This window comes from Chlamydotis macqueenii, chromosome 8, assembly GCF_036417535.1.
Source record: "Chlamydotis macqueenii isolate bChlMac1 chromosome 8, bChlMac1.mat, whole genome shotgun sequence".
Classification (NCBI taxonomy): Eukaryota; Metazoa; Chordata; class Aves; order Otidiformes; family Otididae; genus Chlamydotis; species Chlamydotis macqueenii.
The window spans coordinates 25169326-25418499 of record NC_141563.1 but is presented as its reverse complement, the minus strand read 5'-3'; the positions used below and the strand labels follow the sequence as shown (position 1 = coordinate 25418499).

General features: G+C 37.3%; 6 protein-coding genes across 38 annotated transcripts; 4 read left to right on the top strand and 2 right to left on the bottom strand.

Annotated features, from left to right (window-relative positions):
- Positions 1-10841: 10841 nt before the first annotated feature.
- On the bottom strand, positions 10842-54722 carry USP33 (ubiquitin specific peptidase 33). Of its 3 annotated transcripts, none has more exons than XM_086753822.1 (24): positions 54538-54722; positions 49242-49379; positions 48127-48180; positions 45961-46023; positions 43275-43427; positions 41079-41178; positions 38467-38536; positions 36986-37099; positions 36159-36237; positions 33277-33697; positions 32756-32890; positions 29871-29983; positions 28541-28713; positions 28335-28429; positions 27715-27748; positions 26823-26868; positions 25890-26070; positions 24485-24611; positions 22311-22480; positions 20750-20831; positions 17295-17403; positions 15297-15399; positions 14441-14509; positions 10842-12014 (listed from the first exon to the last, which is right to left on the bottom strand). In XM_086753822.1, the coding sequence occupies exons 2-24, from the start codon at positions 49320-49322 to the stop codon at positions 11857-11859; spliced, it is 2730 nt and encodes a 909-aa protein (XP_086609948.1). In that variant the 5' UTR covers positions 49323-49379; positions 54538-54722; the 3' UTR covers positions 10842-11856. The 3 variants fall into 3 exon arrangements, 2 of the variants coding, with proteins under 2 accessions (XP_086609948.1, XP_086609949.1); XM_086753823.1 differs by having other exon boundaries at positions 28335-28405; XR_015259242.1 differs by having other exon boundaries at positions 11939-12014; positions 14441-14544.
- Positions 54689-96134, top strand: MIGA1 (mitoguardin 1). Of its 4 annotated transcripts, none has more exons than XR_015259244.1 (17): positions 54812-55077; positions 56014-56184; positions 59003-59180; positions 59732-59868; positions 60140-60266; positions 60764-60900; positions 61661-61784; positions 79391-79491; positions 88903-89021; positions 89216-89288; positions 89627-89713; positions 89837-89935; positions 90253-90387; positions 91822-91875; positions 92356-92472; positions 92832-93220; positions 93938-96134. XR_015259244.1 is itself a non-coding variant. In XM_086753825.1 (16 exons), the coding sequence occupies exons 2-16, from the start codon at positions 56086-56088 to the stop codon at positions 93048-93050; spliced, it is 1806 nt and encodes a 601-aa protein (XP_086609951.1). In that variant the 5' UTR covers positions 54689-54801; positions 56014-56085; the 3' UTR covers positions 93051-96134. The 4 variants fall into 4 exon arrangements, 2 of the variants coding, with proteins under 2 accessions (XP_086609951.1, XP_086609950.1); XR_015259243.1 differs by having other exon boundaries at positions 92832-94090; positions 94547-96134; XM_086753825.1 differs by lacking the exon at positions 54812-55077 and adding an exon at positions 54689-54801 and having other exon boundaries at positions 92832-96134.
- Positions 96135-97312: 1178 nt separating this feature from the next.
- Positions 97313-119150, top strand: NEXN (nexilin F-actin binding protein). 13 transcript variants are annotated; one of them, XM_086753660.1, is made up of 15 exons: positions 97366-97447; positions 97893-97987; positions 103298-103375; positions 104548-104739; positions 104881-104962; positions 105049-105197; positions 106577-106618; positions 107748-107942; positions 108021-108194; positions 110637-110822; positions 114631-114831; positions 116174-116395; positions 117542-117727; positions 118186-118546; positions 118652-119150. In XM_086753660.1, the coding sequence occupies exons 3-15, from the start codon at positions 103349-103351 to the stop codon at positions 118663-118665; spliced, it is 2031 nt and encodes a 676-aa protein (XP_086609786.1). In that variant the 5' UTR covers positions 97366-97447; positions 97893-97987; positions 103298-103348; the 3' UTR covers positions 118666-119150. The 13 variants fall into 13 exon arrangements, with proteins under 13 accessions (XP_086609776.1, XP_086609772.1, XP_086609781.1 ...); XM_086753648.1 differs by having other exon boundaries at positions 97427-97447; positions 103294-103375; XM_086753650.1 differs by lacking the exon at positions 97893-97987 and having other exon boundaries at positions 97313-97447; positions 103294-103375; positions 114634-114831.
- On the bottom strand, positions 108228-146196 carry FUBP1 (far upstream element binding protein 1). 14 transcript variants are annotated; one of them, XR_015259222.1, is made up of 23 exons: positions 145979-146195; positions 144729-144819; positions 143675-143737; positions 142803-142841; positions 142411-142450; positions 141532-141581; positions 141368-141439; positions 141032-141089; positions 139179-139341; positions 138999-139097; positions 138816-138917; positions 138048-138150; positions 137863-137963; positions 137092-137233; positions 135730-135890; positions 134680-134834; positions 134517-134596; positions 131513-131641; positions 130770-130844; positions 125087-125232; positions 123459-123556; positions 122539-122586; positions 119996-121632 (listed from the first exon to the last, which is right to left on the bottom strand). XR_015259222.1 is itself a non-coding variant. In XM_086753640.1 (22 exons), exons 1-22 carry the CDS (start codon positions 146090-146092, stop codon positions 109979-109981), a joined length of 2001 nt encoding a protein of 666 aa, XP_086609766.1. In that variant the 5' UTR covers positions 146093-146196; the 3' UTR covers positions 108228-109978. The 14 variants fall into 14 exon arrangements, 11 of the variants coding, with proteins under 11 accessions (XP_086609766.1, XP_086609760.1, XP_086609771.1 ...); XM_086753640.1 differs by lacking the exons at positions 119996-121632; positions 123459-123556 and adding an exon at positions 108228-109996 and having other exon boundaries at positions 138864-138917; positions 145979-146196; XM_086753634.1 differs by lacking the exons at positions 119996-121632; positions 123459-123556 and adding an exon at positions 108229-109996.
- A 209-nt stretch (positions 146197-146405) lies between these two features.
- On the top strand, positions 146406-173768 carry DNAJB4 (DnaJ heat shock protein family (Hsp40) member B4). Of its 2 annotated transcripts, none has more exons than XM_086753196.1 (4): positions 146406-146488; positions 166192-166477; positions 169273-169847; positions 171548-173768. In XM_086753196.1, the coding sequence occupies exons 2-4, from the start codon at positions 166267-166269 to the stop codon at positions 171779-171781; spliced, it is 1020 nt and encodes a 339-aa protein (XP_086609322.1). In that variant the 5' UTR covers positions 146406-146488; positions 166192-166266; the 3' UTR covers positions 171782-173768. The 2 variants fall into 2 exon arrangements, with proteins under 2 accessions (XP_086609322.1, XP_086609320.1); XM_086753194.1 differs by having other exon boundaries at positions 146446-146595.
- Positions 173769-180409: 6641 nt separating this feature from the next.
- Positions 180410-218859, top strand: GIPC2 (GIPC PDZ domain containing family member 2). Of its 2 annotated transcripts, XM_086753999.1 has the most exons (7): positions 180410-180783; positions 188799-188984; positions 192192-192372; positions 196288-196397; positions 197137-197218; positions 216040-216173; positions 218390-218859. In XM_086753999.1, exons 1-7 carry the CDS (start codon positions 180553-180555, stop codon positions 218411-218413), a joined length of 948 nt encoding a protein of 315 aa, XP_086610125.1. In that variant the 5' UTR covers positions 180410-180552; the 3' UTR covers positions 218414-218859. The 2 variants fall into 2 exon arrangements, with proteins under 2 accessions (XP_086610125.1, XP_086610126.1); XM_086754000.1 differs by lacking the exons at positions 216040-216173; positions 218390-218859 and adding an exon at positions 204039-205767.
- The last annotated feature ends 30315 nt before the right edge of the window (positions 218860-249174 follow it).

Here is a 249174-nt window from a genome sequence, read left to right as displayed (position 1 = left end):
CCCCGCGCCTGCCTCCACAGCCGGTTTTGTGCCCCAAAGTCGGGCTGTTCTGTTCGCGCCTCCTGAACAGTCTCCAGCGCTCTCTTCTGACTTTCTCACTTCAAGCAGCGCCTCAAGAATAGGCACCGTGGGGTACTCCAGCCCTCTGTACTGTGGCTAAAAATTAACCAGTCCGGCTTTCAAATCTCACAGGTTTGGTAGGCGCCTGGTTCTCTGCTAACACGTACATGGATCACCAAGAGCGACTACTGAGCACACGCAGTCTGCTCGAGTAAGAGATTATTTATTCCTACAGAGGGAGAGGAACTACTGTGTATCTCTTACTATCCTTGTAACCCTTTTTTTTTTTTTTTTTCCTCCCTGATACACCACTGTTATAATGCATTCGGGAAAGCTTTGTGTAGCCAAGAAACACAAAAGACTCACGTTTTCTGTTAAATGCTTATGAAATTCAAGAACCTTTCCATTAAGAACAATTAACAAATTTCCAAATTGCTAGAAAAGCCTAAGATAAAACAGTTTTTTGTAACAGAAGACCAAGTACTGAAGAATATTTTCAGTTGCTTTTAACAGCAGTTACTGACTGATACTTTTGCAAAGAAAGCAGAATTAATAAAATCCTGATGGCCCAAATTGCAGGGCTAGTCATACAGACATTCAGTCTGCAATGCCACAGTCTGCAGAAAAACCTCAGTAGCTTTTCCATTTTCCAAAGCAGTTCTCACTTTTCCCCGCATACTGCTGACTTGGAACTCTGCTCCTGTGATCAGACTCAAAACAACTGAAATCCCACAAGAGAGGGAAGGAAATTTTTTTTCTTGAATCTATGCCACTGTTCTCATGCACTCTTCTGTCTGTGTGCTTAAATCTGAAAGAGGAACGGAGCTTTCTGCATTATTGCAGGAGCACCTGTAAGCACTAAGAAGTGAATTGCAATCCATTTAGAAGTACATTCATTTAGCTAAACAGCTGCAGTGGCTGAAGATACTACTGCATTTCAGACACGTGTTAGTGCTTTCACAGTGGAACTGAGGGTTCTTCTCAGCTGCTTCAGTGCAAAATCAATGGGATTTTTTTGGGTGTTGTTGGGGGGGTGGTTGGTTGGGTTTTGATTTTTTTTTTTTTTCAAATTCCCATGGCTTTTTAAGGGTGAAGTTGAGCAACAGAGCTGACAGAATCTGACAGCCTGTGTGACACACGAAGCAGCACTCTCCCCACCCCCCCCCCCTTCCCTGCCCCACAGCCTTTCCTGCTGCCCAGTCTGGTGCTCATCTACACACATGGTAGTCAGCTGGACTTCCTAAAGCACCAAGAAACTGTTCCTGTTTCTGGTGTGTCAGCTTTCAGCTAGAAAAAAAGCATGGAGACTGACAAAAGAGACAGCATGTGAGATGGAGGTGAGAAAGTGGTGCCAGCAGAAGGGAGGAACAAGACAATCCTCTTTTGGCAGCAGTAACTTTTTGGCAACAGGATTAAACTGGTTGAACTATACTGTCTAACCACACCCTACACCAGGATTTGCCTTGAATTCACCGAGGAGGACTTACAGATTATGTTCTGCCGTCCTGCCTAAGAAGCAATAATGCCTAGTGATGGGATGATAACAAAGAGCAACTGTTGTCACTGGTGTGATGTTTCAGGTAATGGTTCCTGCTACTGAAAGGGAGACTCCCTAGGTTCTTGCCCCACCTCTACATGGCCCCTGCTTTTCCCTGGATTGAATCCAGCCACAGTGTATTGACAGGGTAGTTTGTCTCAGCTAACCTTCCAGAGGAAAATTAACAACATGCAAAGAAAAAAGCAGTCCATGTTCAGTAAGGACAGAGATCAAGCAGATTTACTAAGACTTCCACCCAAGAGAATTTACTTTTAAACCTGGAGAAACTGCCTTTGTTTGAGGCTGGCTGTCTGGGCCTCTACATCCACTGTTGTCCTCACAGCTCAAAAATCTCTTTCATCCATTCATGCTACCCTGCAGCCCCTTCTGCACAGTATCGTACAGCAGCTTCTAAGTAATTCCTAAGTATATAGAAATATGCTCCTGCCTAGGTGCACCACAGTGCTTTCTCCAGTACATTTTCACTTCCAGTCAGTCTCCCTTGGCTCCTCATATACCCTACCCAAACAACATCACACTCCTAAACCTTGTGGCTGCACACTTAAGAAGCTGATCCTAAGGACATCTAGGTTAGTTCTGTGACAACTACTCTGGTATCTTTACACCATGCCCGAAGAACAGCATCAGCAAGATATTACTGCTTGCTACCCAACACTGCAGTTAAAACAGGGCTTATGTTCTTGGATACAGCTTTAGATCTACACTGGCTCTTAAAAAGGGCATGTAGGACACGGAAGATTATAGCTGAATTCATCTCCAGAGTTCAGCATGGGCTTATTTGTTCTGACTCAAGGACAGCTGTATAGGACTGGCTGGTTGTGTGGAATTACTCAAGTGGCTGCACAGTAAGCCCTAGAGAGGAGCAGAGAGACTTTTCCTAAAGCCAGCTTAGGTTCAGTAGGATCAACTTGCACAGTACGGCCCAAACCTCATAAACAGTCCTGGACTGGATGTGAGTTGGCTCAGTGCAACACTTAGAAGTCTCTGAACTAATTACTTTACCATCTCAATAATTTTTTTTTATAGGTACTTTATAGATGGCCTTCTAGATTTTGTATTTACATGTTTCTGAAAGAAAAAAAGAAAAAGCATTTGCATTCTTGAGAAGAAAATTCCAACAACAGTTAGAGAAAATAACTTAAAGTTATAAAAGGGAAGTTTTTGCTGAGCTAAAAGGAAAAAAAAATAACAGTATTAAGACCATTTTCTGCTTAAATATACATCCTTACACAGAATCAGTTCATGTTTTCTTTGTTTTAGGTCCTCTGTTGTGCTTCTCAGTTCTACCTGCTGTATTCCCTGGAGAGCCCTAAATTTTATTTTTTTTTTTTTCTAATTCATGCTACCATATGTAAAGAACAAATATGGGAAAGGCTAGATTTCCCTTAATATCAGCAACAACATCAAAGCATTTTCAGTATTTTTACCTGAAGCAAAATGCTTTAGATAAACAAAATCATTTTGTGTCTAAACAGACAAAAAAACAGAAAAAAAGAAATTCTGCCTGAAGACATATCCTACTGCCTCATTTAGCTGTGGCTTCAGTAGCCAGTTTACATAAGAGGTAGTACAGGCTTTTTGCCACAACTTTTAATAAAAAGTTACAATATTATCAATTCAGTAATAAAGTAACAAAACGCATGTTTTTAGTATTTCCACTATTTCAAGTACTAGTTGGACAAAGACTTCACAGCATTTATGGAAGTCAGCATATAAAAAATGATAACAAAAAATTACTAAAATCGTAATTGAAAAATGCAGTTGTTGTATATTGCATAGGATTATAAGTGATCATCTGGTCTAATAACTACTCAAAATAAATAACTCCAGTCATAAATTTAGAATGTCTGTTTTTATGACTCTCTTTTTTTGTGGCAACAAGGTGGGGCAAAATCAAAGTTTTAGCTCTTTATTAAACAGAAAGATCTCCAGTCATTGATAAAGGATCTGTACATTAGACAACTTAGGAGTCTTACAGCCCACACAGACTATCGCAGAGTTGGTTTTTGTTACTGAAAGGTGTCATATTCCATGCTGAAAAAGCAAGTTGCCAATTTCAGAAGTTAAACACATTTAGGAAGTTATTAGTTTATTTCCATTTTATGCCTGTATATTTAAAGTAGGGGCAATCTAACTCAAATTGGTCTAAAAAGTTGCAGTTAAGTAGATCTGATATTTATTTTTAATAATTAAATTCATTATACTATATTCAATACACTATATAACCACTCCTCTCTCATTAGGTATTTCCATTTAAATGGCTTTTTCTAATTTCAGTAGAGGCTTCAAAGTCAGGTAGGTATGAAATGATAGCTAGACTGTAGTACATCATTTAAAAAAATACTCCAGATTGGAACTTATTAAATATAAAAGCCGTATAGCAAGAAGGAAGCTCCTTGTTTTTCAGAATGTATGCTGATACTTAGTTTTCAGTGCTCAAGAGTGAGGTTTTACATTTGAAAATTAAAATGTTCGTGTCCATAATGTTTCATGAAACTGTATTTTTTTTTACATTTGTTTTATTTCAATTACTTTGAGCAGGTTATTATTCTAGTATATAAACTTCTGGAGGAGGCTTGCAGAGCAGAAGCTCAGAAAGTGCCTCCATTACCCGAATCTTTTTCAGTATCTACAGAAAGAGCCCAGGAAGATTAGCCTCTGCACTTCAGTGTGCAAAGTTAAGGTCATACATGAAGTTCAGCTTGCCACTGATCTAGTTTGACAAATTACCTCCATTACCTTTCTTGGTTGGAAAGCAAATTAATTATACTACAACCAACCAAAAAGGTAAAACTTGTTTACTCCCTTATTAAAAAACATTCAGAAGATGGGCCACCAAAGAAGAGTTCATAGCTAAATAAATGTCTTATTTCTTGCTTCTACAGTTAAACTGTAAAGTCATTCTAAGTACAAAAACCTCAGTACTAGAGTAGAAATTTAACAGAAAATATTGTCTAACTGAATTAATAGCTGCTAATCAATTAGCATTTTGGCATGTATGAGTGCATCTCTTTTGTTAGAGCTGAAAATCTCAAAGTAATCTTACTTCTAGTCCTAAAGATAAGGTCTGCACATTGGTGGAAACAAACATGCATTCACAGCGTGAGCAAGTGCTGCATCTCTGTTCACTTGGGCTTGGCATTTTAACAGACACCCAGGGAAGGTGGGGGGGAAGGCAATGCATCACCATGGTAACCAGGACATCTTGTTTTAGCATGTACATTAAAAAACACACAGAACAAAATTAGTCCCCTACAAAAATACCGTTTTCTGGGCAAAACTATTCACAAACAATGAGAAGGACTTTGCATTGTTCTGTGACGTAAAAGACAAATATTGCTATTTTTCACTTCCGACAGATGACAATTTATTTTGAGCAAAGTTTTTTCTTACTTGTAAGAATCAAATGCCTCCTTCTCCTCCGCCCTCTTTATTCTTCTCAAAGTACTTTAAGATTTACTTTCTCATGTGGCAAGTTATTCCAAAAATGTATCTTACTAAAATTCTTAATCTACAATAAGTTCTTTGTGAGTTCCAAGTGAGAAAGGAGGAACATATCTGTAAATGAAATCTTCTCAACTTCATTTATGTTATGAAAACATTTTGTGGATGGTGACTGCTCTATTTTTGCACCTCCTATGCTGCTGAACAGATGACTACTAAGAAAAATAAAGGCATATCAAAACTGCATGAATAACCAGTGTATTCCTATTACTCCAACTTTACGTTTTTACTGACAGTTCATTTCATAATAGTTTACAATCAGTAAGTCGTGTCAACTGTACTTCCTCACGTCCACTCATTTCAACAACCAGAACTTATACTTTACCCTTTTAGCTAATCAACTCAATCTTAAGCAAGTCAGAAAATTCTTGCTTATTCAACTTCTAAACATGTTATTTGAGCAGTCAAGTTCCTATTGCATTTTCTTAAGCCTACACATATACCCGTCTATGACCCTTATAAGGAAACTTGTCATCAAGTGACTTGGCATGCAGTATCACTAACAATCCATGAAACCTATCAGACACATCAGCAATGTTTCTCACAAATGGACTTTTTTTCCAGCTGCATGTCTCAGCTGACCCACATTTAGAATAGAGAAGTTTTGTGATAAATAATACCAGCTTTCTATGAAAAACACGACTCTGCTATTGTAAGCAAATATCTGTAATATTAAATGTATTATAAACAGATTACATTTTAATCTGTGTTCACACTGTTTTTTTTTTATGAAGAAACAGCCTTGTTGAATGGCTGAAAGCTAGGCTGGAGCTATTCTTAATTTAAGACAAGTCACATGTTTTAAACAGCTATACATATTATAGAATATATTCAAGAAAACAAGTTACACTTTTCACTGCTAGTGAGAATAGCCCTTTAAAATTTTGTTACTGAACAAGGCTATTTTCTAATCTGCTAAAACCTTGAAGGCTAATATAAGCCAAGCTTGTTTGCAACCAGATCATTTCTGTGAAATAATGCTGAAAGTGATTTGTCTTTCCTTGTGACACTTCAGAAATCTAGAACTCTTATTTTGCTTCCTGCTACTAATTGTCAGCTCTGGATGGCTTAAGTATAGAGGGAAGCCAGAAAAGCCATCTGTTTGGAAGAATGAAAAAGCCTAGTTGTTTTACTCATTTCCTGGGCAAAATGAAGAGCTGAAAGGTTTTCAGTGAGAAAACCGCTTAGACTGCACTAAGCCAGATGTATACAGGGAATTCAAAAGGAATAAATGGAACAGAATTTTCTTAGTTCAGTATGAAATAGTTGTATGACAAATATGAAGAAGCCACTTGCCCCTTTAAGCAGATAATCTGTAAATCTTCCTATAAATTCTCCAAATCTCACGTTTGCTTTCCAAATGAACTTATATGATGAATAATAGGATAATCTATTAATGACATGAAATTACTCCAGATTTCATAAGAAAAACTTAGGCCTCGATGGGCATATTTAACTTCTGCTCCACAAATGAAAACTGCTTCCTCCACATAACATACTTCACAGCCAAACATATTGACCGGTCACGAGTGGCGTCCCTCGGGGGTCCGTGCTGGGCCCAGCCCTGTTCAACATCTTTGTCAGCGACATGGACAGGGGGATAGAGTGCACCCTCAGCAAGTTCACCGATGACACCAAGTTGTGTGGTGCTGTCGACACGCTGGAAGGGAGAGATGCCATCCAGAGGGACCTTGACAGGCTGGAGAGGTGGGCCCGTGCAAACCTCATGAAGTTCAACCAGACCAAGTGCAAGGTCCTGCACCTGGGTCATGGCAATCCCAGGCACAAATACAGGCTGGCCGGAGAATGGATTGAGAGCAGCCCTGAGGAGAAGGACTTGGGAGTGCTGGTGGATGAGAAGCTTAACATGAGCAGGCAATGCGCCCTTGTGGCCCAGAAGGCCAACCGCATCCTGGGCTGCATCAAGAGGAGCATGGCCAGCAGGTCAAGGGAGGTGATTCTCCCCCTCTACTCTGCCCTGGTGAGACCCCACCTGGAGTACTGTGTCCAGTTCTGGAGCCCCGAACATAAGAAGGACATGGACCAGTTGGAGAAGGTCCAGAGGAGGGCCATGAAGATGATAAAAGGGCTGGAGCACCTTTCCTATGAGGACAGGAAAGAGAGAATTGGGGCTGTTCAGCCTGGAGAAGAGGAGGCTCCGGGGAGACCTGATAGCGGTCTTCCAGTACCTCAAGGGGGCCTACAAGAAAGATGGGGATAGGCTGTTTAGTAGGGCCTGTTGCGATAGGACGAGAGGTAATGGTTTTAAAATAGAGGGAGGTAGATTTAGATTAGAAATTAGGAAAAATTTTTTTACGATGCGAGTTATAGAACACTGGAACAGGTTGCCCAGAAAGGTGGTGGAGGCTCCATCCCTGGAAACGTTCAAGGCCAGGCTGGATGAGGCTCTGAGCAACCTGATCTAGTCAGGGATGTCCCTGCTCCTTGCAGGGGGGTTGGACTAGATGACCTTTGAAGGTCCCTTCCAACCCTAACCATTCTATGATTCTATGATTCTACTTCTAACACCCGATGCCGATATCCCACTATCAGTGGGACATACTGCTACCTCAACGGATACTTATATGAAACTACCTGCTCTGGGACTCTCTACTGAAATACAGGACCTTACAAATTTTAAAAAGGCTCTAAATAGAAATTCTTTCACATGTCACTGAGTGTTGCACTCTGCTGGAAGGACAGATGTCTAAGAGTCCATTATCATCTAGCCTCCAGACTAGGGACTAACACACCACTACTTGTTGGCTGCAGTCGTCTAACATCTCTACTTGGACAGCTTGCTCAGAAGTTAATTCCTATTAGCACAGCTCTGTCAATAGAACAGTATGCATTCCCACATGACTATGTGACTCCCAGGCAAAGCTAAACAGACTAGAACTTCCACATCAAATATGACATCAGGGAAAAGAAACAGATTAACTAAATAAAAAATGCTAAATAAATGAGCTTCCATTGACCCAGTTGCATATAGTAGGTTTGTAAGTCATGGTACAATATCTAGACAGAGCAGTAAAATTCAAATGCACGGGACAATTTACTGTCAGGGACATGTGGCAACAACGGGTGTGGCTGTTCTCCCTTATATTCAGATTTGGCAGGTTTGTAGTGTCTCACCACAGAGAGCTTACCCTACAGCAGTTTTTGCCAAATAGATACTAGAGGATGCCTTAAGAAAATGTTTTTGCTGTGTTCAGGCAGATCAACAGCTGACAATGACAAAAGTAATCAGATAAAATATGCAGAGTTATCAAAATGGTTCTGAGTTTGTCTGATATGAATTAATAAGAATAGCTTTTGCCCTTTTTCATCTTATCTTGATACAGCTTTTGAATAGTGTATGAAGTCTCTAACTTACCTAGCAAACTTTCAGGTCATTACTGATGGGAAGGCTGACACCCGTTACAGCAGTCAATTGCGTGTCATTTATCTATTTGAACATAAAGAATTTATCGGACATACCTACTCAAGATCACTATTCCAACATAGAAAAAAAAAATTACTGTAGTGCCTCCAGCCACAGTTCAATTAAGAGACTGGAGAAATAGATTATGTGCTTTTATGTATATCTCTATATGTATCTATCCCTAGACACAGGACTAATTTAGATTATACTTGCAGAAACAGCTTTCTGGACTACCCAAAAGTTAAACAATGAATTTGCATCACAGAATTGTCTTCAGAACTTCCTTCTTTTCCTAATGTTCCAATCACAGGAAAAGAAGAGATTTGCCTTTAAGTCAGTGAAAGCATAACACGGGATATTTTTACAGCTAACAAGCAGGTCATTTTTATTAGCTTTACTAAGCAGACGGACTACTTAGCTCTCACCTCTGAAGTGTATTATAAGAGTGCCTTCTTTTGATTCTAAGTAATTCAATAGCTCTTCTGCTAAATTTCTTCACTCCAGGTATAACGTTTAGCTACATCGCACAGTATCTGGAGCACTCTCCTTGATGGTGGCAGTTCAGATGAACAATTAGCTATACTACTTGCAAAAAAACTTCAAAAATTTAGAGAAATCAAGCTTTGAACTGATAAGTGCCCCACACCCCTATGTAGTTTTCTCCAGAAGAGAGAATTAAAGTTACCAGACTGATCAGTAGGCTTTTAACAGCTCAAATTTATATTCCCAGCCTAAAACAAGGACCCCACTGGATTTTTCCCTTCTTGAAATGACAACTTGTCTGGCATCCAAACACATCACTGAGTTTCCTCAACTGGAAACAAATGAACAAAGAATTCAAATAGTCTGGTGAGAGGCTTATAGAAAAAAAAAAAAAAAAAAAAAAGAAAAATTCCACAGCCCCTTCCTGAGATGCATTCTTTCTTTGCTGCGAATTAAGACAGCTCTTCATAGTAAAGGCATCTCCTTTACCTACTCTCTGAATTGTTGCCTTCCCTCCGGCATACGCAAGCCATCCATCTGGAGTTCTCCCACACTGTCTTACTTTAAAAGGCTACTTCCATTTCTGTGGCATAAAATCCCTTATAGAGCTCTAAAAGGGCTAAAAGCAAGACACGCATCCCTTTGGAACTGTCTTGAACACAAACACATCTATTTCATCTCTGCAAACCTGGGATTTCTTTCTTTTTTTTAAAGCACGACAAACACTTGTAGTGTGAAGACGCCTTTTACCATGGTGACAGAGACATTTCACAAACTCTGCTAAAGTGTCTCATTACTGATCTACACGTATCACAGTTTAAAATTATGTTTGACTGTGGATTCCCAGACACCCAGTGGAAAAGACTGACAAAACTGCTAGAACTCTAGATTTCTAATAGGCTACCTAAACCCAGCACAAGTCACCATTGCTAAAGCTGAGGCAAACATTCCTGCTCACCTAGGAAAAACTGTTCACTATTATCCAATGATTATTTCCACACTGGAAGTCCTACATCTTCAGCATTCTTTTAAGCGACAGAACTTAGTTTTCAACACTGAGTCTTGTTGCTCTTCTCTGAAATAACCTCTCTAACCTGTATCTATCATCATACAGCATCCAAATTTGGGAACAGTACAGATGAGATCTCACAACAAGCAGAGCACCAAGTAGAGCAGAATAATTACCTCCTGTGCCTCACATATGATGCTTTCGTTATTATTACCCAGAACAGGTTTTGTTTTATTATTACTGGATTTTAACTTTTAGTCTAATCTGCTATAGTACCCAGAATACTTAGCACAGAACTGCTTCATTCCCCTGACAAGCTGATGTCCCTAACATTCAATCCATTTTTCTCTTTCAAGTTTTACGAGGGCAGTCTGTTCCACCATCCAGATTATTAAGGAAAACATTGAACAAATTGGTAAACTTGACACCATACGGTGATTTAACCAAGAAAGTATTTCCCAAGTTTCCAATTAAGACCATCTTGTAGGAAAAATTCTTCCTGAAGTACGCAGACCTATTAATTGTTTAGCTTTGGTATGTTAGAGAACCTTAAAAATAGCTTAAATGAGATAAAGCCTTAGGGGGAAAAAAATTAAAAATAAGAAAAGAAAAGAAAAAAAAAAGGCGGGGGGGCAAAGAAAAGAGAGTTACATTGGAGCTAGAACTGTCAATATCATTGCCTAAACATGAAGTGGTCAAGAAATACAGTTACATGGGGGTGAGAGCAGTACCACAGCATTACTTCAGAAGTTTTTGTACTGATGTAATAAATGAAAAGTGTTTAAGAAAGCTCCCCCCCCCACTTCCACGGTTTAATTTTTTTTTTGTTTATTGATCCAGCCTTGAATAATGCTGCTTATTTGGTAACAGTATCAGGGAAAAAAAACAAGAACAAGTGCCATGCCGCATTCCAATATGAATTCAGTAAAGTTCTGCATTCTATACATTTTATCCAGCTTCTGACATTACAGGTCACCATGCTGATAAAAGTTTGGAACAATACAATAAAATCCTTGAAATGGAACTGTTTATGAATGTAATTCAAGAGACCAGACAATTTAATTTCTCAAATTTATATCACTCATGTCCATAATATTTTACATTTCACACTTCATGCCAGAGAAGAATAAACCTTTTTGTCACACCTACTATTAAAGACACTAGCCAGGTTTATAGTTACAGAAGACTACAGTAAGATGCAAAATTTACTAGGTAATAAGTTATGACATTTGCTGAGCAAACCCATATTCAATCTACACTAATGTTTGATCCATTCAAATACAGTAAGTATTTGGATGTTATATACTATCCATTTCATATACTTACAGTGCAAAATAAGTGTGAATTTTTTCCTGAGCATTTAGGAAATTAAAATCCTTTTTCTTTATCATTGATTGCAATCAATTTAAGATATACTCCACATACACTTAGGCTTGTCAAGACTATACAATTAAGATGGGTAAAAGTTTGTAGATATCAGAAGCCCAATCAGGAACCAGAAGAACATCTCTAAAATTTGTCCCAGATTTTCAAGTCTAAGGATATAACAGGATTTTGACTTAAACCAAGAAGTTAAGAAATTACATTTTTTTTCCACTGACCAAACACTCCAAAATGTACAAGCCACATGCCTTCCAAAACAGAAATAGCCTCTATTTAAACACATTGTAATACATACTTGAACTTACTATTTTGTAGTTAATGTAATGCCCAGTGAGCTGTGCCTCCAACAGACATAAGAGTAAAACTTTTAGGAATGTATGTTGGGCATTTTGTAAGGAAGCTGGATTCCTTACAAGTTCATCTTTTTCTCAATAGCTAGAGACCATGAGTTTCTAATTCAATCTTCTCCTCTGTTTGCAAGACACCAGGTTCTACTGGAGGAACAGGTGGTCTGAGAATAATCTCTGGACCTCCACCATAGATTGACTGAAGAAAATTCCATGTTTCTTCAGATATTTGTCCATAATCTGCACCTGAAAACATTTTTAAAAATTAATTACTACTTAGAATAATTCTTTCATTATTTCTTTGAAGTCTATAACAGATACAAAAAGAAAAAAGAATATAGATTCAAAATTAAAACCGTAGGCTGAATTTATGCTCTATCTTGTGCCAACTGCCAAACTCAGTGACATATTTTGTGTTAATTTTATACGTCTTGATTCTTACAACTACTTGCTCTAAATTATCCAGTACTTAATATACCTCAAGCATAAAACACATGAAGGTTCTATGATAAACATCTCATCTGATATTTGTCAATCAAGATGACAACTGGTATCTTGGTACACAGGAAACAACGAGTCATATTAATAAAAGGATATACAGTCCCATCAATTACACAGTAAAGTTCAAGGAGTCAAGATTCTTGTTTCATAAAAAAAAAAATTGGTAATAAAGAATAAAAGTGTGAGAACCACAGTGAAGGTCTCAGAACCCCAGAGAGAAACCACTATTCGGACATTAACAGCCCCATTAATGCTTCTTGTATGTAGCGCTCACTGATGAGTCAGCCTGATCTCTCTTAATTCACTGATTAGTCTTTGCTTATGATTCCATTCCTCTGGCTGGAGGTCCCTCTCCTGTCTCAAGTCAGCATCCAACAATCATTTCTGATTTTCTATAACTTTTTATAGTGGCAAAGGGCAAGGGAGCATCAGCACATCACCCCTCTACGTTTTAACACAAGGATCCAGTCTGATACAGTTGAAGTGATTTCTTCACACTAACCTAGGCAGACAGGACAAATTTCTGTTCTACCAGAATAAACCCCCTCTTCTTTAAGCAACTCATTAAAAACATGCCCCTCAACAAATTTTCCGCAATATCCATATTAGATACTATTAATTTGTCTTGTTAAGCCTAATTTCAGCACCCTCCTACCAAAAAAAAAAAAAAAAAAAAAAAGGGTGGGGGGGAGAGCAGTGCTATAACAAGGGGTCTTCTCCCCCTACCTCCTATACTTCTCTGTCCTCACCATCTGCTCCAGTTGGCCTACTACTGTACTTTATGTATAAAAAGTTTCCAAAGAGATAGGGTACGAACAGCTATACATTTCTTTAACTACATTAACTCAACCTTGCAAAGCTTCATCTGGAAGTCATGATGCAGATGCTATGCCAGTACTAATGATGTTATGCCTCAGTTTTACTCATTTAGATTCAGGTTCTCAAAAAAACCAACTCCATCTCTGTAGGCACAGTGCTTACTTCTTCACTCCCTTATCCAGATTCCAGCTCTTCTAATGGTCAGGTTTAACTGAACAGGCACAGAGAACTAATGCAATGGGGTCAGGACCACTGGATCACAGAAATATGTAATACTGTACACTATTTGTGGCACTCCCACCACTTCTTTCAAGACTTATAAGACAAATTTTCCACAGCCTATTCATCTGCATTTCTACTCAAGTTCTAATTTGAATCAATGTAGATGAAGGTAAGTCAGCAACTGGCTAATTTGCTATCAGTTATTGATTCTAAAATGATTTTTTTTTTCCTAGATGTCAGTCAGATGCTTTATACCTTGTATTTGAATTCTACATTAGCGCTTAAATCATTAAAATGTACTGCAAAAGTCATGAGTACAGGAACTCTATTCTTTTTTAAGTACAGTCTTGATATTTTATAATTGGTGAGGTTTATGCAGAGCCTAGTGGCCTCCAGTGAACTGCCACTGGTAGGTCCACTGTATGCTGCGCATTAAGTTAAATTGGAAAAAAAAATCCAGTTAAATAAAGGTTAATTTTAATGCTGCAATTTTTTTTTTTCAGCTGAGCAACAATGAATTTAAATATTCATAGGAAGTCTAAACTCCTGATAAAGCAGACCATATTAGATTTTTTTTTTTTTCTCTGTACCTGCAAATTTCAAATAAATGGTATTAAGCATCTGACTGTGAAGGATAACAAAGAAATCTGTATCTTTAAAAGCTAGAGAAGTTTTTGCAATGTACAGTGGCAAATAACTTGCAGAACAATGACCAACAACATGTACTTACTGTGGTTTATTTCCCTGTGTCACAAGTAGCTCTCAATTAAAATTAGGTTTCAAGCTTCAAAAAACTACATAGAGATAATATGATACAGTCTAAAAGCCAAGCATCTCCCAATTTACATTAAGAAAACCCAAATCAAATGGTACAAAACTAAAGCACACTTTCACAATTTTAAGCTACTCTGCACATCCTTCTACACTCTCATCTGTATTTGGATTAGTTTATTACAGATACTAATTCTTTACTTTAAGAATAAGCTGCTCCCCAAAAAAGGGCACAACACAGATTTACTAGGAATTACCATTTTATGATAACAGTTTAAAAACCAATTCATAATAAGTTTTCCAAACTTCAGCAAATACATGAGAAGGAGCCCAAAGCTGCAGCAATACTGGACACCTACCTTGCTTTAGCACAGTATTTCCACATTTTGTTACTGCAATCTTAGCATTATCAATAGGACCAGGAGGATCTAGTGTGACAGAAAGATGATTAAAATTGGGAGAGCTGAAAACAAATGGCAGGTTTGAGGTTTTATTTTCAAATGGAAGGAGAAATAGCTTGTTTGTTTAGTGCTTGCTCTTGCACTGCTTAACAGTATGTTCTAAGCTGTTAAAAGCCAATCAGAATTTCAATTAAGAGCAAGTTTTTCAAAGCATTCATGATTACAGTAAGTGTTTAAGTAACGTAAACCACAAATGAATCCTAATTCTTACCCCAGCAAAGTTTTCCTAGAGCAGACTCAGACAAGACTGTAGAACATTCTATCTGTGTTTCCATTTCAAAAGTTTAGAGGCACTTAGAGTAGGCTAAAGTGATATTATTATAGTTGTTACTCAGTTGTCTATGAGTTTAGGTTGGAACAGTGAGGTCACCTTTCCTTCAGAAGCTGCAGCGTTATCTATCAGTTTACACAGTAAAATCCATCCTCACTTGTACTTAGATCAAATTTTCCTGCTGCTCCTAACAGCAAAACCCCTGCAAACAAGCAACATTATTTCCACAACTACCCTATTATCAATTCTTGCGAATTATTTGACTACATTCTGTAATTTGTTTCCTGAATGTATTTGTAACCTATAAAACCTGTATCTTAGATGTTCTTTTTAAGAGTTTCTGTTGCCTTGCCTTCTCCATCTGCTCTTCCTGCAGCCTTCTACCAAAGCAGACACAATTTACTTAAACAGTACCACTACATGACAACAACAACAAAAAAAAAATAAAAGGTTACCGATCTTTTGAAATGGAGCACAACTTACCACTGTCTTTACCCTTTACAAATCCTTCCCATTCTCTGAACCATTGCATACTTATGCAGTAAAACGTTGATGGAGACTCTTCTTCTTGGAATGCTCTATTAAGCTGAAAGGAAAAAGAATCTGTGTTTTTCTGCCTTTTTTTTTTTTTTCTTTAAACCACTGAATTCTTTTAACCACTGTAATTATTAGAAACATAATATGACACTGCTACAGAATGCTTTAAAGAACCGGACCATCAGAACAGTGCACAGCTTGTGATTCCCAAGGTGAAATTTTGATGCAGTGCTAGCCTTCATATTAAAATATGATTTATTCTTTACTCGAAAATTTATATATTTTTTTTTCCCCGAAAACAGCAACAAGTTCTTGTTAAGCACAGACGCTTACCCATCAAACACTACAGGATAATTACTATGGAGGCTGAACTTCCAAGTAGCCAAAGAAAGCAGAAAACTTATTTTTGTAAAATAGAATAAAACAGTGTTTTGAAATATTTGCTCCATAATTTTACAGAAGGTTCTTTGTGTGATGAACTAAATCTTCATTTATGTGAGCATTTCACCTAATACTTTGGACAGATGCCAAGCAAGGGACAGTGAACTGAAGCACTGCGACTTTTCATTATTGTTCTTTGTTTCAGTTTAAAAAACAAAATATTTTTTGTTCCTACTTTTTTTTTTTTTTTAATCACATCCTGGTTTTCTGAGTTTCTGTTGCAAGGTAATGTAAGTGACTGTATAAATTACAAAACTCTGCTAAGTAAAGAGTCTCAGTTGCATTTAACTAAATTTGTTTCTAGCACTATAAAAAACCTCCAATTTTTTAATAATTAAGATTTTAGGAAGTTTAACATTTTATTCTTCTTAAGAGACTACAGATCTTTTCACAATGTTACTAAGAAACACACAAAAGGTCACATAAACTTTAAAACTATTATCTTTTAGCTCTGTGATAGTATAGCCATACTTTCCCCTCAAAGCCATGAACCTAAAGCATCCACACAACTTCTTATGGTTTCAGATAGAGTAAGTTTTGCAATCATTCCCTAAAGCAATCTTTACAGAGGATAACAGAATTTTCTGTGAACCAGTAACAATACTTGCACAATGGTGCACACATAATCAGTGTTTATACTGGAAAAAGACTGAACACAAAAGCAAATGAGGTTGACTCAATGTTGTTAATAATAATTACTATCCAGTGGTGACCTAGGCTAAAGAAAAATAAATTACTAAAAAGTTCAAATCACAGTTAAAATATGTAAAAGCTGGCATAATCTCTAAAGCGCCATTAAAGCACACGCAGAACTGAAGGAACAGCTGCAATGCTATTTCTCTTCCTCTCCTGAATTAAGATAGCAGAAATGGGACTCCAATATGTGCATTTATTTTCACTGAAAACTTCAAAATACATTTTTGATTTAAGAATTACAAAATTATTGCTAGTAGTTATTTTATCAGACTCATGTAAATAATCTCTAACTCATGGAAAATATAGTAGCTGCTCAATAATAATTTTACAGGTCCATTATAATAATACCAAGGTATTTACTTCACACTGCATTATTTCTGTTTGTTTATGCCTCTAATGGTATTTTTAAAATTACAACTAGAGGTACAGATTATTATTAACTTTTTGGTGGTACTGTATTATTGCACTTAAACCTTATCAGATTGCACAGAACAGATCATTGGCAGTGTATCTGCCAAGAACAACTGCTCATGTGGCCGCGCTCTGCTTCCATACTATAGAAAAAACAATTTAAGAAACATATTCAATATTTTCTCTGAGTACATTTCCATATAAACAGTTATCTGGGATATCACAAGACCATTACTGTTGCCAACAGGATATAATGGATTCTATATAAATATACAGATATTTAATAAAGTCTATTTGTTACAAGAATCACCTATGCACTTCTGGTAACCCCTTGGGTCAAGTCATGAGTATCAGGTCATGTCAAAAAGCAGAATGAATAAGTGTTCACTTTTTTACCCGAATAAACATTTCCAATTCATTTTTCCTTCTTTTTTCAATTCTTTCAGACTCTATTTGGCAGGTGTGACAAACATACAGATGGTTAACAGCTGGTCCTCCTCCATACCTGCAGTAAAAGTAAAAAACCATTAACCTTGTAGAAAATAGCATGTAAAAAGATCACGCACCTGTAGACATCACAAGTGTCAGCTTCTTATAATATGTAACAGAAGTCACACTGATCCACAAATGCCATGATTTATTTTAGAATCATAGAATCATTAGGGTTGGAAGGGACCTTTAAAGGCCATCTAGTCCAACCCCCTGCAAGAAGCAGGGACACCCTCAACTACAGCAAGTTGCTCAGAGCCCCGTGCAACCTGGCCTGGAATGTTTCCAGGGATGGGGCTTCCACCACCTCTCCGGGCAACCTGTGCCAGTGTTCCACCACCCTCATTGTAAAAATTTTTTTCCTAATATCTAATCTAAATTCATCTCCCTCTATTTTGAAACCATTACCCAATGTCCTATTACAACAGGCTCTACTGAAGAGTTTTTCCCCATCTTTCATGTAGGCCTCCTTTAGGTACTGGAAGGCTGCTATAAGGTCTCCCCGGAGCCTTCTCTTCTCCAGGCTGAACAGCCCCAACTCTCTCAGCCTGTCCTCATAGGAAAGGTGCTCCAGCCCTCTGATCATCTTTGTGGCCCTCCTCTGGACCCTCTCCAACTGGTCCATGTCCTTCTTATGTTGGGGGCTCCAGAGCTGGACACAGCACTGCAGGTGGGGGGTCTCACCAGAGCGGAGTAGAGGGGCAAAATCCCCTCCCTCTATCTACTGGCCACACTCCTTTTGATGCAGCTCAGGATGCGGTTGGCTTTCTGGGCTGCAAGCGTGCATTGCCAGCTCACGTTTAGCTTCTCATCCACCAGTACCCCTAAGTCCTTCTCCTCAAGGCTGCTCACAATCCATTCTCTGCCCAGCCCGTATTTGTGCTTGGGATTGCCCCGACCCACGTGCAGAACCTTCCTTGCACTTGGCCTTGTTGAACTTCATGAAGTTTGCACGGGCCCACCTCTCCAGCCTGTCAAGGCTCGTAATGAAAGGAATCAAATTACTATTTTCCTACTAATATTTTGTACTCCATCCTAAGCCATAAACACCTTCCAAGCTCTGACTGCCTAAAGCCAGTACAAACCATCTCAAACTCTGCTGCATGGCATACTTCAAAAGGTGTTACTATGGGAAGAACGTGTCAATGAGCAAATAATCTGTTATACATAGACCATGTGTGATTTTACCAAAGGCCTCTAAGAAACAGCTTATGGAACTGTTTCAGCAAGTTTATCTTAAATATGTACTTCCATTCCATTGCAAGCTCTTCATCAGTTTACTACCTCACTGACACCAGGCTCTAAATTTGTTTATTGTTTTGTTCTTAAAAAGTTATTCTCCACGACCTTCCCTTCCATATTTTCCTTATATAAAACTGCATACATGGAAGTCCTCAGAGGGACTGAGAAGCACAGGAGATACGTATACATACGTGTGTGTCTATATATAAATATCATTATGACCATGGGCAGCATTCGCTAGCCTGGAAACTACAAGCCTAATAAAGAAAATATTCTTGAATGACTAGCAGCCTTAAGAGATGCATTTACTATAACAGAAAGGTCGGTTAAAATATGCATTGAGATAAGGATATTCCAGGTCCGACTTCACAGCTGGATAATTATTTTTGTCGGAGCTGTGTTCTCTTCCAATTTTGTTTTTCTTCTAAAATCTCAGATTTCATTCCAAAATCTTACATTAAATGAGATAAAAGAGAATGCTCTCAGGTACAACAACACGAATGAAAGTTCAACATATGAAAGTTCTTAAGCAAGAATGAAAAGTAATTATGTTTATTTAGTGAATAAAATGAAACAAAAATCTGCCTTGGAAGATATTGCTTTTTTTCCCCCTTTTAGACTTGTAAGTTTGTCAGTCCATAAAAATAATTTGGGATGCTAATTTTGTTCCCCAAATACAGAAGTGCTGTATTTTAACTGAAACTTAAATCATTATTTCAGTGCAACAGCACTTGTACGTACAAGCTTTCTGGTATATACTCAATGATCCCAAGTTAACAAAGACATATGTTCCATAAAATGGTCACCTATCACTTAAGTTGTACCTCTGAAGGTGACGCTTTTTCTTTAGACTGCACTGATCAGCTCAAGTTTTTAACTGAAACAGGTCAAGTAAGGATTATACTACATTATCTCGAAGCAACTCTGACCTCAAAGTATTTGGAATTGAGTAGGACTAGTGCCACGAGAGCAGCAAAATAAACGTGTTTGGGACATGGACTGACAAATTGGCATCCTAGATGAATATTTGCTTTTCCTTAATACTATCTCAGTAAAAACCAGCCTCCACCATAGTTGGCTTCCTCACCTTAAATTCTCACCCACTGCAGCCATGGTGCTCTCCCATAATTCCCAGATAACAACAAGACAAAAAGCAAAATATGGTTGCTTCAGAGCTACTCTGTGTTCAAGGGTACATGTGCCAGTCAGGAAGCCAGACAGAACAGGGACTTCTACCTTTCTATCAAATGATTGAAGTGTGACATATTGTTAAAAAAGTTTACAGAGAGAGTAAATTAATGAGAAGTTTAAAAACATTTTCCTTCAAATTTAACAAATATTTCTGCATACAGAAAATGGATAATGCCTTTCTCAGCTGGAAGAGAAAAAAAAACAATACATCTAGGAAAGCAGAAACAAAACTATTGCCAGCTTATTTCCATTTGTCACTTGTGTCCACTGAAACCTTAAAACAAAACAAAAAACACCACACCCAACCCTTTAGCTATAATGCTTAGACGGCAGGAAATTAACAGCTAAAAATATTTAACGCAAGTGCAATACAGAGTCCTTAAGGTCATCAGCAAAGCTCTTCTGCAGCTTTTTGTTACTTTAAAACGAGAACACATCTTGTAAGAATCTCTCCTTTATAAGCAAGCACTTAAACTTGACCTACATTAAAAAGCGTGGAGTAGTTACACGGAATGCTTAGATATAAGTTATTTTGAAGTACTGGCAGCTGAGGCTATGGATTCAAAGCCAACAGAAAAGAAAAGCTGTCTCCAGCCAGCAAGAGAACAGGAAGCTGATACAGAGAGCTCTTTCAAAATACCTCTTGCAAAGCATACTTTTGCTGACCTACTTTGTGTCGTTTTGTACATACCATACATGTTTATTGGTTTAATACTCAAGTATTATCCCAGTAACACACTACTTTATGTAGGCTTTTAGCATTAGTTTGCACAAGTAAATTATACAAGTTGTCCATTTGCAATCTCTTCATTCCTTTCTGCCTAGAGTATATATTTTTCCAAGCCACTAATTTTCAAGTCTGATGTTGCTGCTTGGCGCATATTTGCTCTGTATCACTGGATTTTTTCCATTTACAGTACAGAACTTACCTGCTATACAGATTATCCCATATATTTTGAGGTAGCATTACAACTAGGTCCTCTATGAAGTTTGCTTTGTGTGGAGGAACACCTGCAGAAGCAAAAACAACAAAGAGATTTGTGGGAAAAAAAATAAAAATACAACCTTTCAATGAATTCTGATAAACCATATGAAACAAGTTACACCACAGTATAATCTATTACTGCATTTAAAGAGACTATTCTAACTTTAATTTTTTTTATGAGGCTGAAAAGTTTATAAAAAGCAGAAGCAAACTACATGAAATATTAAAATTTAAGTGGTAGGATCCTTTTCAGGTATGATCCCAAAATGCTTCTTAAGGTATACAATTAAAATGTTAAAGAGTGATTAAATATTTTGTTTATGCACGTAAACACATTAGCAAACTGTCTATTTAAAATTCACTTATTTGCTGCAGACCTTTGTGAATTACTTCAAACAACACGAATGCTTGAAAGTAGTGAAATTCTGAGGGAGGCAGAAACAGAACAGCTTGCAGAATCAGAAGCACTGAGTTGAAGCACACTGTATGCAGTAACACGCTATGCAGGAATTCTTTTGTATAGGGAAGATCTAGCAGTTTGGGCACTCATACAACACGAGTCATCTGCTGTAACCCTGCAAAAGGAAAGCCACAGCCACAAGGGCTCAGATGTACACGCTCTGCAAATTGCTACAGGGGGTACAATATTCCTACATTAAAAGTCTGGTTCAGCAACAGGGGCAGGACCTCTAATTGCTAATCTAATATAGCTGTATTTTTTCATTAGAAAATAGGTATAAGAACAGCATATAGTAATTTCTTGGAATGTCAGCACTCAAATATGGGTATTTCCCCAAATATGTTTTGCTTAATTCTCTCAATTTTTATTAACATGTAAGAATTTTATACTCCTATACAACACATACAGAATTACTACTCTATTTTCACACTGCTATGTGCTGAATACTCTGCATTAGACCAATTTCTTGTTCTGCAGCTTTCAAACCTTCTTGTCACTTCTAGCATGTAGCTGAGAAAAAGATTTAGATTGGTCGACTGAAGTATTGAGGATGACGATAAAGTGAGAGGATTTTTTAAAATAGTAATGTACCTGATGGGGGATAAATATGTGATGGGGGTAAAGCCCATGATGAGGTTCAGAACAACCTGATCTAATTGAAGATGTCCCTGCTCCTGCAGGGAGGTTGGACTACATGACCTTTAAAGGTCCCTTCCAACCCTAACAATTCTATGATTCTATGTTTAGGAAGCAAGCAGATAAGCCAAACTGTTCCTCTTTAAGAATCATGAAAGCTTATAAACTAAATCAAATGTGCAAAGAAAAGAAAAAAGTTACAACTTCACACAGTATAATTTCCAACAAGTCAGCTACTAAAATGAGAGAAATAATTTACTTAGAAGTTATAGTTCTAATTTACCTAAGAAGTTACAGAAGTTATAATACAAACTTACTATACTCGAATTCCTTTAATTAAAACAAATGTACATCCCTGTATAGCTACAAGTCAACAGACAAATTCTTTTAAAATTATAATCAGTCTCACCTCCATGTATACAGAGAAAGTCATTATTTGAAATTGGTCCTGGCTCTGCAAAAGTCTTGAATTTATTTAACCACTGTCTGGAAACATAAAACTGCAGAAGACTTGGTTCCATCATATTCAGTAGACCTGATATCCTCCGCCTCTCTCTCTGTGCTTCTTCATTGCTCTTTCTATTACCGAAACAGACATAATTAAACACATACATATCCTTGCGTACAGTGCTGATAATTTACTTTATGAAAATAAAACTGTACTTTCAAGTAAACTATACTTCAAAGTTCTACTAGCATGAAGTAGTTGACTTAGCATGGGAAAAAACTCGCACCTTTTACACACAGCCAGAGCCACCATCCAAAGGTGAGGCAGGAACCTAGACTGTCACGTTATGGAACTATGTGTCCCAGGAGTCAGTACAGTCAGTACAGAGTGAGAAGGGCAGGAAGGACTGCTTGCTTTGTTAAATGTATGCTTGTCTTGAGTTCTGACAAGCCATGGCACAGGCGTTATCATGCTTACAGGAAAACTTCTGCCTGCTTAGTTCAACAACTCAAAGACCCCTGACAGTTCCCGTTCAACCTACCAGCCCAAGGAAGCAAATAGCTGGACTGCAACAGAGACAGCAGAGGTCATTACTACCACAAGAGAAGGAGACAGGGCTCTGCCCATCTGCCCATTTCCTCCATGTACGTTTCAAGCTAAAGCTTTGCAAGCTGTACTCCTTGGGCAGATGTTCCTTACTTACCTTCAGAAGTAATGTTTAACACTAAGTAAATCGGCTAATTCCCCTACTTTTCCTGTATCCCCCTACTTTTCTCATTGAGGCTGTTGTTGCTGTCCAACTGGAAGTATCTCTGCTCTCCTGTTTTTAGATTGAGGAGAATCTCTCTTCTCCAAAAGCAGGTTTGAACAATTCACCATGCCCTCCAAAAGCCTGACCTGAAACTTCACTCAGCATCACACAAAAGCTGGGCCACCTCAGGTAACTTATGGAGTCAAAGTTAACTCAAATAGCTCACAGAGTCTTCAGGTAAACCTAATAGCTGTAACAACAAGGCTATTTATAGTAAAGCAAAACAAGAGTAGAAGAGGAGGAAGGAACAAATGCTGTGCACCCAATTAAAATATACAACCTGTTTAAATTCAGATCAAAGTTACTTAACAAAAACCTTAAAAGTCTGCAAACGAAATTGGAGTAGGTAAGTTCACTTCCCAACTCTAATTTAAAAATGCATACATATCTCCACTAAGCTTTCTAAAATGTGCTGAAAGAACATTTCTTTTGTGCATGTGGTAATGTTTTGTGGGTATATTATTTTCTAAAATGAAATTTTATAAATGCTGTTCTTTTATTATTTATTTCAGTATGTTTGCCCACAATCAAGTAGTGCATTCTTTCTTAGCAATATATCATGACTTCCACGTTCCTTTTAAAAGACCTACTGAGTCAGACTCACAGGCTGAGCTCAGAGAGTGGCAGGAACAAGCGCTCATAATGAAAGTTAAAACAGTCTCAGAACATACCTCGTTTCTTGTGCGACTCTGACACAATCTATTTCACGGTCAACTTTTAGTGGAAATTTGATCTTAGTACCAGAAATTTAGAATTGAAAATTGAGTTAAGTTGCTTTTATTATTCAAGTACAAAAATTCCTTAGACTGAAAATGCTAATAACATGACTTCTTGCCTTTCATTTCAACCTTCAGGAAAAGATCAGCCTATAAATTCCCTGAAATTAAATTACAACATCGTAAAACCTCTGTTGTTCCACATCCCATCTGCTAAGTACTTTCCAGAATTCCCTTTAGAGCTCTTAACAGTTGGAGTCTGTGTGCAAAACTTCCATGTGCAGAATTCCTTTCCTCTAATTGAAAACAAGGTAATTGGTGGCCAGTTCTAACAGTTGCTTAAAGTTCTCATTCTAGTCATCTTACTATACTTTACTTATGCAGATTTAATTTTCATTAAGTTCTATATATGACTGAGCAGTGACAGAGCAAGTGTTAAGGACATAACTGAAGGATTAAGTCTCCCTCCAACATAGACTTTTCTGGTTGGTCAAATTCTTCCATTATAATTCTTGTGGGGCAGCTAATTTCTGAAAGCTGTCCAACTACTTAAAAAGTTATTTACATATCTGACTAATAGGAGTATGACTGTACTTTTAATTTCTTACCTGTAGAAGAGAACATAGGCTTCTGCATTTTGCACTGTGGATTCTGATACTTCTGTGACACTCTGGTCATCAAATTCATACCACAAATTACTTAAATTGTTGCGACAATAAGCTATATAATGTCCACCTACAGTGTTAGAAGCAAGAGTTATTAAAAAGTGTCCCAAGCTGCTCATTTTACCTCCTTTTCATGTATTGCATACCAAGTCCAAAAAATCCAAGTCTTAATTGGGAGAAACATTAAATCATTAGCAAACAGGACTTTATTATTAACTTCTCTCAACCTCAATATAAGCTTTTTTTTTTTTCTTAATTTCTATCAGCTAGTTTAAAGTTGGACACCACTTTCACCATATTCTTGAACTCTTCAGGCAGCTTGCTGTCTGATGCACTCCTGAACCATGATACTCAAATCAGAGTAAGACTGAACGATTTACCCTAATCAGTTTCCACAATGAACTCTTTTCAAATCTTTGTAAGCTTTATAATAGAAATTAGCATAGATGTGTAAGAGCTACATGATATCAAGACCATACCCAACTGCGTTTTGAAGACTATTCATAATGTATTTTAAATTATTACTATTTTAAAATACATATTCAACTACTATTAATTAAATAATCAAATAACTACTAAACTGATTACAAGAAGCATTATTCAGCAAGCACTAAATGGAAGATGAAAAAGCATCCAGAAAAAATGGAAACAACTTCATCTAAACAAAGGATACCCCAAGTTTGGGGAGTAGCAGGGGGTGGGTAACTTCTGTAAAAACCTATGAAGTTTCTGGCTTCAAACTTTTCTTTCTCCTATTTTCCAGCTCTTATAAATATTGAAAGTACTTGGCCAGGAACTAGCTTGACATATAGCAATAAGACATTTGTTTATTTATTACTACCCATAAATAGCAGTTACTGCCTGTTTTGGGGTTAATTGGCAGCAACCGTCCACAAGAATATCTTTTAAAAAAATTACTGGCATTTTTATGGTGCTTTCTGAACTCTTTCCAAACAAGTAAGACATACAAAGCATCAAAACTCTAGAGAAATAACAGCTGTGTAGAACAGTCAATCAACTGGTCATCTACTGGCATTTAACATTATTTGTGCATTTATACTGCTCACTTTCAACAACGCATATAGGTTTTTTTACTTAATATTCATGGATCTGTTAATTTTTTCCACCTACAATTTTATTTAGGTACGCCATACAATTTCCACAATGTGTCAACTCTTTAAGACCAAGTCATCTTATGGTTCAAGGTAAAAATCACAGGATTTCTCTTCCACATTATAACTACCAATGCTCATCTATTTACCCTTCAGTATATGGATATCATCCTTAAACAGAAGTGCTGATGTGAATATCAACTGCAAAGATAAAACAATATCAACCTCATACTTACTGCTGGCAGTTCCATGATGGCAGATGACAGATAGGAGATCATAAGTCACTATTTGAGCTGGACTGTCCTTCGCAAGAAAAGGCTGAAGATCAAGGCCTTCCAACGGAAAGGACACGTGGGTCCCAATTTTTGTGGAAAACATAAGTTCATGTCTAAATCTTTTGAGATGAATGCACAATATCTGTAAGAAGGATCGACAGATTCCCTCAAGAACTGTATTTGATATTTACTGACAACCCTGCAGTAGGGTGATCCCAAAAGGATCATTTTTCCTCTATGGCCTGAAGGAACTATCACAAGCTCTGTGATTCCATAGTTTTTTGGTTTGGGTTGGTTGGTTGTTTTTTGTTTGTTTTTTTTTTTTTTAAATCAGTTTTGGCTCAAGGAGTTAGAAACGAATTTGTAATTATTGAAGACTTATCTTACCGACAGTGTTAAAAAAAAAAACAGTTTGAACAGTTACTAACATTGATGCAGTAATGAACAACACACCTTTTCTCTTCCTCAGTGCACCTATTGCACAATCTTGTCACAAGGGACATTAATTCTTCCTGATTATTGCAGCCATCAACTCATGTTTTGAAGTGTAATATTTGATTACTTATAAAACATAAAGTTACAAGTATTAGAAAAGACTTCCAGTCTAGCTGTGGTATTTAATTTTATGATCTACAGTATAAATAGGTTCTGCAGGCTGTCAGTAACAGCATAGAAAAAACCACGTTCTTCTAATTTTACTTTTCATGTACAAGGTTCACTTTCTTGCATGGTGAATAATCAAATGTTGCTCACATTCTTAAAAAAAATGCCAATATGAAGATATACTTTCATCATGTAACACTATAAACACAATTTACTCCATGCAACTCATTAGTCTTACCACATTCCTAATCATGCAGAAAAAGTGCTTTAAAGTGCATGTAGTAACAGTACCTCAGGAAATTTTTGCACTTTGCAGAATTTCACTCCATTTCTTAACCTAAGCAAACGAAACAAAAACAAAAATAAAACCAAAACAAAACAACCAATACTTAGTTCTGAAAAGGTTCTAGTTTCTTGTGTTAGATCAGCAAAACTCTAAGCTGAACATTACATTAGTAAATCCAAAAATATTTCTGGAATGAAGACTAGACACAGAGTAGCCCAAATGGATACAAACAATGGTGCTTCGGAAAAAAAGACAATCTGTTCTGCTGAAAAATTCCAAATAGTAAGTACAGATAATCAAGTTCCATCTAGCTGACAGTTTCTCTTAGCATAAAGGATAAAAAGCTTTAAGCTTCATGGAAGCTGATTATTCAGCAAAAGAGAAAAAAGAAACCAACTAAGTTTGTTTAAGATACAACCTACAGCAGCAGATCATGAGTTATACAGCAAGAAATAATACACGTTTTCCATAAAGGGCTGTGAGCAATTTTCAGACCACTTCCATTTCTCAGTTCTTTAGTATTTAAAGACATAATATATTTATTTATTTATAACACACTGAAGTGACCTACTGCATATCAATGAAAACCTGCTAGTAATAAAGAGGGCTAGAAGCTTTTATTTTATCAATCAAAAACAATTTAGAAAAGCCTAAAATTGTAAGGAACATGAAAAAGAATTAAGCACATTTGATTTCAATATGGTACAGTGAGTCAGTGCTTCCTGGCTCCTGCACCTTTGTAATACTAAATTTCTGATAGCCAGAACATAAGGTGGTATCAAACGATTAATAGTACTGCGACACATCCAACAGAAATAAATGCCTCTGGACTAACAGAAGCATTAAATCACTCAAATTAAGACAAGTTAAAACAAACAAAGGCAAAAGCTAGCTTACTTTTTACACCTTCCACAGCTGTACATGTTATCACCTGCAAATATCAGGAAGAAAAACAGTCATTATTCTCTAAATCCAAATACTTAGCTTTCAAGTGCATACATTTGATATAGAAAAGTTTCAAGGAAATTTATCATTATGTTGCATTCATTATTTAACAGTCATTAGAGTGTTGACATAGCAATGAAGTAGAAAGGTTTTTAGGTTTTATGCTTTCAACTATGAAACAGTATAGCATAATCTGAAGAGACAATGCTATATAATTTAAAAGGAAAAGAATTTATTAAGTCCAAATTACAGTTATGAGAATCAGTACTAATATAGTGGCTTTTTAATTTTTTATGAACCTTCAGTTGATATAATTTCATTAAAACAAATTCAGATTTACTTGACATTTCTAAAGCAGCTTTCATGGGCATTTCTTGCCGCAAATATTCAGTTGAGTGAGAAGCTTACCTTTTTGAAATGAATGATCCCATGAGAGCAAGAAATGACTGTATTACAGTCTAACACGTGGCCTTTGCTTAATTGCATGAGGTTAAGAAAATATTAATCATCTTATTGTGACAGAAGGAAAGAAAAAAACCAAGAGAAACATGTTCATGTAATGAACCTCTTACCCTTGAGTTCATCTCTGGTGAAAAAGGCAGCAAGACAATCTTGTAAGGTTACAACTGGACCCCAAAACCAGCTAGGAACACATGAGACAACAAACCTGAAACATCATTGACAGAAAAGAAAGAAAACCAACAAATGTTCTGCCAGAAGAGCAGAAACTGGAATTTCAAAATAGAAAAACAAACAAAACAAGGTAAATATTATTTACCTTTTGAAATATTCCATTAAAAAAGCTATCCATCCCTGGGGAGCATACGCTTCTCCACATGACCCTGCCTTGACTAGAGATGTCTGATGACTTGCAGAATGGAGTTTAGCCAGATCTTCCTTACCTGGAATAGGCAAGGACAGATCCTGAAAGGTCTCCAGTGTTACAGACAGCTAAAGAAGAAAACAAATGAAACAAAATAGAGTTAAGCTTGAAGAGAAAAAGCAATTAAATTTAATTCTGTAAAGTTCACCAGTAACTACTATGTCACTGTATAGTTGAAAATTCCACTAGATAGCAAATTAATGAGATTTAAGAATTCATTTTCTAAAAAAGAAGAAGAAATATCATTTTAGAGTGAAATTGCACATTGTTATCACTGAAACTTTTAAAAAAAATATTATTAATTATTTGTCTTCCTGCTAGTCATACAAAGCACTGTGATTTTTACCTCAGGCTCCTATTATACAAGCTAGTTTCAGAAAACTTCAGCCCATTGTTTTGACAGTATTTTACTCTGACATTATCTTAACCCGATGTAACTCGACCCGCTGCAAAAGACACCTAGCTATGCATTTTCTTTCTCCCATGCTGAACTTTGTGATCATGTAGTTACAGAGTAAAACATCAAGCCAACTTTAAAAATGCTTGTTTGTTTTTTTTGAACTTGCCCACCAGATTACCCTAAGGTCTTGGTATTCTCAGATCTGAAGCAAGGAAAGCAGTAAGGACATGCAACTGCACCAGGGTTAGGTTTAAACTTTATGTTGAGAAACTCATCCTCAATGCAAAGATTTGGATATCCAATATTTTATACAATAAAATTTGCTTTGAAACTAAAGTGGTCCACTAGAAATGTTTAGATAATGGACTCTCTTTAAATTATCATATGTGCTGTTCTAAATAATTCTATGAGCAAATAGTACAGAAAAAACGTCAACTGTTCCTATATTGCACCATATCTTGCAGCAGAGCACAATTTGAGAAAGCCGTTAATGATTCATATAAACCTGTAAAAGTAAGTGTCTACCCGGATTTTTTGAAAGATATGAATTTTCTTAGCCTCAGCCTACCTGATAAGACTGTTACAGACTTTTCAGCTCTGAGTAAATATCCAGCTCAATGAAAGCAAGCTAGTCTAAACATACAGTGCTGGTAGTAGCTGCTATTACTATTTGAGTGAACAAGTAAGAAACAACCTAACCTTTTGAGGAAATGTGTCACAAAAGAATAAAGTTATCAGAGAATCACTGTACTTGTAAAACTGTAAGTATTTGTATTGGGAAAAAAAACCTCAAACATATTAAAAGCTAGAACTTCCCCTTCTTACCCGATCACAAGTCAAGCACTGTACTGAGCTTATTATAGTCCCATCAAATATATCAGAGATAACGCTCCTGTACTTCTTGCGCTTCTTCCTTTTTGGTGACGATATAGTTGAAACTATAAAATGACAAAAACAAAATGCTGAAAGTAATTCAAGATACAGTGTATTCCGACTTCCTCCAACTTTGCATAGCATAACTAGAGATCATGCATATTTAGGATTAAATTATGAGCCACATCCTTTTTCTATTTACTAAATATTTCTTCAAAATTACAGAATCAGATTACTGCTAGTACCAAGCAATTTATATAGGTTCCTCAAGCGGTTTATGGGGGACAAACACTAGAAAATTTTGCCTCTGTTTAAGTAAAACTCAAATTGCTGGTCTTGAAATCTACATCCTACTGCTATGAAATTAATCTTGGCAGGAATCCCCCAAGATATAAACTTAAAAAGGCACATTATATCTGACATTTGATCACATCTTTTTTAATCATGTTTGGCTGAAGAGCTCATATACAAGCTTATTGTATCACAACACTGATGACAGTGGGTTAAGCAGACTAAAATTTAATACTGGAGTTCAGCTTAACAGCAGCTTATTAAAAAAATAAAACTCCAAGCCAATAACATGTGCTGCTGACCCAAATCCACTACTAATTAGGTAAGCACACCAGACCAGTCTCTTGGGCTTTATAAATTACTGGAATGGTAGGCTAAAATGAAGACCACAAAACCTCTTCTGGAGTCAGGACATTACTTAAGAGACCACTCAAAAGTCTTGTAGGAGTCAAAGGCAAACTCTGACAAAATGCTGACAGCCAGTAACAAGATAGGCAGTCAAACATGGAAATAATTACGGTGAAAAGGAAATTTAATTACTCCAATAAGTCTTTCACAGAGAACACAACCTCCCAAGGCTCCTTTGTACATGAGTTTGCCCATAAGTGAGTATTCTTGTCTCTTTACTGTCTCGCAGTACTATATGTTGTCTCTATATCATCCCACACCTAGAAAGATGTCTAAAATAAAAGTCTGAATTAAAAAATATCTCCAGCAGAAAGAACAGCCATTAACAGTAATCTGAAAATCCCTCTTTTTCACAATGCATCAGATATATTTTATTTATCATGGACAGACTGCCTCATACAGTCTTGTGCCCAGAATTCTCTAAGGTTCCTTTCAATCACTTATATTTTGCCACTAAGCTGCTCCAAAATGGTTCTAAAATCTTATTTTATCAGTAATGTGGAGGATGTGCTGTATTTATCCAAACTAACAAACACCAGGAAGAAATGGAAGACACTGGCAAGAAGGGGCATCTTAGAATTGTGGCACCCAACAGACCCCATGTGCTTTCAGCAAGGGGGAAATGGGAGAGAAGGGAATTAGGTGTTGTAATTAGGTATTAGACCCAAGACACAAGTCCTGGCACACTAGGGAATTCTCCTAGCATTATGGGGAATTAAAAAAAATAAAAATCACCCTGTAAGCTTGCAAATAGCTGGCACACTACTCCCTTAGTCAGTTCTGCTGCATATGTAACTGTTCCCTCAACACTCAAAGGTGACCAAGAGTTAAATTATTAGGAAGTGACAAAAATCAATAGCCTAGAATGGAAGAGACCTTTGGATATCATCTCTCTGATCAAAGCAGCTCTAATTGAATTTCAAATACCCTGAACTTCTTGGAGAAGGATATCTCTGAACTCCTGCCTCTGTTCAACCTCTATTCAACCGCTCAATGGAAAGATTTTTTCCTTCCAGCTAACAGAAATTTTCCTTTCTGCAACTTGCATCCATTTCTGTTTGCTGCATGGCTTCAAGAACAGTCTGGCTCTGTCTTCTCTACAACCACCCATAACACAGATTGCAGGAACAGCTCTGCTTTAGCCTTTCTTTCTCCAGGCTGAACAAACCCAGCGTTCTCAGCCTCTCCTTGTACAGCCATCTAGTACCTCTTCTGACAGGCTCACTTCAGTTTGTCTAAAACCTTCCTGTAATGGTGAAGTCAAAACTGGATACAGTAGTACACATGCAGTGTCAAAACTGCTGAACAAATGAACCAAGGTCAATTATTTAAGTCCATTAAATCACTGTCATTCAACATCAATGCTAAAGCATTAAAAGGATAACATGAACATTTTCAGAACTTATCCTGGACAGCCTGTTGAATGAAAGAGGATCACAGTATTAAAGCTGTTGGAGTTTTTGGTTTGGTTTAATACTAGCCTTAAAAGAATGTTCCAAAAGATCAGCTTTTATTAAAATACTGTTAGACAAATAAGGGGGAATCACATATTGCTCCTTGTGCCCTAAAGCTGCGCTGTCTTGTAACTAAAGGCAATAGAAGTCTAAGCATCCTAGATGTTGATAAACACCTCATACTGTGGAAAGTGACAAAAGAAATACTCTACACTGCAAAGGCAGTAACCAGAAACCATTTACAAGTCTATCTACAGTACAGGTACACACGGCTCCTTAAACCTTATTAAACCAAAACGCTGACTTGTTGAACTTCTGCTGAAGAACCAATGTGTGTGTTCTCTGAAAAGCATTGCCCTTCTGTGAGTACTAACTTCTTCCACATTTTCCCTCTCTCCAAACCAGTGTAATTGAAAAAGTTGTCTAAAAATATTATTCCATCCTTTCAAAGCAGAGGCAAATACTATTCATGCTTCAAAAGAATCAGAATTTTACGGAAGTAAAGGGAGTTTTACTATATGTCCAGCTTATATAATGTTCCCTCTCCCCACTGGAAATACAGGGTTAAAGAACCCTACGAACCACACTGTATTGCTAATGCAAGACACAAAAAAACCCCAATAAAATGAAAACTGTAATACAGAGCAATTCAGTACCAGGAGGGAGAAAATAAAGAGCCTATACCTTTTTTGTGGACTGGTGCCAGTGCAGATGAGAATGATTTTGGAGGACTGTTAGATAAGCGTGTGTTCATCACTTCATTTGACGATGGCGTTTGGGCTGCAGATATGTCATTCATGTGGACATCATTGATGTACTCTGCAATTAATATTTGCACTATTTCACAAATTCTACCAAAAAAAAATGTACTGCAGAATGAACAGAGAATGGTTATGTAATTTATTTAACCACACTGTCAGAATACTGGACATTTAGGAATGAAGCACCATTTCAATTCACATACCTTTAAGTTAAGAAAAAAATCGGGTTATCTGAAACCTCAACCAGTACAAATCTTTAGCTTTTGAAGGGAATTCAAATTGAATTCAGAACACAAACTGAAAAAATAAATTAAGAAGGTGCGTTGTTTACACCTACCCTACATGACATATACCCCTCTACTGTATTCTACAATTCATTTCCACTCACACAGATATTCTGGTTAAGAATTTGACTATTTTAACTGCACATTAGTAATGCATTACCTGAGAATCTGCTGTGTATCTGTACTTTGACAGTTCCTTGATTATTCAAAAATTCAGTGATCTCTGAAACAGCATTTGTGTCTTTTTCCAAGTCTTCCATAGAATTTGCTTGTTTAAGCTTGTTGTTTTGTATTTTTTCTTTCTGCCAGTCTTTGGATGTGATTGAGTTGTTATCATCATCCTGAATTAACATGGTTGTTTCTGCAGGATCCTCTAAGACAGGTTTGAAAATAGTGTCATTTTCTGGTTTATCACAGGTACCACAGGATTCACATGGCTGAAAGCCTACATCTGACTGGCTCTTGTCTTCTTCCATACTCTCTTCAACACTCATAGGCTGGGCATCTTCCAGTTCCACAACGGGTTCTTTAAGTTCTTCATGAAGCAAATCCATTAGACAACGCAAAAATTCTTGTGCATCCTAGGATTTCAAACAAGTTTTACAATATTATTGCATTTTATTTGGAAGATATTAAAGTTATATCATGAAATTATATAGATCGTTAAAACAAAACTACAACCGCCTGTTGAAGAAGAATAAAGTTAATTCCTCTGTCCCAGGTCTAATGTTCAAAAGAAAATTCATTTCCAGACAATATATTTGTTTCTTGCATCCATTTTTTGCATGTCACAAATAATCTTATCATACAAGTTTCCTCCAAAACACTTCAATTCCCGAAAAGTTTACTTCAACAACTTTAACAAAAACACTGCCACAGCTTACAAGAATGATGAATGTTACTCAAGCAACTATCAACACTGTGGTCAGACTCCAGCTTTGCCGGTAATGGAATGTTTTAGGGACAGTTTTTTTTAAACCTTATGCAGCATCTTCAGCAAAGCAATCAGAGCCTTGCTTTAACTGGGCATGGAAGTACTCTACTAAAAAGTATTATGATGTACTTAGCCTGACTTTCCAATTGCATCATACTGTCAACAAGATCTTAATTCTTTTTCTCAAGCCTGGACAAGATTCCTCAACTATCAGTGTTTCCACAAAGAGCTATCAAGTATTACTACAAGTCTAATTTGTGTTTGGAAATATCTTAAAAGCCACCAAATTTCAACAATCCATGCAGCAGCTTAGTTCCTGGCAATAGAGAATATCTAATAAAACAACCATGGGAGAAAACAATAGCCTCTTCTTGCCAGCTACTACTGCTTCTATTTTCTTATATCTTCCTTTTGGTATTTTGATTGTTCATAATAACAATTTTTGCTGCTCAATGTTCCCATCTGTCACGGCAATTGCTTATTAAGCTCACAACCGCTGACTGGAAAACATTATTTTTCTTAAAAGCTACAATTATCAGATTTGAGCTTTGGGTTCTGGTAATGAAAAAAAAAAAATCTAACATGCCTATTTGATAGTAATACTTTTACATAAGAAAAAAAAAAAAAGACAGCTCAAACCTTGAGATACAGATTGACTGATAAACACTCTTCATTGAGCAAAAGAATTCCTTTTCTCCCTGAAGATCGCACGTGGCTGCCCAATTGGCTGCCCAACTTGTGAAGCTGGGCAACATAAGAGTGTTGGTCATGACACACTTGCTTTGTTTCAATTGTTGCCATGAAACCTACTAAACAGACAACTGAAGTGTGATCCAGGCAGGATCTAAAAAAAGTTTCTCATTAAAGTGTTGCTCTGCATGGAAAGCCATCCCCATCACTGTTTAAAGCTGTGAGAACCAAGTTTCCATTCAGTTTCTTTCTGGTTATCAACACTGATTTTCTACTTTTCCAGAAATTCAGTGACTCTTAAGAAATTCATGAATTAATTAAAAGACACTGGTATTACTATTTAAACATTTACTTTACATGCAGCATTCGAACATTAAAATATGTTCTAATCCTCCACTCCACAAACATGAAACATGCTAACTGAAAGAAGCAAAATTCCTTTGAATGACAGCAGATTCCTGGAAGATATTAGTAAGCTTTTCTAACTACAGGGTTTAAATTTTTCCTCTAGCCTAAAAGATTTAAATAAAGTACTGCAAACTGCATGAATGCAGCAAGATACTGTATGAAAGATCAACTGAAGACTGCCTTTACTATAACATAAAATCATAGAATGGTTTGGGTTGGAAGGGACCTTTAAAGCCCATCCAGTCCAACCCCTCTGCAAGGAGCAGGGACATCTCCAACCAGACCAGGTTGCTCAGAGCCTCATCCAGCCTGGCCTTGAACATTTCCAAGGACGGGGCATCCACCACCTCTCTGGGCAACCTGTGCCAGTGTTCCACCACCCTCAGTGTAAATTTTTTTTTATATATAATAATCTATGTCCCTTTAACAATGTCTCTAACTAATATAATATAATATAATATAATATAATATAATATAATATAATATAATATAATATAATATAATACAATATAATAATCCATGTGTCTTTAACAAGTTACCAATTTAACAGTTCCCACAATATTGCTTATGAAACACATAGTAGCAGGGCTTTTTTTAAGATACTAAATGAAAATTGGATACTGTGTATTTAATTTTTTTTAAAATGTAACTAGTAGATTAATATTTTTAATACCTTTATTTTGTTTTCTGGGACTGCTCAAATATTAGCAGCATTATTTCACACACCAAAAAAAGTTTTAGATATATATTATTTCAGTTTTCCTGAAAAAAGGGAAAAGGAGTTATCCTCAGAAGTTCAAGGCCTTTCAAGAATTTTATATAAACACAAGACCTGACTTAACTGTTGATGCTTCAGTTTCTGACGATCTATGTTTGAAGCATATAAACTAAAGTTTATGTTGCATTTGCAGTAAAGTAATACAGGCAGCATAGAATCTTAAGCATTAAACTTAAAAATAAGATACAACTTTATGGCTTAGGCAGATTTAAGAGACATCGAAATGTTTTACCTGTTGAGAGTAGCCTCGAAACGTTGGATTAACAGTTTTAATTCCTTGAAACAAACCAGTAGGAACAACAGAACCGGGTCTAAAGAAAAAAAAAGTTTCAAATATGTAAATATATATTAAAAAGCAAGCATTTAAGTGGAATTTTCTGTCTTTACTGGGATCATAATTTTACCTGCAACTGAGCTATAACACATCTAACACCAACAAGGTTAACCTTAACCAAACATAAGATTGGTATTGAATAATTAACAATACAATTTTGAAAAAAATCTGTCATCCAACAGAAATGGAGACTATATCAGGAGTTTTATGCCACGTTTCTTGTCAGAGAATTGCCTGAAAAATCAGACATCCTCTTGGTACTATGCACAATTACTGTTTATCTTTGTACTTGTAATTTGAAGTATTTTCTTGGACAGAGATAACAGAAATTCCATATAAGGAAATAAGAGAAATTGATAAAACATTGATACAGAATGAAGGACATAGAGAGGATAAAGTAGTTAAACAGTTTTAAATATTTCTGGCAGAGATAAACCTATTTTTAAAAGCTTAATGCTACTTTGCTCAGTGTTTATCATCTATTTCTTGTCAGATCTTCCTTACTACAATTTATATCAATTATTTGTCTTATCTTTGGTAGATATGGAAAAGAACAGGTTATAAGGAGTGTTTAAATCCTGCAAGCTAGTCTTTCCTTTGCTAATCAGTAACAGTAATTCTGTAATACACACAAAACAAAAATTAGAAACCTAGAACAGATCAATGCATCTTTCATGACTCTGAGCTTTATTTACAATCACTTCAGCACCAAAATGATGCAATACCTGCTTTTGTGCCAGAGTTCCGTCATCAGCTTGAGGTAACTTTTACAAATTGCTGGTTTCTTATCTGTTCGGGCTAAACCTCCACAGTCAAGAAAAAAGTGTGTCAAAGGTGGGCTGATTAAAAAGAAGAAAATAGTATTTGTTTCAGGTTGTTAAAATACAAGAGGAAATATGCATTTCATACAAGATTATTAAAAAAAAAAAAAGAGAGAGAGAAAAAGAGCAATACTATTATGTAATCAAACAATTCAATTTCCTACACCCTTAAATGCTGCAACCAAACATTTCCTAGTAGGACAACTGAAGCAGGACAGCAACAGAGCTCCTCAAATGTATTCTGACATTAGTTAAAGCACCAAAATTGCCTAACGGGATTCAAATTCAAGGTAATTCCTACTAGCTATCACAGAAGTACATACGTACCACTACAGCAACAATCACCATAAGCCTGTTCCATAAATAACATCTTATACAAGTCTTCTCTCTAGAATCTGATAGTGTCACATGATGTTTGTAGGAAAATAATTTATACTTAAATGATTATTTACCTGTTTACTTCATGCAATTTTGTCAGCTCACGTACTCTCTCACATCTCTCCCTTCAACTTGCCTTTTGAAGTCACAATCCCTTATACAGATTGGACCTCTTTTTATCCAAGAAAGGAGATATCCCAGCACACTTGTAAAATTTTCTCAACTGAATCATTTTCTCATTATTAGATGCCACTTCTTCACCTTCTAGAGATATTTGCTTCTGTTCCCCTCTCCCTCAACAAAGGATCTCTGTGATGTTTACTTAGCCCTGTATCCTGTTTTGCACTGCAGTCAAAACCAGATGTATACAGTAAGCATATATAATATACACTCAAGTACTGTCCCCGTCTAACCATTTTGAGCGCAAGAAACTTCAGAGTTGGATAGTGTTTTCATCTCTTCAGCTTTTGTTTATCTCTCCTTTGTGAACTTATCTGGTGTCCCCATGAGATTAGAAGGTTTTTTTTATTCTAGTCATTCCTTGGATGATTTAGCATAGAATGTCCCAGCTGCACTGTTTCCAAGGACTGAATTTAGACTTTTTGATCTTAACGTGTCTTTTTTTTTTTTTTAATTACGGTTTATTCTTATGCATCTCCTTTGATTCTTGGATTTCTTCTGTAGCAGAAAAAAATAAACAAACCCAAAAACAAATAACCCACAAATCTAATAGCTTTTATCATATTCTCTTCTAATTTCTAGAACTGCATGTATTTTTACTTAGGACAGTGAGGAATGAGAATGAAACATGGAAAAAGCTGAACTGCCTATATACCATAATACTTTTTTTTTTTTTAATCAGTGACACAATTGTTTGTAGTATATAAGACTGAGATTTAACAAATACACATCATCTTCCATGGTAGTGGAAGAAAATCCTTTAGTCCATCTTGAGAAAATGCTTGTATAAGCAAATACAAAATTACACTTACAACCATTTTCCTTACCAGTTGGAAAGAGCTTGTAAAGCTGCATTCATGTAACAAGTGTTTCCAATATTTTTTAATCCTGTTAGACCTGAAAAACAGAATGAATATTCAGCAAGTCTGTTAATCCAATACAAGACATATTAAGAAAAATACTTCCCAGAAAATATGTATGAATTAAAATACCCGTGTAACACTTCTGATGTCAATTATAATGCAGCGTTGTAACCAACATACACATAGGACTCCTAAGGGAATACTAATCACTTCAACTTAGATTAAGTGTTGTGATTTTGGATGACTAAAGCACTTCAGACAAGTACACTGTATTTCAACTTATTAACTTTTGATGTTTTATGACAGCTGCAGATTGTAAATTAAAATACTTTTTATCACTATTTAAGTTTTACTTGAACTTAATAATTTACCTGTTCTGTTAAACTGTTGTTATGCAGCATTCATAATCATTAATCATATTACCAAAAGCTTCTCAAGGACTATTTTGTTCTTCTATCTCAAGTTCATGCTAGTAGTCAGATTACGCTAAACATTCAAAACCTACTCAATAAGTGATTATCCCAGAATCAAGATTATAATTACCTATGATCAGTCCTTCCTATGCCAATTATATATCCCTACTTTTATACACAGACTGCTCAGTTTAGACTTCTCCACAGAATTTATTTTCAAACCCAGATTGTTCACTTTCTTTACTGAAAAGTAAACAAAGTTTTCCCACACACATAAAAGTTACAAATAACATATATTCTGTCAGTAATTATGGAGTCATGAAAAATTCTCTCTAAATATTTGAGGAGAGGCTATTTAAACAAGTCACAATTATCGTATGATCTCAATTAAAAAAAAAAAAGCTATTCATAGCTACTAAAGTGTTAAATTAATGAAGTAATTAATTTCAAAACAAAATTGATTTTGTGTGAGAAAACAGTAACATTTATAAGCAAAGAATCCATAAGACTGGAAAACTTAAAGTAAGTTAATCAACATCATCGGCTCTATGCCATCCTTGAAGTATAGGAACTACTCCAATCATTTTTAGTCTTTGCCAGGGAAAAAAAAAAAAATTACTAAGAACATCCTTTCACACCTACAAAACCAACTTGGTTATTTCAGTTTAGTTTTCCAATACACAGAACTTCATTTTAAAGTTTTAAAAGGTTCTTCTATCTGTCCGAATGGAAATATATTCTTGCTTCCCACATCTGAACCTGCATTCTGCCCTTCCAATTTCTGCTAGAAAAATGATGGTCATTCTTAGTGAAACTGGAAAGTAAGAACAGTCATAGGAGTTTAATTTTTTTTAATATTTTTTTTTAACAGCAGAGTAGATATCAGGAAGACACTCTCATTGCAGTTTTCCAGACTGCAGTGTTGCAAGTACAGTTTTTGAACAGACTTCTTTTCTTGCAAAGATATATTCTAGTGTTTGCTTCATCAAAAGCATTTCAAAAGAAATTTTAAGAACATAGTTAAAATGGAGCTAATTAAGTTTTTTTCCTTTGAAAAATGTATTAACATGGTCATACCAATATTACTGGGAACTCCAATGCAATTCTACTTATTTATTACTTCTATACGAGTTACATTGCAAAAAATATTAATAGGACAAGAAAAAACACAAATGTGCACACTGGTAGGAGAAACTAACTGGGAATAAAACACACGGTTAAATGATTTAAGGACAGATGGCAAATTAGTGGGGTGGTGACATATCCAGACCAACCATGCCAGACAACAGAAGGGGCAAAGTAGGTGTTTTGGCCAATGCCAGCAGACTTAGGAGAAGCAAAGCTGGTAGCAGATGAGTAAGGGAGAAATGAGATCCGTAAATTAAAATAACTGTTTTATCATTACTGATGGAAAACAAACTGCCATGACATATGCACTGGCACCTCAAAAACAACAGTTTAACAAGCTGCTGGTCAGATTTTTCTAAGAAATTGGTAGTTAGAAATACTTTCTTTACTAACGAATACACATAGTCTTTCTGAAATTATCAATACCAATTTGAGACTTGTAAGAAATAATAATTATTGTGTTATCTTATGAAATAAGAAATTAAGGCTTCACTGTTTGGGGTTTCATCCACTCTCATTTTCATCTTTACAACAGTTTAATATTAGGGTGGGGTAACCTATTATACCAGAAAGTTCAGTAGTGCATGAAAACCATTACTGAAAAGGAGAAAACAAAAAAACAAAACCCCACACTGGGATAGTACAGGCTCAGAAAAGGGTTACCCAGAATGCAGGAAAGCATTCAAATTAAGAACCTTTCAGGATAGGAGAAAATATTGGAACGGATTTTCTAAAAAACTACTTTTACCAGGGTGGCTAGAACATCAGCTACAGCTCCAACAAGCTTTCTTATTTTTGTTGCTGTTTGCACAGGAGCAGTACATTTACCACTGCAGCACATTTATCACTGCAGCCTCTGCTCTGAAAGTAAGTAAAGATTGCTGCAATAAACATGAAACTGAAAATAAAGATCTAGCTGGAGCAGAATAGAAAGCACTTCCACTTAGAAGAGAACTAGTATATAGCTGGAGAACAGACTTGGAGACATACACACACAATAAAGGGCAACACAGCATTGGATTTTGCTTTTCTTACCTCTAGTCTTTAACTCATCTTCTTCCACATCTATATCTAAGTCATCAAATATAGCTGCTAGCGGAATCTTCAGTGTGGGATTACTAGGTATTTTAAAGTCCTTACAAGGAGAAAAAGAAAAAAAAAAAAGGTGAATTTACTTGTATTTATCAATTTCCCTCTTAATTGAGCTTATGTATAATTTCAGCAACAAATCTAGGAACTGAAAATCATGTGAATGTATTTTGAAATCTCACTGCACATAAAGTGAGAATTAGAGGATTCCACAGCTACCCTGATACTAAGAAAAAAACCAGCATTTTTGTTTCAGACTAGCAGCAACAACATTGCATGATTTTATAATAACATCTGAAGAATCAAAACAAAGAAAGTTATAGTATTTCTTTCCTTTGGATAACAAAGCATTGAAAAGCTAACACAGTAGTCACCACATAAAAGTTAGTGTCTATGTTTTGGATACGCCACCAGATGTCTCACTATATTTAACAACCGTTGGCAGCAAAATGCACAAAAACCAGGAATATTAAGCAGGCAGACATTCATTGCATGACAAGCTCCTTTTTGTGAGCATATAAATAAAAGTTCTAAACAAAATGTTTGACAGACATTGTAAGTTCTACTGATCTTCGTGTATATTATACACATTTCCTTGTAAAATTAAAACAGGTTTAGTACAGTAGAACTGAAGTTCAGAAGTCTGAACCCAGCTTTATATTAAGTCACTAGAATTTCTAGACAATAGAAGTTTAAAAAAAAATTATTCCAATGGTACTATCCCAATTGAGCTGCCAGCATTTTATGAGAAAATGATCAGATTACATTCATATTAAATACTAAACTTTGAAATTAAAATATGAAATATTTCCTCTCTACGTACATTGAAAAACTGCCTATCTTTCTGTTCAATCTGTGCATCAGTACCTCTTCCATAGCTCTATGCCTCAATCAAAACAATTTTAGAAATACTATTCTTGTGTCAGTTTTAACTGAGTTACCTGACATTTTTATGTAACTACATTAAATATGCAATAAATACATGTATTATGCCAATTATACTTAAGAAATTGCAGCATAACTTTCTCCAAGACAACACTTATCTAGAAAACATATTATCAGAGTGAACAGCACCGATGCCAGTGAAGACCAATGTAACCAGAAGATAACAAAAGAACAAACAAAAGCTAAACAAACCTTGTTGAAACTGCAGAAGAACCTAAATTTCTAAATTCTCTGTAGAACATCTGCTTTGCACATTTTTTCCTCTAACTTGTCTCCAGTACTAGCTAATGTTTTATTCACTATCTTACTCTTCAGCTACTATGTTAATTGTTAATAAATACGCAGTTAGGAATAGCTAAGCACTTTTTAAAAAAAGTCTTGTCTTTGATGCCATAATAATACAAAATTCTACAATCTTAAGTCTGTGTTTTACTTGGCTAGTATCAACTTCCCAGATAGTCCCCATATTTTCCTCCTTGGCATATTTATACTCCCTGGCAATCCTAACTGCCATCGAACACTAGTAGCATTCTGATTTCTAGTTTGCTACATATTTTTCCACGTCAATCTAACACAATATATTTGTCATTCTACATCAAAATTACGCACATGTATAGAACATACACAAGTTACTACTGCCTTCTTAGTAAACTCTTGCATAGTAGTTAAATTTTCAACTATTCAGGAGTGTCTTTGTGTATACCACACCACTTGGAGAATCTTCCTACACACATACACAAAAGTCAAGACCTTTTCAGTCATTTATCAAAACAAATTTGTATCTCTGGCAAGTATTCATAAACACATAATAAGGCGTTGTACTACTCCCTGTAACTTAGCCAGCAATTACTATAACGAGTTTTCATTTTGAAGAGCTGACAGAACAGGGAATCACAGGTGAATTATCCCAATCTTGTATCCTAAATTTAACCCCCTTAAATTTACCTTACAGTTTATTGTACATTATAAACAATTAGACAATAAGATGAAAAAAAAACATTCTTAGGAAGCATGCAGCACACACAGACAGAACATAGAAGCTGGGCACTGTCTATTTAATTAAATTTTATAAAAATAGAGAGAAATTAACAGAAAGTTCAGCCACAAGTAAGGAGGAAAAGTCAGTCTCATTTGAGAGAAGACACAGTGTTTATTGGAAAGCTACAGCTGCCTTTGTTTCATTGGGTTAAAAAATACCTGCACGCTATTTTCTTCTGCTTGGTGAGACAGTCTTGCATTTGGTAGTGGAGAATGAGATCCTAATTTTCTATCCAGGAATACTTCCTTACTACAAGCATAACACCAAACACGGAATGTAGTAAGGTTGACAGTTAGACAGTGTTTTGTCTCCTAAAACAGAACAAAAGCCAAAGCTGTGATTCAGAAATTTGGAATAATTAAATACTGCTACGTGCAAGCTAGAAGTATTAAAATTCTAGATCTTTCAACAATGAAACAAATACATATGTTAGAAAATTAAAAAATAGCAATTCAATTACTGAAATTTTAGCACAAACTATCCAACACTCATTTTTAGTACAAGTCACTCAAATTAGAAACAACGTACAACCAGAACCTAAATCATCATCGTGTCTGACATGCTTCTGTGTAGTTAGAAATAGAAAAAGAAAGCCTGTTGTCAGAAGTGTTAATTCACAACAAACCAATTTTCCAAGTACATCTGCTATTGGTCATAATGGCAGCTGCCTCCTCTACAGAAAGGGCAGTGTTTATTTCTACTGGTTTGCAGTAGGAAATTCAAGCTACTTAACAATCAATCAGAAGAGTAAGATTTTTAGTTCAGTTTCAGTAAGAGGTGCTCCTATGAAAGCAAACATTCTAGACTCAATTAGTCTCTTGTTGACAGCTTGATACCATGAAGCAATACAAAACTTTGACAGAAGGAAAATATTTATACTGTTCTAATCTTCATCTTCCTTTTTTAACCTCTTTGCTTACTGTAAGATTGCATACACAGTTGCTATCATCCTCCAGATATTTCCACCAATCCTTCCTGTATTTCTTCCTTCTATGTTGACACAAGCCAGGTTTAGAGACAATGAGGGATTTGCTAGAAATTAGAAAAATACTACAACTGTTGCAGGATGCCCAAGTTCCTCCTCCCCTCATTTAATAAGGCCTTGTACAAGAACAATGTTTTTATTATAAAATGTGGACTACAATTTAATTAAGTAGCCCTCCCCTACTAAAAAAAACACCAGAAACATCAGATTACATAACTATCTCAGACAATTCTAATCATTAGAATATGCTCGATTCTGCAGTTTCAGATGCATAAATAGTGACAAGTCTCTAGAGCAATAACTTATTAATTTTCTTGAAGTGGACACAATGAACATGATTATTTTAAGTACAGGAAGCCTTGCTGGTGGGAACTGGAGTAAGCAGAAACAACTGATTCATGTCAACCTTGTTTCTCTCATTTTAGTGAATTTACTGAGATTTTTACTGGGGGGGGAGGGGGAGGGGCGGAACGGGGGACGGACACGACACCACAAAAAAACAAAACCAGAAGAGGGCTTACTATCCAGAAATTAAAATTAAGTAACAAGAATATCAAGATAAGGATGTCACTAACCACAAACAAACTATTCATTCCCTTTCTCTTACCTGGCAAGTAGATAACATTGCTAAAACTGCATGTAAATCAAGAATAAACCACAGTAGAAAGCCAAGAGTTATAAAAATGTAGGCAGGAAATTCAGAGACCATCTGTTCCCCAATTGCACTAAAAGCAGTTCATTTATATATCTATTGTAAAGGCTTTAGAACTGTGATTCAGCTTAAATAGCTGGCAAAAAAAAGAAAAGTATTTATACAGATTCATATTAATGCACTATTGATTTGTACAAATATGCATTCCTCTCAAGGCTCTGCTTCAAAAAAAAAAAAATCAGGAGTGGTGGTAAAATGCAGTCATAAAGCATACTTCTTGTAAAACCCGGGTAGATGCTATTTGTTCATTTTAATATTCACCAGGGTTTCAGTTTGTTTTTTGTTTTGTTTTGGTTTGGTTTTTTTTAGTATTTTTAAGGACCAAAAATCTCTCAGTGTGGAACCTTAGATGTATTTTCTGACAGATGAACTGTAAATTGGTGGCAAGAATTTAATTTAATCAGAAAGCCAGCAATTCTGAAATGACATGTCAATAAGACTGCCATCCCTCTGCCTCCAGTGTACTTGTTAACAGAGAATGATATATCTCATTTGCTTCATTTTGGCAGGTGTTCCACTTGCATGTGAACAGACTGTGAGTTTAAGACCCAAACAGATGCACTCAAGCTGTCCAATCTTGCCATCATTTGGCATACTGGGGAGCACAGTGCATGCACTCCACTGCTCCTACCAAGCTGGATCCAAAATCAGGACATAGCAGGAAAGGATACGCTCAGCTCAGTCTACAGGTTCTTCATCTGTAGCCACTGGAACAGGGAGCATAATGCAGAAGCAAAGCACCTGTTTCTGGTAATTGACACTTCCTGTCTTATACCTGTTCAGCTCTCATCTTCATTAATCCAGTTTCCCTCCCCTTATCCATCAGGCAGCCACAATCCAAAAAATTCAGACTGAAGAAGACTGTCCACGCATCTTGAAAATCATCAGTAATAGTTGTTCTTTTTTTATTTTTCACTATGTTTTTTTAAGAAGCATTACAGTATCAGAATTACATAAATAACTATTCAGCTGTACAGAGGCTGTAAACACAATATACTCCTAAATTAGTAGGACCTGCTTCTATAGATGAAAAAAAATCATAGCTAATCAAACTCCCAGGTTATTGACATCACTAAAATGAGCTTAAAAAGTTCTCTAATTACACTTTACTGCTTCAAGTAACTGTATTAGTAGCAAACACACATACCTGGGAATGGGTGGTACTGTGATCAACATGGGATTCACCACAGCCAACATATGTACATCTGTTCTGTTGAGCAAGATATGAAGAAGTATACAGAATTAAAAAGTGATGCCAAGACAGGTTTAAATAATAGGAATATGCTGCCAATCCCTTTAAAATTCACTCAAATTTCAAACTTACAAAGTCCCACACAAACCAAGAGACATGCACAATAAGCGTTAAAATAAATAGCACCTAAAGCAAATAAGAATGCTGCAAGATTTAACTCAACTCTCTCGCTAGTGTGCAGTGTTAGACATTCAATGCACTTAGAATATCAGTTTTTGGCCATTTTGATATATCTATTAATCTTAAGGTCAACATATATTTTTGTTACAATTCATTATTGGGTAGAGATTGTTAGAGAAAATACGAAGTTAGCCCAGTGTCTAAAATACTGAATTGCAATAGCCTTGGACATGACACATTTATACAAAAACGCCTCTATGCCCCTATTTGCAGTGCCTATTTATCAGGGTATTACTTCACAATTAATTAGTTTTTTCACCCTTAAAGAAGAGTTTCCAGCACTGTACGGTTAAGCACTTAATACATTCTAGTTATAACATGCAAAATAATTGTTGATTTTAATTGTGCTAATTGCAAAACATATTTGGCTGAGGTAAGCGTGGAATCTTGCAGCTGCCAGTCTTCAAGCAATTTTTATTAATTCCTCATTTGCATGAGTCCAGACGATCACATAAGAGGGTACAGCATGTTATCGGCATAATTCTCTAAGCACATTAATTTATACAATCAAATAGCAGCTGAACACAGTCAATTTTCTATATTAAATAATCACAGATACTGGTTAAGTTACAGACAGTTAACATGCTGGGATCTCACCGTATTTTTCTACTGAAAAAGGTGAAGGCAAGATGCCAGTTCATCCAAGAGGAGATATATCACAGCATGACACTAAGTGTCCTACTGCAATTAGAAAACTCTCCTATGGAAATGTTGGTATGAAAATAAGTTTTTCATCAACAGTTTAAGAGCTCTAAGTGAGAAATAAAAAACATCTTTAAAGCTTCACAGCATTTCCCCACCTGCCAGGCTGACACATCCCAAAACACCTCTTCCTACTGCCAAAAGAGTTTTTACATGTAACTAAACTTCAAGACATCTAACACAAGGACAATAAACAGTGTTTCTTTCCCCTTTCATTTTTCTCTCTCATTGATGGAAGAAGCAAAATAATCTGATGTCTTAACTGTTACTACAATCCACTTAAAAGGAAACTAATGAAGTAGATTTTCAAAAATACTCGTACATACACCTAAAGGTTGGCATCTCAGCCTAGATATCTTCCCAACAGGACAAATGTTGCCACAAATGAAGTCAAGTCTATAGAGTAAAACTTCAATCTCTAGAAACAGTTGTACATCTGAAGAACTTACGAGATATTTTAGAAAGTAAATTAACTAAGTACTTTCCTGTTGGTATTACAGATCAATCAGAAGCAACATTTTCAGAGCTTTTTGTTTTAAATGCACTGAAAATTATGGGTTTTGCAGACAGTAAGAAGAGTAAGGCAAAAGCATACTTAAGAAAGAATTACATGCAAGGTAAAGACTGTAAAGACAAAATTCATACAATGCTTGAAGAATGTTCATATACGCTTCTACAAGTTTCCAAATGAGTTTTTTTATTTGTTTTGCTTAAGAACAAAAAAGTCAGAGTACATATTTTTATGCTGTAAAAAGTCAGCATTTACTGCTAGATGTTATCATTACAAATACTAAGAGAGGCTTCTAAAAAGTAAATTAATTAATTTGGGAATAATGTATTATTTTTCAGATCTACAGACCTGGGGAAAATATTAAAAAAGAAATCGTAAGAGCTAAAAAATATCATCACTCAAGAAGAAAACTTAATATGCTACTTTCTTATTAAAAAAAAAAATATCATTTTGAACACATTTTGCTTAAATTACAAGAAAGACACACCTGATAAAGTGTAAATAATTTTAAAAAGAGAGAACCACACAGGAGACTTTGCTTTTAAATAAAAACTCAAAGAAGTTAATTTAAAGAACCTCATTATGGTTGTTTCTTAAAAAACATACTACCAACTTTATGCACAGATTACTAGGAAAGAACCCTGCTATGGAACAACAGAACAACTTACCTCTAAGCATGCCCAAAGGTTGGGTCCTCCAACTTTACAGTCCTGACAAGTGCCCTATTAAAGTTAAACACACAAGCAAAGTATTATTCCTTTTACTTTCACCAGTAGACCACAACTTTGAGGCAACATGAGATAAAAATACTGTGAAGATCAGTATTGACTGAATAATTTTAAGACAGAAAAAAAAAAAAAAGTGTTGATAACAAGATTTATTTTTGTTTTGCTTCACATAATCTTAAGATAAGCATATTTTTCTAGTAAAACGTCATAATTCTTAATCTTAAACCAAAATTTTTTCTTCTAAATAATGCATAAACATATATTATATCACATTATTATTAAAATCCTCAAAATTGGTCTTTCCTATCAATTTAACATAAAAAGAAATGAAAGTTATAGAACTTGTAATAACTGCATATTCCTGTTTGCATATAGTCAACACTACCTGCAAAGCTTTACAAAAAAAAAAGATCCAACACTAGAGAAATACTATAGCCCTCAGCAGCAAACCAACTGTTACACTTTTCAGATAAATAAATTTAGTACCATGGACAGAAAAGGTTTGGCTTTTCATCATCTCCCAGCTACTATAAGGGGTTAGAAATCTTTCGTTGTTCCACTTATTAATACCAGCTGGAAACCAAGAGTTCAACTAGGGGCAGTTTCTCAAACTGGGGCTCCTCTGCCAAAAAGTGAACTGTTATCCAATAAAAACTTAAGCATATATTTCTTTGTTACAGTTTATCCTTGATGTTTAGTCAGTTATACTATATTACAGTAACATTCCAAACAACTAACTGCTGCAATAGCACTGTCTGAAAGTAAAGCTCAGCTTGTTGTTATGCTCTTTCAACTAGTATTTCCATTAAAGCATCACTCGCTTTGGAAAACACTGCTGGGAAAGGTATTCTTTAAGTGTTAACTACTGAAAAAGAGTTTTATCAAGTCCATAATTCTTCCCATACTTCATTTAAACCTTACTATTCCAGTACAGGTTCTACCCATGTGTAATATTTAAATACATCTAACAACTAATAATACATTACAAGATATGTAGCTAAAATACGTGACCAGAGTTAACTGTAATAGGAAGAAAGTAAGCTGCTAGAACTCACATGAGATTTCTGTATCAATTCCTCTTTTGTTATCTCACCAACTGATTCCAAGTGTGGGCAATTGCTGCCGGGCGACGACATTTCAGAAGCTGTATTTTCTGAAATCCTGTAGACAGGATTTTCAAGACCAGGGAATCGCTTGTCAATAGAAGTAAAAATAAGTAAAACTCAGTTCCTTACAGTAAGCAGCAATAATAGATATCCAATATGCAACATATACATAAATTCCAAAAGCATGTGCCTTTTAAAAGTAAGTTAGTATAAATAACTTTTTATTAACAGAAAGAGAATCCAATAGTCCAAATTAAACACAGTTGACTTCTAAAACAAAATCCTCTGACTTTTAGGGCATAAACTAGCAGAATTCTGAGTAGAGTAGAGCTGATTTGGATTAATTATTTAACTTCCTGGCCTCTACCATGGCCCAGTGACATAAAAAAATAACAGTCTTCAAGCCTACCCAGGACTGAAGAGGGCTTTGAGTGTATGTTCTAAAAAGGGATCTTATGCAACACTACTGAAGAGTGCTGAAGCTGTGATGGGTAAGATGCAGAAACGCATGACTTGCTTGTTAAAGGAGAAGGAAACTTTGTAAATAAATAAAACATGAAGGCACATTCTATATTCAGGCATATTATATATCAAAAGCAAACTGAAACTAGTAACTCTGTAGTACTGAGCACTCGGTGAGCTTTTCTCTGCCTGAGTTATCTCTGTCCATTCAGGACAGATGCAGAAACTTACCAGAAATAAAGACTGATAAATACAATCACTTTGTCATTATTATTTTGATGACTGCACAGAAAGCTATGGTGTTTTACAGAAGAAAAATTAAAAAAAAACCTCAGTAATGTTCTTTTTATATAAATACTACAATTGACTCACGCAGATAAGAATCATGCAAGAACTTTGTTCCAGTTCTGCCACTTAAACAATTAGTATTGATCCCTCAATCTCAGTAAAGCCCAAGAAATTTTAAGCTTTCTTTGCCCACTTATTATCTGTCCAATCTAGTATTCCTTTATCAAGACTTGCAACTAAACTTCCATCCTAACCCGGTGATGCACACTCCTTGATCTGGTTGCAGCCTTTAGCACAGTTATCAACATTTCTTTCCACTTTGCCTGTGTGTTTTGCAGCTTTCGGTCTGTTCCTTCCGCTATATGACCAATCACTCCTTTGAGTATTAAGTAACCTAGAGCTTTGACAGCATGGAGGAAAACAAACCTTGCCTAATAGGCAGCTCGGACACACTTGCTAATAAACTTTCAGTTTGTTATCTTTGACTTGGCCTTTACTTCCATGACCTTGCAATAAGAGCCCTTTGAATCGAGGCATTTCAGTTCCCTTTGATCATCAAAGAAGTTTTTTATATATGTGTGTGTATGTGTATAGTCTACATTATTCTTATGAACATGCCTATGCAAATAATATTATTATAATATTAATATATTACTTATAGAAATAATATAGACTATATAATGTATTATATACCTGTGTGTATATACCTGCATTTAGGTACTTAAATGTATTTTATTTATATATAAACAATTATTTATATATAAATAATATACAAAGTATTTATTATATATATAACATGTATACATATACTCAAGTATGTCTATGTATCTTTCAGTCTTTTTGAATGTCACGTTAACAGCTGTTCAGTAAAATATTTTAAAATTTATCTCACAAGGCTGGAAATATTACAGTAAATTAATAATTTGGGAATTTTTTTTCAAGACGAGGTCTAAATTCTCTTCCTGGACCAATGGCATGACATTTTAAAAGCGTTACTCTCAAATATAAGCTGCAGCTAGAGAGAAGTATTTCCCTGGTTCAGTGTCTATTTGTAATCTATGTTCAGTATTGATGAAAGACACTTCAAATATGAAAATGATAGTTTTTCAGGCCAAACCTCCTCAGCTTTCAGTTACATTAGCAATTCTGCTTTGAACCGTGAAATTCCTTTTCAGAACAGAAATGGAAACATGAGTGTATGTTTCATCTTTCACATTTCACATGGTCTGTTAAAACATTAAAAATAAACAAGTGAATTTCAATAAAGCCCTGACAATCTTAAAAAAAAAAAAAAAACAAAGAAAAAAAAACCAAAAAATCAGTGTGAATTAATGTTGATTTAACACAAATGCTTTAGAAAGACTGGTATAATGGATTAGTAAAGCTTTAGGCTTTTTTTTTTTATGGAAGAAGCTTTCTGAAAGCATTATTCCAAGTAATATAAAGCAATGAATGAAGTAGAGACTTCACTCATGCTACCAGATCTGTATCTAATAGCTACTTTCACTCCTGGAACCGCACAAATCCAACCTGCAGTCCTGAACAAACCCAAACTCAGTAGTTCTGCTCATGCCAGAATCTGCTTTTTGGTGCAGTCTCCATGTCTCCTCTCATAATAATCATCAGGATGATCAACGTATGCTGAAAATTGTGTCCTTATGGATGCGGTCCCTATTCCTGTCCATATGGAGAGTATCCCTTGCAGGAGTCTAGCTAATGTTACAGACTTTTTACATGTTATTATATGGGCAAAGTTGAATGGCCTTTCTTCCACCTTTGTTAATTAAATTCTTACACACCTCCTTCCATCCTGTAGCAACCATGATAACTTACTATAACCTTGGCAGCTTGATATATCTAGCTGCAGTAACACATTTTGTAAAATTTTATGTTGAAGCCTAAAACTGTAAAATTAATTTCAAAACCATGATTCATCCTTCATCTTCCTAAGTCTTAGCAAGCACAGGGTAGCCTCTCCCTTACTCACTGCCCTTCCTCCATTTCACCACTTCCTACTCTATCTGAAAAGATTGCTTATCTTCCTCTACTGATGTATCTCATTATCGTAGCTGCTTTTTCACAAGCTTCTGCATTGTGTTGACCTCATCCAAAAGTTGCTTCTTTACATTTTCAGTAATTAAAAAAAAAAAAAAAAATAAAAAAACCTACTTCGTAATTTCTCTTACATTCCTGTTCTGAAGGTTGAGTATATCTCCACTTCACGCCCTCAGTGATATGTGATAGTTTGTACTGGGAAAGTACCAAGATATCTTGTAAGCACAGCTCTATTGGGTCAGACGAAAGGTCCATTTAGCCCAGTATCCTGTTTCCACGACTGACCAGAAGACAACATCCACAGAATAATAAAAATATTGGAAGAATATGTAGCTTCCCTGAATCTTTTCTGGCTCTGGGGCTTCCCGAACCAAAAGTTTATATATTAGAAAGACATAGAAAGGCTTCAGAAAGGATCTATATCAGTAATTTCAGCCTTCCTTTGGTTGCAGAACTCTAAAAAATTGTTATTGAGACAGGAATTCTTCGACAGCGATCATGTGTCCAGTGGTACAAAACTATTTCTGTCACCTTTCATGCACCCTTCAGAAGTATTCCATGGTCTTACAGGAACCTTAGAAAAATCACAAGCTGAAAACCTACAGACCTACATATATAGGATACAAGAAGCATCTTCATTTCACTATGAGGTTAAGAATGAAGTAAAACTTAACTGGGAATAGAATTCAAGTTTTCATACTAAGTGTTCATGATCATATTCATGCAATAAGTTTATCATCAAATGCTTCCCATATATTGAGAGAGAGCTTTGCAGTCCATTGTTAGCTCTTTCCATTGCTTCCACTGAAAGGTTTGTTTCTGCCCACCTATCTCAATGCATCATACTACACCATTCAACTAAGTGAACCATTTTACTACTGAAGCAGTAACTGTCTCTTCATTATAGGCTTGTATTACTTTGCTTGTACTGCTCTGACAAACAGCATATGAAACCAGGTAAGCTCTAAGTTCAGGCTTCCTATTTGTGCTTACAGTTATTTCACTAGTGATGCACTGGAACAATCACATTTAACATTTCTTTTCACTTTATGGCAACCAAATAAGAGTGATACAGGGGTACAATTTTGTATCTGGATATTTAATTACTTAGAATACTAAAGAACTCTGGAACTTCGGTAATTACTTGTCCTATAGATGTTCTGCACGCTTCAGAAAAAAACCCACCAGCATTCACTCCAAACTATACATGCCCATTGAAGCTACAGCCTTAGACATACATATACAGATTTTAAAGATATACATTCTTCTATCAGTCTTTCAAAGAATTGTGTTGCCTTTCAAAAACTTGACTGGATTCTTTGACAATTTATTACAGAAATTACTTCTGCATAATAACATACATGAATAATATTGTTACTAAACTTGAGAATACCCTTCTTAGGTCATACAATAGGGAAAACTAATCTTAATTTCACACACTAAGTTCCTTCTGTTAATCAGTAGGTGGTTTTGATTTTCATCTCCCATCCCTCCCTATTTCTACCTTTTTAAATCTATCAAGTCTAAACACAAGTATCTTGTTTTCTTGAAAAACAATGACAACACCAGTATTAACTCTGACAGAAAATTTACTTTCTTTATTTAGAATAAAACCTGGTATTTTCCTAGTAAATGACAAAAGCATGCTCGGTAAGCTGATGAAAGATACCTGGTCCTTCTCTTCAGGCACCAAGACCTATCTGCTCAAGCAAAACACATGTTCTAAGTCACTTTCATTAGACTTTTTTCCTATCATGAAGTATTGTTTTCAAAGAGAAAGAACATGTAAAAAAATGCTTTTACAGGATTAGACATTTTTCATTTTATATTGTCTTTTATTCATTTCTTTCTTCCACCACTTTAAATCCTAACTCAGAAACCCGTTAGCTGACCTTTACTTTTTTAAGAGGATTTTCCTAACCCAGGCTTTGCCTGCACGCAGAAGCCGACAGTGATTTTCCACTCGTGCTACACCACTGTTTTCTCCTGCCTGTTCCATCCCCCGTACACGAGGATCTAAGCGTCTAGGTACCTCAGGGAACGAACAGAGTAATTTATCGGTAAATTACCGACGGCTTCAACTCTACAAGACGCCTGTAGGGGCCGGTTTAACGGTCTTTGGCCGCTTCCAGCAGGCGGGCCAAACTACCCCGCCGGCCGGCCCGAGCACCGCCGGCCCACCGCTCCGCAGCCCGCCAGGGGAGGCAGGCCCCGCCGCACACCGGGCCAGCCCCCGCCCAGCCCCCCGGGAACGCGGCGCCCCGGCCGCCGAGGCGGCTCCCACCGGCGGCGGCCATCACCGCGGCAAGGCGCCCAGCGGGCCGAGCCGCCCTGGACTTTGAGACCGGCCGGAGGCACCGCCCGCCGCGCTCCGGTCTCCCCTCACGGACGCTGGACCCGACCCCCTTCCCTGCCGCCGGCGGGACCCTTGCCCTCTTACCGGAGCAGGCGGGAGGATGCACACCGTGCGCGGAGCCCGGAGCTAAGCCGGGCCGCGGCTGGCCCCGCAGATTACGGCGAACCCCAGCTGCGGGGACAGCGGCCCCGCCCGGGAGGCCTCCGTGGCGGAGAAGGCGCGCGCGCGCCCAGGCTGCGGCTGCGCCAGCACCTCCTCGCGCCGACAGGCGCCCACCGGCCGCGGCAACGCCGGCCCAGGGACGCGCCCCGCACAAAGATGGCCGCGCGGAGCGTCTCCGCCGCTCACGTGAGTGCTGCCCCGCATAAAGATGGCGGCGCCAGGCTCTCGCCCTACCTTGCCCGGTCGCCCGCAGAAGCAGCCTGCCCTTTGTAAAGATGGCCGACGCGGGCTCCTAACGGAGCGGGTCACCCTCACGTGGCAGTGACAGAGGCCGCCTCCGGGCTGTCCTCGGCCGCTTTTCGCTGGCCCGGAAGCAGATCCCGTGCCGGTCTCCTGGCAGCCGCCGGGGCGGGGAGGGAGCTGCCTGCGGGGGGCTGTGGCTGCTGCCCCGCTGCTTGGCAGGTAACGGAGGGCGGCAACTGGCCCAGGCCCAGGGCGAGGCGGACCTAACTCTGCCCGAGGGGCTGGGGGGGGGGGGCTGAGGGGCGCGCGCAGCCGGCACCCCGGCTCTGTCCGTCGCTCGCCCGAGGCGCCGCAAGGCTCGGGCACCCCCGACCGCGATGTGAGGGCTCGGCGGGGCCGGAGGGAGGTGGCTTCTGCCCCCATGGGGGCCGGCTACGCAGGCGGGGTTCGCTGCCCCTCCGAAGCTGGCCGGGCCGCGCTCCGCGCCCTGAGGTAACGGCTCCGGCGCAGCACAGCACCGCACAGCTCGCCGGTGGCCGCGGCGGTCGGCGGGGGGACGACAGCCGGTGGTTAAAGCTGGCCGCTCCCTCTGCCTGCGGGTTCGTCCGTGCCTTTCACCTCGCTCCGGGCCGCGGCCGTGGGTGTCACGCGCCAGGGGCTTCGCCCGGTGCTCGGGATCAGGGAGTGAGGGGGGATGTGTCTTTTCATGGGGGAGATGACGTCAGGCTGTAGTACTTATTCCTCATCGTGTTCCTGAAAAAAAAAAAAATGGAAGATAAACTTTTTCTGCCTGCTCTAAAATCTTTTAACTTTTAGCTAGCAAATATGTTCTCCCAGCAATAGTGATCTTAGAAACAGAGCTGTTTCTGTGTGTGATGTAGGGGATATAGTAAATGAACTGCCATCTGATACAATCAGAGTCCTCTGTAGGTCCCCGTTACACGTATGCAGGTCTCCGCACCAAGCGGTTAAAAGGAATGGGGTCTAAGCTGAGGCAGCAAATTTGCTGTCTTCTCATTAAGCACAAGCCTTAACTCAAGTCAGAGGCATCAATCAAACAAGTCAGGTACCTGTTATGTAAGAGGTTCGAGCTAGCAGAAAAAAGCTGTCCTGGGCTTTTATTGCATAATTTAGTATGTATCCTTTGTTTGACAGAGTATTCCAGAGACCATCTGTGACTGTTCTCAAGATAATTCCACTTAATGAGGTTATGGGAGAGAAGGGACCATGTCAGAAGAAGCTGTTACTGAGGCACGATTTTCTCTGAAGACGGTAGCTTTACGGGTATTTCATCTTCCCCTTTCTTGGTATTATTCTCTTAACCAGGTAATATAGATGTTATCTAAATATTGTCACTTTCAATATACATTTAGAAGTTTAATGGCAATGTTGTACTCGCTCTTCTGAGCTTATTATTAATTAAATTTGTACAGAATATCTTGATTTTTAGTTTATTTAGAACATTGAAGTAAAATAAGCAGCTTTTTCTTTTTTTTTCTGCTAATAAATGCTTAGTGCATCATCATACATCTGACTGAAGAGTGTGCTTTATCTGCAATGTCTATATGTTTTCATTTTGTAACAGCACAATGATTCTCATCAAATCAAATATCAAAATCCTCAAGTTGTCTTTTTTGTAGAATTTTTTAGGTATTTAAAAACTAAACATAACTGTAATTAAATTTTGAATAGTAGTATTGAGTATGGTCTGAAATACTTTTTATATTGCAAATACCACTCACCAAATTAATCTGAATGATAATTCATTAATGTGAATCAAAAATCCTTGTTCTTGTTTTCAAGTCACTTCTGTTTGATTGAATAAGTGGCACATGACTAAAGCAAGGCAATGATTGTTTAAAAGGAGGCTGTTTTTTAAACCCATTCAGTTCTTTTTGGTGGTTTTGTTTGTTTTACTTTCAGGAAGATCTTCAAATAAAATCTTAAGGCTCTATTAATCACAATATTTCTTTTTACAGATAGCCCTGTATTATATTTATTTAAATATATCCTTATATTATATTTATTTAACCCTATATTATATTTATTTAAAAATCAAATTTATTTTCTTTCATTAATCTTATAGGCTAGTTTTCACTAGCAACATGGATAGCAGTCACTCAAATCTGGGTGAAAAGTATGTTATGATCTTAGTTTTCAGGCTGACAAAAGCTGGAATTATTGTGAAGCTGATACTCCTTGTCTGCAGGGAATCATAAAATTTGTCCCTAGAGCACCTTCATGTCAAAGATAGGGAGGAGGAGCTGTGTTGTAGAGATTTAGAGCAGTATTAGTTCCCTATAACTACATATGTGAGAAATGATAGAGTGAAATAAGGCAGAATTACTTGGGAAAGAATTAAGGCTTCAGTTGTGTCCCTCAGAGAATATATTTCTTAAAGAGTGAGCCATTTTGATGCCATAACACATAGGAGAAAAAAAATAATTTCTGGTTGGCTGTACAAGATATAATCCCATAGATTTTTTTTTTTTTCTGTTCTGTGTACGCTAAATCATTGACAAGGATAACAAAAAGAAAAAAAAATGTTTAGGAATGCCAATAGTATAGATATTAGCAGGTCCTAATAAAATTCTGCTTTTAAAACTCATGTCTTTAATATGACTGTATTTTATCTTTATTGAATTAGATCCTTGTAAGCAAAACTATGTTGTTTTTCTAATTTGTGTGTAAATGCTTTTCAGAGTTCTACTGCAAATAAAACCAGAATGAGATATTCTCAGTCTTAGCTGCATCTGATTATTTTCACATTTTTTCTATATTTACAATACTTAAAAATCCTCACTGCAAAATCACTGATTTTTTACATTGCAGTCTGTTCATATCCTTTTTAAATGCCATGTGCAGCTCCATTATGTGCAACTATTAACTTTCCTCTCTTTAGAGATTTTGATTTCACTGTTTATTTATTTATTATCATATTTGTAGGCACAGTCAAATTTTAAAAAATCCACTTACTTGAAACTTTAGTTCTAGCTAGTTCTAGCATTCAATTCTGTGAGCTTTGAGGTTTTAATCTCAGTTATTTGGTTATTTATTATCTCTTTTCTGTGAAACAGTCTTTTGTAAGTATGTGTTTGTGCTGTTTTCGTTGCAGAGTACAGTGCTAGGTTTTTGGCCTCGGTCAAGATACAGTACCACTAAGGACAGGGTTCTCAAGTCAAAGGTGTTTGACTTATTGATTGCAAAGCTTTCAATGCTTCTTTAAATTGCACTACTTCTGATAGTATTAACCAATTGCACAGCAACCAGGGACTGCCAGAGGAACTCTGTGGCCAGCTCTCTCTCATATGAGAAAACGTGTTACAGAAACACTTTCTTAGCCCCAGAGACTGCAGATCTGGTTTTCTCCCAGCAGTCTGTTTCTCAAGCAGCAGAGATTTCCTAAAGATGTTGTGAATGTGGACTCTAGTTTCCAGTTAATGGCCCTTTTCTTCTTTGTATATTTTGTCATTTTGAATTTTATAAACTTTTTTCATGGCTTTTAATTCCATTTGCTTCTATATATGGTTCTTACTTGCTAATTTAAATATCTGTAAACCTATTACTGATCTATATCCAAAATAAAACATAGCAATTTAAAAAAATGATTTATTTAGAGAAGTATGTTTAAATACATGTTCTTCCCAAATTGAAACGTGATGCAACTCTTAGCTTTTTGAATCCTCCACTGTTTCACATGGCAAGAAAATAGTGTAGTTGTGAAGGGTAAGTTTTTTTCTCAGTAGTTGTTTGCTTTTAGAGAATTAATTGAAGCCCTGCATTGTCCTGTCATCAAATGAAATTAAAAAAAAAGTTTATCTGAAAATCATTTACTTAGATCCCCATAGTTTGTGGATTTGAAAGATACTTTATAGTTCTTGGTGCTGCAATATGTGTCTCGGTGCAGCCGCTCACTTTGTCTCACCAGCGCCTTTGTAAACTCCCTCACCTTCTGGCCATTGCAGATTTTGAGAAGCAGTTAGCCTATGTCCTTACTCTGAGTTGGTTGTTTCTCAGGCTGTGTGAGAGCAGTACCTCTTATCTCCCTCTTATAGCCTAGGTTGAACGCACCAAGGAGAGTAGGAGGAAAGGTGGGAGTTAAGGACTATACATTTCCAGTGAAGTCATACTCTTTTATTTTCAGATAAATCTTTCCCCTGTGTTAAAGAAGCTTTTCACGGTAACAGCAGTGAGTGCAATATCTGTTATTTTTCTGGCCCATCACTTTAAAAGAAAACGTGGAAAGAAAAACAAGAAAGTGCCACCATGGGAACCAAGTCATCTGGTATTAGAGTGTACCAAAGCAGCTGCGTCAGAAAAAGGTACATGAAGGGACCCTCAGATTTTTTTTTTCCTTTTCTTGGAGGGGAAGAAAAGGGATGTGAGGGGATGGGTATGCATAACAGTGTGTATTAGTAAAACAAACTGTTTTCCTTTTAATGCCGAGTAGGTTTGAATTGTTGAAATAGAAATTGTGAAAATTAGGAACAAAATTACAGTATCTTATCAATAAGTTGGTCTTATTCTCAAAGGTGAAGTTTTAATCATTAATTTGGATTAAAACTTTTTTTATCAGTGGTATATTAAGAATAGAGTTTGCCATTCTTGTGGACATATCTAAATACTGAGAGAAGCAGATTTAAATTTTTATAGAATGGGAAAGTAATTATGCTCAAATGCATGGTTACTGCTACAGATATCGACTGTTTTAATTTGTAGTTTCTCATATAGAACTGTAAATAAAAGAATAGTTGTTGTTAGTTTGTAAACTGAATTTAACTGAAAAGAGCAAATGCAATTCTTGATAGATCTTGCTGTTGAATGATACAATGTTTTGAGTTTGCAGCAGCTTTAAAATCAGTGCATCTCTTAGGTTCTAGTTGTTCCAGTAGTCGGCAAAACTTGACTCTTTCTCTGAGCTCTGCCAAGGAGAAAGGATCTCAGTCTTGTATCTATGCAAATGGAGGACTTTTCAGTAAATACTCTGGTTCAGTTCAAAGCCTGGCCTCGGTAAGTACAAGTGTTTTTAAGTCTCTTGAATGTCTGTTAATTTGCACTGAATATGCGCTTAATGGTTTAAATGAACTACAGCAGGTTTCCTGAACAAGCCGTGCAGAAGGCTAGAGATGCTGAGAAGACCATTGTACTTACTGCATAGTAAAAACAGTTTCTAGGCAGATAGTTTGGATGTAATGTACTCTGGCAGGAATGTATTTTTAAGGATACTCTGTGTAACAACACTTCAAAATTTGGTGGGTGGTTTTTGTTTTTGTTTTTTAAGGTTCAGAGTGCCACGTCTTGTCACAGTTGTGCTTGTGCCAATTCTAATTCCTGGGATAAAGCAGATGAAGATGATATTAAGCTTGTTAATATTCCAGTGACCACACCTGAAAATTTATATTTGATGGGTGAGTTATAATAAGAAAAGTCAGCATCTACCAATGATAAATGTAAATAATTTCTTGTTTTTATGGTAAAATAACACTTACACAATACTATTGTGGTGTTTTATCACAGTATCCTGTTTGCATGTGTCTAAGAACATTGTCATAAAATAATGAAATCTTACTTGATCTAGAGTTAGTTCTTCAAAATATGTATTTTTTTTATTCATATACTTGTAGTAGTCCATAAAATTATTTTTAAAATAAATAGGAAAAAATACTTCTAACACGGTTGGTTTAATCGTCTTGTGAACTTCTTTATTTTATTAAAAAAAAAGGCAGGTATCTCTTTTTTTTTTTTTTTTTTTTTTTTTTTTTTTTTTTAAGATTGGGAATTGCTGTTGTTTTTAAACTTACATCCCTGCTATAATCATGCTACATAGTTTCCTGTGACTGTAAAATGACAATACATGTGGCAGCTGTGTGTTTGATGGAATTGAGGTATTCTTGATCTCTCCTAGGTATGGAGCTTTTCGAAGAAGCACTGCGTCGATGGGAGCAGGCGCTAACATTCCGTAACAGGCAAGTTGAAGATGAAGCAAGTTGTGGTTCCATTAAGCTGGGAGCAGGAGATGCAATTGCAGAAGAAAGTGTAGAAGTGAGTATATTCAATCTATAATCTATTGTTGCTGCCCTGACAATTTGTTGCATTCTGTTACCTGAATCTTTTCAACTTCTAATTCAATTACCAAAACTGAGAATGAATTCAGTTTTTCATTTCAGTGGTATTGCATTTAAAGGACATCTAACTTTGTTCCTTTGATTTTTCTTTGTTGTTTATTTAGAGGAGAGTGGAGGGAGGGCATTAGCATTATTTATTTTCTGGCAATTGGTGTTGCATCAGTGTTTGTTTCTGAATGGTGTTATCAAGCTACCAAGCATACTAGTTCTCTGCACAAAATCCCTTGGATCATCCTGTTCTTTTATGACTATGTGAGAGGATATCTGCTTAGGAAGGATAAAGGTCTTAGGAAAGATAATCAATTTATGAAAATTCACAAGTAATGTCATTGAACTTTATTAGTATTCCTTTGTTCTTATGACCTAAATGCTAAAAATATTTTGAAATAAACATACACTTGTGTAGCTTTTATTATTTCTAGTGCAGTAAAGATCACGGATAATTTTAAAGTATTTTAAAATTCAGATTTTATTTTTATTATGCTAAATAAAATATGTGTATGTTTAGAAAAGTGTGTATGAAGTTGAAGTATTCATCTGACAGTGTCCTTGTGTAGTTTGTAGAAAATTACTGTGGCAGAGTTTGCTCTTTGAAGGCTTAATATTCTTAGATTTTACAAAGGAATCTTACAGACTGTAAACAAATAGAAAATCTTCTAATGTCTGTCTTCTTGCAGGATGTCATTAGTGCTGAATTCATTCATAAGCTTGAATCTCTTCTTCAAAGAGCTTATCGTCTTCAGGAGGAGTTTGAGGCCACCCTTGGGGCCTCTGATCCTGCTTCTCTAGCGAATGATATTGGTGAGTACTCCAATTTTACATTTTTATTGCTTGTAGTAATTACTCTCGTGGGGGGTGGAAGTCACTGAAATATCCACTGAGTTGAATTATATTTATCAGTAAATAAACAGAAAAACATTCCAGTTCTTTGCATTATTATGTAATGTTTGATGTAGTGCCTGTATTTTAGGTAAGAATGGACTGAGAGGAATTTTTTTTTCTTTGTGGCTTGTCAGTATACTTGAGAATTTTCATTATGCTTCTCAAATTTTCTAAAGTTCATGTTGTCTCAGGTAATTAACTATTTACGCAGTGAGAATATATAACCCTTTTAATAGCATGGATGTATTAGAGCATTTCAAAAGATGTTTTGTATGTCTTTTGAATTATCAAACTGTGTATGCATGTACCTTTTTTTTTTTTTAATTTGGCACAATTTTTTATAAAAAACCCAAAACCAAATCAGAAAGACTTAGTCGGAAACAGATATCCATTAACAAAGCTCTTATCCATGGTGATTGAAATTTATCACAATTACGAATTACTAAAACAAGAATGTCAAAATGGCAAATATAATGAGTAGTTTCTGCCAGACATGCTGATTAAGTACAGAAAGTTTGATTATTTTCATTTAAAGAATTGGTCTAAGATGTTCTTAAAGACTGATGCTGTTATGCTCTTTCATAAATCAAGATCAAGCATCTGATCTTAAATAACTGTCAGACTTTAAAGACAGAACATGTTCTGGGATTAGTTTTAGTCAGTAGCCTTGTTTGTTAGTCTTCGGCTTGACAAGCACGAGGTGGCAGTACTCTCATCTTTTAGCCTTCCTGTTACCCTGCAAATGCTAAATACAGCTCTGAGTACGGTGGTAATTAAATTTAGGTCAGAGTTGGCTTTCTGGCGTATCTGCGTCCCCCTGTTAATATAATTCTTAAAGCAGAAAAACACTTTAATGTTTTATTTTGGTGTCTGAAACCATAAGCCCTAAATAAAGTTGCATTGTATATCCATTATTAAATTAGAAGTTTATTTGTAATTTCTGTCTTCAGGCAAAATTAATAAAATGATATTCAAAAGATTCTATGTGATGTTCAGTGTATTTAGTTATTGTTTTGCTTGGTTACCCTGGAAGTGTTTTAAATTGATATTTTATTTTTTTAGATGTGATAACTGGATTCTTGTTTACCAAGAATGTTTTGAGAATTTAATTCCTTTCAAATATTTTTGTAGAAATCCTTTGTGATCTCTTGAGTAGAGGTCTGTTGCTTTATTATGAATTTTATTTGTGCTGGCCTAGATGAGTGAGGAAAACAAGTAATGAAATGGTTTAGTGAGTAGTGTTTTCACTGTACAGGATTTGGGGCTTTTTCATCATTATCTTGAATCTGTGGCGTGAACAGCAAGTAATATATTAAAGAATGCTTCACTTTTTCAGAGTGTTTTAGAACAAAACCAGAATAACATCATCTGCTTCCAAACACTATAGTGCTTGGAGCATTTCATACAGAGGATGTTTTTGTTCAATATTCGATACAAAAACATTTCATCACTCAAAATTTCTTAGATAATTCAACTTCCTGTAGAATATGACACTGAGTGTAGTGTATGAATGTTTAAAGTAGAATGTTTTTGAGATTGACAGTTTTTAGTTAACTTTCCTGGGAGACGCAGAAAAGTATGTTTGGGAGAATCCTAGAAGTTTGGCCACCCTTTTTTCCTTTTTTTGGATTGGTAATCTAATGAAAGAAAATTAAAGCTGCTGTCAACAGACTTTCCTTTACTACTTCAAAATGTACATGTTGGTATGTAGTACTTCTTTTGTTTCACTTAGATTCAGAGCTTTGTATTACTCTTTTAGGAAGTATGCTAGTATAAACATTCATAGCTTTTTTTCATTTTTGTGTGCATGTGTGCGCACACGTGCATGTATTAACAACAACACAAATGGAAGGGTTCAAGGGCCACAAGAATAAGCAAGTCCAAGAGAACTATGAAGTCCTAGTGGCCAAAAGAAATAAAGATAGTACAGCATCTTTACACTACTATGAATAAGCAATAATTTCTTACTGCAAAATACAAATGACAGTTCTGAACAGAAACAGAAATGAATGTGCCTTAGCTCTTTAGGAATGTATATGACTTGTGACGCAAAAGGCAACATCTACTAGATCAGAATCAGTAGTCCTGAATGATTTATACCAAAAACTTTTTTTTTGGAAGCTAGATAAAGAAAGCATCCTAATTCATTATTTACTATTCAGTAATCTTGGAAAGTGGAAAATGTTCCAAATGATTGGGAAATAACTAGTTAATTTCAAATCTTAAAAAAAAAAACAAATGATCAACCCCAAACCTCAGACACCAAAGTTAAGCATCACGCCTGTCAAATAATGTAGTTGCTAATTTGCAGTTCTGTTACCCCAGACAACATAGAAGGTGTAATTAGTGCCAGCTTGTATGGTTTCATGATAGGTAGTTTTCCTTGGTCTGTAGGTTTTTGAGAGATCTGCAGTTTGGGGGATTAATGTAGCATACAGTAGAGGATAATAATTAGCTCACTGACGTGGACATTTGTTCATACTTCTGTCCACTGTTAAGGGAAAAGTTTGCTTTCTAGGGAAGGTGTTTGGTCAAATGCTGTAGTTTTATCAACTATGTAGTTGACGATAAAATCATTTGTAGAGCTGGAAGTTGAGAAAGAAAATTATCATTTAGGGCATTAAAAGCATTGAATTAATGAAAAAGAAAGGTTAGTAATACTGGTCTGAATTATCTATTTAAATGGTTAGAGTCTAACAAATTACACTTTAATCCATACAAGTGCGGGTTGTACATGTAGATAAGAGATGGTAAAAGAAAAATAATAAAGAAACACTCTTGGAATGCATTAGGAAAATTGTGCATCGCCATTTAAGTTCTCAGTACAGTGCTGTAGAAAAAAGAACATTGCTAATCTTTGGCTATGGAAAAAGGACAGCATCAACATAGAGGCAGAGATACGATCTTGTTTTTGTATGGTTTTAGAATACTGTATCCAGTTCTGTTGTTCGTATTTCAGAAGATATGGAAATACTAGACAGCTCAAAAGAAGCCATAAAAATGATCCATGTTTTGGAAAAACAAGCTAATGTGTGGTTTAAGTTGCGTATGTCCAGCTCCTTATAGAAGAAAATACTGAGAGGTGACTTACTTATTCTGAATAGCTACTTACACATGGAAAAGGTATGTGGTGCTGAGGGATTTGTAGATCTTGTTGTTGAAGTCATAACTAGATCCAGTTTCTGGTTGTACAAGTGGAACAAGTTCAGTTCTGAAGTTGCCTCTGAAGCATATTGAGGGTATTTCAATGTTTTAGACAAAGCTTAATTTATTTTTTAATACTTTTTTGAGGGATGTTTTGTATTCCTCTTTGAGAAGAAGAGATGGACTTAAGGGTAAATTATTGTTGTGGTCTTTCTGGCACTTAAGCAGAATGCTACTTACTGCTGCTATTTTTTTTTTCTTTTGTGGGCCTTGAGTTGAACAAGAAAAAGCATTTGTTGTCCCTAATAGGTTCATAACACTTGCCACTTGTCATTAGGATAATATATAAAACCAGATTTTCTGCTTCAGGGTTTCAACTGTTGACCCACAATGGTATCAGAAAATGTTTTGCTTTGTTTTTTCTCTGATGTACATCATTGTTAGATATAATTTGTGAGGTTTTTTTCTTCCATTTTCTCCACCTGAAGCACTTGTGATTAGCCACAGCTGGAGGCAGGGCTATGACGGTTGGACAAATGCTATCAAGTGTTATCAAAAGACTTGCTATGTAAATATCTGACTAGCACTTCTTGTTCAGAAACCCTGGGTTTTAATGAGCTCCAAATTTGGTCAGAAAGGAAGCTTAAAAAGGTTAAAATTTCTGTCAATTTCTGGTTTCCAGCTTTCTCTGAAATATTCTGTCAAAGTTTTGGGACTCCTGAAACCACTGTCTCCCCTACTTGTCTGCTAGTCACAAATGTTGCTCCTTCCCAAAACCTTTAAATGTTATTCTTCCCAGGTCGTCATTTCCCTCTACCGTATCAAATTAAGATCTTAGTGCTGCCATTGATCAGTCATACCACATACTTGCTTCTCATTTTGTGATCCCACTTACTAGTTGAAGTTGTTTGGCATGGTAAACAATTTGCCAACCAGTTTTGAGAAACAGCCTTCTGGAGAAAGTTATGGTAACTTGCTAGATGGGAGAGTCAGGATGGAGTTACCTGGCACCCTGCAGGAATACAATAACTTGTCACTGCAGCCACTCTTTCATGATGTGGCCTGAAGTGCTTCTCTTCTGTCTGTTATGACAGGTAAAAGGTGACTTTTAGAGCAGGCAATCACCACTTGAAGTGGTTGCTGTGCAGACTGTAGTCTAGCTGCCTTTCTTTTGATTCTTTTATGTAAATTAGCACCTCCAAAATTTTTTTCCCTAGTTATATGCAAATTAAATATTTTCCAGATATGCCTAAATATTAAACTTTTTGCAGTGCAGAAGATAGAGGTATAAATGAATACCTTTTCTCCGTGTGAGTATTCTATTAATAATAATAAGCTATTGTTGAGTTATAAACAATTAATACAGCCCTGAAAAAGACTGGCATTTTAAACAGGTGGAAATAATGTAACACGATTAGGCTCATTGATACTGCATTCTTCACTGGACTTTCAGAATTCTTATATAAACCAACAAGCTAAAATAGGATTTCTGTAGCAGGAATATTTCTGGACATGAAATTAAAACAAGTATATGGAGCTAAACTGCTCTTGTTTTTGTGCTGATCCTTTTAGAACTATGAAGCAACATAGGAAGGCTGGAAACAGGCTTTCCTGAGGCAAGCATAAGCTACATTCAATAAGGAAGGAGCAAATTGGTAGAAAACTGTGAAACAAAATATTCATCCTGTTTTTTCCGAGTGGTGACTGTGAGGAGGTACAGGGTTAGAAGCTTCCAGTACTTTCTGCAGTCGTCCTTGAAAAAAGTTGGTTTTTTTTTTTTTTTTTTTCTTTTTTTTGGTGTTCTTTTTAGGTCTTTTCTAGCAGATTAAAATGTTAGTCAAGCTAACTTGGGAGGAATGCAAAGAGTTAGGAGAGAAACAATAGCTTTACTTACAAGCAGAATTGCAGGTCAGAGGGGAAAATTCTCAAATTGTAGGGCTCCTTGTCAGTACTGAATTCCTAATACTTCGTATTATTATTTTGATTTGTACTGCTAAAAGGAATGCTGGCATTCAAACTAATGGTGACTTGTGTACTCTGGCTGTTAAACTTGTTGATAATAATATCGAAACCTAGGCATTTATTACATTTTTATTTTAGAAATATTTACTTTTTATTTTGCATTAATTGTACAATTTAAAACAAATGAATTGCTTGAGCTACTGCAGTAGAAGATCTCCCACAAAAATTTGTATTGTTGGATGGTTTTGTTGGAAGGTTTGTCTGTTTCTTTTTTAAATTTTCTTCTCACACTCAAAAGATATGCCTGGCATTTTGGAGAGAATGAGCACAGCCTTTAACCTAGTGACAAAGCTCTTTGGAGAACATATTTACATATTAGAAACCTTTTCCTTAGCTGCTCTTAAAACAAACAAACAAAAACAAACTTTGCATAATCAATGAAGCTGTTGAAAACTCATTTTTATATTTATTTTTTTTTATTATCACAGACTTCTGTAATGTTTTACTGTCTATGGATGAATGTCTAGGGCTTGCATTTTCCTTCCTGCCTCTGAAATTGTAATGGAAAAAATGTAGTATTGTATATTTAGTGTTATGTTTTATTTGGTTATGCGCAAGAAATGTTTCTAATTCTCAGGCTCTAGTGAGAAGGTGAGCAATTTGTATAATTCACTTAAATGTGCTCCAGTAGTATGTACTCGAAAATAATTTTAAAAGTAGCGTAACTTATTATAATAGCTTGAAAACCTTTGCTTGCTTTGTGTTCCTTAAAGATAAATTTACGTTAAATGATTTCTTAATTTCTTCGAGAAGGACAAAACCTTTTTCTAGTGGCTGAAACTGAATTGAAATCAAAACAAAAGAAAGCAATAGCTTGTTCTTTTTTAAGTGTGAAAATATGTTAATCCCAAGAACTGCCCTTATAAAGGAAAGAAAACAGTATTACTAAGTTTGAGGAAAAGCCCAGAAAAGTTATACCAATCCTATTTTTAAAAACATAATGCATATTTTGAACTTAACCTAGTTATTATAATTTGTGGAAGTTCAGTAACTGCTGAAGCTTACTGCGTTTTACTGTGAAGTCTCTTGTATTGCAACTTATTGCTACAGCTGCTTCTCTCTGACTCAACAGATACTCAAAGGGCAGATGTTTGAATTGGGTAGTATGTCTTCTGCTATCAATAATATTTAAGACTTTCCTTTACAGGTGTGTTTGTCCAATATTAATAACGCTTCCTTTCTAAATTGCCTTCAGCAAAATTCTTTACCAGAAAGCACCTAAGCGCAGTGCTGAAAGTGCAAGTTGAAAGTTCGACTTAAAACTGTAAACAAAATTATTTCTGGAAATGTTGTGTCTGTGAAAAGACTATAATGCTTGGCTTTCTCAGTGATAGGCTTAATTTTGGCAATACTATACTAAAAACGCATAATAGCTTAGCGTGGATCTGCAGTGATGTTACTGGTACAGGAAAAGATCAGTATTTGATAGTCTGTATCTTTGTGGTGGTATTTGATGACCTGGAGTGTATATTTGTGTTTACCTTAAAGCTGAAGCTCAGCTGCCATTTCATTGCATAGTGAAACAGATTGGCTGAAGCCTTTTCAGCAGTGGCTGAAGCTAATCTATTTTACTGTACACTGAGCCAGCATTGGAGAGCTCAAGGTCACTTATTGTATGTTAACTGGCAGGTGATATGCTTAGAAATTTCCAAAAACACTTCCAATAAGATCAGAAAGAGAGTCTGATTTTTGAGGACCCTTGTTACCATTTGCCCAACAGCTTTGCTGTGAGATCCAGCCGTGCAGGCTATTTATACACCTTGTTGCTTTTCCTTAAATGGCGTCCCTGAAACCTGTCTTCTTTCTGTCCACACCAAAAATCCCGTTCACGCTCTTGTCTCTCTCACTTCTTGACTCCTGCTGTGTTCTCATGTCTTGCCTTGTCCATTTAAAACTTGCTTCTCTCACATGAGCTTAACTGTTGTTTATAAAAATCACCTTTGCTCATTTTTCTAACCAGATTATTCCTTTCCTGTTCCAGATCCTTACATGAGTAAGGAACATTTGTAGAGCAGTTTGTGCAGTTAGTGCTCCACAATACTACTCCGGTAGGACTAGTTAACGCATCTGTGTGTTTATCACTTACCCTACAACAGCAAACACGTGTGATTCATGCTGCTTTAAAAGCATATTTTTGAGTGTTCCTTTGGTGTCCTTTTTGTTGGCTGTTCTAGTGCTTAGTTTTAGTCAATTGCTCTCCATTTTTTAAAAACCTTTTTGAGAAGTACACATATTTACCTTCATTTTGTAGTGTTTGTTTGGTTTTTTTAAAAAAAAAGTGATCATTTTTTCCCCACACATCAGGGCTTGATTTAATAACCACTTGCCTTCATTTTGAACTCTTTTGAAAAGTGTTGTATGGGATTAGTGGAAACAGCCTTCCAAAGGCAGGAAGCTGCTTCCCCTCCCCCCCCGCCCCCACCTCATGTTTTCTTGTATTCTTAACAAGTTATAGTTACAAATTCTTTTTCTTACTAAAAGGAATGTATATACATTTAACTTCTATGTGTTTATATACATTATGAGTATAAAAGTTCCAGAGGCAGGAAAAATCATACCAGACAGATGGCAAGTAGTGAGAGCGGGGTAAGTGTTTATTTTTCTTGCTGGAGTCTTGCAATGTGAGGTTATGTAAACTGATGTTCAAGAACATGTTTTGGCCCATAGGTCTAATTCCTGTTTTAGAACAACTAAAACACTTTATTCTTGCATTCAAGTCTGTTTTTAAGAGAGGCTTGTCTGAAACATTCTTGCGTAAAATGAAGGAAGGAGAGCCAGAATGGGCTGGGGGAGATACAGACAGTGGTAGTTCAGAGTTTGAAAAGACTTCAAAGGTAATCGGCTCTCTTAGCTTGGTAGCTTCATCTTGAAAATGCAGAAACAATGTTTTGAGTTTTTCCAATTGCTTTTGAGCACAATATCAAAATGGAATATTGGCAGAATCGTATAAAACCAGCCAGTGTAGTGCTCTGCACTGTAATTCCTTTACTAATTCAGTAATTCAGTTGGAACTAAAATAGATAAACTTCTGTCTGCAATGTATCTTCAAGGGCTTGAAATGAAAACATTGTGTCTATGTGCACACATGCAAAAGCTAACAACTTTTCTTAACTGTTGTGTCTACTGTGTTTAAATCTTGCTGCTGTTTAAGTGGAAGGCTCTGACCAATCAGCCTGGCATAAATGGTTGTAGCGTATCCACATAGCACGGTCTTCAACGATTGCTGTTCCCTGGGCTTGTTATTTAGCACTAGTCATACCCCATCGCTACAGTAATACACACTTATTTACCAGGCACATAGTTTGTGGGGTTTTTTAAAATTACTTACTGTATAGCTGGGAGGCTCAAGTAGCTTATATAAGCATTTCATTCCTAAAAAGCTTTTTATATCTTAAAATTTTCTTAAATTTTTGTTTCAGCTTGAAACATTTCAAAGTAGAGCCTATATGTAGGAGTAAATCTATTTTTGTGGAAAGTTACAGCAAGAGGTTCTGTGAACAATAACTACAGAGGGAGTAAAAATTATTCTTTATGTGTAATTTTTATCTCATGCATGTATTTATGCTGTTAATTACTAAAACTGTTACAAAAAAAAAAACCTGACTGGGTTTGTTTTATTTCCATTTTGATGGCTCAAGCTGAACTTATTTTAATAAATTACTGTTAATTCTCTAATTCCTGGGGGAATATCTGGTCTGTGCACTATGTCCTACCTTACCTAATAATCCTGTTTGTCGCAAAGTGCTGTAGTGTAGCTGATTCAAGAGCACATGTTGATCACACCAGGCTTTATTCTCTCTGCTGCTATTTAAAGCTGTCCTTGTTCTACATGCAGATATGCTGCAAGTATTTAAAGGTAAACATATACATATTTCCAGAAAGCCTAAATTATGTACATTCCTTTATTAATAGAGCTTTGCTTTAATTTACCACTGATACCTAGTATATTGACTAGATAGCAGCTTTAACTACATCTTTTTGAGTAGCTGCTAAGCAGTGTCAAGATATCTTCTAGGGTCAAGTTGCACTGATCATTCCTTCCATTATAATTCAAGCATGAATAAGTTGTTACTAGTCCATTTAGCAACCTCATAGTGTTTCGTTTTTGTTTTTTTTTAAAAAATTATTATTATTCAAGTTTGGTAAATGGTGTTACTTAGTAAAGTAAAGGTCCAGAGGAAGAACTCTTCCTTCAGTACAACTTTTTAGGATTCTTATCTCATTCTTTCCTGCTCTCTGGGCAAGTGGAATGCAAGCAGGCCCCAATCAGTAGGACACTTAAGATATTCTTTAAGTCTTATTGTTTAAAGTTAAGCATGTGTCTTGCTAATTTAGGTTCTCACTGATTGCTGTGTGCAGATGGGTTTGCAGAATCCAGTCACATTCCGGAGCAGCTTCACTGGAGTGTGCAGAATTCTGTAAGACGGTTCTGCCCTGAAATTCAAGTGAAGACTAGAATTACTATGCTGTCCCTGCACAGTTTGTCTGTGTCAAATATACTAGAGTCTCCATTCTGAATACAGAATTCAAATGTTAGTTCAAACTGAACATAGGTATTTGCATCTTTTAAGGTTTATTTAATTGAGGTTCACCAGTTAGTTGGTTCTGTCTTTCTATCTTGCTATTAATTCCAGGGATAGAAAGAGTATCAATCTTTCCTTTCTGATACTGTCATCATACATGTAGGTGGAATTACCAACAGCTAGACAGTATATTTTTCTTCTAATGCCAGAACAAATGAATATGTGGGTTCCTTTTGTCAGTCTGTCTCACTTGCTTTGAAATGTTAGCATCCATGAAGCATAATATACTAGCTAAATAAAAACCTTTCCAGCAGTTTTGTGTTTAAAATCTTCTTTGAAGAAAACATGTTGGATGGTCCCATACCCTTGTGTTGTGTCCAGCAAAATACTCTATATGCTAGCATACTCAACTGTTTACTCTTTTGGGTTTTTGTATGACAAATTAGGAAACTTTAGAAAACAACAAGTTTCAGGAGCTGCACAACAGCTGCTGGTTGTTCTTGTCCTTTCTCATCACTGAGTGTGCTACTATCGACTCTTCCATCAAGAGATGCTTGGGGGGAAAGCCAAGAAGGTGGCAGTGATCTACCTTGGAAAGAAGCAAGAGATATTGCTAGTAATGCACTTGTGTAAACATCTTGCTTTACGTACCCACTAATTTAAATAGATTTACACAGGTACAGTAGAACTGAGGCTGCAGGGATAAGTTCACCTATCTTTGAGACTCCTCTCTCAAGTCTAGTGGGAAGACTTTTCTAGCTAACCTCCTTATGGAGGCCTCTGGCGTAGGAAAGGTGTTAAAGGAGCTAATTCTAGATGTGTAAGCCTAAATGTTAACCTTGTACTTCCTTCTTCTGTAAATATGACATTGCATTTTGAATCTGCATCACAATGGGTTAATGTGCTGTCACACGGAATGTGCCCAAGCAAGCCATTCCATTGTCACTAGAAAGTGTCTGTGCAAAAATAGTGGTAGGTTGCGCTTGTTTTTAGGATGTGAAGAACTAAGAACAGGCAGTGATGTTCAAATCTGATGACTAAGGTATCTGGCATTCTTCACAGTGCTGTGCTATAAATTCCCAGTGGACAGCCTGCGTTTTAAAATAAGCAGCACTGGAATTCAAACTAGACTTTGCTGTGGCCAAAATAGATGTGATGCTTTCTGAACTACAGGAGAATGGAGTACCCTTATGAAGAGGAACCAGTGACAACTTTGTGTTGCACATCCATCTATCAGTCTGTCCAGATCAGGCAGCTGAGCAAACTTGATTGCCAGATCTTCTCTCTAAAATCAAATACAAGTGCAGAAAGTAAACTATTAGACTTGAAAACAGGAGGGTGTTCAGAAATTCCTCTGTAAAGGATAGGGATTTAAACCTTAAAATCAGGAAAGATTTACTGATTTTTAGCTTCAGGGTAAAGAAAACAAGTTACTCAAAATTGTAACCCCATGTGAATGTAGAACCTTATAATGTGCAGTTAGGAATAACCAAAGTTTACATTTTCAAAGAAATTAAAAGCTGTATTATGGGGAGAGACCTAACAGTGACACATAGTTTACACAGGATATACATCTCAAATCTGTTTCAGGATCATATGTCTATGTCAGGCAGAGAGTCAGAGCAATAAACCAGAGAAGTGAACATATGCATACATTTATTTTTCATTTACTAAGTTGATGTCTCAGCTGTCAGCGCTTATGATGTGTTAGTTGAGGTTATCAAATACACATTAGATGCTGCTTTGTTTCTTTAAAAAATCAGATTTCATGAATCTAGCATCACACGTGTTTATTTTGCCTCTTCCTTGGTATTTGAATTGCAGAGTTTCTCATGGTGAGGTTTCTGTTTTGAGATTTTGGTTTTACAATAAAGCATGCCACAGTCATTCAGGGTCAGATTTCACAGGTCACATTCTCTATAACAAAGTTATGTTTGTAGCCTTTTAATAATTTATTTGCTTAAAAAAAATTGCAACTATCAGAAAATATTGCAATTTAGCTATCACATTTATGGAAGAGTTGTTTAGCACATTTGAGTCTTGAAAGAAGCATTTGATATTCCAGAATATCAAAGCTATATAGTGTTTCCTGACACTCTTGAGTTATTTAATTGACCTATGTCTATGGATTACAGGAAATAAATTATACTTAAATTCCTTTCTTAAGTATATTTGATTTTTAATTGGAGAGACTAAAATAATTACTTCTGCACAAGCATTTTGTGCTCTCTTTACTTTGCTAGATGAGAGCATTCAAGGTGCTTGATTTTACTGTTTTAGAATTTAAGAACAGCAGCCATGAGTTTTCTTGTTTTATACATCACTACACATGTGGCGCTTAGCGGATAATATAACTTTACGGACAAAGTCAGTATCCTGAAGGTCTGAAAATAACCAAATTATTATAAACATCCCAGAAATTGCTCGTTCTTTCCAAAGTACGTGGAAAATCTCTTTAAGATTATGACGTTATTTTAGGCAATCTGCATCTTTTTCCAGATGACAACTGTTGCAAATCACTACATCTCAATTTTCAAGTGGATTTTATTGCTTATGTATATAAACTTAAAAATTGTATTGTATAATCTGTTACATGGGCTCTCTACTTATTTATATTAAAGCATGAAGAATCTGTTACTGTCATCTATACGCATGCTTCTAATTCAGCTTTTAATCTGTACTGCTTTTGTCTTAAGAATAACATCAAAGTAATAAATACAGAACACAGTGTTAAGGAAGATTTGTGTAATGATGATTAGGTAAGCATCCAGTGTCTGGGAAAACAGGCCTTTTCATACCTGTGTGAGAGTATTGTAGTGGAGGGCTTTTATGTGGACCTTGAAGATTGTATCTGTACTTGGAAACAATTATGAAAGCTCTGAGTCAACTTTTTCTGAGGAAGTAATATTTGGCCTTCTGTTTGCACAAAACCAGAAGATTATTCTCTGCATGAAAACTGCAAAGGTATTTCTTAAGGATGTAATTTGAAGGTTCAGCAGTTAGCTCAGCCAAAGCTTACCATGAAAAAGGAGGAAGGTAAAATTGCAAATACTGAGCACTTGGTGCTGTCCCAAACTCAGGTTTCCCCAGTTGTTCCTTTCTGGTAGACCACTGCTTTGGTTGTCGAGTTCCTCGTCAAATACTGGTGAGCAGAAGCTGCGTGTTCACAACAGGGGCCTGCTGGAGGTGTGAGTACATACCAACAACCAGGCTGGACGATCCTACAGCACTGGAGTGTCTTTTTGTGGGTGTGGTGGGTGTGGGAGGAGTGTTGGTTTGGTTTTTTAAAGGAATTTGTCACTTCAGTTTGCATCAGAGCGGTCCCATCAAAGAACCATGAGACATGTTTGACCCTTGATAGGTGCTGACGTACTGTTAGAGTGCAAGGTTTGGTTAGATATTTTTAAAAGACCCTGACCTGAAATATATTTTTATGCTGAAGTCAATAACAGCTTTGTTTTGAGTGAGGTGAGATGCCTCCAGCTATAGGCACTTTCTTGAACCCAGATATTTGTGTGAATATAAACACGTAATTTGACAATAACTGTTAAATCCAGAGTGGTCTGTGTGGGGCACTCTGCTCCAGTCTTGGCTTGCCTCTTTTAACCTGTTACTCTGTGACCCAGTCATCAGAAGGTGCCATCCAAAGGTTGGGATTGTTTTCTTTTTATAAATATGACATACAGTAAGATTCAGTGCTTTCTAGGTGCATCCTGTAAGACTTCATGTACTACATTAGTAGCTGCTTGGTAGGACTGATGATTTTTTAATGAATATTCAGTCAACACTCTCAGAGTTATGACTATTTATAAATGTAAATAAAGCTGCTTTTGCATGTTTCAGCAACAGTGGTGACAAACCGCTGTGCTGCTTGTGACTAGCTAGGAGACTGTGTGACACATTCTGTTGAAACTGTATTGTGTAGTAATTCATGCTTCTGTGCTCTCTGAACTTGATTATTGTAATTCCTTTGTCCAGGCATGAAGCCACGCATCTAAGGGGCCTGACTAGCACGCAGCAGAGTGGCTGGCTGTGTGGTAGCCTGGCAGAATACTGGGACCCTGCTTTCATAAGTAGATTCCTTTGCAAGGCTTTCTCCTATTTGGAGTCTATCAAGTCTCTTCTTTCTAATCCTACTTTCCTGCTTGTGATGTATTACTGCACTGATGTTCCACTGAAGTGGGAGGGCTGGGGAGAATAGGAAACTATGGCTTTAACAGTGGCACTCAGAACTAAATTTGTTAACTCCCAGTGAATTCTTTGCCAGTGGGTAAGTGCTTTCCTTTAACTGCTGCATCTAAGTGCCAAACTCACTTGCAAACTCATGTCATATTTCATTTGGGGTTGGAGGTAAGGTAACATAAAGAGCTTACAGATTTTTAAAACATTATCTGATGGTGAATGCTTTCCAACTGAATGCTGAAAAGTTAATTTGTGTGCAGTTCCGTCTCTAAGGTCAGAGTTTGCTCTAGAGGGAAGAAGGGTTGGTTTAGTGGTCTGCCTTACCACATGAACCTACCAGAGCAAAGACAAATAAATATTCTCAATTAGTACTCTGAATAGATGTGAAAATAGTTTTCTTCTAATTAGTTGGGGTTTTTTTAGCCTACTTTAGTAGCTTCAAATAGATAGTTGTTTGCAAAAATCTTACAAAGCTAGGATTAATTTCAGAAGGTTTAGCAATACTCAGTATTCTTAGCATTTTTATACCTTTAATCTAACTTCAGAACCGTGTATGCATTTTAAGGTGCTATGACCAAGAGCCTTGATGGCCATTAGTGTTGTCAGTATTGTACCTGAAACTCTACTTCATCCTCTTTATAAGTATAAATGAACCCAAAATAACTCCCTGGCTTCCCAAATAAGTAAAGTATATTTGAAGCTCGCATACTCGCTAGTATTCCTTTCCTGAAGATATTAAACGGTATAAGAGCTAGGGATGACTGTGTGAGCAGTTGCGGCCGCTCGTGGGTGGGTTCCTCTTGCAGCTGTTCATTCCAGGAGTCTCATTGTGCTGCTGTTTTTTTTTGGTTTTTTTTTTTTTTTTTCTTTTCCATGTTCTTGTGTCTAAGAATGTTCTCCTGGTACTTGCATGGTATGTACTCCAGCTGTAACTTAATTTTCGCCCTAACGTTTTCATTATAGTGTGCTCTCTGCACAGCGTGGGTATTGATAAGCACCTGCTTGGCTAAGGGTATTTTAGGGTATTAGGGAGGCGATGGCCAGAAAGTCAGAAACAGCTGACAAGGCTGTTTTATTTTCTTTAGAGAGGCTGTGCTTTGCATGCACATATCGATTGCCAAAGGTATTATTTCAGTCAGCATTACTAACCTTTTTTAAATCATTTTTTTTGGTCATAACATGCAAATTTTGTGCCCTTTTTTTGTAGCAGTAAGAATTTTATCTGAGTGAAAACACAGATATTCCATATTCAACTAATATGTTAAAAACACGCTGAGTAGGTGACAGTTTTAGGCTCATATTGGAGTTATGACTTCTTCAGCAAATAGAAATGTATTCAAATTCTTACTGTCTCTAGAGCTTCTTATAATCTGTAGCAGGCTGGATGCAAACTCTACAGAAGAACCTCTGATTCTGTAGTATTCTGGGCTCGGAACTCCGTGGTTCCTTCATTTACACCAATTATTTTTTTACGTATACGATGAATAAATCTTAGTTAAATAGCATTATTCCCATTTATACGTAATCAATCACATAGCCCAGTGTTAAATATTTCAATGTCAATTTGGGGATATGTTGTTGTCCTTGAGCTATAAGCTCGCATATAACAGCAACATTACAGTAATTGTCAGACAAAGGCTTCAGTCTGTGGTGTGGTTGGGATCTCCCCATGAGGGTGGTGGAGACGTTCTTGGATTGTGAATAAGGTGATACGTGAGACTACTCAATAGCTGCAGTTCGTGTACATAAGAGTTGGGTCCTCACCTTAACATCTTCATTAAAGCCATCAGTAAGATCTTCATCAGTATGGCCCACGCTTTACTCTTGTAGGAGTTGGTAATTTGCGTTGCTACTTATGAATGTAGTTTATTTCTCATGAAGTAAGTATTCCATGTTGCCTACAGACTGGGAGGATCAGGAAAATAATATATATATTTTTTTTAATCGTGCTTGAACTGGGTGCTAGAGGGTTTTTCTAACTGTGATGGAGAAACTTTTGTTTTAATTGCAAATTTATTATGGAAAACAACGTAGCCAAAAGGAGAGGTTCAGTGGACAAATCTGCAACCAGGCTATACATCCCTGTACTACCCTATGTTTAACAGTATTGTTGCAGTTTCAGCAATTGCTTATGTGAAAAAGTGATATTAGACAAGCAGTTAGTGTAATATTAAAGGCAGATTAATACAAATTATGAGCTACAAATAAGAAGGAAACATCATGTTACCCATCTGCTCTTACCAGTCCTCAAACAAATGCCTTACAAACCACAGTTTGGTTTTCTGTTCCAGCTCTTCAAATTCCGGTATGTGATTGTTTCTCAACTAACTTGGATGCTGCTGTACTTTTCCTCTTGGTTTTAAGAGGTCAGAAAAAAAGAACAAACTATTAAGAATGATCTGAAAAAAGCAGACTTTCATATGGGTGTTGGTGAAGTTGTGATTCCAAGTTGAAATCTGCCAAACTCAGTCTAGTAAAATCTTTGTCCAAACTTCTGATAGTATTTTCCCTCAGTGAATAGTCTCAAAGACAGATATTTATTGTTATATGCAATTTTTAAGCTGTCATTCCAAGTCCGTAACTAATAAAACCATAACAACCACCGAAATAATAGTTAAGTTATGTGGATTTGTAGCGTTTCAATTGATGAATAAACCATTCCAGTGTATTGGCATTTGGCCTCTTTGCTATGTAATAGTGTTTTTTATGAAGTATTGTCATAGCAACAGATCTGGATGACATTGAGTAGCTGGTTGCTGCTGACTGTTGGAAATAAAACAGACTTAGCAACACGTGTAACGTCTGAAGGTAAAGCAATCCAAAATAAATGCCGGTGCTCTTTGAGAATGCAGTATGGGGCACATCAAGCCAACGCCTTACTTACTGACTTATGAATTTAATCCTTCTGTGAAAATGTTTCTCTATGGCGAAAACAAAACCATGTAAGTTAGTAATACGTGCTACAGTTCAAATCTGAGAATAAAATATAGGAAAACTGAGATAAAATATATTATAGATTATTTTAAGCATAAAATACCAGTTATTTTAAAGGTGTTAAGAATTCTAGTACTATAGAAAATGCTTCTGGATGTGTTAGTTCAATTAAAAAGCTTTTGGGGGAAAGAGGATACAGAGAAGATTTAAAAACTTCACTTGCTTTCCTGAAGAACCAGCAAGTGAAAAAAAGGCATGAGAAGTGGAAAATTAAACAAATTCAAGTGAAGCTGAAACTCATTTTTATTAATGGCTTTTATTTAGAACAGTATTTCTTGGTTACTAAAACATTGAACATTTGTTGTATACCACAGCCAAGTTAAAAACTTGACGGAGGATTCATCTCATTATAGCAAAGTAATATCTTTAGATAGAGAGGTCTTCAGAAATCTATCAAAGGAAAGGCAAAACCCTGGGGAAACATTTTTCTTCTCTCTCCATTGCAGGTGATATTTGTAAAACCACTTTAAAGACAGAAAAATACAGTCACCTTCATATTTATTAGCAGATCATAGGAGAATTTAGTCTTGTAGAAGTACAATGTTGTGCCTTCCAAATGAAGTACTACATGAAAGTGTTCATGAAACATGCTTCCAGAACTTCAATGGAATTTTCTGATAGTCTAATAATCTTTTTTTTTTTTTTTAAATTATTTTAAAGATAAAAATACAGACATTACTGTAAAGGATAATACGGATGATTTCTGCCTTCGAGATACATTAAGCATTGCATCAACGGACTCCTTTGTTTCCACAGCAGAGGTAAGGCCCTTAAAGATTGCTTCTTTAAAGATTAATTGGTCTATTTGAACAGTGAACAGAAGAATCTTTTTTTTTTGCTAATTATTGTAAGCGAATAGGGAAAAAAAATAAGCTTTCCAGCTTCCTAGCTGTTCAAGTAATGAAATTGGGATCAATTTGCTTTTTTTTTTTTTTTTTTTTTTTTTTTTTTTTTTTTTTGTGCACTGGCAAAATATTTCCCCAACTTCTAAAAAGAAGTTGCTTTTGTGAGTGGAGAAGCACAATCAGTTGAGACTATAGTAGTTCCTTTCACCATGAATTGCATTTTTTTTCTCTTTTTTTTTTTCCTATTCCCTTACGATAATATAAAGATGTATGAAGAAGGTTTTGTCTTTTTTTTTGGAGTTGGATTTTTTTTTTTTTAGAGGAAATTACTACAAGTTGACAGCTAGCTATTTTAGTACTTTCCATGCACAATATATTATACTTCATGTAACTTTCCCTAGTCTTCTTGGATAAGACCACAAATGATACATAAATAATATTTGGGTAACGGGGTATTGTCTTTTAGCTGAAATCTGCTACAGCTCCCTTGAAGTATTTGAAAGAATTTTTTTATAGAGCGACAGACTTATTTGAATGAGGGATATCTCCTTTTGTAGTCTCTCAGGAGCTGAAGTGATCTTGAATAGCACTCTTCTCCAAATTGTATGAAAGGCAATTGGTCTCAATAGGTACGTTCTGTGTTAGATGTTGCTATCATGTGTGCACTACAACTAAGCTACTGAAGTCAGACAGTTGTAAAAAGAGATACAATTGTATACACTTTCTTTGCAATTATCATTTGACTGTCTGTTGTATGGTTTGTTTTTCCATGATGCAATTACCTTGATTTAGTGACTCATGTTAACCTGTAATTATCTTGACTTAGTAATTCACATTAAGTTGTGATGGTATGCCTAGCGTTCGTTCCTAACTGAGATTGTGTCTGCAGAGACTGGTTACTCTTTCCTGGGATTTGGACAAAGCCACAATTCAAAAGCTTACTCTATCAGCTCTTGAGAGGAGCTGGAAACCATTATAGTTTGTACACTTCCTATCTTTTACACCTCAGGATGTATCACCTCAGTGGAATAACCATCCTATCCTGAAGCTAAGTTGTCTGGGTATTTGGTAAAGAAATATTTGAGTCAAAATTGACAACAGAATTGTCTTTACATATCCTGAAAATATTCTCCACACGTTAATACCTCAAAGCCACTTCTGTCAACTCTTTGTTCCAGGACAAAGTTATGAAGATTTTCTCTTCCTTTTCAGCTGTTCTAGCCTTTGCCAATAGAACAAGGTCTCTGATCTCCTTTCTCAGATTTTATTGAAGAATCTATTAAAATGCTCAACTGATAGAAGCAGTCTTGAAGATTAACAAAGCCATAAACAACTTGAAGTTTGTTGTTCAAAGCAGAACAGTATCAAAATTCTGGATTAAATATGAGCTACTAGGCTTAAACTACAGGCCCTGTTAGCTCTGTAGTAGTAGCTGCTGGGGCAGCTGCTGGTACAGGTAAAATAATGCTGTAAATTGGTCTTCTATTATGAATGTGGTGTTACCTTGTTATAAAGTTTTGTCCATCCTCTGGGGGGAGAAATACTTTATATTAATCCTGCAAATAACTACAGCAATGAGAAGGAGTAATAACTACTTCCCAGTGCATTCAGCTATTAATAGAGAACAGTGATCACTGAGGTAACTGGGTTTGAATTGACATAACAGATTTTTATTTTTTTATTCTAGACATGATGATGTTAGGTAGATGCTTTTTGCTTATCTACTTCTTTCATTTTGTTATTCTTGCACTTGCAAAAAAAGTAGAATGTTTCAGGTTAAGAGATTTGAGTCTTTTCCAGCTTTGGATTTGTCTCAGCTAATGGGGAAATAAGCAGTTTTTCTTTCATCCCATGCTCCCTGGTTGCAGTTACAATTTTAGTAACTATCCTAAACTTTGTGTGCTGACAGAAATGTTTAGCAAAGTTTTTAAATCTGCAGCTCATGTAAGTGTGTACACTGCTGTGTGATTTTGCCCTACGGGAATCATTACTAATTTCACCTTCCAGGAAACTGTAAAAGCAGCACGTTTTATGGTCACATCATGCTGCAAGCTCTATGTTGACAGTTACTCATCTTCCTTCTACATTGCATCCTGTCCCAAGGAGCAGGACTAAGTATTTTCTGTGACTCTGGTTTTAGAAACTGGAAGCTATTTCCATGTTTCAGTGCTGACGTGCAGTCAAGTCAAATTTAGTTCACTACCCTTAGGAGAGAGAACAGCAAAGACACAGGGAATCCTAAACCAAGACGTAGGTAGATGTTTTGGTGGAAATTGATAGGGACACTGCTTAGAAGTCAACAAGAATGTTGTGTTATATTAGGACAAAACATAGGAAGATGGCTTTCAAGAAAAGAACTGTACAAAACTGGGACAGTTGGCAAAGTCTAAATCACATGCCCTTTTGATGAGCTCTACAGGATAGCAGTAGGGTATGCCAAAACTTCATCTTGGCTATGGCAGATAATCAAGAGAATGCTGAGGATCATGCACTTGGTGATTTCTTGTACAGAATTGTACAGTCTGGACACTACAGTACACAGGTACCTGAATCCTTATAAAGATGATTTAGACAGTTGCCATCCCCAAGCCCAAACAGACTTCCATTCCTAAACACACGTAGGCTCTCAGAAGCACTGCAGAAGGGATGGTAAGCACAACCCTTTGCCCTAATTAAGTTATTGATACTGTATATTGTGAAAAATACTGGTATTTTCATCCCCATTTGAGACCGTCTGGCATCAACTTGTGTTTATGCAGGTTAGTATCCTTTTTATATTCTTGCTGTCTCACCTACTGTGTAATCACCTAAGTAGCTACCACCTTTGGCAAGAACACAACAGTGAGTGTGCCAGATAAAGGTCTCCACCCTATCTTTCCTGGCTTCTTTTCCACCTTTCCAATAGAAGCTCTTTCCTTCTCTCCCTGACAGAGAGCTTCGTTGCTGTCTCTTCGTTGTCAGTGCACATACATTTTTCCTGTCTTGCTTTCATCTCTTGACTAGAAGTGAATGTGTAGTTCTATTATCAAATAAATTTTGCTTTCTTTATTAAAGTGTTAATTCAATCCAAAGCTTAGGAGATTTTTTTAAACTTGTGAGTACTAAGGTTGTCTTTTTCTCAGTTTGAATCTATTAAAGCAGTGCAGGTAGGAGCAGGCTTTGGTAACAGGGAAGAACATCAGTTTCCATATGCCTGTAATTATTTGTATACGGCACCAAAACCTTCAAAGTGACTGAAAATGAATTTTAGGTTCAGAAAGTGCTCAAAAAGAGAAAAGAGCCCTGTCACTGAAAGGTAGGGTTACCTTTTTGAAGGTTTCCAGACAGATGTTTTATTCCTTTCCTGAAATAGGGAATACCAAGGGGAATAATGTTGGCAAGTGATAGTAAGGTGTATTCCTACAACATTTATAAGTGAAGTGAGCGGTTGATTGGTTGGGGGTTTTTTTTCCCCTCTTTCATCACAAAAATTGGAGACATGCCCTCCTGTGTTCTGGCTGCCTTCAGAAATGTGACCATAATCATGAATCTAGTATTTTCTGGCCTTATTGTTCCCATCCTAGTCAATTCCTCCATGTTCATGTCATCTGTCCAATTTTACATGGATCATTGTCTTACCTCAAAAACAAATGTAGTACAGCAGTGCTGCAGTCTGGCATGCCCTAGGCAACAAATTGTAAGGAGCTCCCTATTCTAACAACTTCTGTGTGGTATAGAAGTGCCTCATATTTATAGCCTTAAAATATGTGGAGAAAGAGAGGAAATAATTAATCTCTGAAGTCTTTCATTCTGCTGACAGTATCATAGAATCATAGCAACAGAATATAGTAATACTGTTTATTTTAAGAACTTGTAAGTGCCTCTAACAATTGCCTACTACTTTGGGCAAACTCAAAAGATTTCATGGTGTCCAGTGAAGCACAATATCCAGTAAAAAAATCTTGTCTATTCATATCATCCTCAGAAGCTTTCCACCTGCCAATAAATGTCAGTGGTGTTGTAGGCAACAGAAAAGTTATTTTCTACTTTGAGAAACACCTCCCCTTTCTATGTCCTTTCTAAGAAATTCCTCAAACTTCCCACTTCACTTGTGGTGAGGTTTTTTGGATTGTTTTGTGTTGGTTTTTTTTTTCTGTGTTATTTGTCTTCCGCATCCTAATAGATGTCGCTCCAGTGTTAAAAAGATTCCATTGTGGGGGAAAAGTTTTCCATGTGGCAACGAAGAGTGGTCAACAGGAACCAGATTCCTTTGATTCCCTCCAAGGACAACTGTGGCTGCTTGCTGTATGGCTATGAAAAGGAAAAGTTAGGCAAACAAGTCGTTAAATGATGCTCTAAAAGCTTTAAAAGTAATAATTTAAAAATCTGGAGTTGATCCTTGTCCTCTAACAGAAACCGTAGTTCTGTATGGTATTTGCATAGTATATTAAGTGTTTTCACTTCTAGGAAAAGGAGGCGAGGAGGAGTTTCATCTAATAGCCAATGTGTTCCTATACACTGACTGCTCATACTATACAGTTTTTAATTCTTAGGAAATATATGTAACAGTTGTAACAAATCTCTTGTACTAGCACTGAACTGATTTTTGTACTGTAATACCTCCATGCAGGTATTGTGTAGCCAAAAGCCTGAGTACCAGACACAGCACACAGCCTTGGATTATTCTTCCCGGTGGGGAGTAGTACTACCACTGATGCACACAACATAGTGAATTCACATGCTTTATTATGCTTCAAATTAATAAAGTTGCAGCAGTAATTCGGATAAAATCATGTTCTGAATGTGTGTTTTCTTCAAAGAAAATGTATCAGGTGTCTTGTTATATATGCAAGTAAGTACAGAAGGAGTTCCTGAAAATACATGAACTTCCTTCCTATTTTCTTCCAGATATTAGGAAGAACACACCATTTTATAATTTCAGTTTATTAAAGTACCATCTCAAATGTTTTTGTTAGTAATTGCTATCACATATTCCAACTCCCAAAACATATTTCACACTCATCCTGCAGCTACTTATGGGGTTTTTTCAAAAAAAAATCTTTCAAAAGATAGATACCCAGAGAAAGATATCATCATCAACCTTTTTAATATAGGATAAGCACAGTTTCTCAGACTGTAAGGAATGCTGACTGTGCCAGTAAATTGACCTTTTTCTAGGAATTCTTGCTTGCTCCCCTAAGAAGTCTAGCATTTTTTAGTTTTCTTGCATTCATGTAGGTGGTTATTTTGGTAGTCAACAAGGACTTGTTAAGAACCAACTTGTGGTTGGCAAATAAAAGTACTGAGTCTGTGCATTAGATTAGAGTAGTCACGGAGTCCCAGGCTGCAAAACTATTGCAGATTCCAGTGGTTTCAGCATCTCTTTACTAACAGATGCAGCCTTAAAGCTGAAGTGTCCAGAGAAAACTGATTAGCATCTGAACAAAAACAGTCCGTGTTGTGATCTTCAGAGGCTGCTTTGCAGCACTATGTGTAGAGACACAAGTTATCACTACAAGCTTTGGAGTTTTGAAGATGTACCTCTTATTTAAACATAATGAAGTTAGATATTCACTGCAGGTCATCATAAAAGTCCTGTGCAGTGGTCACCAACAACTGCTCTCTTTCTTGAGCCTTGAATGGATAGAAGTAAAGCATTACAAGATTAGATTGTTGCTATAGGGTGATTAATCTTTTCATCTCTTCTTTGTTTGCATTTTCATATTCTTCTTCATGTAACCCCACATGACACTGAGGAAATAAGACATTTAAAGGCTGGCATGTCAGGTCCATCATCACAAGGCTCTGCGTTACAGCTGCCAGCACTTCTGGTAGCTGTGCATGGAGCATTTTTTCATCCTTAGTAGTGTGTTAAGAGTTTCAAAGTGGCAGTGGCTGTGCAAAGAAGCGCTCACTGCAGAGTGGCAAGAAAGGCCTCAAGGAGCTTTCAGGCATCCAACTTACCTGTGATGACAAGATGTGGGATGCTGGGGCTTTCTGCTAACTTCTGATAAATACCGAACCATTGTTGAGGAAGGTTAGATGGTGCATAGTGCAGTAAAAAGCAGGTACCTGAATACATAACATGAATGCATGCTAATTCATATAAGGTATTTATAGTGAACTATGTCATTTAAAACTGACCTTTCTCTCCACCTTTTTCCTCAAAATTAACAAGTCCTTGGAGACTTTTTACAAGAAAGAGTTAATTTTCCTTTTGACATCAGCTTGAGAAGTTCTTATCTAGAAAATGTTGTATGCTCTGCATGTTGTTGAACATTCTATCTGACTTATCCATTCTTCTAATAGCTAAACTCTGCTACATTGGAAATGTGGATGTGTGTTTGGAGCATCTTCAACTAATTTTATTTTGAACCAGGATGTTTATTTAGGCAGGCTTTAACCTTATTTCATCTCAAAAAGAATGGTCATTACTGAATGTTCACAAGACCATTTAAAATCTAATACTGTATGTTACATATATATATATTGTTTATATCTACATATAAAATACTTTTATATAAATGTGTTGCTAAATACGAGAAAGCATCAAAAGAAAATCCATGAGGACTCCTGGAGCATTATGATGCAGCTTCAGAGCTTGTCTGGAAATCCCTTTTTCTGGTTAAACTTTGAGGTCATTTTAGTTTCTGGTTTTCAGTTGGTTTTGTTTTATCTACTCTCCTCTTCTTGTGTGCTAAGAGAAGTTAGTGATAGAGGAATTTGCACCTCCTTTCCAAATGTTATTGGTTGGGACTAACTTCAGTCTGTTATCAAAACCATCTTCACATCAGAAGAATAGTTATAGCATTCTCTCCTGCTTAGTAGGCAGTTTATTTAACTGCCTTTGTCCTTTGAGCTCAATAATACACATTACAACAGTAATACAGCTATTTTATTTCATCTACTAGCATGAGAGGAAGTTAAAAAAAAAAACAAAACAACTAAATATAATCAAGGGCCTCACCCAACGCCCAGATATCAGATTCTATGGTAATCTGTAATCACAAAGGCTATGATCAGGCATCTTCATGTGCTAATGCTGTTATCATCTCAGCAGGTGGAGATTACCTGCATCTAACTGTGGAAATCACGAGTCCTAATTCAGTCACGGTCAGTCAGTTTGCCTAAATAGCTGAAGAAGGTGATTTGCCTGAAGTTCAATAGAGAAAACGAATATAATCCCTTTTACCACAGAAATTATAACCTCCAAGAGAGGGCCAGCTGTTTACAAAGTGCGTATGTGTTCACAACCTATTTCTTCTCATGCTTTGCAAATGAAATAAAGTAAATGGAATGTTTTATGGCTTCAGTAATAGCTGGATCAGGTAAGAAATAAATTAGTATCCTTATTTGTGTTCTGTTTTGGTCTTTATTTTGGAAAATATATATGTATTGTTCCACAGTTAATACTTTCTTAACCATAATATAGAAAACCAAATTCTCAAATAAGGATTTTTCACTTGTTCATGTATGTGTGTGTGTCCATATGTATATTGATTTCTTATATCTGAAAGAAATTAATATATTCTTGTTTCTTCCAGTTGGTTAACTTGTTCCTTCCTATATATTTTCACATATATTTTCAGCTGAAAGCTGTGGAGTTTCCTTTGTTTAGTAAGAACATACATTTTCAGGTGGACTTTTTGAATTAGCAAATCCAAAACACAATTTAGTGCTATGATTAATATTGTTAAATTGGAATAAAATCTTTGGTCTTAATTCCCTTCCCTTTTTAGGAAGCCAGCTTATTCTACTCTATTCTTCCAAGCAAAACAACTGATAAACAAATACATACTTTTAAAATGGAAATACTTGCAAGCTTGATGAATTCTCAAAGTGTACATTATTCATTTAAGTCAACATTTTGTTGACCTTGAAACTTTTATTCCTTCACTTATTCCCTAGCTATTGTGTTGTCACTTGAGTCTCAATTTGAGAACTCTATAGAAGTCTTGTATAAGAATACAATTTTTTTTTTACACAAACGAATCAATTTAAAATGGAATCTGACAATTTTATGAAAGGAATCGTATGTATTTGTTTACATTAAAAGTGTATGAGCGATTCAAAACATCAGTGTAAGTTCCAGCAAATATCTGCCATCTAACCGTGTGTGATGCTTGTCAGAGCACCAGCTCTGTCCTGAAATCTCTGTAACTTACTCATGTGCTTAAACATTTACATGGACAAAAATAGATACTGGCATGTGCCAGTTCTTCCCTTTAGTAGGCAAGTCTACTTGGCCAAACTGGTGTTGCTGTCATTGGCTCAACTAAAGTCTGTGGAGAAGACACGCTGGAAGGATACCTCTTAATGTCTTTATGAAGTCTCATGCCCGCACTTGCCTGTATGTCCTCAGTGATAGGAAAAACTTTTCAGCATCTATTTATTTGAAAATTTTTAACTGAAGTTTAAAGTTATATTTAAATCTGATTTAAAAAAAAAAAATCTTTCTAAGCTGTAGGGTAACTATTACTATATAGTTCCTTTACTATGATAATTATTTTTTAAGGATGTTTCTAGGCTCTGTTTTTATAGCCTACAAACACAGGTTTGTTTCCTCCATGCAGGATATTTAAAAAAAAAAAAAAAAAAAAAAAAAAAAAGCTAGAATTCATTTTCTGGATCGTTAATAATATGATGTAATATTTGCAGTGGAAATTGTAGCTAGCCATTGTTTTGTGGATTAAATATGACATCATGTGAAGAGGAGTTTTCTGTGTTATTTATGTGGTTTGATTTCTTATTCTGGTTTTGTTTTTTCTTGCTCTAAAAATGTCTATGAGTTTACATTAATTTCTATAATAACCACAAAATTAAAACCTTTTTGGGAGCCTGTAGTAAAATGCTGGATGCCCATGCTTCGTACAATATGCTTTGGTAACTACCAGACATATTTACCAGCGAAACAAAAACAGGGGTGGGAGGATGTTACTATTTCCAGCTTCCTAAAGATTTGCATGATGCAATCATTCTGTACTTTGTGTCCTGACATTATGTTTTTTAAAACAGCTTTGAGACCCATTTGATTTAACTAGGCAAATTGAAAACTTAAATAGGCAAATTAAAAACAAAACTAAGCTGCCTCCATTTTAGTAATTAAACTTTTGAAACTTGAAACCTGAAACTGTGGCTTTCAGATTTTAAGATACAAAGTAACAGTCTTGTTAATAGCGTGGTGTTTCTCTTCTGTTTGCTAGTTGAATGATGCCCCTTTGTTTTAAGCAGAAGCAGCAAAAGATTCATCTTTCAGTAGAATATCAGGAAAACTTCTTTAATTTGTTTTATCTTTGCAAAAGTTATGTTAGCAAGCTATTTCATGAACTTCAATTTTTTTTTTTCCAGCTTACAGAGCACAGAGAGATCCGTAACACATGTGGTCTAGATTCGCTTTGCCGTTGCCCGTTGTATGAAGAAGCTATGCACTTAGCAGAAGAAGGCAAAATTTATTCACGAGTGTTAAGGTATTAATTTATGTCTACTTAATTATTTCCAAGAAAAGCAAGAATTAAAGTTAAACATTGTATGAACTCATTTTTTAGAAGTTACTTGTACTAGGTTTTTTTCTTTTTTTTTTTTTTTTTAGAAATTCGACTTAGTTGACTTTTCTGGTGCTTCTTTTTTTAATAGTTTTTGAAAACTTTTATATTTTATGTAGGACTGAAATGTTTGAATGTCTAGGAGACAGTGACTTCCTTGCTAAGCTTCATTGTATTCGACAAGCTTTTCAGGTAAATATTAAGGAGAGTGATTTGTCTGTCTGTCTTGTTAAGGCTAAAGAACGTGGCATTGAATATATCAATGCACTACCTGTGCAAGCATTTTTGTAACATATTCTGTAATTAAATATTTTCTTGTTGTTTTTACTTTTTTATAATTCTAAAATGGGGCGTATTTGCAGAGGAGTCCCAGTTTTGTGATTAGCTTTGGAACCTTCGTACCAAAGGCTCGTTAGGAACTTGCCTACTATACTAGTGGTTATAATTATATCAAATTTGATTGAAGTGTTGAAGGTCACTTAGTATAACCTGTGAATAAAAATGTCTGTGTTTTCTGAAACTTTTTCTAGATAATTCTTTCAGAAACAGCAAACAGAATATTTCTTGCTGAAAGTGGAAGAAAAATCTTGTCTGCTTTAATAGTGAGAGCACGAAAGGTAAAAGCCTTTTTTAACTAATGTTTTATTATTAAAGTAACTTCTACCAGAATTCACTTTCCAGTGTAAATAAACCATCTCTCTTGTTAAGTTTGCTTGATACTCACTGCTTTTACTTTACAGAATCCAAAGAAATTTGAAGATGTCTTTGATGAAATGATATATTTTTTGGAACAAACAGATCACTGGGATAATACTGAAATGGAACTTGCTGCTAGAGGAGTGAGTCTGAATATCTGAAAATGCTTTTACCCTTAATTACGCAAACTATAGCATCTAAAAATAAATTTTTACAGTTCAGAATTGTGGGAAAGGCAACTCTCTTTTGTTTACATTGCTGATTTAGAGAAATGGCATCCACCACTGCAGTGTAGTACCAGAAAACATGTAGGTTTGTTTTTTTTTTTAGCTTCTTCTTTACTGACAAAGTATCTTTAATATTCATTAAAAGCAATTATAAATCTTCATGGTAATACAGAGTCAGAATATCTGCTGAAAGAGAAACTAGGTTACTTACATCGTGTTCTTATTTAATATAGGTGAAAGACCTGAATTTTTATGATGTTGTTTTGGACTTCATATTAATGGATTCATTTGAAGATTTAGAAAATCCACCACTGTCTATACAGAATGTAGTAAATAACCGCTGGCTAAATTCCTCTTTTAAAGAAACAGTAAGTGTTTGTGTGTAATTTTCATAATTATTATTCTGTAATACATTACAATAAGTAGATGGTATGATCAATATAACATTGACGTGAGCATTCTGATATAAAATTTCTACATATGCCAGAACTGTTGTTGATCTGTGCTTTATATTCTTTAAGCGCAATGTAAAAACAAGAATAAACCCAACAACTGCAGCATAAAGATTTTGTATATTGTCTTGATAATAGCATTCATTTTGAGGCAAAGAAGCTGCATCATCCTTCACTATGAAGTCTAATTCATCTTCCAGTATATTTAATATGTACCTGAAATATTCCTCAGAAAAAGTAAACAGATTGTATTATCAGATCTTTCATAATAGCAATTCAAAAGCTACAAATCTGGGTCTGAAATATATAGAATGGTTGAATGTATTGGGGAAAACCTTTTAACTCGTCCTGCAAAAATGAGTTTTCTCTGAGGAATAAGAATTTTAGAAGGGACATTTCTGTTAGCCACATCTTAGTCATTAGACACAGGTTTTGGTTCATGTACCAGAGATTTAGCAATAAGACACAAAGTTGCAAGCAAAGAAAAGTAAGTTAATACAATGCAGGCATTCAAATGGTGTTACCAGGTCGTGCTTTTTCAGATGTGCCTGTTTATTTGTCAAAGAGATCTCATCCCTCTGTTACAGACATACGGGGTACTGCTACAGTCAGCTGATAGAGATACTGCTGTAATTTCATCCATTTATATCTATAAACTGCTAGTTCTCCTTTTATTTTTGTCTTTCAATTGTAATATTCCCTCTGGGGGAAAAAAAAAAAGGTAACATGCATCTTTTTATTTTTGTAGTTATATGATTTTTGTGAGTAGTAAATTATCTTGCTGTACTGAAGGAGAATCAGATGAGGGTAGTTACAGGCTGTGAGGGGAAGCAGCCTAGTCCTGATATCGGTATATTGTATTTCACAGGTCCATATTTGGACAAAACTCCTTAGCTGAATCTGAAGCTATTGCAAGAATGTTTTTGGTAAAATGAAAAAGGACATTTCAGTGTGTTCACATGCTACTTAAATATCTAAAGTACTTACTTGTGTCTGAGTGCACACTTTGGTATAGCAGAGACTGCTCCTCAGGTAAACCCAGTGAATGTTGCTAACTGTTGCACCTGTAAAATCAGCCAAGATGCCAAATTACATTTGAATTAAGCGGAAGAAAATGTTGCAAAATAAGATCTGAAAATAACAAATATGAACTACATATAAAATGTTATTTGTATCAGCTGATATTTTATAGTTTTAAACTTTGTGTTCTCAGAAGATTGAAGCTGAATAAAATACAAATCCCCAAAATATAACAATACAGTACTGCAGATCACTTCTTTTGAAATGAAAGATAATTTCTCTTATAATTAAGTTACACAGAGTTTTGGGCCTTTTTTTTTTTTTTTTTAGGCTGTGGCTTCAAGCTGTTGGTCAGTACTGAAGCAGAAAAGACAGCAAATGAAGGTAAGTTGCTTTGCAAATTATGTGGACCAAAGTTACTAATCGGCTCCTAAGAGTTTGAAGTTCTGTCCTGTAGCTTTGGCAAAATAAATTACAAATCAGGCCTTAATCCTGTAGACACGTTAATTTATACAAGAGGCTACCAATTCTGTAAGTTCAGGTTAAAGGGATAGGTAGGTAAAGGGATAGAACTGAATTTTATTTAGCTGTGGAGATGACGCAGGGAGATGGGGTTGAGAATCCTAGCGTAAGCAGGTGAGATACAAGATTAAAGACCTTGGTCTGCAAAAATCCAAGGTACGTGTGTGGGCCCGTAAATCAGAGAAATTACTGTCACCACTGATGCTGGACCTAAGCTAGGTTGAAAATCTTCCAGCTAAGACTTTAACCCTAACCCTTCTTTTCTGAAGACTTAATTTTATATAATTGAGATTTATATGAAATTTACTGTGTAACTTTTGTCTACAATTTTTATGTCACTAGGTGCCTGATGGATTTTTTGCACATTTCTATGCTATTTGTGAACATATCAGCCCTGTTTTGGCATGGGGCTTTTTGGGCCCTAGAAATTCCCTTTATGACCTATGCTGCTTCTTCAAGGTTTGCAACTTTTTTTTTAATTACCGCTTATCTTAATCTAAAAAAAAAAAAAAAAAGTTTTCCAGCTTAAAATAAATGAGGACTTTATTTATAGGCATACATTTGTGTTTTCCTAAGATAAAGACTAACAGTGAGAAACTATGAAAATAAATATTTTCATATTGATTTTTTTTTTTAAGCCTAGAACTATTTTGCAAAGTCTATTTTAGTGCACTTCTGTCTTAGCACCACAAGAATACATAAATGGCTGTTTTTTAGGAAGTGTGTAAGAGAAATAGCTAGCATTGCATATCTTTTTTCTTCTTGTAAGTGGAAAAAGTTGGTTGTTTTGTGGTTTTTTTTTTTTTTTTTCCCACTAGGATCAAGTGCTTTTCTTCCTCAAAGACATTTTTGATTTTGAAAAGGTGAGATACTCGACTATGGAGAGTTTGGCTGAAGATCTTATGCAACTATTAATCCGACACACGGAACTTTTAATGGCCTATCTTGGAGCAGATTCACTCAGACATGTCAGTGCTTGTGTAAGTGGTCACGGGCATGTCATGACCAGTGGGCTCTTAGAAGCGAAAGTGCAGTAAGCTTAAGATCCATGACAAATGGAATGGAGTCCACTTTGACTCCTTCCCACCTTTCTCTCTAACCCCGAAGCTATCATTGCTGTTACTGAGCAAGCATCTGAAAATGTATTGTGTTGCTAAGTATGGAAGAGGACTCAGGGAGGTTAAATGTACATCTGCGAAAAGAACGGGTGAGCATATTGTTGTATATACCTAAATTAAATTTGCAGCTCAGCTGCCACTGTATTTATAATTAATGTATCCCAAAGCTTTTTTCTGTAATATTTGGGTAAAGTTTATTTATGAAGTACTGTACTTTTGCACTGATAATTTGTAAGTGAAGCTGATGGAGTTGTTGCCTTTAAAGGCTTATAGTACAAAATGTTCATTACAGAGTCTCCGAATTGTTGTGTGTCTAGATCTAGAAGGTGTTTTGACTGCGGTATATGCAGTTTCCAATCCATGTGATAGATGCAATACAGCTGAACACATTGCCACTGCCCTTAAATGACATTTGTGTGGGTGTAAGCAGTCTTTTTGTACTACAGTACAATAGAGTGATGCAGGAAATGCAGGCACTGTTTGGGCAGGAATGACTTCCAGTATGCATTTTTTTACTTTATTTTGTTTTAAAATATCTAAAGATCATGAAGGTGTTTGAGAGCACTTACTTATATTCAAAAAGCTATGCTAGCTTCATCAATTAATTTAAAACTTTTCCTTTTTCTAAAACTGTTACTACTTTATATGGTGGCAGTAAGTAAACAAATACCATTCTCAGTTCACATTTAGCATTTCAAAATATATTTTTAAATATGGATGTATGATGAAATTTGTTAATCACGAACGAGAATCAAAGGCAGTGTTTTATAATTAAAAGCATTTCCGTCTTCCTCCCTTCCTTGTAGGAAGTCAGGTGTCTGTTTCAGAGGAAATTTAAGCAATTGAGGCCATGTATGTGCAATGCGAGACTGTGGCTCAGGATGTGGAACCCTGAACTTTAGACAGGAGCACAGCACAGTAAGGAGGCATGAGGGACTTGCAGTAACATTTTTTTTCCTGTGCTAGAGGTAATAAATAATGATGATCTGTAATCTTTTAATTTCTTGAAACTGAAGCAATGTTTCATAGTTAGCTTAGGCTTTTAAACTACGCTTCCATATGCTTTGCCACGTAAAGCCAGACCACAGGAATCTGTCCTGTGTCAAGTAATACAGAGTAAATAATTACAGAGAAATTCTAAATATTCAGATACTTGAGAAGCATGTTGTTAAAATCTAGCATATTGAAACAAACATCGATTAGAAACGTTTCAACTTTTGTTGCAAACAGAACCCAAAAGATGTTATTTGAAAAGAAGGGCCTGTGTAATTTCATAGGTTTTACTGAAGCTGACATTTTGCTCCTTTGCTGTACTCATTTGATAATCACAAAAATGATTAAAATGTGTCATATGACTTGTGTGAAATGCCAACTGATTATAGTTTATTTTTTAAAAAGTATACTTCTATGTGTAGTAAAACAGAAACTCCAAATGCTGCTGTTGACCTGTTTCCACCATTCAAGTTGCTGACCTTGGCACCATGCTCCATGCTCTACTTTTTTTCTCTGCAAAGTATGTCTTCAGTACCAGAATGTGAAGATTTTTTTCACCCATCTCACTTAGCTTAAACATGCTTGTCTCCCCTGATCATGCTGCTCAGGAGTATCTGTATTTTGGCAGCTTTTTGCAAGTCTATGAATGGCATTATGTGGAACTGTAAGGTGTCTTGTTGAGTTCAGAATCAATAGGAAGAGCTGAAAATAGAGGTATCAGAGTAAATGCCATGTTCTGCAGCAAGTACTACCTGGAGGCTGCGGTGTGTCAAAAGAAACTGTCTGCTGTGCTTTGTCTGGTCTAATAAAGTTATATGAAGAAAATTACACTTTAACATTCATCGGAGAAAAACAGAAACGCACTTTTTCACAGATGTAAATGTGTATTTAAGTGAGTGATTTTTGTATTATTTATAAAAAGCTCCTGAAGGAAGTGCAACAATGTTGCACATGAGATTATAAATGTTTCCAGATAATTTAAAAGTTGATCTTCTGTTGAAACTGAAAAGATTTTTTTAAGCAGAACAATGACAAAGCTCTAGTTAAACATGAAAATATTTAGAAAGTGGGTAAGAACCTGATCATATCTGGCTTAAATGAATGTATCCCTTTAAATCAGAAACACTGCCATGCACTCATAGAGCTCTCAAAAGTCCATGGAATCGGGTTGGAAGATGGACAGATTATTTCCCATCCAGAATAAGAATTACAGTAACTGGTTTCTGTAAGATAACAAATATTTGATTCAGAAACAGGAAAGAAAGAAAGAAAGAGAGAGGGGAAGGGAGAAGAAGAGAGAGGAAGAAGGAAATGTACAGGTACATGTGAGTAGGCTTATGATCTCCTCTGGGTCTTTTTGGACCTTTTCCAAAAAATAGCAGCCACATACATCGTCCTTCCTAACTCTGCAGAGACAGAGCTGTGAATTTAAATAGGAGATAGCTGTCTCTCTGTAACACAAAACTGGAATCAGTTCTGTTATAACGTAAGGTGTGTACACTTTAGCCAGAAGATGTATAAAGGATATCTCTTGATAACCAGCCATATGGGTTAAGAATTTCAAAAGTCTACCCTCTTTGAAAACACAAGTGGCCAAAGCAATGATAGTATGATGCAATTCTGCTTTAGTGAATTCAGAATCAAAATCAGAGTTTAGTTTATAGTCTCTAAATTTTTACATAGTTTTGAATGGCACTTTCCATGCTAATAAGAACAAGCTAAATTTAAAAGCCATCCTCTTCTGCCATAACTGTACTCCTAAGATCAGAAATGTTGAATGTGTAAGGATTAGCCAAGAATCAAATATTTATATCATTTGTAATTTAGTTGTAATAATAATTTCACTTTTAATGTTTTCATAATGATTATTATACTTCACTTGTGTAGTCTTTGCTTTCTGTCAAACTAAACGTGTCAAATCAAGTGTCAGAGTATGTGTATTTGTGAACTTTCTACTGCCTAAATGAACTGCAGTTGTGTATATTCAATAAAATAATTCAGTGAAATGACTGTTGCTTATATAACTGTATCTAAAACTTGAATTTGCTCCCTGAAATACAACAACAAAAAAACCCAAGTATTACAAAATTTAATATATACATGAAAAAGAAATGGAATGGGAACAGCTTTTGAGCTCTCCCGTCTAAACTGATTTTGTTGACCTTGTTTGATTTTGCTTCTATTAAATGGTCCACAGCAGTGATAAATTTTCAACATGTAGGCTGATGATCCACTAAAAAGACAAATATTGGTGTTTCCAGTCTTGGAAGTCAAAAAGTGATTCAGGCAGGAGAAGCCCCCAACCTGAGGGTGGCTACTGGGGCTGGCAGGCGGGGCGCAGGCAAAGTAGATGCAAGTGGTGTGACACAGGCAGGGTGGGTCAGCAGGCGAGGTCCCTGCTGATCATCCTAACCAGGGTGGTTTAATTGCATTCATCTCTCTACACCAAGCCACTGTCTCTCTTTTTTTCAGTTTTAGGAGATTAGTTTTGTCACAATTACTTCCAAACCAAACTGCTATAGTGAGCTCCAGTCAGGGAATAAGACTTCCTTCGCGGGGCAATGTAAGTAACGAAATGGAGAACATAAAGCGTCTAATCCTTACTGCTGGAGAAGGGCAATGGATATATGCTTTGATCTGCCCGAATTTGTTTTATGTGTTTATCTGCTGAGAACTGTTGTTTTCCTAAAGTTGAAAGCCCTACTTTAACTGAAATCCTGTGCCTTTGCTTCAGAAATAGGAGTGCAGCTCTTTTGAGGGTGGCACTGGGGGGAAGTTTCTGAGCTGTCCTTCAAAAGAGAAACACATTTTGTGTTTTAACTTTGATGGTGGCTGTTCAGATTTGCAAAGCCTAAGGTCATGTGGTTATCATCCTAAGATCTATAAATCCAGCTGAAAGTTAGGCTCCAGAGCGGCAGACACAATGTGAGATTGGAAGAAGAAAGCTCTGCCCTGGAGACCTCGCAACTCAACGTGTAGGAAACAAGCCATCTTTAAGCAGAAAAAAGGAATGTATTCAGATGTAATAAAATCATGTTTCTGCCTCTGCTTTGTAAAGTTTCCAGAGAAAGGCGCTGCTTGAAGCCGCCGGCGTGCTCCGTCTCGCAGGTCTGGCACTAGCAGGATTCCCCCCCGCTCCATCAGCTAACTGTCACATTACTATTATTAGTTGATTGCTCGCCCTGTGCCGTTGAGCGACCCGGGGCCTGACGGCCGCGGCTATAAAGCCTCCCCGCCGGCTGCCCTGCCCGCCCCGCGCTTCTCGCCAGCCCAGATTCGGCGCCCGGAGGCGGGCGCGGCGCTTTGCGGAGGCTGCGCTACCTGTGAGTACGTGGGGGCGATGGGTGGGCTGCCGCGGTCAGGAGACCCTGCCGCTACCGGAGGCAGCGACCTGACGGGACGCATCCGCGGGCGGAGGCTGCGGGGCGCCCGGTCCCCGTCCCCTCCGCCGGCGGGGCCCTCTCCCGCCGCTCGCCCGCTGCCCTGCGGCAGGGACCAGGAGCGCGCCAGCCGGGGGGCGGCCTCCCTCCCCCGGTTATTTATAGCTCCCTGGCCCTTCCAGCCCAAAATAAGCCCGTTGGCCCGGGCGGCTGTCCGCGGTAGGGGGGTGTGGGGGGGCTGTCCGCGGCGAGGGGCTGGGCATGGCGTGCCGAGCCGCTCTGCGGGGCCGGGACCGAGGCGGGCCGGGCCGGGACAGCTGCCGGGGCGCGGGGCTCGTCTGGAATGCGGGCGCCGGCCGCGCGTCGCGACTTTTATGGAAACTTGCAGCGTCGGAGCGGCGGCCGCAGCCAAGGGGCGCTCCGCAGCCGCCAGCCCGCCCGCCGGGACCGCGCCGAGCCGCAGCGGCGGGGCAGCGCCCGCAGGTAAGAGCGGCTCCGCCGGGCGCGGGCGGGGGAGAGGGAGAGGGGTCAGGCCGACACTCAGCCCCGCATCGCTCCCTGCCACTCCCACAGTGCTCGCCCCGCTCCGCTGCCCCGCTCCCCCGTCCTGCGGCGGGGCCTGGGCTGCGGGTCCGCCCCGCTGTGCCCCCTCCTTCCCGCCGCCCCTCGAGCGCGGCGTCTCTCCGCCGCCGGGGAGCCCGCGCCGCCGGCCACCCCCTCACAGCCCCGCGGAGTGGGCGAGGGCCGCCGCCGAGGGCCCCTCGGTTGCGGGGGCAGCCGGCGGAGCAGCGCCCGGGGGTGGTCGGCCGCAGCCTCGCGGGCAGGGGGCACCGGGCTGCGGGGAGCGAGGCTTCGGCAGCCGCCGGGCAGCGCCGCCCCGGGGGCGGCAGGGAGCGGGCCGGGGCCGGGCCCGCCGCGGGCGCCGCTCGTAGCGGGGCTGACATGAAATGAGTGCGGGTAGGGCCGGTGCCACAGGCGGCACAGGGCCCGCGTAAGGCGCGGCGTGTGCCCCCCCGCAGGGCTGATGCGCGTTTGGTGAAAGTTGATTAAAGCGGCATCTCTCCACGTAATGAGCAGCTCGGCTTTGTCGGTCTGCTGTCAGGCAGCGATCGGACGGAGCGCATGTAGAGGTTCTGCCTCATCCCCAAGTGATCCTGAGGTGTAAGACACCGTGGTTTAGTAGAAAATACTGGGTTTCCGTGACAGCTTACAAACGGTTTGTTATCAAGTTTGTTTTAGGTAAACAAGAGCTTCTACTGACACAGTGAACAACTGCAAAAAGGCATGTTTAATGAAACGTATTAATATTTTGAAAATTATTCGGCAAGTAGCTGCATGCTAGAAAACTTTGTACTCTTAACCTTAGATTTCAGATCTTAAGAGACCTTAGATCTCTTAGAAAAAATGTCCAATTAAACTGTAAAATAATAGTTTGGTAAGAGGGCCAAGTGTATGAAGGAACACGCAGAAGTGTGAGGCTGTGCCTAGTGTACGTGGAAAGCGCACGGTCTGGTGAAATACCAGAACTGGGTAGGTGGTGTAAGGCACGCCTGAGAAATACTTTCTCTAACTGCATTTAGAATATTTTAAATGAGTGGTTTCCTCGGTGGCAGAAGACAATCTGCCGTTTGCCGTACTGGGATATTCAGCTTTGAGACTCCTTTAACAAGGAGCCGTGCTGTGGCTGAGTCCTCTGGAAGGCAGTGGGGGGAAAGCACCAGTGGAGGGTAAGGACGGTGGAAGAGCAGCTCAGGAAGCAATAGCAGTGACCCTTCGCTGTGCGCTGGAGGCAGCCACGTCCGCTCGGGTGAAGGTGTTACAGGCGATCTGGAATCAGTGCTACCAGCAGAGTAGGGCTGGTCAACTGGAAGCAGCAGCTTATCTCCAGGATACCAGGAGACCTCTCCTTTGTGGCAGAAGGACAGCGGGGGACAGGGACCATCACTGTGTTCAGTCTGAGTTGGCCATGAGGATTTCAGAGAAGAGGCAGATGGGCTGTGTTCTGTCATCAAAGAAGGGAAGAAGCAAATTGCAGTAGGGCTTCACGTCCAGCACTTGATACCACATTTCAGTACCCTGATCTCTGACATCCTGTCAGTGAAGTCAGCAAGAGTTGAGCTCAAATCCTACTCTTTCTCTTCAGCTGCTGTGACACAAGGCGGGGTGGAGGAACTCACAAGGTGGGGTGGAGGAACTATGGTATTGGGCAAAATATGCTGATTTTTGTTTTGGGGACCTCGGTTCACAATTTACTGCTACCCATGATTAGCATCAGAAGATATCCTGGAACATGAAATCATGAACCAGAAGATCTCAGCAGGGCTTTCCCTGTAACAGGGCAGCCTCTCAGCCCCCACTACGTTTGCTCTGGAGCCCCTGTACCCCATAGTAGTACCTGAAGAGAGTAAGGAATTAACAGACAGACCTTTTCTACAGAGGAGGGTGATTTTACTTTTTTAATGCAGTAGTTGGATTGCATGGCACTGTCATGTTAAAGAGTACTTATATAGACAGGCATAGACAAAATCCTTTATAATAAATATGTTTTTATAAATAACGTCATATCTGCACAGATTATTCTATAATATGAGACTGACAATAAATGTTGAAGTGCAATACATTCAAAGATTGAGGAAAAGATTGTGTATGAAATCGAATTATCTGGGTCAATTATTGCTGAGCATCCTAGGCTTTAATTATAGAGATTTTATGAAGGAAATAAAAGTGAGTGGAAGTAGTTTTGTATTTTCTGTTGTACAAAATGTGATGTTTAGACAGCTGGTGTTAGTTGTCGTCACTCACTGGCTGCAGTGAGGCTGACGGTTTGTGCCAGTTCAGGATCTTCCCCTATGCACGATAATTTTAGTATCTACTTTAGTATCTGTAATTTAGTACAACAACTGGTAGTGTCATTCCAAATGAGTTACAGTAAGGACATAAATGATGAACATCACGCTCTTCCCCCTTCTCTTTCTAGTTCTATTTAATATTTTGTTAAATATCTTAACATTGTGGACTCTGTTTTCCTCTCCTAAGTGCCCTGGCTGCCAGTAGTGAGTTTCCAACTCTCACAATATGGTTTTCCTATAAAATGGAGACTTCCCTGCAAGCAGAGCACAAAGAGGAGACAGATGGTAAACGTAGCTTAGGCTGTGCTGTGAAGGGCTTATTTATAACTCACAGTAGCCGTAGGACAGCAGGGGGGCCTCCCAAATGGAGAAATCACAGAGGAACTAGACTTTTAAAAAAAGTCCTGGCTTCGTACTCCCGTTGTAAAGAGTAGTGTTCAGTTAGGGAAAACGCTGGTGTTTGTCTTGTGTGAGGTTGTTAATCACTCCACTGAAAATCAAGAGCTTCTATGTTTTCTAATGAAGGGGAATTTTATTGTTCGTGGGAGGTTTTTTTATTTGGTCAAAGCCGCACAACATTTTTCGATCTGTTGAGGACTCTGACCATCTTTCAGAAATAGGAATGAATTAAATTTAAGGAGATGGATTTTGGAACTTGTGAGCCATCAAACCTTCTGTGTTCACTTTATGGTTTTCTTTGTTCACTTTGATTATTTTGCCTAAAGTAAGGCTTTAGGGAGTCTGTGTGAAAAGTTGAACAAGTGCTATGATCATAATAAATCCCGACATATCGGAGCTGACAGCTTACCCATTTACAGCAAACAAATAAGATGCATGAAAATAGCATCTTTTTTTTTTTTTTTTTTTTTTTTTTTTTTACAGCGTATTTCTAATCTATTGCCTAGTTTCCTGTGTATTATTGGCTTTGTATTAAGTTTTCACTTGAAACTTCCTAGAGATCACCCTGCATTACAGCCAGTCAAGTCATTCTAGTAATGGCATTTTCTCTTCCATTCAATTCCAGAGGTAGGACCATTGATCAAAGGATAGAGGTTAAATTTCTCTTCTAGGAAAAATCTCCATGTAGACTTTCTTTGGAAGCGGAACTGCAGTCTAGTACTTTACTATAAACATTCTTACACCTGACTAACATTTCCTGAGAGATCTCGTTTAATCATAGGAAAGGTAAAACGTGGAGAAAAAAAATAATAAAGAGTAGTGTCAGATAAATGCTAGAGTGATGAGACTGGATAGGCAAAGAAAAGCCTACTAAGAAGCTCAATTTATTATTTTTTTTTCATGGCTGTGTTAAAGATTATAATCTGGGATTTTTCTGAGTGGGAAGCTTCAATGAGGAGCTTTTACAGCTTTTCCTGAGATATGTTGATCTCAGGGAAATAAAAAAAAAAAAAGGATGAGACCGAACCTTAAGATTGTATAGCTTCATAATTGGAGAACAAATCTCTTCTGAAGTAAGTACGTATACAAATTTATTAGCACCTACTTCGTGCAAAGAAATCATCAGTGATTGCTGCCTCATGGACCCAAGGCAAAATTCAAGGAGTGCTTATATTTTTTTTCTTAAAACTTCTGCATTGACTTTATTAGAAATTACTTATCTGCCTTGAGGAGTCCTTGAGGCAGGGTGCTGCTGCTGTTCCTGCTCAAGTTTTAATTGCCACGGAGAGGGATGAAAGTGCAAACCTGTGTGGTATCAGGTTTAGTAATGCCCTACTGCTTTATATCAATATCTTTTAGCATCAAAGGTAGGGGTAGGATGACGTACAGATTCAAAATGTTTTAGAGCCAGCTGGCTAACCTTCAAGCATATTAAGAGTTAGTGATGCCAAAGAACTGGACAGTAGCCTAAAGTAATAGCAGATATGGCAGTAATCCAAATGGCAGAAGTGGACCTGCCATCTTGAAGGCCCACAACCTGTTGGACGGGCACATTCTTGGAAGTTCAGACAGCAGGAATTTGCAAAGAAAATTTCTTCCAGCATTTGCACTTTTAAAGAAAATTTCGGATTTGTGATTTGAGGGTAGGCCTCACTGCTGTCAGCAATCTTAGTGACACTGTCAAGGGGTTCAGGTAATTAGACCTATCAGAAAGGTTCAAGACAAAGTTGATCCAGAAGCTCAAAAACTGAACTGTGTTCTCAGACCTGTACACATAATCATCTTCCTACAAATAATTGCACATAATATGGAAATCAGACTATGGAATAATCATTTTTCAAATTACTTTAAGATGAAGCCATATAGATAGGGTATGTTGTTGTAGTGAAGGTTAGCAGTAACCTCCACTTGAGATGTTTAGGTGGAACAGAATTCCTCGAGAAAGATTATCTTTGGGCTTTACTTTTCTGCTCCAGCCCTGTATGAAGGCTAGAAGGTCCCTATGTCCCAGGCTACTTCAGCACATGAATTGTACCAGTGCATGACATTCCTTTGTTTTCTGAGGGGTTCATGCAGTAAACCTTTTATTCAGCTTCTGTATTTTAAGTACTCTGCAAACTTCATGCAACCTGAGCTCACTGGCTCATACATCAGGCTGAGGTGGAGCGGTGGAGGCGCAGAGCACATTCCTTTCCTGCTAGCATGGGTATCGAGAAAAACAGTTTTGTAACACACTGGACAGGGCAGCCAGAGCTTGGCTCCAAGTGTGGGTGTTTTGTTTGGTTTTTTACTTTAAATGGAAATTAAAAACCAATATCCAGGACTATATAGAGGGGTTATGAGCATGAATAGTGAATCATAAGCTTGTTCTTTTAATTACTGTTGCATACTTAGAACCTATTCATGTCTTCAAAAGCCTCAGAGGACCAAATGAAATGGTGATACATCAGTTTCAGCCTATGCAAACTTATTTACAGGAAGATGGATAAAGCATCATTTAAAAGGAAAAGAAAGGAATATAACTACAACTGTTTCTTTTAGGTAGAAACTGAAAGCAATCTTAAACATACCAGGTGCAGAGCACAATACAGTAGCCATGAATGACATTGCACAGAAAACCGAGGTATGTACCAATTTTAAAGTAATCAAAGCAATGTAGTAATTTACAACTGATGCTTGCAAAAAAAAGTAATTACAAACAATTGTAAAAGACAACCAATTATACTGGAAGTCCGCTGGTGTTGTTGTTATTTTAAGATAATGGAAGGGAACTTGAAAGTAGCTTAAGGAAACCTTGATCTGATGGAATCTGTGAAATATGTTCTCACTGTTATTAAATAAAAAACTTGGAGGAGGAAGGCAAAATAAAGATAACAAAATATGAAGAAACTTTTAATGTTGGGGGGAAATTCAGAGCAACACTCACATTTAATTCTAAAATGTGACTGTTAAGCTACTTCAAATATTTCTTTTTCTATGTAGACTCACTGAACAAGAAAAACAAAAGCAGGAACAAAAACTATCGGTTTAGGTGAAAATTATGAAACATGGAATGTTTTCAGACAGTTTTCTCAGCATTACTATATTGAGAACATTTCTGTAGTCATTACGGTAAAAAGAGGGAAAACTTCACAGTAGTTCTGAAAAGTGGGAACTTCTACTGTTTGGACACGCACAGGGTAAGCGTTGGCAAAGAAGTGTCCAGTACTGTATCAAGTCCAGCGATCTTGACACTTTATAACATAAAATCACTGGACTTCTGAGTTTCTCTAAATATTAAAAAAGTAAGAATATAATGTATTGGAAGTTAAAATGAATAAATAATACTATCTGTTTAAAAGCCACGCATGGCTGTTGAAGTGTTGCAGAAGAAAAGATACATATTGTATTATATGTCTGTGTCTTGATTTCTGTTTTAAACGCAAGGGGTAGAGGCTTTATTGTGACTGCTTATGAGTCAAAGCAACAATATAAATCTGTATCTAATTTTTAAAGCCATAGTAATTAAAAATGTACATTAAATACTTAGTTATGTAGCTATTCATTACAGTTTCTTAAAGCCTAAGTTTAATACAATGCTAAATGTTGTTTTGGATATTTTAGTATTTGTTACTATTTATGAACAAATACAATAATGCTTAATAGATGATGAGAAGTGGCACAAAGTTTGTAATCCCACATGCACTTCTGTTTTATGTTCTTACATTCTTTCTAATCCAATCTTATCAGAATATTTCTGTCCATCTGTTTCAACTTTCTTTTTCTTATCTTCATTTCTTCTATATCTTCACCAAGATTCTGCTTTCTTCATCTAAACCCGTCCAAAAATCCTATGTGCCCAAGCTTCACAAGGGTGATGTAAAGGATAAATTTGAAGCTATGCAGAAAGCAAGGGAAGAAAGAAATCAAAGGAGATCTAGAGATGAAAAGCAAAGAAGAAAAGAACAATATGTTAGAGAGAGAGAATGGAACAGGAGAAAGCAGGAGGTTATTTTCTTTGCAAATATTTTGTGTTATTTTAATATTCAATATTAAATGTGAAAATGCTTTCACATTATTTTAAGACAATAATATTGGAATTTTATTTAAGGTATAAAGACAGTTTACTTTCTGTGTTTCATCACCCAGATGAAAGAACTGCTTGGATCGGATGAAGACGATGATGCAAAATCATCTAAAATAGAAAAAGGTTATGTTCCAAAGCTAATAGGTAAGAGAGGCTCGATTTTAAAGGCCTCATAATTCACTAGATAAATATCAGATGTAACCAGTGAACTATGTATTTCACATTCACAGGAACTGTTAAAGGCAAGTTTGCAGAAATGGAGAAGCAAAGGCAAGAAGAAGAAAGAAAAAGAATGGAAGAGGAAAGAAAACGCAGAATTGAACAAGATATGATTGAGAAAAGAAAAATTCAAAGAGAATTAGCCAAAAAAGCACAGGAGGTATGTTAATCTGATCACAATAGTCAGGATATATTTGTAAACAACACAAGAAAAAAGTTGTATTGATCAGGAAGATTTGATCTTAAGATTTCAGTGATGATTTACATAGGAGATGCTCAGTGGGATGGAAATAGGGAATAATGTTCAAAGAACCTTCATCATCACTTCTTTATGGGAATAATTATTTTAAGCACTAAACTTGAGTTACAGATGAAACCAGGCAGGCATAAACATGGTCGGAATGTGAATCAGGCACAATTTTTGGTGTTATATGCAGAAAAGAGTTTACAGAATTTACTAAACTAATTAAAAAATGTTTCTTATATTTTACCAACCCTTATTTTAGGTAATTTTTGCTTATAGATTAGTGAATACAGTTCAGTGATAGATGAATGAAGGCAAGCAAGAAGAGGAACATGCCATCAGCAGGCAAAATGAGAAGATACTAATGCAGTAAAAATCAGAAATCATTACAATTCCAATGATGTTTTATTCCTTTGCCACTTTGTGAATCTTTATTGCATATATATGTGAACAGATTCCAACTTTTGTTGATGCCAGTAAAGCAAATTTTGTCTTTTGTAGAATTTTGCACTGGAGTATCATATTTAATTCCTTTTGTAAGTTTCCTTCAGTGCTGCAAATACTGCATTGAGAGTCAACATCTAAATGATAGACTGGAACCATAAGCAAATTTTTATTGAACCAAGAGACAGCAGTACTTAATTTAGATTTGTTTTTGTTGTAAGAAAAGAAAAACAGTGCTACAGAACAAGTCAGTTTTCAACAAGGACTTAGATAGTACTTTCTACTAAGACTTTTAATGTTGTTAAAACTGGACTCTTCACTGGAAATGTATCTAGCATTTATTTAATCTACTCTGAAAGGCAGAAGTACATATCATGTAGAATTTTAGAAAGTATGTTAGTTTTAGACAGTAACAGATAAAGACACCAAATGAAGCAAATACAGCAATAGGCGCTTTGCAGGAGCTGAGGGGAAAACAGTATCACTTGAATCAGAAATAATTAATAAGCTTGCTTTAGCTTTTTTCTTTTTACACAACTCTGGAATGCATACATGAAGAATGGACATCTAAAGTACTCTTCTCAGTTCATCACCGAAGCGTTAAGAGTGCTTAGCATTCTTACAGAAAGTTTTAACGTGCTTCCTCTATGATGTTTTATGTTATGTTACCCGTTCCTCAACAAGCTAACCTATCTGAGGTATTCCAGCAAAGGTTGGTTCAGTCATTACTGTCTCTGTAAATTTAAGTGCTACATACATACCACTGATACACAAAGAATTTCCACTTCTGTGTTTGCAATCTAAGGCAAAGAGCCAAAGTAATGTAATCATATGAAATTCTCATTTAATAGATTGATGACTTTAACAATACGGGAACTGAATCAGCAGCAGAGGTAATCAGATTTTTTTAAAGAAATGTTCACCTATATTTTTATTCACTTTGTTTTATTATTGTAATTTGGGCTGGGAAAAGTTAGAAAAGGGCACACAAATAACTAATTAAAATTAAACCAAGAAGCTAACAAATTTTTTAAGTATATGGAACTATATGTCTGTACTTGAACTGAATTTATTTATGTTTGAAATAAGAGTCTGCACTGTGAATACTTCGTGGTTAGTTAAAAACATCTAAAATCTAATGTAAAAACCCACCAGAATGATTTGAAATATACTGGCAATGATACTCTAAGTCCTCTCATTTTGGCAAGTATCATGTTAAAAGCTCTTTGCCTTAAACTTGAAATTAAAAGCTGATTCTGTCAATATAAAGGTGTTCGAGCACCTTAATTAACCGTTTTTTTTTTTTCTTTTAAATTGATTAATTTACCATATAGGTTTGGATTTTAAGTCTTGCAAATAAATGTTTAATTTCAGAAAGCTAAGTCCAAAGGTCCTATTGTCTTTCACTAACACAAGAAAATCACATTCATACCACAGTTTTGGAAAGACAAACAAATAAAAACCCCGCTAGTTTTAAGTTATTTGACAGCATCGTTGTTAATCATAGTATCTTGTGAAAAAAACTGGATAAAATATATTTTGGCAAGTAAGTTGTGAAAATATTTTTGAAGCAGCAACACCCTTCAAAAAAAAAAATTACCTGACAAATTGCATGTTGCTGCCTAGAACTACTGGCTTATTCCAACCACAGTATTTCTTTTACTCAGTAAATTTAAGACTGGAACTACAGTGTGGCTACAATTGCTGTGTATTCAAAATTTCACCTGTTCTTCTCCAAACCATGACTATTTATAACTAACAGTTAATGAAAAAATATGCAAAGAAGTTAAGGAGTTTGCCAGCAGTTATGTTTAAAGTAAAATTCAGCTTTGATGCTCATCAGATATTACAGGAAACTAGTGACTGCCTCAGGCAGATGGGTTTATTCTTGTTGTTAATACTCCATACGAGTAATTCTTTTGGAAGTTTTGGTGCACAAAGGTAAAACAGCAGTTTCATTAAGAAATTAGTCTATCTAGAAGTCAAACTTTATGAAAATGTAATAAATATTTCTTTGGACAGGAAGGTGATGATTCACTGCTAGTTACAGTAGTGCCTGTAAAATCCACCAAAACACCTGGGAAGATGAAAATAAACTTTGAGAACACAGGAAAGGAGAGAGCAGAACAAAGAGAGAGACAGGATGAAGAAATGAAGCTAAAACACGAGGAACAAAACCAATTCCTTAAGGAAACCAAGTGCCTTTCATTTATCATGGTAAACCACTCATCTACAAATACCTGAGAAATAAATATCTATTATTTAAGATATAACTATTTCATTTTTCTTGCATAGGATGAAAATAAAGACAATGAAGCACAAGAGTCTTTGTCTCCTGGTAAGCTGAAAGTAACATTTGAAGAACTCGAAAGACAAAGACAGGAAAATCAAAGAAGGCAAGCAGAGGAAGAAGCAAGACAGCGCTTAGAAGAGGAGAAACGTGCCTTTGAAGAAGCTAGACAGCAAATGGTAAACACATGTTTTGTTCATGTTGTGACAGAATTTTCTCATAGGATATGCTTTTACATTCTTTCCTGTATCTGATTCTTCTTTTTCGTATTCCTTAAATATATTTCAAGCTGTCTGAAAATTGCATCACCATGAATTTTTGAAAGACATATTTTTGACCTCAGTTCTAACTCAGTAACCATGCTGGCGTAATGCTTTAGGCATTCTTTTAGTAAAACCAGGAAATTTCTGTATTTTAAATTTGACAGCAATCTTAGCAGGTTTTATACCTACACTTAGTAGTACCTTCAGCTGTAAGTCCTCCAGAAGATAATCAGTTGTCTGGTTTGTTCTCAAGTAGTGCTTCAGATGTTTCAGTAACCAGTTTTTGATGAAAACATTCTGTAGTAACAGAATGCTATCTCTTATTCCCATATTTTTTTATGAATAAGATGATCGATAAATACATCAATTACAACTTTCCTCTTAATAAGAAAGGGAAAAAAGACAGGTCAGCTCTTTTGTATGTATTATGACATATATTATGACATAAACAACATATACTAGAAATTACTAGATTAAGCCTCAAGTTGCCAGAAATGTATCTCACAATTCCTCTTTTATATTACTTGTAAAACTGCCTCCCTATCTGTTCTTTACCATAAGCCAAACTTATTCTAGATCAACTATAAACAGACCTCACTATAGTTTGTTCTTTGATCATACTAAAGTATTAGCATAAGATATACCAGATAGTTTAGATCTGTATTTATTCACTGTACTACACTAGTTTCCAAAAGCATTTTCTAAGTTCTGTATCTTTCGCCTGTACAATCATGGTCATTATGACTTTGTTAATTCACCTACAAAGAAGATTAATTAGAAATGAGATTTTAATCTTCCTTGAAATCTTTGAAAATACTGTTTCTAGGAATTTGCTAACTTTAACGTAAAGAGAATATGATTATGATTGGAGATTCTTGGACAAACAGCTCAAGATCACTATGTTGACTATATTTCAAAAACATTTTAAAAAAATTGTATTCTCCAAAAAACCAAAACCAAAACAAAAACAGTGAACTTCCAGAAAGCTGAAACATTGAAATTCCTAACTGGTCCAAATTGAGAGGTTTCTAGGTTTAGGCAAATACCCAAACTGTGGTTTGCTCCTCCACCTCCAATAAATCACGTAACCTTTCTGCACCAATAACCTTGACGTTATGTCAATAATGCACTTTCTTTTTGTTTAGGGGTGGGCACTAGTGAAGGAGAAAAGGAAAGAAAATGAAGGAGAGAGAACTTAATGAAGTCACTAGCCATTCTAACTGAAGTTCTGTTCACATCTCCTACCCTTATGTATATGCATATAATATAAAGTAGTTCACAAATTCTGTATCTGGAATTTTCTAACATGCAGTTTTATCTGCTATCAGTGGTTGTCAAAATTTGAAGTCAAAAGTTTTCTTAAAGGAAGAGTTCAGCAGTTAATTTCCTTCAATTCTTTCTTTTTCCCCTATGAATTCCAAATAAAAGATTTCTGTAATTGCCTTAAATGGCTACCAGTCCCACATACCAGTCCCAGTCCCAGGGCTGCTTGTAGAATACAGAAATCTGGAATATCTCTGACAGTTCCCAGTCAATTTCCTCCATTAACAAATAAAGTTCTCTGAGATATCTTCTGAAGATGGTTCATTCTTTTGTTCTTGATTGCAGTTTGCAAAACACTCGATTCTACTAGCAGATAAGTGTTCACTGGAGACAAGCAATAACGAAGAGATCAGAGTATCTCAATTCCCTTCCTTTCTTCAGTGGTGATTAAATGTCTAAAAAGCAAAGAAAGAAAAATCTCAGTCTGGAGTAATAGCAAAATGTTAATTGATGATTTTTTTTTTTTTTTTTGCTATAAAACTACAGCATTCTTTTAACTGGTAAATGCATTGGTATAAACAATTTATATGCAAACAAAAAGACTTGATGGTATAAAGGTCTATGAAAGTGTTGTAAAGAAAGTGAATAGGGAGTGATGTACAGTAAAGGATGCAACTCTGAGACCATAAAATATGTACTTAATTATAGAAACATAGAATTGTAGAATAGTTTGGGTTGGAAGGGACCTTTAAAGGTCATCTACTCCAAGCCCCCTGCAAGGAGCAGGTAATTGTCCAGCCTTTTTCTGATAACACACTGTTCTTTGAATTAGACATTCAACAGATTTTTTAAAAATTATAGCAGCTACACATAGGATACTGAAATACATTTATTTTCTCCCTCCCCTGGCTAAAACCAAGACTAAAGTGTTTCTTACAGGAGCCAAACTCTTGACACACTTTATTTTTTTTTCCGTAAGGAGAAAAAAACATTTATAAAAAACAAACGCATTAATGGCATATTTGTTTACTGTAAAGAATGTTTTAATGTTTGGATAAGTCCTTTCTATTTTTTTCCTCTCCCTCTTCTCTGAAGATAAATGAAGGTGGCGATGAAGAATCTGAAAATTCTGTTAAAGAATTCCGTCCTGGTAAACTCAGACTCAGTTTTGAGGAGATAGAAAGACAGAGGAGAGAAGAGGAAAAGAGGAAAGCAGAAGAAGATGCAAGACGACGCATAGAAGAGGAGAAAAGAGCATTTGCTGAAGCAAGGAAGAACATGGTATGGCATTTTCATTTAGTACATAGTTTAATTTTTACCTAAGTCTCTGATGAACTAGAAAGAAGCTCTGCGAAAAAGCTTTAAATACAGTTAGGAATGCCTGCTTCAACTCCTTCGTTAATTAATTCACCTCACTACTTATTAGAAGGTAGGGGTGTAAACTAATCAAGTTCATTTATCAAAAATCATGCCAGAACAATCCCTCCTCACAGCAAGCCTAGGAAAAATTTCAAATAATTTAGTCAAAACCAGATGTGTCCAATGGGTCAAATTATCCTACATGTAACAAAGTGGGAAAGCAAAACATTTTCACAAGGAGAGTTTGTTGGTTTCTTTGGGGAGTAAGTGCAATTCCTTTTCCTTCTCCAAGTTTATCTTCCTGCCTTTACAGGGTGTCAACCTGTCAGCTCTTACGAGGTAAAACACAGAGGGTGGCAACATTATTTATAAAAAATAACTAGCACGGAGCTTTTCATTGTATTCTTCGTGCTTCTTCCAACAGCTTCAAGTTTCAGCAGACTTTGGGGTATATGCGAGTTACTTACTGGTGGATGTCAGGAAATACAGTATTAAATTGCACAACTACCAACTAAAACTAGGGATTGTAGGTTTCAAAAGGAAGGGCAAGGCGTGCCATATAGAACAGTGGAATGACCCACCCATCTGGCAGTGCCTTCCTACATTCCCCTCTGTGGTTTTATTGGGAAAGACCAACTGCACGCCTAATAAAATTTTCATCATCATTCAAAGCAATGCTTTTGAGACAAATCAAAGCTTTCTATGACTACTAATATTGCCAGCTCTGCCTGAAAATGGGGCCAAAGACGAGACCCCCATGCTGAAAATCCCTAGAGAAACTACTATGTAAATTTGTATTTGATATTGTACTGGTAAGAAATTATGGAAAATAGTGTCTGTCCATACTTCCAAAGAGAGAAAATAGAAGCTAAAGCCACAAGGAAGAAAAAAAGAAAAGACAAAAAAAAAAAAAAAAAAAAAAAGAGAGTGCTGCTGGACTTACTTCTGCCATTACAATTTTTATGAAAAGCCAGCAGACAACTAAAGGAAAGCAAAGAAAGTACGTGTTGTCTTCTGTTTTTTTCCTGCTTTCTTGAGAATCTCTTTTCTGCCTCCATGTAGCAAGAATCTAAGCTCAAGTGTCTGGGCAAGAAAGATCTCGCTGATTAAACAGGGTTTAATCCATTAGATGCAGCACAGAGTCTATGACTGCACTGTAAGAGCAGCCAGTGAAGACATTCAGTAATTAAAAAAATTAACTGAAAATGTATTTTCAGCATATACATATTTTGGAAAATTTTCTGTTCATTAGCATTCTGAATATGAACACCACATTTTCTATTACTTTTAACAGAAAATACAAGCCCATGCTTTCCCTGTTTTCCACGGCTACACAATGCAGCAGCCATGCAGATGTGCTTTCAAACAATTTAAGCACATATTATTAATATCTTTTCAGAAGTTGTAAAACCTCACATTCAGTTTTTATTGAAGCATTTAAATTCTCATTATTTTAGAACTTTTTTCATGTTTATTAATTTTAATTTAGTTTTGAAACCCACAGTAGTAGTAATATTGTTGCTGGAAAATAGAAACACCACCTCCTTTTGGAAGGATCTCTCTATTTCACATTTACTCATGCTACATTTATATTTCCATTCTTCCACCCACCAATGTGATCACTTCCAGACTGAAGTGATTTCACCCTGTCAGTCTCTTTCCATTAGAGACTGCACAAAAAAACTGTCTTACCATGAACAAAAAAAAGTTCCACTTAGTATCAGTCACTGCCCACTGAAAATGGGTTGACTGTGCTGCAAACTATGGTTATTACAAGACTGTTTCTCACTACCATCTGTTCCCACTTTGCAGAAAAAAAGAAGTATGGTCTCACTTCACAAAATATGGCTAAAATATTTACTGAACTAACCACAAGGGTTTTGTGCGTCACACAATTCAGCTGAATTTTTTCCTCTGTTTTTTAACCAGGCGTGAGTTGCCTTATTGTCTTTTCACAATTTACTGTTTCAAAAATGCAGAACAGACAGCTGCTAGTGTTTGCTCTTATGCACAGCTTTTTAAAGTTTATGCATTTGTGTGTTTGTAAATTTTGAATTAATGCTTCTCCTATTCACTCAGTTCTGTATCTTCTTGAAGTGATGAGCGCATGAACTAATGCATCACAAGCAAGAGACTTTCACGTTTCTTTGCCAATTTAGCTGTGGTTAGCCTCTGAAAATTATGTGGCTATGCATTGTTTTCATTAAAGGAAATAGTTTACAGCTTTGTTTTTTTGACTCCACACAATTTCAGCTCGCATTATGCAAAACGAATGAAGAATGGAAGGAATGGTGGGGCTGAAGTCCAACTGTAAGCTTACTCGGAGGAAAAATCTGAAAGAAATCTATACTGAATAGCAGTATTTGAGTGGGATTGGGCCAAAAAAACTATTGAAAGAGCTGTGACAAATAAAAAGGATATGGGCAAAGTAGGTCAAGACAGTGGTACGAACTACAAAGGCACAAACAGCAGTGAAGGGTGTAAGTTCCAACGGCAGTAAGTAGCAATGAAGAGAAAAAGGAGTGCCAAAGAATCTTAAAAAAAACCCCAAACAAACAGTTTACTTTCTGTTTCTTTACAAAGCTAGTCAAAACGCTTTCTCAAATGAAAGTTTTGCTCCTTTAATTCTTTCTAGCATTTGACTGAATACTACTGTTGGGAATGCCTACAGTTTAAGGCACATTGGGCTCTCCAGTGTTTGCCACAAGGCTTTTCAAACGTGCTGATGGAGTAGTGCCTAAAGCCACATCACCACAGTTCTAGATCAGTATCTGACTTCTTCTCACATTTATCTACAGAATGTTCCTGTTGAACAATCTCTGCTAATACTTTACAGTTACACGCACAACATACATTCATATAGGTTTTATCAAGAAATTACTTTAAAATCTTTCTTTGTAACTCATGTCATGCTACCTGGCCATTTTTGTAGCGTATAGCTTCATATTTTAGTAATGCTTTACTTTGACAAATGCAGTCTGATAAAATATTTGTTCTTATACTTCCTGCTTTTGGATGTAATGAAAATCACCTTTCCTAGGCCCTACCATCTTCTAATGCATTAGCCTACAAAATAAGCAATCTGCTCATCAATGACTACCTAAGCCCAACTCTACTCTGAAGCCTGAGAAAAGGAGAGGGAAAGGACGAAACTCTTCCTGTTGGGTTGTACAAAGCAATGAACTGGCAGCATAACTTAGTTTAATCAATTTGTGCACAAGAAGAGTTTCCTGTAGAAATTCTGTTCAGTTATCTTTACTGGGAATACTAATATTGCTTAAGAATAGGAATATAATTCCGTTTGCTTAGGAAAAGATTACAGCTATATGTACTTCAGCGCTAAGAGCAAAGACATTTCAACACAAGCACTTTGACTAGTGATAGCCAAGGAAATGGAATTAATTGCTTCAGGTCCCAAAGCTGCATTTAGAGGACATCCTCTCCATCATCTTGCAAAAAAAGACTGCACTTTATTAAAGACCTTCATCTTCATTACTGAAGTTTACCATTTTAATAATAGAGAACTAAAGTCAAATAACCACACTCTCTTCTAAAACATTAGAGGAATACCCTCACTGTCATATTGCACCTTCCTGTGCTGTGGCAGATGTGAAGTGCCTGGTTATCTTGGTGCACTAGAAGTGCACTAGTGCACTAGAAGTGTCTGAGCAACGCTGTGATTTCATCACAGGTACCTTCAGGAGGTATCATTAACACTCTGAATTTCCAGCAGGTGCTGGATGAGGAATCACCAGAGATGTTTAAAACAGTTTCTCAAGAATCTCTCATACCTGGTAAACTGGAAATTAATTTTGAGGAGTTGCTGAGACAAAAAATGGAAGAAGAAAAGAGACGCACAGAAGAAGAGCGTAGGCAAAAGTTGGAAATGGAAAAGCAAGAATTTCAACAGTTAAGACAAGAAATGGGAGAGGTTTGTATATCAAAGGATATGTTAAGCATATTACTAAAAACGCAATAGATAATTTCAGTTAATATACTAAAATCTCAAAGTTTAACTGAAAATTCCTTTAGAAGGAATTTTAAATCAACTTTTAGTATTATGTGAAAAGAATCAAAAATAGAAAAACGAGTTTAAAAAATGTAATATTGTATGTAAAATGCATATTTTTATCACTAATCCACCAGGAAGGAAAATGCTTTTATCCCTCACTACCCTTAAACTAAAAACACAGTCCCAAATTTTTTATTTTATTTTACACTTACTTCTGAAAATTCTACAGTATTACTAAGACAATTATGTAATATTTACAGTATTAGGAGAACAGAAACATCTAATTCCCAAATGAATATACAAAAAAGAAAGTAAGAAAGAGTAAAATTCTTGCTTTTCTTCAAGGGAATGCTGTTAACTAATTAGGAAAGAATGACAGTGGCCTCAGTTTATTTCTAATCAGAGTATGAACAATTTGAAGACTGTCATAGTGGATTTTAAAAAATCACATACAAATTTGTTTTGCATACCCAATGTCTAAAAGATCACGTTCATGAACTTTACACTTAAATGTGATTTGACTGTGGGTGGCAGTTCTTTGCTATTCCCTTTTGAATGGTAGAGGACTACCTTTATTTATGTTAAGCAAAGCTAGAGTGAGTAATAAAGGCTCTAGCTTGCAAGCCTTTCAAGTAAATTTTGTCTTATATCCTAGGGAAGAACGGAGAGAAAGGGACAACCAAATAAAATGCATATACATCTTTACTGTCAGTCAGAGGTCAGGAAAGGAGGGATTGAAAATATCAACAATTACAACTTCAGATGTGGTTTGACTACATGATCCAGAACTGCCATTTCTTTTCCAGCTGTGATATCCTGAAATCTCATTTGCTTTTTCTGTAAAAGTAAATTTTTCTGTTTAACAAAGTAGCTGTATTTTAGAAAATTATTTCCTATCACATTGCAAGCAAGTTAGAAAGGTAAATTATGGGTCCAGGATAACTAAGGGGTTTTTTTTTGTATTGCTAGGTGTCTGGTTTTCTGAGTCTGTGAAGGGTGGTTTGTTGCCAGCAGTCCTTGAATAAAGGGTACATTCAAGTAGGATATTTTAAAATCTGTATCAAGTTTAGATGTGATACAAATACAGTAATCCCAAGAATAGTGAGGAAAAAAATAAATGAAAGGGAAAAGTCTATATGTTCATTTCACATAACTAAGAGAACTGTTCAAGTGTATTAAGTTACACCTATCTGTGTGGAGAACAGGTAGTAAAAATAACTAGGGCATTTTCCATCTCACACACTCTGTAATTTCCGAACAGCTGGAAGAAGAATCTGAAACTTTTGAGCTAAGCAAAGAATATGAAGAATTAATAAAGCTAAAAAGAAGTGGTTCTATTCAGGCCAAGAACTTAAAAAGCAAGTTTGAAAAAATAGGACAATTGTCTCAAGAAGAAATACAGAAGAAGATTGAAGAAGAGCGAGCTAAGAGGAGAGCAATGGATGAAGAAATAAGAGAAAGGGAAGCTGAAAAATTTCAAGAGGTAAGTTGCATTCTGTGTTTGTTAATAATACACTTAGCTGGCACATTAATGATCCAGGAGTGGACAATGCTGCTGCTTTCACCAAAGATTGATGCTTTATTTCAAAAACTATTTTCTCCCATCTTTTCTGTTCCCTCCTTTGGATGCATGAGGAAGTCTCACCTCAGCATCCCTAAAGGAAACAGCACCAGTGTATTATCAGTCACCTGGTCAGGCAGAGATCTAGTGTTCTGCTCAAAGTCCTCAATTCAGAATCTTAAGAACCTGAAACCTGCCAGCCTGAGGGCTTGAAACATTCATATTTGAGAATTAATCTGTTAATCATCACATGAATTGCTTCTTCTTCTGAACTCTAATTCATTTGCCACCATATGAATTAAAAAACAAAACCCCCAACAAACAAACCAACCCCCCATCCCACTCAAACAATGCCATTTGAAGATCAAGTCTTTGTATCATCTTTACTCATTTCTCAGGATAGAGTAGAAAAGGATGCCTACTTATCTGTGCCTCAGACTGAAACATCTCACATTTTTTCAGAAGGGAAAAAACAAGAAACAAAGCTATCAGTCTAACCAATAAATCAACACTACCCTCTGTGACCCAAAACACCAGTGTGAGCCTTCATGACATAATTGCATGCAGCAGTGCAGGAAACTTCACAGTAGTAAGCCTGATCTGAACCTCACACTGACAGTAGTCAGTCACTGCAGTATCAGCTCAAAGACTACCTTTTATTTTTGAGCTTTTAATTTAATGACTGACACTGTAATTATGTTTCTGTAAGGTCAACCTGTGTTAGGTGTTGAAGCTACCATAACATCATGGCATGAAAATTAAGTCCCTAAGAATTTACCATTGTCACAAGACTGTATTCTACTTCTATATGAAAATAGATCTTTAGTATTTTTCTACTTAACATTTTTGAAATTATTTTTGTAAATATTTTTGGGATATTTTATCCCTGGGATAAACTATGATAAGACCTGATCTTAAACTTGACCTTAAACAAGCCTCTGACAAAAACAGGACTCTGGGTGTTTTTGTTTGGTTAAGAACTACTGCTCTACAAAACTAGTTTTATTATCATACAAATTTAAAAGGTAATAAATGAGTTAAGTTCTAATTTTTAATTCTTCTCCCAAGGATGATGAGGTAGATGTGAGACCAGCCAAGAAATCAGAGGCTCCATTTACTCATAAAGTAAACATGAAGGCCCGTTTTGAGCAAATGGCAAGAGCCAGGGAAGAAGAGGAGCAGAGGAGAATTGAAGAACAGAAATTACTACGCATGCAGTTTGAGCAAAAAGAAATTGATGCGGCATTACAGAAGGTATAAATTATGAAGTACCTTTACTTCAGTCCTAAGTGTCATTTAACTTAGCAGCTAATTACCACTGATGGCAACACTGCCAGAGGTACAAAAGGAACACTGTATTTGAACAGCTGCTGTGAATTGCTGCAGTAATGCAAAATTGCTTTTGGTGTTTTCACATGTTCTTGAAGAGTATGAGAGAGATAACTACAAAGAAAGTTCATTGTATTCTTTAAATGCTCTGAAAATGGAATCTACATTCATGCCTATATTTTACCCCAAGATTCCAGTCTCTTTAAAATCAATTTTACTGCCTGTTCCATATCCAGATTCTGTGCATTGTTATCTAGTGAGGATGGGTGTGGCATTTCCCCTTCTCAGAAACATGCTAACTTTTCTGTAATTGAATACATATCACTAGCAGTCAGCCTGCTATTGCCACTTAAGATATTCTAAATTGACTTATTTTACAACAGAAAAGAGAAGAAGAGGAAGACGAAGAGGGAAGCATTATTAATGGTTCTACTTGCGAAGATGAGGATGATCAAGCTCGATCTGGAGCTCCCTGGTTCAAGAAGCCACTGAAAAACACATCAGTTGTTGATGGCGAGCCAGTGAGATTTACAGTAAAAATTACTGGAGAACCAAAACCTGAAGTTACATGGTGGTTTGAGGGGGAAATGTTGCAGGACTCTGAGGACTATCAGTACATTGAAAGAGGAGATACCTATTGCCTTTATTTGCCAGAAACCTTCCCAGAAGATGAAGGGGAATATATGTGTAAAGCAGTCAACAACAGAGGCACATCTGCTAGCACCTGTATTCTCACCATTGAAAGTAAGAGTTAGCATTTTAATTCACTAAATTCTCAAATATTCTTCTTGCCTCTTTCCTATTATGAAAATCTAATTATTTGTTTCTCTTAACCCTTTTATTTTCTAGCTGATGACTACTAATGCTCTACTTTAGCTGGAATCTTTCTCTTCCCCTCAAAACTTTCTTATTGCATCATCTCTTTTTCTGATGGGGCCAACTAAAGAAAGCAAGGATATGCATAGATTTCTCATTCCTGCATCAGATAAGAATAACCTTCAGATTGTGAGTGTCCAGGTTCCTTGCTCAATACAAAAAAAAAAATCAGTATTAAAGGCTAAAAAGAAGGAATCGATGTATGAAAGATCAACTAAAGGAAAAAGCTGAATTATAACAGAGCTCCCACATTTGAAGACCAACTGTTGTGTAATAGTATCAAGCTAAATACACAATCTGGAAAACTGTGTAGTAGCGTAAATCTATTGGTATATTTTGCATGAACACTGAATATTTAAGCTGTTTTACTTTATCCCAGAGACACTGAACTGGGAAAAGGAAATACTTATTGATGATTTTAAAAAACTCCAGTGTACTATTTTTAAAGAATAAAAGATTACATAACTGCTCACTTTTGTTGTTTTGTTTGAAAGAGCATTAGTTCTTTTGTTTTAAAATAAGCTTGCACTTAAACCATTATGCTTTTATCAACCTATGCAGTTGATAATCCAAAAATAAAAACAATCTCAGTAAGGCTTGTAGTACTTCTAGTACCAACATTTGCTTGTAGAATTTCTAATTTTTTAATTGCTTAAATGATACAGGAACAGTTGGTGACAAAATATGAGCCTATCATAGCTAAGCTGGTAGAAAGCAAGCTTTAAGAAAAATATTTTCAGAAAGTGCCTAACTTCTCAATCTTTGTTCTGTCTTAACGCAATAAATTTATTGCTGCATCTCTAAACGTTGTCTTCTTAAGGCTACTGTACTATTTTTCTCTAAGACCTCTTGATATCAACACGAATGTTATTATGCCAACACCATCTGAATTGTTCAGCTTAAGCTTCTGTAGGAGTAATTTTACAAACAACAGTTGTATTTTAAAGAACACGTGTATAAGCCTTAACATAAAGGCAAGGTAAGCTGCAGCAAATGAGATTTATGTAGCCATTTCAAAAAATTTCCCTGTAGTTAAATCTGCTGACTGCTTTTTGTACAGTTACAGTTACCTATTGGAAGTCACTGTTTTGCCTCAATAAAGTAGTTACAAATTTAGAAATATCTTGGGAAAAAAAAATGGTAATAAGCTGCATGATGTTTTGAATGAACATTTATCCTAATTGCCATTTATTTTACTTCATTTGATGTGGGTGATACTCATTCACAGAAGTACTAGTTGCTGCAGTATCTTTCCCGTGAAGTTATTTCAAACTAAGGAAGGCAGGGATAGGAGCATAAAAAAGACAAAAACATTGCTATTATTATCCATCAGTTTACATTTATTGAGAAAAACCATACAAAAAACATTATACAGTTAACGTGTACCCATATTACATACAATGTCAATGCAAGCTCAAAACCACATTTTTGTAAAGCATTCAATTTACCTCAAGTCCAAGCTGCATCTCCCTAAGACACTGTTCCCATCACAGTTGCCTTTTAAAGCCAATCTTCTTTTTACACACGGGTAGTTTCTGCAGAGAACACTTTTCTCAGGACGAAAAGGCATTTCACATGCACGCAAGAGAAATATTTGTGCATACATAATAGTTTTATAAGCTGTTACTAGGGAAGAGGGAATCCTGTCAACTGTATGCTTTCTGAAAAGCCCAGTCCTCCCTTCCTCCCCCCACTTCCAGAAAAAAGCAAAATGAAAAGCTTTTAGCATGCAATGGAAAACTTAGAAGTTACTTTGGAAGAGAACAGGGGAGAAACAGTTTCTATCATCCAATAAGATACCACTAGTAAAGAGATGAAATATTTCAAGATAGGCTGTGCAAGTCAATAATGATCCTGTCTGCCTGGACAACTTAAATACATGACTGGCGATCATGCTAGACTGAAGATTATCCACCTGACATTTTATTTCATGTCCTATTAAAGAATATAGGCTGCAGAAAGTGATATGAAAATGCTTTTCCTACTTTGAACATTATGCTTCCTTTTTAAACTTTTAGTACTCTTCACATTCTACCTAATTTGTGGAAATCTAAGTGGGGCCGGGGGAAAGCAGGAAACATTTTAGACACCTTTTGGACAAGTCAATTACAATTCTAAGGAAGTCCAATTATTGGATAACTCCAATGATCTATTTTCTATTATCCTAAGTTAGAACTATGAGTTTGGAGACAGAGTTGAAAAAAACCCACTATGCTTAGCACAAAATAGCATGCCTGTAAGCTGAGCAGTGAGAAAGCTGGAAGTCAATACACCTCAAATGCTACACACAGGAACATCTCATCTTCTACACACTAGCAACATTCCAATAAACTGGCTTTTCCTTCTCTATCTCCTCCCACTGGCTAAATTTATAGTTGAAAGACTGTTAAGGTATTTTAGCAACAACAGTTGAAGAAAAAAGTATCATGTAAAAGGAAGTGAACAAATGACTCACCCCAACACTAAATTCACAGTATCAAAATCCAAATGGTACACACCTAACCTTTTCTCATGTGAAAAACGAAGTTACATATTAAACTACAGATGAAATATTAAGTGACTTGAGAAACTGAAGCACAACTATTAATTTAGTTCAAAAATTCAATATATCTAAGCTTGGCTGTTTAGAAGAATATAAATTAAAATAGATTGTTTATATTATTAAATCACAGTTTAAAAAACTTAACAGATTATGGAACATTTATGGTAAACAAATAATACTTTAAAGAATGAAAACTGATCAAAACAAAATCATACCCTACACCATTATGTATGGGATACATTTCAAATCTGTTATGTTTTTGCCAATTTTACCTTCTACATGGAGCCCTTCTATGGTCCATGCTCATCGGCTCACCAATGGCATACACTCAAAGGATTCCTCTTTACTGGTAGTAACTATCTCAGGACCTGATTCTATGAGCTATGATTTGGTGCTTGCAGCATCTTCAGCACTGTGTGTGAAAATGAAGGCAGTATTTTTGAATATTTTTCTTTGATGTACAGATAAGCAGGACTTTTGAAAGAGGAGCAGCACATTTTAGAAACAGAATAATCAACAAAAAAAAAAATCAAACAGATGCTGCTTTACTTTAAGCTTAAAAAAAAAAAAACAAAAACCAGAAACAAAAACCTGTACCAGACCATCTATAAGACATATAAACATTTTAAACTATCAAAATATACAGCAATTCAGTTAAAGTATCAAGAAACAGGATACACTGACTGCTATATAGATAAAATATTATTTGCTGTACTGTTAACATTTAATTGGTGCACATGCTTTTTCAGTTAAAACATACTAATCTCTGAAACTCCAGAATCTGTTTTCCTACCATGTCAAGTATGAGTAAGCAAACTAAGTTATCTAAAAATTCCACTAACACACTATAACTGTAAGACAAGTTATCAAGTTCAGTGATAACAACAAGAAGTAATATTCTTTATATTTAGGTCTTACGGATTTAAGTGGGAATAGTGCCCTATTACAAAAAACATTTGTGAAGGCTGTTGAAGTTTCTAACCAAAGTAATTCCTGCATATTTTTAAAAGTTTTGATTCTGTAATTACAACAATTAGCTATTTGAGGAAAAATAACAAAAATTACTTATTCTGATCAAGTTTAATTACTGCAATCTACTAATCTTTTCTAAAAAACAAAACCAAAAAACATATTTACCTAGAAATATAAGCAGTTGTTTAAAAACTTAAAAGACTTTCCACTGAAATGGAACCGTGAGTAACAATGCATTTGGGGAAGCAGCAGATTGCTTTTCAATACACAACCACAAAGATCTCACAGGGACAACATTAATGTACTGAAATATATTAATTTATATACTTCCTTAGGTTGTGCTTACCTGTTGCTTTTTTGCAGCAGAACCTAAGGTGGAAGGTCTGGGAAGGCACTGTGAAGTATAAATAATTGCACTGTTTGCAATTAATAAAGATTTTATACTTTAAATGAATCAAAAATCAACAGCCTCCATTTTGTGAATGATAAAGAATCCAGTGAATTTAATTTTGCTCAGTTTAGTACATAATAAATGCACCATTCTATAATGTTATCTACAAAATACCATGCAAAATATCTGAACTATTAAACTTCATACCCTAAAGATAGCAAATACTGTCCTAGCCTTTTTTAAGCTACCAGAATAATTCCTAATTTTAAAAGGGATAAAAATAATTCCTTCTATTTCTACAGCACAATACATACATTGCTAATTACCTGAATAAACTACTTCAGTTTTCAAGCCTTAACTCTTACTCCTCTGTGCAGCCACCCTAAAAAAAGTTATTCTCAAAGCAACAATATGGTGTTCCAAAAGATAAAGCAAGTAACAGTTATAGAATCATTTAAAACATACCTACATCACTAGATATCTGCAAACTATCTGAAGACAAAGAGAACTTCTGTCTAACAAGTGGTTCCAAAGACTTCAATGATACGATAGGCATACTTTAAAACACTGAATGATACAGCTGTCTCAGGAATACTAATGAAAGAAAAACTATTACTCAGATAAACAGAAACATGATTTTCTTCAGCTATTGCTAAATGTTTCAGGAATACTTACCCAGAAAGCTCATATTATGTGTATGTATATATATATATATGCAAACCTATGTTTCTGAATTAAGAAGCAATTATGATTTCCTAAGATATCAGCCCTGTATTCCAACATAATAGTCACACAAGTATGGCATTTTCATTATGTGGAACATTGACAAAAAGATACTGTTGCAGTTCATCAATTTGTCATTCTGATGTACTTACAGTGCAATGCTCCTTGAAGGAACAATCAAGGATGATACACAGCACAGTCCTCCTCACCCCTATAGAGCTAGTTCTATACTGGCTGGATCAAACCTGCACTTCAACAGACAATGGCAAGACAGACTGTATTGCATGTAGTCTAATATATGCAAAGAGCCAAAAAATATGCAAAGAGCAAACATAGGATTTCAAGAGAATCAGATTTTTAGTATGAGCATTAGAGCAATAAGAACTTTCAAGTATATATATAAAAATAATCAATTGATTCAAATACTTGAGTATTTACAAAACCAGAAGTTATCTGCTCTGCAGGAAGCTCTCAACCACTCCCCACCACTCAAACAAAACAGCGTTTTAAGGACAGATGCAATTTTTATAACTACTATGCATACCACGTTGACTTTTCTACACTGAATTTTGAAGTGGACTGCTTTAAACTGAAGACTTAAGCACATTACACTTAAAATAAATTTTATAACTAGTCTGAAAAAGTCCATAAAATTGTTATGCAAGAACCGTTTTGAAGTATTCAATTACAAACAAAAGTTATCTGTTATAGCAGCTGCACAAGTCTGAAACAGTGGTCATGTATAAAAGGAAATTTCACTGTTAATGCAATGGAAGTATGCCAAAAGATCACCTTCTTAAACACATGCAGTTTTAATCAAATAGAAACAAAATTAAGGTATCAAGATTCCTGATGCTAGGCAGCAAAATACAATGAATGAAAGAGATCCTCCATCTACAACTATTCTGCAAGAGGGGAAAAACATGCTAACGACAAGTTTTTAAACTCAACAAAGTTTCATGGGGGGAAAAAAAAAAATTCTCATTTGTGTACAGGTACCTTGATTCAGCATTGCAAATCAATCCTATAATTCTTTATATACCCACATATCCAACTTACCGACACAGGAGGTTTCATATTATTTATTGTAAAGCACAAAACAGGCATTTTAAAAGTGATAAAGTATACATTGAAAAAGTACATTTATATCACAAAGCATTGACCACATAATTGCAAATACATTTGCTGGAATGTGTACATCTACACTAATACTAAAAACAAACCATTTTTCATTTCTACACAGAAATATTACCTCCTATCAGTAGTGATAGATATTTTGTACATTTTCAAAAACACTATTTTTTAACCAAACAAAATTAAGATCTTCATCAAGGCGTCTGCATCCATACATTTAACAAAGGTTTTTTCCCCCACACAATGAAGCAAATACTGTATTGTCCACTTCTTATTATTGGCCCTGTGCAGAAGAGATACATAAGATACACAAAAAGTTAAAGAAAATCCTTTAAATTGAGCTAACTCAGGAGTGAAGCCTTTAAGAAAGAAAAATTGGTTAATGTAAATGGTGATGGCTTCTTGCATGGTTTTCAAAACCCTGGGAGGAGAAAGTTTTTCTTTTAAAAAAAAAACAAACCATAATCACCAAACATAAGGGTAGATACAGAACTCAAGTTATCAGGTAAACAACGTCATCTATTAATCGATAGTTACTTTGCTAGAAAAAAAGATGCATACTCCAAAGGTAACAAAGCAGGAGACATGCAAAAAATATCTACAACCACTGAAACAGAAGCCAGCCAAAAACACTTAAACTTTATACCTGTGGTGCTGGAGGATGTTGTGGCATTCCCTGTGGACTTGTCTGGGCATAATACGCTGCCTGCTGCCTGTAGTACTCAGCCCATGCCGCACTATAATCTGGCTGACCACCTGGTGGAGCCCCAGCAGGGGCAGGAACTGCTTGACCTACAAGTAATTAAAATTACATAGCTTTGTTGCTGCAATAGAAACAAGACAATTTCAAAACCTCACTGCCTAACAAGCGTCACCTAGCTTCTTGCATATTCTTCTAAGGCTTTTGAATAATCTTGTGGCTGCTTTTTTTAACCTAACTACTTATCCTATTATTTTAACGTAATGATTCCCACGTAAAGCAAAATTGAGGAACTGTAAGGACAGGTTTTTTTCTACCTCTTGAATCACATTCTGGAGGAAAAGTCTTTAAAGCCTGCTGACCTAAACAACCAGTGGTATTTAAATTAAAATACAAGTCAACAGGTGAGATTACTTTTTGTAATCCACCTAGACTGACTTTCCCTTATTGTTCAGACTGCATTAATTAATTCACCAGATGCCAATTTGTTCACTCCTCCAATTTTGGCCTCCTTAACCCAACTGCTAGGTTATTGCAGATCACATTTTTTAAAAAAAGCATTTTTGTAAACATTTACTACACAAAAGAATATATTCCTGAAACAACTTTTTCCAACATTTGCTTAAGTTCCAATCCTCTAGAAATAAACTGTGTGTAGACAATATACACATCCTCTCACAGACTTACAGCTGAGAACCACTAGTCCTTCTAACAAAATAAATTTGCACCTTAAAAACTCTATAAAGGTGATAAACTAATACGCAAGGACTCTTTAGTGTATAAAAAAAATAAAATTATAAAGCCAACTTTCTAGGACCTCAGTCATGCTGTTCTTCCAAGTAAGTTTGTTGCAGACATGTTTACTTCCTTTTTCCCTTATGTCAGAAACATCAAACACGCTCCACTTATTACCACTATGTTCTTCACAATTTTTTTAGCTGAAAGTTGCTTTTCCAGTTACCACTGCAGAACATATCTGACTATAAGCAGGACAACACTGTCTGCCCTCTATCCAATCACCTGTCCTCACAGTTGCATGCATCCAGACATAAGTTTTATATGCAACTTGTTTCTTGAACTATCAAACCAGAACTGTTATTACTGTGATCTGCCTTCTTAAAAGGTTATTTTTTAAAACCAAGATTTTACAGTCAGAATTAGGATACTATCAAAAAGCACCACCTCCCCAAGTCTTTTTCTAGGATATGAGAAAAAAAAAACAAAACCAAACCACCACATCCAATCACACTACATCAAATACATCCAAGCAAAATGCAAGCCTGCACCCTGTACAATCCCATGCGCACCTCATCTTCTGTTCTGCTATCAAGGCAAAGAGGCAGCTTCCACATGATAAGGGCTGAAACCACCTCACCTTTTATTTGGATACAAGACGACTGAGCAACCCCCTAGGGAACATGAGTATCAAAGATTCTAATCAACTGTTTTCTAGGTATCAGATAGAGGGTTGGTTTTGTTTGTTTTCAAAATACTTTTACACAGAAAATTCACATGAAGAATACTAGCTGTCCACACTCTTCTTACATATGGGTATTCTCCCAATCCTCTTGAAAAAATTAAGTGTGAGCAGAGAATCTACACATTTGGCAAAGCACTATTCTGAATGTCTTCAAATTATAAACTTCCCTTTTCCAACCCTCTGCACAACTTAGTTTTTCCACGTATACTGTAGATACATTAAAAACCCTCTCCATCACTTTTTGTAATCCAATTGTTGTCCTAGCAAAATTTAACTTAAATTTCTTCAAATCTTAAGATTTGAAATAATATTTAACAATTTATCACTTACCACAACTGACAATTTACACTTCTGATCAATTATTTTAACCAAAGTTATCTTTAATATGGTTATCATTATCCCAGGATACACTTTTTGCAAGTTCACTACTGATTTATGAGACAGTAATTCTACTTAGATTAAAGAACAGTTTCACCATTTTGTTATGGAGTCCCTTAACTATGAATCAAGCCCATAATACATTAGAATGACTTTAAATGATAAATTTACATACAGATCATTTACTAAAATACAACTTCATGTTCAGAGGGAACTCTTATTCTTGGGATAGACATAGGGCCCAGTTAGGCAAATCTGTATTTCAGCTCTTGTAGGGAAAAATAAAAATACTACGTCTACAATTCAAGATAACAGCATCTATAGGTCCTCCAAAGTTAAACTACATTCTTGTTACCTGGTAATACTCCACGGAAATTTAAAGCAAATTTTCTAAATTTATGAAGCAGGGTACCAAGCAAATAGATGGCCTGGGTCACCTACAAGATTAATGTACAGTAACATACCAGCGTGCACAAGTAATTTTACTAGCTTTTCAGTCTTATCTTTACTTGTATTTGCTAATCAAAGCAATAGTCCCAAACCAAAACAAGAGTCTGAAAAGGGAGATGGACTTTGCCACTACATTTGTGAGTTGGAAAACAGGTTATTTTGAAGTCACTGTTCTATACACTAAAAAAATAGGAAAGCATTCTCTCTGATTAGCTGAGTCATACTGCACCAGTAGGACGCCACTTTGGAAAACAGTTATTATAGTTTCGATAGGAATACTCAGAAGTGCTTCAGAGTTTTCAGATCATACATACTTTAAAAAGTATGAGAAAATTCAGACCATCAATTGCAGTATTGCACCCAACTTGTTCAGCTCACTACTGTCACCCTCATAAGCTTGCCACATGGATTATCAAAGTAGTTTCTTTCAGCAGAAAAAAAACCCCAAAACCTGCTTGGGCTTAGCAAGTACCAAGTTTCACTTCAGTTCTCCTAAACAGCTGTTTGTGTAATTATCTGTGCTGGGAAAAATCTGAAAGAAGAGCTGAAAAGTGAGTGACTTGTAAGTACCACCTTCCCTCTTTTGCACGTTAATGGGGACAGAAGCATTACAGTACTGTAGGAAGCACAAACAGTAGCAGCTGTATTTGAGAGCCCAGAGACCACAAGAACCTGCTGATGGACAGCCTTCCTGTTCGTCAGATCTTCCACTACTTCTTAACATTGTTAAGGAGGTGAGGAAAAACATCTCCATTTAGCCCTAAACCTACTCCAGGTGAATTCTCTGCTCTTCAACCTCATTTGGTCAGTTCTTCCTCTTTTCTAAGTGGATCTTAACAGAAATTGTATCTTCCACATCAAGATTTTCAATACACTGAAGAAGTAAGAAGTTCTCATGACTTACACAGACAAGTTATACAGGTCCAGACACCAACAGGCAATCCCAGGCACAAATACAGGCTGGGCAGATAATGGATTGAGAGCAGCCCTGAGGAAAAGGACTTGGGAGTGCTGGTGGACAAGAAACTCAACATGAGCAGGCAATGCGCCCTTGCGGCCCAGAAGGCCAACCACATCCTGGGCTGCGTCAACAGGAGCGTGGCCAGCAGGTCGAGGGAGGTGATTCTCCCCCTCTACTCTGCCCTGGTGAGACCCCACCTGGAGTACTGTGTCCAGTTCTCGAGCCCCCAACATAAGAAGGACATGGACCAGTTGGAGAGGGTCCAGAGGAGGGCCACAAAGATGATAAGAGGGCTGGAGCACCTCTCCTGTGAGGACAGGCTGAGAGTTGGGCTGTTCAGCCTGGAGAAGAGGAGGCTCCGGGGAGACCTGATAGCGGCCTTCCAGTACCTCAAGGGGGCCTACAAGAAAGATGGGGAAAGGCTGTTTAGTAGGGCCTGTTGTGATAGGAATGATGGGTAATGATTTTAAAATAGAGGGAGGTAGATTTAGATTAGATATTAGGAAAAAATTTTTACAATGAGGGTTGTAGAGCACTGGAAAAGTTGCCCAGAGAGGTGGTTGATGCCCCATCCCTGGAAACGTTCAAGGCCAGGTTGGACAGGGCTCTGAGCAACCTGATCTAGTGGGGGGATGTCCCTGCTCCTTGCAGGGGGGTTGGACTGGATGACCTTTGAAGGTCCCTTCCAACTCTAACCATTCTACGAGTTCTCCTTCAGGTAAAGAACTCAACTTGAACTAGAAAAAGAAATGAAAATCAGAACTTCCCTTCTGTTTTTCCTCTAATTTGATTGTTGTCTTGGGATTTTTAAATTTTGCATTTTAAGAGCAATTCTTTACATCTCCCAATGTTTATCTTTTTCGAGTTCACAGTCCTCTTTGAACTTGCTTCCAGAAACTCTATCCCAATACCTTATAATCAGCTATTATTTAATTGGAGAAAATACAAGACTAGTGCAACTCAGACTTCACCTTCCAGAGACAGCAAATTAGAAACAGTCCATGCCAACAAATTACATTATTCTTAAAAAGGCAGTAAAAAAACGCCAAAACTTTGCATTGAAGGAAGCAAGCTGAACTAACAAAGATAGTAAATTGAAAAGTAGTTAAATGAAATAGGAAGATGCAAAATGGAAAGGCCAATCACATCTTAAAAATCATGTTTTTGAGTTCTTTTGCAATTTTCTTAATTTGATACACAATTCTTGAAGTAAATAGTTACATATTTTCTGTTTCATTTTGTCACTCATGCTGTGCCAAAATAAAGAAGAATAAAGGTAGCTCTGTCTTGGCAAATAATTAGAGTTCAACCTGGTAGAAGGCTGGCAAGAGGAATTAAACATGCTATTAACCGTAACAAGTGCTTTTTAATATTCCATAAGAAAACAGGGTGCAGTTGAAAGAGGGCAAAAAACTCACCAAATCCTGCCACGCAAAAAACCAAACAAAAACTCCAAACTAGATGCTGCTATATGTCTGGTCAAATGGAGATACCAGGGAAAGCACTGGCATTCACAAGCCTACTTGTCCTCAGTATACAAATCTACATCAACTACAATATCCACGGGAGGACACTGTGGACAAAACACTGACCTGCAAGACATTCCCATGATTTAAAAGATAGCAATACCTTCTGCCAATGCATCAAGACCACATATTCTTTCCTTATTCAGTAAATGATGAAATTGTCAACAAGCAAATACATTTCAGTTTTTTAAGTCAGCTCAAGCAAAGTATTTTGAAAGAGCTAGCGAGAACATATAATCTGCAGCTTAAACACAGCTCTTAAGTGCTGCAAAGCAAAACAGTACTTGAGAAAAAGAGCATGATGTCAAATGAAAGCTAGTTATGATGCTTTAATAAACTAGAACACAGAAAGCAAATTACAAAAAAAATTGAAATATATGTAATCTTAAGAGCCATTAGGAAACAGCTAGAAAACAAGACAAACAACAGCCTCAAAGTAGATCAAAGCTGAACACCAAAACGTATTAAATATACGTTAAAAATATACTTAAAACTACTCAGATTGAAGTATTTAAAAGATGTTGTTTCCCAATGATCAAATACAGATATCTCATTATGTATGAAGTATTTCTGCAAAGCTAATTGCTAGCATGAGTACAAGTAAGTGCCTTACACAAATCAATTTTTTAAGTCTGTTTTTCTGCAGGGTTCATGGCTTCTAGCAGTGTATGGTTCAGAAGACATATGGATTGTGCATTTTTATTTTTGGGTGGTAAAAAAAACCTTCTCATCAAATGAGATATGCAAGTCTCCTAAGACATTCTATTATGCAAAACTACAAAAAACCCAAAACAAAACAAAAAAACAACAACAAAAAAAAACATGCACACATACCCATTTTTTTGTAGTACTCCTCCCAGGCCTTGGTATAGTCAACCTGCCCTGCTGGTGCTGGATTTGGCTGATCTCCTGAATTACATTCAAAATAAAACTGCTGGGTTTTGTTTCATACATAGACCAATTTACAAGTTATCAGCTGAATTTCTCAGTAACAATTCCAAATAACATCACTCAATTCTGACATTATAAACCTATGTGGTACAAGCTATTACAAACATAAACAATTAGTAAAGCACAACACAAAGAAAAAAATAATTGTTTAAAGTGTTCAGCATGTTTTCAAGATGCAGGAAATGCACACCACTCACAGTACAAAATACTACCTAATTTTAAGTGATAAGCCTCATCCAGGCACAACAATTATACTAATATAACTAAATACTACAATTGTAATTGTCATTAAAAACCACTGAAAGTGATGCAACTGCTTAAGCAAATGACAATCAGAAGTTTGCCTCACTCAGTTTTTACTTGTGACTGACTGCACAGTGTACGTGTAACTAAGTCAGCCCAAGCTGCACTGAAATTATCTTCAGAGTATATTACAAGATAAATACATTACTCTTGTTACTGCTGAAATTAACAAAAGCAATGATCAAGGCTGTAAGCAAGAGTTTACCAAGAAAACCAGCTACCTTACAAAAAATCTTCCCAATATATCAAGACAACAATAAAAAATAATGGACCATCTTACACCTTCAGCAAAGAGATATTTATCCATTTTACGAAACAACTACCTTGTCCATTGGTTTGGGTTGTAGCTGGTCCACCAGGAGGAGCTGCAGGTGGTGGCTGTGCTTGCTGCTGATAGTAGTGAGCATAATAGGCTGCCCACGCTGCTGAATTGGGATCTGTTCCTGGCTTACCTATGAAAACAAAACATAAGCATATATAAAGGTAGTATGAATAGAATGCCATCCTCCACTAACCCTGTTGTAAGCCTCATATTTTCCTCCAAGGGGGGGAAAAAAAAAAAAAAAAAAAAAAAAAAAAAATCAATCTAAACTTAATAACCATGTATATCCTGTAAGTATCTCTTCTTTCCAGCACAAACTTTCAATCATGTTTCAGACAAGTGTATTTTAGTATACTTTCATAGCAGTGATGAGATAAAATCATTCTAGAACCCTTACTACTAAAATGTCATTTATTAATTTTTAACGTGATGAACAGAAACAGATTTTCAAGTTCATTTAAACAGTCATGTTTCTAAATGGTAGCAAAACCAAATCATTTTAGCACTAATTTCAGTGGTTTTACTTTTTTTGTAACCTTTTATTAATGACACTGGCAAAGGTGGAGAAGGCATGCCAAGTATGCATTTCTGAGACAGAAAATACAAATCTTACTAGGTATTTGCTATGTTTGTCAGTTATACTTTAAGGTAACAGTAAAATACAGGAACACAGTATTTTAAGTACCTGAATTCCCATACCCATGGGTATAAAGCATCATTGTTTACTTACAGCCTTTTAGTACAACAAATAGCAACACTTGCATCTTCTCCATGCTTCCCTTATTCTTAACTACATCTAGGCAGGCCAACAATACTGCTTCCTAGAGCCTTATTTCTCTTTTTTTTTTTCGCATAGAGCCTTTAGGAATGGCTTATTCTTGCTGAATCACAGAGATTGATTACATTACCAGACTGGCAGTCCACAAAAACCGCAAATCTACTGTTAAAGAATGTAATGTTCTATAACATAACCAGCATCCTTTAGCGTTATTTGCATACTTAAAGAACAAAAATATCTGCAAATAAATGCGGCCAACTGAGGACAGAACTTCACATAAGGACAAAGACACAACTGATACTTTAGAGTAACTATACATAGGAATGGAAATATATTCCTCCCCAAACAAATAATAGTAAGGCAGTGACTAATGGAAGAGAAAGAAGAAATTCCCTGAAAAAGGCATTGAAGAGAGAAGAAATCCACAACAAATTTCTTGCAGTGTTTCATTTAGCACTGAAGTCGGATGTAACCACTTAAAATGCACATGGTAGTATCACCATACAGAAAACAATGTTAACATGCTGTTTCTCTTTAAATAGTGGATTTAAACTAACAAGTACTGTATTTTAAGGTTACCTGCAAATATCAAATAAGCCATTGCTCAGCTCCCCCCCTCCTTCCCCTTAGTAGCTACTTCTCTAGAACAGAAGAACACACAGTGGGATTCATTATATTTCCATATAAATCTGACTATAGTAACTAGCTCCACTTTCACACAAGAAGAGGCAAGTATGGTTCTGGAGGAAAACACCTCTGAAAAAAATACTAAAATTACCCATTTGTTACACTGAGATGAGCAACTAAGTGGAAAACTGTACAGAACTCATTTAAATAAATGCTAGTCAAGAAACATCAACTGCACATAGGAAAACTTCATTACATTTTAAAGATGAATATTCAGAAAATGGTTATAAAATCATCATCAAGATTACATCAAGGTGAGTGTTTACCATTTTTCTTAAAGATCTTATGTAGATAAATTACTTTATAAAAAAATTAAAAGGTGGTATGGCAAAGGTTGTAAATTTTGGCTGTGGTTTTGGAATAAATGACACATTTGGTGTGCTGAGATTTCAAGTCAAGTCACTTGGAATCATTCTGCTTCTAAATAATGACAATAGGCATTTTTAAATAATAAACTGAATGCATGTCGAGCTACCTTATAAAAGTTTGACAATTGAAACCAGAGATGGTTCTTTGCCAAGAAAGTATATATACAAGATTTTAACATTAATAGAACTCTCTGTAGATTGTAACATCCTCCAAAGCCCCTCTCCTTTTTCACTAATGTTACTTGAGTTAGGACCACTGACTATCAGAAAACGTTTATTCCATTTATAACAAAAATAAAATTGAGATCTTTTGGCTGAAGTTCTGAAGAAGCTCTACCTCAAACAAATGAGGTACAAGTGACTTAAGCATCTAGCCTTACCATGTCTTCTGTGACTGCAGTTCCATTTCCCCATATGCTCTAGTCCAACCAAAGGATGTAACTTAAAAGTAAGATACTAAAACTTCGGGAAGTTGTAATTAAGGCAAAACTCCCAGTCTTGACAAACATAAACAGAAATAGAAGAAACAGATTCTACAAAGGTGGGTTTCAGAAGAAAATACAAAACTATTATAAGCAAAAGCTCAAAATACACAATCCTAACTAGTTTTACTGTATTAACAGCAGTTCAATAGACGATCTATCCCGCAAAAAGGACTGAACAAAATACATCTGTATCAGACTCCAAGAAGCAATCCTCACATAGGTCAACAAAAGCATAATATAGCATAAACTGTGCAAAGTCAGGATCAGTGAGATGGTAAACGGCACCGTTAAAAATAAAACACAAAGTCATTGGCTATTAGGGAAAGAAAACATTCTCATTAAAGAACTCTATGTAGAAACATCCATTGTAACATGAACTGATCTGCACAAAATTAGTTAACTAAGAGTCTTGCAAAAGGTATCACAAATTGGGATGCAATATCAATAACATTTAGTGAAGCAGCATATTCCAACTGTAACAAATGCATTTTGACATCTCACAAGCAACATATGGGAAGTGTAAAACATACATAAACTGAAAATCAGCAAAGAAAAGCCTGAAGAATAGGAGCTTTCTCAGATTTACCATTGTAACACAAATGAATTGTGAAATGTACATACTTGTAAGGACAAAATGGATGTACTTAAAGTATATCCACACTACAGTACAACTGTGACATTTCTTACCTGGATCTGGTGGATTTGGTGGCTGCCAGTGCGGGTAAGCATTTCCCCATCCCTGGGGAGCATATGGAGCTGGAGGACCACTACAAAAGATAAATACACATACAGTAAAAGCCAATCCCAGGGTCACCCTACAAAAAAGGAAACTAGCTGAAGAGGTACTTACTGAGGTGCAGGGCCAGGAGGCCCTGGATTATAAGGAGCTGGGTTATATGGTCCCATGGGAGCACCAGGACCTGGTGGCCCAGGAGGTCCATGTGGGCCAGGAACAACACCATGGGGTCCATGGGGAACAGGTGGACCCAATGGATTTACTGGACCCTGTAAGAATAGCACATTGATTAAAATAAACCTTGAAGTTCTCAATTTTTCAGAAGCATAAATCTCAACACTTTAAGAGTAGAATCTAAAAGGTTTGGTTTTTTAAAAAAGACATTTTGCCGGAGAAAACAGGCTTTCTGAAGATTAATTACGCTTATGGCTAGTTAAAGAGGAGATGCAGTAATAGCAATGAAAAAGCTGCATTTATTTCAGTTCTTTCTTGAGGAAATAAATAATCTTACAAATAAACATATTTTTTTCCATGAGTTGCATTAAAAAAACCCCACAAACTAAAACAAGATCAGCAGTCTTTTAAAATAAACTGATATATCTAAACCTGGCTACTCTTGCTAATAACATCTGTTTGTAAGATACCAGGTACAAAAACCAGATAGTAAATTTGATTACACACATATATATGCAAACAGAAGTGCAGTGAATTTAAGAGTGTAAACTTGGATTAAAACTCTACCTAAACATACTGAGACTGAAAAACTAAACATGCAGTTTAGGAGCTTTAACAATATCGACCATATCTTTGAAGTAATCAAATTTTTCATTAAGCTCAAAGTGGGAACCTTCAAGAACACTTAACTAAGAAATACACTATGTTCCATTCAAGATCTAGATGAAGGTGTCCCTGCTTACTGGAGGGGGGTTGGACTAGATGACCTTCCAACCCAAACCATTCTATGATTCTATGATAAAACAGCAACTGTTTCTTTCCATTTCAAGCTTTTGCTTCTTTTGGTGCCTCAAGTTGTTTATATTTTAAATCCAGACTACTATTTATTATTATCAATTTGTTACCTGATTAAGTAATTTGGAAGTGAAATCGAAGAAGTATCTCCACAAAGGAGACTCACTTTAAATGAAAATATAGCTATAAACTCACTCCAATCTTTTCTTCTATAAGTTGTCGTGCATAATCTATTTGTTGGGGTGTTCCACGGATAGTAAACATCTTCATGTTTGGATCCGCATTAGGTGGAGGATTTCTTTGAAGTTCTATTCTAGCACCAGACTGCTGGCTTATGCTTTTAATAGTTTCACCACCTACAATACAACATACAGTTTTTATGACATGCATTAAAGCGAAAATACTAAAATTCAAATCAGAGAAAGTCAACTGCATGGAAGCTGAAGAGAGAGAAGTGAAAAGACACCTAGTCTTATGAGCCGCACAAGAACATTCCAACAATTAAAAAAGCCTCTTCAGTGTAGTATAGAGCCTTGATTGCAATAAACTAGTAAAAATAAAGCACATTTTAAATTAAAGACCACAATATTATTACTCAGAAAGAACAGCAAAGAATTCCTACAATGTTGTCTGTTTTTTCCGTTCATGTAAAGATGTAAGATCAGACATGAAAAACAACTAATACTCACGGTTATCAGTAAACACAACCTTAAAGCCTAATCTCCCTACAAAGCAACAAGTAAGCCCAGATGACAAAAAAAAATCCCCAGAAGCTGATCATATGGTAAAGCTCTCATTTTCTGCAGCACACGAAAACCAGAAAGTTAAATTCCCTAAACTAGGTCCTCCTCTTACAAGATCCTCAGAAGTTACTTGTATCATTAGTAGGCACAAAGTTTTCAAAGCAGGGGTCATTTGGCATTTAAAAAACCCCAAAAACAAAACAAAGAAAACCCAATCAACTTTCCAGGTCAAGAACTGAACTATGTCAGCCTATTTGTTACGTCTGGAAAACACATTTCAAACAAAAGATTAAGATAACTGAAGCATTTCATTTAGAAGCATATAGTAAATTACTTTGAAAACAAAATTATTTGAGAATAATTCTTTTCACAAACACACACATGATATTCTTACAGTATTCCACTGTAAGAGATCTTCACTGGAATACATGAAAATAAGTTTCAAGAGGGAGTTACAGATGCAGTAACACTAGGCTAATCAAGCAGTACCAAATGCAAGTTTATTTTAAGATACGTCATCTAAGAATCTACCAAACACTACCAGTGTAACTCAGTATTTATTACTTTTTAAAAAAATGGTTAAGACAGATTGGTTCTTGACCTTTAACTACTGAGGTATATATTTTGGTGAGGAAAATCTGAAAAGAATATCAGAAGTGTTATGATTTAGTAGTATTATGTTGCTCTACTGTACACAGAACTATTTGCAAAGGCTTCTCTTGTAACATCGGTCTAGTATGGCTATTTGTACAAATAGAAAAGCTGAGAGTTTTTTTAGCCACATACAGATACACATATACATAAGATATATTGCCTTTGCCAATGATTAATCCAGTTTTGCCAGTGGGAACAATAAAATTGAATTCCTGTAATCCACCAGGAGGCCCCATATTCCAGTTGCCTTGGCCTCTACCCCTTCCTCGACCGCCAGGTCCCGGTCCACCAGGGTTACCAGCCTAAAAAGAAAAAGCAACAAGTTAGCATGTTCTATAAAAAATACTGGAAATAAAATATTAATGTCAAGTGGTTACATCACATCATTTGTTAAGAAAAAACTGATCAACTACTCAAGATAGTTTTTATAAAACAGTATCTTTTCTAGAAGACCTAAACTACATTTTAAAAGATGTTCTGTACAACTCTGCATATGAAAGACAAAGAAGGAAAGGATTTAGAACAAAGTAGAAAGTTTCACATATACAGAGATATCATTTCTGTCTGCCTTCTGTAAATGCCGTGGTGGGGCTCATCTCAAAATAAGCATTTAAACCATCTTTTAAACACCAATTACAACCAAAAGTAACAGTGTATTGGCTATTAATACAAGACAACAGAAGAAGCAGCTCTAAAATCAGTGAGATCAAGAATTGCCATGAGTTTGAATCAGTATTATCATTATCATTCTGACACTTCCAAAACTGTAACTGTAAAAGCAAACATTCATATTCCAGACCAAACTTTGAAGTAGATTCAAATGGCACCATTAGATTACTTTTAGTTACAGACTCATTTTAAAAATTCTTTTTAGAAGTCTTTCTAAAAGTCTGGCAGGAGATTTTAAATTGTAAACAACATATTACCCAACCTGAACACTTCGAAGGAGATCTGTAATAATTTCTGCAGCATGCTGACATCTGTCAGGAGGCCCTGTGATTTGGGCTATTCTATCTGGAGTTGTTCCATCATCTGGAATAAAAATGAACTATTCCAGTACATGTAATCCAGTAAATTTACACTAAATTCACAGAAATTTACAGACATATTACCAACCTGGCTTAAACTGGATCCTAACACCAGCATCATTCTGTATCTTTTTTATCATCTCTCCATTTCTTCCAATTACAATGCCTACAGCAAATCGTGGTATTGGAACCTTAAAAAGAAAAAAAAAAAAGTCAAGATGTCAATGATGCAAATATTCCTACCAAATTCACACACTTAAAGGGTCACATATTAGAATGGTAAACTAGGGCCACTCCTATGCCACTTAAGGCTTTTAGAAGTGTCAATTTTTAAATATGTAGTCATAAGTCTAGCAAATACTGGATGAAAGCATCCAAAAGAAAGAGATCCTATGGACTATAAGTTCTCATTGTGGCAGCAATTGTAGTGGATATTATGCTTCTCACATTCAAAGAACAAAAGTTCTAACAGGCCTAAAATGCAGATTCTAGCAAATGAAGCCTTCAGCCTCACCTCTGATGAACAGTTATAGGGTCATGACGTGCATAAAAAGTGGACTTAAATACTCTTCTGTAAAGGTCAAACTCCAATTTCTATGACATTATATACTTAGCCATAACACTTATTTGCTTATTTGATAAAAACTCCAGGTAGCTGAAACTGTTCAGAATTGCCGGTAATATAAAGTGAATGCTCCACACCACTTAAAGCGTAATTTCAGCAATGATCAAGTAACACTCACACACCACAACCACTTTTGGAATCTGTTTAAGAGCTTTCAGTGGTATTACCCAGCTTAACATTTTAGTGTTAACATCTCAAAATACAGTGAACAAGTTTTTCAACCATGCTTACGTCTATCCCTTCATTTCCTCCTATTCTTGACCCATATTCGTTGCGCACCTCTCTAAAGCCACCTTGATCACGAATTAACTCCAGCACCATTTCCTTGGCTTGCTAAAAGAAGAATGAAAGTTCATTTAGGTACAGCAACATCAGAATGGATTCAAAATGCTCTGAAGCTGAAGGACTCCTTACTTGAACTTTATAAGGGTCTCCAGTTATCCTAAGGGGCTTGTCTGCACCAGTGTTCTGTGGACCATCTTGAATCATGACCATTTTAACACCTGCCCGCTCCTATTCAACAAAAGGGAGGTCAATACCCAATCAAATCCAGATTCAGTATTATTACATGTTTAAAAGAAGATACATATATACCTGTAATTGTTTAATTGTCTCTCCACCTTTTCCAATAACTAGTCCTGCTTTACTTGCTGGAATCATAATTTCTTGGACTGCATTTCCAGGTCCATCACCATGATGAAAGCCAGGTGCAGGTCTTCCCTTTTCAACTATCTGATCAAGTAATCTTTTTGCTGATCTGTGAACAAATATATGAATTTATAAAAACACTTACTCCTATAACTGCTTGGAAATTTTTATTTTTTTAAATTTGAAAAATTTCTGCAGAAGACATATAATTACTGTCACCAAGAAATACAAGGCAAACTCAGTAAATCTGTAACAGTAACTTAAGAAACTAATTGCAAGATAATGTGGTACTTCAAAATCACTTCAGTGTCAGAATACAAAAGGTGGTTCTTTACCAAAACCTAAGTTACCTCCTCAAATATGACCATCATCCCTGAATATAGTTACACTGATTAAAATTTAATTCAGAACAAAAGATGGAAATTTTGTGCTTTAAAATATTTTTTAAAAATCAGTGTTAATGAGAAGATTTGAAACTGTTACCATTTGCCTTTTTAATGCATTAACAAAAAAAAAAAAAAGAAACAACAAGAAAAAAAAAAAAACAAAAAAAACCAGACAGAAAGCCTTTTCTAACCTTGCTTAATTTCAGTAGTAAATCAGGTAACCTCTACTTTGACAGTAATTTTTCTTTACTAACAGTGAATCTTATGGCAGATTTTATGGTAGATTTTGTAAAAAATAGAAATAACCCCAGAGTGGAAAATAAACCTAGCTTTAACACCAACTCCTGTGATAGCTGCTGTTTGATTCAGCATGCAGAGTAAGGACGTTTGTACTTGTAACCATTATCAGAACAGTGGACAAAAGCAAGTATATATTCACCACACATGTAAGTCAGTTGTCAGCAGAGTAAAATAATGATTACAGTACTAACATCGGTTAAAAACTCTTCCTTCTAATATATGACCAGAATAAACTATAATTAGAAAGAAAATTCCCATAAAGGAATGACTTCATTAACAGCAGCCTGCTTGGCTGCAACACAAGAGGAGAATGCCATGCTGCTTTCCCAAAGGAAAACATGTAGCTGCAGGCCTTACCTGCAAATATGAAGTGGGAGCAGCTAACATAAATGAGGTAATAGCAAATATACTGTGATACTGTGACAATTAAGATCTTTCCTAGCAAAGCCAGGAGAAGTTGGTCTTCAAGTGGTTTTATATAGCCTCTGTGCCAGGAAAAAAAAAAAAAGACCCACCCATTTCCATTGCAATCCTCCTCCTCCCTGAACACAGGAAGGCAGAAGTTAACTTTGCTGACAGGCACTACATAGTCATCACTACCATAACTTTTGATACATATTAATTTATACCAAAGATTTTTAAGAACTCTGATGGGCTGGGCTTTGAGTAACTCCTATTTGTACACATTACTGGTTTTCCACATTTTCCCTGTAGCCTTTGAATTTATGGTCAATAAAGAGTTTACATTAGCACATACTACTTTTTAGTATACATTCACACATTTCATTCTCAAGCTGAAATCAGTGCATGGTTGGATAAATATTATCTACAACAAGATTCAGACTTCAAAAAGTCAAAGTCCCATATTTTTCTCTTAAAATTCCAAGTATGTTGACAGATCTGACTGCAGGTTCAGGGCCTTTTTTCTTATGTATACATTTACTTGTAATCATGTTGCCTTTTCAATAGAGGAAAAACACGTAATTTTACAAACATACTATTAGATAGTGCATTTAAAAATAGTATATTTAGATACTTAGATAGTATATTAAAAAAAAAAAATGAAGTGTATTGCACAGTTGAATATGAATCTATGGAATTTGTTTTACTTACTGAACAGACTCTGGTGTTCCAGTTAGCATACATGATCTTTCAGGCAGGCCTCCACTATCTATGGTTAAATAAAACCAATTTAGCAGTAATGTTAAGTCAGAAAGAGATAATGAAATTAAATATAATATACAAACTACTGGAACTTCACTGAAGCAGAATAATCACTGTATCACAACATCTTGCATTTCTTTAGGCCATGACAATTGTGATTAGCACAAAACATTAAAATACACCTTAAATGAAGGTTCAGGCAATTAGAAGCAGTGACCAGCCTTCTGAACTTTCTATCAAAAACCTCCACCAAATAAACAAAGAAAAAACTCCACAAATAGTTACCAGGTGCAATCTGTATTTTACAGCCAGACTCCTGCTGTATACGCGAGATCTGCTCTCCACCTCTGCCAATTACTTGGAGAAAGAAAATACAGAAAGATTATTTGTATTAACAGCATCTGCTAACATCCCTCAGTATACTAGACCAGCACATCCACACTACTTACTGAATCCAACCATCCCATCTGGAACTTTGTACTCCTCTGTCATCACAGACCTACAGAGAATGTTAAAGCAAACAAAAGACAATGACCATTCAGAGACCAGTCTGGCACTAAATGTATATATATCCTTGCATTAAACCAAAGAAAGCTAGTGTCCGAATTATCATCCTGGTTTAGCTGTCTCCCACCAACTTTAGAAGTCTTACACAAGCACAGTAAGTAAACTAAAAATATACAAAAGTGACCAAAAAAGTTCAGGTATAATACGAATTGATCTTAAGTTTTCCTTCATCCCCTTTACTATTAACAGATGCGTAGTACAGCAAAGGCCAGTGTAGCATTTTAACTTCCACCTGCATATCCATTGAAGTATGCTGAAAATAGACAAATTTCAGCATCTCATCTACAAAAACCAGCCAAAATGTAAGAATAATAGTTGCATATGGTTGTTCAGTGAAGAAACAAGTGCAGAATACTATGTTGTAGCAAATGTAGCTAACTGAGCAATACACTGTGTAGAATCTGAAGGTTTTTTTTTTAAATCCATTAGCTTTCCTTTTCGTGTTCAAGGTAGTGTCAATCCCTTTCCCCTCAGATCTGCTTTCCAACTTCTGGGTATGCTACCTATGCTCAAACAGTAAAAATCAACAACGCCATTTTCCTTTTACTAAGCTTGATGCACAGCCTAGGCTGCAAAGAGACAGCAACGCAGATGCATTTTAAGTGTTTGTCTTGGGACTTGCTGAAGCTAAATTTCAACAGATCACACAAATACAGAGCACTTGCTTTACGCATTGATACCACTTTTTTCAGAAAAAAATTGTTGAAACTGCTTTTGTTCAGTAAAAAGGAAAACCACATAAGATATAGTGTAACTCTTACCTTTGTTGTTGATGCATCGGTGGTAGCTGATTTCCAAAAGCTATAAACAAATATTGTTAAAATTAAATTCAAACAAGTAGTATAATTTACAACTAAGCTTCTCCCTTTGATAACAAAACTTAATTTTATCAACTTTTGCCCAAGTTGACTTTCAAAGAAGTGTCATCAAGCTGTTTAAAAACAGCTAAAAAGATTCTCAGCTGTTGCTAAGAACACTACCAGTTTTACAAAGCAGACTCACACTGCTTCAAGAAAAGAAGACCTAAACATCCAGCCCTTCTTTTGATCTTACTGAATCAAGTATCACCTACCAGAATACTGTTTCAAAGTCTTGTTCTGACAATGTTACACTTGTTTAGGTTTTTTTTGGCAACAAAATAAAAATTACTTACAGTCATTCTGAGGAGCAACTTTCTTAGCATCTGGTTGATCTGCAAAATTAAGATTTTTTAAATTTTTTTTGTCAAGAAATTCAAGAAGTGTTTACACCTTTTAGTGTGAATTGTAACTTTCCAGTGTATTTTAGTCCCCCTTTCCTTTTTTTTTCCTTTTCTTTCTTTTTTTTTTCCTCCAATTTCAGGGAGTTGATCATCTGAATAAAAGAAAGAATCTCACGAACACTCAGCACTTGGTTAGTATAGCTGAAAAGATGTTAGGTTTTTCTGTATTATCTCTTCAGTAGTTTAACAAAAGGCAGTTTTCAGCACACACTGTAGATTGCTCATAGATACCCAGTCACTGAAACTTAACTAAGACAAGAACAAAGTTTAGCTCTGTTGGTTGCTCAAGCTAATGATGCTTCTATAGTAGAAAAGAAAAAAAAAATAAAATCCATACAAAAATCAAGAATGATTTAAAGAAAAAAAATTTGACAATGACCACAAATCTAGATCAAACATCTGAAAACAGTACCACATGGCAATGCAATCTCAATCTGAACGTTGGTATGAAATTCCTATCCAAATATCAAGCATTTCATAGCATAAAACTTCAAAAAAAAGCAGATTCAAAGCAACTACATCACTACAATCCAAATCCTTTCTGTACAGTAAAGGAATAAAAGGCATAATTAACCTATATCTGAAAAGATAGACTTCAGATGCTTCCTTCCCACCCCAAAATAAAGGTTATATGAACCATCATAATTTATGTGCAGCAAAAACTCAGACACATATTCCAAGAAATATTTGTGTCAATCCAGAAAGATCCACTAGTTTATGTCATGTTTACATACTAAACACAGGTAATAAATAAAAATTCCTGCCTTTAAAAGGAGAGGGCATTCCCTCCCAGTGTGTTGTACTGCTCGGACTTGTCCAAGAGCCATCTACACATAAAATAAAAAGAATACATTACATATATCATCTGAAGCATCATTAGCTCATTTTTGTATATTAAAAACCTCACCGTTAATATATAAAAAAAAAGTTTATTACAGGACACAAGAACTCCTGATATAAAGCCTTAGTTACATTCTGTAGACTGAGTTTCAATCCTCTTAAAGGAAAAAAAGGCATTGCTCTTTTGTGAGACCTATGAGAACATTTCAACAAGCTCAGAGACTTCTTTCCACAATTTAGCCAGGATTTTGTGTGTATATTAAACATATCAAACCCTACTAAGTTCAAACTGGCTGCTTAGTAAGAGACAGAAGACAACACACACATTTCAGGAGAAAACTTTACTGAAGTATAAGGCAAATCCAAAAAGCTGGAACAAGTTAGAAGTTTTAAGTACGATCTTATCAAAGTTCACATATGCTATAGGCTTAACTATTAGGCTAAGTAAAAGTGTGTACAAAGTAGAAAATTTACTTTCCTGTCTTTTTTTAAAGTCCTATGCTTTTACAATGAAATGCATTAATACTTTTATTTGAAACTGTACAATAATAAAGTATATGAAACAATCAAATGTAAGGAGTGAGCACTTTCTACTCTAATTGTAATTTACAAACTGTAATCAGTCCTACACAACAACAAAAGACTTAAATGACATACCTGCGTAAGCGTTTCTCAACTACGAATTTATCTGTCCCCCCTCCCCAGCATACATCTTCCTCTTCATAGCATTTAAACCACATTTTAAATATTTTAGAACAGGCTTACATTCACTTCAGGTTTCAGAACAAGGATTTAAAACAAACTTCCCCATTAAACTGAAAATGAAAAAGCATGTCATAATATATAAAGGGAAGAAAATGCTTTTATGCTGTGCTATAGAAAAAAAAAACCTACAATCAAAAAAAAAAACCACCTGCAATCTCTCTGGCACCGTGGTCATACTCAATAAAAATAAATGCAGCAGTAACGAGTGCATACCTCCATCCTCAAGAGGTCTTTTTTGTCCTCCATAACCGTAGTCGTTTGAATTCATTGATGTGCCAGCATCTCCTCCAATTTTCGCTGCAATCTAAACAAAAGGCAGATGTTGTGAGTAACAAAAAAAAAAAAACAAAAAAAAAACCCAGAAAAAATTCAATCAGCCCTCATTTATTACAGGTCTTCTGCGCGAATCTTAAGTGATTTAGATAACGCATACTGAAGCGATGCCAAATAAGTAAATAGAAAGCTGCTGCTAGAAACAGTTCTGCTCATAAAATTTTTCTTTTTAATGTTTTCAAGGAGACGTGCTCATCCTTCAACAGCAAAGCTTCTTCTATTTCCTTCATCGGTTAAAAAAACAAACAAACAAACCTCTGCCCATTAACCACCAGAAACTTTTTTTTTCTAAGATGGGCTCTTACTTTTCTACCCACTCTTCACGAAACACTGCGGGATCTCACAGAGGGCCTGACCACTAAAACCATTTCAAATCCTGGCCGTCCCGATTACACCGGGTCTTCAAATATTGCTAACATCGCGACGGGTTATCACCAGACGACGTGAAAATTTCGCCCGAGAAATATCGAAAACAGGGCCCGTGGTGCTTCGGGATAAAGGAACTTCCGAAAAACCACCCCTCGCCGCCTCCGTCCCGCAGGCCGCAACGCTTCACAACCGGTCTGAACAGGTTGGCGGGCACCGAGGGCGCCTCGGGGAACACAATACGGGCCGCGCCGCGGAGCCGCCCTCCCTCCTGCCCCTCCGCCGCCCGGCAAGGCCTCTGGCTCCCGATAACGCTGCGTGCCGCCAGCCGCCGGCCGGGATTTTGCCTCCCCGCAGGCCGGCAGTGGGGACCCGGCAGCGCCGCTCCCCTCACCTCCGCCGCCCCGCAACGGCGCGGATCACTTCGGGCCGAGCCGGGGCACTGCGGCCGCCCAGCCTGCAAGTGGGCAATGGCGGAGCGGAGGAAGCCCGCGACTGGCTGGAAAAACCCTTCGCCGCCCGAGGAGGGCGGGCGGGGGCCGCGGAGGGGGCCGATGGGACAAAGCTCCCCTCGCACCCCCGTGCCGCAGACACATACCGGCGGAGGGGCCCCCTCCTCAGCTCTCCCCAGCGCCGAGCGCCGTCGGGGCGCAGCCCGCCAACTCCTCCCGCGGCTCAGGCGCCGCGGCCTGGTTAGCAGCTGCCGCCAGGCCCCGAGACCCGAGCGCCCATTGATTTGGCAGAGCCACGTTACACACACACACCTGCCTAGCCCGCTGCAGCGCGTCTTTAAAGGCATCGTTCACTCCTCCACCTCCACCGCCGCCTCCCCCAGGTGCGCCCGAAGCAGGAGGGGGCACAGTGGAATAGTCCGCCATACTCGCTCAGCCACCGCCTCCTGCCCCACTCGCTGCCTGCCAAGAAAGAAAGAAAATGGCGGCGGGCGGGAGCCTTTCACATTCCTGCGCGGCATCGTGCTCGGGGAGGGGGGAGGGAAACCCGCCAACCCTCGCGAGACCTCGGGCGAGATTTCCGAGAGACGCCGGAGAACGAGCAAGAAACGTCGCGACGTTTCGCCCGCCGCCGCTCGCCCGCCCCTCCCACCCGAACCGCGGGGCCGTGGAGCGGGGGGGCAGCGAGCTCGCGATGTTTCCATGGCAGCGCGAGCCCTTAGAGGACCCGCTGATAGGGCTGGTAGCGTCACGTGGTGTGCCAGGAGGCGGGGAGCAGCGCAGCGCTGCAGGGGCTGCGGGCGAGTGCCGGGCAGATCTCGCGTGGATTGGTTTCGAGCCGTAGGTGCGCGGGTGGGAGCAGAGGCTGGGGCGTGGAGGCTGCCTGGAGCAAGGTTGGCCCGGGGGGCGTCTGAGGCGGCGTCAGTTGGGTGAGTGCATGAGGGAAGCAATGGAAGGGGGCCCGAGGGCGAGCGGCAGCGCTGCGGCTTGGCCGCCTGCCCGCCTTGGACTGTGCCTGGGGAGACGTTTGGGGCTCTGGTGGCTTCTGTTCCTTCCCGAGCGGTTCCCGGGCTGGCTGAGGGCCGGGCGGTGGGGGTGGCAGCGGTGCTGTCCGGGGCCCTGAGCGGAGGGGGGGAGCTGGGCCTTTTTCCCGCCTTAGCGCCCTGCGGAGGGGCTCCTGGCAACGCTGTGCCGCGGTGTGCGGCCGCCGGGCGCTGTTGGTGTGCCCGCCGTGTGACGCGGGACAGCCAGGGGAAACAGTACGAGCTCTGTTTCGCGGGGAGAAACCCCGGTGAGGAGCGGTGCCGGCGTTACGGTAGCTGGGGAGGCGAGGGGCGCCTTTTCGGGCTGGTTCCCGAGCCCCGCGGAGGGGCAGAGCCCAGAGGGCCGGGGCGGTGAGGTGGGGCGCCGGCCTGTCCGCTTTGCCGCGTCCCGCTGGGCGCGGCCCCTCCCTTGGTTTGGGCGGCTTTTCCGCCGCTCCACCGCCCCGCGGGACGGGGTAGGCTTTTTCCTTTCGCCTTTCACGGAGCTTCACTTGCCGCCTTCTGCAGCGTCCGAGATTCTTATTTCTTAGTTGAAAATGGTCATTGCTATTGCGCAGTTTTTACAATTGGGGGGATTTTTTTCTTAGCTGCGCAAGCACAAGCTTTAATGAAAAACTGGAGCTGTTAATGCTTTAATGCCCTGTTTGGTCCTGTGACCCGGTGGGGATACTGTCATGCTGAGTATGGATGACGGTGTTGCAAAGGCCTCACATCTAGATAAGGTCATAGAATATCTACTTAGCTATCATAGGAGTAGCGACTATATGATACTGAAGGTGAACTAAGCTGTACAACTGCTTTCTGTACTGTTCTGAGGGGATTGCTTTGCAATTTAAAAAAAATTCTTTATATGCATTGAGCTGTAGCTTCTTCACGGCCTCCTGGGTTACATAAATGCCATGTTTTTTTTTTTTTTAACATGCACTTTGAAAACCGAAGTGTAGGAGGTCTCTTCCAGACTAAATGACTCTGTTTCTTTCTTGTCAGTACTTTTAATTAAGGAACTTTTGTTTTGGACTTTGCCTAGTTTTGGGCTGTGTGCAGGGAGGGCACAACTCTGTTGAAGTCGTATAAGAAAATGCCTCTTGCTGTCTACTCCTTTGGCTAGCCTTGTTCCATGCTGCCTTAAGAAGTTCCTGGTTTCTCACTGGTCCTTTCATTTGTGGCTGTTCATAAATGAGATCATTTTAGTAGACCTTAAGACACAGTGCTGCTGCTGAGGTCAGATTGTCCTGCATCTCCAGTCCAGATAACTCTACCAAAGGAAGCTGAAAACGTGCTAGATTTTTTTTCCTTCTATAAAACTTTTGAAGTAGTATAGCTCAGAAGGGTTTTAAGATTAATATATTCCACAAAATTAAAATTCACACATGCTTCTAGGCAGATTAGTGTATTATAATTAAAGCTAGGTGAAACTTGCTGCTGAGATAATTATTTGGAAAAAGCCTGTTCAGAAGAATTAGTATATACTTTCCATTAACGTAGGTGTGTTAACTGGGGGAGAGGGAAAAGCAAAAATAGGTTTGGAAAGTAAGACCTTCCATTTTTATGCTTGACTTTTTGCTATTTCTAAACAATGATTTGACCTTGAGTTGTTTTTTCATTTACTTTGTTACTGAGAATTTGGTTATGTATACCAGCTGTGCTATGCAAATAAGTAAGTTGAGCAATAGTAGTTGTCTGTGAGGCATTGAAGCTAATAGTGGCTACTGGCTATGTCTTTTATGGCTCCTTGCTTATTAGATGATGTGGAGCGTCTATGTACTTTGCTTCTTGTTGTTATGAAATTGGATAATGATTCTGTGCTAAGTTGTGTGAGACAAGCCAGTAGCTGTGTAACACTCATGATGTTTTTAATCAGTTATAGTGCTTTGGGCTAAGGAAAACACTTGTCTGGTACTGTAAGTGTTCTAGTTGCATTAATAAACAACTAATGATGAGTGAATGTTAGTTTTATAATTTTTATCAACTTTTTACTGTTGTTTGAGCTGATGCCTGATTGGAAAGATGATATTTAGTGTATGTATGATTCCTCAATCTTCCAAATTCTTGAAGTCACTGTATTTCTTAGGCCTTTCAGATAGTTAGAACATGAAATTTAGCAAATTACAGAGGGATAAGTTTGTAAATATTATATATTGTAACAATATTATGCCCTTATTTTCACCATTCCTAAATTGATCTAATGACCTTTATCAACAGTTAAAGAGTTGTTTCTATCTCTGTTTCCCATGATGGCACTTAAAACCTATCCGCTAGAAACCCACGTGTCTTAAGCACTTTATCTCCATTTCCCTTCCCTTTTATTAAATGACATTTTTGTTGAGAAAATTATCCTTATGGGATTAATTTCTTATGCTTAATCTCTTAATGGAGTGGCGTGAGGATGTAACCCTTTAACAGTGCTAACTGCAATGTGCTTGCAGATGCTTTGTTGACTTTTTATAGCAGCATATGCCAGATTATTCTGCCTTCTCACTTGGCAAAAATTACTCATTGCCTGTTTCCTCAAACCTGCTTTCTAAGAAATGAAATGTAGTAGATTGGTAGGCAAATACTTGTGCTGTGCTTCTAAAGCAAGAAAACTTTTGCTGTGTAAAATAAGCCTCAGTTCTACAGTAACTCATTCTTGCTAAAGGATGTGTAGTAGAGAAATCTTCTACCACTTAATCTTTCAGCATTCTAATAATTAGATAGTAGACAATATAAGTAGCAGAATATGGAGTTTTAAAATATCTTTGTGTTTCTTTTGGAGGTTGAAGGAAGATGTCTCCCTTAACTAAACTTATTAGATAATGACATCTGTCATGGTTTTCAGGTCCTAGTCTGATGATTACTGAAAACAACAGCTAGAACGTTCTGGTAGATGTAATTACTGAGAAACAGCTAGTTCAAATTAAAACTGACAAAAGTCTTCTGACTTACGTATAGTGTGGATTGTCACAGACTCAAGTAATGGAGAGTTCGGGGGCAGGGGGGAGCATAAACCACACTTCTCTGTGGATATTTTTTTTTGTTTTTTTTTTTTGTTTTAATCAATTTGTGTGTATGAAGGAATCCTTACTTCTACCAAAAGGTACTCAGGGTATTTCCAGATTGGCTAGTTCAGTTGTTGCAAAAGCATGAATGTAAAGTGCGGAACTGACCCAAATCCTCTGCATAAGCTAAGACGCTTCAGTGCATGTTTGCACTGAGTTCTATTCTGTTGTTGGGTTCTTTGGCATTTTTTTCCACTTTAACAGTTGACTTCAACTTTGATCTGTGGTGACCAGACCAAAGGGTAAGGCAGTCCTGAAAGAAGTTATTTGCTAGTGCAGGTAAGGAGACCTCTCACTGGGTCATAAACTGAAGACTTAATATTTCTTACAAAGTTGGCTCTGCAAATCTCTGGGTACTGTGTTTTGTTTAGCTTTGCCTCAGTGCACTAAACACTGATTACAGTCTCTAACTATCAGAGAAGGATCACCATTGTGATAGCTTTATGTCTGCCTGCTATGCTTTCTGCAAGTCATTGCTAGTGTGGGGAAATTTGCAATTGGTTTCTGATGATTTCATAACTTTGGGAGATTTAGATCAACTAACTCAGATCCTAACTGTCTGCTGGTGCTCCTGCACTGACAGTGTCCAGGATCTGCAACATTATCAGTACAAAACTCCCTCAAGCAACTACTGAGAGAAGATTCAGCATGTGCTCTGTACCCTAAGAACTGTTGATCTGTCTTGAGCTTTCATATTTTACTACACATGCACCAAAGTAGTAATGACAAATTTCAGATCCACAATTTGGATCTGAAATAGAATGCATTGGTGGAAAATGGTAATATTAAAGCGTAACTTAAACCGTCTACACAATCTATACAATGCTCATAACTAAGCTCTCTTTTGAGAGGGTTGAAGGTCAAATGAAACCATTTTTAGAACCGAAATAGTAAGATTACTGTGTAGAATTCACCTACCCAGGAGGATCCAAGTGATGGCCAGCTGTGTCTTCCTAGGCAGCAGACGTTCCTGTTGTGCTTCATTCCAGACAAATGCAGAGGCATGGATTACTACTGAGGAATTGGAGAGGGTGTGAAAAAGTACTTGTGGGAGAAGATGGGAGTGTTGAAGAGGAAGGACAACCTGGTCTGCAGCAGTTGCTGTCGCGTTTTTCTTTGCTCAGTGATGATAACACAGCTTTCTTCTTGGCTTCTGGGGGAAGGGCAGGAGTGAATTTGCTCCTGAGCTGATAGCTGCTCCCCTGTGTACCAGCTTTTATATAGTAAGTTTCAAAAGACCCAAAATTTTCGGAGTTTTTGGTTTACATATAGTCCTGCTGCTTTTCTTGCGAAAAATGTTTTACTATACTAAGTATTTGAAGAAAAGCTGTGTAAATATTGTAGATTCTGTAGAGCACTTGTCTTGCACATTTTACTCCTGTGAATCTTATTTCATATGTATTTGATTTAAAGCTAGAAGTGGGTTGAAGCTTCTGAAAGGAAATCTTAAAAGGGAAGAAGGGGTCTTTGCCCCAAGATTTCTGTTGAGGTCTACCAGCAAATTTGATTCTGGGCTTGGGGACAGTTGAGCAGTAAAAGATCAACATGACCTAGCTTCTGAAATTTTGACAGAAGGCTACCAAATTGCATTAGGCCATCATTGCATTAGATGTGTCACAAGTACAAAAGGACAAATCAGAGAATATGCACTTCTTCCTTAAATACAACTGAAATATGCAGTGGAACAGTGGATCACCGTATAGAATGAACGTAGTGCAAAAAGGCAGCTGGATAATATTAGTCAGCATGATAATGTGGTCATCTCTCTTCAGTATCCTGCTTGTTCAAGGGGGTTGGATGTTTTTCTGTGGATGTCATGGGAAGGAAAGTTTGAAGAGCCTAGAGAATTTGTTTGCTGTTAGCATCTTCAACACTCCTCCCAGATGCGGGGGCGGGGGGGGGGGGGGCAGGGGGGAGAAAAGGTGTGAAAGGCCTTGTTAGAAATAAATTGGTTGATGGAGCTATGCATGGAAGTTGTATATGAATAGGGATTAAGAAGGGCCGAGATGGGGACTGAGGGAATTTGAAAGGGAGAACAAATAATGGTTGCAGTAGTAGCTGTAGGGAATAAAATTGGATAGTGTATTGCTCTATCAGCAGAGCACTGAAGAATGTGTGTTCAGGTCCTGTTAATAAGTGTGTAAATACGTATTTTCTTGAATTAAGGCAGTAATGTTAGGAATTCTCATCTCAAAGTGGGAGAAGCTCAAGTACTTTAAAGGCATTGGTGTACTTCCCTATTACATAGGCCTGATCCCTAGTAGTAGTATTTCTGATAATGTTTAATTACAGCTGACATCTTTATTTGTTAATTTGTGAGTCAGAGCACCTTATTTTTAATATTTCACAGAGTCAATTAAAAAAAAAAACAGCACAGAAAGGTAAATCTCTTCTGAGAGTGAGGAAGGAAAAATGGAAGAGATGCTTTAGAAGCTCTGAATGACTAATCCCTTCAGTCCATAAAACCGTGATTATGACAAGCTTATCCAAACTGAAAATCCTCTTAAACTTTATTGTAAGGGTTACATGCTTGTTTGGGAAAAGTAAATATTTGCATTCCAATTTGTGAGTGTGTAAGGACATTTTTTTCTTTAATAAATCCATATCCAGTCGCATCTTAGAGAAAGCTGTAATTCAGTATCTATTGGTTGTTGAAAGTATCTTGTTGTAATCTTCAAATGCCCAGTTGTCCTTCAATAATAACGCTGCATAGAGTTGAAAAGGGGCGAATGTTGCTGGGTTAATCTCAGATATCACTCAAAAAAATCAGTGGTGTGAATGTCATGATATGACTTTGATCTGAAGAGCAAGAAGGCAGGAGGTTCTTTAAGTTTAGCTTAAACAAACAAAAAACCATACACCTGTAAACCTTTTGACTATGGATTGGTATTTTCTGTGGCGAATACAAAGAGGAGATCTTTTACTTCCTTTGTACAGTTTATTGTCCGTTCGGATTATGTCCTGTGAATGAACTGATTCTATGTAATGTGTTCATCAAATAGTCGTGGAAACTATATTTTATTTGCAAGTGTACTCTGATTCATCGCTATTCTTTGACTGCATTTTTTCAGAAGGGATAGGGAAAAGGTTAAAGAGAAAATATGCCACTTTTTACAGTGAAGTCTTTCTAGGTGTTGATAAGTGTGCTAAGTTTGGACTTTTATTATGAGTTTGAAGGAAAATTTTCACAAAACTATAGAATTTCTGTAGCCTGTTAGTAGAATCGATGCTGAAATTTGGTATCACTTTAAAACATTATTGCGTTAGAACACATAGACATTTTTCTGCTTAATTGTTTCTCTTTCCATGTTGTACCTTCTTCACCTAGCACCATTTAATCTACAGGAATAAAGTCATTTAAGAGATGAACTGCAACATAGGTCTATCAAACTCCCCCTTCCATCTTCTTTTCCCAAAACTCTTCTAGATTGACTAAGGTGGGGGGTGGAAATCAGCTAAGAAACCCGATTTGAACTGTGGGATATGGTTGAAACATTTGAAAAAGTAATGAGCAAGTGTTTTGACTTCTGTTACAGTAGATACTGGTAGATACAACTAGGGCTGCCTCTATTTGTCTTCTGTGGGTGAACTGAAGTACATTCTCACTGTTTCAATTTAAATTGAGTTTAGATATGCTGGCAGATGCTCTCAGGTTAAACAGAGTTGTTCTAACATCTTATCAAATACCTCTCTTTATATGACAGTTCAGTGTGTGTGTTCTCAGCCTTGCATGTAAAACTAGCTGTGTGAATCGGAGCAGCTGGGTGGGATTTTGACGAGTGCACTCTGGAAAAAGCATCTAGTGTGACCATCTCCTTTTGCTTATATAAGAACAGTGTGATCACATGTCCACAGCAAAAATGTGTGCAGTTCCTTATTTGGTAACCCATTAATAACCTTCATCTTGTTTGAGTATAACAGCAATTAAAAACAATACTATGTAGCTGAGTCACTTTTCCAAGTGGATTTATTTGTTTTGCAGTTCCTCTCTTCATCAAGACTGAGAAAATAGTTTATTTTCTACTGGAAACTATTAATTTCTGTCGCTATTACAGGGAAAAAATAACCAAGTAGAGTGGATAGGGGTTGTGCAGGCATCTTCCACCTACCCTTCTCCCTTCCCGCTTACATGTGACCCGTAACTATGATCAATGTCATGTAAACTGTTTTTTTTTTTTAATCTCAGCTGTTCTATTTACTGATAGCTTTTTAACTATGCCAGGAAAAAAATCTAATACTTTTGCAAGAATAAAAAATGACTTGCAGACATGACTTTTGTCTGTTTCTTAATTATGGAACATGACTGAAGTAGTGGGACAACTCTAGATGAGCCTATCAGTCTTCGGTATAAAGCTGTAGAGTATCTTCAGTGTTAGGAAAATATTTCTATAATGTGTTATGTTCCACTAAGAAATGTTCCAAACTGGTTTTGAGGCTGTTTGTTTTTTTGGGTGTTTTGGTTGGGTTTTTTTTGTTTTGTTTTGTTTGTTTTTTTTTTTTTTTTTCCCAAAATAGGATGAATCCAAATCCTTAAGTGATAGGCTGAGAACCATTGGAAAGAAAGACTTCAAGTTCAGATCAGGTCATGTCTGAGTCATGCTACTGTCTTTATTCTACAGGTGCCCTGAATTCTCTGCTGCTGCAGCTTTGCTGAGACAACAGGTTGTTAATTATATTCTTTGGTGGGAGAAACCCCTAGGATTCCTTTTCTGTGAATGAAGGAATTGCTACCATAATTAAACACCAGTAAATTGTTATAGGTGAACGATACTCTTCCTTTTCTACAGGTGAACGGCTAAAAGAGATGTTGCATGCTGCTTCTATTGAAACAGATATTGAATGAAACAGTCTGCCCATTCTAATGTTTTCTGGGTGACAAAGTAGTTTTGATAACTAACTTTATGTGGGATATTGAAATAAATGTATTAAAATGCCTTTAAAAAATTATTTTTCTGTTCCAATTTCTTGAAGGAAAGTCAGCAAGGGGTTGGTTTTGTTGGTGTTTTTTTGTTGTTTTTTTTTCTTTTTTTTTTTTTTTTTTTTTAACAGCAGTCTTTTTCCATTGTCCTTTTCCTGTTAATCAGTACATAACACTACTGTTAGCTCACAGAAGTTCTCCTATACAAGGATTCATTTAGTGGGAGAACTGGTAGGGAGCCAATCACAGTTCCCAGGGTCTGAGCTGGCTGGCTTTGTGTCCAGTCTCAGCTAGCCCGGAGCAAATGGTCTTTTGGTTTGTGCCAGCTGGCCCTGATCCGTAGGGTGGAGAATGCTGGACTGCAAAGGGAGTAGCATATGAGCTGGCTATTCTGTCTCTATACTTGTAGGGAAATTGCTGCTGCTTCTGTGCTACAGGAGTGGGGCTGAATCTATCAAGTATTTATGTCAAATTAAGCCTCATTTTTATTGAAAACAGGAATATGAGAGACATCTTTACAAGTGTAACTAAATACCTGGTTTTAAAAAGTCTGTTTGTTGTAAGCAACATCTCTTTTTATTTCACTTAGATTGAAAACAATACAGATATGTTTAATATTCATTGCCTGTTTTCCGAGGTTTGTGTAATAAACACGGGTACAGGCAGGAAAATGAGGGTAGAGGTCTACACCTTTTTTTTTTTTTTTTTTTGTATGTGTGAATTGTCTGAGAGCTTATAGGCAACTCCTACTTTGTTTCGTAGGAACAGATGGAGAGGTGGCAGAAGAGGAAGAGGAGCAGCATGTTTGCAAGTGGTACCTTGGATTGTAATTTCAAGTCAGTTTTAAGTAACATGCCTCTAGTAGTGTATGTACATTAAAAACAAAACAAAAAAAAAACCCACAAAAAAACCTCACAAAACCAAGAAAAAACCCCAAACAAAAAAAACCCAATAACAAAACACCAACTCCGTCCCCCAAACCCAAACAAAAAAGCCCCTGCCAGATCTCTCTAGCAGTACTTATAAATGGGCTCAATGTTTTTTTAAAACATATACAAAATAATACTCCACTTACATGACAAGGAAGCGTGCTAGAATAAAGAGTACCCAGACACCTTTCTGCTGATACCTTAGTTGGAGCGGACCTGTAGTGCTTGGCTGAACCTATGCATTTGGGCAGCGTTTGTCTGTCACTGAGGTTGATTACATGGTGCCAATGCTCGCATTTTAAGCTTCTGTGTTAGAAAGGTTCATTCTTTAGAACATGGAAATAGCTGAATTGCATTATATTGAGATTTTAATGAATCTAATGAGGGTGCTCATCTAGACAATGCTGAACTGGTTGTCTGTTAAGTGGTCTGTTTAGCCCAGTAATTTGCATTCAAAAGTAGATGCTTCAGGAAAAGATGGAATAAAGCAAACTCTTGGTCCTCTTTTCTACCTTCCTAGCTTCAAAATACTTACAGCTCAGGGAATTTCTTCTCTTGCTTCTCTGTCGAGAAACTTGCAGTGGATCTCTTCTATGATATTTTTTCAGTGTCCCACTGAAACAATAGTTTGAGATTCCAGTGTCCTTTGTCAGGGAATTTATAAAACTTCTTAATTTTATTACTGAAATTGGCTTCCGCTGGTTTCACGTAGTAGCTCTGGTTTAGATGGGAGTAAACCGCTAACAGTTCATGTCTCCTTCTCCTGTCTCCATCATTTGTAGACCTTGTAGACCTCTGACTTCTTTCGGTCTTTACAGACTGAAGAACTAAAGCCTCCTCAGTTGTATCTTGTGTGAAAGCATTTTCAGATATTTGATAATCTTTTATGGTTCTTATCTGAACATTTAAAAAAATGCTGTGCTTGGTTTTGGGAAGTTGAGAGAACGGAACTGCACAGTGTTGTGCTGTAGATTTACTGCTGGTCCTGTGCTGTTCATATGATCCTATAGTAATGTTTTCTCTTTTGTTCTCTCTTCCTTTCCTAGTAACTCCTAATGCGTAATTTCTTTTTTTTTTTTCCCGACTACTGAGCAACCTTGTATTCTTTTTGACACTAATTGGAATTAATCAGTACTTCTTTTAACTTCTCTAAGCAATTTCTGTTTTGTTATGTAGTACACTATTCATGCTGAGAAAAGTGTAACGTGGAAGCCTGTGGTGTTTGTATAGAGTGTATGTTTAACCAATAAAATACTCCTCTGTGGCAATATTGAAAACATATTCAGCATTTGAGAATCTGAAAGACTTGTATTACATCAGTATGTTGTTTCTGAAAACAATTACCAGAAAAGTTATAGAATTTAAATGTTAATACAGTCAATTTAAAAGCAACTGGTGTTGGAGGGAAACAGTGAACAATTACTAGGCCTTACACTGTTCAGCATATTGAACATCTTTACTTGTTATATAAGCAACATGGGAAGGTTGGTGGCATGGGGCAAACCTGACTGGTACGATGTGATGAGTGTGACTAAGTCTGACTCATCATTTGCATATGGGCTGTTTCAGGACAGAATTCCTTGAGTCTTGGATAAATTCCTGAGTGATACCAGTCAGAGATAAAAGTAGTTGGGACAAAATCCAGGCTTATTATATGGAAAATTAAAAGGAAAAACTTTGACTACTCTATTTTTCTGCTTTCTTTGCCCCAAACTGGTAACTTAATAGTAAAATGTGCAGAACTTGTCAAAAGAGAACCTTTTCTTACAGGAAACAGAACTCAGCTTCCTTATGAATTTGATTTTTTTTTTTTTTTTTTGTAACAACAGTGAGAAGATACCTGTTCTTACCCACATGGTATGCTCTTCTGTGTAGATATTTACAAAAGTAAATATGGCAACAATGTCCTTAACTACCTGAGCTTTGTAATAGTGACTTTGGTAAATAGGTGTAGTCAGTAATGTGAAGGAACCTGTTAAATACTTTGCATTATTGGCGTTTTTCCTGGTTGACCAATCAATTTGTTTTAAAGAAGAGGCCTTTTGCAGAAGTTTATGTGGTGGGAGTTGAAATGGTCACTGAATCTAAGTAAGGAATTCGAAAGCACTTCTGGAATCTGTATTATTTCGGAAGAGGGAAGCCTTAATCATAGAATCATGGAATGGTTAGAGTTGGAAGGGACCATCAGAGGTCATCTAGTCCAACCCCCAATCTGTAGATAAAAATACTGTATGTGTGCCGTTTTGTGTGACCATACTTTGGATATTTTATTTTGTTTTTTTGAAGTGCAGTCTAGTACTTGACTGAAGTAGTTAATCACACTATTTTGAAGTAAGGGGGAGTTAATTCTGTTTTCATCAATGCAATACATAATAGCTGAGTCTCAAGAACTTTATTTACTTGCCAGAAGATGCTCATTCCCTTCAGCGGTGGAAAGTTAAATTCAAAAAAATTCTTCCAAGTGTATTTTTGTTCTTCAGCTATAGCAGAGATAGCAATTTAGTGGACAGGAATCAGGTATGAGAAAGCAATTTTTTGTTAATGACATATAAATTGCTATGTTGTGATGAAGGATCAGTGTGCGTGTGTGACTAGTGTTTTAGTCATGTTTTTGAAGGTAGTTGTAACCATGTTTAATATAAAATCTACTTGATGTGTAGATCAGTTCATTTTCTGTTTCTTTTTCTAGTATTGTATGTACTTCTATGTAGGTCATAATGTATATATAGTGGGAATAATAATCTTCTGCAGAGAACCTACCTCTAGAACTTAATAGTAAGTTTTAATGTGAAAATATGTACATTTTCAGTTGCACATAGCAACAGACCCTTTGGTCTGTCGTTACAAATGTAACAAGAAAAATAAAACTAACCTTTTAAAAAAATTGCTAACAGCACCTGCTGTCTTGTTGTGTAGGTTTCCAAATAAAACTGAAGGCTGCATGAATTACAGGCTTAAAAACTCATTTTGAAAGTTCAGAAGTGCTCTACATGATAGCAGTATGTGTTTTGAGATTTAACATTTGAACTTGAGCTGTAAATTCATGTCAATTCTGGAATACATATTTAAAGTAAGCTTTCCTCAAGAAGACCTTAAAAACATGTCCTTTGGCTTGTTGGCAGGAACATAGCTTCATGTATATTTCAATAATATTATAAACATTATTTTGAAGCAGATACTGCCAATATAAAGCAGAAAATATTTTTGTTGGTGCTAGGGCTGATACAACTTAAATATAATGAGTTTAATGTCTTGGATAACTTTGTATCCTTGAGCCAAAAATAGTCAGACCAGATCTTTCCGGACAATACTGCCGACTTAAATATAGAAAGCATAGTAGGTACGTGTTCTATGAAGTACTGTTTCACAGTGACTTAGATGTATCTCTTAATGGAAGCCAGATATTTTTGTAAAGCATGACTATACCTATACCACTACATTTTTTTCCTCTTTAATCTGTGAGGAAATGAAAAGTCAACAAGTCGTCTTAATGTAAGGTTAAATTGTCAATGAATTGCATTAAATGGCACTGTTTACAAGTGTCTCTGGAAAGACATTATGATGTGTGTAGTACATAAACTAGTAAATACTTCAGAGTGCATTTCAATTTGAGTATTTTACAAGTAGAGTGTCTCAAAGACACCATGTATGCAGTATGAAAATATAAAATAAGTGTGCCTAGTTACTCAGGTATGCTGTTTAACAAAGTTAATGTCACTGTCTATTTTAACTGTATAATTATTTTTTTCAAATTTTTTTTTTATGTGGTATTTCACTTTCTTGTATGACTATTTATTTAGATACAAAATCAGCCCCAGAATCCTTCTGTACAATGAACTTTTTACTTCCATCACAATAGCAGCATGTTTCTGCAAAGAACTGAAGTAAAAAATTGATAAATTTGTGTAATTACTTGTTTATGAAGTGCATGACTAAATGAAACTTTTCTTTTAGGGCCACTGACAGATAAGAAAGAATTGTTACACTGTACAGGTTTCACTTTGCATTTTCTGTTAGATATATAAAAAGAATCTCAACTATTTCTTGCTTCTGTTATAAACTCTAGAAGATATTTCTGTATATGAGACCAGCTACTGGGTATTTGTGTAGTGAAACTCTGTTTAATGAATTCGTGACTGGGGTTTGCGTGTACAAAGTCTTATTCACAGTCAAAAAGTATAAACGTATCTCAGTCAACAGCTACATACAGTTAAAGGTGGTGGGGAGAAACATCAATGTCAACATTTTTTTCTCTGGGAAAATAATGGATGATGTTATAGGAAATTTTACTATTGTATATGATGTACTTCAAACCGTTGTAGAAAAATGTCAATTTATTCCATTCATTAATGTGGCTTTGCAAATATAATGATACTTAATTGTGAAAGAGCTTTTTCTGGGGAGGGATTTGGCTCCTCTGCCTTGACATTTACGTGCACATGTATATTTATAGTTGTGATCTGTCTGGAATTTGCCTTTGTGGTTTTGTTTGCTCTTTAACTTGTTCTGTGATCTAGTCGTGTCGTCTTCAGTTTTGTTTCTGAGGCTCAATAGGTGAGGAATGCAGAAGAAATGGCTTAATTTATAGGAAATATTGAGCATTTTTATTCAACTTCAGAACTTCAAGGAATAATGACACTTCTCCTCAGAAGCTTTTGCTTAAAATAACCTTATACTAGTGCTAATTTATAATTAGTATAGAATTTGAGCACAGTGTAACTATTCTTGTGAATGTTTCTTTGGCTATATCTTTATTTCAGTTGTTGTTCTGAAGGCTTCTTTAAAAAAAGCAGTTAATTCACAGTTAATTTTGTCAGTGCTACTATTCTAAGACCTGGAATTGGTGTGACCTTGCTCCCACTGTTGTGACAAACTTACGATGTTTAGCACTTGTCCATATGTATATGAGTTAAACTGTATTTCTTCAGAGAGAGTAATGGGAAAAACACTTCAAAGCAAGAATTATTTCACTGAAATAGTAACTCAAGTGGAATGCTGAATATGAGTAGTCAAACTCAGTCTCAGAAGTGAAGGTGAACTATTGAAGGAACAATTTTCAGTGTCCTAGTATGTATTTCATAAACATTTTTAGATTTAAAAAGTAAGTTTTGTATTGCAAAAGTGAATGTCACTTTCTTGCTTTTGATCAAAGCAGACAGAAAATCCTGTGTAGATAAGAGGGAGCTTACATTAGGCAAGTTGTGTATGGTTTCAAAATTTTATTCAGTCTTACTGCGAACTAAAAAAATATTTTAATAAATTGTCTATTTTGCTTTTTAGTAATTTGTTACAGTTGAAGACACACCTATTTTTTTTTTTGCCCAGACAACTTTAAAAAGCTTGACCTGAATTTTCAATTTTATGTATTTGTTTTTAATTTGGATTGTACCAAGTAACACTGATAAAAGGAAGTGCTGAACAAGCACTGCTAGCTTTTCAGTACATAATAAGAGCACCTTAAAGTAGCTTATAAGGGCAGGCAGACATGGCTGAGACTGCCTAGTTTGGCAGAAAATTGGTTTACAGAGTTGACGATAAGCATAAGCTTCATAAATAGCGTTTGAGTCCAGGGTGATAATAAAAACTTTTCTCTGTATGCCTGAAATGGAATGCAGCGGTTGTATTTGAAGACTCTGTAAACAAAGAACTGATCATATAGATGGTTGACTGGTTCATAATGTGGTGTATCAGTCAGAAATGTTCGTGTGGTAGAATAAGAAAGAAAGGTAGCTAATTGGTGGGTTTTTTAGATATTATGTTTTTGGGGTGGCATCACGGGCAAGTGTATTACTAGATTTGCATGTCTCAGAAGTTGTATAGCATTTATGCAGGAGTATTCTTAATCAAAGTCTTAGATGGTGACCTTACTAATTTTATAGATACATAGTTTAGTGGCTTGCTTCTGGGAGGCTTGAGAGGATGCGCTACTACTGGCTTGTCACAGCTGAAGCCAGCCTTGGCTACATAGGATCTATCAGGTTGTGTGCTATTAATGCTCCCTAAACAAATTAAATCACAGCAACCACCCCTCCTTTAGGTAAAAGGTAAATGTCCAAATAGAGGGTGAGCACGCATCCCAGTATGCTGCAGTTGGAACTGCGTGTGAGCAGATGTGTGAGGAGTGCAGGTGGGTCATGGTACTTGGATGCAAGGCGTCAGACTCTGAAATAGGAGGTGACAGAAATGCAAGGAGTCTGGGAAATGGGCTTATGGACAAAACGCCCTGTGATGTTTCTAAATTCTACTATGAAAGAGGAAGACCTCAGTGTAGAAACGCAGAAACTTTGTAAAGAACAAAATAATCCCATAAATGAGTTCCTCTGTCACACACTAGATAATGACTTTATCTGTTTTTGTAGGGGACACTTATTCAGACATTTAAACAAAAAATAACAATCTTATTCAAACATATTGGAAGCAGAATCTTTTCAGTCTAGAAGAGTTTTTAAAATACTTCCACTTCTAGGTATATACGGTAATGGGGAAGACAGAACTGTAGCAGTAAAGCTAAATATGTAGGGGTTTTTTTTGAAGCTGTTTTGTTTTCTGTGTATCTGTACTTACTGAAGGGACTGCAATGCCAGGAGTCCTTGTTGTGGAGAGTGCGTGAAGAATTTTCCTTTTTCTTCTGTTAATAACTGAAGAGGAATGTGGGATAAAATAACAAAATGAACAATGAAGAATTGCAAAGATCAGATATTCAGAGTTCTGAAAATCTAGCAGCTGTGACTTATTTATCTGCCTTTGAAATTACTCTTAATACTAAAAGATTGGAAGATGTAAAAACTTAGCACAGTTACCAGATGGATTTGGCTGTCTGAAGAAGTGCTGGTGTGGTCGGTTGTACTCAAATGATTGTCAGCGTAATCACTCGATGTTCATCTTCTGCATGCTAGTCTTTTAATAATAAAGTTTGCACTAATTGAAAGAGAATAATACCTCTCAATCTATTACAAATTATTTAAAGAATTTGATAACCATGTGAGAGGAACTGCAACCTACTTGTGTTTCCAGAAGATCTCTGTTTATATGATAAAAAGAAAGTCTTAGCAGAGGGAGCATGCTTTTTGCAAGGAAGTGCTCCCCTTATCCCATTAACTTTTAGAAGAGATGAGATTCCTGACTCTGAATTCATTCTGACATATCATGCAGGGCAGTAAGTAGAAGTAATGTGGTCATTGCTGTACATCTTGCTCAGAACCTTAAGTAATTTCATTTTTAGGGAATAACTTTCCTAATTAGGCTATAACTTGGCATTTACGCCAGAATAGCATGTTCCCCTCTGTAGAGAGAGAGAGAGGATGCCTGAACACTTAGTCACTGTGATTGTCAGCAAAAAGTCCCAGTGTAACTTTCGTTGTTACCAGAATTTGTTCTGTAAGTTTTGACATTTGAGGGGAAGAAAGTTTTGATTTAAGAAGAAATTGTTACTATTGGGTCATTTAGTGAAATCTGGAAAATTAATTACTATGTTTTACAAAACAAGGCGGGGAAGGAGGAGAGTGCTAAGCCTTGCTAAGTGCAGCTCCTTATTTTATTACTTAGAAAGAGAGATAAGTATTTAATATAATACCCTCAAAGGATAAATTGTCTTATACCTTGTTTGTTAAACTAGTGTATACACCCTCTACCATTTTGATTGACTAGAGTTTGAAAAATGTAATGAAAACTACAGTCCTGAACCTAGTCTGAGCTATTGCTGTTCTGACAGTTCTATTCTGTGACAACACAGTGACGCAAATATCATGGGGTCCTTCTTGGACGCTCACTGATGGGAATGCTTCAAGTGATGTAAGTTACCACCCCACCAGAGGTTGCTCAAACCATACCGTGAGAGCACAGCTGAGTATAACAACTCCTTGTACTGCTAGTTTTGCAAGAGAATTTGAGGATGCTCTAAATCTTACTCTGTCAATAGGGATGAAGTTTGTTTGGTGTTGTGGTTCAGAGTATTGTAACTGCTGGGTATGAATAGTGATTTGTCATATTTGCAACCATTTCTTGAGTGTAGTAAGCTGCCCACTAAAACATGGGTAAGTAAACTGCCTTCTTAGGGAGTGCTATTATATCTTACATGTAATCAAATGAAGTCCTGTTTTAATTCAAGCTATTGTACCTGCTGCTTTCAGAACTCTATAGTGGGGAAAAAAGCTGAATTTCAGATATGAGTCTATAATAATTTATCTGAAATACGGTAAATTAACAGAAGTAGCACTTTTTAAAGAAAGATGAAAAGGGTGATTGGTAAAAGACTAGCTTTATTCCATGTGGAGCTCAGCAACTTCTTTCTTCAGCTGTAAAGATAATTGATTCTGTAACCTTGTGGCTCCCAGTGTTCCAAAAATGCAAGTAAGTCCTCAGAGGTTTAGTGGCAAGGGGAGCCGATTCCTTATTTCAGTAGCCTTTGGCCTCAGTTACATTTGAAACAGTAGTTACAGATGTGCAAAGCTTTTTGCTTTCTCAAATAATTGTGGTAAAATCTCATCCGTATTCTGTCTTCATCTTTTCCACCCCTGTTTCAAGGGGAATGTTTATTAAAAATAAAAACCATTAAGCAAATCTTGGATACACTGAGGATTGCAGAAATTGGAAAAGAATAGAAACGATGCAAAGAATAGGGGGATGACATGTTTGTTTGGTTTTTTTTAAACAAACAACAACAACATGCGAGTGACGGAGGAACATATGACAAACGACTCAATATGAGTAATAAGCATAGTTCCATTTATTAGTCCCGGATGCGCATATTTATATTGCTAAGATAAAATATGCCTACTAGTCATTGTGTGATTGGCTTAAGCTCTAATGGTTACATTTGCATATCCCTCCTACTTGCAGTTAGTTAACCTGGAAAGTCCTGTACTTTTCATGTTTTCACTTTCTCAAAGTTGTTTGCAATCTTCTTCAAGGTTGCTTCGTTTACTTTCTCACAGGAAGCTTCATTATTTTCTCACAGGCGGCCTCATTTTCTCACAGGTGGCTTCAGTACTTTCTTACAGGCGGCTTCATTACTTTCTCACAAGCGGCTTCAGTGATGTCCTTGAGGCCTACTGCTCACAAACATAACAATTCCATTCGGTCTGGATTGTTCACTAAGTGTCCCTGATACTCCAGGTATCCAACAACAACAAACAGCAAAAAAAAAACCTAATAAAAACCCCAACAAAAAAAAAAAAAAACCCTGAAATATTTTTCTATTGCTCTGTGGGTGAGGAGACTTTTTCTTTCTCTTCTGATCAGACCGCTTTTAAGTTTGAGGGGGTTCTGGAAAACGACTTCAAATATAATGCTCCCTGAATCAGAAGATCAGTGTTCTCCACTTGAGTTTGATGGTCCCTTGACTGCTATATAGTGCTTTGCTTGAACTTTTTTTATCAATTTAAGGCAGGCAGTTGACCCTAATTGTCTTCATACAGGTAACTTCATAACTGAGCCTAGAGATGTCTTCATACAGGTAGCTTCTAGATATGATCAAAACTGGTGTATTTTAATACTGTTGTTCCAGAGAGGAGTTACTTTTCAAGCTATGCTAATCAGTCTTGACGTTTATTATCATACTGACAAGTAGGGATAATTTCTTGACATATAGCTATTAACTGAGATCCAAAATAAATCTTGCAGGCTGCAACTTCATACCATTCCCTCTGCAGAACATGGGAAGTACTTCCGTAGTAAAAATTGCACTATGTATGGTAAAATAAATAGGAACCACGTATTTTCTGTTACTAACATCTCATCAAATGAAAACGATTTGCTTGGTATATTGCCATACTTGTATAATAATCTTGATATTGCCTCTTGTGTAGGAGGAGGCTGAGACGGCAGGTAACAGTTATAGTCTGCTTTAGTTGAGTGACTTGAGTTGTGGTAAACTGACTGATATTTTTTGCTCAGATTTGATTTCTTACTGCTTAATAGTATACGGCTGCAGTCAGCCATGGTTGAGAGTGGCTTAATTCTATTTTTAAAGAAATTAAGTGATGCTTTCTGAAGCTTTGCGGATAACTTGGGTGTAAAATACTTCATAGTCTTTGCTGGAAAGGGTACAAATCTATGTTGATGTATTTGGAAAACAATTATATGTACAGCTGTCCCTATAGAAACTGAAGTAAAATGCTGTAATTGCTTTATATAGACTACTGTGTTTCTGTTGGGGCAGTTACGTTTTTTAGAGCTAACTGGATTCAGCCTTTGTGGTAAAAGGCACCGTATCACAATATTAAACCTTTAAACTTTCTAGTTGCTAGGGAGGAAATAGAAGTTCAGCATTTTCCCTGTGTGTGTGTGCTCGTGCGCATGCGTGCGTGCGTGAGAGAGAGTGCAAGCTGTGCGGACTGTTCAGCTGGGGCAGTCGGGGAAGTGACGTCCTGTTATTTGTCGTTCTAGAAAGAGCGGAGACACGTACTGTAGATGGGAGGACTCTAAAGAGGACTGTGTCTTGTCCAGTGTGTATAATTATTTATAAAAGAGCAATGAGGGAAGGAATGGAATACAGAGAAGCTGTCTAGTGTTTCTTTAATGTTCTGGAGAGTTTGTTCATTTGTAACAGTTCTGTTTGTTTCAATTCCAAATTTGATTTTTATTTTTCCTTCTCTAGCATCTCTACGTTGCTAAGACACTGGACGCTGTTGTCTTTATAGCAAGGAAAATCTGAATTTCTCCAACACTCAGGATGGGAAAAGATTACTATTCTATCCTGGGAATTGAAAAAGGGGCTTCTGACGAAGATATCAAAAAGGCTTACAGAAAACAAGCACTTAAATGGCATCCAGATAAGAACAAATCTCCCCACGCAGAGGAAAAATTCAAAGAGATTGCAGAAGCTTATGAAGTGCTGAGTGATCCCAAAAAGAGAGACATTTATGATCAGTTTGGGGAAGAAGGTATGTATGTCTCTGTTACACTCTGATCAGTCGCTTTCATTATGTTGAATGAAGAAAATAAATATAGATTATGCATGAAAACATGATAGTAGTTGATTTCTAGGCAATGCTTGAAAGTTTGACTCATCAGCTCTTTTAATGTGAAATGTATTGCAGAGTTTTAATGCTGATCTAGTTTTGATTTCTTATTTTAATGTGTTTTTATGGGATTTTTTTTAAAGTCCCGAATACTTCACAGGCAAAAAGTTACTGAATTGTAATGTTTGTACACATAAGTAGCTTTCTGGGTTCTCTTACTGTTGTCTTTGCTTGCCATAGCACTTCTTGAGCTGCAGTTGAAAAGGAATTTATTCTTTTCTTAAGTTTTTGCTAAAGGGCAGCTAACTGCTTGATGTAGGCAAGGCAGTGCTTCTGAGCAGAAGCCCAGGTGTCCAGTCCATAGTTGTCCTTGGCTTCTTGCCTGGAGAGGAAAGAATTTGGCTGATGTCATTAAATACCAGAACAATTTTTTAGCTTTAATTGTAAACAGTGATAACATGCCAAGAGAATGAGGCCTCAGAAATGTCATATTTATCCTAAAATGGTTATCTGGACAGGATTACTTTTTTTTTTTTTTTTTTTTTTTTGGACCAATGTGACTCAGTCTCATGATTGAGCAACAGAGGAAGTCTTTAGTGTAACTCCCCTTTAATGTATGGTATCAGAAATTCCACATTAAATAATTACTTCCATTGTGACAAGTAGATCCACTCACTCATTGCCATTCAGTCAGGGACATGATTTTCCTAATATAAAGGGGGACATTTTAATAGCAGTACTTTCGGGAAGACCTTCAGCTTCTACAGAGGATGCAGTGTTTTTGGTCTTTTGTTCCATTGCATGTATTCAAAGCTTTAGTGCTGTTACTGAAACGTTCTAGGAAAAAAGCATTTATGTAGATACCAGAGGCCTTTGTTGCCTCTTGGATCTTTTGGCTTCTTGCACTTCCTTCTCCTCACCTTCTCACCCCTGCCTCATTTCTCTGTGTCATTATAAACCTGTTTAGAGTGTGGATTCATTTGAGTTTTAGATTTCTGTGCAGCAGCTCATCATAACTACTTTCCCAAAATACCATTTTAGTCACTCTTACCAAAGAGCTTGAAGTAAAGCATATAAAGCAATACGGCCTTTGGCATCCTGGTATTGCATATGTGAAGACAGAGGTTCCACATGTAGATTTCTGTTTACTTGGGGCATAATATTAACCCAAAGTATGAATTTTTAGAATGATGAATCATGAAATACCTCCTGGTATCTCAGTTGCTCTCTAAGCTCTTCCGTTGCGTCTGACAGCATAACTAGTAGTTGTGAGGAAAATGCAGAGGGTGGGGTGGGAGGAAGGAGCACCTCAGTGCTTTTACAGCCGGGAACTTTATGTGCCTTCAGTAACTTTTGGCTAGCTCTTCCAGGGCGACATTAACAATGTGACAGAAGGGTGTACTACTGCATGTTAAGTGCTTTTAACATATGATCTAGTATTGAGATGGGGAAGGCATTGTTATCCTGGTGTCTTACTTGGTTACTGTTGATAATCAGTATTAAGCTTATGCATAGAAGGTCTAAAACACTGAGAAAAAAAAGAAAACCAAACAAAACAACTAAAAAGCCATCTTTCAAATAAAGGGAATACATGCTTCATGTTTTTGTGGCTATGGAAGTAGAATAGCAGCTGTAGTGCTAAGCTGCTGTAAGACTGAAAAAAAAAATAAAATTAATTAACCAAACCTTGTAAGTTTAGAAATAATAGTCTCTCTTAAGAAGACTTTCAGTCTTTCATCTTAAAGCTTTTAGAAGATATCCTGAAACAGTCAGTGCAGGAGAGCACTAACTATTATGAGAAAATAACTTAGAGATCACCTATTGGGAAAGAGGTGTTTAAGAAAATTGATTGTGGCTGGGTTTGGAATGAGAAAGCAGGAAGTACAAGGGACTGCCCAGTGAGAGTTGTAAGGAAAATCTTATCAGGAAGAAATGAGCTCTAGATCTTTCCTTGTGGAATATGAAAGAGAAGGAACAAAGCTATTCTGGAACATTCTGGGTTTTTTTGCATAGAGATGATGACAAGTATATACAATATTTTTGTACCCAAATAGGTCTTAGGAACTTCCAAGATGGTTTTATTTGTGACTGCATTGAAAAGAGTTCCCAGGTTTCTTACCCACTTTATATCATAGGAACATAAGTTTTATAATAAGTTTGGGATTCTAAACTCAATATTGAGGAAGTATATGGCTGCTTGACTATTGGTGTGTTACTTTTTACTCAAACTGAATTGCAGGAAAACAAAGGTAAAGCTAATTAACACTGAGTTAAAGCTGAGCTATGGAGATTATGGAAAGTGTTGCATTTGATAATGCATAATTTGCCCCAGAAGTGATCTTGACAAGACATGTAACTCCTAACAGACTTTACAGAACAAAAAAAGATCAAGTCAAGCAGACCTGTCTTCTGTTTTAAGATGCTAATTCTTTGAATTACTGGCTTCGGTCACATGAAATGAAATTGGGAGGGATAAAGTACTTATTCTTCTCAAGTAGAAGTCATTCTAGAACTTCAGAAACTTTGTTGCTGTTCAAGCTGTTGAATGACTAGTTGATACTGCTTAGTCTGATCGTGAGTCCTCATTGAAAAGGAGACCTGTCACTCTACTGCAGAGACCTTTTGACTCATAAGTTCTAATATCATTACACTCTACAATAGGAAAGCTTATACTAATATTTGATTTGTCTTTAACTTTGCTTATTTGTCTTCTGTAGGTCTGAAAGGAGGAGCTGGAGGACCTGATGGACAGGGTGGTACCTTTCGGTACTCCTTCCATGGTGACCCACATGCTACATTTGCAGCCTTCTTTGGTGGCACAAATCCTTTTGAGATCTTCTTTGGAAGGAGGATGCCTGGTGGCAGAGACACTGAAGACATGGAGGTGGATGGTGATCCATTTGGATCCTTCACTAGTTTTAGTATGAATGGTTTTCCAAGGGAAAGGAATACAGTTGGCAGCCAGTTACGTCGTAAACAAGATCCCCCTGTAATCCATGAACTTAAAGTGTCATTGGAAGAGATCTATCATGGCTGCACAAAACGGATGAGGATTTCACGTAAAAGGCTTAACCCAGATGGTAGAAGTGTCCGAACAGAGGACAAAATTCTTACTATTGAGATAAAAAGAGGATGGAAAGAAGGCACCAAAATCACTTTTCCCAAAGAAGGTGATGAAACACCCAACACAATTCCAGCTGATATTGTCTTTATCATTAAGGATAAACCTCACTCTCACTTCAAGAGAGATGGATCAAATATTATCTATCCTGTTAAGATCAGCTTAAGGGAGGTAAGTTAAGAGCAACTTGATCTGGTTGACGATGTCCCTGCTCCTTGCAGGGGGGTTGGACTAGATGACCTTTAAAGGTCCCTTCCAACCCAAACGATTCTATGATTCTGTGATTCTATTTTGGTCTAACTCTAAATGTTTAAACCTGTTACGATATGATATGATGACTACATTGCACAAGATGTAGGACATCAGTGAAGTTGGTTTTTGGATTTTTTTTTTTTTAAGTAGTTTCAGTCTTGTAAAGTCAACATGTAGTTGCAGAGCAGAGTTATTTATAGCGGAAGCAATAGGTGTTTTGATTAAAATGGGCTATTATTTCAAGCTGTTTCCTATAGAGGTGGAAGAGAGAGTGGAAGCGTAAGACTAAAGGTTGATACATCTTAAATCTTCACCTTTCTATCTAAATACATATCAGGCTGAAGTAACAAACAAAATTAAGAGATACATCCAATACAGTATGCTTTTTACTGCTGTGATATGATTGCTATTTCTGTAGGACAGAGTAGAAATGTCTTAAATATTTTCACTGTCCACAAATTTTGTCTGCATTTTTATGTTTAAGTTACTTCAGTGTGATTGCAAAGTACATAGAGATTGATTTCATGAGCATAAATTATTGTGAACAGGTGTTCTAGGAGCTATATATAACAACAAAAACGTTATAGCTTTTAAAAAATTTTGTTCCAAGTCAAAACACATCGGCTTTCAAAAGGAAAAATCAGAAAGACAACCGAGCAGAGTTCTTAAGTGTCTGAAGCCTTGACATGGTGATCATTTAAAAGATTATGTAGCTGAGTGTGTGATATGTTTTTTTTTTTTTCTTCTTAATTAACATTAGGTAGAGAAATAAGCTCTTGCTTGCGTTATAAAGCTTTTTGTGTACATTATGTGCTGCCTTCTTAAAGAATTTCTAACTAAAAATACATCTGAAGTGAGGTGAAGCCTCTCAAATAGGGGGAGGGAGGAAAGACAATATTTAATGTTCATGTGGGTAATATAGTTCCTTCATAGACAAAAGCCTGTTTAGACTCATTGCATTGTTATGTAAATTGGACATTATCAGTATAGTCTAAGTGTTTTGAATCGAGTGAAGTTGGAGGACTCCATGTTATTATCAGAGATCCTAGTAATGAAAACAAACTCTTGGATAAAGCAGGAGAAAGTTTGTGATATTTTAATTTTGGTGCTCTGAAATAGTTGTTTGCTTTTCTTTGAGCATCACAAATGCTTATGTAAGACAGCTGTGAAATTTGATATGCCTCTGCTCATAGACACCGAAGTGTTCTGCAATTTGATGTAATACAGGTTGATAGCATATTAGAGTAAACCCCTGTGCAGTGTAAACACACAAAAAAGGAACAGCACTCTAAATTTCCAATGGAAACTGAGAAATTGGACATCTCTAGAGTAGTATGACTGAAGAGTTAATTCTGTACTCAAACACCTTATAATCTGATAACATCTTTAAGGATATTTAAGCTCACTTACCCTCCAGCGGCCATTTTGTGGTACTCGATGACAAATTGAAGCCTTCCCTTTTCAAGAGAGGAACACTAAATTTGAATTTTGATATCTCAGTAGTGCACAGAGGAAATACTGCTTAGAATACTAGTCTTTTCTAAATAATCCAAATTCACTTACAGGTACAAGTAAAGTTCTGACCAGTTTCTTTTTCTCATGATACAATCTTTCTTTAGGCTTTGTGTGGCAGCTCTATCAATGTGCCAACGATAGAAGGAAGAACCATACCCATGACGGTAAATGAAGTTGTAAAGCCTGGGATGAGAAGAAGAATTATAGGATATGGTTTGCCGTTTCCCAAAAATCCTGACCAGCGTGGAGACTTAATTATAGAGTTTGAAGTAATATTCCCAGATAACATTTCTCCAGCATCAAAAGAAGTACTTAGGCGAAATCTTCCAGTTTCATAAAATTAAGACTGTGTTTGTCAGCTGTTTAAATAGGACACTGGAAATGCAGAAGACTGGCAAGTCTGTGCTTTAAAAGTGCAATCTGTAACAACTATGGAATATTTGTTTTTTTTGTTTTGTGGGATGGGGGGGAAATACTGTAATGCTGCATGAGAAGAAAAGGGTTAAGTACAAGTCATACAGGTGACTTCTGCAGTAACATTTGCAGGGAAAACCACTCATTTTATTTTACATCTTCCTAATCAGAAAAGTTTATTCGTTATTTTGCCGAATATAAAATGTAGTTGGTTTTTACAAAGTCAGCGCATATTTCTGATACAGTACTTGAGCCTCCAAGTACTTTATTTCTTATATCCCTATCCTATCTCTAACAGTACCCATTTTTATTGAAATTGGAGATAGTAGTAGAAATACACAAATGTATAAATATTTTAAAGAGCAAATCTTGAAAGATACCATTTTAGTATGTTGCCTTCCACTGCGCAAAGTATAGACGGGGAAAGTTGGCTTGAACTCTTGAACCACCTCCCAGTGGAATTAAAGCATTTTCTTTATTGCCCCAGAACGTGTGAGGACTGCATTGTGACCTTTGGCTTGGCACTTTGCACCAAACAGTGCTATGGGCCATGTTCTGCAAATGAGGCTTAGTCCAAAGATGGGTGGTACTGATGTGACAGCTTGAATCCCTAGGGAGTAGGTCTATGTTTGAGTGGAAAGATGCAGAAAGAACACTAAAAGCATTTGACTAGTGCACGTATTTAAAGATCAGACTGATCTGAAGTATTCCTTATTTTCAAAGGCTGAACTTTACTCCCATGAAGAAGAAGAAAAAGCCCAAGTCCTAGCTAAAGGAAAGCTTGCTTAAGACACAAAGTGGGATAGAGATTGCCCGAAAACTTTCATATGCTTGAATTGAGTATTTTTTTGAACACAAATATGAGTTACTTGTCTTTAGCGTTAAAAGATGCATAGGGAAGTGGAGAGCCCTCTGTAATAGTCTAGTTTTATAATATAGTAAATAGGGCTGGTTCCCTGGGTTGCGGCATGATATTAGTGGAAGAAATGCCCTGCAGGCGTGCTTTATTACTTGAGTTTAAAACCATAATACAGTGCTTTAACAACACTTTCAAAGTTTTTTGGGTTGGTTTTTTTCTTTTCCTTCGTAAGAAAATATGTAAGATTTGCTATCAGCCTTTCGCCTGTGGAAATTTAGTAGTTACCTGCTCTGTTAGGTAGCTTAAGAAATAGCAGTGTTATCTTCATATATGTGATTTTCTGCGGAAAGTAAATCTTATTGAAGTTGGGATTTAATTTACAATAACTCTTTAAAGAGCACAAGAAGAATCCCATTTCTGTTACTCAAAGAAATAGAACCTCTGTGCGATACTGTTCAAGTCAATTTTTCAGTTGCAGATCTCTTCATACATTGTCAGTTAATTTTAGTCCTAAATCTATGAGGAACTGAACAATTGCTGGAGCAGTATCACAAAGGGAAAAATTTGCTGCTTAGTGCTTATGCGTATTGTTAACACTATATATTGTTTGTTTAAAAAATTCCCATTTCAATATGTTCCGTATTGCATTTCTTATGTGGTTTTTAAGTAAAAAGTGTAAAGTTGGTTTTTAACTTTCTCTTATCTTTTGTTATGATGGCAGATGCTATAAGCTACATGACTTTAAAAGCATATCATCCTAAAATATGTGTTTGTCAGTTTAAAAGCTAATGGAATTTAGCATTTTGTAATCCAGGATCTTGTAACCATAGTTCAACTTGTAAAAACAAACAAACAAAAGAAAAACAACAAAAAAAAAATTACAGCAACTAGGATTATTTTTTGTAACCATCTTCAGGTAAGAGGCATAGTGTTAAATTGAGGAATTGCAGTATCTTGTGTATTTAGAGGTGTATATATATAGATGTATAGCAGACTAAACTTTTCCAACTGTTTTCATGCTCAAAATACAGAACTATAGGACTGGTATGAAATGCTTGTATTTCTTTTTTTTTTTTTTTTATGGAGAAATAACAAGGTATATGTTTGAGAAAATAACACGCGGAATTACTTCAAAACATGAGAGGGAGCATTAATATCTACGTTATCCAGCATTCACAAAAATTAATATTTTTCCAATCAAAAAAATGTTCTTAAAAGCTGTGTTTTAAAACCCACTTGATTATTTAATAAAGGCTACTTGGAAGATGGAGGCAAATAGTCAGTCACCTACTGTATCTCCAGCTACTGAAATACATGGAAATAAAATGGACATCCATGAAGTTGGGACAAGAAGGATATTTTGATCTCCTGAAGATTGTTTAGGTGCTGTAGAAAGTCAGTCATTTGATTACTTTGGAGGAGTTAATTGAACAAGTCTATGAACACCTGTACTTCTAAAGAACCTTTTTTGATATCCCTAACATCAAGCTTTAGCATAACCTCAAACTGTTGGAAGAGTAGGGCAAGCTGTATTACAACTGTTTCTCCTTTCTTCTATGCAGTGATACTCTGTGATTGCTCCAGAGCACGCTTTCTGATGCCATGAGGATATTAGTATTCCACTCTTCCACTGAGCCTTTTTTGTGTTATCTATGCAGAAAACTTTTTTAAGCCTATTTGTGGCACGTTGAACAGATGTTCTAGTTTTGAGTCACAACCTGTTTACTTTGTTATGGAAGTAACAGACATTAACTGGGGCTGCGTCTCCACTGTTGTTCTTACCACCTTTATCTTTTGACTTTGTGTGCGCTCGCTTCAGTTTGCCTTTCATAGGATGGAAGTTTTATCTTCATTTGTATGTCCTCTTCTAGGATCCACCCCTATTTTCAATATGACCTTCAGTCCAAACCTCACAAACAGTGCTGAAGATGAGCAATACATATTGTGATGATCAGTCAAATGAGATTACCAGTGTTCTCATTCTCAGGTGTGATAGTTGTAGTATTTTTACTTAATGCTCAGACAGCATCCACGTCTGATTCTCAAAAATCCAAGCATAGGGAGACATCCATCAGATTGATGCATAGTGAAGTGAATGAATCAAGCTCTAGGACCAGTTATACCTTCAATGCTGAAGAGCCAAAGAAGAAAAGGTCTGTAGCTGACTTGGTTGCAAAGACCCTGGTTGAGCTGTGCACAGTTGTCAGTGTGCTATGAAAATTCTTGACCATGCATACTTTTGCTTAGAGACTGGAGGAGAGTGTTGTCTTGACTGGATGATCTGCTGTTAGTTCTGGATTACTTTATTTGGAGGGCCTGTTCTGAAATAAATCAGCAGCCTGGAAAGGGAGTTAAATTTGGTCAAGAATCAGTTCTGCTTCTTGGTAAGTGACACTAGCCCTATTAATGAGTCATGCTTTGTGTTGTTTGGTTTTTTTTTCTTTGAGACATACTGTGTGTAACTGGCTGGCATTTAGTTTTTGTTCAGAGAGGAACACAATAGTGGTTTCCAAACATTATTTTCCTTGCCCTTTTACTTAAGACTGTGTTTTCCTGGACAAATTTACAATTTTTTTTTTTGTATTCTTAACCTATAACCCTTGAGTCTTTCAGAATATTTTAGTCCTAGAAAACCCCTCAAATGTTTAAGCCCTTAAGATGCTTTTGCCACTCCCCAGTGACTTGGTCTCATCTATGTGATGATGCAGTCTTAAAATGTGATTCTAGGAACTGTGTATCTGGGGTGCTACTGAGCAAAAGGAGTGGGCTGTAGCCTTTGTAAAGGCTTTGCTTTGTTTGTGGACAACTTGACAGATTTTGAAAAGTGCTGGGCTGGTTAATCATAATGTCTCCCATCCTGTCGTGACAGAGCATCTTATTTCACTGCTTTAGGCACTTGCTTACTTGATGATGACCTGTGTGTCTTGCTGATAGGATTATCCCATGGCAAGTACTTTGTAGACAGCAGTTAGAGAGTGATTTGTTTGACTGAATGATATCTGTAGTATCAGATGACAGAGTGTAATGGGCAATGGAAGGGAAGGACACTAAACCTGGGTGATTGTGAAGAGCAGAAGTATGTTTGTGAATATCTGGTTCATCTTGCACTTGAAAAACACTCCCTAACAGATCCAGAGTCGCTTCCCCTGACTTCTACGGTATCTTGCCCATAGGGACCCACTTACAGAGCTCCAGGTTGTACTGGTTATGGCAGCTCTTGTGCCGATAGATTCTCCTGGTGCTCTTTATCGGTTTATATAGTTCATGAAGCTTCTGAGAAGGTCTGGAGGTGACTAGGCAACTGACAGCTCATGAATTGAAGTCAGTAAAATGATTAAATGCATTCCATTCCTTTGTAGCATGTTTATTTTATCTTACCTGCTAGTCTGACTCACTGGTAGCATACTTTGGGGCTAAATAGATTTTACCACACCAATGAAATTTACTATGATTCAGGGCGAAGTTCTGTGCACTTGAATTTGTATGCTAGGCCTAAAAAATACAGGACGTGGACATGCTACTGTATATAATTAAGCAACAATTTTCCTTTTCCAGTCAGTAAATGCTAGTTCTCCTTTACAGATAACATTAATAGGTCTTACTATATTGACTACTGAATAAATCCTATAGAACCAGGGTATTCATATCTTCACTAACTGTTTGGCATGCAAGCTGAGCAAATGGCAGTACTAATCTTGTCATGAATCTCAGCTCTTCGTTTGTCATGTTGCTTAGCAAGGGACTATTAGATGGCATGATCTCTTCCCTTCAGGCTGCTCCAATTAATTGTTCTATTATTTAAAGACTGAAAGTAGAGGTGTACTGTTGCTCCCCTTGGGTCTAGAAGGTTTAACTGTCCTATGCTTGTTTTGTTCCCCTGGAATTAACTGGCTTACGCAAGGGAGGAGCTGTACAACAATCTTGTTAGTCATGCCTGATGGCTTTATCAAGGACAAATTATCATCTTCACACTCCTGCTGCCCTACCTAATTAAAAAAACCACCCAAAATCCACACCCAGCCAGCTACTAAAATACCATAGCTTTCCCTGAATAAGTACTGTATGGCATGTTCCAAAAAAGTGTCTCAACTGCTTGTATTTATATCCAAAGAAAGGCTGATAAACTGGACTCGGGGAGAAGCAACCCTTGCCAGAAAAGCTGCAACCAGCTGTAATAAGGACCTAGAACCACTTCTGAGAGCTACCCAGAAAAAAAAACATGTATTTTTATTTTCCTCATATGCCAACAAAGTGATTTTAAAAGTAATAGAAAGCAGGATAAAAATCCCTTGGATCCCCTTCTCTGCCTATCAAGCCACAATTCCAAAATTGAAGTCAGTGTGCAAAATGAGTTTATTGCTGCTGCATGGACCTTCAGAGGATGATTTTACTCGTTTATGATTTTAATGTGCCAAAGCCAAAATATGAATACTTACTGTCGTATGGACAAACATTTGGTCCCCTCTTATCACAGGCAGTCTTATTTGAACTCCTGTCTTAACATAGAGGAGGAAATATGATCTTATTGAAAGGCCTTGTTTTTCAGTATCTTCTAATGGTTTAAAAATAGTTATTAACATTATGAGCAGGAAACTTCAGCTTTATTTTTATCAATGTTATTTTGTTAAGTTTGTATCAATACTATCATAGATACTTATAAACACTGGCTATGTTTCTTCTTAGCCTTATTTTTATTAGACCAAATAAGATTAGGGTCCTAAAATATCTTAAAAGCAGGTCTTTGTTTTCTGGTCATACCAATAATTCTTTTAAGCAGTTGCTTCATTTGGAACATGGATGACCAGAAAGGTAAAATATGCTGCAGGTAAGAACTGTCTAAGTCAGAGATAGATATAGGTAGATAGATATAAAATGTGTAGTGAAACAATTTTATATACTGTTAGTTTGCAGGAGAGCACTGTGGCATTTCATATCCAGTAGCGTGACTGTTCTATTCCACGTACTTTCTCCACAAACTTCATGGCTGTTGCACGCCACAGTTCTCACATCCTAACTACTGTGGCTGAGAAACTGAAGAATATGATGAACTGCAGTGTGCAGTGTACTCGGAGGACAGAAGGACTGAAACCATTTTTCAGATTTTTTTTTTTTTTTAGTACATGGTTTATTTTTACTTCTGAAACTAAGGCTAATAATGGATTATTAACATTTTTATTTAAATGGTTACGCTCCAACAATGTCACTTCCAAAAAGTGAAATTTTAAGTAATTTTTGGATCCTAACTATCCTGAATTGCTGGAGGCTTATTTGTATTCATGATCTAGTTTTGACGTGTGTTAATTAATGTTGGCAGATATTTCCCAAGTGGGTACACATTCAAGGAAGCCTAAGAGCGGGACTGGTTGTAGTTGGAAAAAATGTCTGTGTCTGTCATAAGCTTTTATTCTTTGAAGTTCTCAGCAGTTTGGCTCACTTCTAGCTCCATAGATCACTCAGTCAACACTGTGCTATGCTGGTTAAATCTAAGTGGTTGAAACTGCTAATAAATGGCATTTGCAGCTTAGCCAGAAATAAATACATGTAGCAGTAATGAACTGGTAAAACTGAGTGTTGAATGCTTCTTCAGTTTCTTGCCAAAGCTGGCATTATGTAGATGCTGTTCCAGGTTTGGGTTTCAAGAATAATTTAGCGTGTGTGCTATGTTATCTTCCTCTGCTCTGTGACAACAGAAAGGTTTAATTTTACCTGTTACATCATGTAAATAATGATAGCATATACATGCCCAGTACTGTTTGTATGAAACAGTACGATGTGATCTTCAGTTTATTCAGTCAGCTCTGTTGGTCTCATCACTTTTTCTTTCTATAGTTACAAGCCGATGCTGTTCCCCCAAGCTGTAATTAGGATCAGCATAGTTCTTGTACAACTTCAGCTGTCTTTTTCCATCCACCTCCATATGAAACATGGAAACATTAATACTTTCATTGAAGAAAGTTTTGCAATGGATATCTAAGTTAGGGCTATGTCAATGTCCATGAGTTTTTAAAATAAAACAAATCTGTGCAGCCTCTGTATGTCACTTCCTTTATAATACATTTTAGTAAATGGAAAAAAGCATGTTTTAAAATAAATTGCTCATTTTAAATGGCAAAACACCAAAAAACCCTGACTATCAGAATGAACATGAAGAGTTTGGTACTTTTGCTTCATCTATTTTGTTTCAGCTCATTGCAATGTCATCCAGTTTATGCCAACATGCTGTCTGAATCGCATTCCAATAATGAGAAAAAGTACACATAGTCCTCCAATTTCAGAGAAATCTTCAGTTTAAGTTTTCTGGTTTCAGACTGGACTGGAAAGTCAACTATTAGTGTGATGGTAAGTTTATTCTGTGGTGGCTTCTTTTACTGGTGGAAATTACTAGAAAATTAATAACAATCTTGAATCCAGTTGTCTTAGATTAGAATTGGATAAAAATTAGGCATTTTGAGTATACGGTTAAATCTACCACGTGCTATCTGTAAAGACTGAAATCCAACTGGCTTCAAACCTTTTTTCCCCACAACATGGACAGTTTAAAAGTTGTATGTATTTTCTGAGATGCTCTGGGTACTTTCTTACTACCTGTGCTAAGAACTTTTGACTAATTCACTTCTCCTACACGTGCCAGAATTGTTTGGTTGTTTCCGCCCCCCCTCCCCAGTGGTCTAGGTTTTTTGAGAGTCAGAAGATGCAGTAAGGCAATGCTGCTTTTCTTAGCAGCTTTATAGCAGGTTCCTTTAGAAGTGCTGGATGTTCCACTCCTTCACATCTTGAGTGGATTCAGTAGACCAGTGAAAATGGAGCAATTCCACTGAGGTGAGTGTAGTGCTATTGGGAGCACAGAAGATGTCTTTTTGTAACACGTTAACATCTAAATCGTTCTATAGAATACATTTCTTTGTTCCACAGTGGGGAAGGAAACATTTTAAATCTACTAAATGTTAGAAAATACACTTTTCAAATAGTTACATGTTCAATCTCAGTATTTCAAAGTTGTTGTCCAGTTCAATATGGAGCCTCTTAAACTTTGCTTATATGGCTATTGCTTTATTAATTCATAGGGGTTTATAGGTACACTGTGCAGTTGTGGTAAATAAGCAAGAGTTGGCTGAAATCCTCGTATATGTCATGTTTTCTTTTATGTCCTGGATATAAACGAATTCTGGTCAATATTAGCCGATTGTTAGTAGAAATTCCTGAACTAGTGAGTGGGAAGACAGTAAACATGTTACAATCTGGGTTTGTGTACAATTTAGGGAAAGACTTGAAAGGTCTATAAATATGCTTTACAGTATATGCTTTTACATAATACACAATTAGAAAAATGTGGAAGAGATGTCTTTGCACTAGCTGAAAGATGGACTGTGCCAGTCTTTGCCAAACTGCATTCTTGGTGCAGTCTAGTTCAAAGTGTCCTTGGCTTCCATTTAGGCAAAAAAAAAAAAAAACAAAACCCAGACACTACAAACTTAAGCTCTTCCTACGCACTATCATGGGCAGGAAGGATTGCTGATTTCTGTGAACAGCTGCTCTCCCAAGTCCGTGCTCCCCTGCGTTAGTTACGCTGGCTTCTGCCGTGGGGAGGCAGTGGGGTCCTCGGTTGCGCGACCCAGCTATGGCCGAGGCGGCAGAAGCAGGGGAGAGCCCCGGTGCCCTCCCTCACGGCCAGGGGGGAGGCGCCGCCGGCAGCTCCCGCGCCTTCCGCCGGCGGAGTGGGGCGGAGTGAGGCGGGGCGGGCTCACCTGGCGGCGGCATGGCCGCGGAGCCGGGGCGGTGCCGGGGCAGAGTCCAGCGCGGGGAGGCGGCGGCGGGAGCCCGCTGGAGGCGCGGAAGATGCCGCTGGGGCTGAGGAGTAAGAAGAAGGACCGGTCCAAGGAGACCTTCAAGCTGGTGGAGAGCGAGGCGGCGGCCCCGGCTCCCGCCGCCCCGGCAGCCGGCGCGTCGCGGCTGCAGTTCCACACGCAGCTGGCGCACGGCAGCCCCACGGGGCGGGTGGAGGGCTTCGGCAGCGCCCGCGAGCTCTACGCCAGGATCGCCGAGGCGTTCCGCATCCACCCCGCCGAGGTAGGGCCCGCACCGCCGGCCGCGGGGCCTGGGCAGACCCCGGGGGATGTGACTGTCCGCGGGTGTCTTTCGGCAGATCTTCGTGGACGTGGGCATTTCCCGTTTTGGAGGGGTGCGGGGGAGGGGGGGGAAATTCCTTCTGTTATTTCCAAATGAGCATTACCGTACGGGAAAGGATGTAAGCATAACTGTGTTTAACTTTTACATGGAAAAAACTGGTCTTTTTAACAACAACAACAACAACCAAAAAAACCACAAACAAACAAAGAAAAACAACAACAACAACAACAAAAAACCCAAACCAAAACAAAAAAAAAAACCAAAACCAAAAATCTCTAGTGCCTTGGTTAACCTGTTGCCAACCTACAGCTTAACACAACTCTTAAGCGCTGGGTCGAACCATTTGTGTTATTACAGTTGAGTGGAATAATGATTTCCAGTGCAGGAACTATTGACGGTAGTGATTCGTTCCAGTTTAAAGGGAAAAAAAACCCAAATCAATAGATCCGTCAGGGTAAATACCCAGAATGAAGGCAATGGGGCTATAAGTGCTTTAAATCCGACTACATTTTAAAATTCCAACTGAATTTGATGTTTGGAAAGTTTTCTGCTTTGCCAGGTCATTACTTTTAAAAGGCCTACTGTTTAAGTGAGGCTTTTTAAATCTGTAACAGGATTTTTTTTTTAACTCTGCTGCCTTTTTGATCTTTTTTTTTTTTTTCCTAAGCCAAGTTTTAAACATTGTTTGGATAAGGATTCGTTTGTGTTTGTAAATGCATTGTTTTCTCTCAGTTAAAAGGTAGTAGCCATATCAAGTTCTTCCTACTTGGTTCTGTGAACCTTAACCTCTGCCTGGCAAATGGAAACAAAGCGCTAAAATTGTGTTCTGCCATACAGCTTTACTTGTTTCTTGTTTGCAGCTAGCTCTTTTTAAGTGGGGAAGGCTACTGCTATGGACTTTGTTCTGAGAGCCTGCTGTGGCCTGACCTAGCAGCGTTTCACAGTGAATTGTGAAGGAAAAGTGGTGATGGCATTGAATCCAGTTTAACCAGTCACTGCTGCGTTAACTAAGTAGTACCAGTACCATTTCCAGCCAATGCACCTATGCCCCAGACCTTCCCAGCTGCTTTTTGACCTTCTGCCTCTCTGTTTTCTCTCCATAGTGAGCTCCTGTTTCCCTTTTGTTCTGTTCCATCTCCAGTTATACCTTTTACTCTCAAGTTCTCCTAATTGCCAGATTGTCTTCTATTTTAGTTTTTTCTTTCACTGTTGAACTTTTGTTACTGATCTTTCGGTTCCAACGACTTGAGAAAGAACAGCATTCACCAGGAAATTCAATTTTGTATAAATGCTGCACTCCCATTTCTCCTACTAGATGGATAATCTGACAACCTCAAAGGTTTTAGAGGAAGCACCACATGTTTCATGGGCCTTAGTTGCCAGGTTTGTGCTAAACTACAGAAGTTTCTTTCTTCGTTTCTCTTTTTCAGTCTACTGTCCCATTCCTATTTGGTTTTTGGTTTTTTTTTTTTTAAACCTAGTTTATTGATAAAAGGGTGGAGAATTGTTGTTGGAGGCACTGAACTTAAAATGTTTTACTCAAGAAATTCGATTAACTTCAAGAAACTAAGTGGTACAAAATGAAAATAGTGATAAAAAATATTTCCTGGTGTAAAGGTGGCACAGCAGAGTGAAGAACCTGAGAGTCTTGCAACACAATTTCAGACGGTCAAGATGAAATAGGAGAGATGAGTGAATAGCAAGGGGTGCATGAAACGTGAATTGATTATCAACTGCTGATCTTGCTGGAAGTAAGGAAAGACTAGCCATTTAAAATGGTATTATCTATTAATTAAAGCTGCTTTTGGGCAGAGAGTCTAATGTAAAGAGTAGTGCCAGAACCTACAACTCGGCAAACTGAAAGACACTGAGGTACTCAAATGCCATTTTGTGGGTGTTATCTGCCTGGGAAAGTTCCTGTGACCTAGCTATCCTGAAGCCTATGGGCAGTGTGATACCTGAATGCCTTCGGAAACAGGCACTATCGCTGAGATCTCTGCCCTGTAGTAACCGGGGTGGAAAATAGCGTCGGGGGGGTGAGGAAGAGCTCAGTGCAGAGAACATTTAGCTAACTGCTGTGGAAGTGAATACGTTTAATGCGACATGTGAGTTTACTGCAGCGTAGGCAAGGGTATGGATTCTTGGATAAGTTCCTGTTTAAGTATTTTAGTACAGTTCAAGATGTCACTTCTCCTTTTGATTACGCATGGTTACAGCACCTCATTTCCTCTCTGTATCACGGCTCACAGGAGAATCCTTTCCAGGATCTGTGACTGACTGCCAACAGAGCGAAGCTTGTACAAAACACAGCATTTGTTGGACAGACACTGACAAAAACTTCTGTGCAGACGTGGATCATGAGTAGGGTGGGATGGGGACAGAACAAGACAGGTGTAGCTTCAAAGGGAACACTCCTTCACTCCTGTGATGTTTCCTAGGCATCTCTGAAGGAGTGAGCCCTAACAGCAGCTTTCTGAGGCTTTTCCTGTACTCATCTTTTCTGGTCTAGGTATTTTATTAGTCATCCATCTTCCTAGGTGAATATACCTCTCAGTTATCCCTTTTGAACCTGACATTCACCCTGCTTTTCTGCCTGCCTCTCATACTTTTACCATGACTAGCATTTCTTCCTTTCCTGGTCCAAACTGAATGTTATTTCCACAGGGAGGAAGAGTGAAGATGGCTTCTAGCAATGAATTGCCCATATTGTTAATATGAGTGCTGTTTGAAGTAGATAATATTGTTCTTGAGTTTTAACTTGATTTCTTCAACAGTGTTTCAACAAGGAAGTGCAGAGCTAAAAAAAAATATAAATAGATGCAGTTCTTAGCTCATGACACAACCCATCCACAGTTATGTGTATGTTTCTACTTGCATAAGTAATACAAATATCTCTCCTGTTTTTTTTTTTCAGTAGAAGATGAAGTAGGAAAAGTCGTTGGAAAAAGTTTTTGTGTGTGCTCTTGGCCACTTGAGACTACTACTCCACTGTGACTATCGGGAAATGCGGGAGGGAACGTTATGTTCCCTGTGAGGGTGAAAGTGCTAAGTGTAGCCTGTATGATAAATAAATGAGCACTGACCCAAGGAAAATGTGGGTCTGTTAAAGCATTTGGTGGTGCTGCGCTCCTGTGAGAGCACATGGTAGGGCTTTAAAGTATTCGAAGTAGCTAATGGGCCATTGGGAACGTGGATATTAAAGTCCAACTGCAGCAGCTATTTCTTGATCAGATGAGAAGGGAATGGTAAACCACAGAAGCTATATGGACTTTTGGTTTGTGTACTCTTAATTTGCACTTCTGATTATTTTATTTGCTTTGGAAGGTGAAGTCTGGTGGGGCTGGTGAGGTAAGTTGAGTGCTCAGCGGGTGTGTCTGTCAAGAGCCTGCGGAGGTTGGGATTTCTTTCACGGTAGAAGGAATTTTGCTTCACAAGGGCTATACCGGAAAAGGGAGACCTTCCTGGCAGCACCAAGGGCAGAAATGCAGCTCGTTCTGTCTCTTCCAGTAACTAACAGGAGTTCAGTGCTGAGCTGCTGCCTGGGCTGTTGTTCCAAGGGCCTTGCCTCCTTATGCTAAATAGTTAAGTATACCCTGAGGCTGTGCTGCATTAAACTTTCATAGAAGTGTTTGATTTAAACCTGTCCGATTTAAACTTTTATGAAAGAGTACTGAAAAATAAGCCACTGTGCTGAAACTGAAGTTCCTGAATAGAAGTGACCTTCTTACAAGAAAAAAATCTGAAGTGTATTTTAGGAGGTTAGAGAAAAGGGTCAGCTTGTGAAATCCTCATCACCAAACTGTTTGAAGCTTTAGAGTATATGCTTATCTGTTGAAACAAATTGTTCACGATCTCGCCTACAGATTGAAGACTTCAAGTGAACAAACTTAACACTCCCTATAAACCACCTCCTCCCAACCCTATGGCAACAATTGTTTGCTTGCTGTTCCCCTAAGCAGTGCTTGAATTTCACACCCCTATTACGTGTGATGCTCGCTGTGTTAATGATCTGTTTTTCAAATACTTTTAAGCTTATGGAAGATCTTGCACTGTAATTCTTGTGCGCTCTGGGTTTAAAAAAAGAGCAGTAAAACACCGACTGCTTATTTTATAGTGTTTCAAATGTATGTGGGGAGGCAAAGTTGCATACCCGATAGAGTACCAAAAGCACACTACAAGTCGGGGGACCTGGTTACTCTTCCTGTTGCCTCAACCAGTCAAGGCTCCCACATTTTCCTCAGGGAGGATAACGTGAGTAAGGTACTTGGAAAATGCATTGGTGATTTCTTGATATGATAATGTCTACATATAAGGGGAAATATGTCAGTGGGTAGGGAAATATTGCTCAGAAGTAGAATTCCCATTTCCTCACGTCTTAAGTAGAGAAAGGGATTTTGAACTCCTCTGTAAAGTTACCTGAGTAACCAGTAGTGGTTTTGAAAGCACTTTTAATAGCTTCTGAGCATGGTGTCTGTGAGTCAACTTATTTTTGAGTTCTTTGCAAGGTGTAGGCTTAATGTGGAAGATGAGAATGTAATTAATATGTAGGATATGCAATATGGTATGCTTATATACTTTACATAACACAATGTAACTCCCTTTCTTAGCCAGTACAGTTTCTTTATATAACTCACAGCGTAACCCTGTTTTTATTGGCTAATGTAGTCTCTTCCTATTGAAAATATTGAGGCAGGGAATAATCTGTCAGTAATCCTATCTGACAGATCGGTCTTATAAGGTTGTGCATAAGCCCCCAATCCCTGCCAGCGGAATGGAATTTCCTTGTTCTGTGTGCTGTACAAGAGAACTCTCTCAGTGAAGGAGGTATCCTAGATACTTCGTGACTGATGTAACAGTTATGATTTATAATATCTTGCTAAAGTTGGCATGAAGCGTCACAGCGCTGGTATGCTGAGTTGAAGATCAAATGCATATGAAGTTTGAGGGTAAGAAGAGAGAGAGAACTCTTAACAATGAAGATTGCACGTTGAATTTTTTTCTTGCTTCACTTCTGAGTAAGAATATTACTATTAAAAATATACCAAACTTTGGGCAAATAGAAGTTGTACTATAGTGGCTGTTGTTCAAGTATTTAAGTATATAAGCTGTTATTAGATACCTATATTAAAATCATGTAAAATCTAGGAAAAAATTTAATGTTTGGATTGACAGGTCTCAGTCAAGTACAAATAAAGCTGTGCTGTAACTGACAGATGATATTATCCTCGGTAGATACATCTTTAGTACATTACTCTTTGCATATATCTGTTCTGAGAAAAAGCAGTTGTTCACTAAAGAGGATAAAGAATGATTTAAGTTTTATTTTTGACTGGCTGATGCTCTCTCAGTCTTGTGGTTAGCACAGAACTGACTCACAGAAAATTCTGCAGACTTATAGGCTGTAGTAGGAATGCCATCCAGATGAAGGTCTAAAAAGAGAAACTCTGGATCGAGTTTCTAAATATCACATTTCTGCTCCGTTGCCAATTTTATCTATTCAAAGGTGTGACAGTAGTTACTAGATGATTGTCTGTTTGACAAGGTCAGATGAAGGATGCTAATGTCTAAAATATAAATACATTGTGCTTGTTGTTCATTGTAAAAACAAGAACTGAGCTGCAGTTGTAAAGTGGCCAAGTTACTACATAGCTTGAGAGAGAGCTGAAAATGTGTATGTCGGCTTTATATCGTGTTTGAATTGAACCTTCTTGGTTAAAAACAATATCTGATGGTTAGAGATTATTATTATTTATAAAATAAAATTTAATTTTATATTCAAAACCAGCTGAATTTCTCCAGGTGATGTTACTACTTGAGTATTTTATAACTGAAAAACTTTGCATCACCTGAGAGAATAAATCTAATATCTGTTAAGGGTGTGCTGTTGCGACTCTAATTGTTAATGTAAGATGTTAGATAGCAGTGGATGTTTGATGGATTATGTAAGATAAGCGATTAGCCTTTGAAGTAAGGCTGTTTGGGGTTTTTTTTTTGTTTGTTTTTTTTTTTTAAACCCAAACAACTAAACAAGACTCCCCTCATCAAGAAACACCATCTCATCACTAAACTCTAAACTCAATTTTTAAAACCAAAAGCCCCGTGGTTATAGAATCTAAGTTCTAGAAAACTTCAGAAACTTAAATGCTCTGTCTGAAATACATTAGGAAAACTATTCACCCCTTATTTGACCTAGAATAAATTTGAATAGATTGGTGACTTCTGTTTCAATTTTTCTGCTGTCATCCAGTGACGCTGGAAGGAAAGAAAAGGCATTTGAAGTGTTCTTGTGTGGAAAACCCTGTAACTTTTACAAGCATAGTGAGGGAAGCCGGGAGGGCAGAAGGAGACTTTGGGTTTCCAGTGAAGCACCCAGGGGGTTTGCCAGGGCCCGGGCACGGGTCTGTGCCTGGGTTTTGGCCTGGCCTGCTGCTCCCCAGGGACTGCCACTGAGCGGTAGCAAAGTAGAAGGACACAGAGCAACATCCTGCTGCTGTTTTTCTCAAATGCTAGGCTGGCTTCCCACTGTGTACTTCTTTTTATGTACTGGCATTGGTTTTTCCACTTCCTAATCTGGAGCTGGTGTGGGCAGCGGGGTGCAAGGAGGTCCAAGGTGCGCTCTGAAGGAAAATGATGTCCAGCAGATATAGGCAGGGGTAGAAGAGGGCTTTTGTCTCTTGTCCTGTCAGAGCTGTGTGCGTCCTGCTGGCAGCAGAGCTTTTTCACCTGTGCTAGAGGGCCAAATGGGGTGGCAAGTCTCCTCCTCTTCCCCTGCTTCCATTTCATGTGAAGGATGGTCTTTAGGGGTGCTCTTTGCCTCGGTGAAGTAGATTTTAGGTATTCTTCACATTTCTCTTGGAGCGCAGAGTTTCTCTATGTTGGCTGCTGCCCTGTGCTCCCCAGTGCCACCCAGGAGGCAGCTGTGCGGGGCCTCCCTCGGCCCTCGCTCCTCTCCAGCTACAGCTTGGAAAGGAGCGGGGCAGGTGTAGCTACTCTAGCTGTGAAGGGGAGCATTGGGTTTGTTTTTTTCTTCATGAGCTAGGCTGTTTAGCGTAGCCTGTACTCAAAGAGCAGAAGGCACAAAGCCTGCCCACACGGGCCAAACACCTCCATGCAGCACCATGGTGGGCAGAAGCATCCTCTCTGTCTCCGAGCAGTACAGCTGGGTTCGTCCCATCCTGCCTATGCCCAGGATGATAAACCTCCCTGTTAAAGAGCCACTGGCATAAATGTGGGGAGAAAAAGGAGTGCCTAGCACCTGAAGGGAAATCCCTCAGAAGTACTGATTTATAAAGAACAAATTTACCATTTTTCTTCAGCCTTGCTTTTACAAAGTGGAACAGAGATGACCCCCACTTATGCTGGAGGAAGGGTAGGAAACTAAGTAAACCCACCAGACACAATGCGCTCTGAGCTAATGGGGGAACACATGGGCCAATATAGAACATTTCATGCTCTCTCTTTTTTTTTTTTTTTTTTTTTAATAAGCTCTCCTTTTTCCTATGAAACTGCTTTCAAAGAGTTCTGTTTTAAAGCAGTCCCTAGTGATGTTTGAAGCATGTGGAAGTTGAGGTGGGTGAACAATGAGGCAAAAGATGGTGGTGGCTCTTTGGTTTGGTCACTCTAACCTCTGAGACAAGCTGTTCTAATCTAGCTCAAGATGCCTCTGTCAGGTTTGGTGAGCTGAGATAAGCCGTGAGAGGCTGCTCACAGAGGTTTGTCTCTGCTCCCTGCCAGCTCTTACCTGTGGAGTCTGAGCTATTGATGCTTCCCGTTATGTGCGTGGATGGAGACTACAGCTCTCCTGGGGCAGCTGGAGAAGGACAGTTGTCATCATTTCAGCTATGGATCTGTCAGAGAGGCCAGAGCTATGCTCTGCTTTTATCTTCCGATCAAGCTCACCAAACCTAATATGCTGTTAAATTTAAAGATAATGTGTTTGCTTTCCTCCTGCACAGATCATGTTTTGCACTTTGAACACTCATAAAGCTGATATGGACAAGCTCTTAGGTGCACAAATTGGCCTTGAAGACTTCATATTTGCCCACGTAAAAGGACAACGAAAAGAAGTGGAAATCCTTAAAACTGATGATGTGCTTGGGCTTACGATTACGGACAATGGAACTGGTTGTGCATTTATAAAGGTAAATTTAATTTCCAGTGAAATACTTTTGTTCTGTAGGAGCTTCTGTTACTATAACAGGTAAATTATTGGTTTAATGATCCTTTAGAACTATAAAAATCTTTTATTATAATATATATTGTAAGTAGAAAATAAAGTTGCTTTTCTTTAAGTACATCATTCAAAATTAGTTCAGCTATTTCTGTACTGCATGTCATTCAAAATTAGTTCATTTGTTCATTGCTTCTGTAATGTGTATCAGCTTTACAATGTCACCATTGTATTTTCTGACCCACTCTGAGGTGGTAGGTGTTAGATACTGCTTGCATCTGCCCCCTCCTTTTTTAAGTGATTCTCTGATGTCATTGATTAGGTGCTTATAGAGCTTCTGTCACTCATGTGATGATGAGATCATGTTCTTTCAGTCTTTATGACCGTTCACAGGGCAGAAGTCTTTGTGCTGTGTATGAAAAGGTGCAAGTGCAGTGCTTTTTCAGCTTTCCAGTGTTGTTAGCTTAGATAGGTAGGGTGAATTAAAAGGTCCTAAGGATATGAATTAACACAACTTACCACAATTAACTTGAGTAGCAACTCTGGGCAGTAACACATACAATATATTAATCATAATTGCTTTCCTCCTCATCTTCTATATGACCTCCAGATAGTACACTTTGAGACAAATAGAGGCTGAGGAAATGATGCTACCCTTCTTGCTAGATGAGGTATTAAGAACCTTAATCACATTTTCTGCCTTTTTTAGATACTTTGCCTAATCTACTGCAATTATCCATTATTAATGAGGCATTGGCAATTATCTTTGTTTACTGTTGTCCTGATCGCTGTTCTCATTGCTATTGTAAACAGAGCTTCTTATATGGAGAGGTTGTGTTCTCTATCCATTCCTTAGCTACCATGGATATAAAACAAGATGTGATTTAGAAATAGGTTTGCTTGTCTTTGTTGTGGAAAAATGGGATTGAGATCACACCTGAGAAAGTAGAGATGCAGTGGAGGTTTCAGTAAGCATTTTGGCAAAATCATTGCCTCATTTTTTACGTTTATAGACACAGAACTCTGAATTTCTAGTGGTAGCATCCATGCAGCCCATAACATTCAGTCACGCTGCTGCTTATGTGGCATTTTAAAATAAGGCATTGAAAGCAGTGCTTCAGTGATTAAAGTTCACGTGTGCGGTACTGTGCAGTGTTCCTCTCTCTGTGCTTGGCTGGCAATATGGAGAGAGGGAACAGCCATCACAGACTGCTGCATAATTGGAGCAGACTGGAAAACCCTCATCACATTGGCAAGACAAGCTGTGATTTCCAGTAAATTGTACAAAACTTGTCTGAACAAATATATCATTGTCCTTGTACTGGTCTAATAATGAGCAGTATAATGAAAATGGTGCAGATTTTTTTTTTTAAAACAGAAAATACATATGCAAAAGTAAAAGCTGCATCTTGTTTATAGTTGGTTGTCTAGGTAAATGACTAAGCAAAGACTGTCTCTACTTTAAAGTCTGGCAGAATTATTTTTGTTTATATATTTACTTTCCTTGGAAAATTGTTACTATATTCCATTATTAATTAACAAGTAATATTCAAGTTACTTATCAGTGAGCAGTTGAAAGCTGTTACAGGCTGTAGTAATTTTATTGCGTTTTGATTAACAGAGCAGTTTCTAGGTTTGATGTATAACGTGGCCAGTTTTTAAACCTGACATTCTCAGCTGCAGGTACTTTTCCTATGAAATCTGATGTTGTTTTGCCTTACTAAGAACAAAACTTAGTGTCATTCTGCTTTCACAAATTTGTTTTCTGGGTACCTGATGAGATGGGAAGATGTCTTATGGAATTAAAAAGGTTTTGGTGTTAGGATCCAAGTGAAGAAAAAAAGCTAAATTAAAATGAATTCACCATTTAGACTAAACATTAATTGAAGTCTGTTGGGCATGCTTTTGAATCCTGGCACCTGGTAGCAGAAATGCATTTGGGACCTCGTTTCTGGTGTGTGTATGATACTCTCCTCTTCATTCACTGTGAGGCTTCTTTTTGGTTTTAATCTAGGTTAAAGAAAAAAGTGCTGGAAAGAGTTAAACTCAGCCTGAAGCTAAAAATTGTTGCAGTATATTGTAAGACACTGAGCACTATCACACTTCCCACTGACTCTCAGATGGAGGCACATATGTGGGCTCAGACGTGCGCACATGAACTAGAAGCAGGTTTCTGAGATAGTTATGCAGCTAGGCTAGGTGTGATAGTAGTAGGTGGTAATATGTTTATCTCTCTTGTCTCACTGTTATCTCACTCAAAGTTAGCCTGAACAACATCAGTCTTTATTGAAAAGTATGTTATTCAGGAAGATGTTAGAATGAAATTCCTATCTCTAAAAAATGTAAGGTATTCTACTATGTCACAGCTTTTCTATTGAATAGCCATAGGATAATGGCTTACATGACTTAGGCACATGATAAACAAATATGACAGCTTGTAACAACAATAAACAGAATCACCGACATTTTAAGTGTCCTTTAATTAACTTGATAAATCCTAGAGCTGTTTTAAAACCTTTTTTTCCCCTCACTTCTTAAATTCTGCTTCACAAAACCTATAAATACTAACTTACATTACATTTTATGGCCTTTCGACTATTTAGTATTTGTATTCCAAGAGATGGCTTTTAGAAGAATTTAGAAGTATTTCAGAGGAAATATTTTAATTTGTAGCTGCATAGCTTGATGAGGAAAATGGTAGAAGTTTCATCACTGTAGATGGGTCTTAAGACTAGCCCTTAATAGCATGTCATTTTTAGCATATCACACACATTTTTTTTAGTGTCCCTGGGCCATACTTGAGAAAAGTTCTGTTCCTATGCTTGTCAAGCTACTAAAATAAAAAAGCAAAACTCAATTAAACATCCACATTACTGACACATTTGGGTTCAGTTTTAAAGCACAAAAATATTGGCTTATTCAGAAGCCTTAATTTCTAAAATATGACTGCATTTTTTTTCTGTGGATTTTATATTAAATGCTTATTAAAATTCTTTGTTTGAAAAATAATGCTTTCCAGAATATGTTTTATGAAAATCTTATAGACAAAACACACTGCTGGCATAATAAGCTCCATGGTATTGATGTTGTGAACTGATATTCTTGAAACTCTGTGATGTCACCTCTTTACCTTTTAAATAAATGTTTCTAATTCTATTTATTTATTTTTTTTTAATAGCGGATCAAAGAAGGTAGCCTTATGGACCAAACCAAAATGATCTCTGTGGGTGATCACATAGAGACTATAAATGGAAAAAATGTGTCAGATTGTCGGCATTATGAAGTTGCCAAAATGCTGAAAGATCTGGAGAAAGGTCAGGTGTTTAAGTTGGAGTTGATAGAGCCTATGAAAGCATTTGGTGAGTTACCTGCCTCTCTACCTTGTTCACTGGATATAGGAATCCCAACATTGCATTGCATTGTAAATTTGTTTTCAGATTGCAGCTGGGTGTTTACCCCGGGCAGCATATCTGCTACAAGAAAGTACATTTATTTTTTAATTTGAAAGGGGAAGTTTACGAATGGATTTTTTTTTCTATCTTGCTTTCTCCAGCAGTCATCCTGGTGTGGGCTACCTCAGCCTGAGTCTTGGTAGCTTGATTCCTTTGCCACTACATGATGATGCAAAATAAGTGCAGAAATTGTTTCGTAGATACAGTTTTATAGCATGGATCACTTCACTAATGTTCTGATCATTAAACATACTCTTTTCCTCTACTGATACATGATCCCTGTTCATCTGTGTGTCAGATTTTTCTATTTCTGTACCCTTTACTGGGGACTGTGCTCTCTAATGCGGAAGGACATTGGAGAAATCAGTCTGGGATTCCCTAGAGCGCCTCCTTTGCTGCATGCCTGCCTGCTCTCCCCCTCTCCAACTTTTTTGTGGATCTCTAATCATACAGCAGATATACTCAGAATTGGAAGAAAGCATTATGGCAAAGCTCTGTCTCTACCTAGCACCTGCATGCTATGAGAAAGTGATACTTACATAGGAGGAATGCATACGTATTGTTAATTCTTGTGTGTAATAATTTTATCTGTGTGGTAAACAAGAAAAAAAAAAGTAGTTTTAGCTCAGGGAGTCAAAATAGACACTGAGTTTTAATTTCATTGTCTCATTTTTTTATATCTCTCCCCAACCTATGCAGCATTTTTCTGTAATAAAAACTTCAAAATACTGCTAAATCATGAGTGTGTATGAGTCCTTGCACACACCTGCACTAACAGCAAGTTCAAAATCATCATCACCACAGCAGCAAAAGGTTGAAATGTTTATTTTTCTTTTTTCTTTTTTTTTTTTTTTTTTTTTTTTTACCTGTTAGTTGTTTACAACTGCTGTCATACACCAGTCTCGACACTTGGTGTCAGAATAGCAGCAGAAATTGAAAATGAGAGAAATGTGAAGATTTCTTTTTGCTTTTGGTGCTTCTATGAAGAATGAGGATTATGAGTTAATCTCTAATGCATTTGGATATAAGCTGATACTCCTATTAAGTGAACGTGTATGTTATACATTATGCTAAAGTAGTATTACATATGTATAGTATTGCAATTAGTGATATAGGAATACCTTTTTAATATGGGTCTGTAATCTATTTTCAATGCTAAATTTGTTACGTATTCTGTTTGTAAAGATCAGAGTATTTGAGCATTTGATTGATGACTTCAGTCATTATTTAATAGTAAATGGTAAAATAGTAAATTACTTTAGTCAGGTGATTAAGATACTCTTTAGTCTGCCTGTGATGTAGAGATGGAAACCTGCTAATTCCATGGCAATACCTTTTCTCTGACATTGAGTTGAGCCAATCAGAGCTTTTTAGACAGATTTTTGGAAGATGCACTTTTTTTTTTAACCTACAGAAATTAATTTACAAGTTGTAGTGCCCAGTGGGTTAAAATATGGCACCTGTATCCTCAGGTGCAGTCAGGCTTTAGGCAGGAATTTATTCAAGATGGTGTTTAAGCTGCAGCATGCTGAGAATTGCCCCAGAGGAGATGACAAACAAGATCCAGATCCTGCTGGACGAGTACGTGTTGAATTCCTGTTAGTTTCAACACAAGTTTGTGAGGATTTAGAAATAAGAAACAAGCCTCTGTATGAAAATACTAACTTTTCTTTTTCTTCCTCTCAGCAGAATATGAAATAAGTATAATTTACTGGTTGGATATCTTTCCACAATGTGCACACAGACTGCCTCGGCTACTCTAGGCAAGGCTCGTAGCACAGAATTAAAGACTTGTCTGAAGAAGATTGGTCCTTACCAGTCACAAGCTGGCCCTCTGTGAATTGGTGAAAAATTAATAGAAACAAAGTAAAGGCAGGATAACACAAACTCTAAATTTAAATTACATGAATAGGAAGAATAGTTTCTGTGATGGACAGAGAGCTTTGATCTGAAGTATTGCAAATAAAGGTTATGTCATAGTTTTAAGGTGCTAATGGTGACAGATCTAGAAAAATATGTATGCTATATCAGGAATGACTTTTTGAAACAAATCTAGCAGAAATGATTACAATCTTAAGGATGTTTTAAACTGTCCTTGAAGCAATAAAAGGATTAAGAAAAAATGTTGTTCCTAAGTATGTATGTAAGAGACTGTGCTGTAGCTATTTGTTAAAATAAAAGCAATTAAAGTTTACTCTTCAGGACTTATTCAGCAGAATAATCTAGATTTCTGACTACTTATGTGAGAACGATGAGTTGGAATCTACCTGGGCAAAATTAATATAGCATGTTAAAGTCTTGCCTTCAAGGACAGCTTATTAGAAAAGCCTGCTGTTAAGAGGAGGAATAATCTGGTAGAGAAAATAGCATAGTTAAAAACAGTTCTGCAAAATTATCTCCTCTCTCTAGCACTTTCCAGATGAGCTATGTAACTTCCATGTCAGTAAGTAAACTAAAGCCTTGCTACTCTTTAATGTAAGATTAAGTCCTAGAACAAGAAAGCCAAATCTTAAATGATTTTGTAACTCCATTTACTAACTTGGATGCCCTTACCCAAGATTAAACAATGAAAACTGAATTCAGATAAAGAAAAGTTTGGGTAAACCAAGATATTCTTGGTAGAGATTTATCAGGTGTGAAATCATGACCCCGGAGGAATTGTTAGCTCAGCTCCATGTGGCTCATCAGGATCTGTTTAGCAGTAGTATTTGCACCGTTGCATGGAAATGTTGCAATGCTAAACCTACTATATAGTCTGCCTGTGAAGACCGGGATAAGGCTGGTGACTTCAGCCTTTATCTAAATATTAAGTAATAAATACTTCTACTTTTCTGAAGAATAGGGAAATAAAATCACACAAAGTGCATGTATGAAGTTGAGTGCATAGATACATTGGTCAATGGAAGTCCTAGCTTCAGTGCAGTCAAGCAGGTATCAAAGTTTGAAGACAAGAAATTGTCAGCAAAGCTACACTTGTGTCCTGGTTTCAGCAGGGATGGAGTTAATTTTCTTCTCAGTAGCCGGTGTGTTTTGGATTTCGTGAAGAATGTTGATAAAAACATTCTGATGATACGAGTTGTTGTGAATGAGACCAAGGACACTGTCTGGCTTTCTAAGTCTCGTTAACGTGCAGATGCGGGAAGCTGGGCGAAAGACAGACAGCATAATTGATCCAAACTGGCCAAAGAGAGTATTCCATGCCATAAACGTCATGCTCAGTATATAAGTGGGGGTTGCCCATGGGAGGGGGCATCATTTTCAGTTATTCCTTTTCTTGTCGGGTATCCGTTCAGGCACCCTTGGCATTCTTTTCTTCTCTCTTGCTTGCTGGCATCGTTCCCTCTACCTTGCTAGCTTGCTCTCCCCCCTTTGCTTGCTGCTTGGTGTTGTTCCTGTGATCGCTGCTCAGGACAGGCTGCGTCGGTCATTCGGACGTCGGGTGGTGAGAAATTGTACATTGTTCATTTTGTATATTTTGTAGATATTAATATCCTTATATCCTGTTAGCTTTGTAGTTTTTAGTATTTTTAGTAAACTGTTTTTATCTCAACCCACGAGTTTTCCTTTCTTCCCAATTTCTCTCCCCCGTCCCACTGGGTAGGGGGAGGGTGAATAAGAAACTGTGTGGTGATCCGGGCTAAACCACCACAACTTGGAAGGCAGTTCACTTATAATTACATTTTTACATACATCTATATCTTGATTAGAATAAAAAGTGAAGGTAATGTAATAGCCAAAGCAGATAAATCATATTCTGGAGTACCATATACTTAGTTTTGTTTGGTATTCTTTTCCTTTTGTTGTTTTTTATTTTGTCTTTAGAAAAGCTGGAACCAAGGTCCCAAGGTGGAACTCTGCCACAGGCTAAAATCTCCAGAGGGAGGGAAACACTTCGGCTGAGAACCAGAGGCCCTGCTACTGTGGAAGAAATGGTATTGTTTCTTGGGGCCCTTCAATAGTTTATTCATCTAGCACCTGATTTATTCTTCGCCAAGGTTGGTAAGGTAAAGTAGGAAGGAAAAATCTGGATGTTACAAAGCTTGCGGAACTTCAAGACGATGACTGCCTTCTGCAAGGAGAAGTGCTTAAAGTTGAAGACTAGGAGGGGTAGGATGGGGCTGAGGAATCTGCAAACAGAGAGCCTATATTTAGATGTCATGGATTACGTGGGTGAATTTAGGGTATATCAGACCAAGGAGTGTTGAAAAGAGGGAAGGGGGAGAAAAAGGAGGGGACGGTTGAAGAGTTGGTTCTGTTTCTGACACTGCAAAGCACGTACTGGGTTGGTGTAAGGGCTGTTGTTAGGAGAGGCTAATAATGTATGTTGACATGAATATGTGTAAAACCAGGATTAGTGTTTGGAAGAAGAAATTTTATTTATTTTAGGTTCCTCTAAAGCTGATGAGGATTTGATGAAGATCTGTATTGTCAGGAGTTGTAAGGCCTCTGTTCAGTTTGAATATGAGAGCTGCGTGGCTTGATGCTAGGAAGAAGGCTCAGGTTTGTGAGAAGAGGGAAAGAATGTGTAATAACCAGATTTACTTGTACGTTTTGTAAGTCTAGGTGGCTAGGATGGGAGTAAGGATAATCAGTGGTGAATTGATGGTTATTTTTAAATCTGCATGGATATAATCATACCTTTGCTCTTTTTCTCCCTTTATTTCAACAAAGCCAACTGAAGTTGAAGAAAAAGCAATTAAAAAAGTGGATGAGCTTCTTGAAACATACATGGGGATAAGAGATATTGAATTAGGTGAGTTTTTAACGTACGTTACTACAAGATTGTATCACTTCTCATTTTCTATAGTCTAAAATTTGAGTACTTTAGTCTCTGAATGTAAGCAAAGCAAAATTTGTGTCCAGCATGCCATCTCAGAAACCTGCCCATATTTCTGCAAATGTGTGCCTCTGATAAAAGAAAGAATGTTTTACTACAAGCCTTATGATTTACTTAATTAATCCTCTCTTCTTTGTGCATATTACCTATACACTATTGCATGAATTATTTAGTTGCTTGCCATTAATTGTCATCACCATATTTTTTCTGGCCTATATTTTCTAGTGGAGCTTGTGTGTACCACACTTGAAGATTGTTAAGGATAAGCATGTCTATTTGCTTTTTTTGCTCTTTTACCCTTTGGCTTAGGCACATCAAAGTTAATCACTAAAGTTTTAATCTGAGATCTTCATCAGTGAAATGGCAACTGTTTAGCAAGGGAACTGACAGGGTAACTGCACAAATTTATCAGATTCTCTGAAGCTTGTGTTCTGAGGAACATGGGAAATTTTACAGAATCTAGCTATCACAATCATCCATTTATAATGAAAGAATCTATTCAACCAGAGTGACGTAAGTTCCTTAAGACTTGCTTCTCTCTGTTAATCTGACAACAACTAAATGGGAATTTCTCTTTGTATGGAAAGAAGTTACAGTCTAGCTGAGTAAGAAGTGCCGCTGTAGCCAACTGTGGCTGATGTAGTCCTCCTGTGATCTTGTGGAACTGCTAATACTGAGGCAAAGAGGAAGGTATTTATTGTTATGGTAATATCTAAAAAATCAGCCAAGAATTAGGAGAGGATAAGCTAAATGGAAAGTAGTCTTGAAAATAAAGTTTTTATGAGAGAGAAGTGGAGGGGGCAAAGCAGAAGACAAAATAGGTCTGGCATGAAGCTAAGGGCAATGCAGGAGGGTTGGACAGGCAGCAGTTAGCACAGAGTAATGAGAACAATAGGAGTTTATTTGAATAGCCAAAAGTCCTTTGTTGGCTGCTCCTACCGGCAAGCATCTGATTGGCAGCTTCTACTAGACTTCTCACTGGAAAAATTGTAGGGAAAGTATTATGTGTCCCCCAGCCTAAGGTAGAGGTGGGCTTCCTGGCACAGAAGAGAGAGCGTCCAAACTTGTGCGTTCTGTTTTGTAGGTAACATCTAAACTTTCACATTCCCAGAAAACGAAAAATTCTCCACAATCATGTTCCCAGCAACTCTTACACGTGATGCTCGTGCCATGTAATATACTCCTGGAAGCCCTGTGTGGTGCTGACCCTCTGTTTAGGTTAGGGAGGATCCCATGTCCTGTTGCTTTCCTGCAGCTTCTGCTGCTCAGTCTTTCTTTGGCTCAGCCTTCAAAGCTTCAAGTCTCGTGCCAGCTGTCCCTCTGGGAGCTGTTTTTGTCCTGGAGCTGTTGTAGTCCTAGCTCAAGCTGGGTATCTGGAGGCTCCTGTTCTTTCAGGCTACCTCCAAGGTCCCCAGTCTCCTGGCTCTACAAGAGTGAGCAGCTATAGGTGTTCTGGTTTTGGTGTCCATAGCCCAGAACTCTGAGAGCATGGTTTCTTGGGATGTTGAGGTGTGCTATGCTCTGCTGTGGGACAGGGAAGCCAGTTCCTGTGGAAACTGGTATTCCCTGTGGTTTTGACTCTTAGTACCATAACAGGATGGCTCTTGTACAGTAGACTTAGGAGTTCAGCTTTCAGCACATATGGCTGAGCTGATTGCCGAGCACCTGGCAGAGTTTTCCCATTAATTCCTTGATATATTTTTCCAAAAGATCTAATGTCCTTCATCTTTCAGTATGTAGTTTGGAAAGTTTCAAAGAACGCCTTAAAGGAATACTCAAAGAAGGAAGAGGTCTTTGTCCTCAAAGAGACTCTCTTATTCCCAACTAGGCTGTTGTTTTGCCCTTTTCCTCTTCCTTCTCTTCCTCCCAAAAAGGCAGTTAAACAAAGAGAAACTGTCAGGAATCAAAGACTATAGGGTTCACATAGCTTTAGTTTGCACCTTTGAAGCCACTTGCTGAAGTTCAGATCTTAGAGTCGAGGGCCAATGCTGATCACCAAAAAAAAAAAGTTTTATCATTTTTAAACAATTAAACAGCTCTAGGACTCTTTAGGAAAGGAGAGCTAATCACCTGTCACAAATCTGTTCAATTAACATATGTCAGTTTTTCATATACTGGATGTGATCAGTCACCCATGAAAATGAAATATGAGGAAAGGATTCATTCAGAGAATGCCAATCACTGCTCAGCTAGAAATTTTGCTCATTACTCAAGCCAGATTAGTTGAAAATGCAAGTCATCACAATGCGACAGCCGACAAGTGATTAAGATCTCAATCATTGCTCGCTCCCATGCAGTTCTGTTTGTCAGAAGCTTTGGATGTCAGTTAATATTGCTCTTTAATCTCCATTAAAATGACACTTCCACAGTGTGATTGAATTCTAAAACAGTGCCCCAGTTTTAAGCCAGAAGTTAGAAAGACAGAAAAAATAATGTACAATTACGGACAGAACTGAAGATGAGATAAAGCCCTTAATTTTTGCATAGCTAAGAATCTTGACAGTTTCAAGAATGAGCAACTAAATCTACACACAAATCCCTAAGTGGAGCAAAATGCTTGGAAATAATTTAATGGAAATGCATATAGTAACTTTTTTTTTTTGGCACAGTTTTTTATTTTCAGCAATTTAAATGCTGTTGAGATTTACGTACCTGCCTTTTGAATGCACTTTTACCTTTTTACCTCTTTATTTCACTGGAAACTGGACTTAATCTGCAGGAGGGATACTTGGCTCTGGAGATACATTCCTCAGCCATTTTATGAGCACATTAGAAATTGGGCCAAGATTTGACTTCAGTCTACTTTAAAACACAGATGTGCCATTAAGAGCGAATACAGGTTACTTTAAATCTTGTCAGTGCTTTCTGGTAAAGGAATGTGAACAGCTGATTAATAGGAGAGGCTCAGGAAGCAGTGTTGGTGAAAAATACTGGTGGCATTTATTTTTTAAATCAGTGATGCTTGAATTGTTATGGACTGGTTTCGCTCCTAAAGATTCTGAGGGAGAGGAAGTCTGCATCTATGGGATCCAACCCCAGAATGGTACTGATGGAAGAATGATGGTAGAAACGGCTCCTGTCCAACTTTTTCTCTTAGCATCATTTGGCTAGACATTCACCCACTGATACTTTGTTCTATTTTTACAGTTTGGGATTATTATTTTCTTTTTGTTGTTCTCTATAATATTGTCAGACATTACATATTTTCACATATTCTCCATCTCTGTTTAGAAATCTACTTATCAACTCTTGACTTTATTTTTCAAACTTGCCGTCTAGTCAAAATGTCCTGGCAGGTTTAAACTTTTTGTTGCCCAAGTTTCTTCTCTTGGCTCACTAATCCAGCCCAGCAATACTGGATAGATGTTTTTATCTTGAAATGCTTTGACTAAAGTGATATTCTCCCTGAATCTTTTGTTTTCTGCTCCTCCTGTCACCAGACTTCCTTTCCCAAAGGGTTTTATTGTGTGTGTGCTGGGGTATATTGTTTGTGACTGTTCGTTTACTCTGAGAGAATAATGGGAGTTTAGTGAAAAATGCAAAGGTAGCAAGTCTGGTTAAACAAGAAAACTTCTCTACTTCAGGAAGAATTAGTACTTAATAAAGGGAAACAAGAAGAAAGGATATTTCCTTGAGTGCCAGCTCTGACAATGTTCAACATGAAACTAAAATGAAGTAATGTTAAGCACTGCAATGACACGCTCCATTTTCTGTCGTGACCTAAGGAAGCTGAATGTGAATTTTAGCTCTTTTAAAGTGTCAGGCTAGAAAAATAATATTTGTTAGCTTTTGATGAAGGCAAGGCTTCCGATAGCATTACAGCTAAAGAAATACTGAAGTTTCTGTTAAGACTTCTGAAAAAGTTTTTTTTGGAAGTTACAGGATAGGATATAGGTAGCAAAAGCACTGTGTACCAATGGCATGCAGGTAGTAGCTTTCATGGCTTGTGCTGCATCTGTCTATCAAAAGTGAAAATAAGGATTTGGTGAAAGATCTGTGAAGATATTTTAAAGGAACTAGGTTTAAAAAGCCAACATACTACTTTCTTTATTTTCTGGGAATCTGATACTGAGCATCTCGGTTAAAGTTGAGAAGCCTTCTAATTCCTTTCATCACTTTTTAGTTTGCTGAACTTTCCACATTTTATGTAAAAATTTCTCAGATATGAGCATTGCCTGAAGTGAGATTAAAAAAAAAAAATAATCTGAAAACAATTGGATCTATCTGGAGTCTGGAAAAGTATTCTATTGGAATACAATTCCTGTAATCACTTATTGTGCAGCTGTTACAAGAAGCAGTGGGGGAAAGGGAGGGGAGCGGAGGCAATTTGGCATGGAGCTTTCACCCTCTGAGAACCAGGGAAGTTTTCTTCAAGTTGGCAAGTATCTCGGAGTGCCTTGGCAATCAATGGGGTTTTATTTGCCTCGGGAATGAGGCATTGCAAATGTCACTGCGTGAACGTGGGCCTTCTGCCCCGCCGTACTGTCCAGGCGGTGCCCTCCCGTTAACTGCGGGGGAACGGGAGCGTGTGCGGGGTGGCGGGGCAGGCTGCGGGGGAACGGGAGCCTGTGCGGTGTGGCGAGGCAGGCTGCTGTGCCACGAAGCCACGGGAGCGGGGTTCGCTTCGCACACGCGTCTGGGGCACGGCGTGGGTGTGACACTCGGGAAGCACGGCGTGCGGTGGGGTTCGCGGGAGCCCTGCAGCTCTGCTGTCGCTAGAGGCCAGCACCAGGCCGCCCAAACCGGCACCGCACCGGCACGGCCCTGCCGTCTCTCCTCAGAAACCTATCTCACTACATCAGGTGGATCTGGGAAGGGGAATGTCCTTTCATTAATACAGTACCCCGGCAGTGCTCACTGCATTTGCTCAGCACAGTTGAAAACCCTTTTATTTGAGGCTGCTGCTTTCGCACAGCGGTGACGTTCTGACTCCGGACTGGGCTGAAAGTTGTCTTGCGTATCTGAGTTTAGTGGATTTTGTGTTGAAGTTTGGTAGATCTATAATAAAGTATTTTTAAGGTTTTGTTTCATAGTCTGGGAAGCTCAATCCTTAAAGAAAATTGTGGGGGTTTTTTTCTGTAACATTTTCTGTTAATGACAGAGTTTATTACTGTGTAATTCTGAGGTTTCAGCTAGGGTAGCTGGACTGCAATACTATATAATGCTGTGTTGTCTTGTTTTATTGCTGCTGTCTGTGTCATGGCTCTTTTGTACGTCTTGACCAATTTATGTTGAAACTGGCTAAATTCCTTGCTCCCACTCTTTCTGCTGGAATGCTTGTCTAGATCCTCACTCTGTTAATGGCAACTTTAAAAAATATCTCTAGATATCTAGACAAGTTTGCTCTTGTGTCACCTTGCACAGCTCTTCTCCCTCCAGCCCTCTCCCAGTGTCTGTGTAGAGTAAATTCAATTTCTGATTCATATCCAGAAATCTGTGAAGTTTAAATTGCACCCATTGCCTCTTTACCTTCAGGTTTCCTCCTCTGTAAGCACCTTCTTATCCCACAGTGTTGGGGGAGATAGGGTGGCACTGATGGGGCAAATATTTGTCTCCCGCTCATCAGGGACGAGTCCCCTGTTTAATACCTGTTTCCCATCCAGACTCCTCTGAGTCAGTGTCCCAGGAACTTCACAGAGGACACAGAAAGAATGAGCGCGACAGGGATAGGGTTTCTTCTGGCAGGGAAACAGGTCTTGAGAGTTCTTTAGAAACACTAGTGGTGCCCGGTAAGCTGGGTTACATTTGAACCATCTCAGTCACAGCATTTCGTTTGTCAAGATTTACGTAAATTTTCCTTGGACTGCTTTGTGTAGTTTGGCAGACTGCGATTCAGTTTTGAAGCCTCACGTCTGAACATAGTTAAAACCAAAACGTCAAATTTCTCCAGAATTACTGTTGCTGACGTCTACAGTATGGAATATGGCTCAAGTTTGCTCACAGCTTGTTAAAAGGTTGCATAACAACAGACGTTGTTTGCCAGAAGTTCATAAGTGTGAATAAACTCGAGCTGAGTTTTGGGTCAACAAAATAATACTAAATACATTTAATAAAACTTCAGAGCAGGGGAAGTTCCTTCTCCTTTTTATCAGAGAAATTTTGCCATGTTGCTACAACACAGTGCATGCAGTAGACGGCAGACTGTCCTAGTGAAGATGGGCTTCGTCTGTGGCTTCAGAACTTCCTTCCCTTTCTCAGGCACTGTAATATAAGTTTTCCACTCCAGTGTCCCTCTGAGAAGAGGCTAGAGGCTATAAAATCCTTCAGTGTGACACTGGAATTTGATCTGCCAACATTCAGGTTTGCCTTTGGATCTTCTGGTTTAGATCAGCAAGCTCATCTCAAATGCACAGAAGTTGATGATGAACTGACACGGGTCTTGTTACCGCGGAAGAGTTGTGCTTAACCTTGTTTTTAGACCCATGCTTCATTGCCTTCAGTAAAGAATATAGAATATAATTTAATAAGATTAAAATGAATTAAAAAATTAAGCTTCTGCCAAGAAATGGAAGAATATATAAGGAGCACTCCAAGGCAGCTCTCCTGTTCATCAAAGCAGAATGTAGCTAGTGTGGAGGGATTTAAGTACGTAATTCCTGAATTCACTAGGTAGGCTTTACATCTCCCTAAGCTGACCTTACCTGGTTTTGAAAGTAGACATTCAAAAACTATCTTGGCCATATGTTAGCTGTCTCTTTCATGATAATTCCATTATTTTTTTTTTGTTGCTTTTTAGCTGCAACAATGGTGGAAGCTGGAAGAGACAAGAAAAACCCAGATGAATTTGCAGTGGCACTGGATGAAACTCTTGGAGACTTTGCATTTCCAGATGAGTTTGTCTTTGATGTTTGGGGAGCAATAGGTGATGCTAAGCAAGGTCGACTAGGATGAGAACTGTGCAGTTTCAATTACTATTTGAAATTACAAAATGATTTTCAAATACGTACATCAGAATGTTAATACTTTTATTGACATGAATCCAGGGTGCTCTGTATAAGTATTCTTATCTGACATGTTATTTTGCAAAGAAAGGTTTCTAATGGAAATATGAAGATAAAACCAAAGTTCTGACAGCTGCACATTTAAAACAAACATCTAATTTACATGTAGAAATTACTGTGAGGAGCGCATCAAAGACATATATATTTATACAGATATTTTATAAAAATTGGGTCTTTTTTATTGTACATACACTTTGATATCAATATTCTGAAGAGTGTTAGACATCTACAACAAAGAGTTTGGATTATTTTATCTCTTCTTGAGAAAGGTTTATAAACTTGTTGAAAAACTCCCTAGCTACATGCTGCAGTTCGCTGGTCTTCTGTTGTCCTTATGTATTCACGCAAAGAGCTGTGGAAAACCTAGAGCCTTAGGTCTTCTTACAGTTTGGCCTTGGCGTAGTCTTTTCTATAGTCAGAGCTGGGAAGAAGCCATCCTGTTTCTGAAGAACCTGAGTTAAAGGGAAAAAAAAATATTCCTCTGAAACATGAGAACTAACATCTTTGAATGGAAAAGACTTGCTTTTGTTTGGGTCATAATATACACAGTCTGGATATTACTGAGATGAATAAGTATAGGAGAACTCCGTAAACCAGGAAGCTGCTGCTTTATTCAGATGCCATATTATTGCAATTGCAACTGCGCAGGAAGAAAAAAAAATGTTAATTTTTATTACTATTCCTATATTTGAATATCTATGATCTGGCACTGGAGACTATAGTGTATGACTAAGTGCTTAATTGATCATTGCATATGCTAATGATTTGCTGAGATGCTATGGAGTTCCCCTCTTCTCTGTCTTTTTTGTTCAACATGGCAACATGGGAGAGACATAGAAGATGTTAAAACCTAGAAGATATTATTGTAAAGTCACAAACAATCACAATTGGAATGAAAATGCATGCCTAAACCCCGAAAAATACATTAAACTAATTTTAGATGTTAAGATTTCCAGTTATGTTGTACATAAACATTTATTTTAACTGATAATATTTTACTAATAAATCTCAGATTATTAAAAATTAACTGTCTCTTTTAACACATCTGCTATGCCTACATTTATCCTCTTGTTCACTCTGTACTTAATGAAGAACAATGCAATAAGTTTTGTTTTTACTCACACCAAGATTATTTTTCAGTTTTTGCTGGGTTTGGTTTTAATTAAGACAGATATTTGCTCATTTGTTTAGAGAAAGCTACTTTCAATTGATTATTATAGCCAAATAATATGTCATGAGTGTCCTTGAAAACGAAATTGAACGAGAATGTGAGGCCCAACTTGGGAAGGTGTCAGAGCTTTTTAGTAGTTTTACATTTGCATAAGCATATAAAATAATAGGTATTACCAAAGTTTTTTTCTAAATCACTACCTAGTTACTTTTTTTTTCTGAGGAAAATGTCTTTCACTGTCTCACAGAGATATCTTTAAAATAAAGACTATGACAATAATTTTGCATGTTCTATGTTAATGATTATTTTTGTCTAAAACCATGACACTTTGAAGTCCTCAGGAAGTCTTCATTCTCTTTACTAACTTATTCAGGAAGGCTCCTAAACCCCACTTCAGTCTTTTGCACATGTTACAGTAAGCAAATATTTTTTTCCCTAGTTATGAAATATTGCATTAATATTTCAGAAGTGGTGCTCAGTGGTCTTTCAATGGGAATAATCTCCAGTTTTATAAATGCTGTTGTGAATATTTTGCTCTTGTATCTCTGATTTAAGGAAAAGCTTTCCCTTAATATAGATATTCCTTTTTATTAAATGAGTAGTACAGAGCAGTATGGAGGTATATTTTATTGTATCTAAGAAGTTCAAAGGTGTCAAAAATTCTGTTCATTGTACTAGTACCTCATATCACCAGTGTGGGATGAAATGTATATGTTTCTTCAAACATGTGTGATAATTATCAATTTGTATATGTAGCAATACATATAGATAGAAAAAATTAGGCTACTCTCAAGTTATGATAAGTAAAAATATATACTTTTATGAGAAAATTTTAGTTTTAGTAAAACTTGAAAATAAAATTAAAGAAACTTTGTAAGAAGGCGGTTAAATTTTATACATCCCGTTGCTCAATCGGGGCCATGAGGATGCATTATCCTGAGAAAGGAGTGTAATTTGAGGACAGAGAGCACAAGATGGATAGCGTTTCTCTGTATTTAATAATTGCAAGTCTGAGCCCACAATCTTCTGTTGCAGTTGAGCACTCACTCTGTCTTGCACAGGGCTGCTTTTGACTAATGTACACTTGCTAACGAAGTGTTAAAATATTGTGGGCCATATAATTTATTCTTTAAACTTCTTTTAGGTGAAAAGGGGAAAAGAAATGTCAATAATTCCCTATTGATCTTAAATTGTTTTATATAAAACTCAAATGTAATTTAAAAAAAAAATAATACACTGTTAGTAACCAACATGCCGCTGATTATAAAATCAATTACATTTAAGAATTCCTTCTTAAAGAGAAAAATAAATGTACTATGGAAGAATTGTATTATAAAATAATACATAAAATATTACCTGTAGCAGATAACCCCCCATGTGTGTTTTGGCGGTTCTTTCTATTCTGAGAAATTAGTGTTGTTCAATCAGTTTATCCTCAGAGGATTATTTGTTGCATTACACTGATAAAATGGCGAGATAAAAACAATCTCTGAAGGTCTCATTCTGCACAGAGTTGTTCCTTGTTGTAGTGGCCTGTCTTTATGGAGTTTATTTCAGAACTAAGGTTTAAATAGTGATTGCAATTTCACTAGCAGTTACTGCAATAAGGTATGTTTCCAGCACATAAGACATAATGATAATAGTACCCAATTTAGTAGATTATTTGCATTTTCCAGCTGTGCATGAATAAGTTGTCACATGAAAATCACACTACCTTATAAAATATGAGAAATACTTCTTGCTCTTTGTAATGTAGTAAATTAATGTTGGTTTACTAATGAAATGCAGCCAGTAGATCCCTTTAAAACCTGGTCAGTAACAACGCTAAAGTATTTGCATGCTTTGTCGGGTGCAAATGTTGTTAAATGTCACTACAAAAATCTCCCAAATTCATTTGAAGTACTAGTTCTAGTTAATGTAAGTGCTGATCAGAGTAAGACCGTAAACATCTTGTAGCACATGTTGCACGTAGCGGTAGATGTTGGTGAATAGTCCTCTCAAAATGTAAGGTGAAATGAGACAAGGTATTAACTCAGCCTGAATGCTATTCTAAAAGTAACTGATTCCTTATTCTTACAATTTGGAGCACAGTTTGCAGGGAGCTGGCAGATATCTGCAACTGTTTGTGCCTTTACTTCCAGACTTACTGCTACGTTAAAGACAATGGAAAATACAGCAGTTTTTTTTTTTCTCTGTAAGCAGTAGTCTTTAGATGCAACAAGGAGATTTAATGAAATCTGGTGTTCTTAAAGTTCTGAGCTCATAATCTTTAAAATATGATGAGCAATGAATACTTCACACTTTCAAAGGGACTAATTTTGCAAATTACAGAGATCTTTTGCAACACTTTTAGTATGCCAGATGTTGCTTCAGTTAGATTTGATTTTATGGAACCCTTTTCATAGTATAGTTGGTGTTCAAATAGCTATTAATATAATTGGTGTATTTGGGAAAATCTTGTCTGCTATTCAGATTTGCACCTTGATTTGACTAATGCACATATTCTTATTTTTATGTATTATTTTCTTTGTAATTTGTCTTCCATCTTTTTTTTTGTTTTGAGATAAACATAATGTAAAGCTTTCAAAATCTTGTTCTTTGTATTTGAGAGTGAAATATTAATCTTCAATTTAACCTATTTTATAATATTTTGTTAAAAAGCTATCAGGCAAGATGTAAAGCAAGGTATAAAGTTTTTAAAAGTGCCCTCTGTGAGACAAAAAAACCAAATTGTGGATTTTTTTTGTTTTTTAATCTGAACTTCTGTTACTTTCCAAATAATGTATTGTTTTTCATGAAAAACACTCTGTGAATTTATACTCCCAAGTCTGAATATTGTAGTAAATTAATATATTATCTTAGTTTTCTTTCTGCCAAGAGATATTTCAGAACAATTAGAAGTCAGTGTGTTGAGTATTTGCCCTTTTGAAATCAAATGCATGTTTGCCATGAACTTCAGAACTCAACTCTAACAATAAGAACTTAATCTGAAATTTATATTCAGTATTGTTTTCTTTTCCAATTCTCTCTTTGAAAGGCATTTTGCCTTTAGATGTTGTTATACTTTGAAAGAGCTGTGATTTACTTTATGAAAATATGAACAAATTTACAGGCTTGGAAGTCAAAGATAGGGAAAATCCTCAGCATTTCTTGAAGGTACTCGTAAATAGTTAGTCTTTTATTACAAAATAAGCAGCCTGCAGTACAGATTTTGTATATTCAATGTGTGAGATTGAGGGAACGACAACTAAAAAGAAGAAAAAGATTGAGATAGCATAAATGTAAAGAAAATATCTCTCTCTTATTGAAACACATGCATTGGCTTTAAATAGAACAACTCAAGGTCTGTAGATTGAACAAAAGCAACCTCCTGATGTGTTTAGGCTGCCCTGTAGAATCATAGAATGGTTTGGGTTGGAAGGGACCTTCAAAAGCCATCTAGTCCAACTCCTCTGCAAGGAGCAGGGACGTCTCCAACCAGATCAGGTTGCTCAGAGCCCCGTCCAACCTGGCCTTGAATGTTTCCAGGGATGGGGCATCCACCACCTCTTTGGGCAACCTGTACCAGTGACCTATCTCTCAACTCCTGTGGCTTGTAAACAGAGAAGTTGTGAACAGGTCTTTCAGTTTTCTTTAAACAGTGGCAGTCCTTACCTAAATCTCTATTGCTATGTCAGAGCTCTTTCAGAAAATTGTAGCTGTTGGTTTCATAGCTGAATCGTTAGTCTGTGGGGTTCTCCCTGTTCCCTGAGAGCTAATGCAGATTTTCAAGTTGTCATTAACCTAATTTTACTGTACAGTAGTTGAAAGAGGAAAAAATCAGTGAGAAATAAATGTCCATTTTTCTTTGAAATTAAGGGGTACCTGGCAGTTCCACTTCTTAGTGTCAGTACTGCTGCAGTGACCTGTGTGTAGGATGCTGAAGAGTAGCAAAAAAGATGATATGGTAAAATCTTTTGTCTGAAAATCATGCTGAAACAGTCACCACGTAGTAAGAATGCTTTGTAAATTATTAGGAAATCACTGTGGTAAAAAGAGTAACTGCTATTCAGAAGCTCAACAGGTAACCCCAGCTTGTGGCATAAGGGAGAAGTTTTCCAGGAGCTCAGATGAGGAACATGACTGGACACAGGAACAAATCCAAACCTTGCTTCCCAAATCTTTATCTCACTTCCTTTAATTTTGCTGTCCCAGTTGTCTTTGCTGAGTGTGGTCTCTGGAAATTGATATATAAAACTATGTGCAAAGCATAGGAGCTCACAGCAGGGCAGAGCAGTGGAAGTGAGCTTCTTTGCACAGGATAAAGTGCTGTGCCATTAGAGTTAGGAGGATAATAATTTGTTGGTACACATGAGGACTTGGTCCTATCTTACTTCTCCCCAGTTTCCTAACGTTCCCACCAGACTGGCTGTAGTATAAATGAATAAGTAAAGATGGGAGAACACTGGCTGGACACTTTAATTTCTAACCTTTCCAGCTGCTAAGGGAGGTTGAGTCTCTGGGTCAGACAAGAGCTAGTTCAAAGTAAATCCCTGACCCAGGATTAGTGTGGGTATTGCGTACTCGGCCCAAATGGTTTGGCCAGCAAACCTACTTCTGTGGTTCCTTGACTGCTTGCCAAGGTGCACCCACTGTCCTGCCCTGTGTATGTTTATTAGGAATGTGGGCTCATGAATGTAGCATATAAATTAATGTCTAATGAGTTTTGTAAGCCTGAGTGTTTTATCTTGGAAATTAACTGGTTTTGTTTTTTTTTTTTTTCTCTTTGGAGGGAGATAGGTTTGCCTGAGCCTAAAGGTTACAAACAATGGTCCCCAAAGCTTTTCTGTTGTGTTTCTCTACCCATTGCATGTCTGAGCTTTTCACGGAGGCAGAGGGAATGAAAACAAGATTCACTATAATATTCAAATTTTTTATTACTAAATATGCTTTATATTGACTTGTTTTTTTCCTGTCTTCTTTGGGGATGAATAGTTAAATATTTTATTATTAATGTTTCTTTTTGGAGCATGAACTGCATTAATTAACTGTGTAAAAGAAATAAGGTATTTGAATTTCAGATGAGCTCTAATTGGAGAAACATATTGTACCACAATACTTGGCAATATCTAAGAATGCAAGTTTCTGCTTACTAAAAAGGTTGTTTTATTAAGTATTCCCAAATCTTTTTTTTTTTTGTCCTTTTAATAAGGAAATAAGTTTACAGAATGGTGAACAGCCAGGGAGGAAAACTTTTAGTTTAGTGGAAAAAGATTTTAATGACAGACTTACGGTTACAAGTTGTGCTTGTAACACAGATGATCTAACAACGATTTATCTAATCCTTTCAACTTGACAACTCTTCCAGTAAAGGCACCAATTTGTACTTCATGCATATGAACATTCTCTGGCTTGAAATGGAAATAAAACATGGTAAATCCATTGCAAGTAATATTCTTCAGGCATTCATCATCTTGAAATCTCTATCAAAACCCTTCACACAACCTTTCCAAGCATCCTGGTTTTCACAATGAGTATTTTGTTTCCAGTGAGTATTTTTACAGATAATTTTAATTGCTGAGCTTAAGTTTTGAAACCAGTAAGCCTTTCTTGAAATGTCTCTAGATAAGCTAAATTTCATTCGGCTGAAATGCCGAATGGATCTTTGTCATTAGCATGAGCAAACTCAGTAGTGAGCAAATTCTAAGGACTACAAAAGTAGAGGTTGACCTTGTCCTTTCTGCGTTAACAAAACAAAATAGCATGTTGTTTCATGGTTGATATGTTTTCATTATCTATAAAGTGAACTAGAAAAGACAGGGACCAACTATGCTCAAAGCAATGTTATGAAGTTACAAGTATGACCTCTTTCCAGGATCAGAAGCATTGTGAATTGAGGTGAACCGCTAGGTAAACGTGATACCAGTACAAATGCTTTCTCATTTGGTAAAGAATAAGGTAATAATTACCTTTCTAAGGTTACTTATATCTTCAAATATAGTGAACTGTGTACTGTGTATTCAATGTGCAACTTTCTTGGCAAGGCTCTTGGCTGGGGTGAATTGCCACTAAGGAAATGTTAATGAAACTCAGCTCAGATTGATGGTTTGATCCATAAGGTCCAAGGCAGCTAAAGCATTGCCTGAGAGGGAAACTCCTCATCTCTTGAGTTGTGCTAATGGTGAAACTATTAAGCCAGCTAGTTTACCAGAAGACATTATCAATAATTGATCTTGGGACTGATTTCTTTTTTTTTTAGAGACTAAAAAAGAATAGTGGAATATTATTCAAGAAGATGGCCTTTCAAACTTGACTAATATAATTTTAATAGCTTAAAATGAAAGGTCATAACTTCAGGGACTAATAACTAGGGAAGTTCTTCATTTGAGATGATAGTTGAAAAATACCTTGATGCACTAGTCATTCACGGAATGACTGCAAGCCACCAGAGGGCTGCATCTGGGGAAAAAATTACTGTGGTGTGCATCACAGGGAGGAAATCCAGGAGAAGCTGGAAGCTAATGTTATCCTGGGCAATAGCTGAGATTATTATCTGCAGCAATGTGCTTAGTGGAGGCTTCCCCTGTTTGTTTAAACATTGGACAGATTTAGAAAAAAAGGCCTAATAAGATGATCATGAGAATCTTTAAAGATCAAACTGAAGAACTTCCATTCTTTCACACAGTAAAAACAACAACAAAGTGTGCTAGGATGGCAAAAATTTTGAAGAGAGAAGAGTTCTTCAAGCTAACCAACTGCATTGCCAAAAATACAGGTGTGTATTACATGGCTGTGAACTGCCTTCAGTCTGGAAAGACTAAGAAGGATTTCTAACTACAAATGGAGCAGTGCAATGGAAGAGTATGGGGACAAAAACCAGGCTGGTTTACGGCAGAACTTTAACCTTTAGGAAGAGAGGTGTATGATATGGTTGCTGGAGTATGAGCAAAAAAATATGTGATCCTCCAGTAGGTTCATTCCAGTCCCAAGAATTGTCTTGGCTGTGTGGAATTACCAGGTGTTTCAAACCATCCCAGGCTCATTTAAACATGGACACATTTGGAAAAAAAGCTGGTAGAATTATAAAGAGTGAAGGAACTTTCCTTTTTGGCTGAAGTACAGTGCCAAAGTCCACTTGGGGTCTCTCAGCAGGCTAGGCGATTTTGGGCTTTGCTGTTCCAAAGGTGTGAAGGGAGATGGCTAAAACAAGGCTTTCCTACTGTGTGCCAAAAGAAGGGGAGTGGTGTCAGGAAAGGGAATGAGATGCCTCTGGAGAGTTAAGCATGCTGTTCCTGCTGGGGCTTGGGATGATCACTTCCACCAAGAGCTACTGGTCCTACTGACTTTTCCTCTGGTGCTAGCAGCTGGATCCTGATTTTTGTATGGATTTGGTGCGCCACAGTAATTTTCCTGTCCAAGGCCTGTGCTTAAACCCAGCACTACAACTTTTGAATGCAGAGGAGGAATCTGCCAAGGTTTCATCCTCTCCCTAGGAACAGCTGAGCGAAGTTCTGGTCTTCAGCGATACTCAGATGTACGCCCTGAGTTGAACAGGACATATGAGGGGGAACAGCTAAGTTTGCTTAGCTTCTAGCTATGGTTGGATGAAGAAAGGGTGCAGAGAAGATAGCATCCATTGGTTATGCCGCAGTACGTTGCTTGGGATGCAATTTTATCTGTTCTCTAGATTTCTAGTCCATAGTAATTATAAAAATGTCTGAGATTTGTACCCTGCTAAACTCACTACAATATGCTTTCCCCTCTCAGACCTTTCAAATTTGTGGTTAGTCTCCTGAATGATCAGGGGAAAAGGAATTAGTAAATAGCTTTGGCTGTAATCTGTATTCAGCTCTGTGTTGAACATCCATTATTTTTATGGCTATAATAAAATGAATAGCAGCGTAACAGCTGCCTTGGGTTTTCAATTAAATGCATTTAATACATATGCAAGAAAATAGCCTGTCTCAATAGTATTTATAGGGAAGAGAATATTTTTCAAGACTTGGTACAAATCATTATTATGTCTTATTTATCTGGCATTTGGAAATGTGAGAGTGGAGTTGCAGGCATGCTGCTTTATTACTTGCAGGTGGAATGTGTGATTATCAGCCTGACCATTTTGCAATATTTCTTAATGACTACAGTTTTCATTGCATAAAAATATGGCTTTATAAGCTTGATGAACAGCTCCGTAGTCAGTGCTGGTTTTAGTAAGAAGGTGGTTAATGTGCACAGAAGGGCCTGAATACTTATTTACAGCTTTGCTGCGTGATTTTGAAGATAAATGTTGATGGCATGAGTGAAGTGAGTAAATTCCTGCTTTATTTTAATGGTTTGAGGGTGGGGGTTGGTTGCTTTGCTCATTGTTTCCAAACTGTTTTCTCCAACATGCTTTATTTTCTTCATCTTTGCTCCATGTCAGAATCATGCCTTTGACAGTTTTGTTTGCTTATAGCTTTCATTCTTCTCCTTTGTGCCTCTAAGCTTGCCAAACAATGCTGAACAATAGGAGAGTCACTTTGTCCACCCAGCTGAGCTTTTGTCAGGCTTTGCACTACAGCTCATTTTTCTGTTCTTTCCAGCTGTATCTTGTATTCGGGGCCTCAGTGTTCCTGCCAATGAGTCTGAAAGAATGGTGTTATCCCACTGTTTTTATAGATTATATTACTTGTATGTGAACGATAGACTGCCTGGTATCTGGTGATATTTCTACCATAACACACACAGCGGCAGAAGTCATCCTGATAATGGAGTATGGAAGTCGGCTGATTAAAAATATAATAATTACCGGCCTGTTATATTATCTGCTTCGCCTCAAAGGCAAGTTGGAGTTTGGGAAGTGTTTTATTAAATCTTCGTTCCCATATCCAGAGTAAGTAATGAGGCCTAATAGTCAGCCAAAAAGCCAGCTAGGATTAGTATGAGTCAGGTAGTGTTATGAACGTAATTCAGTCATCTTACTCTTAGCACTAAACTCCTTTTATTGAATTGTTTTACTGCAGAAACAATGGAATCTTCTGTTATTGAGAACAGTGGAATAAATGAATTAATAAAATACTGCATAGTTTTGAACCATTTGGACTGTGAACTTAATAGCAGGATTGCAGTCTTCTTTCTTCCCAGTGCCACTCCATCTTCCATAATCTCCTATCCAAGATCCCTTGGCTTTCCCATTTACTAAACTGGTGTTTGCTAGTGGTGGGTAAGATAAATTTGTTTATTATAATTAATTAGGATTTCATAGTGTTTATGGACCTTCTGAAATTGTTGTCTTCTTAAATTTCATCATGTAGAAAAAAATTGCCAAAAAATTAAGCTAGACTGGAGTGTTGAATTGTTGCAAGAGATCCTTATCTGACATAAATAGTTCTCAAAACATTACACTAAAAAATAATAAACTAGGTATTTCAGAATCCATGGCAACTGGCTTAAAAGCATTAAAAACCAAACTGGAATTATTTATACCTGGTACTGTTACTGTGCAGATAGAAAACAGGCTCTATGATACATTTAAGTGGACAGACAATGCAGATTTTATGAATTTGAGAAGTTTATTTTCTACAGTCTGTTGACAGTAATTATTTATAAGAGGGCAATGATTGACAGGGTTAAGTAAGCAGAAAAAAAATTATTTAAACACTTAAATTTATGGAACAGGATTGTATTTACTTTATCTGGCAAAATAATTATTCTTTTTTTTTTTTTAATGTAGTGAACCTGGATCTTCATATCAGGTTTCCACTGTCTGAGGAAGTACGTAAATCTACTCTCAAGCATCTACCCCGAAAAGCATATAATCTAAGCCAAGACTAGCTATGTATAGACCAAAGCATAATACAAAATAACTAGCGAAATGAAAACTAGAGATTAGTGGTACATTTTCTTCCAAATACCTCAGGGAATGAGAGTTTTCAACGTTTTGCCTGTGTCTCACAGAATGTGTTGGACAGAGCAAGCTGCACGACTCACATCTGCCTTCCCCCTGGGTGTGTTTTCCCTCTAGACTTCGTTTTCCCTGAGCTCTGTATGATCAATTCTTAGTCAGTATGATTTACAAGGAGAAAAAAAAAAGGCATTGTATTTGCTTACAAGCATATGGGAACAAACAAATGAGCTCTGCTTTGTTAGAGTTCATGGAAATGCAGGTAAGATAATTTCTCCTGGAAAATGCGGAGCGACACTTCCTTCTCGGTCAAGAATAAAACAACCTTTTCAGCAGTTTCTGCTTCATGCCTCTTCCCTCACATTACTTCCAGCCAGCTTCTTGTAATTACCTCCTCATTATGTTCATGTGGGATGGGAGTTTAAAAGATGACATCACTCAGCCACATATTGTGATATGTATGAGTAATCAGTAGTTAACAATGCAACAATTAATTCCTCTGTGGCATTTTATTTGTCACTTAAAAATATGCCTTTGACTCACAGAGTAACTCATACCCTGCAGAAAAAAATCTCAGCTCATTAGAGCTGATGTGCAGTTATCACTTGGCTAATATCTCCACTGACATCACTGGGCCTCATTTATTTTAACCTCGATCTGATATTTCGCCTCTTTTTTTTTAATGTCCTTCTTTTTTCCGCAGTGGACTACCTGTCTTGCTTCCGGGCAGAGCAAAGGAATCAAGCAACATTATTAAAAGCAAATAAAAATAAGAAATGTAGGCCTTTCTTTTTTCAGCAAGCCTGTGTGACGATGTACAAAAATGGCAAAAATAAGGTACGCAACTGTGAATGTTTCCTTTGAGCTTTAGTCTCAGTGCAAAAAGCATCAGTGTCTTCCACAGTGTCCTGATTTGCCTTTCCTAGAGACCAGTCCTGCTTCTAGTTCCTCTGTGAGTTTGTTTATTTTTTAAGAGTTCCTGCTCACAAAAGTAAAATCTTTTTCACCTCTTTGCCTGAATCTATTTTAAATATTGATGATGAAACTGAACATCCAATCTGTATTTCTGGAGACAAAAAAAGATTTTGGGTCTTCTATACCAGGTTGATCTGCACAATAGAGGTCTTTTGGAATACTTTTTTTCTTTTTTTTTTTTCCACAAGGAAACTCCCAAATGATGTCGTTTCGGCTCTCGCATGGTCTGAAAAGGATGAGGTGGTATTATAAGGCCTTGTCCAGAGCACCTGAGGAGAGGTGCTGTCATGCAGGCCAGATGTATGTACAGCAGCAGCACTAGGGAGTTTTTTGGTGACTCCTGTGTTTTGGTCACTTCAAGCAGTCTCTCTTGCAAGGATCTTAGAGGAGTGGCAAAGAGAGCCAGCTTCTGATAGAATATTGAATGTATTTGATTCTCCTTGATGTTTCTGAGTGAAAATGTGAATGTGGCAATACTGGGGTGAAAGTTAGGCTTCTGCATCCAGGTGAGGCTTCCGCCTAGGTTTCCTGCTTGGAGCATGGCGCTGGACGAAGCAATGTGCAGCCAAATCGCCATTCGTGCAGTCAGTCTGTTGCATTTGGGAATTGAAAGCCAGCCGGGAAGGCAAGCAGGGTGTGGGACCTGGAGAGGAGGCTTGTGTCCTGCTTACTCTTCACCAGCACCAGAGAGCAGGCAGCCAATGCAGCGGTTGATGTGAAAAGGCATGCTGGGAGCCCGGGAGCACTGCTTTGGGACAGGTCGCCTCAGCGCGGTGATGGTGATGGTGAGCTCCACAAGATGGATGGTGCCTTGCGCCACCGGAGTGACCAGCTTGCACGCCTTGCCCGTGCTCCTGAGGGAGGACAGGGCTGTGGGGAGAGCCTGCTGATGGAGGATGTGGGAAAGGCTGAGGTACTCCCTGTTGTCTTTGTGTTGGCCTTTTCTGGTGCAGTCTGCTCCCCGGCAGTGCCTCGTGGCAGTAGAGAAAGAGGATTTTTCATCTCAAATTAAAAAAAAAAAAAAAAAGCATTTTTCGGTGCAGTAGGGAATACTTTCTTATCCACCTCTTTTATCATTGAAGAAATTGCAGTATCAATAAAATATTTTATATGCGGTATACAAATGCATCATTTAACACTGGGTTATGTAAATTCATACCCCATACAACTTACCCTCTAAAATGTTTTATCTATTAAATCTTAAAGTCCTTTTCTGTAGTAAATCTTGCTATATACTATCATTATTTTACACATCATGTGGCTGAGGCAGTGGTGGAGTAAATGGCCTACTACAATCTCACAGAGGCAATCAAAGTGAATCAGAGGCAAAGCAACTTTTACTCTATGCAGGTAAAACATGAATTTTTACTGCCAAATTATTAATATATTGCTAGAAATAGTAAAACAAAATGAGTTATAAATGGATCATAAATGTGAAGGCGGCAGGTTATTTAAAATGCATGCAGGTAACTACTGGGAAGTGAAATTCCCCATATTAAGTGGCAAGGCCTATTTAGAAAGATCTGAAATATGCTTAAGTGCTGCAGTACGCCCTATCTGAAATGATAGTGATTGAGCTTGTTACAGGTAAGCTAGATTTATTCTTTTGATAAATCTGGTCTGTTAGACTACTTTTTTTTTTTTTTTTTTTTAAGCTGAAATATCTGATTTGTCAAAATCAAAACTTTTCCTAGAACCATTTGATTCAATTTGATAGCTGAAGATATATTCTGGTTACACAGGGAGTTACGCACTCCTTCAGCCAGAGAACAGCCAGTCACTTCATTGCAAGGTGCACAGTCAAGCTGATGAAATAAATATTTCATTACTTGTAAAAAGCAGAATAGCTCAATCTACCTAGAAGGCCTAATGACCTAAGATATGCCCTTAACCAAAGTGGAAAAATTAGGTTCAGTTCCCTAGTCATAATCGTGGAAAAAAGGGTCTTGAGGCAGGTTGGTCATAATCCTGACAAATACCCGCCAGCAAGTTGGTAGAATATGTGATTGTCTCTCTCATAATATCTTGGAGTTGTTTTGATTGAGAGTAGAAATACTATTAAAATTTTGATTTTGCAGTTTCATACCCAGCTTTTGTTATAGCCATGTGAACGGACTATGTGGGCAAAAGCCCAGGAGGATATCAGGATGTCTTCCGAGAAACAGCTTTGGGAACATGCTGCAACCAGAGGCTGAGACCCAAACCATTGACAAAGGGAAAGGAAAATAGGAGAAAGATTAGAAAGATATGAAGCATCAAAAGCACAAAGGACTATTAGAAAAATATGCTCTGGAAAAAGGACAATCTGCCAAATGTGTGAAAGTGAACCACATACAAATTTAATAACAGGGCTGGATAAGTTGAACAACTGCCATACAGAGTAATCTGTATTCGCCTCTGAGAGAGAAATGTTTGTAAAAAGGTATGGTTTTTATTAGAGCAGAGAACGTGCCAAAATGTAAATTAAAAAAGAAATGGAAAAAAAAGTCAATTTTTCCAATTCGGTTTGTTGAATGTGACAACTTAAGATAAATACTATCAAGGATCCAGTCAGAGCACTAAAATGACTTTCAGTCATTTCTCAAAGTTGGGCAATTCTAGCCTCTTGCATAACACCTTAGTACTGATCTGGTAATTCCTGCATCCATCTCATAATTTCTGTCTGAGTTCTTAGCATATCTCTGCAATGTGTGGATAATGATAGAAAGGACTTCAGGAGATGAAGGATCTATTATGTTGCCAGGTAAGGTGCTCTAATGGGTCAGTTCTTGTCAGTTAAAAAAAACCTCAAACAATAAAAGTGCCGTTTTTTGACCTTACCTGTGGCCTTTCTATGGTGAAAAATATCTTCCCCAGTTTGACCATCCTACGTAAGCTGGTGTAAGCCTCATGATTCAAAGGTAATGGTGTTTCTATTTTGGTGCCTTACATTGATGTATACCTGCTCCTGTATCCCAGAAGTATAACTACAACTGGTTTCAGCAGAACATGTGCATGGAACATTTCTAACTACATCCCTGGTGGTTATATCATGCCTTTGTTCCTGGTCTTGTTTAAATAAAACAAGATCAGATGCGCTACTGAAAACAATCCAAATCTAAATTAGAAAAATCAGATGGGAAATGGCCAAGCGATTCATAGAGGAAACTTTTGACTGAGATGTGGCTGCTAAACAGAGGTTTACCTTAAATATGGTCAGATCTTCATTTACAATCATTAGTCAACATATTTCTCTGGAAAGATGGGGTTTATGTCTGTGAAGAATGAAAGTGAAGGGATCTCATCTCTTGTGCTGGCTGTGAGGTTATGCTGGGCAAAAATGACTGATGCTCATGCTGAGTGTTCCCCTTTATTTCCTTGCCACTGAGGAAAGCAAGAGGGACAAACCAGTGCTCTGCATACTGGGATAGTCTGGCGAGCTGGAGAGCAGCATGCTTGAAGGCAGTGCTGCTTCTCTACTGCACAGCCTCCCTGCGATCTGGAGCCTCTCGCTGGAGGATGTACATCCTGAAGTATGTTTTCATGTGACTATTTCAAGGCCACAGCTGTTCTCTTTACTATGGATATGAATACCTACAAACCTCCTCCCTGTCCTCACAAGAACTACTCACAGATTATTTTTTCCTAAGACTATATATGTAAAAGCTGGAAATTATGTGAAAGACTATTTTCACTGTTAAATATTTTCTTTCAGAATTAACACTTAAATAATTTAAAGAACATTTAAAATATTATTACGGGTGCATTTCTGTCTCAGAATAATTTCCATTACTTATGAAGAGTGTTTTCCGCCACAGTATTTGTCAGGGCTTAAAATTATGTTGTGGAAATCTACAGCATAATGCAAATATATAAAAGCTAATTTAAATGGTACTGAGAGTGAGAGTCTCTTCATGTTCCGGGCATTTTAATCTGTAAAAATCTCTGTTTACTTCTTAAGTTCTTTTTATTATTGCTCTTTTATGTTTAAAGACAAGAAATCTTGTATTTTCTATTTTCAATCTTTTTTTTCTCTTCTTTTTAAAAGATATGTTAATAGGGAAAACTACAAATAACTACATTAATATTCATTGCAGTTTTACCTTTAACAGTGACTATACTGACCACTAATTAAATGGAAAGAATGGGTATTTAGCTATTTCATAAATATATCAGGACTGTGTTCTTTGTGCTAATTCATTAATCAGAATACATTTGAAACTCTGAAATAATTAACTTAACATTTAGTAAGTAATTAGCAAAAATACCAGCCAATGTACTACAGATACTTCAGTTTCCTTCCAAATTCTTTCCTTCACTGCTCCATAAACTTCCCCGTATTTGCAGAAATGTGTTTCAGTTGACTACTCCATTTTAAAGATTGTAATTGTGAAGACAAAACTTAGCGACGTCATGTTTTAGTTAATTATTTGTTTTGGCTTTATCTGTAATAAATGCTTTGCAGCTGTTTCTAAGTCATCTTGTATCAGCATAACATTGTCAGGACAATAGCTTCTGCTTAGGAAGCCAATTGTATAAGGTACAAGAGTTGTGTAAGATACTGTTTCCAGTCATGAATTACACTCATCTTGCTCATTATACTCATCAGAGAGATTTCCAGCCCTCTGAATTTTCCCTTCTGCCAGGGTTAGACCAAGCTGAGAAGCTTCCCCAAAGCATGACGTGGCGTGTGCTCCCAGATAGAGGGCAATGTGTACGTGATGGTACAGCCAGGCCTGTTTCTACCTCACAGCCACAACGATTGCATTTTGCCCTGCGTATAGCCAAACAGTGTGTGTTTTAATATGGTTGGAGCTAAAACTGTGCTGCTGGAAAGAAACCAGAGAAGTGTTTTTTCAATGAAAGAAGGCTTCTTGACTCAGAAAAGGATTCTAAGGGATAGGGAACTCCTGGTGCAACATCATAAAGGTGACTTTTTTTTGCTTCTGAACAGAGGAATAGGAAACTGTTTAACCTGTAATTATGCAGAGTAGAATGCTTACCGGAATATCACATGCAGATCTGGAAGTTTATTAACCAGGGAGGTCTAAAGAGAGGAACTCCGAGACTGGGAAAACTTGCTTTGCAGTGAGATCCTGCAAAGTTTATTAAGGAGAAGACAGAGGAGCAGCTTGACTGAATGTGAAGTAGAGATTTGATAACGGCAGCTCTCCTGGCTGGCTGGCAGAGGTATAATGAGATCTGTGCAATTAAATTTAAGTCTAGGCAATTTAGATTCCAAGCAGGCACACTCACACAGTGTGAGTGATTTGCTAGTGAAATGATTTAATAAAAATTGTGATAAATTCCCCTTATTGGACACTTTAAAATCTGAACTGGATGCTTTTCTGAAGGAAATACTCCAATTCAAACAAAATGAATACATAAAAGTCTTATGGCCTAATTTATTCAGGAGGTCAGACTGGAAGATTTTAACGATCCATTCTATCCCTCTATTGTGCAAAAAATTGTTCAGTGGTTGGTCTGTGTGCTTTCGTCATGTAAAAGGATTATGTCTTTAGCAGATCCAAAGTATATCAGTTTAACTCTGAGAGAGCTCTGAAGTCCTGTTTTGTGATTCTAGCTTTTGTAGTAAAAGGAATAGTGGCCCTAACTCTTTTATTTTTATTACACTGAATTGGTTAATAAGTCTAAGAGCTGACAATATGTTTAATGTTGCTCATATATCTTGAGCCACTATGAGGCAATAATGAAAAAGGCAATTACTAGGTTTGTTTTGCAATTTTAAAAATCCACATTGGTGGGATTATTGCACTTTTGACTCAAGGCAATACAAATGTGTCTTCATACAGCCAGTTTCTGAGTGACAACAACTGCTGGTCTCTGAGCTTTTTCTGCAGCAAGCTACCTACCACGCCAAATTTGGAAAAGAGACAGTTATACTAAAAACATGTTAATTGGAGAAATGTCATTTAGAACAGGTTAATTAATGGTTAAAAATATACTAATATAGTTACTTGAAATATCTGCCATTTGATACTCCAAGTATAATATAGTGCAATTCTCAGATTAGTGTTATCCCGTGTTGCCTTAAGAACTGATATTTAATCTTAGTGACTCTCACTCATTTGCATATTCCTAGAATTTCTGAATTAGATGTGTTTCAGTGTTAAGGAGACATTGCTGCCAGACATTTCACAACAGAAGGGGATTACCTTCATTTCTCCCCTAAGAAAATTGTTTCCTTCCTGCTCACTGTTTTGCAGTTTTAGTCACAGAAGACTGTTGTCTTCTCTGCACCCTTGAATTCCTTCAGATGAAGATTACTTATTTCTGCAGCCACTGGAAGTACTGATGCTTTCTGTTTTATTGCATCTAGATGCCCTCTTTCTTTATTCTTGGTTACAAGCTTTGCCCTTGACTAGGTACATTCCTTACCTGCCCATTTTCTTTTGTAACATTTATTTAGACCTAAATACAAACATCTTGTAAAGAATATAGGAATAATCTCAGATATGAATATATAACAGTACAGCTATTCCATACCTGCTCCTTATAGGGTCATTGGCTTGATTGTCCAGCTTTACATAGCTAATTTTGGTACAGACAAATGGCTCCCTAGACAAAGAGGCAGGCTGCTAATCCTGGGTGCTGACATACCTAGAGCTGACTGTGTGACTCTGCTCTTCAGTAACGCCTCTTAGTTTCATTTTCTTGAACTGGGTTGGAAGATCAGTCCTATGGTGCTCAGTGAAGTCAGGTCCAGTTTAACGTTGAAACTGCCTGGTTCCTCTGGATGTCCTCTATCAATGCTGGAGTACCCACCTGTCCCTTGAATTTCGTCTGTCCTAATTAAGCAGCAGAAGCAATTGCTGTGTATAGTGGAATCACACAAAATACCATATGGATCTAGTTGTTTCCATTTTATCTGATTTGAAATGCACACAGATCTCTTAGATCATTGTTATACTAGTTGTTTGTAAACCCATGACCTGTAAAGACTACAGAGTGTGAGTGCTTGAAGAGGTGTGTTTTTCATGAGTTTAGTATAACGCTGCCTGTTTTGATCTAACTGTTCATATTCCCATATATTCATACGTTTCCTGAGAACCCAATGCATGTGCATGCTGTAGGTTTACAATATTTGCAATTGCTGGCAATGAGCCATTTTTAATGGAATAATGTTTTTCTATTTAGGTAATGTTTAGCTCCTTTTGAAAAAAAAAGTTAAATTATTCATGGACTACATGTTTAATTTTCTCAATAATTTAGAGATTGGCAAATATCTGAGAACAGGAGAAGACAGCATCTTTCTTTCTTTACTCTGTATAAAAGGTTTAGGAACTCCTATTCAGCAGATCAAAGAGGAAGTGAAGAGCCTTTAATTTGATCGCAAAACCCCCAGATATTTGCCAGTCTAGTTTTGATAAAACATACATAAAATTTTTTAATGAGAAAAGAATAAAGTTATTCAAAGTCAATTCATATTCAAAGAAAAATTTATCTTGGCAGTTTTGAGGTTAATTAATCATGATGTAAAGAACATCGGTGGATTCTCCCTTCTAGATTTTAAAATCAAGATCTGTTTTTAAAACCAATGTTTTAAAAGAAATATTCTAGGTGAAACAAGAATAAGTGCAGAGACATCTTGTCCCTTTATAGAGATTGCTTTGCAACTCGTCTCTGGTAATTGTTGTGAAGTAGTTTATTTAGCAGACATAAGGCATGTAAGTTTTAATATGGATCTTTTGAACTGTCTTCAAACTGTGACTCTAGTTTTCATAATGAAAAGCAGCAGGGATCCTAACTTAGATTTCTAGAAATATATTCAATTTATTTTAATTGTGGTTCCTGTGAGTTAGTTAATAAATCCAGTGGATAATAATGGTTTTTAATGTTGCACATATATCTTAAGGCAATTATGTGGCAATAAGAAGGAAAAAGCAATTCCTGACCTCTTTTAGCAAGTTTGATACGCAATAAAAATGATTGCCTCAGCTCACTCAGGAGCCATACAATCTGAAACGTGGATTGAATATCACTACTTTTAGAAAGCAAAATGGTCTGGAAACAAGCTGGATCAACACATCTGAGTCACTGTTTTAATGGCTCCAGACTGTAGGATCTGCCATTTGGCCCTTTGCTTAGTAAGTGCAATTGTCATACATGTGGTTTGGTTAGAAATACTTAATATTTGCTGATCTCATTTAAGCTAGCTCCAAGTGAAAACAAATGCTATCATGGAAAGCACAGCAGTTAGAGGTGAATTTAATAAAAGCTGTTAGACATTAAAACAAAAGAAAACATGGGAAGATGAAAGAGTTGAGTAAAATTGTTCCCAGTAATTTGTTCACACGTTGTCATGTTGGATTTAATTTCTGTTTCTTACAGACTATATATTTTTTTTTTTAATTGAAGTGGAGATTTAATTTGAGCAATTTGGGGCTTGCTTTTTTTTTTCTAGATGCAGAAGGCCAGAAAGTGACAATATTTAAGTTCTACATACTGATCCTTTTCAGACTTCATACCTCTGATAGAAAATAATTTGCATGATATTCATTGCAGATTTAGGCAATACTGAAAAATTATTTCAGTCTGCAATAAGATAATGTCCAGAACAGAAACGATCAATTTGAAATCTTTTGTTGTCGCTACTTGTGCTGCAGCAGCAGTTATTCAGATTTTTATTTTTGGCTCAGTAGGGGAGGTGGTATGGCCATATATGCGCTGTTGTTCCCAGGGAACTTTCTGGGAAGTGACCAAACTGGCAGAGGCTCTGCTATGTCCTGTGTACGTTCTTTCTTTTGGGGGAGTGGGGCAGCAGTTGACATTTGACTGAAATTCTTTAAACAGTATTCCCTAGAGGGTGCTTTGTTTTTTTTTTTTTTCCCCCCTCTAGAACACTGCTTTTTCTATCCACTAGATTTAAAGATAATCAATGGGAATAACCTTTACTATAGCATTTCTGTAGATAATTTCTGGGTAGACCCGAGGACATAGAGACAGTCTGAACTATGTGGTTTGTTCACCACAAGCTCAAATAAAAGTATGTCTTGAATATGAGGTGAAGTTTTTATTTATTAGTAGATGGAATCAGTCATGTGAAACGCAGTATTGATTTACTGGATCAGACAAACACTATAGTTTGCCCTATATTTGTTTTTTAAAAGCTTTGCATAATTTTTGTGTAAGAAACCAAAAGTGAACAAGAGGTGACCTTGGTTTTGGGCAGGCCTGGGGAGAAGCCAGGGGTGTTTTTCCTGTCCTCTGTCAATTAGCAGCCACTCATCTAAGCTTTGCATCTTGGTCCCAGTGTCACTGAAATAAAAGGACTTTGTTCATTGCTTTCATTGCAATTTGAACAAGATGTGAGGGACTGTTTGTCTTTTCTGTTTTCCATCCTGTCTTCTATTACTCTGTATGTTCCTGTGCTCTTGGTAAACATCTGTTCTTTCCAGACCTTATTAAGACTCATTTCAAACAGAGAACTGACTTAGAGAACCTGATCTTCTAATTTGAGCAAACCAGTTTACATGCTAGATGACAGTGCCTCCTAGAATTTCACACAGTGCTTTATATAATGAATATAAAGGGTTTATATAACAGCACTGTAATATTTCAAATAGTATTTGCTATCTCACTTTGTATGAACCCTACTTTTTTTTTGCCTTCTGTAGCTGGTACAAGCTGAGCAGATATTTTAATCTGTGCACAGTGACTTCCACATCTTCTGCCTGTGCACTTATGATCAGTGTAGAACTCAACAACATGCAGAAGTAATTGGGAAAATTCCTCCTCATTTACACCTCTTTGTACTTACCATTATTGAGTTTAATTTGTCTTCATGTTGCTCCTCCATTCAGCTGTGCTTAGGTTTAGGAGAAATCATTTTTGCACAATTTTAAAATTTTGATATGATAAATGTTTTGAGCAGATTTCCTTTCTGGCACCAGATGCATATTCTCTCATTTTGTTTTGTTTTGTTTTCTAAAAACCAAAACCCCACCAACTTTGATTTTTCAATTACATGAAGGCACTGAAAATGAATTTTCAATTTTAACTTATGGAAAGTTAACTGTGGGAAAAAAACTTGGAAAAGAATGAAACACCTCATTCTGGTGCATCAAGGAGATGCAGTAGCTGGTCTTTAAAAAAATGAAGTAGAGTCTCTTAAAGTTACTCTCAATGTATTTTTGAGTAGATTCTTTTTTCTTTTTTTTTTAATGTTAGTAAGTGACTTGTCTTACAAAGAACAAATTGTTGAATTAATTTTGTTCTCAACCTTTAAGGAAAAAAAAAAAAAAGAGAGTCTACCTCACTGGTGATTAGGGATGTTGAAAAGTGAAAAGTAGGAGTCCTGGCTTATCTCTTAGGACTATTTATAATTTTCAAATTGGACATCCAGTAGATAGATAAAATAATAATTTAAAAAATGCAAGCAGAGTCAGAGGAAATGTATGACGAACCAACTGCTCCTGCTGTGCAATTTTTTTTTTTTTTTTTTTTTTTAACACAAGACTGAGCAACATTTTTTGCTCTGCGGAGCAAAAGCAGAAATAGTCTAAGAGTGACTTCTACAATTCTTACAACATCTGTAGCAGTGTTGTCTTAAAACAGTCCTCTACCAGCTGTTAATCCATCTCTTCTGAGTAACACAATGAACAACCTCTCCTTCCCTCTAAACAACAGTCTGTTCTCTTGCAAGAGAGAGAATGAGAGCAAGAGAGAGAAAGCAAGAGTTTTCTTATAGTTTGTTGTTATCCCATTATCTTGAGGTCTCGGAGACTTTGTGTTAAGGATGTGTATTCTCCTAAGAGGTTATAGCCGTCAGACTGCACCCTCCATGCCCATTTGAATTTTAGTTGTTTTAGGTGGTGTTTACTCGTGTGTCTCTGTGCTTTGTCATATCTTTGGTTGCCAGTGCATTGCATGTTGTGGAAAATACCGGGAAAGCACATGCCCGTATTTGTTTACATTTTCCATTCTTTCAATTTCAAGGTAAGTAGGAATTATGTTTTGAAATGGATGATTCACATGAATAATCATTTAAATCTGGCAAGGATTTTGAATCACAGATACAGCACAAAATTTGCTAGTATAAAGAAAATGGCCTTGCTTATATCTCTGAAACTTCCTCGGTATTGTTACGGTTCTTTTCTTAACTTTCTCAGTTCCCTCTTCTAATGGTGCTACACATTCATGTAGCAACAAAGTCAATAAATCAGACCTTGCTATTTAGTCAGGTGTGCAAATACACTTTACTTGAGTAACATCTGAAGAGAAAAGAAAAGAATTATTTATAATATAAATAATTATAAGTGACACAAAGAGGTGGATAGACTGACTCACTGCAATTAACAGGAAGAGCATTTCTAAATGGAGGCTTATAATTGAGGGATATAAAATTTTATTTTTATAGGTCTATGAGGCCCTCTTGCCCTCATTCAGTGGGCTTTACTTCAATGGGATATTTATCAGTGGATTTTTTTATTTTTTTGACTGAGAACTGGCAAAGCCACAACATTTTTGTCCATTGCTTCAGAGGTTTTAAATTAATTTTGCTACCAGAAAATATGAAAAGCATCGTCTTTGCACCGGTGGCTATTGTCTCATTTTATGTAGATACAGTTCTGAAACTCTTCCAAGGAAGCACAAGCCCATGTAAATTCCCAAAGCGATACTCAGGAAAGATCTCATTGCGAATTAGTCAAGCTATATGACTGTCGGGTTTCCGCTTTTGAACAGTATGAACCGACAAACAACACTCTCTGTGTAAGTGTGATGTGGCAGGGTATTTTTTTTTTTTCATATCTGTCTTTACCCATACAGATGCAGTAAGAAATCATTATGATGAGATTAACTCATTTACTTGGAAAAGCCAAGTTCTCCGTTTGGCTATCTTTGTGTGATACTTCTGAGTTTCGCTCCCACAGCATCCTGGAGGAGCTGCTGCTGCAGGCAGCCCTGGCGCACAGCACCGAGGGCACACACACTGCCAGCTGCCATCAGTGCCGGCTCCCTCTCTTCACAAGGCTGTGTGGTGGCTGAGATGGGACCGTTAATGGGATGTATTACCCTCAGGAAATTCTCTTCCAGTTCTTCAGCATAAGGCAGTTGAGAGATACTACAGAATTTGTTGCTGAACTCGATAAGGCGCGGAGTATGCTTGCATGGATGGGGAGGAGTTCTGCAGAATGAAGGTTGGGATAGCCTTTCTTTTTGCCATGGTGCTTAGTAGTATAGTTAATATCAGGTTGAAGAAAAGTACCTTACTTTACTACCACTTGTATGTGACAGTCTTGAGAAAGAAGAGTGACCTCTGCTATCCAGACTGGTCACAGTCCGAATAAAAAATTTCAGTAGCTTGGTAGAAATAGTGGGACCTGAATGCTTTGAGAATGCTTTGTATAATAGCGGTTTAATATGCCCCAGCCTTAGTGGATCTTTTCCCTTCCCTCTGGAGCTGTGGTCATTACAAGCTGTCACGCTTTAGACCCTGAAAAAGCTGTTAACTGCCTGCTGTCCTACGCTGTGACCTCTTCACTGGAAAGGACATTGCTCGCCATGTGCAGGCACAGTGCTGTTGGATCCTTCTAGCCCCATTTGGCTCTCATTTACGGTCAACGAACTGATCAATCAATGCCAGATCAATAACCAATAGATCTGCTGACTGATTTATCATTTTTTCCCCCATATGTGCCGTACTGCAATGGCAGAACTACCTCTGATTTTATTTGTGCAAGAGCAGTGCATACTCACAAATTATTGTCTGATATGCTTCCAAGTTATAATTTTCCCAGTTACATTTTCCTGTTTTATTCCATTCCTTTGATTTATTGATAAGATATAAAAATTTAGAACTGAAAGCAAAAATTCAGATATGGTTACCTTAGGAGCCTCTCCTGTGAAAGGCAAATTTTACCTTCCTAAGAACACCAACTTCTTTCATTGCTTCACCTTGCACGACCAGTAAAAAGATCAGAACTTGGCAGGTGGCATAACCTTCTGAAGGCTTGTTTTTTTCACTGTAAATGCTTAACATAATAGTATTTAATTGCTTCTGCTAGCCCTTTTTAAGTGAAAAGTAAGATGGATCTCACAATGATGGATGGAGACAGGGTCTAACGTGCTTTTTCAGGAGACAAGTGCATTGCTGCTTCATCCTCCCTCTGGCTCCACTTTCTGCAGCGTTTGATCAGCTGGGCTCTTCTCAGCTAGAAGCGCTGGATCAACAAATGGCCAACATGGACTCCCTTCCTGCCTCGTTGGGCGTTGTCTTTAAAGGCTACAGAGATTTAAATGTTGAAGGTACAAAGCTTTGTTCAAGATTTGGCTACATTTGCCCATTGTAAAAAGAAATAAATGAAATTTAAAATCTCAACTAAAAAGCGGCATGGTTTCTATTCTGTCCACATGGTTTCTATTGGCAGGGCCATTAGGTCTGTCTGAAAAACACTTGTTAAACTTGCCTAATACTTCAGAGCTGTTGCTTTTCTGACAAAACAGAGGAGAAGTAGCCCTCAGAAGCAAGTCACAGACAAAACTAATGATGTTTCTTCTGTCACTTAATCACACTGGGAAGGCAGCTCTTATACATCTCTCTTAAAACAAGATAACACAACTTCTTTTCCAGAAATGTGCTAGAATAAATCACCTTAAGTAACAGCATAGATTTCAACTTTCATTTTTAAGTCCCCAAATAGTCTGATGGTTTTTTTTGTTGGTGGTGTTTTTTTTTTTTTAAATATAAATAATTTCTTAATTAAATTTTGAGTTGCCCACTTTACTTGCTTAAGTGCCTATTTATTTACTTGCTTAAATTCCTATTTATTATGAGTGAAATCACTTTATGGGTCTGGCTCTTGCTGTTTAACCTTTCTGCTTTCCTTGCCCAATGGGTCTGTCACTGTAAAATGACATCTCTCTTTTCAGAGTGCAGTAAAGCTTATTTCATAAACATCGGAAGGCCTTATAATTGAGTAAAGGTAAGATGAGGCCATGAGGTAAGATGTTGGAAAAAATAAGTATAAAACACAATATTGAAGACATTACGACAGATGAACTATCCATCCTGTGCAGTGTATGAGGTCTGGGAAAAAAAATGCAATTGTAGAGTTAAAGCTTGTATCATAATATGGAAGCTGCATTAGGCAACCCTTAAATCCAGCATTTCTTAACTTTTGAGAGTTTCGCTTTGCAGCCTCAGTAATGTTGTTTTTTTCTCTGTATGTAGCTCATCTAACATTGTCACCTAACAAGGAAGATAATTATGGTACAAGAGATGTTTATCCTGAATGAAATTCAGAGTTCTTTCCAGTAAATCTAACTGAAGTAAAGAAGAATGAAGTTACGATAGCGTCCAGCATAAAATGCTTGTATCTATAGTGTCCTCTTTCACATCTATACTTCGTGTTTGCTGATTTCCTTCCAATGCTCTTGGCTAATTTCTGTCTTGATGTTTCTGCTAACAAACATGTTCTGAAGATTAAATGCAAGCTAACGTGTTTGAATTCTCAGTTGGATAAATTGCTATCTGTCCATTTTTAAGATAAGGTTCACATAAATACCAGTGGAGAGCCTGCATGATATCTGAAACTTTCAGACCTTACTGTTGCCTAATCCAAACAAAACATTTGTGCACTGCCTGGCCTGAGTTGTTGGGTAGCTGCATTAGTAATGTCATACATGGAAGTACGAGAAGGGGAAATGGGCTAGGGCAAGGGATGGGTTTAACCTGTGTCATGCAAGATCGATTCCAGAGGCAAAAATCTGTTCAGCACATCAATACGGTTGAGTTACTTCTGAAAGAAAGTGTCTTCATGAAGACCGTATCCCAGAACTTCTGCACAGTCTTATTACTCTGCATTTTTGTAATATGAACTAACATTTCTCACTTTATTTCTGAAATTACTAATTTGTTTCTGAAATACCGTTATTGTGTTAAGAAGAGTTGTTTAATTTTTCTTCAAAAAAATCCACTAAGTATGGGTCCCTGCAAGGCAGCAACAAGGCTACGAGCGGGGCTGAGAGAAATCTTTTTCTTATTCTGCCTACAGTTGAAAAACAAAACCGAACCAAAACTCCTAGCCTGCACTGGTAGTCATTTGAGAAAATGACTTGGACAGGTTTATAAACTCTGTCTAGCATTCTTGGTCCAGAAAGAACAGTTTCTCTAAGTCTGTTTAGGCTGTTCTTTCTCTTACACCCCAGACATTTTTGTCCTGCTATTTTGGAGCCTCCAGACTCCAAAAAAAATTCCAGTTTATCTGTCACTTTTCTTTAATTACAGACAGTTTTTTATTTTGACTTGGAACTCTACTTAGTACAACCATGTGATTTGTATTAATCTGTTTTTTTTCTTTTCCACTCACTTACAAACTGTAGAAGAGAAGTCTAGGGACAAGTTAAATTGACTAAAGTGAGTGGAAGCCTTTCCATTGATTTTAAAGGATTTGGACTGGATCATTGTAGTTCAAAAAGATGAAGCTAATTTTGTGCATATGCACTTAAATTTGGCTACGTCCTTTTGAGGAAGAACAATGACTCATTTTAGCTGTGTAACTAATTAGGTGTCTACCACTACAACCAAATACTTCTAGTAGCCTGATAAGTGAAATGGCTAAGCTGTTATGTAGTCTTTTTCTTTCTCTCCTGCCATGCGCATGAGAGATAATTTCTATAGCTTTTTGAATATAACTTTTGCTGAGTACTTTTTAGAGAATGTGAGTTGGAGATGTATACTTTGCACTGGAGTAAGGAATGGTGAGGGTTGTGACAGCTTTCAGTTCCAGGTATGGACTGGCTTTAGGAAAGGGTCAATTCTTTCTAAGGAATACCTTAAAATGAGGAGCTGGAGCAACCGTTTTCAAACATCTTTTCAAAGATGTTCAGTGATCTTTTAATTGCGCTATTTTGGGAAACCGATCGTCTGGAGTAGAAGAGCTCAGGTCTAGAATTTCTCTCTCCGTTTTATGACAAATGAGTGTAGATCGTGAAGAGTACGTTGCTTCTGTTGTAGAGGAGACCAGCTGCAGTGTCCTGTACTATCTAGAGTTTGCTAACAGTGATGGCTTTATGCCCAAGTAAATTGCATTGTTTGAATCCACTTAGGATGTGACTAAGGGACTTAGTACTTAGACATGGTGATAATTCATAAAGATGGGATAGTTATGTTAGCCCTGCAGAAAGGATGAGTGCGGTTGTTGAGAAAGACAAAAGAGTAGAGATGCTGCTGCAGCTGGCAGCAAGGTATAAATGTAATATACAGAGCTAATGCATTCAAAGGGAACAGACAGTCTCTTTTTGCAGAATTACTTTTGCAGCTCAGTTTCATTTTGCAGCACATTTCCATTCCCAATTAAAAATATAGCTCTGGACTTCCATTTTTTTTTTCAGCCTGAACTCTAAGCTGATTTACAGGCCAGGGACCACATTCTACTGAGAGACTAAATACTGCTCAGAGGAAATAGTAGTATCATCCCTTAGTTTGCTTTGAATTGTACTTCCTAACTACATACTTTCTTTCTCCTAATCCTCACCTATAGGAAAGGCATAGTGATTCCAGTTCTTCCCAAGCACACAGGAAAAACTGACACATTAAGGTGCATAGCTGCTGGTTCTCAAATAAATCTGCTAGACTGGAGCTAAAATGTAGCAATGACCTGTGGTCTAGAAGGACAGAAGGTACTTATGACATCTGCTGATACACTTCTGTTATTTTAATGCATGTTTTAAATTTTTTTTTGAAAGCCCAGAGAAGTCAGAAAGAAATAAAAGGTGTATAAGTGAGTACTGATATTATGAAAGAAGAACTGGTTGTCCTTTAGCATGCAGATAATAAAGACAAGAAGAAATCTAACAGAGTAAAGCAAAAGTTTGTCTACTTGATTGTCTTCTATAAAGTGGGAAGGCCCCCCCTCACTAAATAAAACCATGACACCAGGCATGCTTATACCAGAGGGAAAGGAAAACTTGACTATTCCTCATTCACAAAGTGACTCAACCAAGAATGTAATACAGCCATGAAAAAGCAAAAGTCTTTATTGGAAATATCAAGGGAAGTATTACTGGTTAAGGTAAGGAAATATTCAAGTGGTTATACATGTCAGTTAATACATAATAATGGTATCTGCTGCTCTTATCGTTGTTGCTTAAGAAAGATTCATTCAAATTGGGAGTGGATTACAGGAAAAAGAGATAATATTTCATGAGTTGTATTAGAAGACTTGAAGTTGTTTAGATAGCAAGTGAGGATATGACTGCTCTGTTCATGTGTGTTAGAACAGTTTCAGTTCCAGAATGGGAGAACAGTTAAAACAAAATTTAAAAATCCACACAGGAAGCGATGGCTGAAACCTCTCTCCTTGGGTGCAAGGATGGTGGGAGGTAGTCAATCAATGAGATATGGACTGAGGTTCAAGAGTAGGAATATGGGGACCAACTGTGGAGACAGAGTTTGAATTTATGAATAGGACTATGTTATATGATTACTTGCTTGCAGCAGGTACCACAGAGGCTCTCCTGGTAGGGCTGAAGAGAATGAAAACAATCCAGAAATAAACTTAACTTTCGTGTGTGTTAGAAGTAAAATGTGTTTTTTGATTATGGAAAGAAACTTAATTTTCTATGAACTGTTTTCACTGAGCCTGTTTTTGAGGCATGGGACTATGTTTCCTGCTCTGCCAATTACATCCTATTTGATAAGCTATACAGTGACTATTTCTCTGATACTTAGAAATAACAATATAAAATGAAACTAAATTTTTATTTTAAAATGCTCTCACATCTTGAAGAAAGTCTTATAAATGCTAAATATTCCAATTATTATTACTCCTGACTTTTGGGGAATTTCTTCATCTTGTTAGATAATTTGTATACAAAGAGAGGTTGCTTTGTTTTGCAGCTATTTTTACAGAAAAGTGGTCTGGAATTTCAAAATATTATTAAAAAAAAAAGAGATGACCTGATTTATGTCAATAAGTCATTAGTGCAAAGCTGCTGTAAACCGGACATTCATCTGTAAAGTGAAGGGAAGCCCTCTGAATTATATTTGAAAAGATATAGACAATTCTAGTGGATACAGTGCAGTATTGCAAGGTTATGCAGCTAAAAAAATCACAATGTAACCAGGCTGAATTTATTTCAAAAGCTGTCTTGTTTTCTAAATATTATTTTAAAGGTCAATTTGTTCATTTTCCATAAAACCTTCTGTTTGCCTTTGGAAGGCTCACTCCAAGCACCTTAAGCAGAGATTCCCATATGGTTTGGGAAAATACATTTGTCTTGTGTTATGAAACATGTTTCATAAGATTGTTTGAATATTTTGAAAATAAATATTTCTGCTTTGGAGGAAAGCACAAATGTCAGCAGCACTTGTGGAGGATGACTAAGTTTTCAGACAAAATAATTTTCAGGTGAAAACTAAGGGCACAACCCCTGTGCATGCAGGTAAGGACTAGATTATTCCCAGCAGGCACCTTCCTTTGCTTCTCATTCCAAGAGGGAAATGTCACCACCACTGTACACTATTACATAAGGGAGGGCAGAAGAGTGAGCAAAACTCAGAAAGGATGGGTCCTCCAAATGATGATGAGGTAAAGGAAGGAAAGACAGAATTGATGGAGAGAACATAATGGTCCTTTCAGTAAGTTGGGGAAACAAGATATTTTGCTCAACGGCAAGGTTCCAGTCCTATTTTTAGCTGATATAAATCAATATACACAATCAATGTCTTGCACTTCTCTAAGACCTAAAAAAATTATGAGTTACAGCTTGGATTACTGAAGCTGTCAAGTTTTCATTATTTGCCAAAGACCAAACTGAAGTTAAGGTTTAGTGTCTTGTTTCCTGGCTATAAGCTGAATGTCCTCTCTCATGAAATTATTCCTATCGGAAAAGATCTCTACAAGACAGACACTAAAAACAGTGTCTGAAGATAGTTCCTGAGATAAAGAGACACTGGATTGTATTCCCTTCATAGGAAAAGGTCAGTAGATGGAAATTAAATATGAAGTCATAGAATTATTTCACACTTTAGCATCTTAAATTATTATATTCCTTTCCACTTAGGTTATGGATAATTTTTTTTTGCCAGTGCTGTTTGCTATAACGTCTCACTTACCTGGCAGCTCCTGACAAAAATTTCTTCAGTTGAAAGCACATGTCTTTCAAAGTGTTATGAATGTGCTAAAATGTGCATTGGCTTGATTTCTACCTCTATAGCAACTTTGCCTATTTGTAATTGTATTGGGTTTGCGTAGCAAGGTTTTGGTAGTGGGGGAAGGCACAGAGGTGGCTTCTATGAGATGCTGCCAGAAGCTTCCCGCATGTCCGACAGAGCCAGGGCCAGCCGTCTCCAGGAGGGACACAACACTGGGCAAGGCCGAGCCCACCAGCGGCGGTGGTAGCACCTCTGTGACAATGTATTTAAGAAAGGGAAAAAGTTACTGTGCAACAACGGCAGCTGGAGAGAGGAGTGAGAATATGTAAGAGAAACAAATCTGGAGACACCAAGATCTGTGAAGGAGGAGGGGGCAGAGGTGCCCCAGGCACTGGAGCAGAGATTCCCGTGCAGCCCCTGGCGCAGCCCGTGGTGAGACCGGCTGTGCCCCTGCAGCCCATGGGGGCCCACGGAGGAGCAGAGATCCACCTGTAGCCTGGGAAGGACCCCACACCTGAGCAGGTGGATGTGCCCCAGAGGAGGCTGTGGCCCCATGGGAAGCCTGCGCTGGAGCAGGCTCCTGGCAGGACCTGTGGCCATGTGGAGAGAGGAGCCCATGCTGGGGCAGGTTTGCTGCCAGGGCCTGTGATCCCATGGGGGACCCACACTGGAGCAGTCTGTTCCTGAAGCACTGCACTCGATGGAAGGGACCCACAGTGGAGCAGATTGTGAACTGTAGCCCATGGGAAAGACTCATGCTGGAGAAGTTAGTGGAGAACTGTCTCCCGATGGGAGGGACCCCATGCTGGAGCAGGGGAAGGGTGTGAGGAGTCCTCTTCCCAAGGAGGAAGGAGCGGCAGAGACAACGTGATGCACTCACTGCAGCCTCCATTCCCTGTCCCTCTGCCCTGCTGGGGGGGACACAGTAGAAGACTTGGGAGTAAAGTTAATCCTGGGAAGAAGGGGAAGGGGTGGGGGAAAAGTGTTTTAAGATTTAGCTTTTATTTCTCGTTACCCAACTCTGATTGGATTGATAATAAATTACATTAATTTTCCTCAAGTCGAGTCTGTTTTGCCCGTGGTGGTAATTGGTGAATGATCTCTCCCAGTCCTTATCTCAATCCAAGAGCTTTTTGTTATATTTTCTCTCCCCTATCCAGCTGAGGAGGGGCAGTGATTACAGCGGCTTTGGTGGGCATCTGGTGTCCAGCCAGGGTTTACCCACTGCAGTAATCAAGTGAAAAAAATGTATTTATGGAATGAAGAACTAAGTGAAAGAAGGTTTGAGGATGAAAATTTTTGCTAATTAATTTAATTTTAACTTTCTCTTTGAATCTTTTCTCCTCTCTAGCTTTCATGCAATAGTATTCTGTTTATTCCTGTTACATTACAACTCTAATGTATTTTCTCTCAAACTAAATAAAAGATCATTCAAATGAAGCAGAAAATTCAAGATGTGCTTCTTCCGCCTTTTGGGTAAAGCTCTGCAGAGGATTTTGATTCCCTTCTGCTTGCTTTTTGCTTTGGAGACAAGAACTGTCTGATGTACGTCTACCTACAGGTTCCAGTGTACTGTATTTTGTGTCTGCACTCAGCTGAGGAAAAAGCCCATCCGCTGCTGTCTGAGGTATTCTCTCTTATCACTTGTTTAGTTGTATTTTAGAATATTGCCTTTGCATTTGGCAAAAACAGGCTCTGGAGGTTTATTTTGATATTGAATTTTCTGATTTTTTTTTTTTCATATCCTTCAAACTTCCAAGTTGCTTGTGGTTATGTGGGCCATACTTTACAACAAAGCCGTTGTGCAGCAACTTTTCATTCTTGCTAGAGCAACAAGTGCTTGAATTTTTAGCATAATTTCTGCCACACAAGGCTGATCAATAACTACCTTGTAAATAAAAATATAAACCAGCTTTGCAAAGAGTTCTCATAAAGTTCAGTTTGGTTAAAATAGTTGGGATGTTTTTAAAACATCGTTTATATGCACTACAATCAAATACTTTTATAATTAGAAAGTCAGTTAGGAAAAGGGATACACTGGTAAAGGACATTCCACTTAAAAAAAAAAAGGAAAAAGAAGAAAGAAAGAAAAAACTGTAAGATTTTTTCTTTTAGGCTGCTTAGGTTATCTGTGAGCTTATCCAGAAGGAATCATGAAACATCTGGCCAATTGACTTGAGTGTCCATAGTTGTGAAATCTGAAACATCCATCGTAGGCTAAGATGTCATAACAGCGTAGGAGTACTGGCATTGCTTTGTGGCTGTGTTACCATGATCTCATGGTGCGATAATTCTTCTTGTACTGGGACAGGCCCCATTGTGATGACTGAGAGTGGAATACTATGAGTGTGAGGGCGGAAACAACCTGGGGAGGTCCTCATATGGGGTTGATAGAGCTCTACCATTATAGTAATGTCAGGATGATGTGGCTCACGTAATTAAAACACTAACAGAGCCAACTGGTGTGTGTGTGTTAGTCTTTCCAGTGCTAAGCACAATTGCCTCCCTATTTTAAATAGGAAAATAATTTATTTGCAAGTTGAAAATTAGCAGCAGTTAATGGATTGCTCAGTAAATAGCCTGGGGGATCCTGGATGACTGATGGTTGTCCAGCAGCATAACTGTAATACACAAAACTTCTCTACCATTCACAGCTCTCCACTATCTATATATTTTGTTTGTTTTTACCTCGAGATTAATGTGAAGAATTCTTATATACAAGTTATTTACTCTGTTTCCTACATACTCTTCCTGTGGAAAAGATCAAGTAAATACAGTGTGTTCTTGCTTCTCCAGTAAGATCACTTTATAGATCTGGTAACTATTTTCTTTCACAAAGTAAATTTTGATAAGTACCATTCTCCTCCTTTTCCTCATCCTTATATAGTCTTCAGTGTTAAGTCTGGTTTGTCAGTGCTGTCTTTTGTCCTAGGATGTTCAGTATTTAGCTGACTCCTGGGTAAGTCTATGACTAGCTTATGGTAATAAGTCAATGAAGCAGTATTGAGATTTCCAAGATTATGATGATGATATTGAGTGCCTTGCTTTATTCTTGCTTTTGCAGTAGTTGATGGAGTAGATGTCAACTGAGAGTACTTTTATGAAAAGTACATTCCCAGACTGGATTCAATGACAGCAGTGTTCCTGATTGTAACTGGAATCATGCTATATTTGGTTATTAATATTTTTTTCAAAAATCTCCAAACCAGACACAAAACAAAACCAAAACCCCTCTGAACAGGAGTGTGGAACCTCTTACTGGGATACTTAAGATGGCATTTTTTTAGTGGTGTTGTCCTGGAGGTTGAATAGATTCAGCATTTTACAGGAGCAGGCCGCTTGTTGAGATTGTTAAATTTTTACTTTGATACTATGGTTTGCTGAACTGACTTATTTGTACTTGCATTGTTATTTTAAAAGATGACCCTGTGTGCATTCACATTGTCTTTTCATAGTATCAGCAACAAAATAGACACTGGATAACATTAATGAAAAGAGTTGATAAAAGCTTAAGTGTGAGGTTGGATCTGCTGATCCCGTTGCAGTGTGTGAAATTGTAAGAGAACATTTCTAAGCAGGAGGATTTGGCTGTATCTAGACAAGACGGCTAATGTCCTTTGCCAGCTTTGTAATCTTAAGTTGGTAATATGAAACATATTATATGGCACAGAATAAGGTATTTTGGCAAATGAGCTTTTTAAAAAATTAACTGCTTCAGGAAGTGAGACCCAGTGAATCATTTACTTGTTGTGCAAAACCAGTCATCCTGTAGCCTATAAAGAAACTGGCTCTATTGCAGTCAGTTGGTCAAAATAAGCAGCATATTGAAAAAATTACCACAATACTTCAAGTAACGTTATTTTATTATGCACATGATGGTGGTGATCATAGTAGAAGTCAGGAACATGACACAGTAGAATGGTTGTATTGAAGATCTGAGGGAGACAAAATTGCAACTAGAGTTGCTCTGTTTTATCCTCTATTTCCTCTTAGAAAATGTAATTTGAAAAACTGTCGTGAAACTTTTTTATAAAATACTCCCTATTTTATGTCAGTGAGAGATGTTACAAGTACTGCAGATCAATTTAAAAAAAAAAAACTATACGCAATCACAGCATGTTTTATTTCTGTTCCCTGATTTTAGAATACTGTAAGTTTTCTTAGGCTTGAAGGATTATTAACTGTTTTTCATACAACATACGTGCATTAATAAGTTGAATGAAATATAAGCATTTCCCGGCTCAGACTGAACACTTGACACTTAAACTGGTAAGATGAATGCTGGCAATTAACTTCTGTGCTGTGATGTGCTGTATTCCTGGGGAAGGAGTTGATCTCTAAAAGGAGAGGTAAGTGGTCTCAGCAAAGGGATGGAAAGTGGTTACTAAATGCAAATAAAATACAGTCAAAGATGAAGTAGTAGAAGAGAGAGTCTGAGACTGTCAAAGGTATTTTCTTTCACTGAGTTATATACCATGAGCTAGAGAGGAGAAGGAGGTTTCTTCAGAATATAGGTAGCCTGTTATGTATGTTAAGCTTTCAGTTACACACTGATTATAAGGAAGAAATTCAAGACATTTTTTATGGTTTTACTTCAAACTGTTTCTTCCTTTCAAATGATTTTTCTTTTTTTACCAAGAAAGGGTAATTTCAATTATGCAAAGAGTGACTCTGCAAATGGTTCTGTATTTCTTGCTGTAATTTGCACAAGAGCATAAACAGTGCCATTAACTTTAAAAGGACAGTCATGTCAAATTAACTATGGCTTTTTTAGAATGAGATCCAGTTACCAGTTTTTATCATGGTTCTAATCCATAAAACCAAACACAAGTAGTTTGCACAGAATCTGTGCTAACAGGTAAACATGAATTATACTTAAAATACAGGACAATTCTAGAACAGTTTTAAGAATAAATTCTTACCCTTTTTATTTAAATCAGCAGAGTAATGGTATATGCCAACACATGTATTTTATTTGGGTGCATTTTCCGTTCTGGACCACCTCATATTCTTTCTTAAGAGCCAAGAGTGAGTGATCTCATATCATAGCTTTCCAAGTGGTGCTAATTAAGGACTTTTCCTGCCAGGTGCTCAGCATGCCCTGCTCCAATTGCTTTCAGTTGTGGTTGAGGGCATGCTGCATTCTCTAGGATACAACCCTATTGTTCATGAGTTGAAGTTAGCATCGCCAAAAGGAATACGGTGTTAGAAGATAAACAGCACTGAGGTTTACTTTGAGAATCCCCTGAATTAGCTGTGTTTTTTTTCTTTTTTCTTGGGAATATCAAAGTCTACATCTGGAAAATATCAGTGTGACATACAAATCCTGTCTGACCACTAATTTCACAGAACAGTCTTTATATACAACTTGTGGGAAATCAGTTTTATGTTAAAGGAATAAAGATCTAAAGTCTCCTGCTGACTTAAGAGCTCTCTGGAGCAGTAACTAACTCTGCTTTCCTTCTTGTAACATGACCCAACCTCTGTTTCAAAACTCAGTGTTGTGGCCAATTAATTATCGTGTAGTTTCCTGATAAAGCCTCAAATAGGCTAATCCTTGGATATAATGCCATGCATGGTTATTACTAACAGCTTGCTTTGTTCCTGAAAGCTGCAGTATGTGCCTTTTACTTTCTTTAAGAAAAAACAGATCAGAAATGTGAAACGTAGTAGGTTTTTTTGGTTTGTTTTTTTTTTTTTTTTCAGTAAATTGTGTTTGTGAGGTGTCTGGGAATGAAGAAAGGGGCATGTTTTCTCCTTTAATTTTTTTCAGCAGGATAACAACTTGTGGAAAGCATAAGCACAAGGGAAAAATCTTTCCTCTCATCCTCTGGGGACCTTGTCTGCATCCAGAGGAGCAAGTCCCTTGTAGGACAGAGATGGGTAAGACAGAGCAGAGATGAAGGCTTTGTGGTACTCATGCTCAGGTGGGCCGGAGTCCAGCACTTGGGAAATACCCTCCCTGATGCTGTGGGTTAGCCAGCAGGAGCTGGAGAAGGCATCAGCAGAGCTAAGGGCTTTGGTGAATTCAGGGCTGCAGCTTCGTGGGTGGACTATTCGTTTCATTCTCCACTATCTCTGTAGGGAAGAGATTTTCTATCTGTTTAGCGAACACTGGAAGGTAGAGCTGTTCTGTGTCTCTAGTCATGGAAAAATAATATTTTTTTCTTTAAGAAAAATGCAGTAGAGAAGCAGATACTCTGCTACCTCTTGTTTCCTATATATTCTTTTTGGGTTTTACATTTAGGATTCTGTTTTGGTGTTTCCAAATCATCATGAGAGGAGGTAGCTATTTCAAAGGCAGTCTATGACAGCTGGCACAAGCGAACTAGTGCTTACATACTGCTGAGAAGAAAGGGGAATATTTTTTTTTTAAATGGAGAGTTGCTCTTTTTTTTCTTGTTTTGTTTTTTGTTGGTGTGTCCATTTAAACAGAAAAGAATGTTTGCATTTCAGAGGGAGAAGAAAGCAAGACTTGTTCACCCCTTAGTGAGTGGTTAGTGCTGCAAAGTTGCTCTGCAAAACACATATTTGGATTTTCATTTGGTTTTGAAGTGTCAGCCCTCTGTGGTTCAACAGTTTGCATTTCTTTGGAGTGATGCTGTTAAACATGATGGGGTGCTTTTTTCCTCAGATAGTACAGAAAGAACAGTACATCACTTAAAAGACTTCACTTCTGGTGTCCATATGAAACTGCATCTACTTAATCAGCTGATTTTGAAAAGAGCATCTACAAATCTACAAAGCATCTGCTAATCCTCCAAGACTTTAGCCTTTTTTCAGGGTTTATCTTCTGTCCTTTTGCCATGAACTGTGATTAAGCCAAAGCTCACAAATTAAATAGTCTTGAGTTGAAATGCTTTGAGGAATGAACTTGCAGGAAGTGATGTTTCCTGTGGTGTAAATGGCAGCCTTACTTTATTTCATACGGTTCAGCTGCTATAGCAGAAGGATATTAGGAAGTGCAGGACTGCTTGAGCTCCTGTTGTTTTGGCTCAGATGTAGAACAGCAAAATCCTTAGACAACAGAGTTAATTAAAAGATCTGCTGATGCTTCTGAAAAATAATCGTGCCAGTCACTCTCCTCCAGTAGTTAAGGGCAGACATCTGTACAATTACCAAAGAGAAACTAATACTCTCTGTTCAAAATGCAAGCTATACTTATAAAAACATGTCTATGTGCTTATCATTTACTTTAGCACAGTGAATGTTAGCTACATTATACCTACCCTACAGGAATGTGCAAATGCAGATGCTCATAATTAGCAGATCTATGCTATTTTCCTTCAACTTGATTGAGGATTTTGCTAAGACAGTTTTCCCATGACTTTAGATGTTTCACATTCCAAGCTTCTTCACTTTTTGACCTGGGGAACCACGACTGGTGATATAAAAAAAGGTATTTGCATTTCCAGCCTTGTTTAACCCGGTCACAGTGCTCTGCAGTTTAGTGTAGGCTGGTCTGAGCCTTGGCTACTGCAGTCCATTTAGTAAGTCCTTGTTAGACCATCCCAATGGGAATAAAATTGGTTTATTTGTTGTACTGATATCTTAAGGTGATCTTATGTCTTATTATACTGTGTGTCTCTAAGGAGATTTGTCCCGTCGTTCCAAGTCATTCTCATTTTGTACAGTTAAAAAAGGTTTTATGCAAAGAATTGATCCAACTTCTCAGATATCAAGCTGTGATTTGGTGAGCACAATAATTGCTTTGTGAACGTCCTAATAAAATATGAAAAGTAAGTTCACATTAAATGCTTAGGCCAAAACATAACTGTATATTGAAAATGACAGAGTGGGCATGCAGCACAATTCTCGCAAAGCACGGAAACAGTTTGATGACAGATGTATAAGATGAGTTGTAATAAATTTCTGACGTGTGAGTATATAATGAGTTCAGCTGAGCTAATGAAGACAGCAGCAAATAGACAACACTGTAAAATTCAAAGGTTAACAATCAGAAAAATGACAGAATATTTGTAGTGGCTTTCTGTCACTGACTTACCAGAACAGTTTCTAAATACCATTTTCGCATCACTTGAGTAGTAAGATTCACACAAAAAGGAATTACCATAGAGGTGGCTGCTCTCTGTCGGTACCTCTGGGCAAAGTAAATTATTAAAGTTGCTGTGATGAGAATTTTTCCATTTCATACCCCCCCCGCCCCGATCTTAGCAAAAAAACTTAGTAAAACCTGCTCCTCCCACCCCCCACCCCGAGGTGGATTTTGCTGCATTGCTTCTTTAATCTTGAGGTCTGCTTTGGAAAGAAAATACATTGCTGAATGAAGGTAAAGAAGTTATTGAGATGTAGTTTTCTCAGAATAACCACTGCATTTTAAAAATTATTTAAGTCATAGTTAAAATATATTTCTGGATTTATGCTCTATTTGAAGCCAGCATGGAGAACTTCAATGAACAAGCAGGGGTTTCTATCAGCTATGACCTCAGGGAAGTTGCAACATTATTGCTGCAACGCCCAGATGCTGTCTCAGGTGATAAATACATCTGAGTGGCAGGGAAATATTCAAGTTGTCTGAGGAAGAGAAACTTAGCCAAAATGTTGAATAATTAAATAGGGCAACCCCTGACTTTCTGGAACAAGGTATAATGATGCATTTTCTTAGCCACTCTGTTATAATCCGAGAAGCTTTGCACTGCTGGAACTTGATCTACTCCAGGAGCTGTTCTGAGAGGGAGAGGGCTGCTCTGGTCCTGTGCCTGAGTGAGCCTGGATTTAGCTCCCACAAGGATGTAACTGGCCCATGTTATAAGTGCTGTGTATGTTTGCACATGAAAACCTTAAGGTTCAGTAAAGCATTTCTGGAAAATTTTCCCCTAGAGCCTTTCAGTTTTAAAAAGTGTTTTATGATCATGATTTCACTTTCATTGAGATGAACGGGAAGTATTTCTGGTAATTTTATGACCTATTGGAAACCAGTCCCAAGTTAGCATGCATGTTTTCCTACTGCAGTACAGCTAATATCCAAACTCTGCTGAAAGAAAATGTACAAAACCAGTGTTTTTATAAAGCACTGTATAGGACACAGAAATATGATGATGTTGTGTCAAATACCTAATACTTTCACACATCTGGACAAGGCTAACATGCTACCTGGGTCTGCAGTGTACTGATTTGGAAGGAAGACTCTGTACAAATGTGTTTAGTGTTACCATGCTGCCAAATGAGGATGGCTGGCTTTTGTCTGGGAGAAACTTGACTGAACATTCTTACTGAGCCAGCTTGTGCGGGGGAATATCATGTATATTTTATGCTCTGTAAGGGAACACAATCAGAGGTTTGTCTTCCTAAAATGAGAATAAGTGCCTAAAAAGAATCTAAGTGCCTACTTCAGAACCTTGCAGATGTTTATATCTGCATCTTCTAATTTCCTCCTTTCACAGGTTTGATCAGACAGGAGGCATCGGCCACTCTGTACTAGATTAGTTTCTGGTGACCATCATTTCTGGAACTAATTTGTTTGATTAGCCACAGAAAAAAATAGCACTGTTCCTCTTCCAGGATACTAAACTCGATAGATAACATGTGGAGTAACTTCAGGGCATGGTTCCAGGGGACCTTGGCTGCATCAAGTGCAGGACATTACTGGTGTGTCCTGGAATTTGATTTAGGGCAGCTTCTGGGAGAATTCACCAAAGCTGTTGTCTGACAGAGAATGGAGTCTGTGTAAAAGGAGTATGCACTTCCTGTGCTGTCCTCCTTAAAGCAGCAGTAACCTCTGCCTGTTCCTGCTGCAACTCCTGTTCCTCTTGTCCTCCTCAGTACGTGACAGTCTCTGCTTTCTCAACACAATTTATTCCTTCACAGTCACTGCCCGCACAGAGCCCTGACACGGCCCTCCTGGTTGTGCTTTGCGCTCGGTGGCAGTGTTGGAGGAGATAGGAGTGTTCTGAAAGGAGATGGATCAGTCTGCATCTCCTTATTCTGTTTTCCACAGGTCTGAGTCTTTGGGCTCTTAATATGATCGGTTCCTAGGAATTCATTTTCCTTTGATTTGATTTTGTTATCCAGCTCATGCGTGGGGAGATTTTCTGGACGCTCTTTCCTGGAACTCCTCCTGGCTATGCAAGAGGCCAGTTTCACAGTTTGCTGCTTGTTTTGGATCCACTTTGATAGACCTAATTCTTTCCATGATTGTGTAGGGAGTTTTGACAGATAACTTCAGGGACAGTGTCCCAAAGTCTTGTTTTAGGTATTAAGAACTTAATTCAGCAAAGCACCATGATTACTTTTGACTGTGTCTTCAAATGAATACATACTTGGTGCTTTGATGGAGAAGGGCCCATGAAAGCACATATTAGCTATGGTTAGACCTGGTTTGATCCCCCATCTGCTGTGCTTATTTATTTCCTGGGTGTAGGTGCACTGCTTTGTTCCCTCTGCCCCTGTGTTGAGGGACGTTCTGCATGCCCATCAAGCCATCCATCCCCTGCCTTCCTATGCCTCTGTAGCCACAGAAAGACAGCCTGGGTACCACAGATGCTGAGTGTGAAATGATGAGAGCCCCACAATGCTGGGATGGGCAGCAGGATGTCAGATGTGCAGCTGCTATGAGTGAGAATATTAGTCTTTAGCTTTTATTTACAAAATAATTTAGAGACTGGGAAACGTGAATCTTGGCTATACGGTTGAGTAAGGAAAAAAGTTAGCCTATGGTTAATACAAAAGAAACAGAAGTTTTATTACTAGCATTATTTAAAATATTATTAGATCCCAGTTTTTGAAACTTAATAAGCTCTATAAAGGAGGTTCAATGATACAGTTATTACTGCGATGACTAATTGCATACTTCTGGCTGGATCAGGCCTGCAGCTGTGGTCTGTGTGTTCTGGAAGTTTGAATTCAACTCCACTGAGGGGAAATCCTCTTCTGAAACAGTTTCTTTTCAACAACAAAGCTGTTACATGGAGAAATGCATGTTGCCTATTTTTCTGCTGTATTCTACTTTTACTGCTATGCTATTGCTTACTATAAGCTCTTGAGTCTGCAGCTATGTTATCAGTATTAAAAAATGTACTGAATTTTACCTGCTTTCTCTTTAGCTTGTCCCTCACTCTCCCTATATCTTCATCTCCAATAATTGTCCATCTGATATTGCAAACAGATAGGATTAGGGGAATGATGCCGAAACAACTTTGTTTCCTACAAATGTAATTGCACTTTTCAGTTCTGAGAAAAAGTTTTCTTCTAATAAAAGTTCATGTGCCCTTGAAAAAGTTCAGAGATTATTAGTGATGCCTTTGTTCATCAAAGCTTTCAGTTTCAGTAATATAAGTGATTTTTCACTGATGTGTATAAAAACAAATATTTAAAGATGGAGCTACTCCAGGAGACTTTGAATTCATGTTGTGAAGAGCGGCATGTGTCAGTAACAGGGCTTCAGTTGTGCTTTCCAGCTCAAGATCTGAAATATCGTTGCTCTGCTTCATTGTTGTATAGGGGCTAGGGGAGCTGAAAATGTCTTGCTAAAGTCACAGGTGATACCAGCAAGGCACATAAATATTTCAGAAATCTGGACTAGCTTTTAGGCTTCCTCCTAGAAAGGTTTATGGGTCAGCTTCCGAGCTCCTCCATCCTCAGCCTTGGGGTTCAGCTGGGACTCAAGGCTTTTTAGTCCAGATCAGCTATGTAAGCTCTGATCAGTTACAATGGGAAAATTCTTGTTAAGGAGTGAGAAAGTACTTCAGATAAAGGTAGACAAAGTAAGAAAAGTAAAAGTTTGTACGTGTAATTTTGGAGATATCAGAGATAGCAGGTCAAGGATTCAAGAGGTAAACATCTGATGTGAAAATGCAATAAAACTTATTTTTAGGAAGAAAGGAAGAATTATCTGCTTTCTTCCTTTTTAGGAAGAAAGCAGAGAATGAGAACAATGATTCTGCAACCCGGAGGACCAGACTGTCCTAAGGAAAGTCAGTGCCCTGTCATTCCCCACCTGGCAGTGTTTTTGACTAGGCAGTGGTTCGAGCATGCATCTGGAATAATGAACCTATAAATACCTATTAATACTTAGCTTTGTGTCTAGTTAGTGCTAGCTACGGATTCAGTATCTTAGTCAACATGTAGTTATTTCTGCACTGCTTTGTACCATTTCAGCATAGAATGACTTTTAGCAAGAATGGTATGCAAAGCTTAAAATTTGTCCAAGTGACCCAAATTGCTGCTGTAATAGCTGAGAGTGGAACAGATGATCAGCCTCAGCTATCTAATTTCACTGGCTGCACTGAAAGGGTTCTTTGTGTGAGCACTCCTTGTCTGGCAGGTCTTCAACAGGGATGATGAACTCCAAGAGCAGGAGATTAGTGGCTGAAGAAGAAGGCATAGGGTGGTATCTTGAAGCAGTTGCTGTTTTTGCTGTTCTCAGCTTTTACTAGATTAAAGTATTTAGTTTTTATTCAAACATTTTCTTATTTTGGGCTAAGTTTGTATACACTATCTGATTCTGTAATAATTTAGTTTTTGAATGTGCTAAACTAAACTGGACAAGGACTGGAAAATGTTAATCTGAACTAAATGTTTATCTGCAGCCTTGCATTGGGAAAATAGGATGTATAAATTTTAACTATGGTAGTTACAGTATTTTGATCTAAGGTTGTAAAAGGAAACTACAAAAAGCAATTGCTTAGAAGCATCTGCCATGGTAGAAAATGACCAGATGGAGATCACCACACTTATTAACTGGACTTCAGCAAGGGGATTGTGTGAAAGCTTCTCACCTGTTACTGTGCAAATTTAGTTGGCTTTGCTTAAACTTCCCTTCATCAGCCTTTATAGTTCAGCTGAAGGTTGTTTAAGCTGTGGTGTCTTTGCGGGGAAGCAGATAAGAAATGCTCACCCAACCTGCTGTTGCAGGTCAGGAGGTATGAGACTAGCTTGGGGCAATATCCTCAGTTGTTTTAATTTTAACTAGCTCTATAGAAAGGTATTTGACTGTTGGGTTTTTTGTTTGGGTTTTTTTGTTTGTTTGTTTGTTTGTTTTTTTTTAAGCTAGACTAGAATAAATATGTTTTAATTGTAGCTACACTTGTGTAATGTATGTGTCTATATAAATACATCAGATACATTTAAAAAAATGGTACAAATACCTTTTATCAATTTATGGACTTCTGTATTGTGAATATTGTTGCACAATTGTTCACAATTAAAAGGTCTCCATATGTGAGCTGTATCCATTTAATGTAATGGAATGATAAAAGATTTCTTCATGGTAAGTAACGAGAATGAGAGTATGATTTTAACAGCTCAAATATTGGGTGATTATAATGGAGCTCAAATGTAATTTTGAATATTTGTAACTAGACTGAGAAGATGCCATTTTTCTCAGCTGGAGCAGATAGTTTGGACAGGTCACTATTTAAAAATGGAATTCACAAAGTATTTATTAAGTCTTTGAAGAATTCTTTCCACTGCTACTTCTGAAATGTCCCAGGAGAGAAATTCTGCATCCATCAAACTGCAGCTCCATGGAAAAATTAAAATATTAAAAAATGACTTGCTGTTAACGTGGTCTAATAGCTAAACATTTTTTGTTTTATACTGTAGCCATTTTGGTAAAGTAAGAATCTTTTCTTTTAAATAACATGGGAATGGAGAAGAAGTTAAAGCAAATTCTCAGCTGTAGCAGTGAGGCTTTATGATGCAGATATAGAATGTCAAGCCCATGCTCTCAGAAATCAGATCATTACCTCATAAAATGATAGTGGGAATTATAGTCTCTAATTTCAAAAAAGCAAGCCATTGTCT

Coding starts and splice junctions, on each gene's coding strand:
- GIPC2 (XM_086753999.1), top strand. CDS start 180,553: ATGCCGCTGGGGCTGAGGAGTAAGAAGAAGGACCGGTCCAAGGAGACC. Junction 196,398..197,136: donor CTGCTACTGTGGAAGAAATG/GTATTGTTTCTT, acceptor ATTTCAACAAAG/CCAACTGAAGTTGAAGAAAA. Junction 216,174..218,389: donor ACAAAAATGGCAAAAATAAG/GTACGCAACTGT, acceptor TTGATTTTGCAG/TTTCATACCCAGCTTTTGTT.
- FUBP1 (XM_086753634.1), bottom strand. CDS start 146,092: ATGGCGGACTATTCCACTGTGCCCCCTCCTGCTTCGGGCGCACCTGGG. Junction 137,964..138,047: donor TAGGATCCAGTTTAAGCCAG/GTTGGTAATATG, acceptor TTTTTATTCCAG/ATGATGGAACAACTCCAGAT. Junction 135,891..137,091: donor TGGATTAATCATTGGCAAAG/GCAATATATCTT, acceptor GTTGTATTGTAG/GTGGTGAAACTATTAAAAGC.
- DNAJB4 (XM_086753196.1), top strand. CDS start 166,267: ATGGGAAAAGATTACTATTCTATCCTGGGAATTGAAAAAGGGGCTTCT. Junction 166,478..169,272: donor TGATCAGTTTGGGGAAGAAG/GTATGTATGTCT, acceptor TGTCTTCTGTAG/GTCTGAAAGGAGGAGCTGGA. Junction 169,848..171,547: donor TTAAGATCAGCTTAAGGGAG/GTAAGTTAAGAG, acceptor ATCTTTCTTTAG/GCTTTGTGTGGCAGCTCTAT.
- USP33 (XM_086753822.1), bottom strand. CDS start 49,322: ATGTCGTCGCCCGGCAGCAATTGCCCACACTTGGAATCAGTTGGTGAG. Junction 36,238..36,985: donor GAACTCTGGCACAAAAGCAG/GTATTGCATCAT, acceptor TTTTTTCTTTAG/ACCCGGTTCTGTTGTTCCTA. Junction 26,869..27,714: donor AGCTGTGGAAGGTGTAAAAA/GTAAGCTAGCTT, acceptor TCGTTTGCTTAG/GTTAAGAAATGGAGTGAAAT.
- NEXN (XM_086753646.1), top strand. CDS start 103,349: ATGAATGACATTGCACAGAAAACCGAG. Junction 104,740..104,880: donor GGAACAGGAGAAAGCAGGAG/GTTATTTTCTTT, acceptor TTCATCACCCAG/ATGAAAGAACTGCTTGGATC. Junction 107,943..108,020: donor AGTGCCTTTCATTTATCATG/GTAAACCACTCA, acceptor TTTCTTGCATAG/GATGAAAATAAAGACAATGA.
- MIGA1 (XM_086753825.1), top strand. CDS start 56,086: ATGTCAGAAGAAGCTGTTACTGAGGCACGATTTTCTCTGAAGACGGTA. Junction 56,185..59,002: donor GGTATTATTCTCTTAACCAG/GTAATATAGATG, acceptor TTTTATTTTCAG/ATAAATCTTTCCCCTGTGTT. Junction 90,388..91,821: donor ATTCCTCTTTTAAAGAAACA/GTAAGTGTTTGT, acceptor TTTTTTTTTTAG/GCTGTGGCTTCAAGCTGTTG.